The 288,358-nt window shown below is 32.8% G+C and overlaps 17 protein-coding genes and 3 long non-coding RNA genes across 30 annotated transcripts; 12 read left to right on the forward strand and 8 right to left on the reverse strand.

Moving 5' to 3' along the window:
* Positions 1-6,219: 6,219 nt before the first annotated feature.
* On the forward strand, positions 6,220-20,962 carry gogo (golden goal). Of its 3 annotated transcripts, XM_067347798.1 has the most exons (16): positions 6,220-7,151; positions 9,891-10,032; positions 10,371-10,623; positions 13,045-13,249; positions 13,591-13,812; positions 13,916-14,065; positions 14,238-14,586; positions 15,371-15,501; positions 15,576-15,821; positions 15,958-16,213; positions 16,404-16,625; positions 16,748-16,925; positions 17,175-17,345; positions 17,648-17,789; positions 18,114-18,312; positions 18,406-20,962. In XM_067347798.1, exons 2-16 carry the CDS (start codon positions 9,972-9,974, stop codon positions 19,467-19,469), a joined length of 3,849 nt encoding a protein of 1,282 aa, XP_067203899.1. In that variant the 5' UTR covers positions 6,220-7,151; positions 9,891-9,971; the 3' UTR covers positions 19,470-20,962. The 3 variants fall into 3 exon arrangements, with proteins under 3 accessions (XP_067203899.1, XP_012219384.2, XP_067203898.1); XM_012363961.2 differs by having other exon boundaries at positions 18,114-20,962; XM_067347797.1 differs by having other exon boundaries at positions 9,894-10,032; positions 18,114-20,962.
* A 280-nt stretch (positions 20,963-21,242) lies between these two features.
* Positions 21,243-24,619, forward strand: LOC136997261 (neuronal acetylcholine receptor subunit alpha-3-like). Of its 2 annotated transcripts, none has more exons than XM_067347800.1 (8): positions 21,243-21,546; positions 21,776-21,975; positions 22,156-22,194; positions 22,291-22,400; positions 22,473-22,686; positions 22,972-23,149; positions 23,211-23,363; positions 23,624-24,619. In XM_067347800.1, the coding sequence occupies exons 1-8, from the start codon at positions 21,495-21,497 to the stop codon at positions 23,968-23,970; spliced, it is 1,293 nt and encodes a 430-aa protein (XP_067203901.1). In that variant the 5' UTR covers positions 21,243-21,494; the 3' UTR covers positions 23,971-24,619. The 2 variants fall into 2 exon arrangements, with proteins under 2 accessions (XP_067203901.1, XP_067203902.1); XM_067347801.1 differs by having other exon boundaries at positions 21,244-21,546; positions 21,791-21,975; positions 23,624-24,587.
* A 294-nt stretch (positions 24,620-24,913) lies between these two features.
* On the forward strand, positions 24,914-31,884 carry LOC137001315 (uncharacterized). The gene is made up of 15 exons (XM_067360047.1): positions 24,914-25,209; positions 25,289-25,479; positions 25,680-25,724; positions 25,789-25,898; positions 26,110-26,323; positions 26,819-26,996; positions 27,074-27,226; positions 27,474-27,811; positions 28,461-28,835; positions 29,180-29,224; positions 29,442-29,551; positions 29,940-30,150; positions 30,306-30,486; positions 31,112-31,264; positions 31,385-31,884. The coding sequence occupies exons 1-15, from the start codon at positions 25,155-25,157 to the stop codon at positions 31,741-31,743; spliced, it is 2,718 nt and encodes a 905-aa protein (XP_067216148.1). The 5' UTR covers positions 24,914-25,154; the 3' UTR covers positions 31,744-31,884.
* On the reverse strand, positions 31,172-34,197 carry LOC105670448 (neuralized-like protein 2). Its single transcript, XM_012363976.2, has 3 exons — positions 33,311-34,197; positions 32,698-33,030; positions 31,172-32,631 (listed from the first exon to the last, which is right to left on the reverse strand). Exons 1-3 carry the CDS (start codon positions 33,681-33,683, stop codon positions 32,513-32,515), a joined length of 825 nt encoding a protein of 274 aa, XP_012219399.2. The 5' UTR covers positions 33,684-34,197; the 3' UTR covers positions 31,172-32,512.
* On the reverse strand, positions 33,760-108,181 carry LOC105679293 (hydrocephalus-inducing protein homolog). Its single transcript, XM_067347796.1, has 52 exons — positions 107,374-108,181; positions 106,661-107,236; positions 106,262-106,512; positions 105,943-106,082; positions 105,725-105,872; positions 105,409-105,626; positions 105,016-105,212; positions 104,557-104,835; positions 104,248-104,415; positions 104,010-104,181; positions 103,454-103,891; positions 102,987-103,177; positions 102,726-102,916; positions 102,393-102,504; positions 102,171-102,298; positions 102,020-102,085; positions 100,800-100,911; positions 100,620-100,712; positions 100,077-100,507; positions 99,108-99,208; positions 98,885-99,011; positions 98,550-98,660; positions 98,234-98,476; positions 97,847-98,067; positions 97,532-97,658; positions 91,726-91,862; positions 91,258-91,512; positions 90,760-91,063; positions 90,403-90,663; positions 89,304-89,625; positions 88,756-89,037; positions 87,481-87,725; positions 83,575-83,871; positions 61,703-61,967; positions 61,357-61,585; positions 44,637-44,864; positions 44,256-44,560; positions 44,024-44,183; positions 43,744-43,939; positions 43,438-43,671; positions 43,185-43,354; positions 42,911-43,115; positions 41,256-41,827; positions 40,819-40,954; positions 40,012-40,302; positions 39,650-39,862; positions 39,456-39,569; positions 39,060-39,293; positions 38,703-38,930; positions 38,504-38,649; positions 38,198-38,381; positions 33,760-34,691 (listed from the first exon to the last, which is right to left on the reverse strand). Exons 2-52 carry the CDS (start codon positions 106,782-106,784, stop codon positions 34,533-34,535), a joined length of 10,761 nt encoding a protein of 3,586 aa, XP_067203897.1. The 5' UTR covers positions 106,785-107,236; positions 107,374-108,181; the 3' UTR covers positions 33,760-34,532.
* On the reverse strand, positions 50,109-52,973 carry LOC136997265 (uncharacterized). Its single transcript, XR_010888074.1, has 3 exons — positions 52,591-52,973; positions 52,284-52,458; positions 50,109-51,942 (listed from the first exon to the last, which is right to left on the reverse strand). It is a non-coding gene; the product is annotated as an uncharacterized lncRNA (long non-coding RNA).
* Positions 66,485-68,032, reverse strand: LOC136997264 (serum factor response D-like). The gene is made up of 3 exons (XM_067347805.1): positions 67,728-68,032; positions 67,145-67,501; positions 66,485-66,813 (listed from the first exon to the last, which is right to left on the reverse strand). The coding sequence occupies exons 1-3, from the start codon at positions 67,860-67,862 to the stop codon at positions 66,658-66,660; spliced, it is 648 nt and encodes a 215-aa protein (XP_067203906.1). The 5' UTR covers positions 67,863-68,032; the 3' UTR covers positions 66,485-66,657.
* On the forward strand, positions 68,229-70,820 carry LOC136997262 (uncharacterized). The gene is made up of 9 exons (XM_067347802.1): positions 68,229-68,613; positions 69,014-69,156; positions 69,244-69,336; positions 69,429-69,576; positions 69,781-69,871; positions 69,982-70,050; positions 70,354-70,419; positions 70,542-70,604; positions 70,701-70,820. The coding sequence occupies exons 1-8, from the start codon at positions 68,370-68,372 to the stop codon at positions 70,549-70,551; spliced, it is 864 nt and encodes a 287-aa protein (XP_067203903.1). The 5' UTR covers positions 68,229-68,369; the 3' UTR covers positions 70,552-70,604; positions 70,701-70,820.
* Positions 72,977-76,379, forward strand: LOC136997266 (uncharacterized). Its single transcript, XR_010888075.1, has 2 exons — positions 72,977-75,371; positions 75,676-76,379. It is a non-coding gene; the product is annotated as an uncharacterized lncRNA (long non-coding RNA).
* A 3,324-nt stretch (positions 108,182-111,505) lies between the features above and the next one.
* Positions 111,506-113,879, forward strand: LOC105679291 (uncharacterized). Of its 3 annotated transcripts, none has more exons than XR_010888073.1 (7): positions 111,506-112,186; positions 112,314-112,517; positions 112,616-112,735; positions 112,853-112,963; positions 113,045-113,267; positions 113,359-113,527; positions 113,666-113,879. XR_010888073.1 is itself a non-coding variant. In XM_067347807.1 (7 exons), coding segments are annotated over exons 1-5 (507 nt in total). In that variant the 5' UTR covers positions 111,506-112,116; the 3' UTR covers positions 113,047-113,267; positions 113,359-113,527; positions 113,674-113,879. The 3 variants fall into 3 exon arrangements, 2 of the variants coding, with proteins under 2 accessions (XP_067203908.1, XP_067203907.1); XM_067347807.1 differs by having other exon boundaries at positions 113,674-113,879; XM_067347806.1 differs by having other exon boundaries at positions 112,853-113,267; positions 113,674-113,879.
* A 2,288-nt stretch (positions 113,880-116,167) lies between these two features.
* LOC136997263 (hydrocephalus-inducing protein homolog) lies at positions 116,168-119,149 on the reverse strand. Of its 2 annotated transcripts, XR_010888072.1 has the most exons (7): positions 119,002-119,149; positions 118,849-118,932; positions 118,466-118,674; positions 118,001-118,239; positions 117,752-117,934; positions 116,807-117,269; positions 116,168-116,456 (listed from the first exon to the last, which is right to left on the reverse strand). XR_010888072.1 is itself a non-coding variant. In XM_067347804.1 (6 exons), exons 3-6 carry the CDS (start codon positions 118,497-118,499, stop codon positions 117,051-117,053), a joined length of 675 nt encoding a protein of 224 aa, XP_067203905.1. In that variant the 5' UTR covers positions 118,500-118,674; positions 118,849-118,932; positions 119,002-119,149; the 3' UTR covers positions 116,168-117,050. The 2 variants fall into 2 exon arrangements, 1 of the variants encoding a protein (XP_067203905.1); XM_067347804.1 differs by having other exon boundaries at positions 116,168-117,269.
* An 85-nt stretch (positions 119,150-119,234) lies between these two features.
* Positions 119,235-125,655, reverse strand: LOC105679290 (hydrocephalus-inducing protein-like). Its single transcript, XM_067347799.1, has 16 exons — positions 125,181-125,655; positions 124,880-125,098; positions 124,530-124,728; positions 124,305-124,443; positions 123,578-123,705; positions 123,248-123,449; positions 122,969-123,155; positions 122,016-122,140; positions 121,837-121,930; positions 121,405-121,628; positions 121,110-121,177; positions 120,820-121,034; positions 120,381-120,620; positions 120,128-120,255; positions 119,593-119,779; positions 119,235-119,493 (listed from the first exon to the last, which is right to left on the reverse strand). Exons 1-16 carry the CDS (start codon positions 125,289-125,291, stop codon positions 119,251-119,253), a joined length of 2,709 nt encoding a protein of 902 aa, XP_067203900.1. The 5' UTR covers positions 125,292-125,655; the 3' UTR covers positions 119,235-119,250.
* An 809-nt stretch (positions 125,656-126,464) lies between these two features.
* LOC105679289 (uncharacterized) lies at positions 126,465-131,993 on the reverse strand. Its single transcript, XM_012379217.2, has 3 exons — positions 130,651-131,993; positions 130,114-130,576; positions 126,465-129,821 (listed from the first exon to the last, which is right to left on the reverse strand). The coding sequence occupies exons 1-3, from the start codon at positions 130,659-130,661 to the stop codon at positions 127,200-127,202; spliced, it is 3,096 nt and encodes a 1,031-aa protein (XP_012234640.1). The 5' UTR covers positions 130,662-131,993; the 3' UTR covers positions 126,465-127,199.
* Positions 131,994-156,950: 24,957 nt separating this feature from the next.
* Positions 156,951-161,310, forward strand: LOC105674114 (uncharacterized). Of its 3 annotated transcripts, none has more exons than XM_012370260.2 (3): positions 156,951-157,260; positions 157,605-158,463; positions 160,269-161,310. In XM_012370260.2, exons 1-2 carry the CDS (start codon positions 157,086-157,088, stop codon positions 158,459-158,461), a joined length of 1,032 nt encoding a protein of 343 aa, XP_012225683.2. In that variant the 5' UTR covers positions 156,951-157,085; the 3' UTR covers positions 158,462-158,463; positions 160,269-161,310. The 3 variants fall into 3 exon arrangements, with proteins under 3 accessions (XP_012225683.2, XP_012225675.2, XP_067203537.1); XM_012370252.2 differs by having other exon boundaries at positions 160,272-161,310; XM_067347436.1 differs by having other exon boundaries at positions 156,952-157,260; positions 157,605-161,310.
* On the forward strand, positions 159,271-162,712 carry LOC137001389 (uncharacterized). The gene is made up of 3 exons (XM_067360169.1): positions 159,271-160,190; positions 160,316-161,105; positions 162,596-162,712. Exons 1-3 carry the CDS (start codon positions 159,271-159,273, stop codon positions 162,710-162,712), a joined length of 1,827 nt encoding a protein of 608 aa, XP_067216270.1.
* Positions 162,713-165,156: 2,444 nt separating this feature from the next.
* Positions 165,157-170,215, reverse strand: LOC105674105 (beta-hexosaminidase subunit beta). The gene is made up of 7 exons (XM_012370229.2): positions 169,940-170,215; positions 169,194-169,419; positions 167,856-167,974; positions 166,987-167,359; positions 166,469-166,761; positions 166,097-166,359; positions 165,157-165,487 (listed from the first exon to the last, which is right to left on the reverse strand). Exons 1-7 carry the CDS (start codon positions 170,114-170,116, stop codon positions 165,310-165,312), a joined length of 1,629 nt encoding a protein of 542 aa, XP_012225652.1. The 5' UTR covers positions 170,117-170,215; the 3' UTR covers positions 165,157-165,309.
* Positions 170,216-175,292: 5,077 nt separating this feature from the next.
* brp (bruchpilot) lies at positions 175,293-248,295 on the forward strand. Of its 3 annotated transcripts, XM_067347434.1 has the most exons (19): positions 175,293-177,217; positions 200,884-201,033; positions 205,488-205,584; positions 207,061-207,116; positions 219,262-220,134; positions 225,589-225,663; positions 231,552-231,719; positions 233,318-233,485; positions 236,604-236,867; positions 237,192-237,578; positions 239,022-239,324; positions 239,571-239,723; positions 239,799-239,987; positions 240,197-240,336; positions 240,590-242,813; positions 246,593-246,850; positions 247,127-247,314; positions 247,687-247,741; positions 247,985-248,295. In XM_067347434.1, the coding sequence occupies exons 1-19, from the start codon at positions 176,420-176,422 to the stop codon at positions 248,018-248,020; spliced, it is 6,582 nt and encodes a 2,193-aa protein (XP_067203535.1). In that variant the 5' UTR covers positions 175,293-176,419; the 3' UTR covers positions 248,021-248,295. The 3 variants fall into 3 exon arrangements, with proteins under 3 accessions (XP_067203535.1, XP_067203536.1, XP_012225631.1); XM_067347435.1 differs by lacking the exons at positions 219,262-220,134; positions 225,589-225,663 and adding an exon at positions 228,564-228,575; XM_012370208.2 differs by lacking the exons at positions 219,262-220,134; positions 225,589-225,663.
* Positions 183,187-194,486, forward strand: LOC136997118 (uncharacterized). Its single transcript, XR_010887947.1, has 2 exons — positions 183,187-187,382; positions 187,522-194,486. It is a non-coding gene; the product is annotated as an uncharacterized lncRNA (long non-coding RNA).
* A 138-nt stretch (positions 248,296-248,433) lies between the features above and the next one.
* LOC105674096 (golgin subfamily A member 6-like protein 25) lies at positions 248,434-263,577 on the forward strand. Its single transcript, XM_012370219.2, has 6 exons — positions 248,434-249,922; positions 250,520-251,136; positions 252,537-252,694; positions 252,859-252,997; positions 253,081-253,290; positions 253,641-263,577. Exons 1-4 carry the CDS (start codon positions 249,115-249,117, stop codon positions 252,989-252,991), a joined length of 1,716 nt encoding a protein of 571 aa, XP_012225642.1. The 5' UTR covers positions 248,434-249,114; the 3' UTR covers positions 252,992-252,997; positions 253,081-253,290; positions 253,641-263,577.
* Positions 263,578-272,754: 9,177 nt separating this feature from the next.
* Positions 272,755-274,550, forward strand: LOC105678316 (protein FAM98B-like). Its single transcript, XM_012377585.2, has 2 exons — positions 272,755-273,835; positions 273,940-274,550. The coding sequence occupies exons 1-2, from the start codon at positions 273,661-273,663 to the stop codon at positions 274,158-274,160; spliced, it is 396 nt and encodes a 131-aa protein (XP_012233008.2). The 5' UTR covers positions 272,755-273,660; the 3' UTR covers positions 274,161-274,550.
* The last annotated feature ends 13,808 nt before the right edge of the window (positions 274,551-288,358 follow it).

The following is a 288,358-nucleotide window of genomic DNA, read 5'->3' on the forward strand; positions in this document are numbered from 1 at the left end:
CTTATTCAAGGACCTAATAATTGCAATGTTCTGTGCTGTATAGGCAGTAAGAGTGACTTGATGAGGTCCTTTCTTAAAAATCTCTTCTTTAAATACCCCAAGCACTAATTTTCGAACTATTTATATCACTCATAAAATGTATTTATATCTCATGTTATTTTTTTTTTTCATATTATTTAGAAATGCAATAAATAACATATATCTCTTATAAATGTAAAATAGTGTTTTTTTATTTTATTTTGTTTATATTCCTCTCTTGCATGCACGCGCGCGATAAGAAAAAGATATAGAATCTTTTAGAAAAGTAAAATATTTCTAAATCAAGGCATTAAGTGAAATTAAGGAAAAAGTGACACAATTAGCCAGAATGTCTCGTTTATACAAAATCATATACAATTGCGTATGACTATATCTGAAATTTGCTTTTTACTTATATATGTTTATACATGATGCAAGACTTATACATAATCATATATTAGACTAACAGAGATTCATATATAATTATATATAAAATATTGTGGACATTATATATAAGTATGTATAAAAAGTACTTACATGTAATTCTATACTGCAGTCGCTCCATTTATATATATATATATATATATATATAACGTTTTATATTACGTCATGTATAATTATACATATTTTTACACAATTATGTAAAATATTGTATAACTCTATTAAATGCTACATGATTATATATGAGAAATTTTTTACCGGGACATAATAATAGCATTAAATTATACGTAATAATGTCATTAAATACATCTATTTAATGAATGATATTATACAAGGTGTTTCAGATCAAACGCAGGTCCTTGAAGGGGTGGATAGATCTCGATAACGTGAGTAAAAAATGTCGGTACAAGAAAATTGTGAGATCAATAGTTTTTGAATAAAATGCATTTGAAGTTAACCAATCACGGGGTTCGCATTTCGCGCCGTCAGGAGCAGCGCGGCATGAATCATTCTCGTTTGCAATACATTCTGCCACATCAATTACATATTGTATAAAAATTATTATTAACACTATCATATTAGTAAACATTAAAATAAAACTCAATTGTTTTAAACAATTGCTTATGTATAAGAAATAAATTCTTCTGACGGCGCGAAATGCGAACCCCGTGATTGGTTAACTTCAAATGCATTTTATTCAAAAACTATTGACCTCACAATTTTCTTGTACGGACATTTTTTACTCACGTTATCGAGATCTAACCACTCCTTCAAGGACCTGCGTTTGATCTGAAACACCCTGTATACAGGGTGAAAATCTGTATTATCTGTATACAGGGTGTTTTATTTTAATCTAGCCAGGCAAATATTTCAAACGCTATTGAGTTTAGAACAAAATGTTTCAGACAAAAGTTGTAGAGTTTAGAGGGGGGCACAAGATGTTGGGCTTGAGTTTTTGATGAAGGTAAAATTGCAGGTCATATAAAGGTACACTTTGTTTTTTTAAATGAAATGTAGTATTTTTTATTGCATATTCTGAAAGAACATAAAATTCTGCATTAAAATTGTCTGATACGTTTTTCATGAAAATCCATAATTTTTGAGGAAATTTAGCAATTAAAGAAAAAATGTTTGTTTTTCGTAAAGAGAATCATGCATCAATTTGTACTTGTTTATGAACATTTCTCGTTCTTAGAGTTACCCGGAATCAACGGCGTGGACGTGACAAAAATCTGATTCCATCGGGGTGCTTGATTTACGTGAGTCCCCTTGCCTCTTACTTTCGGGGTTGCTAAATTTGCTAAATTTCCTAAAAAATTATGGATTTTCATGAAAAACGTGTCAGACAATTTTAATGCAGAATTTTATGTTCTTTCAGAATATGCAATAAAAAATACTACATTTTATTAAAAAACAAAGTTGACCTTTATATGACCTTCAATTTTACCTTCATCAAAAACTCAAGCCCACCATCTTGTGTCCCTCTCCGAACCCTACAACTTTTGTCTGAAACATTTTTCTCTAAACTCAGCGTTTGAAATATTCGCCTGGCTAGATTAAAATGAAACACGCTGTATATAATATAAGTATAAGTACAGTATTTCATAATATTATTACATATATAATATATATCTATGACTTGGTACAAGAAGTGCCAATATCAAATTTCTGCTAAAATGAGCCAAGACTGGAAATGTGTTTGAAAACTCTTGTATATTGTGTGCGAGAAATGGTAATGTCAAAATCTAATGTAAATAAAAATGAAGGTAACAGCTTCCATTTATACATCAAGTTATTTAATTATAAACTAAAAAATTTTTTAACTAGACATATCTCAAGTTGATGAATATTGACATTGTCACTTCTTGCACCAAGCCACAGATATATAAGATATATATTAAAAATTAAATACTTATCGGGTTTTTAGCATTTTCGTTGTACAAATTTTTTTACATCGTGACGACAGATCATGCTCGATTTTGTTTCTGCTCGTTCGCTGCGTTTTTGCTGCCATACTGCTAGCACATTCATAATATTTAGCTCACTGGGTTTAAGCATACTGCAATAAAATTATAGGTTTCAAAATTATTATTATCATTATAGAGTATAAATTATAATTTCAATTTACCCTTATTTATAATTTTATATATTTTATATTAAATTTTATATATTTTATATTAAAATAGTAATTAATTTAAAAAACAATGATTACCTTGGATTAAGAATGTCATTTTCGACCCGGTTGATTGAAATGATTAATCTAATTTAGCAACGTCAAACAGAGCATAAGAGACATATATTGGTTAAAAAGTTATTATTATAAAATATAAACTATAGTTTCAAATTACCTTTTATCACCTTATTATTATTACTTGACAGTCCATCGTCTCATCAACTTGGATTCCTTGAAACCCTTCGTTTTACAATGTCTTATTCAAGCACTCTGCAATTAATGCCCTGTCTAGACCGGAGGATGATTTTACGTGACTCATTTTGTTATCAATTAAAAAAAAATTTTTTGGGTCAAACTATCCACTCCACAAGTAGGATCATCCTCTGGTCTAAATTAGACATAATGATGACTGAATAAAATTGTGGGTTATGCATCTCTTCTAGAATTGCCATAGCAGACGACTTTATGAGGCTTTTTAGTAAACCTTTCTTACAAAAGATCCGTCAGACGTCTGTACATCGTCTTTAGGTAATGTTTTAAAGACGTAATAAAAAAGACGTCTACAGAACGTCGTTAAGACAAACATATTGTGTGGGAAAGGAGAAACATACATATATTAATTGCAATTATTCCAATCAAAAAAGATTTTATTTAATTAATATTTTTCTTTTATTTTTGCAATTTGTTTCGCGTAATTGAAGATAAATACACTGCAATTAATGCAAATCTAAAACTAAAAAAAAAGGGTTTGCTTTGAAAAGGGATATTTGCCTCGTAATTGTAGGTGTTGCTTGTCATAAAGAACCACTAATTCCTTTGTTCTCGGAACACTGCGCAATTAGGTTTTGCAGACGCCGATAGCCGTGCGTGTGCAGTGGCGAAGAAGTGCTGGAAGTATCGATTATTCAAGCTGTACTATCGTCGCCGCCGAGGCGCAAGAAGAAGTGCCGAAACGAAGAAAAAAATGCCACCCTTTGATGAACAGATAGACAATAAATAGGAAAAATTCAATGTAAAAGAAAGGAAAGACTTTAAATGAGGGTTCTGCTCGTTAATTGGCTGAGTCTTGCCTGCACAATAACCCTCCGTTCTTTTTACGTTTGCATCATGAAGGGCCATGCAGAAGTGGCACCTCGGAAAGTTAAGTTACTCAAACTTTCACTTGTTTGTGGACGTATTACTCGCGATAATTATTGTACAATCTATCTCGTTATCTGATGATTTATTAAGAAATAAAATGTAGAATCCTGAAATATTGTTTTGCGCATTGTATAACTTTTTTTTAAATTTTTGTATCCACCAAAAAAGAGAAAATCAAATCTCTATCCCAGTAAACATTCGATATCCTATGTATATACATAAAATATCTATAATGTGAAAAAAAATATACTGTATATATTATGTACATACATATAATATACGCTGATGTAAATACATTTGTGGATATACATAAGATATCTTACAGATATCTTAAGATATACATAGAATGTATATTCGAACGAGATCGCTGCCTGTATATACATAGAATATACCTCGTGTACATTCCATGTATATACATGTAACGTACATACATACGATATACGCTGATGTAGGTACATTTATGGATATACATAAAATATCGTATGGATATACATAGAATTAGTCATTAGTTTGTTCGCTTGCCGCTATGTGACGCATTATGCGCTATCTATCTCGTATTTAAGTTTTAATCATGAGAATTATATAAAACTTGCAAAAGGCGGGTAATAATATTGAAGATGTAATAACTTTTTCAATTAGTTTAATATCTGAATCCCAACACAGGGAATTAGATAAACTGATTGTTCAAAAATGGGGTAGATAAATATCCAAATAAATGAAAATTGTTTATTACCCAGTAAACATTCAATATCCTATATACATGGAATATCCATAATGTGAAAAAAAACGTACTGTATATACTATGTACATACATAGAATGTACCTCATGTACATGCCACGAATGTGTATTGCACATCCTCGGAATATACCCCATGTATATACCACGAATATACATTGCATATCTTTGGAATATACTTATGTATGTACTGTGGACATTCTATGTACATACATATGGTAATTATTTTACATACATAGGATATGCGCTTTATATACTTTTCACATTCTTTGTATATACGTAGAATATACAATATACATATATGTATATATGTACATAGGACGTACATATGATGTCCTAATGTTTATTGGGTATTGTTGCAATGCAAATGTGTACAAATGCAATTATTTTATATAATCTAAATTATTAAAAATTATAAAATTTTTGTTTGATAATGTATTATAATTAAAAATTTTCATAGAAAAACAAAATTAAGATATATTCATCTATTTATATATATTATATTATATGATTGAATATAATCAATAAAATAGTACTAACAAATACATAATGAATAGAAATAATAAATATTGTGTGATAAAATCAATATTTAAATTATTAATAAAGTTTTTATTTTAAGAATAAAAGTTAAGAATAAAAGAATAAAAGTTTATCAAAGACATAGCCATGACATATATAATTTTTTAATCAAGTTAAAAAAATGTAAAAAAAGCCGTGGCTGGTTCAACGTGCTAATTTATTATGAACAAAATATAATATCAATAGACGTTTCTGTCTCGCATTAGGCTTTTCTCGGTTGTCAATACAACATAAACAAATTATAAAACTTGAACATTAATTGCAAAATGCACGTATCATTAAAGATTACATTCTTAAAGATATAAGATAAAAAATTGAGCAACCGCAAATTTGTTCGAAAATGTACGCATTGTTGAAAGTAACATAATTAACCATTATTAAATGGTGTAAAACGCCAGTAATGGTTCAATAATAATGCACGCATTTTGCAATTAATGTTCAAGTTTTATAATTTGTTTATGTTGTATTGACATGTACAATTGATAATTATCATTGGAGCCTAATACTATATATATAATTTTTTAATTTTACGTTTAACAAATATAGATCATTCTATTGTCTATTAATTCTATCCAATTGCTTAAAAATGTATCAAAAATTATCTATTTAAAAAGTGTATCAATTTGTATTCATATCTGCTCATACTACCATATAGCATATAATGTTAACATTTTGTTTACCAAGCTATGTTAATATTTTAGACTTCGAAAAGTACCTTCAACATCATTAACGAATAAAAGGACGGATACCTCTATAACCAGTGTACAAATAATTTTTTCTTCTGCTCTCACATCACAATATTACATTGGCCATTCTCATCCAACATAACATCAACCCCTCGCTTCTTGTGAAACGCCGATATTGTCTAAAGCCACCCCTATCTTCAGCGCCTTTGTAATCGCCTCTTCGCCTTTTCTTCAGAGGCAAGATCGAATCATTAAGCCGCCAGTGGAATCGGCCTTGTCTTTCCGGCTCCGAAAACACGCAACGGTGTGGCACGCCATGTATAGATCGAGTATTCATTCATAGAAGCCAACCTTCTGTCATAATGCTTACCCCTGAGACGCACCCCGCCAAACGACGAGGGTGCGGGCAACGGCGGCGATTCGACCCCCGCACAGGGTGAGAGGGGTGGCCGGCGACCCCAGCTTTAGTCGCGATGTACGCGTCGTCCCGGCACAGTTGCTCTCCGTTTCGCGCTTCTGCGGGATCCCTCATCGGCGAATAAAATCTCACGTCGATCTCATCGCGAATCTTTTTAATCCTTCCGAATAATTTGAAATGAAAAAGTGCTAATAATATCCGGTTAATTCGATTAAACTCTGCAAAGAAATATAAATTACTTTATTTCTAAACTTTGTTTTTTATTTTAAGTGATATAGTGTCATCATCGCTAATGTTGACAGTATTTCTTCCAAGCAAAATAGATTGAAGAATATGTCGAAGAGCAATAAATACTTTCTGTGTTAACTTTAAACGCAGTTATAAACTTTTCATTTCTGAAAATTTAATCTAAATTGACAAAATTGACAATTAATATTGTTATTAAAAAATAAAACCAGATAATTCCTTATTTATTAAAACAGAGCATTATTAAAAGAAAAAAGCCAATGAAATAAGAATAGTGTCGGTTTCTTAGCGCGCCGAATCTCGTAAACATTGTTCTCCCTCCGTAAGAAGATAATTTCACGTCCGTGGAGGGTTGACCCTCAGAGCGCGGGGATGCGCGCGAGGGTATTTGTACGGCGTGGATAGGCGAGCCGACAATTTTGTGTGGCGGCCTGGCTCTCGATATCGATTCCAAGAGGCCGCCGCCGCCGCCGCCGGAGTAGTCGCGCACCCTCATCGTCCTTCAGTCGGCAAAACGGCCGCTCGTCGACATCGTTGTCGTTTACATCGTTGTTATTCGCCAACGTCATCGTCGATGCGCGTAGGATCGATGAGAAGCGAAATCGATCAATCAAGTCAGAGTCGACGATCGAGCTCATCTACTGTGCAATTAATCACGCTGAAAAAGATGCGGATTGCATCGGGATAAAGACACTGCGTATATTAACAATCAAAGTATGTATATTAACATTTATATAATACAAATTGAAAGAAAAATGTTGCAAAAATATTTAAAAACTATACTACTTAAAAGTAGAAAATATCTTAAAATATCTGAAAGCATCTTTAACATGTCTGTATATTTTTGTTGTTCTCAGGAATTTATGTCAAACATTATAAGAATTTGAAAGTTTAAGATAAATCAAGTTTTGTTTAAGTTTAAAAAGTTTAGAGACTTATAGCGAAAACTTGCAATTTAAACTCAGATAAAAGACGTTTCCAATGTTTAAGTAGAAAATACTAAATAATGTAGACTTAAGATTAATTATACTACGCTTCGAGTTATTACTAAGTTTTATTTTCTCTATGTTATATTTAGAAAATATAATTTAATCTGATTTTAAGAGTCAGAAAAGTTAAATTTAAATTTGTTAATTTTATAATTTACTTAAACAATATATTCTTGATACTTAATGTCAAACCGATTTATTAGTTTATTTAACAACTTTCCACTATTTCACGTGCATACATAAGATTGCTGTTATACAATTAATGCAAATTATTTTGTTACATTGATATATTGTTGGTATATTCTATGCATGTTTCGCGACTGTCGCTTTTAAAGCACTCGACTTTATCCCACCGTCGCGCCTCTGGCAAAGGGGCGATATTTATCTGTGATATATCAATGTTAATCACCTCCACGCGTGTCTACAGCGATAAGCAATGCGTGTCTATCTATATGCGGTTGGCATTCCCTTTTGCATGAGGCATCGAACTCATTATTCCAATTGCATAATCGATCTAAATACTACATTCTAGGCCATTCCGACATATGGGTTGTCTACATTGGGCATTGTTTTTCCATTTTTCATATTCGTCGTTATAAGTATGTACTATTAACATAAAGCAAATATAAAATTAAATGCCTGAAAATAATAAATAAATTTTTTAATAATTAAATAATATAAAAACATAATAATCAATTTCTTATGACAAAATTACAAAAAAATAATTAATATATATTGCAATGTATTACAAGTTCCAATTTGATTAAATTTCCTTTTCTTGCTCTAAGAGTAATACTATTTTATCATAATATTATCTTAATTTTGCGCATGATTCTTCATAAAACAATCTTTATAAAATTATCTTTTAAAAATTAAAAAAATAAAAATTTTATTAATATCTCGTAATGACTTTTTTGTGACTTTTTAACTGTCGTATTTTAACCAGGATAGAATTTATTCATAGATCGCGTTTTCTCGTATCTAAATTATGAGGGAAACGCAAACAGTGAGAAATCTCGATTTTAACGAGCACATTTATGGAAGGGTCCACCTATTTTTGTTTTGCGATGAAAAGAATTCACAGAGGGTTTGAGACACCCCATAGAAACTAGTCAGGTCTTTCACAGATATGCGCAAATATTTTGTACACACAGGATGTAGGAAAACGATTTATATGAATATATCACATATTTAAAAGTATAATTTGAAAAGAAAACAAAATTTCACAAAGAGTTATTCTTCTTATTGATAAAAAAAGAATATATCTGTCTGAATAAATTCTCATTAAATATAACTATAAATTTTTACATATAATATCGATATAAAGTAATATAATAAAAATCATTTAATACATAAAAAATATTTAATATGCAATATAAAATATCATGCAGATATTTATTATGTATTATAAAACATAAAAAAATAATTTTTTTTATATTAATAGTTATTGCTACATTTTGCAATAAAAGTGTGATAAAAATATAATTTCATATAGAGTACAACATCATAAATGTTGCCTATACTATCGATTAACTTCGCCAATAATACGTTAAATACGAAAAATAATATGTTAAATACGAAAAATACTCCTTATTGCGGTCGACATTGTATATATAGACACAGCACGTATGTGCGTTTTCTGAAGCAGTGCACACTATAGGGACGCGGCCGATCGATACGGACGCGAAAGGACGATGCCCGATTTCGATTTCCCTCCGAGAAGCGACGCGGGGTCGCCCTAAGGGTGCAACACGTGCAATTATACAGGGCTGCAGATTTTCAGAAGCAGAGCGATAGTGCAAAACGCGCACACCCTGCACCGTGACTTTGATCGTTGGCTCAGAGCAAAATTATGCTGCTACCGGCATCAGCTTATTTGCATCTGAAAGATTGCTAAGTCGACGACAATCTTGAGCATTAATTGCTTGCAAAAATAAGACGTTTACATATTAATATAATTAATTAAAATGATTAATTGAGAAATAATATATTTTTGTCGATATATTCTTCTACCAAAAATTTACAGTAAACAAAGAAATTATTAAGATAGTTAAAAATAAAGTTAAGCATTATATCATATTATAGTCATTACATTGTATTATAGAATTATTCAATGTTGCATATAAAATTTAAGAATATTTAAAGGCCACATTATGGTACTTTTAGAGCACGTAATATTACAATCGCATGTGTGATGATTATCGTTCTAGCTAAAAATATTTCAGGAGCTTTATAAGAATATTCATTATTCTAACTGATTGTGATGTATAATCTAGGTTACTCTGATTTACTTTACCTTACTCGAACGTAATCTAATAAATGTTCTACTTTGACACATTCTAGTATGACTTATTTTACAATTACTAATTTAGCTATAATAATTTAACTATTTTAATTACCTGTATTAATTATCTGCCAGTTAACTTTGCCAAAATTCTCAACGGATTTTTTTTATTACTCTCAGCAGAATAGAGGCACAGAATTACTATCCAACCCGGGGCACCGAATCGGTTAGGCCCTGGCAATTATCAATGAAGAGCCGGACATGAATTGGACATCCGAATGGTCATTACTGGGATTATTAATCATCCTTCTCCTGAGATGTGGTAATATTTCTCAAACTTGAGTTTTAATTTATACGGGCACATAAGGAAATACAACATTAACATATTAAAATAATGTAACATCACATCAACAACTAAACGCATGATTTAATTAAAAATAATAATGCTATATTAAATATTAAACTAACAATTAAAAAATAGTTGTCAACATTTATTAAGTTAACCAATTTTTATTAATTTATGTTTAATTTTGAACATTGTGCTACATCTATATTTTTTAAATTAATTTAGTTTATAAACAATGGCAATTAATAATTTTTTCATTTATTAAAGTAAAATTTACTTAGCAAGTACTCACGTCTTTAGATTGTGATTCCTAGTTTCAGGTATCACAAGATCGATGACAGATGCGAAGGAGCCGATACTATTAAAAGTCGTCGCTCCCCGGTCTCACACAGCTTTGTCCGGCGATGTGACTGTTTTTATCCTGGACACAGGAGAAATGGAAACTTCCACAGTATCTACAAATATCGCGGCTACCAACGGTACAAACGGCATAAAAAAAGATGAAAATAAGCAAATCGATTCGAAAAAGGACAAAGTTAACGTGGGTCACGAACCGCTTGTGCTTAGGTATGTGAAAAAGTCATATAATTTAACGAATATGCAAAGTGGTGTTATGACGTCCTGCAATATTCCGCTGTTTACCATGCACCCTTAAATAAGCGACAACGAGCATTGGAATTAGATAACGTTATCATATTCGTAATTAAAGTGCTCGCCAAAATTATGAAATAATTTACATTATAAAATATTCTGACAAAGGAATCTCGCGAACCCGAAAATACTGATTTTGATGAAACTTTACACACATATACGGGGGAACAATAGATGAATTTAGAAATTTTCATTTTCTGTCCAAAAACGGTTTTAAGGGGTGAAACCACCCCTTCTATGTAGAATGGCTTTTTGCTTTTCACGATATATCTAAAAAATTATTCGAGATATCAAAAAATATTTTCTACAAAAGTTTTATAGAACATCTCTATTTAACCACCTTAATAACATTTAAAAAAAAAAATTTTTTTAAATAAAATTTTTTGAAAAATTTTTTGAAAAATTTTTAAAGAAAATTATTTAAAAATTTTTTTTTTAATTTTTTTAACATTGTTTCCTCCCAATCAAAGTCAAAATAGTCATTTTTTATCCAATCTGCGATAACTCAGTAATAAAAAGTCGTAGCAACATTTTTAGAAAACGATTTTGTAGATAAAACTTCAAGCTTTTACATTAGGAAGTCGAAAATGTTCACAGATTTTTTTAGACACGTGACAGGCCCACAAAGTGAGAAGAAAATTTTCCATTTTGTCCAGTTTGTAGTTTTCTATATGCAAAAATTACCAAACTCACAAAAACTCAAAAAAACCAATGACCTTTCGAAAGTAGAGATTTCAAGCTTCAAAACCCTTTTTTGAATTAAAATTTTGTTCATTTTTAACGAAGTTACGGCTGTATGAATTTTGCCTATTTTTTAAGAAAAATTAAATGTTCCTTTAATTTTTGTGAATAGTTTATATATGTACAGGGTGATTCACATAAGTGGGTAAGACCATATTGAATACAGGGTGAATCTCGTAAACGTATTGAATATCTCGGGAAGGACACATCATTTTGCTTTGGGGCTAAAATTTATACTATGTATATCGATGTATATCGATAGATATATCGTAGATTATAATAAAACTATTTTCAATCCCCAAAAATTACCCCTTGGAGGTTTTTTGAGGATGCTACCTCTATCTCGGTATCTTCAAATGGAAAGGGTATCTTTTGATTTAGGATTCAAATTCTACATAAAAAAATAAGACTTTTTCACTTTTGTTATTTTTTTCTAATTCTCTCGAATTTTTTAGTTATAGAGAATTTTCCCCAAATTTTGAGCTTCACAAAACGAGGTATAAAAGACATGACAACATGCATGCAGTTTGACATGTAATAAGTAAACTAATGGAGAAACCAATTTAGAATCACATAGGTCTTATAATTTTAAAAGTACTTACTTTTAATAGGAACAAAAACTTACTGTGTGCTTTTCAAATTGCTACTTAGCTAGTGTTTGTTAAAATAATTAGCTCTAAGATGTAAGTATAAAATATTATTTTCTATTTCAGTAAAAACAGGAACATTTTTTATTTATTAAACAATAGTTTACTTCAGCATGTAGTAGGTACATTGTTAATGTTATAAATTTAGCGTTATAAGTAGAGAGATAGATTTATGTTTATGTTACTGAGTTATAGATGGTTACAAAAAATAAAACGTTTAAATTCAAAAGCAGAAACACAAACAAAACAAATAAATAATTATAGCAAAACAAATTATTAATTAAATTTTTTTTATTATAACTTTATTACTTTTTCCAACGAGCTTTGGTAATTATGAAAAATTATCGGTAAAAATGATTATTTTGATGAAATTTATCACAATTACCATGTGTATTGATAATTATGTACATATAATTACCGGCAATTATGCATAATAACCAATTATTCACATTTACAGTAACATATTTACTAACTCGATATGAATAATTACCGTCAATTATGCATAATAACCAATTATTCACATTTACAATAACATATATACTAAATTGGAGTTCAGGGAATTCTAAAAAAACTAGTTTCTGTTGCAATGAATTATCTCAATTCTTGCCTGAGAAAAATGTGTTGACCATGAGTTTTTGTATAGACTAGCTCATCAATTATTCATATTTTTAAAAATATTAATCTTTCAAAAATAGGAAACTATAGAAGATAAAAATTCCAAATTTGAGATTTGTAGTCAACTTGGTGGTCTGTTAAGTATACCGAAAAAAATAAATATTCGGCAATCTTCGGTTCAAAATTATTTAATAATTGGGTCACTTAACATGGAATGACTCATTTTGCTTTTCTATGTTAAATTTCAAAGATAAGAAAAGTTAATTAAGATTGAAATCACAATATATATGATTACATTTATATGTGTTGCGCTTCGTCCGCGCATTGTTCTCAGAGTACTATACGTTGATGGCCTCACGTCAGAATTGATTGGTGATTTTCCTCTGGATACCCTACCACATAAGGGTGAGAATATTTCTGTGATAATACCTTGTGGTATCTTCTCGCGCGGCGGAATTTACACATTACGACTTCAGTACAAGTTCTCAACGGTGGCTGCCAGACACAACACTGCCATTGCTGGGCTGCCTGAAATTGAGGTAAGACACTTTCCAATTTTAAACTTAACATACACATTTTATATTACGCATGTTAAATTAGAATCATTAATTAATTAATTAATTTTACATCCTTCTCAAATCGATAGTTAATAATAACCGTATGATATTAAGAGTCTTTAAAATTATTAATAATATTTCAAGAAGTCAGGAAGAGATTTTTCTCTAGCAAAAATTAAGAAAAAATTTGGTAAATTTATAAAAATAAAATAATGATAAAATTGATTCAAGTTTTGATTTCAGTAAAAATATCTTAATGCATGTTACATTTGTAATGTTAACGTCGCTCGAAGTAATAATCTAGCTGAAATGAACGCATCTAGATAAGCAGTGCCTTAGATGTAAAGTGGCCAATCCCTTCTCTGCTTCTGGAATCCCAACATTTCGGTACATATCCTAGTCAGCCGGTAGTAGCGATCATAAAGTACAATGGAATTTCGTGTGTACCTGCCAACGGCATTCCGGTAGCGGCTTATATTTTGCAACTCATATATTGCGGCACTACCGTGGCCGCCTGCGATCCACAGAATAACAATCGCATGCAAGTAAGTGCTACATATGTAAAAGATAATACGTAGAAACTTTGTGTATATTTACCAAGTGATAATTCTCGAAATCTAATCTTTAACGCTCTACAAATTTTCCTAGATTCTCTATTATGAGGAAATAAATGGATTTACTTCGCTAAAAGTCATTAAACTCAAGTGTGAGTTTTTTGGACTTGCCGGAAATTATGCGCTTAGATTAAGAGCTTCGAACATCAATCCTTCCGCGCCAACAATTAGCGCGTATATCAAGGTGATTAAATTTCTCGTTCTAAAATAATGAAAACAGAATTATCGCGATGAACAGTAATTACAGAAGTAATTTGTGGAAGATTAAAAGGTTGATGTACGTTACACGCTTATTACAACGCAAATAAATTAATTGCAAAAAATATTTACGAACGCATTTCTTTTTTCGCTCGTAGGTGGAATGGTCCGACGAGTTTAGCTTCAACATTCATGCGAGATCAATTTATCCCTGCGAGGGATCGGCAGGCATACCGGTTCTCTTCCAATATCCCGCGTGTCGCCTTCAGGGCGATCGCGTGCGCGTTTACGGTCGTCTACGAGCGGATGTGAGCTCCCTGGCACCACCGTCCGCTTTACATTACGTGGCGGAATTGAAGGCGGCGCCGGGAAAGCACTCGCTAAACTTCGACTGTGATATTTTCACCGAGAAGTTCATCGAGTACTGCTTCGTCTACGTGAGCCAAGCGATCACCGGCGCGATGGCGGAAGTAAAGCTCGCGTGCATACCCACCTTCCCACTATTAGGTGAGTGGCATGCAAATACATCTGTTTAAAAACCAAGCGCCTCCGTTCCCGATAGATTTACTGCCTCATAATTCACTTCGAGATCGTGCGATTGCGAGACACATTAGTTTTATCCTTTTAACGAGCAGCGGGATTGCTCGCTGCTCGATCTGGGTCAGAACAGAAGAATAGCTGTATACATTTCCGATGAAATAAAACTGGAACATGAATAAATTTGATTAATGATTCAATTGCAATCTTAACGATACTATTATGTTTAGTTATATAATCTTTATCTTTGATGTGATTTATTCTTAAAATTTATTAATTTTTACTGTAATATAAAAATATATCGAAAATTCTCATTTTTTGAATCATAAATGAAAATTTAATTAAACGATTTTAAGGAATAAAATTGTTCAACTGCAAATGGTAAGAGGAGAAATACATATATTCATATATTGTATATCGTATATCCAAATTCAGTAAGCAATTATAGATCTATATTCTGTTCAATGAGAGAATACCCACGGATCGGACGAAAACTCGTCTATTTCGCGCAGGTTTCTTTTCATAGAACGCTTAGAGAATCTCTCCCCCCCCCCCCACTCCACATGACTGTACTGCTATACGGTACTGAATAGCGCGCAACTAGAGCGCAACGCTCTCCCCACTTTGTCCACTACGCTTCTCTTATGCGCAGACCGTGGGTCTTCTCTCACTGAACTGAGTATAGATTAAATAATCGACTTCTCTGAGAGACACTCCATACATCCCTTCCTTTATATCTTAATTATTAATGCAGAAAACGACTCAGCTGGTTGGGGTCCTTGGAGCGCATGGAGTCCTTGCAGTAGCTCCTGCGTGGGTGGCACTCGCAATCGATATCGATTTTGCGACACACCACCTCCGAAGTATGGAGCGAAATTTTGTCAGGTAGGTTTAAAAATTGATGATGTAAAATGGACAATCAAACAACTTAATAACATATCTATAATAAAAATGAAAAGGGAAAAGCAGTTGAGACGGAATCGTGCGGCGGCATCGGCAGGATCGATTTTCATGAGACATGGAATTCTGAAGGCTGGGAGTGCCGACACGGAACGACATTAGCAGCCACGAGACCGGAAGTCACGGCGCAAATCGGCGTTCAATGTCGGTGCGGTTGTATCGTCAATTTCCAGGATAAAACTTTGAACAAAATCCTGGCGGCGAACACCCAAGCTTGTCCTGGTCGTTCCTTTTGGTTGTTGCAGGTAAATTTTGCATACTATAATATAGTATTTTTATATTCAAAGCTTAAATAATTCATTTTTTTTCTGCTAAAATATAACAAATTTATTTCTTCGTCAATTTTTGGAACAAATGTTTATCTGATTCCAATTTGTACAGGCAAAGTCCAACTACGTGGTCCGATTACACTTGGATCAAACGCAATTTCCTTGTCCTGGACAATATTTTCGTGCTCGTGACGGTGATTCGCTGAGCGCGGAACTTTTAACGGACATCGCATTCGATAAAAGTGCACCGGCAACAGGAACAATATTTTCCTCGGGTCAGAATTTGTTATTGGAGTTCTTCAGCGATGAATTGACCGCCTCAGGAAATTCTTGCGTGGGCGGTTTTCTCGGACACGCGAGCATGTTTCGTAAGTATTATTAATTCATATATGTATTAATTAATTGGATATTATTAGTTGAATCTTAACATTTCTTTATTAATATGTACATTTCTTTAATAATTTTGATAAATTAAATGCAACGTGTAAATTGTTCATATTTTAATTTATACAATTTGCTATTGCTTTGCTATTTATTTTTAACATGATTTAATTTTAGAGAAACTATACGAAAAGAACAAGACATCACTGTCGCTCTCATCGAAAACAAATTCCACTCTCACTGTTGAGCAATGGATCTTCTGGGGACCCGCGCATTTGGCGACAGCATCTCTTTTGATACTCATATTCTTTATATCTATTTTTCTAGCACTACAATTTGCGCTTAAATATAGAAAGTATCATATCGCCGAAGATTTGGATACTTTAAGCGATCATTCCGGTAAGTATCTTCTATAATAACAAGATAATACAAATTTAATATTATATGTTAAATAAATATGGAATATAAATGCATATGCAAAGAGATATAATTAATTGCTAAACTCGCCCTAAATTATTCAGGATGCAGCGAAACAATGCACATGGTGGGACGAGCAAAATCGATGTCTTCTACCACATTAATCTCAGAAGTTGTATCCTTAGTGGGATTGCCAAGAAAATGTACACCAAGACTGTCAAAACGCAAGCTAGCTCCTTGTGCCATAGAGGATGGTTATGATAGTTCAGAAACTTTAGCGGAGTAAATAACTTGTTGCATTTATTAAAAATTAATATTAACACAGTTCAATGCTTTTGCAATATCAAATCTTTATTAAACTTTACTTCAATATGTAATTTGTTAACATTATTCTGTAAAATATTAACTGTAAAATATTACAGTTCTGCTTTATTTGTCGAATTTATTATTTAGGCTCTATCGATCCACTAAATATTTTATTGTGACCTACAACATTCTAAGATATACTTCTAAATAATATATATGTAATAGATATGAAGATGAAACCAGTTTGAGTTCGACCACCTTGAAGTTCAAAGATAATGAGGAAAGCTCAGAGCGAAGCGTAATACCGAATAAATTACATACTGATGAAACATCATCAACAGTAGCGGCTATTATGGCAGTTGGACAGCCGGAAGTAAAATATGCCCAACCAGTCAAGTAAGCATATAATTAATTTATTTCCAATAAAAATAATATTTAGGTATAACAATCCGATAATACAGACTGCAAAGTATTTAATTAATTGAAATTTTAATCATTTACGTAAAAGATATTGCGTAACAAATATTGTGTCTAACATTGCAATAAATATATAATAATCCTATGAAATTGACTAATCGACTAGAAATTGCTTAAAAATTTATATTAAATCACACTGTAAATAATATCATTCTTAGCCATGCTTTAAAATGTATCTGATAGCTGGTTGGACAATTTACAATTTGTGTGTTACACTGCAGATTACGTACTCTGGGATCTAATAGCCCCGCAGCAGACAAGCTGACATCGGACGATATCAGGTGTCAAAGTATAGCGAGCATTACTGACAGTCCGCATATTGCAAGACTTCATCGCTATACGTCCACTACTTTGCAGTCCAAGGTAGAGAAGGTTTAATCCGATTATATATTCTTTTTGTCTAAAACAAACATAAAGTAGACGAGTATAAAGTAGAGAGAGCACGATAAAAGCAAATTATATATTTTTTCATAATTTTAATAAGTAGTAATATTTTAATAAATAATATATCACAAAAATATAAAAAATAAAAACGTTAAACAAGTTAAAAAAGCTTTAAAAAGATAAGCAAATTAAAGTTAATTCTACACACAATACATAAACAAACTTAATGATAATACTAAAAAAGTTTAATATCGTTATTTATTTCTGCAATTGAATAAAATTGATTCAAAATCTCGGTATCAGGAATCATCAATGAGCAGCCCGTTATCGAGTACCTCTACGTTGCGCAGCGGCAAGGAGACAAAGGATCGTCGAAATCGCGAGCGACTGCTCCAGGGGCCGGGCTCGGAGTTCAGCCTGACAAATCCGGAAACGGATATGGAGATGGACTATTACGATTACAACGTCGCGAACGCCGGCGCCGCGCCGGGCTCATATTTAGGTATGGATCCAGCTTTTCTCCTATGGATTCCTCCATTGTCGATGTCCGAGGATTTTGAAAGTCCATCTACGGATCGCCCGGATTGTTTTCAAGGCACGACGACGACAAGCCCATTATATCGACTACCGGAGAGCACTGAGGGCGCGACCCTGACCCCGGCCGAGTATCGACGAATACGACAACAGCTTGCGTCTAGTGTCGAGGAGACTGGATTGAGCTTCGAGCAGAAACACCAGGACTCGACGTCTTCGTCGTCGTCGAAGAACGACTCGTCGTCAGGTGGCAGTGGTAACACATCCGAGGACAGCATCAGCAGCGAGAGACCCGCCAGGTTGAACGAACGCCTGCTGCCTATCCACCGGATCCTGGAGGACTCCAGGACCCGCGTAAGCGAAGAGTCCTTATGCGGTCAGCTCGCGGACGACAGGACAGCATGCGTCATTCCGAATCGCCTTCACGCCGTTAAATCTGATTTTTTCCAAGAGCAGGATATCTCGAAGAGCAGTCGGCAGGGTGATTATGTAAATCTTTCTGACAGCATTCTGGTAAAGTCAGACGATAAATTGGAGAAATCAAAGCAGAGCTCAAAGAGATATTCCGAAGATGTAACCTTTCATCATGAGTCTTCAAACTCGCTTGTGAATCAAAAGGCAAAGGATATTTCTCCGGAAGACAAGAAAAACCGCTCCCTCAAGAATGATAATACGTCCAAGTTTCCTAGCAAGTCGACGAGCTCGAAGACTCAAGGATACAAAGATATTGCGGATGACAAGGATAAGGATCTTCAGGGTGTCAAGGATAACTCCAAATCCGACATTCTTCTGACAAATCTGAATGTAACGGGCGGCCAATGCAAATATCGAGATTTCACGCAGTTTACACAGCCTCATGAGACTAAACTGTCGGACTGCACCAATATTGCGATGATCGAGTTCTCAGGACCGCGATTAAGCACGCCGGCGACAGCTCGGAGACTGACGACGGACAATCTGAACATTAGTCTGAAGAAGGAGATTCAAAGTCCGGATTATGGGGTCGAGAGCGACATAAAGGCGGAATCGCGAGAGTCCTTCTACGATCTGATCCGCGAAAACGAGAACGGCATCAAGTTTGCAGACGATGATGACGAATATATTGATAACAGAGCAAACTTGTGAAACCCTGTAATTGCTGCATACATGGAAGTGCAATAAAGATTACTGCTTTTTTACGACTAAGAATATTGTAGCGGCTTGGCGATGTTTCGGGAAAATCGAAAGAAGTCTTGACACGTTAAACGCTGTTATTATATTTAACTTTTAAGTGATTATGTGAATATTTTTTAACAATTAATATTAGAAGAAAAAGGCAAAAAGAGCCATTGCTAGTTGTCTGTGCAATATATTATATTATAAAATTATAAAGACAAACGTTTCTGCCTATGTTAGACCTTCATCAGTGTCATTACAAATAAATATCATAATAAACGGTTTCACAAGTGTCGAAGCGCCTTACAAACAAATGAAATGATATACGCATGATGTTCTTGATGACAAATAATTTCAACGAAAACTTTTTTCCATATAGCAAGATTGATAATTGTTTTTTAAACCGAAACTGTATGTCCGATACAGAATCATGGAAGAGTCAGAGACCAAAATTATTCAACAGAATGCTTTCATAATGCATGAAGAGTTTCTTAAAAATCGTGGAGTCCATAATTAAAACTGAAGATATAGTTAAACTAAGTCGGGTGATTGAAATGATATTTATCTTTTCGCCTTTTTCTTCTAATATTAATTGTTAATTTAGTGGAGCCTTATTATTAATATTTGTTAAATATTTTTTAATTCTGCTGTTGTGTATAAAAATGTGATGTAATGTTGCAAATGTTCCATGTTCTCTTCATAGAATAATTATAAATAATTGCATCGCCAAATTAACAATATACCGAATAATCATTAAATAATTGAATTAATAATTCATTAAATAATTATATAATGATTATTTATTCTTACAAATAATAAAAATGCTATTTTATTCATAAAGAGATAAGTAATCTTTTTGTAAAAATGCATATTTTCTTCATTAACTCGCGCTTACTTATAGTTTAAGTATGGCCCAATATCTTAAAGTTTTTAAGGAGGAGGAGGAGGAAAAGGAAATAGCAATTAACGTGTCAAACTATATCTCATGGTTATTATTTTTTTAGCGCAGAAGGACGGAAAAGTAAATTTATAATTGCTGTACATATAATTGCTATTTTTGTAAATGTGTATATTATCTTGCACGAAATATGTAAATATGTTCCGTCCATTGCATTAAACTATATTTATTTCGAAAATTCATAACCGTGCTTCAATTATTTTGCTCTTCTTTGTACTTTTTATGTATTGTGAACTTTGGGGCAGCCCTTTATATTCTTGATCGAAATATTGTACAAATAATTAGAAAAAACGTCAATTAAATTAAAAAATTAGACCTTATATTTTATCACTTTGCTGAAATAAATCTTATTCGAAATATTTCGTAGTATTTCGAAATTTGCACAAAAATCGCACTTATTTAATTAAACGCACCGTGTATTCGTTGTAATTTCTGTAATAGGTTGATGTTTTGTGGAATTACCGCGTGTACACGATACAGAAATAAACATTTCTCGTATGTAATATTCACGTAGTCTTCCATTAAATTATTGTTGATCATAAAGATATTTCAACATTAAAAAAAGTAAAAAACCTTTTCCTATAAAAACTAAAATATTTATTTATTGGAAATAAGTTTAAGACTTTTAATTTTCAACTTGGTCTGAAAATAGTTTCATTTTTTTTTTATTTTGCAATATTTTTGTTCCATATTCTTGAAAATGTATTTTTTATTTCTATTTCTATTTTATTATTTTTTAAGTTTTCAAAATTTTTATATTTCTTATAAAAAAAGATAACACAAATTTATAAAAAAAAATTTTTTTTTGAAGAATTGCAAACTTTAATAAATTCATACCTTGTAATACATGGTTATCCTCATAGGAATACCTTGTTATCCTCATTTCATTAGTTGTCATAAAGTTGATGTGCCATCCATGTCATTCGGGGGCGTCCGATATATCAGCAGTGTCGAATTTCACAAGCCATCTGACAATTATTTTGTTACATTGAAGAGAGGATCAGTCGAATCAAAGCTGTTAGCTCGTACCGATCAAAATGAGGATACTATATGTGTTCGGATTTGTCGTCCTTTGGCAGAATCAATTTGGTACATAAAAAATCGGCTGCCTATAAAAAAACAAAATAAAATAAATTATGTATTTTTTAAATTTAATAATATATATCTTAATCAAATTAAATATTACTTTTATATTTAAAAATAATTTTAACATATTATGATTGTAACATTAGAAAAATCATATTAATCAAGAATAAATGTAAAATTGACTAATCGAGTAAGGATTATATTTAAATTATTAATTGAAACTTGACGTAAGTTTCTCGTTTACTAGCTGCTTTTACTTTCGCCAAAAATTCGGATATGGATCTTGTGAAACGAGGTTGCAAACATACGGAAAATACAATACAGCACCTTAAAACGTGTCTCTTCCGCAATTATGATAACACTATCCATCCAAATTATCTCAAAGGAGTTACAAACGTCACACTAAAATTGATGCCGAAAGTGATGGAATTTGTAAGTGCATTGTTATAAAAAATATCACACTATATAAACTAAATTATAGCAGTACAATTGTAAAAATAAAAAATTAATATTATTCAGAGTAACAGCATTAATTATTATTTCATATTTCGTGATTATTACATAATAATACAACAGCGCATAAAAAAACATAATAAATAACTGTGTTTATAGGAGGATACTATACTATCATTACATAGCTGGATATTACTTGTAAGTATAATTTTTTGCTTATTAGATATTAGGTACATCCTTGTTCCTTGTATTTAATTAAATATTCCTCTTTGTTTTAATGTACTTAATTAATAGACTTGGAAAGATCCACATCTTACTTGGACATCAAGAAATTACGATGGGATCACTTTTATTCATGTAAAGAGCTGGGAAATCTGGATGCCCGATGTGAGCGTTTCCAACTCGTAAGAAGAAAATTGAGCTAATTTCTCTATTTTAAAATACATCGTTTATTGCATTGATCTCAATTTTTTTAGTGGCGATATGTCGGGTGATCAATTTCAGCTACCTCAGATGGACTGCTTACTTTTCAATGAGGGTTCCATTAGTTGCGTGCCGGCTGCGAAATTTATGTCCAAATGTAACACCGATTTTACTTATTGGCCTTATGATAAGCACCACTGTCGGGTTACATTGTCTTCATGGTCGTACAAAGGAGAGGAAGTTGATTTACACATAGATGGAGAAGGAGTACGTTGAATTAAGTAAAAATTATTTCATTATGTAGCTAATTGATTAAAAAATTATTATAAAACTGCTAGTCATTAATTTTTCTTCTCGCATAAATATTATTATACTTTTGAGAAAAATATAAAAAAACTACCCAATAAGGCAATGTTAACAATATTGATAGATGGATAGCAAATTTGATTAAACATTTTGCTAACATTTTGTTTATTGAGATATACATTACAGAATAAAATAAATACATATGTATCTAAAAAAATACTTTTTCTTATTGTAAATCTTCTACAGATTAATATGGGTGGTTTTTGGAAAAATACGGTGTGGAATTTCAAATTTATAAGCTCGGCGAAACAGATTTACTTTGATGAGTGCTGTCCGAACGCAACTTACCCGAAGATCAATTATAACTTTCTATTGACACGATATTATGACAAACAGCATATAGCTTTCTCCATACCAATTATCGGTAGGTTTTGTAACAACAAAATCGCAAAACGTGACTAAATCGTCGTAATCTTTCCTTTCAGTTTTAATACTGATTACTTTAACGGTGTTCGTGCTGGACGTAAAGTCAGTCGAACGTCTGACGTTGGCAAGCGTCAATTTAATTTGCCATCTGCTCTGTATGTTCTATCTGCATTGGCAATTACCGTACAATGGCACTAATACTCCTAACATCAGTAAGTAATAATATCCTAAAAAATCGTAAAAGAATTTGAAGTTTGGAGACAGAGTATTTTAAATTTCCAGATATTTTAAGATTACTTTTTTATTTTTTTTTAATAATAAGTTTAAAATAAATATTAGATATTATTTAATCTTATTTTAAAATGTTAAATATTATTTAAATAATATTTAATTTTGTAACTTTAAAATAAGATTTAAAAACCACAATTCAAACTGTATAATAAATTACCTTTCTCTAATGTTTATCTTGCAGTGCTATTTTATCAAGAATCTCTAGCGTTGGCTATTTTTGCGGTAATCCTAACGACGTTATTACGCAAACTGGAAAACATGAGTACAGAGATGCCAAATTGGATTTCATCTTCAATAACATTAGTTTTAAACAACAAAGCAGGTCGTTTTTTGGTTCTGAAGGACGAAGACTCCAAGATAACAGACGAAGATACAGCGACTGAAGAAAATTCGGATGTTGCAAAGTCTCAAGTAAAAATGAAGAGATTATCCTGGAAATATTTCGCCGTTATCATCGACTGGTTATCCTTTTTCTCTGTGGTCCTCATTTATATTATCATTTTGCTTATTCTTGTACCTGCGACTTAATTTCTATAAAAAATATTAATATTAATATTTACTTTAGTGTATAAAATTTTATTAAAAAATTTGTTATATCTATTTTTATAACACGTTAAAATATTGTTATTTAAAATATTATATTATTTTCTTTTACATAATTTTCACATACAAACAATTTCAATCTCTCATTCATGTTAAAATTTATCGTATTTACATGACTAATAAATTATTTCTGTAAGCAAAATGTTAGCAAACTGACTACAAATTTCAATAAATTTAATGTCAATGTTTCTAATGCCATTACTGAATTTTTTGTATCGCATTTACCGGATATTATAAGTGAAAATAATAATTTAACCACGGAAATAAATTATCTTTTTAAAGAAAAATATGATATACATTTTCTAATAACTTAATTTTCGTTACAATTGATTTGATGTTACCCTATAGTTATATATCTTTTTAACTAATGAAAAGCAAATATAATTTTAGTAATAACTCTATTTCTGTGTATAGTTTGTAATGTAAATGTATTCTATTATTGCATTGAACTATAATTATTTGAAAAATTCTTAATTTTGTTTATTAATTTTGCTCATTTTCTCTTCTTAAATTTATATATATATTTTCTGAATTAGTAGAAGATCTTACTGTATATTCAATTGGAATATTACATAAATAATAAAAAACATTATGTCAATCTGCTAAAAGATTAGATCTTATCATGCTTTCGTTATCCTATTAAGTTTACCTATATATGTTATATATATTATCCAAAATAGTTTGATTCTAAAAAAAATCACTTCTAAATCAGTTTAAAAGTAGCTATAATTTATAATTATTAAAAAAAGTGAAAATTTCACTGTGAGCATTCTAATAAAAGTTTTAAAACACACAATTAAACCAGAACAACGTAATTTTACTAAAAAACATAAAGAAATTGTAAGTTTTGATTTTTATTTATCGATTAATATCTCGTATTATACAATTATTTTTGTCTACAAATTAAATCCATTTATCAAAAAATGAAACTGAAGATTATATTAAACATTAAAAGTTGGTTGTCATAAATTCTCCAATTGATATTAGTGATTTAGGGGCGTCCAGTATTATATCAACAGTATCGAGTTTCACGAAGCGTCTGATAATTTTTCTACCATTATTATAAAGAGAAGTAGTTGAATCAGAACCGTTAGTTTGTACCAATCAAAATGAGGTTACTACTAGCGTTTGGATTTTTCGTTGTTCTCGGGCAGAATCAATTCAGTATAAAAATGTCTTTCATTAAAGTAATAAAATAAAGTATTAAAGTAAGTTGAGTTATCATATATTAATATTTATCTAGATGCTATTACTGTCACCGGAAATTCGCAAGATGATGTTGTAACACGGGGATGCAAAAATTTAGAAGATACGACGCCGCTGTTGCGCCTCAAGAGATATCTCTTTTGCGATTATGACAACACTATCCGTCCAAATCAAGCTAAAACGGTTACTAACATCACTTTGAGGTTGATGCCAAAGTTTATGGAATTCGTAAGTGCATCGTATGAAATAGCATATTATTGTATATATAAATAAATGGCATGTTATGTGATCATGAAAAATAGATAATAGTATTCTTTTCTCTTATTATAAGATTAAAAGAAATTGTGATATTTGAGTATTTTGTTCTTGATATTGTTATACTCTGGTAATTTAGCTCTTTAAAAAAGATTAATTAAATTTGTTTATAGGTCGGGGACAACGGTATACTGACACTCCACAGCTGGATGTCATTTGTGAGTTTAGAATATTTTGCTTATTATGTCTCGTATTTGTTTTAATAAGATATTTAATTAACAGTCTTGGACAGATACACATCTTACTTGGACACCGAGTGATTATGATGGAGTCACTTATATTCACGTAAGATCTTATAATCTCTGGGTGCCCGATTTATGCGTCTATAATTCGTAAGTTAATTTTTACGTTGTAATCACGTCATATTAATATGCAAAAAATGATTTAACTCGTTTTTTTACAAATAAAAAATTAAGCTATTATCTATCAATTTTTTTTATTTTAAAATAAATGATTTGTTGCGTTAAACTTTTCAATTCTTTTTATATATTGATATTTAATTACATAATAAAATGTAACTCAATACCTTTTTGATGTTTTTAGTGGCGATATGTCAAATGATCAATTTGAGATGCCTGACACGGAGTGCTTGCTTTTCAATACCGGTGCAGTTAATTGCGTGCCAGTTATAAAATATATATCCAAATGCCACATCGATTATACTTATTGGCCTCATGATCAACAGAAATGCCGCATAGCTTTTGGCTCGTGGACGTACACCGGAGAAGAAATCGATTTTCACTTGGACGGAAACGGAGTATGTGAATTTAACTTGTTGGAACTTCACAATTAATAATTTTCATCACATATATATTTCTTACTTTTCAAATATTACCAAAAAAATCCTGCAAAATTATACATTGTAAGATTAATTTAATGCATCTAGAATTAATGCAAAAGATCTTTGCACAAATTATTTAGAGATTCTTATACAAACTTTCTTATACATTACTCTTTTCATAATGCTTCTTTTACTTTATGTATAAATATATGTTTTCATATTGTATTATGCTATTTTAAAAATAAAAATCTGTAACTATTGTATATAATGTTAACATTTGGACTAAATATTTTTTTTCTTACATACTGGGTATATTATACACACACATATATATATATATATATATATATATATATATATATGTGTGTGTGTGTATGTATGTATGTATGTATGCATGTATGTGTACACACGCACGCATGCACACACACACATATATATATATATATATAGTATTTTTTTCTCGTTTCACAGGTTCGTATGGATAACTACGAAAATAACTCAGTCTGGGATTTTCAATTTGTAGACGCGGTAAAATTGGTCAAAATATACAAGTGCTGTCCAAATGACACTTTTCCGAGAATCGATTACACGTTTTTGTTGACTCGACATAATGACATAACTCACGCATCTTACATCACACCGGCCATCAGTAAGTAGTTTTTCATAATAGAGAAAATACAAGACAAACCTCAAGTATATCATGATAAGTCATAATGCTCCTTCTAGCTTTAATATTGCTTACCCTAACGGTGCTCTGGTTGGATTCAAGATCGGTTGAACGAATAGCTGTCGCAAGCGTGAATTTTATTTGTCATCTACTCTGCATTTTTGATTTGCACTGGAACTTACCGTACAATGGCATTAATACTCCTCACATACGTAAGTACAAAAACTGTAAAAAATACGACAATCACACGTAGAAAATATTTAAATTTAATATTATTTAAATTACTATTTTATAAATATTATTTAAATCTATAACTGCAAAGCAACATAATATTTTTAGTATAAAAAATTAAAATATGTTATAAAGGCGTTTAAAAAAATTAAACAATTAAAATTATTCTTTAAACATATAGTTCAAATTAAATAGTAAATAATTCCATTTCTTTTATTTATCCCACAGTGGTGTTTTACCGTTATTCTTCGGCGTTGGCTACCTTTGCATTAATTTTAACAACCTTATTACGTAAACTGCAAGATATTAGCAAGGAGATGCCAAATTGGATCTCGTCTACGATGATAGTCGTCTTAAACAACAAGGCTGGTCGCTTCTTAGTACTCAATGACGAGGAGTCTAAGATAGCGGGTGGAGGTTTAGTAAGTGAAGAAAATTCGGATCTTCCAAAATCTCAAGTGAAGAGATTATCCTGGAGACACTTTGCTGTTATCATCGAATGGTTGTCTTTCTTCTGTGTGATCCTCATTTATGTCATCATCTTGATCACTCTTGTACCCACTGGCTAATCTCTATGGATTAATCGACGGCAAAAGATATTATATCTTGATGTGCATAATATTAAATTAAATAATTTGTACTGTTTTCTTTTGTGGCACATTAAAATAAATAATCGTATGCGCTATTTTTAATTTTCTAAAAAATATACCATATTTTTCGTTCCTTCTACATAAAATACTTTTAAATAATAATTTCGAATAAATATTTAATAATTATTTCTGTTGTCTTAAGAGAGAGTTTAGTATTAAGAAATAATATTAAAATATATCATTAGAAGAGTTATATGAAGAGTTATATGTGTAACATAAATAAAAAATGTATTAATCGACATAATAAAAACAATAAATTTTTTAAAAATAATCACAAATATTTTATTCTATTTTTCTGTACTTACTAAAATTGATAATAAATGTAATTACTAAGTAACAATATTATTATAAAAATAACAAAAATTTAATTGTTTCAAACATATATATTATATGTTTTCTATTTTGAAGTTGGAAATAAATAAAATAATTTAAGAAAAAATAATTACGAAAAAAAGCATAATTAAAATAATATTTGTCAATAAAATACCTGTTGATCATAGTTGATAAACATGTTAGTAGTTGATGAACAAATTAGAATTATTTGGAATGTTGAATGCGATAAGAGCTTATTGAGGAGGCGGTTTTCAGAGTCTGCAGTTTTACATTTCACTGGGCGTATGATTATCATCAGTTCAGCTTTCATAAATTTCATCCGTTAAATATTCAGTCATCGTACATCCGTTCGTCGTTCGTCGTACATTCAGAAACTATGAATAACATGTGCAAAAACAGTTTCTTTCCTGTTTTATTATTTATTCTTGACGTCGTATGTGTCGATGTAATAGCGACAAAGGATTGCAATGACGTTGAGAGTAAATCGACGGTGTTGCAACTGAAAAGGCATCTTCTTTGCGAATATGATTCCGAAGTAAGACCGGTCCAGAACAACAATAATATGACGCGTGTGACTTTTCGCTTGACGCCGCACTTCTATGATTATGTAAGTATTTGCAGTTTTTGTTGATTTGGGAAATTAGAACATCTCCAATCTAATATTTGCTTCAACTGTTTTTTTTGTTATTAATAATAAACCTAAAATATTTTATCAATAAAGTATAATTTTCTTCACACATTCATATAAATAAAAAATGGTAAAAAAGTTATTATTCGAATTTAAAAGTCTTCAGACTTAAAAAGTATCTGTAAAGTAAAACTTTTTGCTTTTCTTTAAAATTCGATACATTGCATACGCGACGTGTTTTTAAATGTTCCGACATTTTATTAAATTATTTTTTATGAGTATATCTTATTCGCAATAATTAAATTTCGCAATCTTTTCTCCAGCGTCAGGAAACTGAAATTTTTGTTCTACATGCCTGGATAGGAATGGTAAGTTTACATAATTGTACGTAAATAATACATTCATATGTAACAGAGTTTAAATTATTGAAAAATAGAAATAATTTATCAATTATTTAGCTATTTAATTGTTTTTAAGCATTTCATTATTATTATTATTAATGTAGTTTATCATTATTAGTATAGTATTTTATAAATTTTTAATAAAAAACATAACATTTTATACCTATATATTTTGTTTACTTAGGCATGGAGTGATTCACATTTGACATGGAATCCTGAGCAGTATGATAACATCAAATGGATCCCAGTATTATCTTATGAGATTTGGACGCCGGATATTACACAACACAACGAGTAAACAGTATATTTTTGTAATAGCAATAGAGCACTGTAACTTATCAACTTATCAACACTCAACAGTTACATTAATATTCTTCTTTCATTTCCTTGTACAGTAATTTTCGAGCATCACGATAACATAAAATTAATTTCTATATTTTCTAAATGTTATAAAATTAAGCAAATACATACTTTAATTAACATTTTATTTTTTCTCTCATTGTTAGTAAAAAGTAAACGTATGTGATATTTTAACAAAAATTGATAATATTCGTATATCGTAGAGAATTAAAGATATAAAAAATACTTTTTCCATTTCCCATTTGTTAGATCTAAACTACAAAAAATTATTGCTTGGTCTAGTTCCAAGAAATTTACTTAATTATTTATACTTACAATTTAGATGGATTGACGAAAGTCCGGAGCATTATGGGCACTCAAAGTGCTGGGTCTGGAGAGATGGGACAGTCCAATATTTATCACCAGCAAAATTTTCCACACATTGCCTTCCAGATTACACATGGTGGCCGTACGACACCTTAAACTGCACCATACAATTCGGCTCGTGGTCACATATCGGTGATGAGATTGACCTCTTTTTCTATCAGAATATGGTACAATTTATCTACTTCTCATCAGGATAGATGATTGACTTACGTTCCAAATAATATTTACGTGATGTTGAATCCTGAAAATAATCAAAGCATTTATTAATATCTATGTTTGCGTGTCTCTTCTTTATGAATCTGTGAATTAAATTGTTTTACAGTCATTACAAGCAAGTATAGAATCAAAACATGTTGAGTGGGATTTACTGAAAGTTGATACAACGAAATGGGAAGATAGATACAAATTCAATTCAGGTTCCATTGCTAAAATGCTTTCTTATCACTTTATCCTAAGAAGACATACGGGTATCATACGCATTGCCTATGTATCACCCACTATAGGTACGTAGTGCACAAACTATTTTCTTACTTTTCATTAATATTTTAACCAACATTATTTTAATAATATCAATATCAGTATATAGGGTGAGTCTGATAAAGAGTTCACCTTAAATAACTTGTAAACTATGCATTGTATAAAAAATTGCTGTATACAAAAGTTGCATGATTTCGAGGGGATCGTTACATAGTATATGTATTTTTTTACAAATGGAAGCGTTTCGGAGATTTGAAGGTCATCTTCATTTTTTTAAATGGAAATACCCTGATTTTTTTATATAAATCGATTCCTCGCAATATTCAGCATAAAAAGTTATAAAGGTAGGATGGCCAAAAATTAAATAGTTTACGAGATATTTTATACTTTGACATAATTTTACATAAACTGAAATAAAATATCTCGTTAAATATTCATTTTTCAATTATCTTATTTCGACATTTTTATGCACAAAATAATGAGAGGAATCAATTGGTGTAAAAAAACACATGGTTGTCTTTAAGAAAAAATATGATATCATTTCAGCTACATATTTTTTCTTTTTATCAGACTCACACACACACACACACACATACATGCATACATATATGTATATAGAATAATATATATAGTACTTATTGTATTTCACAGTGCTAATGGTGCTGACTCTGACAGTACTGTGGCTGGAACCGAAATCTTTCGAGCGAATGGTGACTGCAAATCTGAACTTTATTTGTCATATATTATGTATACAAGACGTGCATTGGGAAATGCCGAAAAGCGGATTTAATCCACCCAAATTACGTAAGTATAATACATTGTAGCTATATTTGCTATTTATAATATTTTAATTAGCACAATATTAAATAAAATCTTAGTATTCAAACCTCAAATAAAATTATAAATATATTTCTATTTACACAGTCACCTTTTACGAGAGCTCTCTGGCAATAGCGACTTTCACGCTCATTCTTACTAGTATCCTGCGACACCTACAGGAACTGACTACTGAACCGCCCGTGTGGATTTCGTTCATCACGACGTCTATCTTGCGCAGCAGAATCGGACAGATTCTTCTAGTCAGTATTCTTGATCCGGCCGCAACAGCCAAAATAGAAATTAATGCGGACGATAATACTGATCTCGTGCAATCGGATAGTAAAAAATCGCCATGGAGATATGTTACAGTGCTTATCGGGTGGTTAGCATTTCTAGGCGTGTTTCTCACCTATATCATTCTCTTAAGCACATATTTTCCTACGGATTATGCTGTAAATCTTTAGTATATAAACTAGATTTACTTGGAGTGTCATTGTTTGTTAAATATATGTACAATAACGCAGTTAAACAATATGATCATTGTACAATAAAAAATATAAATTGTAAAAAGATATAAAATTGGATATATTGAAGATACTAATAGATTTAGCATATGACTTTCTTTTTTTCTTCTTATAAATACATTTATTTTGTAAAACAAGTTGCTTTGGATACTTATATTAGTATCATTCGTTCTCTTCAACAACAGCATGATTCGCAACTTAACTTTGCTTTATATCTCATAATAAATAGAGAAACATAAAAAGTAAAACAAAAATAGTTGTGTGTAAAAAATATATCTAACCTTTACATATGGCGTTATCTTTTTTATAAACGATTATTTCAAGTGATGCTTATGATTGAACCTTCAATACAATTTTGCTGGTATTTTTCATTGCAGCAGCAATTATTTCATTACACTATGTACACATGACCATTTAATATTTCTTCTCCAAAAAAAATATTTAAACAAAAACATCTATGTCAAGACATATAAATTTAACAATTTTTGTTGTAAAAAAGACATGTGTACACGTAAGAATAATTTAGTACAAACGTGACGAATTGACATTGACCATCAGATTCTTTAACTCGCATAACAGAATACAAATTATAATATATATGTTAAACACATACGCTGGAAATATGTATCACTGCGAAAAAAATTAATCGGCAAATGTTCCATAAAACGTGTCGTGCAAAAACGTATGTATAAATGGAATGAACTAATTCTCACTGCGATTGATACAATAAATATTCCTTCAGGAGTCTTGGCAGAGGGAGTGAATTCACTGCGTTCCTCTTGGTATACTGCAGTATAGCGTCGCGGCATGCACTTTGCAACGTCGACACTATATTGAAACAAATAAAAACAATATAAAAACTGCTGAAACAAGAAATAAGAAATAAATATTCACCTCCGTACAGTTGAACTATTCGAACTTGTTTGGTGGTACCATAAACGTCCACTACTGCGCGCAAAGGTCCTGCTTTGTAAGGGATATCCTTTCCACATACACCTTGATCTTCGCCATTGATAATAAAGTGCATCTCCGCTTTGTCAGGACAACCGGCTTGCGGCACGTACATGATACCGATGCGACTACCAGCATCCGTAGGCAAGATGCACTGTGAAGAACCATCTATATTCGGCTTCAAAGCATTGAAAGGAATAACACCACGTGATGTCTGCACATTGACTCCATCTGTAACCAGTTTCTTCTCTCTGGCTGGTATTCCTTGTGGTATACCTTTAATAATAAATTAAAAAACAATATTCAGTTAGACAACGTGCTATAAATTTTGGGTATTATTATACTGTTATTTTTGCCATTAGTACATTTACAATTTTACTTTTCTTATAATTTGTGTCAATAAATAAATACAAACATTAAATAAATATAAACATTAAATATAATATAAACATATATTATTTTTTAAATGCTATCTTTACCAATTTTATACATAGTAATAGTATATATTTAGACCTTTCACAAATTTTGATAACAATTTCAGTCAACGAGTATTAACCAGTAAGAGAGGTGTACGTAGATGACAGACCACCATCAAAGTTATCCCAGATAGTTTGATTCCTGGTTATAGCGAGAATCCATGTGTTGCCTAATCTAACCAGATTAGGCATTGCGTATTGGGGTAGGTTGTTGTTGACCGAAGCCGGGTCAATCAGGGTGAGTCCCAGTCGCATGTGTCCACTCCATCCTCTCTCTGTTTTTTCAATCTCCACAAGAAAGATTTCCCCCGGTTGCAGCGGCTTCTCGCTGAAGGCCACTGAGTTGGCAAAACTCGTAGTACGCACCGCTACTGTACCGTCCTCACACAAAAGAATATTTTCACCATGAATAGGATGGAACCTGGTTACTATCTTTTTGACCTCTTCACTCATGGTGCGATGCAGGATGGCAATACGCTCATCCGAAGAAAATTGCCGGCAAGTGATAGCGCAGCATGCACCAAGTGCATGCCTAATCTTATCAAATCCGACGCAAACCGTTTCTTTAACGCACTATCATCGAAAAAAATTCTCGGGATTCACTCTCTCGACGATATTATTTGACTCGGTAAAAATAAGTTGAATTTTTTTCCGAAAAAAAAAAATTATTTTACATGAAGAATGGTGCAACGCGATCTCTGTGTGAGAGATGACATGGAAGCAGTGGCCACCCGTAGGAGTAGGTTTGATGTCAGGAAAAGTTTTCTTAGGTTAGGTTTTCGCTGCGGAGACGAACGATAACGCAGATACGCGTGATTATGCAGATTTTACATATTCACGCTTGTCACATCCGTTTAATGAGACTTTGGACTTCGGAGTTCTCCACTTACAGAGCGAATAACCATCATTATAGAGATAGTGTAAATTATCATAGAAAGCAAGTATATCAAAGAAGTTGACACTTTCTCTTTGGCCACTTTGACGAAGCACCACTGTCCACGAGTATGCGCAGTAGACGAATATCAGCTGATTGTGAGTGCTGGTGCGAAAGCAGCAGTCATGCAAATATTCAGATACAATGCGTTCGATAAACATGCTGAATTTATAGACGTAATGACATACAGAATGCCAATTATACACAATTTTTATAATATTATTTCTAATCACATATATAATTTTGATTAATAATTAATAATAATTGTTTACATATAATTATAAAAGTTTGGCAATCAGTTCCAGTAATTCAATATGATAAAATGCAATAATATTTAAATAATTGCTGATACATTGTTTATTTATACGTTAGTCATGTATACCTCTTAAATAATAAACCCAATTGATATAAGAAATCTTGGGTTCTGTGCAATATATTAAAAGTTTTCCAGTTATTGGGTAGCTGTTAACTTCTAGTTCCCTTTTTCCGCTTGATACATCTTTTAAGTGAACAGCAATATTGACCACCTTGCGATAATAATAATAATAATAATATAATAATAATAATAATAATAATATATTGAAAGTCTGGACAGTATATATTATTAAACCGTAATAATCATTAAGTAATATAACCCAGATGGCACAAAGATGAATAGAAGTTTATAGAGAATTTATTTTAAAGAATACATACAGAATTAGAAAAATGAATATCTGAAGAATTCTAAAAAAATTAACTACAATCAGTTCGTCTTGAAGTATTCCCCAAAAATTCATTATAATGAATACTTTGCTACTCAGTATTTTAAATACTTCGAGAATTCATGAGGAATTAAAAGTATTTTATTTGTTTTAATTCCGATCGGAGCTGCTAGATTCGTTTACTTGCAGCCTCCGCGCACACAAACGAGAACCGTATACATGTGATGCGCAAAACGCTCTGCGCATCTTCCAACCCATCTCGTGTAGTGTCACGCACCTCTATTAAGCTGGCACCCCCACCATGAAAAATCGGGTTCGGATTTAGAGCAAAATTAAGTGCTAATTTATTGCTCTAAGCGCAAATTTATTGCTTTTACCCATTAGCAGGAAAATAATATTAAAGATAAGGGTGCTGACTTGCCATAAAGTTGGCACCCCCACCTCCGAAAAACACTTACAGCGAGTTGCAAATAAAAAAATAAATATACCAGAATTTGTTGCTAATTAATTGCCCAAAGATACTGCAAACAGATTTTCAAAATATTAAATTAAAAAAAAAAGCCAACAAGACATATCGTAAACATAACAGTAAAATCATGAAAAATAAGTAGCTAACAATATCAGATTGTTATAAAATTGTTTCTTGCATTAAAGGATCTCAAAATAAACCATTTCTAAATTTATTGTTCGCAATTTAACTAAAAAAATCGACTCGAACTAGTGGCGGTGCTAGCTTGATGACAAGAGTAAAGTACATGAATGCAATTAGTTGCTGTTAATGTTTTGGTCTTAAAATGTTTCTCTAATTTATTGCTCTCAAAATATATAATATCGAATTTATTGCTCAACGTTTAACTTACAATTAGATACCGTTTGACTTAATTTTGATATTCTACACTCGTTGGGGTTAATTTTTCTAAGTTAATCAATGAACAATAAATTCGATATTATAAATCTTGACAGCAATAAATTAGAGAAACATTTTAAGACCAAAACATTAACAGCAACTAATTGCATTCATGTACTTTACTCTTGCCGTCAAGCTAGCACCGGCACAAGTTTGGGTTGATTTATCTAAGTCAAACGTTGAGCAATAAATTCAATATTATATATTTTGAGAGCAATAAATTAGGGAAACATTTTAAGACCAAAACATTAACAGCAACTAATTGCGTTCATGTACTTTACTCTTGTTGTCAAGCTAGCATCGCCACAAGTTCGGGTTGATTTGTCTAAGTCAAACATTGAGCAATAAATTCGATATTATAAATCTTGAGAGCAATAAATTAGAGAAACATTTTAAGACCAAAACATTAACAGCAACTAATTGCATTCATGTACTTTACTCTTGCCGTCAAGCTAGCACCGCCACAAGTTTGGGTTGATTTATCTAAGTCAAACGTTGAGCAATAAATTCAATATTATATATTTTGAGAGCAATAAATTAGGGAAACATTTTAAGACCAAAACATTAACAGCAACTAATTGCGTTCATGTACTTTACTCTTGTCGTCAAGCTAGCACCGTCACTAGTTTGGGTCGATTTTTTTAGTTAAATTGAAAACAATAAATTTGGAAATGGTTTATTTTGAGATCCTTTAATGCAAGAAACAATTTTATAACAATCTGATATTGTTAGCTACTTATTTTTCATAATTTTACTGTTATGTTCACGATATTTCTTGTTGGTTTCTTTTTTTTTTAATTTAATATTTTGAAAATCTGTTTGCAGTATCTTTGGGTAATTAATTAGCAACAAATTCTGGTATACTTGTTTTTTGATTTGCAACTCGCTGTAAGTGTTTTTCGGAGGTAGGGGTGCCAACTTAATGGCAAGTCAGCACTCCCATCTTTAATATTATTTTCCTGCTAATGGGTAAAAGCAATAAATTCGTGCTTAGAGCAATAAATTAGCAACAAATTAGCACTTAATTTTGCACTATATTCAAACCCGATTTTTCATGGTGGGGGTGCCAGCTTAATAAGGGTTGTCAACCCGTGTGCTACCAGCGTTAAGCAATATTTTTGCAATATTTTTTTGTGCATAAACAAACAGTATATGTATTATAAAAGGCAAAAAGGCGATATATTATAAAAATCCACGGACAATTTATTGAATGGTAAGTACGATTGAATTGGATTCATTTATTATATATTTCCAATAATTGTTACTAATATATCTACTAAATATATCGACTAACAACAGTGGCGCACCCAAGGGGGGGAGGGGGGTTTGGAGGTCAACCCCCCCCCCCACCGAAATTTTTAATATGTTCTATTTTTTTATTAACTCAACAACAAAAAGTAAAAAATCTGTAGTTAAATAAAATGCGTTCAAACATTTGTATTTTTTGTTTGTTTTTAATTAGAGTGACAATTTTAATAATTCAAAATTTACATTAATATCCTTGCACACAAATAATTGATAGCCTCTCCAGCTATACTGCTGTTCGAACGTATATAATTTCTATTTTAGGATATTCATATTGTGAAAGGATTAAGCAAGAATGGCCAAAAGATGCTTTAAGCTCTTTAAAACATTGTGACGATGACATGCTACCGAACATCAAGATATTGCTACATATATTAGCGATACTACCTGTAACTATCGCAGAGAACGAAAGATCTTTCTCCACATTACGTCGGTTAAAACATTATTTAAGAAGTTTAACATCAGAAAACAGGTTAAATGGTTTAACCCTTCTGCACATATACAATTATATGACTCCAATAGTTGATTCTATTCTAAATAAATTGGCCGAAAAACGAAGAAAACTCAATATCAATTTATAATTATGCTACTATAAAAATAAATTGTACTTTTTATTAAACAATGTAACATTTTTATATTTTTTAGTGTGCAATATAAAATTATCCTGACTTTTGGTCATATTGTTTCATTCTGTGTATGCGCGCGCGTGTTTACTAATTGTAAGTATTTTGTAATCCTTTATCTATTCTAAAACTATTCCTCTTGAATTCATAAAGTATACATATCTGTTGGTATAGAATAATACTATATGAATACTCCAAGAAATTTTCAAGAATTTCAATATTATGGTGTTTGTAACTTCCTAAATTATTCTTATAGTATTCTTCTATGAATTCCTAGAGAATTACAATTCAGGAAAGAAGAAAACTTCAAAAATACTTTGCGAATTCACTGTGCTATCTGGGAAATATTATTAAGTAATATAAGTAATGGTTCTTTTTGATGTTGAATAAATTTTAAATATACAAATTTTTCATAAAACGCAAATGTTTATAAGATAAATAAATATTTTGAGTTCTAAAAATACATAAAATAATTTAAAAATCTATAAAAATGTTACCTGTTTCTGGTTAATGTTCTCTAATGATGTCGTTGTTGTAAAGACTTCAGGAACGTCAAAAATAATCTCAAAAGATTTAGTATCTCTAAATATATTCTTGAATGATATAAAAGCTGGTGCGTTGCGAGTAACTGTATATGGTCCTTGAGGTTTTGGTAATGAGTACGTGCCAACGAGAGGAAATCTATGCATAATTTTTAAATAAAACGCGATAATTATGTCTTATACTAATCTAGTTTATTATATATTTTAAATATGTGTGTAATAAACTGCGCGTTAAATAATTTTAACTGCAAATTGTCATACACAAATTCTCCAGCAATCTTGGATGTGGCTGTCAAAGTGGCGAAGACGTTATCAGTATCGAAAGGTTCGTAAATTACATCGAACGAAGCACTTTTCAGCGCCGGTACTTTAATGTTCTTTGGAGTCGAGAAGCATTCGTTGTTCACCTAAGACAAGCACTTTTACATCTACCATTACAGTAACAACATTTTATATTTACCTTGATAGTAAACACTGCACTTTTCCTGGCATGATTGCTTACGGTCAAGGAGAAAGTAGTAAAACCTCCGAGTACAGCGACGACGTGAGTCGTTTTTTCCGCAGGTGCTGGTGTCGCTTGTAATCGCAATTCATAGGGAAACAGTCCGAGTTCTTCGCAATTGACTTCTAACATTGCCACAGATTCTTCACTGGGATGTATAGGATGATACTCAATATCAATGGTTTCCTATTTATACCGATTCTTCCATGTAAATTGTGAATATATAATCTTATTAACAATTTTAATATATCGGAAAAATTAAAATTACTTGGGTCAAAATTATTACACATTATTAAGCAAAATGTAATAACTAACACTGGATAAAGGTGTCACAAGTTTTGATAAATCATGAATGGTGATGCAAGGATGATGACACTTTGCCGTGTATACTATATGTTGTTCTTTAAGTGGATTATCGAGTCTTAAAGCGTGACATACCGAAGACCGTACCGAAATGACCAATTTAATTGATTCAATCAATTCTGGCTTTGTAACATTGTATTGAAGTTCGTAAAATTGATATTCGCACTCTTCATTAATGAACGTTATCTAAATATACAATAACGTATGTAATTTTTTAAATTAATTTGTAATTGAAAATAATCTCACGACTTAAAAATACATTAAAAGAAAATTAGAAAACTGTATCCTATTTGTATAATATTGCAAAAATTTTTTTTTACATTATTTACTTTTTTAACGATGACTTACCTTAAAATTATAATTCCATTCTTTGTAAGAGTAAAACTCTGCGCGATAATCTCGTTGACTATTCGCTGGCACGTCTATTTTACTATTACCGATAAAACTGAACATTTTAAAGTCCTGAAAAAGTAATTCAACAAAAGTAATTAGCTTTTATAATTATTTAAACATTCTATAAATTACTTTAAAAATTTTCAAACCTTGGATGGCTTTTCATTGTTTAAATTTTCAATTTTGCATTTAAATCGTTGCTGCGTACTCATCCAATTATAGACAGATAACAATTCGGTATATTTGGTTTTTGCGGGAAATTGACGTGTAATTCTCTGGAGAACTTGCGGAGCTAGACTTAGTCCTTGAAGACAGTACACTAGAGGAATTTTGTCATTCGGCAGTTCCAAAATCAATGTACTCTAAAACAATTTGCGGAAATATTACGTTTGTCGACATGTTGCTCTTAAATTGTACTTATTATAAATTATTTTAATACTATTTTTACATTAGTTAAAACATACATGAATAAACAAACATATTTCTTTAAAAAAGTTGCCAAATAGTTTACCTTGTGTAGATTATTCTCACTGTTCATAACAAGAGGAGCATATGTAATTATGCAGTTAACAGATTCTTTCGAAGGAACATGTAAAACTTTATCCACGGAGAAGTAATCACCAGTGATTTCTGGTTTTAATTTCCAAGAAGACGCAGTGTTATTTTCAATATTTAGAGATTTTGTTAGTTTTTCACGAACACGACATGAGAAAAGGAGAGTTGCAACTGGATTCGGTAATTTGCAGCAACCTCCAGTAATTTTTACTTCAAGAACTCCATATTTCTCAATTTCAAGCAGTGCCTGCGTACAATTCTCTTTTTACTGAGATTATACAATACATTTACGTACATTTCATTTAAAATATATAAGTATACAAATTTTTTTACATAAATTCTCAATTCTACATAAATTTCGAATTCTTTTTAAATATAATAAAATTTAAAAATATAAAAGTTTTTTAAAGCTAATTATATATATATATATATATATATATATATATATATATATATATATATATATTATTAGCTTTATATATTTATTTAAATCAATATTAAAATATATATCAAAATTTATTAAAATACAGTTCAATAAGGCTTAAAAAAATTGCTGGTATGTACGCGAAAAATGTCCCTCAAATTTTTGAGAAAGTTACTTTAAAAAATTAAATACGATTTAGAAAAAGATGGAGAGAACATTATATTATAAATCACTTTTATCACATTTAATGTATGTATATTACGTAGAAAGTATGAGGTTCTCGCAAAAACGAATATTTGTATATATAAATTCAGAAAAGCAGTAGTTATATGCGCTCACATCACCCTCGATCAAATTGTTATGCCGAGTAGGTCGAAAACTGACGATGAAGTTGACGTCCATGCCAGGAGAGCAATAGCCAGTCGCAGGGGCGATGTTAAAATCTCGTGGCAATTTCGATGTGTTCCACTTAAATCTGGAAATCGATAAATCATATCTCATCATGTGACACTAATGAATCTGTATAATTAATATTTCAATTTTGTACTAATGCACTAATTTATGAAAATTATTTATAAGTATTTGTAATATATATGATTTGAGAATTATTATACATAAAAAATAAAATATAAATAGTTAAATAATATCCTGAAAAAATTACATATTAATTTTTTCAAATATTAAAAATACATTGTCAAACCAAAATAAAATTTTTCCAGTAATATGCACATTTTTAGATAATTCTTATTTAATTATTTTTGATTAAGTATACCAACCTAGCACCAATATCTCCTGTGTTCAGTAGCATTATCTTTGTCTCACTTGCACAATTTTCAACTACGATACCGAAAAAAATATAAGTCCTATTCAAACGAAACTCTGCTCCTATACAGCTTCCGTGCAGAATAAATAACGGTTGAATCATCATATTGGTTTGAAAATACACTTTGGCGACGAAAGGATGCATTCTGCATAGAGGTTTATACTTTACAATGACATTCACAATTTTCCCCGGTTGAAGTATAATCGATTTTGTTGGCTTGATCTCCAAAACTTTGGACAGATCAGGCTGAAACTGTAAAGTCACATCAAAAGTATCCGAACGTTTCGTTTCAGTAATTGATGCTCGAGTATGATCCATGTTAGAATTCTCTTGTTTGATCTTCCTTGGGCACGCTTGAATTTGTTTGCGAAATCGATTGTATTCTGATAGATTCTTCATAAGATCAAATTTTAACTTTACCGCAGCACGACCGTTATTGATCACTGGTATTTTTTTGCTGATTGTTTTATTAATTGGTAGATTTCCAAGATTCACTGATTTGTCATGCGAGTTTACTAAACAAATCTGCCAAAATAATTAGTATTATTAATATAATATATATATATTGCTCCCTCCTGAGTCAAGAGAAAACGAGAGGGGTTCAACTGCCTACATTCCCATTTGCCAACAGCTTCGTTTGCCCACAACATTTTGCCGACATTCCCGATTGCCTACAAGCATTATTGCGCACATTTAAAAATTAAAAATACAAACGTACGTTTGCACACAAGACATTATTGCACACATACACATTGCACACATGACATTATTGCGCACATACCATACACATTACACACATAACATTATTGCGCACATACACATTGCACACATGACATTATTGCGCACATACACATTGCACACATAATATTATTGCGCACATTTAAAAATTAAAAATACAAACGTACGTTTGCACACAAGACATTATTGCACATGTACACATTGCGCACATGACATTATTGCGCTTTGTGTAGAAATTCGTAAACCCATGTTGAACCTCGCTTTGTTTGAAATTTTACGCGTAGGCGGCGGAGGACTTCGTCCCTACGGGACGAAGCCTCTCCCCCGCGTAAAACAAATAACAAATCCTACTCAGGTTATACCTAACAAGGTAAACCTAACAAGGTTAACCAAGGTTCACAAACAAAGTTGTAAACCCATGTTGAACCTCGTTTTGCATGGAAAGAATATGCGCAATAATATTATGTGTGCAATGTGTATGTGCGCAACAATGTCATGTGTGCAATAATGTCTTGTGCAAACGTACATTTGTATTTTTAATTTTTAAATGTGCGCAATAATGCTTGTAGGCAATCGCTCTGTAGGCAATCGGGAATGTCGGCAATTGAAGCTGTCGGCAAAATGTTGTGGGCAAACGAAGCTGTTGGCAAATGGGAATGTAGGCAGTTGAGACCCTCCCGAGAAAACAACCCCAAATTCCCGCCCTCAATCGTAATAATTAGCCTGTAACTGACGCTGAAAAGGCATTGTGTCATATTGTACAGCATAATTTATGAATCCAAGTACTTGTGACATTATTAATCTATAATAAATTATATTATAATTTTACTGAATTAATTTATAACACATATGTAGTGCGTGATAATGTACCTTATATATAATTCCTTCTCCAGTTACGGTAATCTTCTTTTCAATCGTTGAATTGATTATAAAATGTAAATTATCACGATAGTGTATCTGCTCCAGAGGTCTAAATTTTATTGGAATGATGATGCTTGATCGAGTAGTTATTGCCTCTGAAAGGGCGTCAAGATTCACGGAGATGTGTGGTTTCTCCTCAAACTGGCATTCTAATCTAAAAAAATTATTATTTTATTGATAAATCTTAATTTTCTGTTGAAATGGCATAATTGAAACAGCTTACATGTGTGAAACATTGTCCAAATTTTTGATACATAAATCAATATGATACGGAGCAGCAGTAATGTCTTGTATATAGCAAGGCCCAAAATCGTAATAATTAAAACTAAACGACAGGAATGGTTTATTCGCCGTCGCTTTCAATATTAAGCGGTACGTCGGCCCTCTAGAAATCTGTGTAAAAAACATATTTATACATCTCTTGTTAGATCTTCCATAAAAAAAAAACAGTATTGATATTTAAATAAGAATAATACTTTCAAAAATACAAGATGATTCTTTATCATAGTTTTCTGTAATGCCGTGATGATAAGGCTACAGTTAGATTGTGATTCGCTAACCACATGACTCTGCTTTTGAGGCATTGCAATCGTATACATATTTCTACTTATTATTTCTGGTGTCATGCCGAGGTCCCAAGTATAGTAAAGTGTCATTTTGCTCGAATTTGTTATTTGAAATGTGACAGTAAAGGGCGCTTTTAACATCAACTAAAAATTAGAAATGTTTAATAATCTTAAAATATATTAATTTTTTTATATTTACTTAAAACTACTTAATACCTTTCCGCAATCAATGATATTATCGTTATCATGATTTAATTGTATGATTTGACCACTTTGATCGATGTATGTAACCGAAACGATGATGTCATACGTTATCGTCGTAATCAATATAGTCAAAGGTATCTTTATCCATTTTATATTACACTTTATAAAAAATTGATATTCACCAACAAGTGTAGGTTGGTACTCGATCCTATGTAACAAACAATTCTCGACGTAAATACCTTATTGAAAAAATTCTTGTCACTTAAAAAAACTCACTGCATTTTTTATTTACCACAAAATCTGTTTGCCTTTTGCATTTAAGATGCCATTCATAGGCGCTATCTTCAAATTTTGAAGACACCCTTCGGAGTATAAAGAATCTTGTGCAACCTGGAAGGAAATCTCAAATTCCTCGTTGTTGATTATGCTTATTGATTCCCGTACATTGACACCTGCAGAATATATAAATAATTTAAAAACCAATATAATATAAAGTGCTTTTCCATAAATCTCTATTATTTTACCCAATACAGTTGGTTTCATTTTTAAATGCGCAAGCGAACAATAAACTGACGGTTCTCTGACGTTTGCAACAAACAGAAAAAGACACTCTAGATTGTATTTTTCGATAGAAAATAGCCAAAAGGATTCGAAAATGCCGATGTCTTCTGCAAAGAACGTAAACTCGAAATCGATTTGCTTTCCGCGCTCAGCAATTCCTTCCGGAAGTATACACTGAAAATTCAGAATTTCGTCTTCCATGCGACGAGTTTGATCTTTCCAGGTGAAGTAATAGTCATCTGATGTCGGATTTATCATCCGAAATCTTCTAAAATTTATGATGTTACAAATTTCATCTTTTTGTATCAATTTGTTATTTATATTTGTTTATTATTAGTGCTTACTTTACGTGAGTCTCGCCGATTCCGATCACATTGAGCTCGACTACTTTCGTGTCTTTCGGAAGTAAGCCATTGACCAGTGAATAATCGATAGGTCCCGGCAATTTCATGTTGCGTCTATTTTCATACAGATAGTCACTTTCCGGTACATCAAAGTGGCAGTATGGTAGCAAACTTCTTCCCGCAATGGGAATAATCAATTCTGGCAGATTTGGATCAAGATTCTCCATTCTATCCATTATATAAACAGAAATAAATATTTGTAGATACATATGTATAAAGAATGTATATGTATATGTAAAGAATAATATGTATGTATATAATATGTATAATATGTATAATATGTATATGTATTATGTGATATATATACAGCATGAATTCCGTTAACGTATGTATTGAATATCTCGGAAAGGACGCATTATTTTACTTCGGAGCAAAAAATTATACTATGTATATCGATACCGTAGATTACGATGAAAGTATTTTCAACTTCTAAAAATTACCCCTTGGTGGTTTTTTTGGAAAGATGCTATCCCTATCTTGGTATTTTCAAATGGGAAGGGTATGTTTCGACTTAAGATTCAAATTCTACGCACAAAAATAAGACTTTTTTTACTCTTGTTATTTTTTTGAAATTCCTCCAAATTTTTTAGTTATAGAGGGTTTCTCCAAATTTTGAGCTTTACAAAATGCAGTGTAGCTCTGGCACTAACTAAGATAATTAAGTTCTGAAAAAAGATTCGAAAAGTGCATGTCAAGAGCTTTTTAACGGTGGATCACAAAAGTCAGTTAGGCCAAAATGAGAGAAAAGTGTTTATATTTGTAAAGTTTTGATGGAAGCAGGTAGTGCCAGGTTTTCTTTAGTTAAACACATTCAAACTATGGCCTGATAATAGAAAAGGATCTGTTGTGACCAACCAGAAAGCTTAGTGACCTTAGAAAGTTCTTGACATGTACTTTTCGAATCTTTTTTCAGAATGTAATTATCTCAGTTAGTGCCGAAAGTATACCGCATTTTGTGATGCTTAAAATTTGGGGAAGTCAAAGCATACTCTTCTCGTTTGAAAATACCGAGATACGGATAGCACTCTCCCAAAAAATCTCCAAGGAGCAATTTTTGGACGTAGAAAATAATTTTATCATAATCTACGGCAGAGCTCGGAATTATTTAATCTTTTCGGCCGATTTTCGTGGTATACGCTTCCTTTCCTCTCCTTACCGCGTGCGCGGCAACCGGTAGGGCCAGCGCCGCCGAGCGTTAAGAGCGGTTAATGTTATAAAAATTTATTAAAAATATTTTTTTCCTCAATAACAATAGTACCTCATGGGTGAATGTGGAAATTTATTGAAATATTTCCACATAATAAATTTAAAAATAAAAAAAATATTTTTAATAATTGTTGTGGAGTAAGAAGGATCGAAGGCCAAAGTAGAATCTTAATTGCCAAATTTCTTCTTTAATCGATAATGATAATAATAAACGTTTCGATCGATTTTTCGACCATCTTTAGTATACAGAGTCTAATATGTTGTACTAGATTTCATTTAGTGAGAGTTAATTGTCATTTATAACATATTTGTCAAATGTGACATTAGGAAGCTGTGTTAAGAATCGTTTTGCGAGATCAGTCTTAGCACTGGTCAATTCAAAATCGGAAAGACAACTCACAGTTGTTGGCAATTACTCTCTAAGTTTCTTGGAGTGAAAACACACTCGAAAAATTGAGTGACTGGTCGTGTCACTCGAGTTAGAGTGACTTTTCATTCATACGGAGTTAATTCTCTCTCTTTTTGTTTTAGAGTGAATTTTTCACTCTGCAAAGTAGAGTGATTATGTGTACTTTATTTTGTAGAGTGAATATTTTCACTCTATGCAGTGTGGAGTGAATATTTCATTCACATGAAGAGTGAATGATCACTGCGTCTCATTATCTTTTGTTCTCGTCTCATTGTTACACGTATTTAGTGCAAGACATCGTGGATATATATAAGAATATCTATAAAGAATACATGTAGATAGACATATAAAAATGTCAACGTTTCTTCCAGAGGTAAGTACTTATAAGAATTTATGTGTAGTTTATTTACTGATTTAATATATTATGTAAAGAATGGTGTTTAGGTTAAATTGTTTTTCTAGGTTATGTTACAGAAAAAGTAAATCGAGATCTCACAGCATGTGATTCGCCGTGCTACGTAGCTTTGTCATAAATTTGGTTTGCATATTGATAAACAAGTAGTACAATGAGAAGTAACTTATATAATGACTTGTAGTTTATTAAATCGGCATGTGCTGTAAAATCTCGGTTATAGTTAAGTCTGTCGAAATAATATTAAATTTTTTTCTTTTGTTAGGAGACGTTAAACAGTACTGAAAACTTAAATAAATTTTTATTAAGCAGTGAAATTTCGGAAGACGCCGTCAATATTTTGAAAGGTAAGATTTGCAATAAAATTAAAATTATAGTGTTACGTCCTGATAGATGTAGAATTTTTTCGTTGGGCTCGGCGATCGACGTAAACGGACCTGACCGCACGAGCCGAGCGGCACGTTTAGGACTTGCGACGGGTCAGCGACTGGAAGAGTCGTTTTTACTCCGTCAACAAGTCAACCGCTCGTGGTTCCCTTTTTGGGTCAAGGAATTGAATCCCTATTACCCGGGGCGGAACCTTTGTGCGCAATTTGAGAGGGAAGGTGTGAGGGGGTGACGAACGAGGAGGGTGTGGTTAAATGAAAAAGAACAAAAGTTTAATTTACTAAAGACAACATTTTAATTTGATTGAATTTATAATTAGGATACAAAAACTTAATTCTTAATCGCATATGTTAATAATTTTATTTATGTATTCTTTACAAGTGTGTGTGTGTGTGTGTGTGTGTGTGTGTGTGTGTGTGTGTGCGTGCGTGCGTGCGTGCGTGCGTGCGTGCGTGCGTGCGTGCGTGCGTGCGTGCGTGCGTGCGTGCGTGCGTGCGTGCGTGCGTGCGTGCGCGCGTGCGTGCGCGCGCGCGCGTGCGTGTGTGTGTGTGTGTGTGTGTGTGTGTGTGTGTGTGTGTGTGAGTGTTTTATTTTTCCGGAGGGAGGACAGAAGAAATAATAAAATAAAGAAAAATGAACTGACTTACTCGTTGCAGAGTAGTTTCGGATCGCGTTGAATATGTTCGGTGGTTCTGAGCAGGCGCCCCGTTGAGGGAAGGTGTTGTATAGGCGTCGGACCCTTTTGTAAACGAGTGGGCACCCTACTGCGGGATGGTGTCGTCAAGGTAATGGACCCTCTACTTGAGATGCACCACGAGATGGTCGCGACAAAGTATCAACTGATTTTACTCTTTGATTCGCGCCCCCGAACTACTCGAAAAACTGTTTCGAGAAACTGAGCTAAACGGAATAACTGCGCAAACTGCTTGAAAAACTGTGTGTGATTGTGTCCGGAGCCACCAGAACACGGGTTTTTATACTTTTTCTTTGGGGTAGATCCCTTTGGAAAATCTTAGGTTTTTGGAGCGGGGATCGAATAGGAATTAGTCTTGCGAGAAAATTTTTAATGTGGGGGAGGATGGCGTCATTTTTAGCTAATAGGATTGGGTTTAGATGATTAGGTTACTTGAAATGAGATAGGAAGAAAGAGGCCCTAACGAATAAGGAATAGCGTCGTTTCGGGTCCATATATGATGGGGGTAGGTTTTTGAGGTGGCGTAACCCGGTTGGTGTTAATTAGTATAGGTGGGGTGCATCTCAGTGTCTTAAGATCTGGGTGGGCGTAGTCTTTAGACCATACGATGGAATGATGGGTGGTCTATAGAAGTGCTTGCCCCGATTCTCGGCTTTCGGATTGGGTGGTTAAGAATCGGTATATAAGTTTGCAAAGCCTTGGGTCACTGATCTAATAAATTTGACAGTTTACGACTGTCGCGTGCCCTTGGTGTCGCGTGGAGAGTGCGACTAATGCATCTCGGTTTCCCAGACCTACTAAACACGTGCGCCGTATCAGGTGTCGCGCCTTCTCGGCATGCGACTGCGGTCATTCCCCGATCGTTACTCGGTAAAACCCTATCTACTAGCTAGAGTTCCCGTAGGTGGAATCCAAGAGTATGACTAGTTGGTGCCAGTTTTTTCTTTTTATCTCTTACTCTAACCGTCTGGAGTCGGTTAAGGACTCCAGCTACCGCGAAGTTTTGACTTTTACGGTTTTTCTGGCGACGATAGGCACGCTGAGCGGCCAAGGTATTTTGAAATATCCATGCTATTTTTCTCCGTGAGAAGATTCGAGCTCCTGGTGTCTCATGAGAAAAACAGCTCTGGCGTTATAATATTTCTTAAGAGTTTTGTTGGTTCCGCGTTTACTAGGTCTGGTATTTAATGAAAAGAAAAGAATCGTGTAGTCTGATCAGGACGTAACAATAGTTTGGTAATGTTATAGCAGTAATGTAATTGTAAATATTAATAAACATTAATAATAAATTATATTCTGACTTTTTGTGTAGACGAGCTACATATTTATTATAATTAAAATTATTAGTAAAATTATTTAATAAATATGTAGCTTGTCCACACAAAAAGTCGGAATATAATTGAGGGCGCGGATCAAAGAGAAGTTTTTTCAAAACTCGGTCGTACTTTTTATTTTAGTTTATTTGTTAATAGTAACAAAAGTGTATATGTCGTTTAATTAAAGTATCTGTTATTTTTATCACACTTTTTGTGTCACTTCAGGTTTTTTTTTTAATTCCGTGTTTGTAAAATTATTGACTTTAATTTTTAGGTAAAACTTATAAAAAATATGACAAACTTTTGCAAGCTTCTAGATGAGGGAGATATTTTATTTGACAAATAATAAATTAATTATTTTTACAGATTATCTGATGATGATAAAGAAATAATAAATAACATAAAAATAACGTCTTAATAATGTGTTTATAATATATATTACTTTGTCAATTATAGTTAATAAATATTATTTTATCTATTTCTTATTTATATACATTGCTTAGAATTAAGACTTATTAAGAGTGAATCTGTTCACTCGTAACAATTGAGTGAAAAATTCGCTTGACGAAAGAATGAAGATTTCACTCTTTGATCGAGTGAATTATTCACGTCGGAACGAGTAATACGTTACTTTAACGTAGAGTGATACTTTACTCTACGTTAGAGTGAAACAATCACTTTTGTGAAAAGTAAATTTTTACTCTTTACGAGTGGCAGTATTTTTACTATCGCTTGGAGTGAATATCCACTCGTTTGGAGTTAGATTTCACTCCAAGAAATTTAGAGAGTAAGATCCTGCTTTGGTCTTCGATCCTCCTTATTCCACAACGATTAAATTTACGCTGGACCTAGATCGAATCTTTTATTTTTAATAAATTTTTTTAACTTTTAATGATCAAAAGAGAAGAACCCAACATTTATCGCATAGCGCCGCTCCTAATGTTCGGCGGCGCCGACCCTAGTGGTTGCGGCGCGCGCGGTAAGGAGAAGAAAGGAGGTATATACCACGAGAATCGATCGAAAAAATGAAATAATTCTGAGCTTTGATCTACGGTATCGATATACATAATATAATTTTTTTACTGGAAGCAAAATAATGCGTTCTTTCCAAGATATTCAATGAGTACACTTATGCGGGACACTCTGTATTGTATATATTCAAAAAGTTCCGGAACGGTCAAATATCTCAAAAATAGAACATTTGTGAGAAAAATATTTCAAATAAAAGTTGTAGGGTTTTAACCCAAATAGCAATGCCTGATGATCAGATTTTATCACATCATGATCTTCAGATATTTACTGCAAAATTATGTATGTCTTGTAATCATATTATGATGATACATATCATGAGCATAAGTTAACGTACACATGAAGAAAAATGTAAGCTTACATATTGATGTTAAATTGTCAACTCATGATAATCACAAATTGATTGCAATAATTAACTATCATGTGTTATAAATTTTGTACGTTCAATATTTTCATCATTATTATATGTGGCAAAGCTCAATCCAGATAGCACAGAGATAAATAGAAGTTTATAGAAAATTCATTTTAAAGAATACATACAAAATTAGAAAAATAAATATCTGAAAAATTCTAAAAGAAATAACTACAATCAGTTCGGCTGGAAGTATTCCCCAAAAATTTATTATAATAAATACTTCGTGACTCAGTATTTTGAATACTCCGAGAATTCATGAGAAATTAAAAATATTTTATTTGTTTTAATTCCGACCAGAGCTGCTACCCAGATAGACAAATGTACATAAAGTTTGCAGCAACTTTATGTTATATTAAATCATATAATGCATAAAGGTTGTGTCCCTTATGAGTGCTCAGGTTGCAGTTATAATTATAAAATCAAATGCGAAATAGAAATATAAAATATATTAGCAAAATTTAATCAAAAAGATGTATAAATTTACTTATTGAAAAATTAGAACATATTTAGAACATCTCTTTTTTAAAATGTTTAGAATAAATTTATATAAAATTTGCATCATATCGTGTGATAAAGATTTGTCTATCATATTTACATCATATGTTTATTACATTATGAGAAATTTTTATCTCTTATATTACATCATGTGTTTATCATACAATGACAAATTTTGATCTCTCATATTGACATCATATATATATCATATCATGACAAATTTTTGTATGTCATATTACATCATATATTCATCATGCTTTAAATATATTTATAAATATATTGACTGATTACAAATTCTCAAAAATTATATAAAATAAATATTATTATTATATATACAGTAATACATATAATAATTAATATTTATTTTACATAATTTATTTATTTCTTTGTAATCAGTCAGGATATATTTATAAATGTATTTAAAACAAAATAAATATATGACATATATATGAATTTTATAAAAGAGACGGATAAAAATTCATACAATTTATGTATTATTAACTGTGAAACAATATTTATTAAACGATTATAAAAATTGATAATAAACAGAAACTAAAGAACCAACTATCAATTAAGTATTATCAATTCAATTATATATATCAAGTAGATTAAGTATAATACTACATTTGTAATATATTTATAATATTTATATGTATTACGAACAAAAACAAGGTGAATTATTTTTAGCGTTTTTATAATTTTGCTTAATCATTATCCGGGAAATTTATTCTCTCTTCTTCCTCAATTCTTCGACGAATTCCTCGATTTGTTCCCAGACGAGCATTTCTAGAAGTTTGTTTATAAGATCGTAGAACCTCAGTTATATCTCTGACAAATTCTTGTCTTGTAAATTTCTTTACATGAGGAATATTCTTGGCAGCATCTACAATTTTAATAAATATATAAATAAAAAACATTAAGATTACACACACATAAGGCTTGTTCGCGTCGCATGCTCCAACTCGCTCCAATACGCTCCAAATTATAGTATTCGTAACGTAATACTAATAGATTGGAGCATATTAGAGTGAGTAGGAACATGCTGGGACATGCGACACAAATAAACCCATACTGTAATATTACACATATTTTAATATATATAATTACATAATTATATATATTATATATATTAAATAATATATATAATTACATAATATTAAAATACTATACACAAAATATTATCCATAATGATAAAATAAAAATAATTTTTATAAAAATTTTTACTGTAGAAAATAGTCATTAATTTAGTTTTGTATAGAGCTGATTTTGCAATGCCATTTGCACTTTTTTTTCCAGTCCATGAAAAATTTTCAGCTAAAATATTTGTCATTGCTGCTCGGATAAAGTTATTCAACGCCTCTCTTAAATTCTGTCCTCCGATAAATTCCAAATGTTGTTGCTGTTATGTTAAAGAAATTAAGTATTACATTTCTACATGTTAAATTTTATTTATTTACTTATTATATAATACATTTGTATATATATATATATATATATATATATAATATATATAATTTATTATTTTACTTACAAAAATGTTATGATTTGAGTCATCATTTTCGAAAGCTTCGAAATTTTCCATGTTATCAAGAGGAAAACCTATTGGAGATTCAAAAATGCTTTCTTGTCTGAAATTGTTTGCATCCATTTTGTTTTCAAGACTATCGAGTCGTTTTAAAATATCTGTATTTAAATCTCTAAAAAAATTAATATTAACAAATTATTATATTTTATTTATGTAATGCAAAAAATATAATTAAACTCACCGTAACAATTTTAATTCTTCAAGTACTTTTGTTTCAAAGTTTAAACATGTAGCAGAAGTTGTATTATTAATATTCTGAAGTTTAGTGTAAGATGTTATATTTTGATTATTTTGTTGAGAAATATTTGAGTAATTAAATAAATTAGATGTTGATTGTTCTGTTGACGGGGAAACAGAAAATGCAGGACTTGCAGATAAATTTGTGGATAAATTTGGTATTGTAGCATTGTTCATATTTATGTGGCAATTTTCAAGTGGTTCATTGAAAGATAAACAAGTATTTCTGTAAAAAGATTATATATTACCATTATTTTATGGGAATTAAAAGTACAGATTTTTATTCGTTAATTGTATTTATTTTTATAAATTTTATATATAATTATATTTGTTATTATATATTTGTACCTTATCATATTTCTTTCAGTAATATTTAATAATAAAATTCTATAAATAATCCTATAAAATCTTAAATATGTTACGAATAAAAATTCTAGCTCTCAAAATCTGAAATAAAAATATCAATGTTAAAATGTTTGTGTCTGCACAATATATTATATTATACATATACATATATGTGCGTGAAACTTTTTTTAATGTTATTCACCATTTTTTTAAATTTGTAAAACGGAATTCTAATAATTTGATAATAAGGCCGCTGCAATGTATATCCCGTCTTGTAATTCTCCATTATTCCAATATGGCATTTTATAACACTTTGCAAAAATATCTTGCAAATTTACAATCGCCATTTCAGATGATAAATTAGAACACTTATAAATTCCAACAAAAGATGACAAAATTCCGTAAGGTATATTATAGAAATCAGTAACAGTTAAAAATTTGTTTACAATAAGTAAAAAATTATTAGTTGAAATGTTAATGATGTTCAATACTTCACAAATTTCTCCTGTCTTCAATAATAAGCAATTGTCTCGATTTTTACTTATTAATTGAAAATGTTCAAATTGCAATCCTTTATATTGTATCACTAATTTACAATTAAATATTTCCATTAATGGTCCATCAGTATGTCTGTACAGTGGTTTAATTTGTGATTCGTTAAATTCTTTTGTTGAACAATTATGTTGTTCTGATAACCGATGATGTAATTGTTGGAGGAGAAGATGCGGTTTCCGTAAATATTTTCGAAAAAATCTCATGTTATCTTCAAAAGGAAATGCTGAATATGAATGTAAATTGTCGAAAATTTTGACGTCTTGAGTAACATGCAGCAAACCGTGTACATTGTATGTTACAAAAGCTTCTCCATAGATTTCAGCGCTAATTTCTACATATGTTTTTAAAGCAATTTCCGCATAATCGATATTCGTTTGGCTAGGACATGATACTGAAAGAGCTCGACATGCTGAATGAATCAGTAAAAAATGTAAATAAGTATCTTCTTCTAAAATCTCATAAAAAACAATTGGTCCAGTATACAAAAGTAATTGTCGAAATTCAGTCGCTTTAAAATGTACATAATCTTTAAGACACCGTGGACGACGAGCGAATTCAGTTGGACAATATGATTGCATTAATAATAATCTAGTAGATATTGTTTGTATATCTGATTTAGACAAATTTTTAAAAGCGTATTTCTGATCTATAATAGCACTAACAAATTTTTTTATTACACCAAGGCAGATGAGATGCATATACTCAAATGGTACACGAGTCACCATATGAAATCCTAAAGATTTTAAAGCGGATTCATCATTAGGAAGGTGATGGGTTTTATCAATAGCATTTAGATAATCAATATCGGTACGAAGCTCATTGTTATATATTAAAAAAGTCATCCTTCTTTTAAATGATTTTCCTGTAACTTTACATTTAGAACAAGGATTTGTAGAATTATGACCGCGATGATTTAAAATAAAGGCTCGAGCTGGAGCGTCAGCAATAAATCCTCGTATATAAATAGGAATATATTTTCCATTAAACTCTATCCCATTAGATTTAATAAGAATTTGATATTCTTCTACAAAATGCTTGAAAAATTCAATAGCATTAGAAGGCTTCTTTTCTCCCATATATACTCCTATTATTGCTGGTTTATCATTTAATAAATTTACAATACGAAATTGTATTGGCCATAATTGTATTCGATTACTGTTATGAATGGACATTCCATCTGTATGAATATCAATTTCTAAATAATTTGGTATATATGAAAACGGAAGTACTTGAAGCTTTTTAATAATTTGTTTTTGAAAACCAATATGATAATATTCGCCTTGTCCCATTTTAATTATTTGTACAATTTGACGAGGTGTTTGTAACAAAGTTTTTGTTAAACGAGGTAATTGTTGGAAACAGAAATGAGTGCGTAAAACTGCAAGTATTTTATCGCCTTGAGAATGATTAATATTCGCACTTAAAAACATTGAAGCGAGTTCATTACGAAATTGAGTGAGATTATGTTTTTCTACAATTTCATTTTCACTTTCATTATCGTTACTAGATGCACTGTAGCAATGAAGATTAAATTCATCATTGCTATTGTTCTCAGAATCGTCATTTGCAAAACCTGTTTGTTCACAGTTTGTATTAATTTTGATTAAACTTAATTTGTTGTTTATATTGTTTTCTGTAATTGGTAAAGAGACAGATGATGTAGTTTCCAAATTCGTTGCAGGAGACACAAGCTTTTTCATCAAACTTTTTTTCGTCCATTGATTTCTTAAATATTCACGACGTTTTACTATCGGAGATTGTCTACATTGTTTTTTCCCATGGTATCTTATCATGGATATAAATGTAATTATTAAAATTATAATTAATGTAGCAATGAAGAACATTTTGGCTAAAATATACAAATGTTAAGCTTTATATCTATATATGTACACATATTATATGTTAGAGATAAAATGCTAAATACTTTAACTTTATATATTCAACATACCTTTTATTATATATTTCACCCGTGCATTAATTTATCATGCACTTGAATCAAACACAACGCACTAATCAACTTCAACAATTCACTGCTATACTGCTTTCGACAATTTAGTTATTCTCTTGCTTTGCTGTCCACGCGCGTTGTCCACCATGTTACTATAAAAAATGAATGTCGTAGGCCGCGACTCGCAGCCTCACCGAAAAGAAGATCGAGCTAGGACTGTGTGATCAGCGCTACACTGACAATGAGTGATTCCTCTTCCTAGACAGCACAACATATCCAAAAGACGTCCAGAGAATCTTTTTGGGATTACAAGAGATCCTCTAGATATCCTTTGAATGTATTTTGGACATGTGTGCTGTCTGGGTTAGGGCTTATCCAGACAATTTTGTCTGAAGGTCTAAAGGATCACATTTTACATACGTATTTATAAAATAAATGCGATTAAATAATTTTCTTTATGCATATGATTATGCGGCTATGGAAGTTTGTGTAGATATAGGCTCTTACGTGAATTTTCCGAGCAAATCTTTCAGACAAAATTAGTACATTGAAATCAACATTTATTTACCTAAACTTTACAATAAATTTATTCTACTTATTTACCTAAACTTTACAATAAATTTATTTTACTTTATGCGGCATAAAATAAAGAAACAATTCATAAATTTATTCACATTTGCTGACATCACATAATGTTGCTAAAATGCATCATTACATAATATATTGAATTTAATTACATATGATGTAAATGCTTTGCATAGTGATGTCGTAAATGTAATATAATAATCTGAAAATAACTTTATATCATATGGTGCTACAGCAGTATGACATAAAATTAAATAATTGCATGACATAAATTTTATAATTAGTTTAATGTAAAAGTTGCTATTTTTTAAATAATAATAAGTAATAATACAATAATTCTAAATTTTCAATAAATTAATGTTGCATATCGTGATAATCATACAAGTCTATCTGGGTAGATTCGTTTACTGCGGCCTCCGCGCACACAAACGAGAACCGTATACATGTGACGCGCAAAACGCTCTGCGCATCTTCCGACCTATCTCGTGTAGTTGTCACGCTGTGTGTGCTACCAACATTAAGTGCAATATTTTTTTCTGCATAAACAAACGATATATGTATTATAAAAAGCAAAAAGGCGATATATTATGAAAATCCACGGACAATTTATTGAATGATAAGTACGGTTGAATTGGATTCATTTATTATATATTTCCAATAATTGTTACTAATATATTTACTAAACATATCGACTAACAATGATATTACATCAATATTATAATTCGCCACTCAACAATGTAATTGTTATATACAACATGTCATAGTGCACTTATATTGTTGAGTGATGTTGAGTGAAATTATAATATTGGTGTAATGTTACTGTTAGTTGGTGTTTACTAAGTATTTTGTAATCCTTTATTTATTCTAAAACTATTTCTTTTGAATTCATAAAGTATACATATCTGTTGGTATAGAATAATACTATACAGGGTGTCTGGCAATAATTGCCCCACCGGTCATATACAGGTAGAGGAGGTCAAATCAAATAGAAAAATCCTTTACCATTTTTTGATTTTTGTAATATGTACTAAGTAATTAACGAAAAAAAATTGGTGAATCCGTGCAAGTAAAGCGCGCGCAGCGAGAAGGACATCCCACTGCTATGCGATCACTAGGCGCGCGATGAAGCGTTGGGAGGAGCGCTCTACAAATGACAATGGCAACATACGAGCGGCGCGTAACGCTAGATCCTTGTGTCCTAGTGATCGCGTAGCAGTGGGACGTCCTTCTCACCGCGCGCGCTTTACTCGCGCGGATTCGCCGATCTTTTTTCGTTAATTACTCAGTACTTATTATGAAAATTAAAAAATGGTAAAGGACTTTTCTACTCGATTTGACCTCCTCTACCTGTATATGACCGGTGGGGCGATTATTGCCAGACACCCTGTATGAATACTCCAAGAAATTTTCAAGAATTCCAATTATGGTGCATGTAACTTCCTGAATCATTCTTATAGTATTCTTCTATGAATTCCTAAAGAATTACAATGCAAGAAAGAAGAAAACTTGAAGAATACTTTGCGAATTTACTGTACTATCTGGGAAGCGCATGATCTCTGTGACCCATTTTGCATAATGATAAAATGTGTTTTATGTGTTTACATTTTTAAATTTGAAATAATATTTTAATAAATATTATCAAATTTTCAATGATTAATATATATTAATAATAATTAATAATATATTAATATTTTTGTATTTCCTAGACATCCCAGCAAATACAGAATATTACCTTTATAAAATGTCGGAGTGATACATATCCAGTCAACAAAATGTTAGCAGCCTGCCGGCAGTTTGCGAGCAGATTCGCTGAGAACTTGGCAGCAGATACGGTGCCATCTGTGTCCGCATTAAGCTCGTATTCTGCCGGCAAAACCTGTTGACAGCAGATTGGCGGCAGAAAATGAGCAGGATCTGTGCAGTGTCAGATTGTCGGCAGAAACGTCGAGCAGAACCTGCCATCACAATTTAAATAGAACAGCGGCATTTAAATACTTTATTACAATTTTACATTTCTTGTTTCGCTTATTAAAAGTAGTAAATGAGATATGCAAAGTATGTAATATATATTTGCTTTATTGGGACAAAAAAATACTTATGTTTTAATAAATTTATTAGGCCAAATCTCGAAATCACTGCAATATTGGATCAACTCGTGGCGGATTTTCAATTTTAAAAATTAGTTTAATATTCTGAATCTCTTATGAGGATTGTATCAAATTATTGTATTAAACTGATAAACTTAATTAAGCCACTGGCCACACTTTATATGCACTGTAGATGAATCTTGAGTATGAGTTTATATATAAAGAAACACGCTGCATAACGGCAAACAATATCAAATTGCACTGCGCAGATTTTGCTCGATTTCTGCCGCCAATCTGACATCAAACTGCGTTGCGCAAGTCCTGCTCGGTTTCTGTCGCCAATCTGCTGTAATAATTCCGAACAATCCTGCTCGGTTTCTGCAATTGATCTGCTGTCAAATTATGTCAGCAGGTTTTGTAACATTTCTGCTGATATTCTGCTATCATCATCTGATGTAACAGGTTTTGTATATAATCTGCAGTCTTTCTGCTGACAAAAATTTGTAGCAGACGTTTGACAATATCTGTTCGAATAGACTTTGCTGACTGAGTACATACATATTTTAGTTTTTTTTTATAAATTTTGATTTTAACATTTCTGAAGTAATTTAGATTACTATTTCAAATCACGCGAAATAGCCGTTAACATATATCTATCGGATACGGATCATTACGGACGATAGCACTATATGGTCTCTTCCTCTTCTGATAAACGTTCATCAAGGAAGGGCATGCTTCTCGACGACAACGTTTTAAATTAGAAATATTAAAATATATTTATTTTAATACTTATTTTAATTATTTATTTTTTAATTATAAATATTAAAATATATTATTAAATATTTTATAATATATATATATTATACTTTATAAAATAATTATTAATTATTCATGTATCTAACCTAAATATCACAAAAATATAATCGTAAAATAAACTCATAAATTGCAATAAATGCGAATATACATTGTCGTCATGTTCTGAACTACATATGACATACAAAATGCAATATTAGCTTGAACCTCATGCATGTACTCATATGTCATTCTTTTGTGCACTTTTATGGATATCATGAGATGTTTGCGTTCTGAGCAGCATTTGAGCCCGCATCTGTGTCCATTCTTGTCCTCATGTTTGTGAGATATATGAGTACAATATAACCTCAGAATCCATACATTTTCCTATCTGGGAAGTGACGCATTAAGTGACAATGTTAGTGTTACTTTAAATAGCATTGCTAAAGTCATATTACCATTGCTACTTAATGCGCCACTTAAAACCCTACAACTTTTATTTAAAACATTTTTCTTAAAAATGCTTTATTTTCGAGATATTTAACGGTTCCGAGATTTTGGAACACCCTGTATATCAGAGAATCATCAATGTATATCAAGAATTTATGGATAAGATAAATTTAATAAGCAAATGCAAATATATCATGATACAAATAATCCATTAAAAATTCTTAATTTTATTTAAATTTTTAATATCCCTTTATTTTTTTTACAAAATTTACAATTTAATAAATAAAAATATTTAAATTTAATTATCCAGATAGCCAACATTGCAAACATTTTGTTTACTGAGCACAAGGCCATCTTCTCAATTTATATAAATATTTATATAAATGATTTATACATATATCAAATGTATTCCAGGTAGCAAGGTGTCGTCTATTTGACGTTAATAGTTCGTCATTTGAAGTCGCGGACGTCATGTTACCAAATTAAGACGTAATAATGATGTCATTTTTTTGATCTATTAATGACGTTAGTTTTTTTTACCATTTTATAACGTATTTATAATATTCCTAAGAAATATGATTTTCTCAGGTATAGTCGCGCAAGTACTACCTTATAACATATTATAATCGATGTCGACAATAGGTCATTATTTTTGATCGTGTTATCAACGTCATTAATAACTTCTTAATTTCATAATAATAAACGATATTATTATCAGTTAATATTATTATAATGTTATAATAATTATAACGTTATAATAATACCAATAATATATACTTTTATGCGTATAAAAAGTGCTAACTTTAACTTTATATAAATATCTCAGCTTTGGTACGGTCAATCTTTTTCTAACTTTACAGATGTGTAGGTAGTATTTCTATTAATATGCAGGTAAAATTTAAAAATATTCCTAAGAAATATGATTTTCTCAGATATAATCGCGCAAGTACTACCTTAAGATAAGACAAAAACACGTCAGTTTTACGATATTTAGACGTCATCTTAAAAAGTCTGTTTTGTCATAAAAATGACTATAAAATACTGTCGAATAGACGACATCTTGCTTCGTAGAAATGACGTCAATAACTCGAAAATAATGACGTTTTTTCCACGTCAATTTATAACGTCATTAAGATGAGACAAAAGTACGTCAGTTTTACGACATTTGGACGTCATTTTAAGACGTCTAGTTCGTCCAAGAATGACCAAGCAATGCCGTCAAATAGACGACATCTTGCTACCTGGGATAACTCCATATATCGTACACCCGCAAGAAAAGTGACACAAGTCAAAATGTTTGGAATTTAGTTTTATGTGCGGATTATGTTCTACGTCGGTTTTCAATTAGGAAAAGTGTTAGAAGCTGAATTCAAATACTTTTTGTGTGATTCCGTAATGTTTAATACTGCCATAAATAATTAATTTAAAAATGATTGTTTAACCAAGTATAGACATGTGAAATTATTTTCCATAAAATCAAGCTTGTTTCAGACGATTTATAATTTGCAACTTAACTTGAAATAAAAACTAAATCATAATATTGTTAATAAGAAACATTATTATTAACCTAATTTAACCTAATTTTTCTTCTTTCCTCTCTCCTGAACAATTTTGTTTTTTTGACTTGTGTCACTTTTCTTGCGGGTGTGCGATATGTATAAAGTTTTTGTAATGTAGCTCTGCATAAATTAAGAGAAATCAAATTATACATACTTGCATGTAAGATATGCTTTGTAATCGAATACATCCAATGGAGAGAATTGTAAGATGCATTCTACGGATTCATCTGGTAGCAAGATTCCCTTTTCGGGATAAATTTGAAATGGTAAATCATCACTCTCTAACCAGCTATCGCTACTTCGTTCTGTTAAACCTGCGGTGCTACTGAAGAGATCAAATGGACCATCAACGTAAGTGCCTGGTTTTATCTCGTCAACGTTTCCTACGGACATTTTTTTAATGTCTGCATTAATGTACAATGTACAATGTCTGAATTAATGTATTATACATATATTTTCATATTTTTCTAAAAATAAATTAATATTGTTTAAAAATTAACCTCGGAATTGTGGTTGCTGACGATTTAGTTTCATGTTTTCATTATCAAATGCTGTCGTTATGGGGGTAGGATTATGTCGCTCATAATGCTCATGAGGCGCATATACCGAGTTAGTTCCAGACCGAATATTTGTTCGTAATCTTGATGTGGATGGTACATAATTTGCATGCAATCTCACCGGATACTGTTCGTCTATATTTATTTGCCATGTGTACTCGACGTCAACAGTGCCCGTATTAGAAAAAGTAAATACATATTTTTGTGTCTGTAACAGAAAAACTGTTAATTACATGTTATTGTATTTCAGCAAATATTAGATTGCAATTAAAATGCATTAAAATGTAATTAAAATGTATTTATAGCAAAAAGATTAGCAAATATCTTATTTCGATAAATTTCAGGATGCATTAGATGCAAGTTATTGCATTTTGATACATTTTATTTGAGAATACATCAAATCGCGAAGACAGTCCTGCGATTCTGGCGCGTTCCGAAATTTATTTAAAAGAAAATGTGTTGTAGCCTTTTGTCCTTGAGTGTATATGTTACTGGTAAAACCCGAAGGATCGGTAATCCCAAGATTGTCTAGGCAATGTTAAGATTGTCAAGAGTTTTAGGCAATGTCTGAAATAAAACCTTATTTATTATTTATTATTATTTATAATTTATTATTATTTATATATATTATTATTTATTATGTATTTTTTATTTATTTAAATCGCTTCAGGCAATCTTAAAGCAATTCGAACTTCATCTAAATTGTTTTCAGGCAAAGTCCGAAATAAAATTTCGTTTTATTGTCTAAGGCCGGGTTTACAATAAGTGTAGTAAATTTTAAGGCGTAAGAAATTGACCACTCAGAGATAAATCACAGAAGAATAATCGACTATGATTGGTTAATTTCTTCTCGGCTTAAAGCTTACTACACCTATTATAGACCCGGCCTAAAACGCTCTTGACAATCTTAACTTTGCCTAGGCCTTTGCTAACTGAACTCTATACAAACTGGAAAGCGCACGTGCTCAAAACCGCACTCATGCGGTCAGACAAAGAGAGCATTCGGATTGTTTTGTTCTTTCAGTTGTAGATTTTTTTCACTGAACTCTGTACATGTGTATACTCATGTATACTCTATACAGTGCTTTTCAGTTAGTGACATAAGAGTATTATTCTCTCTGTTGCTCATTGGATATCGAATAAAAACAGAATGATACTTGTGTCGACTTGTGTCCTTTGCTGGAAAGCATATGTAAGTATATAAAAAATGAAGGCTTTTAATAAGTCTACGAAAAAAAGAGAAAACAATTCCACTGCCTCTCTTTGTCTAACCACTCGTTTATGTTCCTACGCTTATATGGGAAGGCGCTTTCCAGTTTGTATAAAATCCCTAGGCAATTTTAGGATTTGCCAATTCTTTTGGCTCTGACCACGGACTAAGGAATAGAGGGACTGAGTCTAAAGTCCTAGTTTAGGCGAGAGGGGATGGTAACTCAAGCGTGCGGGGGGGACTGCTTTTCGCCATATTGATGTAGCGATTCTCACACAGAGATTCTGTGTCTGTGACATGGTTACACTCGTGTAGTGGTGCCACTAGACATAACGAGTGACAAGCATAAAGAGATTAGGTGATTTTATTATTGTTGTATTATAAATTTTATAAAATACTTTAACTTTTATTACTCTGAGGCTCTGCATACAGTAGACAAAATATTTGAAATAGCAATAAACATTTAATATTAAAAAGAGAAATTATTTTACATTTAACAAGAGAATAAAATATATTAATTAGTTCCAATTCTTAATTCATGCATTAATTTTTTCTATTCTTTTTATTTTTAAAATAAATAATTCCAACTTCTTATTTCTAATATTTAATAATTATTTCTATTTCTATTTCCTATTTTGTTTATTGTGCGCAGGATCTCCCGTACAAAAAAAAACTACAGAAAACTATTTAAAAAAACTATTAAAAAATTATTGAGAAAACTATTAAAAAGTATTGAAAAACCATAGGAACACTATTGAAAAACTATAGGATCACTATTAAAAATCTGTTGGAAAACTATATGAAAACTACAGTTTTCAACTCAGCAGTATTTTCGTCTCTAATAGTGCTGAATATTATTAGCAAAACTATTAAGGATAATATTGAATAAACTTTTAGAAAATTCTAGTTTTAATACAAACAAATTGATATTGAGAATAACTGAAAAATAAATTATTGAATTATCAATAGTTTTGCAGAAGATCCAATAATTTTTGTACATACTTCTTTTATTTAATTAACAATGAGTTTATTATAGATATTTTTAGATTTACGGATATAAGTGAATTTCATAATAAATAATTATTTCTTTGTGATAATTTATTAATTAAAAAAACAGATGCAATCGTAATTAATATAGATACAACTACATTATTATTTATGTCAAATGTGTGTGTATACATATATGTATACCTATCCATATATATTATTACAAGTATTTTATTCTTAATCCGTTTCCAAAGTATTGACCAGAGGAATAATGCATAATTTATCATCTTTGTAAGGAATATAAACGCATTTTTTACGTATAGCAGAAAGAAAATTACAAACATCATTATTTGTGTGTCGGGCAATAAATGAAAACATTTTCGAAGATATAGTTTTATATTTACAAACTTCTTCATCAATGATTTGTAACTCTTTACCAAGAACTATATACTTCTTAGTTTGCAAGTCTGACGTCTTAAGTAAAATTAAATCTGAAATAATCATCAATGACCGATTTTCTAATAATACTGTACTGTTATTTCTTTTGATGAGGCGAGAATATTTAAAACTGTGATATAAAGTATTATTATATGTAAACCTTTGAAATGACTGGACATTGTTTTCAATTGTTTCTTTTAAAAACTGTTCAATCAATAATTTTTGTCTTAAGGATAGCTGCATTTCTGTCGATTTTCTAAATATTCTTAATTCATCTCCAAATTCAATACATTTCATAATTTTAGTTTTCTTCGTTATATATCGGAATATAGCTTTTCCCTGAACACTACAGTTTGGTCTATTGAAAATTTCACATTGGGTGTTTACGATAATTCAAGTTCGAGTTAGTTTCACTAGGACCGAAAAATGAGATAGACATAACCATCTAGAATTTTTATGATTTATGACAACTCAACGCTGTCTTGTATTGCTTGAGTTAAATTAATTGAATTTGTTGAGTTTATAGAGCAAATTTTATTGTAATAAAAAAATGTTAACTGCAAATCAGTCTATGAAAGAAACAAATAATGTTGGTATGTATGTTGGTATACCTCTTTAATAGATATAATTATATATATATGTATATAATTATATTTATTAAACTCAACAAATTCAATGAATTTAACTCAAGCAATACAAGACAGCGTTGAGTTGTCATGAATCATAAAGGTTCTAGATGGTTATGTATATCTCATTGTCGGTCCTAGTGAAACTAACTCGAACTTGAATTATCGTAAACACCCATTGTTGTTTAATATATCTTAATCTGGAATATAATTTACAGATTTGCAAAGGTATACATTGAGTTCCATGAAATAAACTTGCTATAATGCCATTAAAATGTTCAAAAGGAAACGCTGACCAAGCCCAAATAGCACCGTAATTTCTTACATACTCTGGTATGTGAAGCAATAGGTGTACATTGTATTTCATATACTCCTTTCCGTACAACGACTCCACATTTAAAACGAATTTGCGAAGTGCCGTTTTTGCTTTAAATAACTCGTCTTCTTCAATTTTTGTTTTTGAAAAAATATTTATACTGTATACAAACAACAACCAATGTTTAATATATTTCTGTGGCATTAAATCTTTTAGACAAATCAGCGAATAATACAATAAAAAATATTTCCAATCATTTGCTTTAAATTTATTATCTTTCATTGATTGTGGAGTTCTCGTAATTTCACAAGGAGGTTGAATAGCAAGTAATTTTTCGTTGAATTCAGTGATTTTAGAACCTAAATACCAATCTTTATTGTTATTTTTGGAATCAAACCAAGACGTACTGAACAATTTTGTGACACCCAATAAACACGAATGCATGTATTCTGGTGGAAATGAATGAATCACATCAAAAGTAGGCAGAAGCATTGTAATAGAAGGCCCCTTAACACCTTTTACTGCTTTCCGTTTTTCAACTGCCCTTTCAACATATATGTTATGTTTTGTTATCGTACGCATTACTCCCTTACCACCTGGATATACTCGTGTGTACCCCCTTCCAATAGCAATGTGTTCTCCTTTATTAAGACAATAAGAGCATCCATATTTTCCATTAAATTGTTTAATATTTTGAATCAAAGGTCGAGCAACTGAATCAACTGGTGAGAAAAGCGCATGAACTTTAATCAATATAGGTTCTTGATGGTTGAATGTATTACATTCAATTCCATTAATATGTAACTCAAGAAGTTCGTCTATAAATGGTCTAAGAAAAAGTTCCATAGGTGGTTTCTCAGAATTGAACAATAATCCACAAAGTAAAATATTATCACGTCTAATTCTATAAGGTAATTCGTTAATAGATACTTGGATAGGCCATATAGAATATTTTGACGAATTAAATATTTCTACGCCATCTGTATTCCATTGAATACTAATGTCTTGATCAGAAATAATATTTTTTTTCTCTCAACTGATAATATATGTTTCCATTTATAACATCGCTTTCATATGACATTTTTCTAAAATATGTAAATAACTTTGTGTTTACTAGTTCTATTAATTGTTCCTTTAATGGAAGATGATAAAAATAATTAAATTGTCTTTGCAATCGACGACGATTGTAAATTTTTTCGCAATTTTTGCATTCCACTCTGTTGCAGTTTTCAAACTTCAATATTATTAAACATTTTGGACAAAAGTAATATATATTAGCTTGTACCTTTGGAAACGTTTTAAGAAAATGATACTTTGAATTTTATTGCGTATGTGGCAAATGGCAATATACAATTTTAAGTAAAGTTTCCAATCCTACGTCCGTCATTTTGTTTCGAATAGCTGTTCCCATAATTAATAATTGGCTTTCTTCTTTGGTCAAATTACATCCTTCATATATGGGAACCCGTATTATATCCTGCAAAAAAAATTTTATACATATACATTAAATATACATCCATGTTATGATGAACGTTATTCTTACTGAATGCATATTCTGGAAAAACAAAAAAATAGTTTGTAAAAGCAAAGCATTTATATTATTTTAAATAATTGTAGGTTATTTATTTTCTGAAATAGGAATTACTTCTTACATTGTATGTTGCCTTGAATTTATTAATTGTGATAAATTTTTTTTATTACTATTTAGTTTTATAATTCTCTATTTCTTTAATGTTATATTCTCAATGCCAATATAACATTTATTTCAATAAAATAGTAGTTCTAAATAGTGAATTTCTTAAAATTACCTGTATTTGATTCTCATATTCTTCGTTGTCTTCATTACTTTCACTATCGCTTTTATTTTTGTGAATATCTACATTATCATTATTATAATTATCACTGTTTTCATCTTCAGAATAATTAAGATAATTTTCTTCTAAATTATTTTCATTTTCACTGGAGAAGTCAGAATCAGCTTGACTGCTGTTTGATTCTCCTAAGCTTCTTCTGCTTACAATTGTCTCATTGTCACTGTCAATTCTAATTGCGTTATCTTGGAATTGATTACTATATTCTTCAATATCAATAGTAGAATTATCATTGTCTTGGATATCATGATTCCTCGTATTTTCATTGTTAGAAAGTTTATCGAAAATTGGAACCTGTAATAAATAATTGAAAAAAATAACAATAAAGCTTTATTTTATTATAAAATAATTAAATAATTAAATAGAGATTATTCATATAAATAGTCATTAAATGTATACTGCATTCAATGAAAGTTATCACTAAGTTTATGTCAAAAACATGAGAATACAAGTTTATACAAATAAATTTTCAATACAATGTTTTTTTATTTAAATAGATAATATAAATATATAATCTAACCTCAACTTCTACTATTCTTTGTTTTTCTTTTCCTGCTGAAAAGCGAGCTCGACGAGAACGAATGGTTGTCACAGGTATTTCTTCTACAATGTCGACCAAATACTTTTTATATGGTCCTCTTGATGTATTAGTCATTTTTTATGTTATTTTATATCTCAAAACTTAACTAATATACATAATAAATTGAAAAAATATATCAAACAATATTATTATTTATTCACTGCACGTGGACACGAGATTTCACAATTACAACATTTGTCGCCATTGCCGGTAAACAACATGGACAAAAGAACAGATAGTAATGTGCGGTGTTGTCAGCAGGTTATGAGCGGCCAATTAGAATAAGTGTCCTCATTGAAAATTATAATTCTATTTAGGACATGTGACCATGCACAGCCAATACGCGGACGCTATGTCATCAAAGAGCGCTAGCAACCAATCAGCGCAGCGGCAAGAATCGCGAGCGCTACTGAGTAAGATTATACCTTGCAATTGTTTCTGGTCACTCGTGTGTTGTGTTTTTATTCTCTAAGTCAGATTTATAATATTGCGGTGAATGTGTATAATTGTCAACAGATCTTAGCAGATTATAGTAGTTATTATAATATTATAATAGCAACTGCTTGCAAAACAATAGTAAAAATGAATGATAACGACTGTATTCTGCTTGAATTTGTTAACGAGGATAAAAAGATAGCAATTGGTTATCAAGATTGGCTTCTGCACAAAGTCACAGAAAAAAAAGAATTTGCCAGATTAATCGAAAACAATATTGAAGTTGAAATAAAATGGCCTAATTGCGACATTGCACCGACATCAAATATGAAAAAACGATTGAAAACGTGTCAATGGCAGGTGGTTGTGGTTAAGTTACTTGCTTTTGGAGGTAAGTAATAAGTATAATAATTTAATATTATTTATTGTAGATATCTATACTTTCGATTAATAGACTGGCATATGTACATATAGATATATAAAGAGAGTTTCGATAGATAGTTGTATTTTATTATATATGATCACCATTTTTTTTTAATTAACTTTGGTTAAAGTTATAACCATAATTTTAATTGAATTGTACGCAGGGCTTAATTTCTAAAAAAATAAGAACCGGAACGCATGAAAAAAATATTTCTTCTTCTGATATTTATTAAATAAATATTAAATTTCAGATTAAAAAAAAATTGAAACGCCATTCTGGTCAAAATTAAGCCCTGATTGTATGTGTATCTTTAAGATAATATTTGTTGAATAATTGTATTAAAATTTTTCTGATTCTAATTTTTAAGAATGGGTAAAAATGTGCGAGTATAGAGATAATTTAACAGAATATGGCGTATTACAACCAACCAAAGAAGATCAAAAAATAATACGAAGAAAAGAATGGAGTGATGATGATGAAAATAGTGAAATACGTTCAAAGAAAAAAATGGTTAATTTTATAAATAACATATAACTTTAAATACTAATATAAATACGTTTATATTGTATAATAATTTTGAACTTTTTTTGAATATAGAACAAAGTTGGTGTAACAAAAAATGAAATTAATGAATCAAAATCATTACAATTACTTAAAGAATTAAAAACATTTAAAAGAGCTCCAATTGAAGTAAATATTTATTTTTATGTTTTGAAATAGGAAAAACAATAATCTAAAGTTTTCAAAAGTAATGATACGATTTCTTCCTCTTTTGTAAATAGATTGACTATGGAACATCTTCAGATGAAGAAAATTATTCCAAAATGTCAAAAAATGATTTGAGTATGAAGAATGACTTATTGAAGTTCGAAAATGAATCGTTAAAAAAAGAAAACGCTGCACTACGGGTTACTCTACATTCCTTAGAAAGTTTGTTATTCGTTATATTATAACTCGTACACTGTTATATTAATCCATCAGAAACTGAATTTTTTAATTTTAGAAATTTTAGTACATTTTGTATTTTGTCATTTGTACATTAAGAGAGTATTTTCCTATGTCATTAAGTATTTAAATATCGTAAATTTGTACCATTTTTTCTTTATTTATAACTTTTTTATATTTGATTTTTAGATCTGCCAAAGATGAAAGACATGACGGAAACTGTTCTGAGCAATTTGGAGAAGATTAATGAAAATGTTCATTTGATAACACTTATAAAACTGTATATTAAAATTTTTAATAACTTTCTGTTTAATCAATTAATAATATACGTTAATACTTAAATATATACGTTAAATATATACGTTAATAATAATGTTTATTTAATTATAGTTTTTGGGTAAAAATCTTCTGGAGACTGCACCTTCAACTTCAAAACTCAATCCTACTACTAATTATAAGGTTAGTTTCCCTTCTCACAAAGTAACATATTTTTCATAAATGTTTCAAGAATATATGACATAATTTTAGTAATATTACAGAATAGTAAAAATATTGAAATAATAATTATGTATAAATAGTACTTTTAATATTTATCTGTATCGCTTTAATTTAATGTTATTCTGGATGCAAAGTATAATAATAATATATGCTTCTCTATTAATTGAAATTGTCACATTTAATAAATACCTTAAATATATTTAAACGAAACTTTAGTTTAGGAAAATGAAATACATTTGAAAGCTAATTATGAAATTATTATAGTTTACAGATAAACGAAGTTCTGAATCGCGAGTTGATGAAGAGCCTATTCCCTATTTTACTAATGAGGTTTGTTCTTAATATCAAATTTTGTTCCAAACATCATAATATATATTTCAAGCTATAATTTTTAATGTTTCTTTACGCTACTAATTGGTATAATCTAATGTTTTTTTCTAATATATTTGTAGAATACTATAGATGAATGCAGCGACAGAAGATTCAATATGCCCAGTAAAAAGTCATCTAATGATGTGAGTTATCTAATGATTATTTATTTTAATTAAAAGTATGTTTATAAAAACTATTTGTATTATTTAATTTATATTATTTATTTGCACGAAAAACAGATTGATCTCGGCGGAAAAGGCAAATATTTTCTCAATGCTTCTTTAATAAGAAATTGCAACAAAAGTAGCGTATCACAATATACGTGCGATTTGCTATCAGTTATGTTTACTAAAGAAGAATTAGCATCTTGTAGCTTAACGGGAAAAATCCCAAATACTATGAAAGGTACAGCTACTAAAGCTAAGCCGCGTCTCGATCCAAATCGCATCGAAGCAATTGAAGGTAAAGATACAAATATAACAGTTTATTAAATAATATAAAGACTGGAACATTTTCGTACTGTCTGAATTTGATCTTATATAATCTTTTACTTTAAAAGTTTACTGCTGTCTGGTTAATTTGTGTTTTATTTCGAATACTGCATACTTTTTCTCAGCAGAAAGATTTTTATAAATGCAATTTGACATAAAATTCAATAAAAATATTTCTTGTAAAAACCAGTCTTCACTATTTATTATTATCAAAATAAGATTTGACATGCTTCTAACATGCCTTGATTTTGTTAAAGCACATGTATTTTCAAAATTTGAGTGTACGAAGGATAGTACAAAGCTGTTCAAACTTGCAATATGGCAAAAGTGCAATAATGCTGTACCTCGGGCATCAAAAACTCATCAGAATCATTAATGTAACGTTGAACTACATTTTTATTTTAGTTTTTTGGAATTGCCAGTATAAAAGCTGGAAGTATATCAGTTCCGGATGTGTCACCTTGACATTTTTTTTTTATAATAAAATATATAATATTTTAACTTTTAACTATGTGCCAATTTAATTTCTGCGGATAAATTATTTTATATAAGTTTTGCCAAATATTATAATAAAATATTATTAAAAAATAAAAGTTTATAATATTTTATATTATACAAATTTTATATATAAATGTAAATTATATAAAGTTATAGAGAATAAATAATATTTCATTAATACACATGTCTTATAATAATATTTATTAACTAACAAATATTTATAAATCATATTATGTGTGTATTACATACACATTTGACACAAATAATAATGTAGTTGTATCTATATTAATTATGAGTGATTGCATCTGTTCTTTTAGTAAATAAACTTATTACAAAAAATAATTATTTATTATGAAATTTACTTATATAGTTACCTATTATTAAATATCTATTATAAACTCATAGTTAATTAAAAGAAGTAAAAAAACTATTAAATCTTCTGCAAAACTACTGATAATTCAATAATTTATTTTTCAGTTATTCTCAATATCATTTTGTTTGTATTAAAACTAAAATTTTCTAAAAGTTTATTCAATATTATCCTTAATAGTTTTGCTAATAATATTCAGCACTATTAGAGACGAAAATACTGCTGAGTTGAAAACTGCAGTTTTCATATAGTTTTCCAATAGATTTTTAATAGTGATCCTATAGTTTTTCAATAGTGTTCCTATGGTTTTTCAATACTTCTTAATAGTTTTCTCAATAGTTTTTTAATAGTTTTTTTAAATAGTTTCCTGTAGTTTTTTTTCGTACGGGCTGACTTTCATTTCTCACATATACGCAAATAATGAGTTCTATGTGTGGTGATTACTAAACGAATATGGCGGCCCCCCCCCCCCCCCGCCGCAAACGTGCTCTCCCGGTACAGCTTGTGCACCGTCCCTCTATTCCTTAGTCCGTGGCTCTGACGGTAACATATATGTATAATAATGCGGCGTATAATCGAAGTACAGATTAAGCAATTTCGAACAATAAAACAGAATAATGAAAAATGTTGTTCTACATGTTTTTGCATTTCTTTGCCGTCAAAACCCACTGTGCGTGATATTAAACATCGAAAATATAATACCTACCAATTGTTATAGAGCATGTGTAAGAACATAATGAGATAATTATTCTTTCTCAATATTAAAAATGCGATCATCAATTATTTATTATATGATAAGTGTTATGATATTTCGAGAATTGCGGTTAAATTGGCTGCGCATGTATCGCAGCCAAACGCAGATTGTGATTGTATTAGCAGTGGCATATCAAGTAGATTAACACACTATCATTTATCGTCTTTATTACGATCTACGATAATAAATAATAATATTTTTTAAATATTTTATTTACGATATTAATAGACACATTGCGGAATATAGTATTATATTATGACAATTGCTGTTTCTTGCATTTATTTATTGCGTTTGTTTTGATTTCTATAGTGAACTCAGGTCATTACGATAATCACTTCATCGCCTCGCATCGAACAATTGTCCAAAGTGAATCGTGCGTAAATTAATATCGAATAAAATGTTATGCGGTTCAATTATGGTACGACAATATTCAGCAATCAGTATCAACAATTGATATTACGATATGTGATAATAATTTACTAACAATATTATCAATAAATTTAATAACGATTGCAATTCATGTAACATTTCATGCCGCAATAATTTGGTTATAGAACATTGAAAATTGAATCATGTATTACACCGCATGTAAAAAAACACTGTATGCGAATATACACCATGTTAAGTTCAATATTTATCCAAATAGTGTTACGCACGTACATGAATGCTAGAAATTTCGTGAAATTTACTTAAAGTATGTGATAGTGTCTGTTACGTCTTGATAGGATTTTACGTTTCTTTTCTTTCCCGCAAGTTTATATTTCGTTAGAAACGAAACCGTATTTGGCAAACGCGAGAAGTAATAAATTTTAAATTGTTTGCATGATACTAACCCGGTAAAAAATTTCTCATACATAATTAGACAAAAATAGTACATATCTAATTATACAAAATTATATACCGAATTTGTCCATACATAAATAGATACACCTATATATAAATGAATATGAATATATATATTTATATATGATTATATAAAGGTGTGTATGAGTAAATATACATTTTCTTGTTTTATTTTGTTGTGTTTTTATTGCGCAAACATAAAGTACATAATCATACATACATCACATCATATATATATATATATACTCATACAGTACACAAAGATTGCATACACATTGCATCAATCTTTCATCGCAATGTTGCAATATTGCAAATTCACTGCAAAATGTTGTTGCATCATTGCTGTGGGATTGCAGCAACGTTAAAATGTCCGCTTTTAGGAAGATTGTAACGAAAGATTACAGTAATATTGCAATGTAATGAATTTGCAATAATGCATTGTTATTGCAATCTTAGAATAATGTTGCATATATTTTTATTTATTCGGACATTTATCTGTCCAATTTTTGAACAATCAGTTCAATATCTGAATTCCCTGTGTTGAGGTCGTATCAGAAAAATTAAACTGATAAAAATAATTACTATGTCTTTAATCTTACTAGCCACTCTTTGCAAGTTTCATATAATCATCATGACTAAAACTTAAATACGAGATAGATTTTGCAACGCGCGTCGCATAGCGGTAAACGAACGAACTAGCAATTACCGAATATTGCTATTGCAATGTTACTGGAATGTTGCTGTCACATTTTCATGAAATATTACAATTACAGGTTGCAATAATGTCTCAACTATATTACATTGCAACTTGCAAGATTGTAACATTGCTGCAATGTAATTGCAATGTTCTGTGCTGTATGGGCAGTAAGAGTGACTTGATGAGGTCCTTTCTTAAAAATCTCTTCTTTAAATACCCCAAGCACTAATTTTCGAACTATTTGTATCATTCATAAAATGTATTTATATCTCATGTTATTTATTTTTCTCATATTATTTAGAAATACAATAAATAACATATATTTCTTATAAATGTAAAATAGTGTTTTTTTATTTTATTTTGTTTATATTCCTCTCTTGCATGCACGCGCGCGATGAGAAAAAGGTATAGAAACTTTTAGAAAAGTAAAATATTTTTAAATCAAGGCATTAAGTGAAATTAAGGAAAAAGTGACACAATTAGCCAGAATTTCTCGTTTATACAAAATCATATACAATTGCGTATGACTATATCTGAAATTTGTTTCTTACTTATATATGTTTATACATGATGCAAGACTTATACATAATCATATATTAGACTAACAGAGATTCATATATAATTATATATAAAATATTGTGGACATTATATATAAGTATGTATAAAAAGTATTTACATGTAATTCTATACTGCAGTCGCTCCATTTATATATATATATATATAACGTTTTATATTTCGTCATGTATAATTATACATATTTTTACACAATTATGTAAAATATTGTATAACTCTATTAAATGCTACATGATTATATATGAGAAATTTTTTACCGGGAATACAGCTCATAACGAAGCTTCTCCAAACTAAATTCTTTCACGCTGCCTCTGATACTCTCTAAATTTCTTGGAGTGAAAACGTACTCGAAAAATTGAGTGACTGGTCGTGTCACTCGAGTTAGAGTGACTTTTCATTCATACGGAGTTAATTCTCTCTCTTTTTGTTTTAAAGTGAATTTTTCACTCTGCAAAGTAGAGTGATTATGTGTACTTTATTTTGTAGAGTGAATATTTTCACTCTATGCAGTGTGGAGTGAATATTTCATTCACATGAAGAGTGAATGATCACTGCGTCTTATTATCTCTTGTTCTCGTCTCATTGTTACACGTATTTAGTGCAAGACATCGTGGATATAAATAAGAATATCTATAAAGAATACATGTAGATAGACATATAAAAATGTCAACGTTTCTTCCAGAGGTAAGTACTTATAAGACTTTATGTGTAGTTTATTTACTGATTTAATATATTATGTAAAGAATGGTGTTTAGGTTAAATTGTTTTTCTAGGTTAGGTTACAAAAAAAGTAAATCGAGATCTCACAGCATGTGATTTGCCGTGCTACGTAGCTTCGTCATAAATTCGGTTTGCATATCGATAAACAAGTAGTACAATGAGAAGTAACTTATATAATGACTTGTAGTTTATTAAATCAACATGTGCTGTAAAATCTCGGTTATAGTTAAGTCTGCTGAAATAATATTAAATTTTTTTCTTTTGTTAGGAGACGTTAAACAGTACTGAAACCTTAAATAAATTTTTATTAAGCAGTGGAATTTCGGAAGACGCCGTCAATATTTTGAAAGGTAAGATTTGCAATAAAATTAAAATTATAGTTTGGTAATGTTATAGCAGTAATATAATTGTGTATATTAATAAACATTAATAATAAATTATATTCTGACTTTTTGTGTAAACGAGTTACATATTTATTATAATTAAAATTATTAGTAAAATTATTTAATAAATATGTAGCTCGTCCACACAAAAAGTCGGAATATAATTGAGGGTGCGGATCAAAGAGAAGTTTTTTCAAAAGTCGGTCATACTTTTTATTGTAGTTTATTTGTTAATAGTAATAAAAGTGTATATGTCGTTCAATTAAAGTATTTGTTATTTTTATCACACTTTTTGTGTCACTTCAGGTTTTTTTTTAATTCCATGTTTGTAAAATTATTCACTTTAATTTTTAGGTAAAACTTATAAAAAATATGACAAACTTTTGCAAGCTTCTAGATGAGGGAGATATTTTATCTGAGAAATAATAAATTAATTATTTTTACAGATTATCTGATGATGATGAAGAAATAATAAATAACATAAAAATAACGTCTTAATAATGTGTTTATAATATATATTACTTTGTCAATTATAGTTAATAAATATTATTTTGTCTATTTCTTATTTATATACATTGCTTAGAATTAAGACTTATTAAGAGTGAATTTGTTCACTTGTAACAATTGAGTGAAAAATTTGCTTGAAGAAAGAATGTAAATTTCACTCTTTGATCAAGTGAATTATTAACGCCGGTACGAGTAATACATTATTCTAACGTAGAGTGATACTTTACTCTACGTTAGAGTAAAACAATCACTTTTGTGAAAAGTAAATTTTTATTCTTTACGAGTGGCAGTATTTTCACTATCGCTTGGAGTGAATATCCACTCGTTTGGAGTTAGATTTCACTCTAAGAAATTTAGAGAGTAACAAAAGAATTTTTCTCACACGAGTATAAACAATTTCAGTCAGAAAAGTCGACATCGGTCAAATGTTTACCAGATCGAGTATCTTGCGCTGCGTTATCTATTATATATTGTTCAAACGCGCGTGCAATTATAAATTTGTCAACCAAATTACACTACATAAAAACTATAAGAAACCATCCTACCAGACTCACGAACCACCAATAGGATTCATAGATTTTTCTAAATGTTAGCATTTTATGCCCCACTGAGATCAAAAGAATCAATTAACTTTTCCATTAGATCAACGTCCAAAATTATTAAACAGGAATGTAGAAAAGAGGGGTAACAATTATAAAAACCCGTGTCAGCCCTTTCTGTGATCACTAGTATCGTCAGTACTCTCTCTATATATATTATCTCAGTCGAAAGTATTATTTTAAAACGAACGTGGAACATTCTATGCAATATTTTGTGCAACTTTTGGTGCAACCAATATCAATAACCCCTTGCAACAATTCTTGACTGACTTCCTGCCGATTAAACTGAGGGCTGCCACTGCCAATCTCCCGTGCCGCATTTAAACTTGAACCAGACGAAAATCATCAACCAGTAAGTCTGTTTTGAATTCAAATTCACACTCCGATTCCTTCTCAACACAGGAAATTTAGTTTTCCTTTCGTATTATAGTGAACTGTAGCGCAAACTCAGCCTCCCAACCCGCCCGCTGTGCACGCCTGACTCAATTTCGAAAAATTCAGAACATGACGAATTTCATATTTTTTGCTGGCTTAATATCGCTTGCGTCACCGTACGTGAGATTCAGGATAAACCGTCGACCTAATCGTCATTGCTATATTATTTACACGAACCACATATACACAGACAGATTCAATTCCTATTGATACGCCAAGATCCCGCTCGCAGTCCCGCTAGAACTACAGGTTTCCTCCAATAATCTTTTCTCAGCTTGTTTTTGATGTCCCTGAAATCGACCCCGATTATATCAATCTGCTTTCCCCAATCCCCTCTCTTCCTGGATCTATCCATGATATAATAAACCTTCCTCCTAACGAAATTCCTGATCTCGATTTTTACGACGCTCCTACCCGGCGACATTCTACCGTACCTCGTTCTCCCGTACCTTATTATCACCTACACTATTTTTATACATTCCCTACATAAACAACCGTTTGCCTCCCGAGGAATGAATACGAACATTCATACACCTTTATACAATATCACTAACAAAAATGTATCACATAATTGTTATATACAATATATATGTTTTACCAATTGAATTAATTAGCGTTACACTCATTATTAACGTGGAATTAACTTACACTAGTGAAGAAGTAATTCTTTAATAAACAACATTATAATGTTATAAAATTCTGTATTTTTTTTTTCTATTAATTAAAAGTAATTTAAGTTTACCTCAGAAAACTTGTTAATTTTCTTAATTTTACCTCATTTGTGTTCCTTCCTCTTAAGGGTTTGCACTGGTTCCGTCTCTGGTAATTGAGATCACTATCTCAGACCAAAAAGGGAACCATCCGAACGGCAATACTGAATAACGGAGTAAGAGCGACCTTCAATCGTTGACCTGTTTTTCAGATTCAAATAAACAAACCGTTTGGGTCACTAGGTCAGACCCTTGAAATCTGACCGGTGATACCAAGCTGTTACGACCTTCCCTTGACTTCTCCAAGTTAGAACGTAACACGTCTGGTTCGCGATATACAGTGTACGGTAAATGCGTTACGGAATACGAAAGGCATTACGACAGTACGGGACATCACGTCGACATTGCATGAAATAAGGTGCATTTTCTTTAACCACCACCAAAATAGGAGTGTCGTATAAAGTATCGCGAGATTTTCGTGTGATGTTAATTGATTATCTAGAATGCCAATTAAAATGCGCGCAATCATAATTAGTAATGACTATGTTCAGCAAAATCAGCGCTTGTTAATAAGAAAATTAGATTTGATTGGTGAAAATGTACCAATCAGATTTAATTGCTTACTTTCTTTAAAAATACTTCAGCAGAAAGCGCTGCGTTCTGCTTAAATATAATTTGAATAAAATAATACTATGTAGGTATTAAAGTGATCATGGCCAGTATATTGATAGAAGTTTATTTCTCATAATACATTAATATTTATAAATTAATATTTATATTAATATTTATAATTTAATGGTTAAACTTCTGAAATCATCTACGTTACATTGACATATCAATAAAAATACTTAGTTATTTTAAATACATATTTTTAAATAATTCTGACTCTTAATTTATTTCAATTTGCGGAAATTTGTTGAAGCAAACTAGAATTTATTTTAAAAACTGCATATACAGTGCGTGGCAAAAGTTACGGAACGGTCAATTATCTCAGAAAATATTAATTTATTGGAAAAATATTTCAAACAAAAAGAGTAGGGTTTAAAGAAATCTATTAGCTGATGATATTTATTTGATCTTGGGATGATCTTGAAAAGCTGGTCAAGGTCAACATAAAAATTTTAAACTAAAACCCCTATTTTTTATTACATATTCTTATAGCTGAAGTCGAGACCTTTCCAAAACACTATAATAAAATATTTTTTTATTAAGTACTTTTTGAGTTATAAGGCTTGAATGTTATAGTATTTTGACATAAAATACAACATATCTTGTAAAACATTCAGTTTTCGAGAATCTTAAATAAATTTAAATAAATAAACTTAAATAAATTAAATAAATAAACTTAAATAAATTTTTAAAATAAATTTGCTAATACATATTAACATAAATATTGTTTACGCAATTAAGATTTTGTTGAAAATATTATAAAAAAAAAATATTATGATACACAAAACGCAAGCTGTCAAAAATTACATTTCTTTGACATTTAATAATTTTATTGTACAAATATCTATAAGATAAAAAGAAATGTCAAAGAAATGTAATTTTTGACAGCTTGCGTTTTTTTCTTTATAATATTTTTTTCTTTATAATATTTTCAACAAAATCTTAATTGCGTAAACAATATTTATGTTAATATGTATTAGCAAATTTATTTTCCAAATATTAATACTGACAACAGGGGAACGATAGTCAATTTCGCTTTTATCACTGTACGTTGTACACACCTGCGCAAATTTCAGGCTATCTTATTCGTTAACTTTAAATGCTTCTAATTCAAAAACCATTACACCCTGAGTATTTTGGTATTAAGATTTTTTGCTCAGAATTATCTCAGAAATATACCCCTAAGCGTTGTTACGGTCTTTACGGGACACCCTGTATATATATATACATATACAATATTATATATAATACATAAATATTTTTATAAATAAAAAATTATACAAGTAAATAAAAAAAATAATGCATAATTTTTTAGAAACATGGCCGTGATCGAGGAGTAAATTTATTTCAAATATTCGTAAAAGCTATGATAGCTGACATTTTTGTAAGTGTATGTTTGTGTTTAATAATGAATTAAATATAAAATATTCAAAAAATAATATTACATATAAACACGATAAAAGTGAATTACAATAAATAATAACATTTGTAATATAGTTTGATTTAAATTATTTTAAAATAAAAGAAATAATAAAGAAATATTAGTTATTGACCTGCACATGGTATCAAAATTTGGTATTGTTGCGTTGTTATTATGGGATTATTGTTATTTTGCCCCGATTGCGCATACTGCCTACCGGACACGAGGCATTTTCCCAATCGGATATAGTCCTGATCGGACGCAGTGCCAATCGGACACATGCTCTGTGACAATTTTCTTAACCTTATAAACGTTATTTTTAATGGTAAAAGCGTAATTTCACATCATCCGGTGCTCCAGATGCAAAACGAGATTTATAATGTTATGATTCCACGTGGGTTTGCAACTTTTCGCGCGAAGCGAGGTCCACCTCACGTCACCCGGTGCTTCGGACGCGAAACGAGGTTTATAATGGTGGTTTTCCACCAAGGGAGAACACAGGCGACACAAAGTCACATAGTGTTCGTTCTAATGCTTTTCTACAACGACACAACTCGATACAATATATACACACAGCTAAAAAGGTGAGTCGAGAGATTTGTGTTCAATTCATGGCTGCCAATTATTTGACGAACATGGGGAATTTCAAGTTGTAAAAATTAAAACACTGCATGTATGTAGGTAAAGACAACAAGAAATGAAATTTTTTCTGTAATCGCAGAAAATATTCAGTGTACACTTATTTGAGTCATAAACCACTTGATTCATTCAAACTACTATTTGAAGAAGTAGAACTAATAATTAAATTAGATTTTTCTATTAATTGACAAATAAATATATTATTGTTATTTATTTAAAAAATTAGAATATTTAATTTACATTTTGTACAAAATAAAAATTAATAGAGATAATGTTTTATTTTGCTCATACTGTGTGTATTTCATAAAAATTATCAAGCACAATATTTTTGTAAATTATATTTACTATGCAATTAATACACAATTTTTAATTTCTTTGTTTATAATTTTAAAAAACTTTAAAACGATGGAATAGCAGGAGGATCTCAAGCCAAAGAAGATTGTAATTCTTGATACATTTTATTGAAACCATGTTTTAATGTTTTAATTAAGCAGTATACGTTTCGGCTAATCTTTCAGCCATCATCAGTGCTACCCTTACAAACTGTTTCTTAGAAGACAGTAAATTTAATTCGTCATTATTAATAAAAACTTTTATGAAGTGATCACGTATGTGATTGCGAGAATTACTTATTGAGATGTTGATCGAAAATCACCATGTTCTCAACTGTCAAAAGTTATTAAAAAACTTTGTTATAAAAGAGCTGTATAAAGAGGTGTAAGAATTAAGTTATACGAGAAAAATCACTATTATATAAAGCGCGAATTACTGGCTGTACTGAGAATTAAATGATGTTCCAACAAGCAGTCTTACACAACTCTCCAGTGTCTGACACTGTGTCTATTTGTGTCTCATTAGTGGAAAACTATCAATTTTACGATTCTATATGGGTTTGCATTTGTGTCTGATTGCAATTACCGTGTATCCATTTTCTACTGTGTTCGATTGGCACTGTGTCCGATCGGTCGTGTCCGATTGAAACTGTGTCCGATCAAGAAAATTCCTTGTGTTCGATGGGCAGTATGCGCAATCGTTATTACTCTCGACTCTCGATTTACTCATTATTATTATTGCATTTTGACCAGAGTTGGACATTTACCCGTAAACTATAATAGTCTACGTCTACGCGTCAACAATGTAAACTATGTGTAACTTGTCATTTTTGTCAACAATGAGTAATCTATAAAACATGGTTTGTCGAAGACTTTCTTTATATTTCGTTTTTTATGTTGCATGCTTTAAACATAACTACACAATTTTATTTTACCACGAAAAATGTCACAAAAAATCAACAAAGGATTTAGTAAACTAGATTTTACACCAGTAAAAAAAGAAAATAAATATTATAACGTAATAAAAAATGTAAATTTAATTAAAAAACAAAATGTTACTTTTATTTAAACCTATTATGTAATGTAATAAAAATATAACACGATATAATGTCATTATTGCATGTATACATGCACATACACATAACTTTTCAATTTTTAACATTATAAATATCTTATTAATTGATACTAAAATCACATACAGATATAGATACATTAACTATTTTATATAATATAAATAATTACTCTTTTATTTTTCTTTAATTTTATAAGATAATCACTCTTTTTTGCATTCTAACATTTAATTTATAAAGCTTACATAGTTTACATTGTCTATATGAAAAAAGTTCATGCAAACACCATGTAAATAATATGTAAACAATTCATGTAGGTGTAATTTTGAAATCTGCACAATGATTTTGACTGATTTTGACAGATATTTTTTTCTTTCTTATATAATTTTCAAAACTGAACATATAATAATTGTATGGTAAATAATTTATGCCATAAAATCTCTGTTGGTAATTTTTGAACATCTCTTTAAAAATATATTTTGTTGAGGAAGATGCGAATTGACGTGAAATTTAAAGAAAAATAATCAGAAACGAACAAATAGATTTTAACTCAGATGTCACGTAAGAAATCCATATATTACATTAATTTTAATTGGAAGTTAGTAATAAAATAGTTTGTTGCACCCGTGGACGTTTGATATTTTTTTCTTGTTTGAACGTAAACAACAGTTGAAATTGAATCGAATATAAAACTAACAGCGAAGCGTTTTGCGTTTTATCATCAGAGAATGTCGCGACATTTACATTATCTGTTCACGGATGCACCAATTAAAAAAAATCTTCGTGTTATTGCAAACAAATATTTAAAATCGATATCAACGGACAATCATGAAATTATTTATAATTTCTATTTTACTATTTTTATTTTTCACTTTGATTAAATAGCAGATGCACACTTTAACTGTAGTAAAAAGTAGTTAAATTATATAAAACAATAAATAAAATATAACAAATAATAAAAGAAATAATATGTAAAATAAAACAAATTAAAAAGATTAAAAATGTGGAATTTTTGTATATTACAATAAATATAAACAGTTTTTAAAAAATAATAACTTACAAAGAAAGATTTTTTATATTAAAAATATAAATTTTTTATACTAGAAAACTTAAAATCTATTAAAATTAAAATTATTAGTTATTAAAATCTATTAAAATTAAAATTATTAATTATTAAAATCTATTAAAATTAAAATTTTTAGTTATTGAAATCTATTAAAATTAAATTAATCAATTATTAAAATTAATCAAGATTAAATCTATCAATTATTAAACTATCAAAATAAAATCTATAAGTTATTTTTGATAATATAACGCTACGTATATTATGATTGTATAATAACTATCAATTTCAGTATTTAAATTCAAGGCAAATGACATAATGCATAATTGTAGTTTCCAACCTGCAACATTAGTGTGTCCTTGAAGTTGATCTCCTTAACGAAGCAAGAGTACTTCGAGAACGCTACAATTGCGTTAAGTAACACTTGGATACACTTTGTCGAACCAGGTAGAATTTCGTAGTTTGGTTCGTTAACGGGTTCAAGCGTTTTCATAGCCAATGTTTCCGCGTTTGTTGTTTGCTTCACGACGTCAGAATTCATCGCCACCCATCGCACTTCTGTTTCTCGATCGTCCCAAGACGATTCTTTCGAGGGATTGGCAAGCTCGATTGCGCAGACCGTGCAATCAAGACAAGTCTGCGAATTATATTAGAAAATAATCAATATGCAACAATACTAAATAAAACACGCAACTACTACCGTATTTAATATATAGAATCTAATTTTTGAATAAAAATTTTATCTTTATACAAAAATTTTTATGTTGTTTTTTATTAAAATAATATTTTTCAATATATAACTTAGAGGATTATGTTAATGCAATTTTAATAACTTAAAATTCTTTTAAATTTAAGGGGATCCCAAAGTGCCTGACGAACTTTGACGCGATAGCGCCATCATTTTAAAAGGAACTAAAAATGCGGCGCGCGCGGTAAGGAGAGAAAAGGAGGCGTATACCACGGAAATCGGCTAAAATGTTCAGACTAATTCCGAGCACTGATTTAAGCAATCCAGTTAATCTGATTATTTAAGAAAAACCAAGAAAACTTGTTATCAATTTATAATTATGCTACTATAACAATAAATTGTATTTTTTATTAAACGATATAATATTTTTATATTTTTTAGTGTGCAATATAAAATTATCCTCACTTTTAGTGTGCAATATAAAATTATCCTCATTGTGTGTGTGAATTTAAACCTTCCCCCCCCCCCCCCCGAAAAAAACCTAAATGCGTCATTGACAAGGTGTCAAATAAATATAAACAATGTGACAAAATAATATCAAATATTAGTTTGTCATATATTAATAATATTTAAAAAATACACATATAATATCATATATATATATATATATATATTTCATTGAAGAAAAATATATGCTTTTCTTATTTTTATCCTTGTGTAATAAATACAAAATTAACTAATTAATCAATTAAATAATATATACATATATACATATATTCAATATACAGAGTGTCCCACCAAAACTGGCCATCCCCTTTTATTTTTTAAATTAAAAGAGATAGACCATAACAAATATATATCAAATTAAATGGTTCAAATTGAACTCTATTGTGAGCATAATAGTTGCTTACAAAAGCTATTCGTGTTAACGAACAAAGAGGTATGCATAATTTTTTTTTAATAACGTGGATATTTTAATGTAAAAAAAATTGTAGCGTTGTTTGAAAAAAATACAACAATGTATGATTTAATATAAATATTTTACATATTATACGAGTTTTATATCAACTTGAAATATCGCGGGCGACGTCTACCTTTTCACTTCGGCCCTGCAATATAGCTAACTTCTGACTCGTACGTTAGAAATTGACGTCAATTGAAGTTGTAGCGCTGTTAATTATTAATTAATTATTGAAGTTTGCCACCTTGTATAGTTATCTTTATTTTGTATTTTATACGATAATGACTGAAATAATAAGTTAGAATTAAGATTTTGACCATTATTTAAGATGGACCTAACAATAAGTGTTTCTCTTTTATCTTACTATTGAGGGGATGATCTCTTCACCTACACTATGTTTTTACCACAATCTTAATGTCATTTGATGTTGAACGTTACGTCTGTTCATCTATGGATTATTTCGAAAAACTTTATTATGTTATCACACTTTTTCTGTAATTAATGCGTTGCGATTTTTTGTAATTTTTATTATTTATATTGATAAAGGCTTGATGACAAGCCAAAACGTTTATATTCTACGACAGTGCTTGGAATTAGTTGCACATTTCGGGCCGATTTCCGAGACAACGCCTCCTGTTCCCCCACTACCGCTCGGCCGCTGGCGGCCGAGCCGCCGATAGCTCTGGCGCAGGAGCGTTTTATATTAGAAATAGGCTGGATTGTTTAGGCATCTTTCGGAAAATTGTAACATTTTCTTCACTACATAAATAATATTTATTTTTATTAATACATAATATATATATATTTAATTATTAATGAAAATAAACATTATTTATGTAGCAAAGAAAATATTACTATTTTCTGAGAAGTGCCTAAACAATCCAGCCTATTTCTAATATAAAACGCTCCTGCGCCAGAGCTATCGGCGGCTCGGCCGCCAGCGGCCGAGCGGTAGTGGGGGAATAGGAGGCGTCGTCTCGGGAATCGGCCCGAAATGTGCAACTAATTCCAAGCGCTGTTCTACGATAATGTAAATTAAGTAATACACTATTACCTTTGCACGATCAACTTGCTGTGTGGCTCTTTACGCTCCTGTTTAATAATTTTGATTTTGAAATAATAAGTATTTATATAAGTACTGAAATAATAAGTAATTATTATTTCAGTCATTATATAAAATACAAAATAAAGATAACTATGTATTCAATATATGCGTACATGTATGTATTGATTAATTAATTAATTAATTAACTTATTTATTTTGTATTTATTACATAAGAATAAAAATAAGGAAAGCATATAACATTTTCTCAATTAGATGTGTAGTATTAAATATACATTTCTTAAAAATAAAATATTTTATCATATTTAATTTATATCTATTACGCACCTTGTATAAGCCTATTTCATCTCGTATGTACATCATACAACCATACAATAGAATTTCAATCGAGGAAAAATGTGTGAACTTTACAAATTATCTGATAAAACAGACCACATTGTGGATTACTAATAAAAAGAAATACGTATTTCTTAAAAATTGCCAGCCCATGTTACGTCACTTCTGGCATTATTTATTTAAAATTGTCAGTTCATGATAGATGCTCTCGATAGATCGCCTCTGACAATATTTATTACAAATTGTCAGCTGACGTTAGATCGCCTCTGACTATATGTATTAGAATTTGCCAGTTCACGGTAGATCGTCTCTGGGTTTTCTTATTTGGCAATTGTTTCAAAATCATATTGATAATAAAGACTCTCACTGGCAAATAGAAAGTAATATCAACTGACATTGACCTTTAAATTATGAAAAAGCAATAACTAACCTTTACCCAGCTTTTTTTTGTGTATGTCTTTAGGAAGGGATAAATTTTTTTATCTCATTATTTTTCTATTGCATAGCACACATTAAACATTGAATACTATATATTTTTATATATAATACACACTTAAAAGTAACTTACACTGCATAGTGTATAGGTAAAAGGTTGGAGCACTATGGAAAGTATCAATGTAACAATAGATTATGTAGACAACAGACGCGGTTCATGATGATGCCTCTCTGATATTATCAGAAAACTAATCTACTGCTATTTTTCCGTCTATTATACCGATATTGGACATACAGATTACCCAAAATTATCATTAACGTATATTTATATATATTAAATCTGTTTTGAGAGTTCCACGTCATTTTTTCATATAATCCCACATTTGCTATAGTCTTATTTTATATATATGTACAAGCTGCATAATGTATGGACAAAGAAAATGTGTGTTTTCATGAACTGACATTCTTAAGTAGGTAAAGAAAAATATAATTTATTAATTTTTTTACTTTTCTGACTTTAAATCAACCATTGCGTATGTATTTTAATTATGGATAAAGGATTTTTCATTCTATACAGCCAGAGAAAAATTTTTACTAAAACTAGAAGTCAGTAAAACAGACGACTCTGGGATCCTCTTAAAAAAAATTTCAAAAAAATATAAAACAGAAAAATAGCAATAAATGTATCTCTCATGGAATGCAAATTAAAAAAATTGATTGAAAATTTGTAGTTTGCAGAATATAAAATCGTTCATTATATTACGTCAATATAACTCGCTGACTGCGAGGAAAGAAATGTTGCAACGATTTCCTTGCAAGTCAGAGGATTGAGATGACCAACAGACGGAGTAAATATAACATTGGGATGTACACTCCATTGAAAACGTAAATAACGATTCATCGATTTATTGACAATTTTGAAGCTTTTCCTGTAGATCTTATTGACAAAGCAATATCCATAATCCAGCTTGTAGATCAATGAAACCGTAAGTAAAGTAGGTATCAAAGCTGTGAAACATATGAATTACAAAATAAAATAGGCAAAAAAAAATTAAATTATCTCTGAGGAGAAATTTAATGTACAATAAGTTATAAAGTATAATTTTGGAATATAAAATTTCTCTTAGGAAATAAAATGTAAAATCTTGGCTTCTGAAATATTAAAAATAAACAAAATATACACAATTAATATTAATTAGTAAATATTAATTTGTTAAATTTATTAAAAAATTTTTTAAAATATATATATAACTTATAGTACAAGATTTTATTTTATTTTAATATTATATATTGAGTAGCCTATATGAAAAAGTAGTTAAATCTACTTGAAATTTTTTTGTGGCTATAGCGCAAAAACTTGTATAGTTTATCAATAAGGTAGCTTAAAGATTTTTTTTAATTAAAAAAAATGTATTGCTTTAGTTAACAAAACGTGTATGATATGGCATGAGAAACACAATTTCTATTTATTACAATAGAATTCATTTAGCTGGTTTTGCAGCTGGACAAAAGGATTTAGCTGATTTTGGAACTGATGTCCTCCAATTTTATTTTAATTTAAATGAAATTTACTTTAAATTAAACATAATTTGTATGATTTGAAGCATTTTTATTACCCTAATAATATAAAAAAAATTACATACTATATTACAAAACACCACGTTTAGTTATTTATTGGAAAAATATAATGTCTTTACCTCTTTTTTTATATCAAATTTAAATAAAAGTAAAATATTAAACACAGAGAAAAAATTGTCAATATAAACTAATATAAATTAATATAACTAATATAAACTACATTTGCAACAGTAAACAATGGGGATTTAACTACTTTTGCAACTATACTCACTTTTCTCCCTTGATTTCATAGGATTTGTAACTGTTTTTACACATTTTTAAACGTTCAATTTGTAACCAAGGAGCTAAGGAATCTAAAGGTACCAATATCTCATTTTTTTTATATTTTTGGATTTAACTGCTTTTGCTTATGAGCTACTCATATACTTTATAATATATAATTAAAAAAAATTTAGTTTACCATCTACTGCATTATTTGATCTTGAAAGTCTCCGCGATTTAAAATCTAGTTTTTCATTGATAGAATTGGACTTTATATTTGTAAGCTCTAATCCCTTCAACACGATTAATTCTGCGTACGCTTCACCCTTTACATCGATCAACAGATTCTCGTAAGGATTATCGGCGATAAATAGCCGCACTTGACTTTCGTACTTTCCGATCGCTTGCGGCGTAAATTTTACTTCGATAGAAGTCGTCTCTTCGGGCATTAAACAAACCACGATAGATCGATCGTGTTGTACTGTAATTTCATAATTTTGTCGCATTATCAAAAAATTACTTTACTGAAAACCTTTTAAAATATATTTGTACTATAAATATTATTTTTAGAAACTGTGAATTATGTAGTTTAAAGTATATTTGAAGACTTAACATAAAAATGTTTATATCTATAATTTATAATAAAAGTGAAAAGATATAAAACAAAAATAAAGAATTTTTTTAAATAGACATTTGTTAATATTTTTAAGTTTTTAATTATTATTAAATCGAAAATTATAAACTAACTGTCTTCTCCATAGTTCCAATTTGATAAGTTTCTTGTACTATTGCACATATTGAGAGTGAAAAGAAAATTTGGATCCTCGTAAATTTCAACGATCACTTTTGCTGATATCACACCGACATTCATAAAAGTAATTTTTTTTCTATTATAATCATCTACAAGCGTACGATCAAAGTTTAAAACAGCTCGTTCTCGTTTTTCGCTTGGTGGTTCAACAATTGTAACTTCTGATACACAAGGTTGTCCTATTAATTTAATAGAAAACTTTTCGTCCTTTAAATGCGGTGGTTGTTTGACTGCTATCTCTAAGACTGCATAAAACGTCTGTAAATATAAAGCAAAAAAACTGAATTACAAATGTAACATTTAATTTATTTAAAGCCAAATAAGTGAAATGAGTATGGATTATCACGGATATTTGAGAAGTTTAAGAGATATTTTTGTTTGTTTATAAATGTACTATATTTATAGCTTAAATTTATATTATTTTTAGTATTAAAATATATTATATCTGGACAAAATTAACGTACCATGTTATTGAATAACAAAAGTTTAAACTTTGAATTAATAAATAAATTGTATATCATATATGAAAAAAACTAGGTGGAAAAAACCCGAGAGTTTAGAAAAGATTTATTGAGAGAAAACAATGAAAATGACAATTAGTCAAGTAAAAACATCATTAATGATCAAACCACGAAAAATTAAGAAAATAAAATTAAAAAAGAAACGCTTGCACAGAGTTGGTTTCTATCTGTAGAAGATCCTTGAATGCACTTTTTTATCGGGATAATATTTTGGAGGAACATGTCATGTCATTTGCTCCATTTGTGAGTGACAATTTCATCCTTATGCGGGATAACGCGCGGCCTCCCGCTGCCACATTTGTATTAGAGTACCACAATATTTTCATATTTTTATATGATACACAATTCATTCCAATTCGAAGTTTAAACTTTTGTTATTCAACATGGTGCATTAATTTTGTCTAGGAGTGTATAATCTTTTTTTAATATTATTTATTACATAAATTTTTTATGTACTTGTAATAATGCCATCATATTGTTCTCGACATTTTGGCTTTAAATAAAGAAATGTTACCTTTAGAAACGTCGGATTGAAGGAAATTGCAAATTTTTTATGACTCATTGGCGGAATACATTCTCTCTCGGGTGTTAGAACAAAGACGTCTCGGTTAACGGTTTCCAGTGTAAATAATTCTGCGAGTAAGATCAATTCTACATCGGCGCGTATTACGTTTCGATTGTAAAGCACAAGATATGCCGTATGAGTATGAGATACGCAGATATAACGAAAGTATAAGCATTTCTCTTGACGCGCGAATATGGTGTGTGCTCCAATCTGATACAATAAAAAAAATCTCTTAGCTTTATCTTAGCTTTATCTTAATTCCACTATAAATATAAACTATATATGACAGAATATAAAATTAGGTACCTCTTTCGGGCAAATAAAGTTTTCAATATTATCCACAATGTAATTTTCATGAAACATAGCGTCAAGATCTTGAAAATCGATACTGGGTATGCAGGATTTAACGACTAATTTTATTAATTTGCCATTTCTGTCTTCGGGAATGCTATCTGGTACAAGAATCATTACTTCTTCCTCTTGAGAGCCCACAAATTCCGGATAGCACTTGATTATTACGGTATCGATTTCTCCTGGCTGAACACTCCCCTCAGTTTTCGTTACAGTAAAAGGACCAATTTGTAAGGTAGCTATCAATTCTGGTGTTTTTCTACAAAAACAATTAAAAATTTTCATATCAAAGCAAGCTGTACGTGTTAATATACTGAAATTATTCTTTAAAATATTAAGTTTAATTCAAATTAATGAAATATCACGTTACTTTATCTAAGTCAATTGCTATGTATTAATATATATATGTGTATATTATAAAATTATTAAGTACAAAAACTTTTTAGACTTTACTCGGCACTTGATCTTTCGATTTGTGATTTGTTCCTTTTTGTTAACGCATCTGCCGTTTTATCAAGACTTTTTTTGTTTACATCTTCTAGCTTAACTTGTGCCATGTAGATAACAAATGGATGTTTGACAAAACTTGTTGTAATGAAATATTGCAGTGGAAATTGACCAATATTTTCTACATTAAGATATATTGTCTTTTCAGTGCATATTCCAAGCGAGCCAAAATTAATTTTAGGATATGGATGAACACGAAATCTATATATGAAAAGAAATAATTAATACAATATGAATTTGAAAATCAAGAAGAAAACTTTCTTTGAAGTAGCATAATTTGAACCAATATTAATCAGATTTACCCATATAGCTAAATGTTAGCAACGTTCGTAGTTTAACAACAAATTTGATCAAATTTGCTGTCAACCTGCTAATATTGCTAACATTTTACTTACTGAATGGATAATATTTCACCTTGTATAATATGCAATTAGGGAAACTGTTAAAGGAAATTCTGCAACTATGGCAGTTTGTTTGTTCATATCAAAAAGATGGCATCGGAGTATTGGACACTCTTTTAAATTAATTTCGTTTTTTGGTATGAAAGTTACCTACAAATAAAAGTTCATTTTAGCTAAATTAAAAGTTATTTGTATTCGTATTTGTATCCTATCCATCTTTACTTTTATGTAGTAGTAGTAGTTTAACCTTATTGTTTTTAACCTTATTGTTCCTTTAAGGGTTGTAATTCTATACATCATCCTAACATCTAATCTTATTCTAACTTACTCTAACCTTAACCGATCTTACTATTAATTTGCTGGGGTGAACCCATGTTACTAATATAGTAACCTGTATCCACCTCAACATCCGCTCTACGTATACACACAAACACACGTGACATTTGGCGACTTCCAACAAATGCCAACGAGAATCACACAACTGTGCCGACACGTTGTTAATGAAAGTCACAGACTACCTGTGCAGAAGGTGAATCTCTCTCTCTCTCTCTCTCTCTCTCTCTCTCTCTCTCTCTCTCTCTCTCTCTCTCTCTCTCTCTCTCTCTCTCTCTCTCTCTCTCTCTCTCTCTCTCTCTCTCTCTCTCTCTCTCTCTCTCTCTCTCTCTCTCTCTCTCTCTCTCTCTCTCTCTCTCTCTCTCTCTCTCTCTCTCTCTCTCTCTCTCTCTCTCTCTCTCTCTCTCTCTCTCTCTCTCTCTCTCTCTCTCTCTCTCTCTCTCTCTCTCTCTCTCTCTCTCTCTCTCTCTCTCTCTCTCTCTCTCTCTCTCTCTCTCTCTCTCTCTCTCTCTCTCTCTCTCTCTCTCTCTCTCTCTCTCTCTCTCTCTCTCTCTCTCTCTCTCTCTCTCTCTCTCTCTCTCTCTCTCTCTCTCTCTCTCTCTCTCTCTCTCTCTCTCTCTCTCTCTCTCCCTCCCTCTCTCTCCCTCTCTCTCTCCCCCTCTCCCCCTCCCTCCCCCTCTCTCCCCCCCTCTCTCTCTCTCTCTCTCTCTCTCTCTCTCTCTCTCTCTCTCTCTCTCTCTCTCTCTCTCTCTCTCTCTCTCTCTCTCTCTCTCTCTCTCTCTCTCTCTCTCTCTCTCTCTCTCTCTCTCTCTCTCTCTCTCTCTCTCTCTCCCTCTCTCCCTCCCTCTCTCTCTCTCTCTCTCTCTGTCTGTCTCTCTTTTCCTCTCTCTCTCCCTCTCCCTCTCCCTCTTCCTCTCCCTCTCCCTTTTTCTCTCCCTCTCCCTCTCCCTCTCTCTCTCTCTCTCTCTCCCTCTCTCTCTCTCTCTCTCTCTCTCTCCATCTCTCTCTCTCTCTCTATCTCTCTCTCTCCATCTCTCTCTGTCTCTCTCTTTCTCTCTCTCTTCTCTCCCTCTATCATTCCCCCTCAATTTAATCCTCCCCCAGTTTAATCCTTTCTAAAATGCGTTACTTATCTCCTCATTAATAACTCTTCCTGCAACCATTATTCCTACTTCCTTCTTTACCCTCTCTTTTTCTTTCTTCCCTTTACCGATATCTTCAACGGTTGATGATCCAAATCTACTTTATTTTTCAGGGTGCCGTCACATACAGCCCGTAATCCGTAATCCGCACCGGAAGTCCGCAAAAGTTACTAGATATTTCGTCTGTAACGTTACGTGTGTTTTTATCTCCTTGTGTCCCATGGAGCCGTAAGGCGGCGTCACATAGAACCCGTAATCCGTAATCCGCACCGAAAGTCCGCAAAAGTTACTAGGGATTGCGTTCGTAACGTTACGTGTGTTTTATCTCCTTGTGTCCCATGGAGCCGTAATTCCATGAAATTTCCGTAAAAGTTACTAAAAGTTACTAGTTATTACTAGTAATGCTTTTTTTAATTTTATTTATTTAACTAAATTTGACGATTTAATTAAAATTTTTGTTAAAATTATAATATATTCTGTAGTTTTCTTATGAATAAAATACAAATAAACAATTATAATCTGTTAAATAAAAAATAGTAATACCGTTACGTGTGTATTTACGGCTCCATGGGACACAAGGAGAAAAAACACACGTAACGCTACGGACGCAATCCCTAGTAACTTTTGCGGACTTCCGGTGCGGATTACGGATTACGGGTTCTATGTGACGCCAGCCTAATTCCATGAAATTTCCGTAAAAATTACTGCAAGTTACTAGTTATTACTAGTAATGCTTTTTCTAATTTTATTTATTTAACTAAATTTGACGATTTAATTGCAACTTTTGTTAAAATCATAATATATTCTGTAGTTTTCTTATGAATAAAACACAAATAAACAATTATAATCTGTTAAATAAAAAATAGTACTACCGTTACATCTGTATTTACGGCTCCACGGGACACAAGGAGATAAAAAATACGTAACGTTACGGACGAAATACCTAGTAACTTTTGCGGACTTCCGGTGCGGATTACGGATTACGGGCTGTATGTGACGGCACCCTCACTCTCATATTCAAGGGGAAGTCCCAGTTGCGCACAGAATAAATCAAACACAGCCGGTTGAATGAAACGGACACAGGTCCAATCGGACACAATAAAAAATGGACACACGATGGTTGGAATCGGACACAGTGACAATCAGACACATTGAAAATCGGACACAGTAAAAAATGAACACACGTTTGCAATCGGACACATCTCGTGCCCACGCGTAAAAATTATAAAAATAGTGCTTCGGATGCAAAACTAGGTCTATAATTATACAGTTCCACATGAGTTGGCAAGTTTTCGCGCAAAGCAAGGTCTATTTTCATCGTCCGGTACTTTCGATGCAAAACAAAGTCTATAATTATACAGTTTATTCGGTGAACTTCCTTTTGTTAATAACATTTAAGATATGATTAAAGACGAAAGAATAAACAATTTTTGTATATCAATCGGTCCGATTGAAATAGCTCACGATAAACTTATATAGGCAATTTTATCAAGATAAATGTGATATTTATGAATCAAAAACACGGTTCGATTATATCGACTATTTTTATTTAATTTTTACAGATTCTTAAAACAGAAAAGACGTTGTGCACAAAATTATTATAGAAAAAAAAGTAAAAAAGCAACAAGTCATTAGAACCCAGCAAACACCAAGTTACAGTTATATAATTGTTAGTTGTAATTTCCCACTCAATAATATAATTGTTATATAACACGTGTATTATATAACAGTTATATTGTTGAGTGGGAAATTACAACTAACAATTATATAACTGTAACTTGGTGTTTGCTGGGAAGTAATGTTTTTAAGGTCAGGAAAACTGTCACGGATGTGTCCAATTGCAAACATCCTGTGTATCCGTTTGCTACTGTGTCCGATTGCAATTACGGTGTGTCCATTTCCTACCGTGTCCGATTTTTAATGTGTCTGATTGCCACTGTGTCTGATTGGCATTGTGACTGATTTTTACTGTGTCTAATTCCAACCACCGTGTGTCTGTTTTTTATTATGTCCGATTAGACCTGTGTCTGATTCATTCAATCTGCTATATCCGATTTATTCTGTGCGCAACTGGGACTCACTCATATTCACTATTTTTTCCCTTACCTTTTTATATTCATAACATAATCTATACACTATATCACTATACATCCCTTCTCTTCTGTAAACGTATTTCCTCCTTTTCATTTCCTTTTATGCTCTTGTTCAATAAACTCCATCTGTTTTCTTCAAAGAACTCTACCAATCTTCTGCTCTTTTTATTCATTTTCCCATCTTTTGATTGTCTTTTCCTCCTCCCCCTTTTCCTCTTCTTCTTTTTCCCCTTTTTCCATTCCCTCATTCTCTTTCGCAGTCTTCGCGTTAAAGTCTCCTCCTATTATTGTTTTTCTACCCGGTTCCTTATTTTCAGTTTATTATTCCAAATTTTACATTATTCTTTCTATGTCCCTATCCACATACATCTCCACTATTCTTCACCTTTCCCTTCCCCATTCTACTTTTTGTACCGATATTATTTTTCTTTTTGTCTCTATCTTTGTCCCTCTTTTTATTATCTATTTCAATATTTCTCTTACTATTCTCCTGCCCATTGCTCTTCTTTTTACGTTCTTTTTTCTTGCCTTTTGTATCTCCCATTCATAACCCTTTTACCTGCTTTATTTCACTCCATCCTTTTTTATCCTACCATATCTCCGTCATCACTATTATATCCCATTTCTTCAGTTCTAATAAAAAATCTTTATTTCTTAGTCTCGCTACATTCTAAAATATTAAGCTTCATCTTTTTCCTTCTTTTCCCTTTTCTTCCTCTTCCCTTAATTTTTCTTCTTTTATTTCGTACCCTCCTTTTCCTTCTTCTCGTTTTATTCCGCCTCCGTTCTTATCTTCTCTTTCCCGTCTCTCAGCATCATATATATCTCCATTATATATCATCAATTCTAATCCTCCCGTATGCTAACCATACTTTTCTCCCTTTCCTTTCCTCCTTTTTTACTACTTTCTTTAGCATTCACCTCTTTCTCTCCTTTCACGTTCAATACTCCATGATTTTTTCTTTTTTCTCCCCCTCAGATTTCTTTTCTTTTTTAACACTTCTCTTCTTTGCTCCTTGCTTCCCAATCTTATCCACATTCTCTCTCTTCCCCTTTCTACTCTTTTCTCTATTTTCTTGACCTCCTCTATGTTTACTTTTGTCCCTTAATAGCCTTTCCACCGCTTTCTTCTTTTTTTTATCCTTCACTTTCATTTCTTTTATTATTATGTTCTTTTTTCTATTTTCCCATTCCTTCCACTCTAATTTTCTTTCTATTTCTTTTATTCTTTTTCCCACATTTTTTTTTCTGTCTTCTCCCTTCTCTCCCTCTTCTCCTGTTTTTTCTAACCTATTATAATCATCCTCATCTTTTTCCTCTCCTCCTTCCATCTCCCCTCTTGCACCCTAAATTCCCTTCTTATACTCTCTATTTCCTCCCTCAGAATCCTCCCCTGTTCTCTCATCCTTTCATTTACTTCTTCCCTCATTTGTCTATATTTTCCCTTTCCATTCTCCTCATCTTCTCTTAACCTCTTTTATCTCTTCTTTCCATATTTCCATTATATCCCCTTATATCTTTTTCCTCCCTTACACTGCTCTTAACCGGCGATCTCGGCATTTTCTTGCTATTGCAAAAGGTCGTTTCCCCTTCCTCTCTCTTTCCCGATTCTTCTCTCTCTTTTTTTAGCATTTCCTCCACATTTTAATAGCTCCTACATCTTTCTCTCTGTCTCCTTCCGTCTTTTAATCCACTTGTTCTTCTTTTTTCCATTCTGTGCCTGCGCGTCCCACCGGCTTATGACTATTTTCTCTGTACCTTTCTGCTCCCTGTCTTTCAGCACTCGGCTCCAAACTCTCCTCTACACTATCTACTATCTGTAGTTTCCTTTTAACACCTCCTTCTTTTTAACACCTCATTTCACCTCCTTTTCTCCCTTATTCCTTGCCCTGCCCTAAACCCTTTGCATCAACTCACTCGCACCTCCACTCTCTCTCACACCGCTCTCATCCTTACTACGCTCCTTTACGCACCTCTCACGCCACCAAAAAATCACATTCTGTCACCACGTGTCACGATCTCTCGCACCGGAAATGGAAGTTCTATTTTTATATAATTGTAGATTAATTAATAAAACTATGCTAAGCTTATTTATAATCTTTTATTGACAATAATAGTTATATTAAAAAAAAAAAAAAAAAAAAAAAAAAAAAAGATTTTTTTTTAAATATTTTTTTCTCTTAATTTTATCATATGAAGAGTAGAAAATATTATTAAAAACATTGAAAATAACAAAGATTGAAAAATGTACTTGTATAGTAGCTTCTTCTTGTGGTTTAATGGAACCGAAAGCAGGACTAATCTCAATGTCTTCTTTTAATTTTGTAGATAAATTCGGCGCAATCTTGGCCAGTTTATTTTGCTCTTCTACAAGCATGCTAATGTCATAATTATCAATTTAATTAGCAGTACAGATACATGTTTATCATATATCATATATTTTATTATTAAGAAATTATAAAAAAAACATTTTGTTGATGTATGTGAATAATGACGTAGTAATGAGGTGAATTTCAATGATAGCATTTCGATATGGATATATGAGTTGACTAAAAAATACACTTACACATATTTCACTTTATAATTTCCTTGATTGCTTATCGTAAAATTTGCACTCGTAGAAGAACCAACTTTCACACACTTTAGATCAATTGGATTTGCATGATTAATGTCAACAGCAATGTCGTACGTCTCACCAGATAAAGTAAGGGTTTCCGCAAAAATAAATGTTACGTCATCTTTGTGGAAAAAAGCTTTGAAAATCAATTTTACTTCTATTGTTCCGATCTAATTCAGAAATAAAATTATCAATTATTTTCCCAAAAATAATTTTATATTTGAAAACGTAGAAGTTATTATTTAATAAATAAAAATTAAAAATTTTATAATAAAGATAAAAAATTTTATATGTGTTAATTTATTTGATTAATATAAACTGAATTTAGGTTTTTACTTTATTAGCATAATAATAGAATTCAATTTTCTGGTCATTCCGAGCTTTAACAATGCCATTAGTAGGTGTAAATGATATTTGAGGATCTAATGGTCCGTCAAACTCCAGACGCCAAAAAATATCGATCGGAGAACTATTCCAGATAAAGTAAGGTAGAAAATTTTTTCTATATAGAAGCACTTGTCCAAATGATAACTGTTTGCTTTCAAGTTCTATGTCCAATTTCGCACCATTGCATTGAAGCTAAAGTATTACACGTTTTTAATAACAATTTTTACACATACATATTTAAAACGTATATTTTTGTTATAATTACCTCGATTATATCAATATGTGGATTATTTGTGATACATATGTGCAATTTATCAGAAAATAAACCGAGCTTTGTAACACCTGCTGATATTTCTAGTAATCCACATTGTCCAGCCTACAAATTAAATAAAAAAAAATAATGCGTTTTATGTGCTTAATACGTTTTATATATCAAATGTAGCATAAATAAAATACAGAATAATAGAATAAAATTCCATATTTAATACATATTAATAATTCTGAATAACTCCAAAGATCTTCTTTAAATACCTTATATTAATAATATGATACATATTTAATGTAATTAAATGTAATTTAATGTTTAATATAATAGCATACTTGAAGATAAAGTTTCTCTGGTTTCAAAATAAAAGTATCTGGATTATTTTCTTGCAGATAGAAACAGATTTCCGCGTCAACTTTGGATATATTGCAAAACTTAAATTCCGCTTTACGGCGATGGTCACTATTTAAAAATCATATATCTATAGCCATCTATAGATATCATATTTATAATTTATGTAATTAATTAGTTAATACATTAGATGTCATGACATCAAACCTTTTATCTTGTCGAAACACTAATAAGGACCCAAAATCGAAGGTATTAGTGTCAGAAAAGTATGTGGACTCAATTACGTCATCTACTTTTGTTTTTGTGACCTAAAACGTACATTTTATCTTAATATTTTAATAAAAATTATGAATAATATTGTTTAATTAAACTAAACTAACGATAATCATATTTCCATATACAGGGTGTCCCGTAAAGACCGTAACAACGCTTAGGGGTATATTTCTGAGATAATTCTGAGCAAAAAATCTTAATACCAAAATACTCAGGGTGTAATGGTTTTTGAATTAGAAGCATTTAAAGTTAGCGAATAAGATAGCCTGAAATTTGCGCGCTCAGGTGTGTACAACGTACAGTGATAAAAGCGAAATTGACTATCGCTGCCCTGTTGTCAGTATTAATATTTGGAAAATAAATTTGCTAATACATATTAACATAAATATTGTTTACGCAATTAAGATTTTGTTGAAAATATTATAAAAAAAAAATATTATGATACACAAAACGCAAGCTGTCAAAAATTACATTTCTTTGACATTTAATAATTTTATTGTACAAATATCTATAAGATAAAAAGAAATGTCAAAGAAATGTAATTTTTGACAGCTTGCGTTTTTTTCTTTATAATATTTTTTTCTTTATAATATTTTCAACAAAATCTTAATTGCGTAAACAATATTTATGTTAATATGTATTAGCAAATTTATTTTCCAAATATTAATACTGACAACAGGGGAACGATAGTCAATTTCGCTTTTATCACTGTACGTTGTACACACCTGCGCAAATTTCAGGCTATCTTATTCGCTAACTTTAAATGCTTCTAATTCAAAAATCATTACACCCTGAGTATTTTGGTATTAAGATTTTTTGCTCAGAATTATCTCAGAAATATACCCCTAAGCGTTGTTACGGTCTTTACGGGACACCCTGTATATATCTAGAAAATATTATTACCTTTGAAAAAATAGCATTAGGATTCATATCCAGTGTTGGAAGATCCGCGATACCGTAAACGTTAATATCATAAGTGATATCATTGCCGTCGATGATGGATAACGTGTATGTTTGTTGATGAATTCCTACATCTTTGGGTTGATATCGGATCTTGAATGTTTGACATTCCTTAGGTTGCAAAATCCATCGTGGTTTCAATATCTCCTCGAGAATAACATTTGCATTAAATGCATTAGTATTCTTGCTCTCTATCGTCAATGTGTTTAACGATTTAGCATCTTCAGGTTTATTGAAATCGTGATGTGAACGTTTTTTACGCTTTTCATTTGTCTCGTGATTTTCTTGATTATTAACTATGCTAGCGTTTGAAGAATCGATTGTCCTAATCATGAAGTCGGGTATTATGGATAAGGAGACTATTTGATAACTTCCTGATTAATAACATAAAATTACAATTAACGTTTGCAACAGATATATATATATATACAATATATACAAATAATTATTGTAACTAAAAAATTAAAAAATTAATAATATGTTTACCATTGCTTTTAATATCCCGTTTTCTTATATTCTTAGGTTTAAGAATATAATATTTTTTCGGTTCAAGATCCGATTTCGATAAAATTTTGGCAGCTATTATTAGCAAATATTGAATATTGTTATTTAATAACTTTTATGTGATGTAAGAACGTATTTTAAGATAATGATTATATTGCTTACAAAGAGCTTTCTTAGCTAAGCTGTTTTCGCTCATTTGATTAACTATCATGTCATATATCATCCGATTCCACGGGTCAGTGGCATTTACGTACCAGATATGAAATTCATTTGTCTATTGAAATAATTAAATTATAAATATGGTTAAAGTTTGCGATATTTTAATTATGTATACTTAAATATAATCGTTGTTTTGCGTATATAGGTGAAATACGTAAAATATGGAATACGTTACTATAAGAGAAATAAATAATTATTTCTTCAGATACATTTCGATAAAAATTCATAAATTTTATTCAGCTGTTACTCAGGTAGCACATGTTTGTTTCTTCGAAACGTTTTATAACGGTTTTTAAAAACGTTTCTCATTGGTTAAAATGTCAATCCGAAAAATATTAAGAGAAATGTTATTTTTCCGTCAAAAAAACGTTTAAGAAACGATCAAGAAACTCTTTTATCCACAAAAAAAATGTTTTTTCACGGAATCTCACTTTTCTCAGAAAAATTAAAAAAAATTTTATTTGTTTTAATTTTTTTTATTTATCTTTTCTTTAATATAATGTTGTTTAAATGTTCTTCAAGAATTTAATGTAATAAAAGTTACATAATTATTATAAGAGTTTAATTAATAAAAATAATTTAGTATAGGAATTTTTTTTTAAATACTATATTTTACTATATTTGTGATATTGATATTGTGATATATTGATATTTACTATATTTGTGATATTTTATTGTAACATCTTATTTGTAACATTGCAAAAAATATATTAACTATTGCATTTATATAAATATATATTTTTTTTACGAATAAAAGGAAAAAACGTTTTTTTCTTTATCCGCGAAAAAATTTGCTTTTTCTCACGGAATTAATAAAATAATGCATTCATACACATGTATATGTGTACTAAGACAACTAAAAGAAGCTTAAAAAATTTTATACATTTTTTAGACGTCTTTTAAATGTCTTTGAGACATTTGCGCTGACTGGGCCTTTTTCTTTCATTAAAATAAATATATATGTTTATATAAATGCCATAGCTAATATACTTTCTTAAATTATTTGTTTTTTTGAACGTTTCTTAAATTATGGTTTCAAAAACGTTTCTTATTGGTTCTTGACGGTTAAAAAACATTAGATACATTTAAGAAACGTATATATGAAACGAACATGTGCTACCTAAGTAATTAAAATCGAAATTATATATTATCTCTTTACTGACATTCATACGTTTATCTTCAGATTTATCAGGCTTCAAAACTATGTTTTCCGTCGTAAAAAGCACATCCTAAAATTGACAATAATAATTAATAACAATTCATGCTTCGAATAAAAAAATAATTCAAATAATCTAGAAATTTGTAAAAATTTACCTTTTTATGAAAATCCCAATTTTTAATAACATTTTCTATTGCCAAAAGACTGTCATAGTAATCACTCATGGCATTGGCAATATTCTCCACTTTTTTTGGTATCTGTTGCTCTTCTAAATCATATAAAACTAAAAAAAATTAAATTATAATTTCTTTTACTTCATAAACTAATTTCTATCATATTTTATTCAATTTTAAATATTAATTGAACAATATCGTTACTTTCCAACTTTTTATGATCTTGAATTTGTTTCTTGTTAATGGGTGCTTTAGAAGTTCGAGATTTTTTATCAAAACTATCGGTTTTCTCATTTTTTGGTCGTTGAGATATCTTCTGTGCAACATGCATTATTGATAAGTGCGCATAATTTGAAAAATTACGAATATAATTATATCTGCATTAATATTGATAATAGTGAATTGTAATTGGTAATAAAAAATTGGTAATAAAAAAAGGATAAAAAATTATTGAGCGTTACAGTCATTCTACAAAAATTCTTAAGAAAAGTTAAAACTGCGTAATGCAGATTTTTAAAGTTATATTGAAGTGAATACTTTTCTTTTTCTCATTTCCGTCATCTGTTGTACAAATTGCATTCGTCTTTGCAACGCTTCCTGTTTTTTTATTGGTAAAGTTGATTCCAGATAGAACTTTTTATCATTTTCTGCAAGTAACTCATATTCGGATAACGACATTTCATCAATTTCTTGAATTTTTTTAGCAGTTTCTTCTGATAATTTTTTTGCTATATTTAAATAATTAATATAATAATTAAATAATTTTTATAATTTAATCTATTTCATTGCATGATCTACCTTTTAATTCGTGCAGTTTCTTCATTTTTCGAACATAAGTATCCATCGAGTTTAAAAAAGTTACAAACAATGCGTATTCCACATATCCAACAATATTAAGCAATACGAGTAATGTGATAACGTCGCTCTTGAAGAAAATATTGTTTAAAGTTTGCAGTACAAAACCGCTTTTGAAATCATGCGAGGATAATCTATTTATTAAAAGTAATAAGAAAAGGATTTTTTTTTTAATTTAAAATATATGCAGAGAAAATTATGTTTAAAGAATTAAAAAAATATTTCAAAAATTAGTATTATATAGCAAATAATATATAACAAATTAATAATATTATATATAGCAGATAATTGCTTTTTAGACTATATAATTAAATTTGATATATAAAGTGTGAGATGCATAAATATTATTTTATTTAAAAATATTTATTTGTGTGGTATATCAAATACATGATGTAAAATAATGTCAATACCTTTCTCGAAAAACTTCGATTAACAGGCCGCTTTCAATATCGAGGAAAATATCATTCTGGCTTTTCTCAGCACTTTTCTTGCTGACTTTCGATTCAACTATCGAGTAACAAGAAAAAATTCTTTGCAGTAGCAAAATTGTCTGAATTTTACATTCATAGAGGCTCACAGGATCTAAAAATTGCAAATCCTGTTCCGTTGGAAGTTTCGAGAATTCCATTTCAAACAGAGTAATTAATTCTTGAGCATTGCTTTCAGTATATTCAATTTTTGTTGCTGTTTCTGAATTGGATTTAATTGTTTTCGAAGATTTTTGTTGTTTCGGTAATTTTGTTCGGTTTGGTTCAAGTGATTCTTCTCTTACAGTTGTTTCTTGATTATGTTCCACAACTTTTGCGTCGATTTTCCTTGTCACTGGCAATTTAATTTCCAAAATGTCTCTAACGTGAAAAAAAAATTAAAAGTTTTCTTATATCTATTTTATATAAAAATAATAGAATTGCTCTTAAATGTAGATTATATCTTTAAAAATTGAATGGCTTTTAGTTTTATAATTACTTATGTTTTTTAAATGTTGACAAATACTCTTGATAGGCATCATCGATGATCTGTCGTAGCTTAATAGAGAACCATTTGTCGCCAAGTGCGATGCCTTCGATAATGACATTATCTATATATAGTAGCGGTACTTGCAATATCTTAGCGCTTATACACGCGGTTTCCTGGTATTCTAAACAGGAACGCGATCGAGTAAATATATATTCTCTTCGCATATGTGTATTTTATGCAAGATTACCAGTGAACGGTGCACCGTGGAAAATAATGCAGACTTTCTTGGCTGGTTGCGAAGAGTCGAACCCAGGCTCTTGAATCAACACCGTTTCGGGACTTTCAAACAGATCCTTCACAGGATCTCTCATTTTCTCATATAAGTTGGGATCTTTACGCAAAGTCTCTATGTAGCCTTAATAGCAGAAATAAAAAGCTATTTTCTCGTTAAACAATGCAGATGCAATAAAAATTATAAATCGAGAATGTTTGTTTATAGATTACAGACATTTGTCATTTTTATTAACAACTTATAAAATAATATAAAATAACTTACAGAGGAGAAGACTTTGCAGTTTTTCAGAATTGCTTGTTGACAATATTGGCGGTTCACGAGGAAAATCAAGTTCATTAAAAACTGACATAGATAGGCAATCTCTTTTTACACTTTCTATGGAAGTAGATGAATAACTTGTAGATTTTTTCACTTTCCATCGGTCGGATCCTTTTTGCAGATCGATTTTTGATTCTCGTTGAGATGAAGATTCTGGAGCAGATAATTTTGATGTACTAGATGACTTCCTTGTTGCTCGTATTCTATTTTCATAGCCAGAGTCTAAAAGTTTTTGTCATCACTTGTTTAAATATAATCAGATATATTGCATTATGATATTCATGCATTAATACCAAATTTTCTTCAAAGAAATTAGAATTATTATTTCGTAGAATTTTTTCTCACAGCGTGTCAGTTATAATCTTCGAAAAAGAAAGTTTATTTTTAACTCTTAATGTATACCATTCAGCGTAGTAACACTTTTATCCTCGATTGTTTCTGATGATAAAGCGTATGCCATCTCACTCATGAGGCTATTATAAAATTCTATTAAAAACGATGGCATTCTCTCTCCTAGTTTTCGAGGCGGTAATAGGATTTCTTTAACTCCATAGTAACGAGTCAGTGCCTCGGCAGCTCGGTCCTCCTCTAAAAAAAGACTGCGACACGTCGGTTTATTCAGTAAAGTGCGTTCCACGCCATTTTATTTATCACTTTTCCTCTTATGCTAATCGGAAAGTGAAAAAATAACCGGACATTTTTTGCGATAATTTTTACCGCAACATTTCTCTTGCTATCTTTTATTTCGCTTTTAATTTGTTAATTTCCAATTTATTTTCACTTGATATTAATTACCTGTCAAGATGATGCCAGAAAAATTCCACAGGGTAATTGCAAATATTTTCAATTGTAAATATTTTTTCTGGCGCTTCGGTGAAAAGTGTTATGGGTGGAAAATTAACATTGAGATCGCTTATCCGTAGCTTATATTCGACTCCACGGCCAAGCAATATTACTGTTTGCGTCTCCGGTCTCATTTTAACATTGATTTTTAGATTTGCTTCTACGCGGCCCTGTAAATGACAATGATTTCATTGTCATTCATTTGTACGAACATGTGCGACAATATATATAATATAACCGTATAATATATATATATATAATATATAACCGTTTTACGTGGCTTGAAGTAAATATCAATAATGTCCGACTGGCCAGATAAAAGAAGACCAGATTTGTAATTTAGATTAAATGAACAGTTTTCTGGTTTTTTGCGAATAGTTAATATTTTTGCTTCCCAATAGCAATCAATAAAGCCCCTTAAAAATTAAAATATACATGTATTTTCTGAAAAAAAAAATATTAAGTATGTTTATAAAAATATAGTACTCGTTTTTTACTAAAACGCTCATCATTAAACATTCTCCTACAATGACATTCTGAAAATCTAATAATTTCGTGTTAACAGTTACGAACGGATAAGTAATGATTCCTTTTATAAATATAGGAATAGTAGAACCTCGAGATACCTGTATAAAATAATAAATCATAATTAATTTTTGTTTAAATTATTTTATTATTTATTTTTATGATTAAATTGTTAATGTATTATGTCGTCATAAGCAACAAATATTTTATTTTAACTTATTTCGATTTTAATTTAATTAATTTTTATTTTATTCGAATATTAAAAGAAAATTAACTTTACTTCTAAATAAATCAAATGCTGCTTTTTTGTGCTTCTTTCAATATATTTCGCTGATGTTGGCTGCCATACAACAGTCAGTGATGTAGTTTTTCCCACAGCTAATGTTGTTTTCTCAAATAGTACGAAAATACCAGAATTCTCGAGTTGCTTTTTATTTAATTTCTTTATTGTAACATCCACTTTCCAAGGCCCGTAATTAATAATTGATGTCGAATAACACGTTTTTAGATCAATTGTAATGTAACCCATATCTGAAAATATTTGTTGCATCATTAATTATCTAATTACCAATATTGTCAATTTTGCTTGTAATTATCTACAGTGTAATTATCTAATTAATTTGGAAGTAATTAACCACAATTAATTAATTCGAGAATAATCGAGACTTTGTAAATGTACCTATAATATATTCGGGAGTATACAGAGAAGGAATAACTGTATTTTTGTGTGCAACCGGATGTCTTATTAAGACAGAAATATTTTCTTCAATATATCGAGTTGCAAGGAATCTGTCAATTGCCATCTCAATATCAATAATATTAGGAAATATTTCATCATACAAAATTAAGTCCCATCCATCACCTTAAAAATATTTGATGGGAGTTACTTGATTTATATTCGATTATCTATTTTATTATTTCAGATACTTTATTATGTATAATTTTACTTAATAAGATTTTTTTATCCCATTCGGGCAGTTGATTCTTTGGTTTATCATCGCCTACATCATTACATTGTGTTTTTATTTCTTGCTTTTTCTGTAATGCAAAACGTTAAAACAATTTTCTCATTTTTGTATATAAAGCCAATGTTTCATACCATAGAAATATAGTCCGGAGTTAGTAATTGAATTGCCTGGTAGTTTAATTTTACAGAGTAGTGTTTAACTATGTGGTCGCGCTGGATACAGGGATAAATTTGCGGATAACTTGCAATACCTTTTGCAGTAATTATTAATGGATCTAAATGCACCATCTAATAACAATGATAAAACACGGTACTTTAGTTTCACACTGTACTTGTATTTTGTACGAAGTGATTCTTATTGTAACAGTTAATGCAAAGAATTTAATTTGTAAAATTCGATTAGAGTATGTCATATTGTAACATACTTGTAGTTCAAATTTAATCTCGAAAGCGCCGAGCAACATCGGCCGAAATTCAATCTCAATTTTTATTGAAGATAAAGGATCCATACAACCTTTATTGGGTTTAATTGCTAACGCATTGATTGTAGGACTGCCTTTTCCTGCGTTGGATATTAAGCTCCTCACACATATCTTGTAGTCCAGAAATATCGTGCTGCGGTTTTCCAAAGTAAAACTCGACCGACACAATTCGCCGAATAACTGTAAAGTGCGAAGTAAGACTCAGACAAAAGATTCAACATTTTGTAACTATTTGAAGGATTTGAAATTAAAAAAGTATGGGTCGAGTTTGAACATCTCGGAACAGATGAAATACTTCAAATGTTAACAGTAGTCGATTTATAACATCTGAAAATTCGACCAATTGGTAAAAAAATTGGAGGGTAAGTAAATGCATTAGAAACTATTTGTTTATTTTTAACTTTATGCGGATATTCATATCACTGTGTTAATACTGCCATTTCTTATATACTGCACATTTGATAAAATCAATTTAAATCTTTAAAAGAATATTTTTTGTTATCTAACATTTCTTTTAATAATTTGTGGTCAATTAAAATAAAATATAAGAGACGCGGCGTACGTACGCTTATCTGCGCGCTATCACTTTTTGCTACTATTTGCACGATGGTATTCAAGCAAAATAGACGGCAACGACAAGAATAGCTTACGGTAAAGAGAATGAGAAAAGGTAAAAGACATTGAGAGAATAAAAAAGATTGAGAAAAAACCGTATAATAATTATATTAACGTTAAATAATTTAATAATATTTTAAATATCTAGCAAAAAGCCATATAAATCAATAGATATATATATTAAACGTTATTAAATTTTATAAATATCTATTTATTATATATTTTTTATAATATTAAGTTATCATATTTATTGAGATCCAAACTGTCGAAATTGCTCGACTATCTGAAATCCGAGCACTATAAATAATAAATAGATAATAAACTACTTACGTTGAAGTTTGCCGATGTCTGATATTTTCCGGGTTTTCTTCTCCTCAATAGTTCATCGATAGCTACTTTTTATGGCACTTATAAAAGGCGGTTATGATATGAGAAATAATATAATAAAATAAAGCAATTGCTGTCTATTTTGTTTGAATATTATCGTGCAAATAGTGGCAAAAGGTGATAGCGCGCAGATAATAGCGTACGTACGCCGCGTCTTAAATCATAAACATCTTAAACATTCACCAATATTACAAACTACCCTGGTAGAAATTGCCTTACTGGTGCCATGACATTTGTCAGCGCCATACAAGTTTGCCATGCCACAGCCTTATTCTAAAAAACTAAAAAGATCCATATCAGGGCCATGCTTGTCTGATACATAAATGAGGTAGCATTACTATAAAATTAAATAGGCGTAGGTCTGGATTTGACTGGGCGGCCAACACTTGCGCCACATTAGGCCCACATTTGCGCCATTGAACTTTTCGTTCTTAGAAATAGATTTTTTAATAGTGATCTACGCATGCGTAGATAATTATTTCAGATATTTTTAAACAAACTGCGTCAAACTGCCTCTACCTCCATACGAAAATGGATGCCAAGAAAATAAAATCTAAAATTCTAGCACAAAAATATCGTCAACTTAAAAAATTTAAACGCGATTATTTATATGAACGAGGAAAACGTGATGCATGTGATAAACCAAGTTTTAGCGGTGTAACTTCAAAAGGTATTGATCATGTAATTAATAATATTAAAGCAAATATATATATAACAATAGAAAAAAAATGTTTTATTATAATAGATTATATGTTTTATTACAGTAGATTATATGGATAATATAAATGTAAGAGAAGAATTGAGTGATTCCGATGTAAATCATATGGATGACATAAACGTAGAAGAAGCGTTAAGTGATTCCAGTAATTATACGGACAATATAAACGTAGGAGAAGTGATGAATGATTTTGATGGAAGTGATTCAGAAACTGTGAATGAAGAAATTGATAATAATAATGATCAGAGTGATGTTGATGAGCATATAATTGATGAAGAAGAAATCGAAGAAATATCGAAACTACGATCGTGGGCTATTGAATGTAGAATTCCGCTAGTACATCTTGATAAATTGTTAAAAATTGTTTAACAAAGACTCTTGCTTACATTACCAAAATCATCAACAACGTTTTTAAAAACTAGTACCTCATCATATGAAATAAGCAAAATGGAAGACTGCGATAACATTACAAATGAAGAATATTCGTATTTTGGTGTTGAACAAGGATTGCAATCTTGCGTCAATTCTGAAATACATTCTGGCAACCTTATCGAATTACAAATTAACATTGATGGAATAAAACTATTTAAATCGAGTATAAAATCTATGTGGCCTATTCTAATCAAAATACATTTCAAGCCAGACATTTATAAGCCCTTCGTAGCTGCTGCTTATGTGGGTAATAGTAAACCCAAATCAATCAATTTTTTTATGAAAGATTTTATTGCTGAAATTAATATCTTGCAAAACAGAGGTACAGTTATAAATAACAAACATTATGGTATAAAAATAAAATGTTTCATTTGTGACACACCTGCCAGAGCATACCTTAAATGTATTAAAGGTCACAATGCAAAATATAATTGTGAACAATGTCTGATAGAGCGTCAAACTAAGCATAAGATAGCCACATATTTAGATGTTAATTGTCCTAAAAGAAGCGATGAAAGTTTCCGCAATTTTTCTCATATGGACCATCATGTAGCAGTATCACCTTTACTATGCATAAAGCCGCCAGTCAACATGGTCAATGATTTCCTACTCGATTCGATGCACTTGTGCTACCTAGGAGTTATGAAACGTTTAGTTGATGCTTGGATGTCATCTGATTTTAATGTGCAGCTGAGTAATAATCAAAAGAATTTATTGTCAAGTCGAATAGAAAAAATAAGATTTTAACAGTCCGAGGAATTCCACCGAAAAATTAGAGGTATTGAGCACCATGCTAAATTTAAAGCCACGAATTACCGATTTATTTTGCTATTCTGTGGCCCTGTAATATTAAAAGACATTTTAGACAGCGATAAATACCAACATTCTTTATTACTTCATGTAGCGTGTCGAATGTTATCAATGAAAAATGCATTTGAATATACAGATTATACTGAAAAATTACTTACAAAGTTTATTGTGCTAGCAGAAAAACTTTATGGTCCAAAATTTGTAGTCATAAATGTCCATAATTTAATGCATATTTCAGATGATGTAAGAAATATGCAGTGTGGATTGAATTCAATAAGTGCGTTTCCATTTGAAACATATTTAGGACAATTAAAAACTATTATAAGATCACCTCACAATATTTTGGCGCAATTGGCTCGAAGGCTGCATGAAATTAATATATATCTTAATCATTCATGTTTACTTCCATCTATAAATATTTTAAAAGGAAATAAAACAGATATAAAAAAGCTGAAATATAAAGCAATGATAATAACAATAAAGCCACCAAACAATATGATTTTGTTAGAAAATAACAAAATATGTGAGGTAACTAAAATGTTCATAGAAAATAATGATATTTTAGAAATTAAAATATGGAAAGTAAAAAATTCATTATATATTTACCCTTGTGATTCAACGAATTTAAATATGTATGAATTACACCTCAATCCTTTAAAAGAAAAAAAAATAATTTTTGTACAGAAAATTAAACATAAATTAATAAGATTATCAATGTTCGACGAAACAAACAGGGAAAAAATATTTGTAATTTCCCTTTTACATTAAATGTATTTTAAAATTTTATTGTATACAATTATAATATAAAATCTTTAAAAAAAAGTTTATATGTATAAAATCTTTCAAAAATAATAAAATATAACTTAAAAAAAAATTGTATATATAAATATATAAATAAATATATATATAAAAAAATATATAAATAAAATAAATGCGACTCGATAACACGTTTCAGCGCCGCCTCGATAGTGTTAAACAGTTTAAAACAGTGTCAAGAGTATAGCAATTTTTTATTAAATAAATAAAATTGCGAGTTTTGTGTGATAATTGTGTGAAAATAAAAATAGTTTGAACAAGAACAAATAGTGGAAGTGGCAGTGTGGCACGGTAAGTATTATATTATTGGAATTAACACACATATATATATCATCCATTTCGTCGATATGAGCTTTCTTAACCTGAGAGAGTGATCAACTTAAACGGTTAATATTTCGCGCGGCAGAGCGACAATTTTTTGTGCTAAATTTTTTTTATTTCACGCAAAAACGCGTCGAATAAGCATAATTTGATAAAAATTTGAGGTGAAGGGCCTAAACTAAATAAATATCTTGAAATTAATGTTTAATAATTCTAAATTATTAAAATGACATTTTAAACATGATTCTGAATGAGATTCTAAGCCCAAAATTTAGACTTGTAGACTTTGTATCTGATTTGTTCAATTTTTTTTTTACCACTAACAATGAGTGTGGCTGCCAGCTTCAGCGTCATATAAGGATATATTTATATATATTTATAGATGTCTGACAACATGAGAGTAACGATGATGAAATGATTTATCGATTCAAAATTGTAAGGTTTATTAAACGTAGGAAAAAAGGTCCTACGAAAGAAATTGATATTGTTCCTTCAGCCTGGATTAACTGGGATAAAAAAAAAAAAAATTGAAAGTTTTATTTCTTGATCTTCCATATACAAAAAAAAATATTAATCAACTCCACGATATGGTAAAACAAGAATCTGAAGCACCAGAGTCATGGCCATCCTATAATATTGATATTATTGGTCAAGCAAGTATGTATTATATATAAATTGCTGCGGTTCACACAAATAAAAACTAAATTCTGAATATGATGGATTGCTGTAACTTACATATTTCGATTAAGTAATCACAATAAATTTAATAAAATGGTTATTTCAGGAACATATACAGAAGCGCTTGATTGTTTGATACTTCTTGAAAGAACTGAAACTGCTTTTTCGCAGAATTCGGAAGATGATGAAGAAAAAATGAAGAAAGCGAAGGCAGTTTATCGACAAAAAAGGTTTAAAAAAGATATAGAAGAAATAAAACATTTGCTTAATGAAGTTCCTGCGATTACAAAAAACTCTTGCAACCAGTCAGGTATGATTGCATTTTAAAATGTCCAAGCGCTATCTCTCGTTGTTACACCTTCCAATATCACATACATAGTAAATTTTTTTTAAATTACCATTTTTTAGACCAATCACCTACTATGGAGACCTACTGTATGGAATCACCTACTACACCTACTATGTTGCTTGATACGCGATTACCTGTCATATCTGAAAACGATTTAATGGACTACACAAACGACAAAGGTATACAATATTTTTATAAAAATGTTTAAATTTACTGTACACTTATTATAAAGACTAATAAACAGTAACGACATTAATTTTTGTATGTATTAATATTTTATAAAATTTAATTTTCAGAACTGAACCCGCTTAACATCAATATAAATATAATTTGGTCAAAATTGTTAATGCTGGAAAGTGAATCAAGAAAAATTAATAAAAGGAAGATTTGTTTACATATTATTAGATGTATTATTCAAATATACAAATCTCGCTGTCGAATTGTTTATGTATGTACATGCAATTTAATTTGTTATTTTTGTTTCACAGAATTAGATTTAATATCGATAAAATTTGAAAGTTTACTACATGATACTAAAATCAAATGATCAAAAAATCAAAAAATAAAATGATAAGCCAGACTAGTTCCAAAATGGATGCAGATAATATGTTCTCAAAAAAATATGAGACAATGCTACCTGCAAAAACAAATGAAGAATTTAGGAATATCAATGTTCAATTAGACAACGATATTGAATTCCGATCCAATTTTGTGAGTTTATTTATTTTACAAAATATAATTTATTATTATTTGAAAAAGAGTGTACATCCCGTTAAAAATTTTAAAATTAATTTTATTTTAGTGTGAACATCTTTATCGTTATGTAGACTTTAATTCAACGTTAACAAAAAATATTACAATGTTATTAAAAATCTGTATAACGCGCGATGTAGCAATTACATATACTGCAACTAAAATTATGCATAGCAAGAAAATAATAAAGGATGAACCATTTTACACATGTATAGAAGGTACACATATATATATATATATATATATATATATATATATATAAAATTATATAAATAATACTTAAAATAATTCTTAAAATAGTTTTGTTATTCTACTTATTCAAAAATTGGATGTCACATGTAAATGTATATTCGCAGATTTTTAGATATATTTCTTCAAAAGGAATTTAAAGGAGAAGTTGTATCAAGAAATCATCTTATAAAGGCATTGAGCGCAGCACTTTCTAATGCAAAGGACTGGGAAGGACATAGAAAAGACCGAATCAAGTAAATCGAAGATAAAATGCAAAAAAAATTATAATAAATATTTTATAAATATAAATAATATAATAAATAAATTTTAATAAAAAAATATTTTATAAAATATTTTTTGTAAACCTTTATTTTATTATATACTTTTACTTATTACTTGGTGTGTGTATGTATGTGTGTGTGTAATTATGATTAATAAATTTAGATTTTAATGCATTTTATGCCAGTGTTTCACTTTTACGAAAAAATATTGTTGAACTGTTCGATTATTACCAAAAAACTATTACAAACTATTAAAAACTAATAGCGTTTAATAGTTTTTTCGTTAATAATCGAATAGTTTAAAAGTATTTTTTCGTAAAAGTAAAACACTGACATAAAATGCATTAAAATTTAAATTTATTAATCATAATTACACACACCACACACACACACACACACAACACGCGCGCGCGCGCGTCGCACGCCTCTGCCACGTTGCCAGCACCATGCTTGCATTATGATAGTATCTTATTGGGGCCATGTTAGCGCCATGCTAGCATTACGCAAAATCCATTACAAAATTGTGGCGCCAGCGGGCAAAACGTGACGATTTCATGGATGATGCTTACTAGCATGTCATGTCAGCTCCTGACCCGGTAAAAAATTTCTCATATATAATCATGTAGCATTTAATAGAGTTATACAATATTTTACATAATTGTGTAAAAATATGTATAATTATACATGACAAAATATAAAACGTTATATATATATATATATAAATGGAGCGACTGCAGTATAGAATTACATGTAGGACTTTTTATACATACTTATATATAATGTCCACAATATTTTATATATAATTATATATGAATCTCTGTTAGTCTAATATATGATTATGTATAAGTCTTGCATCATGTATAAACATATATAAGTAAGAAGCAAATTTCAAATATAGTCATACGCAATTGTATATGATTTTGTATAAACGAGAAATTCTGGCTAATTGTGTCACTTTTTCCTTAATTTCACTTAATGTCTTGATTTAAAAATATTTTACTTTTCTAAAAGTTTCTATACCTTTTTCTTATCGCGCGCGTGCATGCAAGAGAGGAATATAAACAAAATAAAATAAAAAAACACTATTTTACATTTATAAGAAATATATGTAATTTATTGTATTTCTAAATAATATGAGAAAAATAAATAACATGAAATATAAATACATTTTATGAGTGATACAAATAGTTCGAAAATTAGTGCTTGGGGTATTTAAAGAAGAGATTTTTAAGAAAGGACCTCATCAAGTCACTCTTACTGCCCATACAGCACAGAACATTGCAATTACATTGCAGCAATGTTACAATCTTGCAAGTTGCAATGTAATATTGTTGAGACATTATTGCAACCTATAATTGTAATATTTCATGAGAATGTGACAGCAACATTCCAATAACATTGCAATAGCAATATTCGGTAGTAATAATCGCTAGTTCGTTTGTTTACCACTATGCAACGCGCGTTGCAAAATCTATCTTGTATTTAAGTTTTAGTCATGATGATTATATGAAACTTGCAAAGAGTGGCTAGTAAGATTAAAGACATAGTAATTATTTTTATTAGTTTAATTTTTCTGATACGATCTCAACACAGGGAATTTAGATATTAAACTGATTGTTCAAAAATCGAACAGATAAATGTCCGAATAAATAAAAATATATGCAACATTATTCTAAGATTGCAATAACAATGCATTATTGCAAATTCATTACATTGCAATATTACTGTAATATTTCGTTACAATCTTCCTAAAAGCGGACATTTTAACGTTGCTGCAATCTCACAGCAATGATGCAACAACATTTTGCAGTGAATTTGCAATATTGCAACATTGCGATGAAAGATTGATACAATGTGTATGCAATCTTTGTGTGCTGTATGGGTATATATATATATATATATATATATATATATGATGTGATGTATGTATGATTATGTACTTTATGTTTGCGCAATAAAAACACAACAAAATAAAACAAGAAAATGTATATTTACTCATACACACCTTTATATAATCATATATAAATATATATGTTTATATTCATTTATATATAGGTGTATCTATTTATGTATGGACAAATTTGGTATATAATTTTGTATAATTAGATATGTACTATTTTTGTCTAATTATGTATGAGAAATTTTTTACCGGGGAAATGGCAGTATGGCACGCTGATCAGTGCCATGCAAGAGCCTAATTAAAATTTCTACCAGGGTAGCATCAAAATACTTTAAAAAATAATCGCAATTGCGTGTTTTATAAATGCCATAAAAAAGCAGCAATTGATGGACGAAGTAGCAATTATTTAGACAGAAACGAAAATTTGGAAAGTATCAGACATTGACCGTGCAACTTTAAGGTAAATAATTTATTTATAAACAAATTTTTTAAGTATCGATAAATTAAAATTGAACAATAACGCACCTGTTGTCCAAAATCAATGACCTGTTTGTCTACCGAGTATTGGACGATGTCTGCATTAGCAAGCACACTAATTAATTCAGTAGGTCCTTGAACAATATCACAGAGCGCAATAGCTTTGACTTGCATGGACTCGGAACCATGAAAGATAAAGCGCACGTATTGCGAAGAGTATGGAACGAGAGTGCCCTCATGTGGGACGATATCAAGTATCTGAAAAATGTATTTGTTTTGTGTTTGGCTTTGATATATTAGCGATTTGATTTAGCTGCTTTTCAAATATGAATATAATTTGTAAATACAATTGCATTCCTAAATACAACTACATATTCCTGCATTCTTCCTTCTAATTTTCTATTTCCTTCTTTTCCATCTTACACTGTTTTCCCTCTATTTTACATTTGCTTAATAATATGATAACGTTAAAATGAGAAAATGAAAAATAAAAATGACATTTAATGAATTTCAATATAAAAAGTTTGATTAAGAATAAGAAATCTATAATATACACGCAGAAATATTCAATAATCAAATCAAATTAAATTTTACTTTAAAAAACGAACATTGTCAAGAGGCTCCGTTGTGGGAAGTTTCAGATTGAGATTCATCGGAGCAAAAAGCTCTGGGTCATCTAAACACGATAAGCAACACACATTTGCCGTCGATGAAAAGATACTTTTCAGTTTTTCGAGTTCTTCATCTAATGTTTCAAAATAAATTTTTGTCAACATACTCTCTGATTCTGATTTTTGTAGCTCTAATGTAGAAAATATAAATATATGACTTTTATAACAAATTTTTCAAGTATTATTTGACTTTTAGATCATTATTAATAATAAAACTATATTTTTTATTAAAATTACAAGATATTGAATAGCATATACCGTATGATAATGAAATTGGCAAAACTGCTGTTTTTCCGTCTTTATTTTCATGAAGCTCTAAATTTCTTTTATTCTCATATGAATGAGGATAAATTTTATAGTTTTCTGCATTAATTTGCAGCTTTGAAGGATCTGTAAATTCCTGTTAAGAATATATGCAAAATTGTGTATAATTATTTAAGATTTTAGAAAATTTTTGAAAATAATTGATTTGTAACAAATAATAAGCTTGCTTTTTATGTAAAATATATGAGCACCTCGGAGGTATACTAGATATTTAATCAGAGATTTTACAAGATTCTATATCTTCAATTTTTACCCAATGGCAAATGTTTTTAACAAAAATAGAAATGTTGACTGTATAAAGTTAAGTCAGAATGTGACGACACATTTACTAGGTCACAGTATTTAGTCATATTAAAATCATATTCCGTAATTACACAACTTTATTTTCTGAAACATATTGAAATTTGTAAATATAATACAAAAAAAATCTGCAAAACATTGTATTTTACTAACTAAGAATGTTCATCTCTGAGATGCTTATATGTTTATATGTATAACTCGACGCAAACTCACTCTAATATCATCAATTTATAATTATACTCTATATTGTATGCGTACTCTACGTTGAATCTCAATACTCTCTCCAGCCCACAGAAACTTGTACTTCACAGGAATTGGTCCATTATTAGTCATTCTCAAAGCTTGTTCGGCGCTTGAACCCGAAACACAATTGATAATTAAATCTTTAGAAAAAAATGTAATATTTGGGAAATTTACAACACCTTTGCATTGAATCTTGTTCTGAAAATAAGCACAATTTTTACATTACACAACTTATTGCTTTGCAATGTAAATTTAGCAAGATACCTTGTTAGGATGCTCGTCATATTCGAACCAAAGTGCACCGCCATAATTTCGCGAATAAGGATCATTGAGATTTATATTTGGCGAAAATTTCACCAAAATCGTCGTACTGATATCGATCAGTAAAATAATTTTCTTTTTATGCACAAGTTTTTTCTTATCGTTTATCAAGTAAAACGGAGCATCGATGTATAATAAAACATTTAAATTTAAGTGTGATTTATTTGTCACGACAATTTCATCTAAAAATTAAAAGCAAAACTGTCATCTTTGTTTTAATGAATATAAAAAGTACGTTGTATAAATTTAAATAATGCAAAATTTATTTATTGCAAAATAAATTCTGGCATCAAAGTATCTGCTTCTCTTTCCCTAAATAGATGTTTCCTTGAATATTAAATTGCGTAACTTTCCTAATAGTTTTCGCTGAAATAGTTTCGAACAACAAGATAGTATGCAATTTTGTACCTGTTTGCTGCAAATTTTCTTCCTCCGAATACATATCGATGCGAAACGTTAACTCTCTCTTGTCAAAGGCGATTTGTGGTTCCGTAAAAGTGGTTCTAAATGTAGAAGTTCCGATCAATTCTCGTTTTCCTTGTCTGTCCTTTGCCTGTCTTTCTTGTTTGTCAAAACTCTGCTTAAATATGTACCAATCTTCCGTCAAAATTTCATTTCTTTAATGTAAATAAAAATTTTTTTTTAATTATTTTGAAAAATAATCTTTTTTCTTTAAAATTACCATTATAGAATACAAATTTGAAAGAAAAACAAGCAAAATTGATATTTGATTCTATCAAAATTATTTTATCTATTTTTCTAAATAACAATAAAATCTAATTGGAACTTACATGTCCCAGTATATTTTACAGTGTACTACGTTAGAACCATTGGCTGGAACTTCTACGATGGCAGGTTCGACACAAAACTTTCTACTGTAATAAATAGTTTTGAACATTCTGGTAAAGTTAAAATACTAGTTTAAACTAAAATTATGTGATTACATTCCCAAAGCATGGTTTCTTTGAATGCGCACTTCTGGATCGTTCGACCATATTATTTGGCAATGACGCGTGCCAAAATTCTTTATAGTTATTGGCAGACTCTGGAGTTGGTGGCTGTCGAAATAATTAAATAGTAGTTAAATAATTTAAAAAAATAATACAAATAAATATTATTAAAATAAATCTTATAGTAATAATAATAAATAGTGACTTATTATTATTATAAGTTCATAATTTACCAATGTCGTTTTACCTAACAAGAAAACCCATGTCGAATACTGGAAATATCTGTGGCTCGAATACAACGTTACAACCGATTCCAATCGCAACTACGTTGATAGGAATCGATCGATTGTTGATAACATGCGCGATTATATTGTCAGCGTATTTACCACTGTCGCGTAAAAATATTTTTGCTTCAATCTCCACAAATCCATTTGATGCAATTTCGCCAGTAGCTGGTTTAACGATCCATGACGAGTCTTTTCTACGCTATATGATATAAGATAATTGTTAAATTTATTTTTTTTTTTCATTTATAGCATTTTATATCTACAAATTTTAAAGCAAGTTTATTTGAAAAATATTAACTGATGTTAATTTGAATTGCGCTGGTATCGGCGAGTCATTAATTATGCGAAAATTCATGACTTTATCTTGAAGCACCTGTATCTCTCCAAAATTGAGGCAAGTAGGTTGCACAGATACTATGGGCCCCTGGCCGTTACATATAATTGTGCAAGATGCAACTGAAGCCTGCTCGCCCATTGTCAACATACTGATTTATCACAAAGAAAATAATGGTATCTTTATAAAAAATAAATTATACAGTAAAAAGAAATATATTATAAGAACATTAAACATTTTCAAAATTTTTAGAAATCAATAAAAATTCTAATAAAAATCAATTATTACTATTATTATTATGTGTATTGTTATCTCTACGAATCATTGTGATTTAGATTTTTATTGGTCTTATCATTGTCGATTTGATACCAAAAAAGAGTTCTAAAATCTTGAAAAATTTTAAATCTAAAGATTTTTAAGTGTTTTTTCTCTTATTGACTTATAAAATTAAATAATCCCAAGGCTTATATTTTAAAAATAATTATACTAATTGTTATACTTAAATGTAGTTGTCTTTCTGTCCAAAATTTTTGTAATAATTGTGACATCAATTGTCTTTGATTGTCGTGCTTTCAAATAACCTTCATGAGATGATAATGAATATACGACAGGCATATTTTCGGATATCTAAAAAATAGAATTATTACAGCCAATTTATAATAACTCTTCTTTAATAGTGTATTTTTTATATACATATTACGCAAAGTAATATTGTTCACAAATTCAGTTTACGAAATTAATTGAACAATTACCTTTTGTGGTATTATATAAAAGTATCCATCCAAATCGGTATTATTTTTTATATTAATAGAGCGAGCATACGGGAAATTGATGAATGAGAATCGTATAGAGATTTCCGTAGGCTTGATTGATAAAGAGGGAATAACACCGCAAAATGAAACTGGTAGTATTACTGGATCCGAATCCGAATCCCACATATCAATTCGAATGGTCGACTGTCCGCTTCGAACCACGTTTGCGATATATGTTACCTATATTTTAATACAAAAATAAACTCTCTGCTAATGCTAATAATTATTTAATTTAAAAGTAATATTAAAATAATTATGCTGAAAGAGAAACTGATACATAAATACATAATTTAAAAAATGTAGAACAATCTTCTTTTTACAAATGTTTCTTTACGAGATACACATTAAGATATCGTTAAAGGCATCGTATTCAATTTACCTTCAATTTAAGCGAACTATGCGCTTGAACTACTCCTTTATACGGAGTTATCATAAATTCGCGAGGATTAGTCGGGAAACTTGGCTTCACTTCAGATCTGGCAAACTCTTCGTGGGTCAGAGGCGCCTGATCACCGTCCTCCATCATAGTCGCGCTGAACGAGACCGGCACCAAGGATAAGTTACAAAGACATACTTCCTGCCTTTTGCTGAACCCTGTAAATGTGTGCACGAAACTGCGGTTTTCTTAAAGAAGAAGTAGAACTGCATTGATTACTGCAGACGGTATACCTAAAGCGGTTGCGCCAAAATCAATGCTGCTCTTGTCAAAATGCAATGTTGGACATATGATGCATCCTCTACGAACAAAAAATTTTATAGTATATTATCACAAACTTATGATACAATATTAATTATAACAAATTATTATAAAATATTATATAGTATTTTTAATGAAATTTTTTATAAAAGAAATGAAATAAACGCAATTATGTTAATATTTACAATTATTATAAAAATTTACAATTATTCTAAAAGTGAAAAAAGTACGAATTTTTTGTTTAATACGATAACCAAGTTTGAATACTTGATATGCAAGGATAATATTTCCAAACTCTCTTTAACGACGAAGTCGATCCGTTCTATAAAATCTCCTTTCCGATTTGAAAAGAATGATAAATTGAATGAGTTATGTTCGTTTGGTTGCAGCGTTAGAGCAGGCGGAGTGATATTAATAGTGCCATCAAACTCCGTCGGTCTTGCCTTATAAACTAATGTACCACTAATATGCCCTTTATTTGTCGCAACAATCTAGAATACAATTAATTCAGACTTCAATCATTTATATCATGCAATATAATTTTATACATATGTACATATATTTATGAAATCGAGTAAAATAAATGCTGAAGAAAAACTAATATAAATCTTTTGCAATCATATCTGAGAAAAATGTAACATTCAATCTTCGATTAGTATTTATAAATTTCTTTATATTTGAATACATTTATTGGAATACCTCGTAATTGTGCACAGAGCACAGGAAAATATCCTTGAGGTCAATCGTGATCACGTTGAGATGGAAAACCGGTCCCTTGCCGCTTCCGTGAAGGCTACCATTGGGACTCAAAATTAGCAAGAAATGTCTGAGATAGAAGGAAGTTTCTAAAGATAACATTACACTAGTTTTCTTATAACCTCAGAGGTATCCTGTCCTCACGACCCGTGACTTCAAGATAAGCGACGCTTGATATCTTGTTCACTTCCATAGCTCGAAAAAGTACTGTAATATCTATAGAAGATTGAGGCCAAATCTCGCCTTCCTGAGAATTAAAGATATTAAAGTAATCAGACGTGATGATACGTATATGACTAACATACGTTTATCTAAGCTGTTAAATATTTCATAAAAACTGCTCGTCAAAAATATTTTTAAAAAAATATCTGTATTATTTCATCAGAATCTATTTATACAGGGTGACCATTGAAAAGGTGTGTCTAAAGTAAATTACTATTACTTTGCAACGAATGAACAGAATGAAATGAATTAAACGTTATTTTGTAAAGAAAATCCGTCAATTTTATTCCGTATGAAAAAAGTATAGAATAATTAAGTAATTAAAATAAACATAATAAGAAATGCTACAAATCTGTTTGAGCGCTCAATAATAAATATTGCCGAAGTATTGTCTATCGGAATTGACACAGAAACTCAAAAGTTTTTGAAAACTGTTAAATACACTTTTTAACATGACTGGAAAAATATCTTATATGCATTTTTGAATACTTTGTTTTAGCTTATCAGTATTTTTCAGATAAAGCACTTTTTATCATACTTATTTTAATTACTTAATTATTATACACTTCTTTCATATTGTATGGAATATATGACGGGTTTTCTCTACAAAATAACGTTTAATTCATTTCATTCTGTTCATTCGTTGCAAAGTAATAGCAATTTTCTTTAGACATCTTTCCAATGGTCACCCTGTATTTAAGTTGTAGCCTAGAATCTTTTAGACAAATCTAAAATTGTTTGTTAGACAAGCAGAAATAAATATATTTTTACATAATTAAGATATATAACGTTATCAAGATGCAAGAACTGTTATTTTATAAATGTTATTATATAAATTAATCATGAAACTCACCTTAGGCATAAGAAGAAAGGACATGTGATTGTAGGGAAAATTCTCGTTCGTTAATGAAGCAATCTCGTCCGCGTAAATCCTCTGGCAGACAAGCTCGTGAATATCTGGCAGACAAATATTGTAATGAACAAGATTGACGTGACGCATCACCTCCATATTGTGTACCAGTTGAAATAGTTTTTTATATCTGTCATAAAAAATTAAAAAGTTACTATAATTTTAGTATCAAAATCGACCAAAATAAAAAGTTTTGTGAGAAAAATATTTGTTTTCTCTTACTTTTCCTTTCGTTGCACATCGGCATCTTTATCCTTGAAACGCATCCATTGAAACCTCACGATATAATTACTTCTATTATGAATCGTCAGGGTTTTGCTTCTAGACAAGCCTAGATAAGTGTCTTCCATTCTGATACTACCTCTGTCGAATCGAATCATGCAGTTTATTGCTGAACTCCGCAATACCAAGCGAAGCTTTTCTCCTATTAATAATTTGGATATATTAGGTTTATTACATTTATATCAATGCTTATATATACATATATGTATATACATTTATGCAAAATTATTATTAATACATAAAGTTATTATTATTTAATATGTATAATACCTGCTTCATAATTAAGGAAAAGATTTGCCTCAAAATCGCCAGATTTCTCGGATAAAAAGCTGACGGTTAGTTGCATCGTCTCTTCTTTCCCTAATATGCCTCTTGATGGTTCGACGAAGAAATACGGACTGGTGTAGTCGCATAAAAATGATTATACATATATCAGATTTAGACACTTTTCTTACAGTTATGAATACTTTTTAGAAAAACATAAGGCATTTAAAAAGCATGCACTTTTGATATAATCTTTTTCTTAAATTACATAAAGTATGATTTATTACAAAAAAAATACGAAAATAATAATTGTCTATTTAATATGTTATAAGGTGTATGCAAAAGTTTTCATTGCTCTCTCTTATATATATTTAAATATATTGTTCCAAAAACAGATATTTTTATCTTTGCGATATTCATCCTTTGCCTGAAAGATGGCTGAAAAACATTTTGACTAAAAATATTGTATTATTCATAAGATATTACTAAAGAAAATTTCCTGCCAAACAATGGAAACTTTTGTACATGCCCTTAATATTTAATTTTAAAAATTTTTAGCAGAATTTAATCAACTAGTAATTATAAATTTTAACAAAAAAGTTACAAATATATATATATATATATATATATATATATATATATATATATATATATATATATGTTAAAATTTATAATCACTAATTGATTAAATTCTGCTAAAAATTTTTCAAATTAAATATTGTATAATACATACTTATCTGTGGAAAAATTGAAAATTGCCGGCGCTTCTCCCAAGTTGCGCACTAAAATAGTCTTTGAAGAGAGAATTTTCACTGCGGTGGCTGGTATTTCGATTCGGTCGGGGATGTCTAGAATAGGTCTCGGACCGATAGCTAGAACAATATTAACTTGACCCGTAGATTCCGTTGTTACGTGACCATACGTAATTATATATATAATATAATTTCCTTCCTCTCACCAATTATCGGCACTACGAAGACTTTGGTATCATTGACAAACTCGACACAATATTCATAGTCTCGTTTCTCCGCTGGTTTGAACTTAACATCATAAACGTGAACGAGTCCTGGCGCTATCATAGCGCTGTAATTTGACCCGTGATATTCAACGGAAAAGAAGGGATCGGGGTCGCACAAAATTTTCAAGTGTTGCGACATCTTTAGTGTTATATTTAAAACATGAAATCGGAGTTAAATTTGTGTGAGTTATATAGCGAAGGCAAAGCCAAGTATGACAAAACGTATAAGCTTAATTATGTATTATCAAAATATATGCTAACGAAATATATGTAAAATGGAAGAGATTTACTTTTGTTACATTACGAACTGTGAGCGTCATATTGTACACATTGCCAGGAATGAATTGTTGAAAGAGGACAATGTCAGGTGAAACTTTGAAGTAGTGGCTTTTGCAGTTGTCACAGAAAAGTTGCACGTTTATACTGCGACCTGGTTTTAGCAAATAATCGATTCTATCTTGAGTACTCATCAGCATTTGTTTAATATATTCCGCAGGGGTTATGTCATACTGCAAGAAAACATTAATAAAATTGAGGAACCTCTTGCAAAGGCTCTAAACTATTTTAATCTAAATATTATTTCAAACTAACTTCTTGTTCCATCAAATCGCATGACTTGCTAGTTACGGCCGCAAATATTTTCACAGAATTGTGTATTATTGGATAACACATAACAAGATTTCTCTCTTTCTTCTCATCCATTTTTTAAAATTAAAGACTTTATAAAAATTCTTAAAAATGTTATTAATTGCTAATAAGTGATTAACTTTAATTAAAGTAATATTTTGAATAATCAATATTCCATATCGTTGATATATGCTCTGAAATAATTGAATATATTCAATAGCACAATTATGTTATTGAACAATCTGATATCTGAAATCGATTTGTATATCTAGCCTCGTTCAAGGCTAATACATAATATTCCAAATTCAAGTAGTACATAATGCAACATAATGCCTATAAATATATGGCCTTATAAAGCATATACATAAGCTTTTTGTATAATTTATATAAAATTATTATTATTATTATTATTATTATTAATATGATAATATAATAAAATAAACAGTACAATTATGCCAAAGTTATAAACTTGTACAAATGATATAATACTTTATTTCAAAATTTCTTTAATGGGAAATAAAAATATTCTTTTGTAATACAAGTAATGGATTCTTTGGATAATGATTTTACTATGTATTCCAACATATCACTGGTCCAATAGCGCAACAAGACGATGGAATTGGTATGAGATTACATGGAGCAGGGGATGGGACTTGTTGGAAGTATAATTGATCGCGATTCTGAGAAGCTAGATTAGACGAACCACCATTCCGTGCAATTAGATTTGCTCGATTTATATCTATCAATGAAAAGCCGCAAGGCAACGAGCAAGGCGCACTGCATGAATAATCCTTCGGATAATGTGGCATGTAGCAACGAGGTAAACGGAGTGGGGGCGGGTCGCGTGGCATCTTCGATACGCAACAAGGATCGCAGATTCTTCTTGAACAGCACATCCCCGGACAGGGTCCCCGAGGACATCCTAGGGGAGGGCAGCTTGCATTGCATACCTCGGGTTCAAGCTTTCTGACAAAAAAAAATATTTCTTTGTGGCATTATCGTGTCGAACTTTATTTTATTATCGTGTCAAACTTTATTTTTTCGTCAAATAACCAATCAATCAAAAATTTTAACGGTTAATAGATAATATGTAGTTGTAAATTTAAAAATATATGCTTTACTCACAAACTTTCTATTTCGCATATAATATTATGCATCTCATTCATAAAATTCCGCTTTTGCTCGCATCGATTCATATCGGAAGCACTTGCTTTTGTACAAAAATTTTAATGGTAACTGGTAAATTTAGCTTGTGCATCAAAATTTGAAAAAAAAAGTATTTTAACAGATTTTCTTCTTATCTAATAATCAATTTTATCGATTATTTCGTATTGTGTCACTCACTTCGCACTGTTGATGTCATTTTTAAATATTAATAATATTTACTATATTAACACTTTCGCGACCGTTATAAATTCGGCTCTACTCAACGCTTGGAGCCGCTCTATTATATTGAACTGATGTAAAATCGGATATTTCATATTACACGATCTAATATATTGATGCAAAAAACAGTAAACGTAAAATTACATGATCGGCTACATTTTGTGTGTGTGTGTGTGTGTGTGTGTGTGTGTGTGTGTGATATATACTTTAGATACTTATTTATTATATCTTCAAGAACCGCGTAGACATTTTTTGATAATATTTTATGCTTAAAATGTACACAACGCGAAATCAAAAAACAAAATTTCAAAACACGTGTACAATATAAATAAAATCGAAAAATAGAATCAAAATTGTAAAATACATTCACAACACTGATATAAAAACATACATCCACCTAAATATTTTAATATTTTATATCGCAATAAATTTGCCATCTGTAAGATTCACATTTTTTTCACATGCAATAAGTTTATTTTAATTAAATATAAAAACAAAATTATATAAAAAAAATTACATAATATTTTAATCACTTAATTTTTCAGTTAATTGCCGGGATATGTTTAATTAGGGTTTTCGAACAAGTAAAAATATTCGTTAAAATATTCTAGGAGGTTGCAAGTGTCTGTTTGCGATTAATTTATTAGGCGATACGACAAAATTGTTGATGCCGTATTCAGACTTGCTAGCGAGATACGTAATGCCTCCGATGGTTCTTGCCTCGCGGATTTCCGATTGACCGATTGAAGCGTTCGTCCCTTGCATCGCCTGCACATCATTTGTGTGCTTCGTTGTCTCTTTAGCGCCCGATTTCTCGCCGGTATCACCGCCGGCGCGATTGATTCTGTTCGCATTCGATATATCTGGCCGTCGCATACTCGCAACGTCACCTTGGCCACCATTGTGGCCCGTCAAGTTCTGTCTATTTAGATAGTATTGCTGCATCTGATGATAATCTTGAGATGGAGCACTTGCATATTGGAAAATCATAGCATTGTTGCCGTTGCCGTTGCCGCATCTGTGTGCAGTAGACGCGCTCTGTGGATCGTAAGGAATTGACCCTGCGTCTTGTGCATGGGCAACTGCATGACTGGTTTGCTGTTGATTGTCGTTCTCCTTTTCGGCTTGCATGCTATAACAGGTTCTTGTGTTTTGTCCTTGTCGCGGATATTCCATCATCATGGGCTCGTCGGCTCTTTTAGGTCGCAGGATACGCGGTGAAGGATTGTCCGAATTCCTTGTGTTCTCTAAGCCATTCGCTGAAACTCCTTTCCGAAATTGCGAGGTGATTTCTATGGAAGATCGCGGTTGCATGTCTTCCGGAATCTCGTCAGGATCCTGAGTACCGTTTAACTTGATCACGGGTTTTTTCTTAGTTAAATTGGCCAGATACTGGAGACTTCTTCTATTCGCTGGATCCTTGAGCGCTTCTAGCGTTTTCTGGATAGTATGCGGATCTTGCAAGCCGTTATTGCGTTTCTGAGGACAGATTACTTCTTTGTATACTCGCATCTTCAGTAAGCTAGAAGGTTCAGTGAGCCTCTTATTTTGCTGGTAGAAATGTGCAGTATCAATTGAATTTGACGAGTTAAGATTATGCTTCTTCGTCCGAATTTCTTGCTCAGCGCGTGAATGACATTGATGATTATAAGGCATGTTGTATGAATATTGAATATAGTCGTTAAAAGAAGGATTTGGTCGATAATACGCATTGATTGGTGCATTCTGCTGATGACCATAGAGATAACGGCCTGCGTAACCATATGGTACCTGATCGTTTCTATACATCCAACTAACCATTTGTTGATGAGGATTCATCCGCAAATACATTTGCTGCGGTGAAACAATTTGATTGGATATTTCTGCCTTTTTCTGTTGATTATAATTTTCTTCTTGAGCAGCAATTATCCTGTTCATCTCTTCCGGCGATTGGCCATCCGTCAGACATTGTTCCTTTGCACCTACTTGTGTCTCTATTCTTCCAATTTCATTATACGATATCCGTGGTGGCGTGATATGCACCATCCATTCCGGCTTTTCGTTCTTTTCCGTCCTTCTTCGAGCAAGTTGAGTTTCTTTGACCTCTACGGTGTCTTTTTGCTGTTGAAACTGCGCGACGTAAGCCAGGTGTCGGCGTTGCTCGTTCAGCAATGCGTCGAATTGACGCTGCATCACCTGATCGGGTGTACCTTGTTGCCTCATGCTGGAAACTAGCAATTCTTGGTCACGTATCATTTCAGGTGTGAATTGCAACGTTTTATTTCCGCCGTCCTGTCGGTTGTAAGCTGCCATAGCTGGTTGCTGATTAGTAGATTTATAATTTGTCTGATTCTGCGACGGATTAGGTTGACTTTGGTTCCTTGAATTTTGTTGATTAAAGTTCATATTTTTTGCAGTCGGCGTTTGATAATAATAATATTGCCATTGTGGCTGCTGGTGCAAGTGTTGTTGGTTCCGACTCGTCGCTTGCATCCATCCATTATTTTGCGGCCACACGGATGACGAATTAACAGGATATCCATGATTCCGTTGATGAATTGGTAAATTATGTTGCATCAATCTCATCTGATTCACTGTTACATCCTGCGGTGAAGTCATTCCTTGTCCTAGAGCTTGCGCTGTGGATAACTGACGATTGTAATAATTGCAGCATGTTCCTAAATTATTATAAATTTGCTGGGTCATATGTGGCGGCATTTGTTGATGGTATGCATCGCGCGGCGATTGTTGATAGATTCGTTGAGGATTTTGATGAAATTGGTAATATAATTGAGGGTGATAGACGTTTTGACAATCATTTGCAGAGCGATTATTTAACAACGCTTTCGCATTTCGTAAAATTTCTTCTTGTTTTTGTTGCTGCATTTGTACGAACATTTGTCTGTGATTAATCGCGTTTCGACCGCTGATCGGTTGCTTTTCACATTTACTGTCAAGAGCCGTAGTCTCATTGTGATTTTGATCGATCACCGCATGCGAATTGCTCGAAGTTTGTTGCGGCATTTGCGTTGAAGAAGGTTGAATAATTACTGGCTGGTTAATTATTGTCGACGGATTGACTGCTCCTTGGAAGACGTTTGGTACAAATGGATGATGCACCTGCCTTTCGGAAGACGCGATTTGTCGAGTTAACAAATTCTCAGAATGTGGATTTGTTTGACGGGGCTGTTGATGATTAGCTACAATTTGTTGTTGACTCGTGCTGGATGTATTTTGCGACTGAAAATACATAAATAATAATATAACTTCTTTAATTAATTAATTTTGTTTAATTTTATTAATTTAATATAATTTTAGTATATTTCCGATATACAAAAGCAAAGTTATTTAATATTTCAATAATTTAATACTGAAAATACATACCTTTAACATATGTATCGTATGTAATGTGCATTACAACATTATTATAAAGTTATTTTTAATATTATTGAAATATAAATATATTTTGTATAATTTTTTATTTAAATTAAAAATAAAAAATAATTTATTAAAAGATTTATTTAAAATTTACCTTTGTTTGTTGATGTACTGGCGACAATTGAGCAAACATCACATCGCCATGACCGTTGTTACTTCTGACAGAGGAACTCGCAAAGAAAGTTCTAGTTTCCCGAGGATCTTGTTGCATTATTAAAGCATTGATTGGCTCGGGTGTGAACATCGGCGAATTGTTTAATTTCTTGATCTTTTCAGCGGGAAAACTTTTAAGTCGCGGCGATGAGATTGAACGCGTCTCCTTTGATCTGTCACGAGAAGTGAATCTAGTTTTTGGCGGTTGCATTTCGTCTGGTAGCATTGTCCGATTGTTTTCAGGCTTTGCGATTTTTTCCGACAAGTCCAAATTGTGCAAATTCTGTACGAATGGTGACTTTGCAGATCGCGACCGTCTCAGATGATTTGTAGCTTTCAAATTCGCCACGCTCGAATGTGCGGATGTTTCCCTATATTCAGAATTCTTCTCGACTGAGATTTTCCTGAAAAAGAATTTTCCGAAAAAATTGTGTTTGTTGCTTTGACATATCATTGACATGTCTTTCAAGATGTTTACCTTTTTTTCATTATCGTTATTTTTATTTATTGTATGAATTATTATACTAATTTGGATAGTGCGATATTTGCTGTCAAAAGGTCATTATTTAAACTTGTGATGAGAGAATTCTCAGACCGGATTTTGCTCTTACCAAAAAGGAAATCGCGAGTTTTGATATATTAAGAGAAAAGGGACAAATGCGCGACCAGTTGTCATGGATACATACATATATGTTGTTTATGAAATTTTAATTCTTTAAAAATAAAAACTTTTATTAAAAATAGAAACTTTTTATTTGGTTATAGTAAAAGAATTTATAATTAATAAATATACAAATTTAATTACAAATCAAATATTTATCAAATATTTAATCAAATATTTATGTAGCAATGATAAAATAATACACAAATTTGTAGGAAAAGATAGTAATTTATTTTATAGAAACTTTAATGAGCATGAATAAAATACAAAATTCATTAGTGTAGAGAAATAACTTTATACATTAATAACGATTATAAAAATTTCTTTAACGTTATAAAAGTTAAAGAAACTTTTATAATCATAATTCGGCCGAATCGAAATTTTTCTCCTATTTTCGACTTTAATGTTCAATCTAACACCTAATTTAATATTTTAAGCAATTATATCACCCTATCTTGAAACTATTTAACCTCTAGCTCCGCACAGAACGTATTTAGAACGTCACAATTCTGCTTGAATTAGATAATTATGTTCCTACCCAGGGACGGATTTCGGTTTCTGCCGCTCCTAGGCTGAATCAAATTTGCCGCCCCTTAATGACAGTGCAATTTTTAATATTAAAAAAACTCAAAGAAAAAATTTCAACAAAATCGGTTGAGAATTGGAGGGAAAAAACGGGAAATAAGTTTTGCCGAAAATGCCGGAAAAAATAGCACTTTATACGCTTTTTAACAGTAATGATCACGAACATATTTATATTATACTCTTTTGATGAAAATCAGAATGTATTTCAAATATAAATCGAGTGTTAATAAATTTTTTTTTAATTCAAAAATTGAAAATTTGCCGCCCCCTAAATCTGCCGCCCTAAGCTATAGCCTATCCAGCCTAATGGGATCCTAATCCGCCCCTGTTCCTACCTTAATATTCCTAACGTTTCAATCTGTTTTGATATTATTCAACTTAGAATTGTTTTATTTAGTTCTATTTTTACCAATAAATATATATAAAAACGGTTCTCTCTATATTAATTAATTTAATCAAAAATAGTAAATATAAAATTTTAAATACTAGGGGGGGGGGAGAGAGAGAGAGAGAGAGAGAGAGAGAGAGAGAGAGAGAGAGAGAGAGTTTTATTATGTTAATAGTTGTACTAATAATAACTGACAAAAATAATTTTATACATTATGTATAAATGATTATTTCCCACACAGCACAAAACATCCTGACATCTTAAGGATATCTCAATGTCTTTAGGATTACCTCAGGACATTGAGATATCCCTAAGATGTCATAGGATGTTTTGTGCTGTGTGGGTTATGTATAATTATATATGCTACTATTTTTCTCATCTTTCTCTCTCTCTTTCTTTATACATATATTAAAATATATAATTTAAAATAAAATTAGAAGAATGTGTGTGTATATATTATATATATGAGCACGCGCGTGTATATGTGCAACAAAAGATAGGAAATTTTAAATATATACAAAACTGTTACAAAATATCTTTATTTTTTATATTACTTCTTATAATTATTTATTTTTATATATTTAAAAATAAATAAATTTACGATAATTGAATATGCATCAGTATTTATTCAAGCTCTTGTTGGTTGATAGGAATCTACATATATTTGATTATTAATATCCATAAAAACACAAATTGTAGTAATATTGTTTACAGGAATTAATACAATATTATTCGTTACATGGCATTTGTGTAGAAAAGTATTGTTATCATATATAAAATTGTTTCCTTGGACAAATAATACATTGTCTGTTACAATTTTTTGAATTACCACATAATGATTTCTTACATGGCTTTCTTATACAATTACAATTAGTGATTTTAATAAAATAAAAAATTGATTCTAATTACAACCGATTATCATTTACATATTGAACAATATAAGAATGACTTTTCAAATCTCTTTAATACATTTTCGATATATATAATCTTCCATTTTTCAATAAATAAAAATACTTATAAATTACTACATTTTGGAAGAGGACTTCCGTTTCTTCATTAAGATTTTGACCATCATTTAAGATGGACCTAAGTGTTTCTCTCTTATCTTACTAGTGAGGGGATGATCTCTTCGCCTACATTATGTTTTTACCACAATCTTAATGTCATTTGATTTTGAACGTTACGTCTGTTCATCTATGGATTATTCCGAAAAACTTTATTATGTTATCACACTTTTTCTGTAATTAATGCGTTGCGGCTTTTTTGTAATTTTTATTATTTATGTTGATAAGGGCTTGATGACAAGCCGTTTATATTCTACGATAATGTAAATTAAGTAATACACTATTACCTTTGCACGATCAACTTGCTGTGTGGCTCTTTACGCTCCTGTTTAATAATTTTGATTATGTATTTATGTTATATCTCAAGTAAAATAAAGAATATTTCAAGCGTAATTGCAATTTAATATTAACAGCCTGTGTTACATTTTTTTACATAACAGATATGTTACATTTCAGGCTTCCCCCCCCCCCCCCCCCCCAATTGCACTTTTTCAAATCTAATGACCTTTTTTTATCATTTTTTTCTGGAATCGCACATTTTTTTCTGCGACGATTTTGCCGTCCCTAAATTTTGCCGCTCCGGGCTATAGTCCATTCAGCTCATGCCTAAATTCGCCCCTGATACGTACACTGAGAAAAATATCCAGCGACTCTAATCGGAAAAAACCGTTTGAACATCTTATCCGATTGATTTTGATTGGATTTGGGGCTATCCGATGAAATGATGGATGCCTTTATCCGATGAAATAAAATTTCCAATGAAATATGAACGGATAATGAGCTGCGATTTACTTATCCGTTTAAATTGATATATAATATGATCGGACATTGCACTTGATCGGATAAAAATAAGGTATTTTTTCCGATCAAGCTGAATGTCCGATCTAATGTACTATATCCGATTAAAATATTATCCGATAAAGTGTAATATCCGATGAAATACAATTTATCCGTTCAGAAGTCCGATGAAATACATGTGTACACATTTCGAAGTCGCACTGGTAACTCGATTGTGATTGGTCGTGCTAACAGTCGTACCGATGGGCCCAGCGTGCATGAGCCTGTACTCTATTGTCTCGTGTTCGTCATCGAAGCAGCGTGAAGGCAGTGTGACGCAATATTGTGTGCAATATTTTGTATATAATAATGTATTACGTGTCAATTATTAAGAAGTGAAAGAAATGAATTGTAATACAGTTAGAACTGTTCTTGAAGAACTCAAAGTAGAAGAAGAAGTGATACAAATTAATATTAATATTAATTGGTATATTTAAGGGGAAAATTCCGATCAGATTCCGATCAGATTCCGATTAGATTTATTGATCGGACATAATATAATCGGACTATTCGTTCAAAAAGTAACAAACGGATATTTTCTAATTGGATATTTTTGATCGGTTATTTCAGTTTTCATCGGTTATTTTTTCCGATTGAAGGGATCGATAATATCCGTTTGTTACTTTTTGAATGGATTTTCCGATCAATTTTAACCGGATTTTTCTCTCAGTGTAGTATAAGAGAATTAATATTACAAAAAGAGCGAGAGGGACGAGAAGAGGAAAGTGAAGAAGAAGAAGGAGAGCAACATAGAACATCGATAAATCTACGTTTCAGAGCAATTCGGCGTACGGTTTTTCACGAGTTATTAATAACTCGCGACGAAGCGAAAGCTTGTACTCCTGTGCTATTGAAGCGTAGATTTCTCAATAGTCGTTGTTCCGTTCCTTACGGTTACACGATTCGCTAATTTTTACGGAATTGTTCTTTCGCTCTTTCGCTGTCAGCGGTTAGTCGCTTGCGTGTGTTTTCCGATTTCCGACTTATTGTTAGTGTAAATAGCGTTAAGTAGATTTATAAATTTTTTGTAAAAAATGTAAATAAAAAATTTTTATTTAATTTAAGAAAATATTGTTAGATTATAATTATTATTAATTATTGTTAAAATGTAAATAAATGTTTACATTTTAAATGTACAAATAAATGTATAATTGTATAGAAACTATGCAAAAACTATGGAAAATTTAAGAAATAAAACGAATATTTTTATTTTTCTCAAATCATGTATTTTTATTTGTAAAAATAAATTTTTTCTCGCATAATTTTTCTTAAAAATTTTTCCCATTCTTCCTCCTAATACTTTCCCGTATTTCATATAAAACCCTCATTTTTGTTTTTTCCGAGAAAAAAAGCGTTTCATCGCGGGAAGCAGCGTTTCCTTGCTCTTGGACGCTAGCGCGAGCAATTTCGGTGGTTGCGTTTGTCCAGCGTCGCCGTTCCGCGGATCGAATCAGCTTGTTCGAGTTCACGAGTTGTACGCTAGCGCGAGCAAGCGGTTGCCGCCGCCGCCGCCGCCGTCAGCGGGTAAGCTTATCGCGTCATAGTGTTTCGCTGATTTTTTCGTTTCGCTGATTTTTTTTGTTTATGACGCGAGCGAACGGCGAAGGGTTCATTTCGCAAGATGGACGTACGCTGGAAACATCCTTGGACGTCTATCGTCAGCGGTCCCACCGGATGCGGTAAAACGGTCTTTGTAAAAACTTTTCTCAAATATCTACACGAAATGGCCGATGTTTCTTTCCAAAGAGTTTTATTTTATTACGCCGAATAACAGGATGCTTATCGGCAACTTCAATACACGTTTGCGAAAAAAGAAGAAAAGAGGAACGCTGTGGAAAAAATAAAGAAAAATGCAATCGAGTTTTGCGAGGGGTTACCACAAGCGCGTGATTATTCCCACGATTCTCTCACACCAAAGTTGGTGATAATCGACGATCTTATAAGAGAATCATCCCCGTGCGACGTCATCGTGGATCTTTTTACAAAGAATAGCCACCATAAGAATCTCAGCGTTATACTTATCACGCAAAATTTATTTCACCAGGGACGCTGTCAGCGCGACATATCGCTTAATACCAATTACATCATCGTCTTCAAGAACCCGCGCGATCGCGCTCAAATTCGCCATCTCGCGCGACAGGTGTACCCCGATGACCCAAAGTTTCTAGAAGAAGCATACTTTGATGCAACCTCACGCCCTCACGGATATTTATTACTCGATCTGAAACAATCGACTCCGGACAAATATCGATTTCGGACAAGCATCTTTCCCGACGATGCGTTGCATTACGTCTACCACGCAGATCGTTCTTCAGCGTATAAAAAGTATGTACCAGCGCTCGCGAGACGGCAGTTGCGAGAGACTTTCTCACAATGAAAGAAGCGGTAGCAGCGTCGGACAGTGCAACGAAAACCGCTAGACATTCGATCGGAAAGAGAAACGTTTGTCTTCTAGAGGCGCTGTGTCATCTGAACAAAAATCAACGCAGCTCCTTCCTGCGAACCGCGGACGAAAAATTTATTCGCTGTATTTGCGAATGCGTTTTCAACACACTTAACGGTAACGTTGCGCTCGAACGACGCGAAAAAAATCGTCTGAGCAAATACAAAACGACGCTGCGTCGTATCGCGTCAAAGCGAGGAAATTGGAAGAATAAAAGAAAGCTATTGGTACAACGAGGTGGATTCTTATCCTATATTATCGTTCCTCTATTAGAGGCCTTATTTTCGCGAATTATAGGCAGGATGACGGATTAAAGCACAAGAGAGAAAATAATATCGAGTGTTATGGAAAGGGCGAAAAAAATGGTTTTAATTTCTACGGAAAATCTCGAGAGAATGCAGCGTCAATTACAACAATCGCAGCCGACTACCGACTACGGCGCGCTGCTAGTGGAAAACACACCGGAGAACAACGAAAGCGCTAATAATAATAATAATAATAATAATAATAATAATAATAATAATTCCGTGCGAACACCCGGAACCACTCTATCCAGACTCGATGCGGAGATGAGTCGAATTCTTAATTCGCCCTATCCGAACGACGAAGCCGAGAGATGGAAGATGTACAAAGAGGTTCTTCGGCGATATCTTTACTTTGTACGAGTAGCACGCGGACGACGAAATCAAGAGGACAACGCGCGTAACACCGAGGAAGAAGAAGAAGAAGAAGAAGAAGAAAAGGACGAAAATACGATGGACACTCGCGAAGGAGTACCGCCGCGTAATCTCACGGGCTCATTCGCTCTGGGCTCTAGTCGTACGAGAAGCCTCCCGAAAGAACACGACGCGAGTCTCGAGGTGCTGAAAAGCGTCAAAAGAATAGTGGAAAGCGTACCGAAATCTTACCGTGCCGAAGCTCGCTTACTGAAACGCTTGCTCGATAAAGCATCGTCGACTAGAATTAGCTGGGATGAGTACGGAGTCGTGACTATAGACCGTAACGTCGTAAAAGATTCAAATATCGCTGACCTGATAAACGAGGCGATGCGCGATAGAAAAACAGTGAAAGCCGCGGGAAGAGTTCAGTTCGCGCGATTACTTCACGACTTGAACATTCCCTTCGCATTAGTGAGAAATAAAAAATTATTAGCAGCCGGTTCTTCGCGAAATATCGCGAAACTTACCGGTCCTGCAGCGAGTTCCACTCCGCAGAGAAACGCGAATTCTCCACCGGCGAGACACCTGTTCGAATGGAGTAAATTGGAATGACGGCTCTTGAAAAATTGTATTACGATCCCGCGCATTATGCGGGATATTCGGTTGTCGATAATCTGTTTCGCGCGGCAAATTTATCCCGTAACAACGTCGTGCGATGGCTCGAAGCGCAAGACGCGTACACGCTGCATCGTCCATTGCGACGGAAATTTCCACGAATGCATTATAACGTAACGAATATCGACGATCTGTGGGAGGCTGATTTGATCGAACTCCGAAATCTCAAAAGTTACAACGCGGGATATTCGTATTTACTCGTGATTATCGATGTACTTAGTAAATACGTCTGGGTAGAACCATTGCGCGACAAAACGAGTAATTCCGTAATGAGAGCTTTTCAGAACGTGCTCTCGAGAAGCAACGGTCGCACGCCCGTATACCTACAAACGGACAAGGGTAAAGAATTTGTCGGACGACCGCTGCAAAAGCTTTTGGAAGAAAATGACATTCGTTTTCGCGTAGCCCGCAATCCGGATGTCAAAGCCGCCATCGTCGAGCGCTTCAACAGAACGTTGAAAGAACGAATGTGGCGTTATTTTACGCATAAAAATACACGACGCTACATCGATGTTTTGCAGAATATCGTAAACGCCTATAATCACACTCGTCATTCGAGCACCAGAATGCAACCGTATGTCGTTACGAGAGAAAATGCGCGTATCGCTCGTGAAAATATAACGCGTCGATGGAGGAGCAACGGCGAAGCGAACGAAAAACGCCAAAAGGCTAAATACCACGTCGGTGATCACGTTCGTATCAGTAGAACAAAAGTCGTCTTCGAGAAAGGATACGAGGCACGGTGGAGCGAGGAGATATTTTGAATTCATCCGCACTTACTCGATTGGCGAAAACCACGTGTGTACGAGCTGAGCGATTTAGCGGGAGAAGTCATAGACGGCATTTTTTACGAACAAGAATTGACTAGGGTTGAGAAAAACTTGCAGGAGGAGGAGTTTATCGTCGATCGTGTGATAAGAAGTCGGGGTCGCGGTAATAATAAACAGGTGCTGGTTAGCTGGCGTGGTTATCCCGGCAAGTTTGATTCTTGGATCCCTGTTTCGAGTTTAACCCCGCTTGTTCAAAATGAGGGCGGATCAATTTCTCTTGATTCTTCTCAGCAATAGCAGTATGCGTTATTTTCCGGACAATGCAACCACTTCCTTCATCACAGAATTACCTCAACCTACACACTTACACGGCGAATGGGAAGTCGCGCTTAACGAGATCCAATTTCCCGCTACTTTTTTACACATAAACCACATTAAAAATGTCATTAGATTCGTCGATATTGAAAATAGACACAAGACGAGGAAAAACGGGGTGCCGTTAACGTCGACGGAAGGCGTAATACCGAATGGTATTTACAAAAATATCGAGGAACTTATTTCCGCTATTAATTCGGCGTGCAAAGATGCGAATTTGCATATTAATTTGAAACTAGAAGACGCTAGCAGCGGTAAAATCTTGTTTGACATTACATGCGATGAAAATAAATGCAACCTCATTATATGAACGTTTCCGATAATCTTCTACGAATACTCGGTTGCGGTGGAGCCGTAACGCCTAGCGAAATCGCATACTATACCATGCTCACAGCTAATCCTAATTCCAAAGATATTTTTACAGCGCCTTTTATTAAACTCGGGTTTAAAACGGAACAAGGAGTGCGCGCTGAAAATTTCTATACTGTTGAACCGCACGGATTGCTGCGCGGTATTCCCGATAAACTCTTTGTTTATTGCGATATTTGCGAACTTTATATAACCGGCGATGTGCAAACTCCACTTCTTCGAATAGTACCGGTCGAGCTGCAATATTACGGTCATTATTACGCGTACGGCGCGAATCAAGTGAAACATTTCTTCGTCCCGCATTATATTCCATTACGACAAACGTATTTCCGCAGGATCAAAATAGATATAAAAGATCAATTCGGAAAAAGAATACCATTCCAATCGGGAACGCTAACGGTGACGTTGCACTTTAGACGTTTCCAGTAAGAAAAAATCAGTCGGAAAAGCCGCCCGCTATGGCTAGACCGGAGGACCACGAATATTACGATATACAAAACGGAGGTCGGAGCGGAGGAATCACACGGGTTTTCGTCGGAGCACCCTATCAACGAGGGCACGGAATCGGTAGTTTTCTCGGAGGATTATTCAGAAGGGTGCTTCCTTATCTGAGTAAAGGTGTACGAGCGGTTGGTAAAGAAGCTTTACGCGCTGGCATTAACGTGATGGAGGATGTTGAAAATAATACGCCGTTCAAGGAGGCGGTCAAATCTCGTCTCAAGGAATCGAGTGGAAATCTTAAAAGAAAAGCCGAAGAAAAAATAACTAGCTTGATGAAGGGAACAGGTTATAAAGTATCCGCGAAAACAGCTGCGCTTCAGTTTCCTTTCTTCAGTCGCGTAAGACGCAACGCGGTTTCTAAGCGTCGTCGTCCTCATCGTCAGACGAACAAAAAGAAATCGTCGAAAAATAGCAACGCGCGAAGAAAAATCACGAACAAAAAAAGGACAACGAAGAAAAAGAAAATACGCACAGCAGGTAGAAAAACCAACAACAACAACGACAAAAAGCCATCAGGCACCACGGGGCGTCGTCGTCGTCGAGTCAAGAAACGCAGTGTAGCCGACATATTCTCTTAAGCAGTGCGCGAATTAGGAATTTACGGAGCATGTCCTTTCTTCATATTCTCTAAATTTCTTAGAGTGAAATCTAACTCCAAACGAGTGAATATTCACTCCAAACGATAGTGAAAATACTGCCACTCGTAAAGAGTAAAAATTCACTTTTCACAAAAGTGATTGTTTCACTCTAACGTAGAGTAAAGTATCATTCTACGTTAGAGTAATGTATTACTCGTTCCGGCGTGAATAATTCACTCGATCAAAGAGTGAAATCTTCATTCTTTCGTCAAGCGAATTTTATCACTCAATTGTTACGAGTGAACAGATTCACTCTTAATAAGTCTTAATTTTAAGCAATGTATATAAATAAGAAATAGACAAAATAATATTTATTAACTATAATTGACAAAGTAATATATATTATAAACATATTATTAAGACGTTATTTGTATGTTATTTATTATTTCTTTATCATCATCAGATAATCTGTAAAAATAATTAATTTATTATTTCTCAAATAAAATATCTTCCTCATCTAGAAGCTTGCAAAAGTTTGTCATATTTTTTATAAGTTTTACCTAAAAATTAAAGTGAATAATTTTACAAACACGGAATTAAAAGAAAACCTTAAGTGACAGAAAGTGTGATAAAAATAACAGATACTTTAATTGAACGACATATACACTTTTGTTACTATTAATAAATAAACTAAAATAAAAAGTACAACCAACTTTTGAAAAAACTTCTCTTTGATCCGCGCCCTCAATTATATTCTGACTTTTTGTGTGGACGAACTACATATTTATTAAATAATTTTACTAATAATTTTAATTATAATAAATATCATTAATATATAAGGAAATGGCTCTTATGATATAAATCAATTACTACAAATTGAAAGGCATCAAGAGCAATCGCTGGATGTTAGTGCGAGGATTGTTAATATTTTCCAGAAAACCGATTTCTATCTACTAGAGACATTATTAAAGTGTTCACGATCTCGGATTCGAGATACTAAAGTGTACGAACATTAGGGGAAGGTGGGGTAAGACGGACCCCCTAAGCAAAAATGGCTATATTTTTTATATTAATGACAAAAAATAACTGAAATTTAGCATGAAGAAACTGTAGAATGTTTATTATAAGATTATAATGTTAAATTTTCAAAATTTGCAAAAGTTTGAATTATTATTAAGATTTTTAAAAATTTAATTTTGGTCCGTTTTACCCCATAGGTGGGGTAAAATGGACCATCCCATGGGGTAAAATGGACCAAGCCGAGATAATATGGATCAAGAAATAATTTAACTGATCAACTCAAAATCAAAACTATATAGTATTTATTAAATATTTTTGAATAAGAATAGAAATTAATTTAACATTAATTATTTTATTATACACACAAATCTTTAAAATAATTATAATCTTTATAATTTTTAACGTTTATATTAAATATAACATTAAATATAACATTTTAAAATAAAGCATGTAAATAAAATAAATAATTATTATAAAATCTGTTTTTATTTGGAGACATTATTTTCAATAAATTTCAAGTTTTTTCTACTTTTAACAGTGCGTTTTTTATTTTTTATAGCTTTTTTCAGTAAAAAAAAATGAGATGTAAAATATTTCTCAAATCAGAGCAAATATATAAGCAGAAAACTATAAGTAGAAAGTATAAGTAGAAAATATAAGTAGAACAAATATATAAATTGGTCCGTTTTACCCCATTTAAATTGGTCCATTTTACCCCACATGACAACATTAATATTATCTTATTTTTATTTACCTGTATCAAAATTATTTTTTAAATGTAACTGATGAAATATTACTTCTCAATAACCAGAAATATGGAACTTGTAGAAAAATTTAAAAATATTAAGTTTTGCAATCTTAGTCACTTAAAATGTAATACTAAGAAATTAGATCACGAGATCTATTTGCAAGAATTTGACGTTTCTTTATAAATAACTTACGATAGTCTTATGATATAATGACGTAATTTTTAAACAGTTAAAAAGCATCAAAAAGGAAATTAATTTTGTGTTTATCCAGCAGATAGAGGTACTTACTAATAAGATCTAGCAAATGGACCATTTTACCCCGCGGTCCGTCTTACCCCACCTTCCCCTACATACATTGATCTCATTTTCAAGAATCTAAATGTGTTTTCTTTATACCAATTTATTTGTCTCATTATTTTGTGCATAAAAGTATTAAGGTAACATTCTCAAAAACTGAATGTTTTACAAGATATATTATATTTTATGTCAAAATACTGTAATTTTCAAGCCTCATAACTCGAAAAGTACTTAATGAAAAATAACTTTATTATAGTGTTTTGAAAAGCTCTTGACACCAGCTATTAGATTTTGAAATCAAAAATAGGGTGTTCCATTTAAAAAAACAATGTTGACCTTTATATGATCTTGGCATGTATACCCTAGGTTAAACCAATGTTATCATCGGATGTCCCCCTCTAAACCCAACAACTTTTGTCTGAAACATTTTTTGCTAAAACAAATTTCTACAAAGTTATTCACGTAGGGTTTTTAAAATGGGACACACTGTATATATCGTCACGCGACCAAACTTTTTGTTGCCGTGCGACACTCATCGCTGGCACGCCTAGAACTACATCCTACGATCTAGCTGCGCGAAACGCGCGCTTATTCGCCCATCTTTTTAAATTAATACTTAAATAATTATTGCGAGAATTGCAAAATAGTAAAAAACTTTTCTGTTCTGTTTAATGTTCTCTATTAAATGTGCTATTTGTGTTAACGAATGAAGAGGTATGCTTAATTTTTTTATAATAATGTGGATATTTTGATGTAAGAAAAATTGTAGCATTGTTTGAAAAGAATATAACGATATATGCTTTAATATAAATATTTTACATATTATACGAGTTTTATTGGCTTGAAATATCGCGGGCAACGTCTACCTTTTCACTTTCGATCCTGCGATATGGCCAACTTCTGACTCGTGCGTTAGAGATTGACGTATGTCAATTGAAGTTGTAGCGCTGTTAGTTATTACTTAATTAATTACAAACATTTTGAAATTCGTGAAAATAAAAACAAGAGATAAGGGTAAATTAAAAAATATAACATTTTTTTTAAATCCAGCTGCGTGGTTATAAAGCCCATAAAATACGTATAACTTTTATTTGAAACATTTTTTTATATTTCTTACAGTTTTAATGATATTCGATCAAAACCAAATAGACTGCTTTAGCTTGTAAGGATTGTTTTAATTCCTAAACGTGCGAGAACGCAGAAAAAAAACACGGGTCTATTATTTTGAGCTACTTTACAACATATTCAAAGCTCATCAAAATCGAAGGGGGACACTTGCGTCAATTTCCTTGTTAGATATGTATCTTAGATATCTTAGATTAGTGCACTTCGACAGTGCACTGTAATTGTAAGTCGCCGGCGACTTGATAGTCGTTAGCATCGTTTCAAAATTATGATTGTTTAAACAATTGGCCAAGAGTGAACTTTGTTAATTGTCAAGATTTTTTGAATCCGCTTTCTCGACATGATTTAGAATCATTTGTAGTTATTTGTAATGATTCTGCTTTCATTTGTAATTGCATTATTTAAATGTTTACAACATACGTCATAATAATTCAACTTGTTTCAAATTTTTTTAATTTTTTAAAACAGTGCTCCAAATAAAAGCAAAATTACTACAAACAACTACAAACAATTCTCAATTAAGATACATAATCGAATTTTTTTTTGTCTTATAGTTGAGTGACAACTATTTTTTTCAAATAACTATATTTTTTATTGGTTAAACTAGAGAAACGAAATTATTGTTACTACAAATATCTACAAATTAAAATACTAAATTGATTTAGTTAATACTAAATTGATTACTAACATTTTTTGTATAAAAAAAAAAATTTTTTTAAAGTCGGATGCCAAATTCACAAAAGTGTCTCCGGCGACTTATTGTTATAGCGTGAGGAGCCTTATTCTTCGGTAGACACGATACGATTGGTAAAAGTATTAAATAAACTGATGATTTATTACAATAGCCATACATTAGGTCACCGGTGACCCCCAGCAAGAAAAAGTTATAAAATATTATAATATAATCCATTGAATCATTTTATACAATATTTTACTACTACATACTAAATATAACAAAAATTTCATTAAAAAGTCTGATTGGTTAAATATATAAAATTCGCGAGGCATTTAACGTGTTAAAAAAATTTTTGATTTTAATAATTTTAATATTATATTTCAATATAGTATTATAAATGTCACTATTAAAATAATAATAACAAGAAACTATTTCTTTTAATTTAAATCCAAACTTAGATTCTAATAAAAGTCATATTTGTTAAAAAAAGTTAATAGAAGCCAAAATCTCTTATCATTTGTTAAAAAGAAGATTAAAGTCAAAGATTTATTATAAATGATAAAAGTTATCGGCTTTTATTAGTCTTTTATAATAAATTTCTTTTAATTTAGTTAATTGTGGATTTATCATTATTCATCTTACGTACGTACGTACGTAGCTATTTGAGAAACTTAAAGACGAGCGACCAAAGTTCTGGGATCAAATCATTGCTATACGGGAGATTGTAGCAAGCCAAATCTCGGAATATCTTCGCAAGATTGGGCTACTCTCATTTGAGAAGTTTCGATCGTCTTTTATATCGCAGCTACAGCAAGATTCAATGAGAAGTTGAAATTAGCAGTAGCAATTAATGTTAGAGGTACGAGAGACGTTCTAAATCTTTGCAAGGAAATCCCTAATCTAAAAATATTTAAATGTTTAAAAAACAAAATTCGATAAGAATTATATAAGAAGCATCTTACAATTATTTCATGATTTATTATTTATTCAATCGGATGACTTTTCTCGGAAATTTAAAAAATTGAAATTGAAATTTTATAGTAAAACAACCCGATTGGTATTTTATTTGTTCAATTTCTTCAGTCATTTGTGTATGTATCAATCGTGTACAAACTGTCCGCAAAACGTGATTAAAGAAAGTTTTACGCGCCAATGGATTTCGACAAACTACTCGCTTTGATGGAATGCATGGGGGATACATTAGTCGAGTATATAACATTGCAGTACGTGAATTTTTCTTTGTATAAATTCTCGAAAAGAAAAGGTGAAAAAAATCTTATTTTTTACAGTCCTTTTACAGATACTTATCTTTTACAAATTATTAGACAAATGGCCAAATACCTATTAAGAAGCAGGCTGGTGACTTGTCGATTAGCATTTTTGTCCTGCCATTAGTTAGCATAAGTTTTTATTATAACATAAGCTAAAACTAATAAAAGCTTTTAAAAAATATTAGCAAATAAGATACACAGTTTTAAAAATATTGAATTATGATATGAATAAAAATGATTAATTATGTTATTAATAATTAATGATTATAAATATAGTAATTAATTATCATTACAAAGTAGTAATTAATCATAATAATAATACATATGGAAATTTGATGATTTATCAAAAATTATGAATTATTATCTTCTTACTTTTAGTAATTATAATTAGTAATTTCAACATATCGGGAACCTATACGAGGCTGGATCGACAATTTATACGGTTCAACAGGAATTGCTGTTGGTGTTGATACTGGATTGCTGCGATCGGTTTATTGCGATAATTCAGTATCCACAAATTTGGTACCTGCCGATTTAGTAATCAACGCTCGTGTGTGTACGGAATACAGCGAATATAAAATACATTTATCATCATCGTTGTCTTTATTGATTGATGTAATTGAATATTATCAAACATAAATTAATTTCAATGCTTGAAAACGTAACTCGACATTCGACATTTGTCATCGTACTTAAATTAATTTTGAGTGTTTAAAAATGATTTTTTTAAAAGAGATTATATTTGTTTAATTTATTTTTGCGTTTCTATTTGTATTCATCTATTCTAACTAGCGGCAATTAATTCAGTTTAAAAAATTTAACGACAATTGTAAGCATGATGATGTCATCTCGTTACGTTATTATTTCAGATTAAATAATTTGTCTAGCGACGAATTCCAATTTAATTACGTGTCTAAAGACAACCCGATAACGTATTCTTAGAAGTTCTCTCAAAAAAGGGGTTTTCCGAATTTCTCCTTAACAAAGCGATTTGGTACTACAGCTTTAGATACACGAAGTACAGACTAGTTTATCTTTTTTTCATATATTTTTTATTTTTGCCACTTGTTTCTTTCCCAGACTGTCAGTCTGGGAAAGAAACCGAGGTAATAATCAAAGACTTGGTAATAATAAAAAAATCTATGAGCTTTTTGCATATACAATATATGCTGAAAACAATTTTTCGTTAAGAACAGTTGCGTATATTTATTGTATGTACTATAAGAGAAAATAAATTCTATCAATGCTAATATTTATGGCAAGTAAAATAAAATAAGTATTTTTTTATATATTAAAATTTGTTTAAATTTTTAAAATTAATCAAACAGTATTAAAACATTTAGAATAATTTGGAGCAATTTAAAATAATTACACGGAAAAATAAATTATTTTTAACTTATACATATATTAATAATTGCTTATTTAACATTTGTTTATCGTAGATTGTTTGTTAAAGTTTGTTAAAAATTTTTTAATATATTTAAAAAATAAAAATATTTAATTAAAAAATAAAAAAATATAAAAAATTTAATCAAAATAAAAAGATATTTATTAAAAAACGCAAAAAAACTTGGTGCTGCTACAGTAAACTACATAAAAAAAAGGCGTTAAGTACACGCTCTTGTCATAACTAAAACAAAACAGTATTGTTTTACTTTTCAAAAAAATTGTCGTATATATTAAATCTTTTAAAAAAACCTGTCGTATATATTAAAATTTTCAAAAAAAAGCTATCCTATATATTTCTTACAAAAAAATATGATATCAGGAAATGGCACCAAGTGGGACTAAAGAACTATGAAAAAACTTGTACACTATTTCTATAAAACTCTTCTATAAAACTCTTGTACATAAAGCTGTCGTATATATAATTAATTATATTATATACTGTATTTTATCATAAAATATAGTATATAAATAAAAATATTTAATAAAAAATTTAAATATTTAATAAAAAATAAAAATATTTAATTAAAAAATTAAAAAATATAAAAAATTTAATCAAAATAAAAAAATATTTATTAAAAAACGCAAAAAAACTTTGCGCTGCTACAGTAAATTACATGTTAATTTCATTACTTTATTGCTTTATAATACTTTGTGGTGTAGCAGCGCCAAGTTTTTTTGCGTTTTTTAATAAATATTTTTTTATTTTGATTAAATTTTTTATATTTTTTAATTTTTTAATTAAATATTTTTATTTTTTATTAAATATTTAAATTTTTTATTAAATATTTTTATTTATATACTATATTTTATGATAAAATACAGTATATAATATAATTAATTATATATACGACAGCTTTATGTACAAAAGTTTTATAGAAAAGTTTTATAGAAATAGTGTACAAGTTTTTTCATAGTTCTTTAGTCCCACTTGGTGCCATTTCCTGATATCATATTTTTTTGTAAGAAATATATAGGATAGCTTTTTTTGAAAATTTTAATATATACGACAGGTTTTTTTGAAAAATTTAATATATACGACAATTTTTTTGAAAAGTAAAACAATACTGTTTTGTTTTAGTTATGACAAGAGCGTGTACTTGGCGCCTTTTTTTTACCTTTTTTTAAAAAAGGTAATTTTTTGATAGATATTATTTTTTTTTTTTTTAATAATATTGTTACGTCCTAACCTGGAGGGAAAGGAGCGGGTCAGGTATACGGACGGACGCAACAATAAAAGTATAAATTTGTGGTGTTTGCTCGCTGGTCGGTATGAGGAGAGGCGACCGCGCGAGCCGAACGATTTTCCTTGGCTGAGAACAGGTCAACGATCGTAAAGATCGATATTACCCTGTTAGAGGCCTCAACCAATCGTTCGTGGTTCCCTTTTCTGGTCAAGAGAATTAACTCCTTTTACCAAGGGCGGAACCTCGTGCAATTTTTCAAAAGGAGAGGTGTTTGAGAGAGAGAGAGGTGAGAGAGAGAGAGATGATTGTGAAAATTAGACTTACTACTTGGATGTCTTCGAAATGTGTTTAGATCTCCAATCCTAAAGTCCAGGTGTAGTCAGCCTTGAGGTGTACTTGATCCTCCTGGGGTCAGTTAGTGGTATCCGCACTGGGTCGATCGGAGATTGATTGCAGCTGAGGGGGATGAGAGTGAAGGGCCACGGCCGATGAGCGTTATATCCTTCGCGCCGGGAAAACTGATCGGAGGCGTTGCACAGATCCTCGTATTCGTAGTCAAAATAATTTCTTTGAACACCGATGTATTCTGAATTGTCTTCCGTAACCGGTCTCGTGTACTGGAGAAGTAATTGGCGCGCACGATATTTTACTCCCCCACGTCGCGTCTTAGATTTGGGCATGAAGGATAATGTCGTCAATCTGAAAATTCCAGGCTAAAAGCGTGCGGTGGTCCGCACCACGATTAGCGGGGATACAGAAACCAAGTACAACGTGCGGTGGTCCGCACCGGAGCAAATAGTTCTGAGTGCTGATTCAGAGAGATAACTGGGTGGTTGGGTGTTAGGTAGGGTGTAGGTTGTACACGAGAAAAGAGATCGAATAGTTTTAACAGACACTTTACTGAATCTATTTTATTACAAACTCTTACAGTCAATTAAAAATGTTGCGAATTGTTTCTAAGTCCCAATATTCAAACTGTTCGGGTAATACTAAAAGCCTCTCTCTACTAACTGGCTGACTCTCTAACTAAAAACTGCTTAACTGCCGCTTTCACGGGTGGGTGTCTTCCTTTTATACTCGAAATTTTGGGTTCTGGAAGGGAGACATTCCTTCCGAGGGGTTGTTAATAAAAATAAGATAAAAAAGGTTGTTTGAAGATTAATAAATGGATTGCTCGAATGACATGTATATCGTTCCGTCGGCTTTTCTGTCGGCGAAAATTCAAAGTCTACTATCGCGGTCGCGTGTCTTATCTCGACAAATTTTCGATTGAAGGCCTAAAAGATTATTATGGTACATTCGGGATCTTAAATCATTAAAATAATATTTTCGGAACGTTTCTTTGAATTTTCCCGACTGGTCGTGAGAAACTTGTGCAAGGGAAAGGTCCGTACAGGACGTAACAATATATATACAACAGTTTTTTTAAATTTAATATATACAATTTTTTTGAAAGGTAAAACACTGTTTTGTTTTGATTGTAATAAAATTGACTGGAAATTATAAATATTGTTGGAACTAATATAGTATACATAGAACAGAAATATTAAACTTTGAGCTATTTAATTTTATTTATTTTAGACAAATCATACACTAAAGTCTCTAAACAATTGTCACATAAGGCATAGTGATAATTGGTATGATTGTATAAATTTTAATTTTACCATACATTCTGTCAAAAAAGCACATGATTCGAGACTTTAGTGTATGATTTGTCTAAAATAAATAAAATTAAATATCAAGGTTTAATATTTCTGTTCTATGTATACTAAATTAGTTTCTAACAATATTTATCATTTCCAGTCAATTTCATTTTGTGTTTTACAAGATTTTTTGTTTAGTTTGTGTTTATAATCTTTTTTCTATGGATAAATAAAATTTAATAATATACCTAAAATATGATATAAACATTTTCTTACACTTAATTCTCTGCCCACATTGTGATGTGGATAATTTTGTTGTCAACCGTAACGTTAATTACAGAAGGCGACTTATGCTATATTTTTTTAAATATAAAATTGACTGAGAATTATAAATATTGTTGAAACTAATCTAAAATACTCAGAACAGAAATATTACGTGGATAAAATATTACGTGGATAAAATATTAAACTTTGGGCTATTCAATTTTATTTATTTTAGACAAATCATCCACTAAAGTCTCGAATCATGTATAAATAATAACTTGCAAAATAAAAAATTTTTAAAGGTGTAATAGATACTTACTAAGACATTCACATTCACCAACATATCACTTATTTCATTTAATACGAATTTCTAACAAATTTGGTCACTCGTACTACACTGCTCTGGATTAATAAGCAGTCTTGAGTGTGCACCAAAGTAACAAAGCAATGTAGTGCGAGTGACCAAATTTGTTAGACCAAATTCATTATTATTACTTTTTTTATATAACACTTTCTGATCTGAAAGGTTATTATATGTAAAAAATGTCAAATCGTAAGCGCGCGACGCGCGGCTTCTAAGCGCCATCAGCGCACCTAACGTCAGAAATCGGAAACTGGACATTTTAGCTGGACATCCTAGAAAACCTAGAAAATATATGACAAATATGTCAACATTTCGACTTTGGATTATTATAACTTTTTTTCTACAGCACCTACAGTAAAAACAAGCATACTTTTCTTATATAATTTGGGTATGCGCTATCGATTGAGCCTATTATCAACTCAATCGGCCCAGCCGTTATTGAGATCCGATAATCTCGGCTCGTCTCAACTTTCGGACTCGCGTAAAGAGACACGGTCGGTCTTGCGCTCGCGTTGCGCGCTGCGCGTGAACTTGGCGCGAGACACTACCGTGTCTCTTGATGTTAATTTCATTGCTTTATAATACTTTGTGGTGTAGCAACGCCAAGTTTTGTTGCGTTTTTTAAAAAATATCTTTTTATTTTGATTAAATTTTATATATTTTTTTATTTTTTAATTAAATATTTTTATTTTTTAAATATATTAAAAAATTTTTTAATTTTATAGAATTTTATAGAAGAGTTTTATAGAAATAGTGTACAACTTTTTTCATAGTTCTTTAGTCTCACTTGGTGCCATTTCCTGATATCATATTTTTTTGTACAAAGTATATATAATAGCTTTTTTGAAAATTTTAATATATACAAGTTTTTTTTTAAAGGTTTTAATATATCTCTTGATAATATATATGACAGGTTTTTTTGAAAGATTTAATATATACGATAATTTTTTTTTTAAATAAAACAATACGGTTTTGTTTTAGTTGTGTATACCTTTACATCAAAGATGCTGCTAAATTTTATCATAATCGTTATCCGCCGATAGCTACCCAGGGAGAAACACAAGATCGGATATACGTCTATTAGATGTCGGAGCCATCTAGTCTAAAATAATGTCTAGAAATATCTAAATTAGATGCCATGTAATTTTGTGTCATTTATTTCCTTATACAAAATTAAAACTTAATATTTACACAATAGCGATGTATTGTTTATCAAACACTGTTTAGATTACAAATTATCTTTCGGCATCTAATAGATGTCTAATAGACTTCTAACAATAAGTAAATATATTAATGCAATATAGCCTCATCAGGATAAAAACACAAAAATTTTGTGGTTAAAAAAATAATCTTATAAAATGTATTTTCTAATATTAATATTTACTTTGTATTTGCGCGAATCAATTTCTGTCTGTCATGATTTTGGAGATTATAAAATTAATAATGATGTCTACATATATGGTCGATAGCTATACCTGCAAAAAGAAAGAGATAGCATTATGTCTGTCCTCTTTTACCGAGACTGTCAGCAGCATATACAATTAAATAACCCCCTCTGTCCTGGTCAACTTTTATCTAAACCATTTTTTTGTAGATACCGTAATTTGGAAGATATTCGGATCCATAGATTAAAATGACTCACCCTGTATAATTATAATCGATTATAAATTGTTTTTTAATATTATATTATATTAATATTATATATATATATAATATTTTTACGGAAAAATTGTTTTAGTAATTTTGATTTTTGCGGGTGCTATATTGACCAATCAATATCGATCATTTATATGATTGGTTACGTTGCCTTTCATACCGCTCAGGCTCAACAAGTATTGCCGCGCGAATGCCGTAACCTATTCACGTGTTCACGTGCTGTGCTGTCTTGTGTCTCGTGTGTGTTGCTATAAAACAGTGAAAAATGGATAATGAAAAGAAACCGGTAAGTGCACGATTTTTTTCTCAAGGAAAAATTGATTGTGCTTTATCTTGTGATTTAATATCTTTGTGTACTTTAAAGTAAAATATTACGCTTTTAGGTTAGTTCGCATTTGCAAAAGTTCGCGTTGCATCGCATTGTACACTCTTTAGTTCTTTTTTCTCTTCAACGCCTGAATATAACGTTCTTCTCATTTTAAGTGCGAATTGTATACAAGTGTACAAAATAGCAACGCAACAATAACAAACCTTTTGTTTCTTTTACTTCTAATAATGTATAAACTCAATTTTTAGATTATACTTCTTTAAAGATTTTGTCAACTTTGTCTTATTAAAATTTTAGATCTAGAAAATATTAGATTATTTTTTATCTTAGAGCAGCGCTCGGAATTAGTTGCACATTTCGGGCCGATTTCCGAGACGACGCCTACTGTTTCCCCACTACCGCCCGGCCGCTGGCGGCCGAGCCGCCGATAGCTCTGGCTCAGGAGCTTTTTATATTAAAAATAGGCTGGATTGTTTAGGCATCTTTCATGAAATCGTAACATTTTCTTCACTACATAAATAATGTTTATTTTTATTAATACATAATATATATATATATATTTAATTATTAATGAAAATAAACATTATTTATGTAACAAAGAAAATATTACTATTTTCTGAGAGGTACCTCAACAACCCGCCTATTTCTTATATAAAACGCTCCTGCGCCAGAGCTATCGGCGGCTCGGCCGCCAACGGTCGGACGGTAGTGGGGGAACAGAAGGCGTCGTCTCGGAAATCGGCCCGAAATGTGCAACTAATTCCGAGCGCTGTCTTAGAGTATTAGTAAAATTGAACTTAACAAATTTTATAATAAATATAATTAAATATTGTGTATGTATTCGCAAAGAAATTTGAATAATGTAGAAATGTATCGTATAATATATTCTACTGTAGTAATATAAGTACCTACTTTAGAAATCTTATAAATATTATTATATTATATATATTACAATTATGTACTGTGTTAAATGTATATTATGCAGTATTGTTTTAAGGCTCAGTGCAACATATACTAAGAAAAAATACAGCATTGTAGTGTATGCGTCAAATGATATTAAAGATATAAATGCGCAAGCATCCTACAATGCTGTATTTTTTCTCAGTATATGTTTCAGTAATCCTTAAAACAATATTGCATATTATAATAAAACAATGTACTTATGTACTACATATAAATAAATCTGACATTACATTACACGAGGCTATAATTTTGACAGTTCATTAATATACACTCACCCGAAAAAAAAGCGGTACACTGAAAATGTGGGAAAAATTCATCAAATTTCAACTGACGATAACTTCGTAAATAATAAAGATAGAAAGTTCTATAAAATATGGAAATGAAGCTAAAAATCTCTACTTTAAGAATCAATTTATTTCAATGTTGCAAAATAAATTTATTGAAAATGGCGGATGACAAAGCGCGAGCATGCAAAATTGAAAAATAATGGTTCGAGTTTGCGACGGTGCACGGTATAAACAAAAAATTGTAGCTTATTGGGATCAAAAGCGTACGAAAGTACAGAGTCTCCTCTTTAAAATGCTTTTTTATGCATCTCGATACGATGATTTTTCGCCGAGAGATTCGCATTTGAAGAAAAAGGCAGATTCTTACTTCAAATGCGAATCTCTCAGCGAAAAATCATCGTATCGAGATGCATAAAAAAGCATTTTAAAGAGGAAACTCTGTACTTTCGTACGCTTTTGATCCCAATAAGCTACAATTTTTTGTTTATACCGTGCACTGTCGCAAACTCGAACCATTATTTTTCAATCAATTGTTTTGCATCCGAAGGAGATGTCTGCAGATCTTTTGTGATTTCTCCGCCCTGACTTTTTGTTTATGCTCGACCGCACATTGCGAGAAAAGTGCTTGATTTCTGCGATGAAGTTGGCATAAATCGACTCGAATGGCCAGCAATGAGTCCAGATTTAAATACCATTGAACACCTATGGGACAATATTAACAGAAAAGTACGAAATCATATACCTGCTCCTCAGTCATTGCCAGAACTTCGAAGAGTTCTTGAAATAGAGTGGAATGACATTACGCAGTCTGAAATTAGAACATTAATAAGGAGTATACCTCGTCGCATGAATGAGGTAATACGCGCACGAGGAGGTCATACCCATTATTAATATACGCGCGCGCACACGCAATTGTACACGCACCACCGGGAGGGTTTGGAGTCGTTAAATATCGTGGACCTGACGAGCCATGAGGTCCTTATCCCAGTGGTGCACGCACACACACACACACACGGGATCAGATTTCTGCCACGTCCACGCCGTTGATCCTGGGTAACGCTAAAAGCAGAATTGACACTTACAACCGTAAGAAGAGTTTGGAGTTTTAAAATACCGCGGAGCTGATGACCACGGAATTCTTATTCTTGCAATTCGGTCTGGTTCAAAATTGAATATCTCGGCACGTAATACAGCTAGCAGGATTTTTTAAAAACCATTTTAAAAGTTTGGATGTCTAGTGTTCGAAAATTCATAACGCAATAATGTGCAACAATTTTCTCCAAAATGGCGGATGACAAAGCAAAAGCATGCGAAATTGAAAAATAATGGTTCGAGTTTGCGACGGTGCACGGTATAAACAAAAAATTGTAGCTTATTGGGATCAAAAGCGTACGAAAGTACAGAGTCTCCTCTTTAAAATGCTTTTTTATGCATCTTGATACGATGATTTTTCGCTGAGAGATTCGCATTTGAAGTAAGAATCTGCCTTTTTCTTCAAATGCGAATCTCTCGGCGAAAAATCATCGTATCAAGATGCATAAAAAAGCATTTTAAAGAGGAGACTCTGTACTTTCGTACGCTTTTGATCCCAATAAGCTACAATTTTTTGTTTATACCGTGCACCGTCGCAAACTCGAACCATTATTTTTCAATTTTGCATGCTCGCGCTTTGTCATCCGCCATTTTCAATAAATTTATTTTGCAACATTGAAATAAATTGATTCTTAAAGTAGAGATTTTTAGCTTCATTTCCATATTTTATAGAACTTTCTATCTTTATTATTTACGAAGTTATCGTTAGTTGAAATTTGATGAATTTTTCCCACATTTTCAGTGTACCGCTTTTTTTTCGGGTGAGTGTATATTAACAATCCGTTGGGTTAAGCCCATATCAGACTACGTATTAAAGATGGAAGATTGGAATTTAATTAATCAGGACAGAAGACTAAAATTTCTTTGTTCTGTTTAGTCAAATTTCAATTTTAATTGTTAATGCATGGTTTGATAGGAGCTTTATATAAGCTTTATATAAGGCGTCTAATCAACATTTATAAGACATCTACAAGACGTCTAATAGATGTGTCTAATAGAAACCATTTCGACGTCTACCGAGATGCAAAAATCAACTTATTTTAGATCTATCGAATAGACGTCAACTAGACATCTATTCGACTTTACGTTTCTCCCTGGGTAACATAATATTCTTTATAATATGAGATAACTCGCTCGACAATTGCATTTCCTTTCGAGGAATAGTAATCGCAGGTCTAAGGTTTCACTAGGTCAGTAGGCACTAGGCCAGCGTATGATATTTCACCGCATGATCAAAGCCGCTGCCGCCGCATAATAAAAGCGCTAATTCTAAGAAACAAATTTTAAATCAAGTATAATACTACAATGTTGAATTTTTTCTCCATGCAAGAATGGATATTTATTAATCGACTATGCGCGATGATTGCGAAGGGCACGTCCAACGATCGTAAAAACTTTGATCACGGTATAAAGAATCTCAACAGTCACAGGAACTTGCACGAGTGTGAATTTCACAAGCCAATTCAAATGTGCCACTCGTTGACAAATTCATGTGTTAAGGTATTCCTGTGATTGTGTGTACGTTTGCGAAATAATGCCTGGACACTCTGCCGCAGGCATGCATTAAATGACAAAGGTACAGGATTTTCAAAATTTTTCAAAAAAACTACGCGAAAGCTTTTCTTTACTCATATTCTCTTTACTCATAACAAACTAAAAAATAACCTAATAAGGCATACAAAAAATAGTTTTTGTATGCCTTTATGGAAATTTATACACGTTTATTTCCGAATTATGCAATTATGATAAAAATTTATTCTGTAGAAATGTTGCATAATTTTTAGCGTCTAATTTGAACAAAATTTAAACCATATTTTTAAAACTTTATCTTATTGCGTTTTTTCATGAATAGGGAGTAATATTAAATTTAATACTCTAAATTTTATTATTTAATTAAAATGATATATATCTAAGCTTGTGGATTATTCGTCTTACTCTTATATTACTGCCATCAAGCGCTAAAACTCATATTGCCTTTCATCGTTATGAGATTTCATGAGGTTCTGCTGGTTGACCATATATCTATGGTCTTTAAGTGTTTGAACGAAAACGTGTGACGCTGAAACGATACATACAAGTAGTAAATAAAACCCGAAGTTCAGGATATGCGTCCTAGAAATACGGGAATAAACAGTACAAAATACTGTTTTATTTTTAAGAAAAAAGCGTGACTAGATTCTCTTTCAAAGAAGCGTAAAGTTTAAAAAAAAATAAGATTGCAAAATAATTGAATTAAAAAAAAAATGATCATAATTATGTGTAAAAAAGAAAAAGTAACGTAATGGATTTTTGATATACACATGTTAAAGAATATACGAGAAAAATATAAATATACAATTAGTCAGAATTTATTGGTAGAGTAATACAAAAGATACTGAATTATACTTCAAGCCTCGTTCTCGAGATTACACATGTAGTTTCCTTTCTTTATACTAATCAACCACACATTTAGAGTGAGAAAAGTGCGCCGGTGGCGGCGCCCCTGCTGCGCCGTCCCGCGCGCCACGTGATATCACTGCTTCATTCCTTTTCTTTGTGCGCTAGAAGCTGCACGTGCGAGTGAGAATACATCAAACAATTAATAAGTAATAATTACAAGTTGCCTGGGCCTTGTCCCAGGGTGCCTAGAGGAACGTCATCATGTCACGCAAGCGTCAAGCTAACGATATTCAAGATCTGTATAAGAAATTAGAAAAAATACAGAGAAAGTTAGACATCATACGTGCCGTTCCGGAAAGTTCCAGCACGGACGAGGAGGAAGAGCAAAGACAGGTGATAGATGAGGAAAAAGAATCGGACCTCTCTGATGCAATAGGTAAGCTGTTAGAAACATCATTGAAATTATTTCGAATAATAGCATAAAATAGCTAACGAGCTTGCACGAGGGGCAAGACAGGTTAGATTGTGTCGAATGAGTTTGCACGAGAGGCAAAACATTACGATATTTAGATTCGTAGAATTCATTATTGAATTGATCTAGAATAATAGCATAAAATAGCTAACGAGCTTGCACGAGGGGCAAGACAGGTTAGACGTTGTCAATCGAGTCTGCACGAGAGGCAAAATTGGCTAGTCCACCAATGAGTTTGCACGAGAGGCAAAACATCATAAATATATATATATATATATATATCTATGTTTATGTGTATGTGTATGTAGGTTCAGATAAAGAAGAAAATGAACAACTTACTGAGCAGTTAGACAAAGAAAACGTAGCGCCAAGCAATTCGGACCAGAACACAGTGGCGACGGTCGACAATGAGATCCTCGAGATGCTTGGAGAAGATCCGCAAAAATCAAAAGCGCTAGATATCGTTTTACATGATTCTTTGAAACTGCGTTGGAATTACTGGATTACACACGGAATAGAACAGAAGTCCAAGGAAGAGCTGACGGTCAAATACGCTCGTTCGTCGGAATTTGACGCACCTAAACTAAACCCAGAAATTTCCGCCATACTCTCTGAGTCGGCAGTTAAAAGGGACAATTTTATGGTCGAAAATCAAAAGCTAGCAGGATCAGCTCTCACAGCAATCGGCTCGGCGTTGACATTGATTATGATTGAGGAAGAAGATATAGATAAGCTATTATTCGTACAGAGACTTAACGAAGCGGCTAAATTAATAATGGCAATCCATTTTAACGAAACCGAGTCGCGTAAAGCTTTCATTTACCCCGGAATTAATAAACAATTTAAGACGACCCTTAAAGAACGAAGATCGGATACTTTTCTCTTTGGAGAAAACTTAGCAGACAAGATTAAAGAATCTAAAAGTATCGCAAGTCTAACACAGAACGTCAAAAATCAACAGTTTTCAAGAAGTCTGTCACAATATTCTAAGAAAAATTTAAACGCAAAGAGCCTGCAGGTGAAGAGGCCGTTCACCAATCGTGCAGGCTATCCCAACACTCAAGGCCACAACCGCTCTCGTCTGACCTTCAGGACGAAAGAACCATACAACTCGAGAGCACGAACACACCGGAGTTCCAGCAGGTCAACGAGGAAAACCAGATAAATGTATGTATCGCGGGTCGATTAAAAGTTCTCTTATCCGAATGGCAGAAAATTACGAATGATAGATTCGTATTAAACTGTGTGCAAGGTTACAAAATCAAATTCTCTTCCAAGATTTACCAAAATAAAGAACCAGTGGTAACGTTTAACTCTAAAACAGAGAGAGAGAACTGCAAAAAAGCCATTCTATCTTTATTGTCTAAGGGAGCGATTGCAATTTGTAAACCAGAGAGAAATCAATTTCTATCGTCGTATTTCTTAGTTAAAAAATCAGACGGATCACACCGCTTTATTCTCAATTTAAAGAAAGTAAACGAATTTATCGAAACTACCCATTTCAAGTTAGAAGATTTACGTACGGCAATAAAATTAATATTTCCGGGAGATTTTATGGCTTCAATCGACCTTGAGGATGCATATTATGTAGTACCGATACATAAAGACAGTCGAAAGTACTTGCGTTTTCAATTTCTAGACACAATGTTCGAATTTGTTTGCTTACCATTTGGACTTTGTACAGCCCCCTTTGTTTTTACAAAGCTATTGAAACCAGTTGCAAAAATTCTACGGAGTAGAGGCTTATCCTCAGTCATCTATTTAGATGACTTTCTATGCATAGGAAGCACCTTAGAAGAATGTAGAATTAACGTCTTTGAAACACGAGAATTGTTATCTCGATTAGGTTTCATAATAAATGATAGAAAGAGTCAACTTGTTCCATCAACGAGATGTAAATTCTTAGGTTTTGTCATCGATTCTGTTAAATATCATATAGAGCTGACAGAACAAAAAAGAACAAATTTACGTAACATGTTAACCAAATTTATGTCAAAAAAGACTTGTTTAATTAGTGATCTAGCACAATTAATTGGTAAACTAGTCGCAGCTTGTCCAGCCATAGAATACGGCTTATTATATACAAGACTTTTAGAAAGAGAAAAACTACTGGCTCTTATTATCAACGATTATGATTACGATAAGACTATAATAATCTCCCAGCACCTTCTTTCGGAACTAGATTGGTGGAGAGCCAGTCTAAAAAATTCAATTAACTCGATTAAATCGGGTAATTTTCAAATGATAATTTACACTGATGCATCTACAACCGGCTGGGGAGCTGTGAATGGTAATGAGAGGATACATGGGTTTTGGAATGAATCTGAAAAAAGGAAGCATATAAACTATTTAGAACTTCTGACGGTATATCTGGCCTTATGTAAATTAGCGATAGATGTTAGGAATTGTCAGATTCTTTTACGAATAGACAATACCACAGCAATATCTTACATTAACAAAATGGGAGGCGTTAGATATATGAAATATAATTCTCTAGCTCGAAAAATTTGGAAATGGGCCGAGGACAAGAATATTTTTTTATTTGCGTCCTATATAGCTTCCAAAGACAATGTAGAGGCAGACACTCTATCACGATTAAAAAATAACGATGGAGAATGGGAACTAGCATCGTTTGCGTTTAAGGAAATAGTTACCAAGTTCGGCAGACCAGAAATAGATTTATTTGCTACGAATTTAAATAAAAAATGTAATAGATTCGCTTCCTGGTATCCGGAGCCCAATAGTGAACAAATTGATGCTTTTACTTTCTCGTGGTCCGACTTAAACTTTTACGCTTTTCCCCCATTCATCCTGATATTAAGGACTCTAGTCAAAATAAAGCAAGATAAAGCCTGTGGTATCGTAGTGGTGCCTGATTGGCCAAATCAGCCATGGTATCCTCTCTTTACTAGTCTATTAATATCTGACCCGATTTTGTTTAATGCACATCCTAATCTGCTTTTATCATCAAGCAGGTTGTCACAGCACCCCAGGGCACAACATCTCCGTTTAATTGCAGGGAGATTATCGGCAAAGCCTTTCTGAAAAAAGGTGTACCTCAAGAGTCATTAGAAATAATGATAGCATCGTTGGCAAATTCAACGATTAAACAATACGAATCATCTTTACGGCAGTGGAAAACATACTGTGAACGAAAAGACCTAAACCTTTTTGAACCAACGTGCGACAATGTGATACAGTTTTTAACGGAATGTTTTAGAACCGGTGCGTCATATGGCACATTAAATTCTCATAGGTCTGCGATCTCCTTAATCTCAGAAAATAAGATAGGGGAAGCTAGCTTAATCACTCGGTTCTTGAAGGGAGTTTTTAGATTAAAACCTGCACGTCCGAGGTATGCATTCACGTGGGATGTATCCATAGTACTTAGGCATTTAGAAACGCTTTCTCCTTTAAAAGATCTAAGTCTTAGAGTATTAACACAGAAGACTGCAATGTTATTAGCTTTATGTACAGCCCAGAGGGCACAAACGCTAACCAGTATTACTATTAATAATATTATTAAGTTACCAGGACGATTGGAAATTAGAGTTCCGGATATAATAAAAACGTCAGGACCTGGGAAGTTCCAGCCATTACTTATAATACCAGCCTTTATCGAAAAACCAGAACTATGTTTAATGCATTCAGTTATTAGATACCTAGAAGTTACAGCGAAGCTTAGAGGAAATATACAACAGCTCTTCATTACGACAAGAAAACCTTACAGAGCTATAAATACGCAGACCTTCAGTCAGTGGATCAAATCCGTTCTCCGAGAGAGCAAAATAGATACGTCTATTTTTTCGGCACACTCAACGCGACACGCTTCCACTTCAAAAGCCTTTTGTAAAGGTATAAATTTGTCGATAATTAGAAAAACGGCGGGATGGTCAGAGAATTCCCAGGTCTTCGCTAATTTTTACAACCGTCCAATTACAGCCAATAATGATGTTTTTTCAAATACGGTCTTAACTGAATAAAAAAAAAAAAAAAAAAAAACTAAACTAAAAATGCTATATTAATAGAGATATAATTACAGATATATATATATTGGTTGAATTGTCTTCAGTATATAGTTTGCGTTATAAGTATATATATCCATATATTTTGTGTTGCCTTATGTTATACGCTTATAATTACTTCTATAATTAGAAAAAATTTTATTAATGATATAAATACGTATATATGTGTATGCAGGAATATATATGTATATATATATATATATATGTATGTGTTGTGTGTACATGTAGAGCTATGCCAATACTGTTCCTTAAAATTGCCATCTCTAAACAACTACATGTGTAATCTCGAGAACGAGGCTTGAAGTATAATTGTACGATCAAACGAACTTACCTGTAAGTGAAGTTCGATCGTGATTATACGAAAAGCCTCGTTCGAAGAGATTACACCCCCCTCCCTAACAAGTTCCTTGTTTTTTCTACCCATATCCCTCTTTATAAAAGCAATTTTAAGATTACAAACTCTAAAAAATGAAGCAGTGATATCACGTGGCGCGCGGGACGGCGCAGCAGGGGCGCCGCCACCAGCGCACTTTTCTCACTCTAAATGTGTGGTTGATTAGTATAAAGAAAGGAAACTACATGTGTAATCTCTTCGAACGAGGCTTTTCGTATAATCACGATCGAACTTCACTTACAGGTAAGTTCGTTTGATCGTACAATTTTTTATCTCAAATAATATTACAAACCTTGAATTGACAATGCAATCAATTTAAAATCAAGTTTCTTTGTTACAGCGTACTGTTTCAGAAATACAAATATAGATTTATATCATTTGTTTATTGCGTAAATATTATGTAGTTTAGTCTTCTTTGAGATAACAGTTTTCTGTTCAAAACAATTGCGATAATGTCTTCTTCGAGATAAAATCGATATCGATACATCAATTGTATCATCAAAACAGGTTGTGGATAATAGATTACATTTTTATTTATACGTCTTTATTTTACCTGAAAATAGAATTTACATCATAAATATTTATTTAGAAACATCAAAATGCTATAATTTTAACAAATAAATATTTAAGGGCATTAAAATAATCATGTAGATTGTTCGAAATTGTTTCTTGTTTGATTATCAAATTTGAGTAAGTCTTTTATGAATTTTGTTTACCGAGTCTTAATTATTTTTACTTCTATAAATATATCAGTTTTTTATTATATTATTAGAACCTCGTAATTTTAATTTTACAATTTTATGCGCGTTATTTAATAAGCACTATATCTTTTTTTTTTTTGCTCACATAAATTTGTGACACATCGTTCTCAAAATTACAGTCCAGTCACTCGTCATTTAGAACAACGTCTCCTAGCGTGGAGGACAAGATACTGGCGAACAAGAAACTCACATTAATCTCAGTAACAAATCCTCATAAAGAGAAATATGATAACTAACGGCAAAGTGGTTTGCGAGGCGAATTACGTAGGACTGTCGGTGAACAAGGCATATAGGGAATGCAATTCGTAGTGCAAATGTAAAAGCAGATTGGCGATGAGGGAGGTGAAAGAAATGGCGAAGGTAAATACGTCACTTCCATTTTTGGTGGATATAATGTGGAGTAATTTGGATAGAGTAGTGGATAAACCTTTCACAAAATTCTTTTTTAACAAAATTATATTATATCAAATATATTATTTTTCATTTTTAATTGTATATTGATTTCAAGTAAACAATTTTTACAGTTGTTTTATATATTGTACTTTATATATTCTGTGTCTCAATATAATAAAATTATTATAAAACTTATTTACACAAATTTTTATCTTTAAATACGATAAAAATATTTCTTGAGGATGATATTGGTAATCTGTCATAATATTTTTTTAAGAATAAATTTTATTTTACAATTCATTCAAACTATATGTTGATTAATTTTTTTATTACCAAAATGTATCATCACGATATGACATTTTTTATCGAAGACAATTTTTTAGAAGAAAAAATTGATATTTTGCATAACAAACATACCATCGCCTTAGGAGACGGTTTTGGTGGAGATTGAGGCCTATAAACTGTCTTACACTGGGCACGAGGCATGTAAGGAAAGCTTACAGGTGGAGTACAACAAATCATCGAACATTGAACTGGACATGTTGATTTAAAACGAGATAGAGGAGAAAGACTCAAAGTATTGCAATTTCTAGAATTTGATAAATAGTCAAATTATTAATTAATATATCATATATTTATAATAATCCAAGAGAAAGTTTAAAACCTGATTTGTGTGAAATGTTTCTTGAGTGTAAATTCTTAAATTTATCAAATTTAGTTATTATTAGTTATTATTTATTTTGATCTTCTTCAATCTATCAATTATTTGTACAAAGCAAAAACTTGGACGCAATAATGTAACGTCCGCATGAAAATTTGAATTCACATTAACACAATTTTTTATTAATACAAATCTCATCGTATAAATTCTTATTAAAATTTACCTCAACATAACGTACTAATAGTGTTCTTCAACAACGTTGATTGATGATATATTTGTTGAAAATTTGGGAAAATATATAGTATTTGTTATATAAAAATCATTGATAACAACTGATCTCTTGATCCAATGGGAGACGATTATATCTGTTGTCGCAATAATCATTCAAGATCATTGAGAATTTTGTCGGTTATTGACAAGAGACACTTTGAAATATATATAAAGTTAGCTTCTCATTATCGTCAAACTAATCAGCCAAAGATTATTTAGCAGTAACCTTGGTGACCTATAAAAAAATTTATCGTTGATGTTTGCGGAATAAATTACGCGCTGGAATCACATATAGTGATTCCCACTTCTTTTTTATTTAAAATGAATCATAGACGACGTCATTGTTATTTTAATGAAGCATTGAGTAATATTCTTCTTCATTTGATAGAAACCTTACACTAGTCTATATACAATTTAAAAATAATAAATTGATATGGATTCATAAATCATAAATATTTATTCGCTGCTGTACTACATGTTTCAAATAAATAGGAAAACATCTTATTTTATGTTATTTTGAATGGCATTATCAATAAATCATCAATAAATATGTAATATCAAATATTCAACAATTATAAACTAATATGAAAATTTTACATACAAAATTCTAATTAAAAGTTTCTTAATATTATTGCAAATTCAAAATCCAGATTAAGATAGAGGACTTTGGAATGTATCCAGTATGAATGAATACTCAAGTAGCGGAGTCCAAATAAACTGTCCAAATAAACTGATTACTTGTCTAACTTACATAATTCACATGCAATGTGTAAGCATGTTATGTTAATTCGTCAATCGTGTTTGATATATATTTATATATAACATTATTGATAACAGGTATACAGTTTAAATTGATTTTAACCGCCAACGGAAATCAATTTCGTCACAATTGTTTAACTTCGGACAAAAGGATTCCTTCTGCAGGGAATGCAGCTGTCACTGCATGTCCATGTTCGTTAATACTCTCGATGCACATCAGTTGGTGCATTCCAGTAATGGTTCGCGAGCTCGACTGAAAGCTTTGTAACAAAAGCAACGTCGTATCTTTGTCGTAATATCTACATTCAACAATAGATCATGATTTTGACATTGTCAGGGAGGGATAATAAATAGATGTAACACAATCAAGACCATTCATATGCAGAATAGGTCTAGATACTCTGATATACTTACTAGGTTTACACATTTGTTACATTCAAGATAAATGAATTAAAGCAAATTTTATTTAATTTTTTATTATTATTATAATTATAGTTATATATATATATATTTTTTTTTTTTTATTAATATGTGTGTGATATAAAGATTGCTACTGTAAAATTTGCATAATTATACACGGTGCAAAAAAAATAAAAGTTTATATTATTCAATCTAACTTTATTGTGATATATGTTTATACAATAACAATGAATGAGTGTACGGAATGACGTTCGTACTTTTCGCGTGCTTGCTATACGAGCATAATACATTGTTTAAACAGAGCATTAGTGTCGATTGGCAAACAGCCGGCTATGTCACGCAGAATCCTGCCCCATTCGGCGGCTGAGCGGGTATACCACGTCTATTCATGCGACAGGCATGCTCTTCCAGACGTTGGGCGGCAACATTGTTATCCTGTTTGTTGAAGCTCCACAGACGCTCAGCCGCCGCGCTCGCACGTGGCCAAATCCTCGGATGCACGTTATTTCTGAAAATAAACAGTAGCTCGACGAGAAAGCTCGATATACATCACGCAAATAACCATCCTCTTGTCAAGCAAAATAAATAACTGTCTGTGTAGTATTTTACTTGCTACGTTTTACCGCTCTTTCAATATATTAAAAATACGATTATAAATCTAAACTTTATAAAAAATACGCGTGTATTAAATCAGACGCTTTATTGGTCAGAATTATCACTAAATTAAATTATTTATTCACTAATTTATCAAGAAATGTTGCTTAAATTCTTATAATTCATTTTTAATTTAAAAAAATTTTTGATAATTTAATTCGTCTTATTGTGATTAAAATATTAACCCTTTGCACTCCATGAATTTTTTAACACGACCGACCAGTAACTCCAGCATTCCTGTTTACAGAAATGTTTTGTCGCCGCAGCGGCGCCTTTGGAGTTATGGTACTTACTATGTATGTCGCCGTAGCGGCGGCTTTGAAATGCAAAGGGTTAATTAACATGAATTAATATGTATGTATTGTATTTATAATACGCGTTGTATTTGTTTAATTTTATCTCCCGTCCATAAATCGTGGGCTTTCAAATAAAAAAAGAGATACAAAAAAAAGAAAACACTCACTTGTCGATGAACTCTGCCCACATGCAAGCCTCGCCGCCGAGCATCAAATGTGTAACATTGGCTGCGTTGTTAAAGTTGAAGGGGTCGCAGTTGTAATACTTTGCCCAGTCGCCACCGGTAAGGAGATGGTCCAAATACCAGCAAGACGACAGCAAAACCGGATGTCCTGCCATCGTCGCTCTCTCCAAGTCCTTTTGCCAACGCTGCGGTTTCCAAACGTGTACTACAGTGTTCGCGGGTATCACGACGCCATTATCAAAAACCTGTAAATTACATAATTCATGTACATAATAAAAGAATATTAATTAACGAACACAGAGGTATTTGAGGCAATCGGCTGTAAAGAAAAATAATAAAATAGATTGCACTCACCTCTTGCCATACGATAGTATTGGCGTCGAGTGAGTTACTGATCGCGAGTATCTTGGCGATGTACTCGTTCTCGAGCAGCTCGTATTTCTTAGACATATTGTGCAGCTTCATGTACTCGACAATTTCCGAATTGCTGGCCCAGCAATCGAAGGGTACTTCGTCGCCACCCAAGTGGAGATATTGATCCGGGAATACTTGCACGATCTCGGAGAATAAATTCCGTACGAAATCGTACAGCAACGGATTTGTCGGATTCATCGGGCCTAATATACCGTTCGGCTTTCCGGAAGAATCTAACGAATACACAAACAGTTTAATTTACTTAAAAAAATATCAAAGCTAAACTTTTAAATCACTTAATTCTGTAGCTTAGCAATCATATATGACAAAGTTTTATAGAAAACATACAAAACAAAAATTAGTATAAATAGATTTTCAAAATATTATTTGCGTCTCAAGATTAAGATTTCTATACAGATAGTCTAATTAATTGAGAAATTATATTCTTTCTTATCTACCGTAACATGTAGTTAGTAATTCAGGATAAGCCAGGCCCCATGATCTAGTGTGTCCAGGTGTGTCAAACTCGGGCATTACTCGGATTCCTCGTAATCTCGCGTAATCGACAACTTTCTGCACGTCGTTAGGGGTGTAAATCATCGAAGGATGATAAGCGCCTTTGGCAGACAAGTCGGGATACCTAGTGCTTTGATACGGAAAGCTGTTGTCGTCAACGATGTGCCAGTGAAGGACATTCAGTTTGTTGTATGACATGGCGTCCAGTGTCAATAGGATGTCGGATAAGGGCAAGTAGTGGCGAGAGGTATCCAACAGAAGACCGCGATGCGGCAGTTTCGGCGCGTCCACAATAGTCTGGCATCTTACTTTTAACTGTAATGCACGGTTAAATTTACGTTTCGTTCAATAGTTTGAATGAGAATTGTAATACGCATATCGGAGATCCTCGAGACGATATAATATGTTTGTTATGCAAAATATCTGCAACTTCTATTATTTAAAAATTTTTATGTAGTTTCTTACTAAATTGCGCGCCCGTAAGATGAAATTTATTCTTAGAAACAGATTATAGAGTTTTACTATAAGACGGTGCCTTTGCCTTTAATTTTGAATAAACAATTTTAATTGTTACTTTATGCGTTAAGATATAAAAAACTTTAAAAAGATCAAAAAATACATGCCGCATATATTCTGAAAATTATTCTCCTCTTAACAAGATCAATAGCGCCGTTAAAAATAATGTTATTTGTGAAAACATATACGATGTAAAAAGTTAAAAAATCATTATTTAAAGGCCTCGAATCTCAAATTCTTTAAATTTTACATAAAAAAAAGAGTTCATTACTTAAATATATAAATATGTACTTACGCTCGGACCGTCGCCGGATGCCAATACCTGCGAAAAGGTCTCGAGTCCTCGGAGGATTCCCCAGACGGATTCGGCGCGTAGAACAGCGACCGACGATGTCTCGTTTATCTCGAGTTTATCTGCAAAAGGCATGTACCGTGATGTCACTTGTTGGGCTAAATCGATTTAGTTGAGGAAAAAGAGTACAGATAAAATAGAAAATCCGCTAATCGCTGATTACGACCTTACGGCATTTGGAGATAAGAAACTAGGAAGCAGATCAAAGTTGTTTTATTATTCGTCCTCGTTTCAGTCGTTTCGCTGATTGCACTATACATATATTCGCTCGAAAATGTTGCGCGTTCATCATTTTGCGCTGCGGAATCGCCTTGGTTTAATCAAACTAAATTAATTGTAATTCTCTCCGCGATCAGTTAAACGATCGACTGCTGTAGTTTTCTATAAGATTCCAGGCGTAGTTATATCACAAGGAATAAATCGAGAAAACCACAAATTATACGTGCAATTGCTACTTAATATTAACATATGCACAAGTTTATGCACATATAAACGTGAAAAATTATAATGTGCATTACAATTAAAAAAAAATAGTTGTATATTATAATAAATATTATAATCTATTATACAGAGAAACGTTTTTTGTATTGCAACGTTAAAAACGAAAGTAGATAAAAATTACAAGAAAATACGCGGATTAATCAGAAATAGATAAACTTATTATTTCTGCCTTTGTATATTAAACATCGAACTATAGTTGTGTTTTGTAACTTAGTAGTATCTTTTTTATCATTTATTCATCGCTTATTTGTCACTCGGTGTACCATTTAATGCAGACGCTCAGAAATTATAAAATCGATATTAAACCAGTTTAGCACTGATCGAGACAAGACGTTGATCAGACGAGACGTTATTAAGGTCTGCAAAAATTTAGTTTGCGCGCACGCAAGTCTGTCAACGCAAATCGGAAAGCATTAGGTCGAGGTTACCAGTGAGTCGCCCACTGGCATTATTCAATTACTTTGTTAGCGCACAATCTATTACTTTGTAATGCATGCTGTATATGCAAAGCGAGCATAGCCATACTAGCTGTTGAATGCATATGCTATTGAATGGAATATGCATTTAAATCATGAAAAATTTATAATAAAAGATGCAAATCTTTTGCTATATTTGTTAATTAATTAAATAATTAAATTTGTAAATGACCGATTAAATTGCTTTCAAGCGTTTCCTATTATTTAATAAATATAATTAATTAACAGGAGTCATGTAAATTATCAAAATTAAGAAATTAGGCCTAATTTGGACATAACTTTATACTATAGTATACAAACTTACAGGATTCATTCATATATAAGTGTGGCCAATGATCCCCATTTTGCTCGCAAGGCTGCAAAAGACGAATGCTTAGGGCCTCAAGAGTGCCTTTGAAGTGAGGATCGTCTCGGACGAATGTTCTTGGTTGCCCTTCCGTGACCAACCTCGCTATCCTAGCTTCCGTCAAGATAATCCCAGTGTATCGTTCTATCGCTTCGGTCATTATATCGCACGTCTCGCCATTCACCTTTGTTTAAAAAATCACTTAAGTTACAATAAATTAATTTTTATATAACATTTGTGATAAAAAATTAAAGTCATATATTTTATAAAATTCTAAAAAATAGTCCAATACACATCTTCGCTTGTAATTATTAATTATTAATAAGAATATGCGGCAAAGATACAAAATAAGAAAAAAGTAAAAAGCAAATTGTAGAAACTAAAATGTGATTACTGATAAAAATATGTAACGCTATCATTATAAATCGTAAATAATTGCTCATCATTATAAATCGTAAAATATTACATTTAATTTTTCCGTCTCTAAATTCGATGAAAAAACAATTTTATCAAGTCATTATTGCCACTTTGCGTTACACGTAAGTCTTATTATTTTACTGCTGTCGAGAAAATGACAGACATGTGACAGCTTAGCAATTTATTTAAAAAATTCATAAATATTGCACAAAAAGTTATAAAAATGAATAATTATGCAAATCTTTTTTGCTAAACAAGATATCGAATTTGCATTTTAGAGAACTTACTCGAATATCGAAGTTGGATGGTCGTAATACATAGAAGTCTTCTTTGACTACACGCGAATTTGGCATGGGCCAGATCTCGCCCTTCGTAGTCTGGACCCAAGGGCCCGACTCCGAGTGCAGCGAGGAAGCTTGCCAGGGCACGGTGGCCAGAAACAAGACAAGTACATGGTTCCACATGTCTATTTCAAGTAAGCGTAAGCGATTCAAATGGACAATCGAGAAACGATGCGACGCCACCAAGTGGTCATCGTCTACTGACGATCGCAGGATGCTCGAGCACGATACGCACGTACGATAGTGGTAACGACCTTAGGCTGCGCCACTTAAGTTTTATCACTTTGGTCCCCGAGAGCCTCACGGTCAAGTGGGAATAACCAGTCCTGCTGTCCGACGCGACCTCCGTTTATCCTTAAATCTTGGCCATATGTCGAAAAATTCTGTCGAAAAGTGCAAATATCAAATATTTGCCGAAAATATTTAATCGCTAATGTTTCTGCAATTCCAGTTTTCCAACTTTGAAAATAAAACTGATGAAATAGGAGTTTGAAAAATTTTGAATTTATTATCTTTTAACATGTAGAAAGATAAAGGTGATTGATTAGATGAAAGTAAATTCAATTTATCTTTCCTTTATTTCTCTTCATGGTTTTTCTTATTATTTTTTGCTAACAGATGGGTAAATAAATTATTTTTGCAGGATTAAAAGTTTTTATTATAGAATAGAACAGCAATAAAAAAATGTTATACGTGAATTAATCGTGAAGTTTGCATTTTACTTTTTTGTTTGCGATATTTTAATATACTTATTCATATAAAATAGAAATTACAAACTTACAGAAAAGTTTTAAACAAATTTGATATAATACTTTCTTTATTGTTAATTAGAAAGAAATCTTTTACAATCAAATTAATTTAATTTTCATGAAAATATCAACAATTATCTGCCACTTGTACGGTGTTGATTGATTAATGTTGATTCAATGCATAAATCGCGTAGAAATTTCAAAAAATCTTTAATCTTAAATTATATCTATATTTGTTCAATATAAAGTTGTTATTAAAATCTTGTGTATGATATCAATTGATTATCTAGATATTGATATTTATAATATTCTGAAGATATGATACAATAATATACGTATTTTTAATTAGATCAAATCTTTTGTTTTGTCTCAAATCTGTGTTTTTTTATCTATTTCTGTATTTTAACTTACGATAAAACGAATTAAAAAACTAAAATAGTGTATTATTTACTAGTTATCGTTCAAGTACATTAATATTTGCTTTACTTGATAAGTGTCATATCTATAAGAAATTCCGATTTATCTACCATAATAATTATAAATAATGTCACACACGTATCTCATGGACAGCGAGATCATATTATCACAATTGTATGAATATCGAAAACATTAGCAGAAAGTTGTAAACACTCAAGTGCAAAAGTCAATGGTTGTTCGATGGTTACTAATTTATATCGCTGTTGACGAATTTATTATTACAGCGTAGCGATTAACGTTCGATAATATTTACCATGATTTCTCTCTGATTTTTATGATTTTCTACTTAATTAAACTCATGTCGAGACGGATAAAATCGTTTGGAATCGTTACATGCATCGCATCGCGATACGCTTTTAACTGAACATTATCACAAAAACACGCCCTTTCATGCTTAGTTAATCGTTCTGCGCAATCCTCCGTATTTACAAAATATAGATCAATCCGATGAGTTAATCGCAATCAAATTGAGCAACAAGAGAGTAGAATAAAAGTAATGGTAAAAAAAAATGAAAAATTATAGCTAATCCTCAATTTTTTGTCTTATATACATTTAATTTGTTAAATTTGTTTTATTATTAATTGTTTTATTTGCTTTTACCAGATGAATCAATTAATTTTCTTTACTGACAATCAATAAAAAGAAGATTCTGTAGGCTAATCGCTATAATGACGTATAATCACGAACGCAATCATGTCCAAGGCAAACTGTAATATGAGACTGCATCCATTAAACGTCCAGGGATGTACCGAACACTTAGATAGACATGATAATTATAGCATTGCATTATTAACATCATAAATTTGGATTATGCGTATGATCGGCTTTCATCTGAAATTTTTTTTCCGCTTAATTATTCACAAGTTAACTCTACAAAATATTAACTCGTTTTCCTGAATATCCAAAGATATATAAGTAATTCTGATTTTGCATTCAAAGCAAAAATGCAAAAAAACTAAAAGCATACAAATTAAATTAATAAATTAACAGATTACTATATAAAAATGTAATTTAAAAAAATTTGGTTTAATTTTAGAATTTTAGAATAATTCTAATTTACAAAATTTTTATGTATCTTAATGTTACATATTTTATTATAAATAATAAAATTTTTTTGATAAATTTCCGGTTTTGCGCAATTAAATCAATGCAATTAGAAACGCATGCTAATCGACCGACTATTACATTGCAAATTTCTTTTCCAAGTTTCCTTTTGCAAGTAGGAACAACTCGTGCCACCGTTCTGTACTAAATACTAGATTTATTACGTCAAAAGAAACCGTTTTAATCCAATTCGGCAATGATACGCTACTGCTCGGTGAATCGTAGCTTCATTGATTGCGACGCTCGTACGCCTGGTTGTCAGGGGGTGAAGGGAAAAGAGTTTCCAAGTGGAACGTGCATTCAGTATCGGAGTGCGAGGTCAAAGTGCCCGAGTGACACTCACGTTTTTGTTCCCTTTTCTACGTATAGCCATTTTCACTATATAGACTATTGCAGCACCAAGCGATAATACGAATCAAAATTGCTTTTTAAGATTAAGTATAAAAGATTACTTTTTAGTATGAAAGTCAGATTTACAAATTGTTATGCATTTTTACGACATATGTCTGACAAATATTGAATATTTAGAAATAAATATATTATTAAATATATATAAAACTTTAATTATATATATTAGTAAAATAATAATAACATTAAAACGTGCGTAAGAAACCATGTTGAAAGGCATCCAAAGCATAAGCATCAGTACGACAAACAATAGCTAAACTTTTATACCTCACAACTAAGTTTTTTATCACTTACATTTAAAAAATAATAATCTTTAAAGAAAAAAAGAACATTGTTGATTATGTGTGTGTGATCATTTCTATTTGTTATTAAATCGTTGAAATGGCAGATTTTCCACTGTGGTTATAATAGTAACATAGAGTATTTTATTTTAATATATCTCGTAATTAATTTTCCTAAATATATTTTGGTAAATCTTTTTAAAGGAAATATTCTACAATCAATTAACTTAGCGGTTTTAGATATTGAACTTTTATTAAGCATTCTTACTTAACTATCTATTTATCAATCCATATTAAAGTAAATTGAATTTATCAAATTTTTTCTTAAAAATATTTATTTTACAATATATAAAACTAATTTAGCTGTTTTCCATATTTCACAGATTTATTGCTAATATATTAATTGCAAATTGTTATTGACAAAATCAGCTTTTTTAAAATAAAGTATACTTTTCAAAATATTTTAAGAAATTCTATTAAAATATTGGCTCAATATTAAACTATTAAACTATCAAACTATCTCAATTTTTTAAATTTAATTATTTTATTGTCAAATCATATTTATATTTTATATTATTTTATTAATTTGATATGCGCTCGAAAATTCTCAAAATTCGAAACTTTCTTCTAGAAGTCGCATAGTGACATCGCGTAACTACATGGTACTCTGCACTCTTTCGTCCATACATGGATCCGCGTGTGCATCTGCGCGTTGAAGAACCACCCTAAAGGTGGAATATCGTCGGAGCTCGATCAGCGGTGAAGGGGTGCGATCGGGAGGGTTTACGGGAAAATCGAGCGGGTGATACGCCTCGGCGTGGTGGCGTCGCGATGACGTCGATGACGTCGATCGGCGGCGCTACCAACGCTTTTACCTTCGTCCTCTAATGTGTGTATGTGTGCACGAGTACGACGGTCATAGTGACGTTGAATGTGGAGGATGCTCGTGGGGTAGGGACGTGATTCGCGGTGACGCTTCCAGGAAGATGGCGCCAATGATGGCGAAGCCGGCAGTGGTGGTGGTTGCTGATAGTGGTGGTGTTGATGATGGTGGTGGTTGTGATGGTGGTAGTAGTAAAGGGTGGCCTCTCTCCCGCGATCGTAACCGGCATTAGAGTACTCTCTCAGTGCGCGCGGACTCGTCACGCGTCGTGTCGAAGCTCCTCCTTGTCTCTTCCGTGACTTTCAATGGTGGCCAGTGACACACATATACATATACACAGAACGCTGCCAAACGGGGGAGTAATTTCGCGCAATCGCAGGTGTATACGTGTGTGTATGCGTGTGAGGTGGCTGGCCTGTGTTTGACTGCGCGAACGATAGAGAGGAAGACACACACACACACACAGAGATAGAGATAGAGAGAGAGAGAGAGAGGGGGGGAGAGGAAGAGAGAAAAGTGCGGGGAGAAAAGGAAAAGAGTGAGCGGGGAAAAGACGAGAGGGTGGGTAGGCGCAAGGGTGGCGGCGAACGCCGGTGGCGGCGGCAGCGGTGGCGGTGTCGGTGTCGGTTGCGGCGTCAGTGCATGGAAGTGGCTATGCTCCGGTAGTGAACGTTGGATAGTGTAGTGCGGTTGGTCGGTTGAATCGGTTGGTCGGTCGGTCGGTGGGTCGGTGGGTCGGTCGGTGGTTGATTCTCCGTCTGTCTCGCGTCGCCGGGTCGTATTTCTCCAGGTCGAGCAAAGAGCGACGTCGAGTATCGTCCACGAGGCGCGGACGGCGATACGGCGACGACGGGACCGGAAGAAGAAAGAAAGAGAGAAAGAGAGATGGAGAGAAGGGAAAGAGAGGCGAGAGAATAGGAGTGATCGATAAGGAGAGACCTTAGGCGCTGGTTTCGCAAAACCGGTACGGCGGTGCGCGACGTGTAGCGAGAGGAGCGACACGGAGGAAGATATAGACCCATTCCCTGAGAGTGCGATTGTGTGTGCGGTGCGCCGGCGACGAGAGCGGAAACGCGCGCGTATATAGTACGCGCATACACGCGAGCATACCCACTCAACACGCAGGCGCGTGCGAGCGACCCGCCACACACGAGGGTGGAACGGGGACCGGCGAGGAAGGGAAACGTAGTCGGCTCGGTTCGTCGACTTGGCTCGCTCGTGAAAGGACGGTTCTTGAATCCGGAGCGACCGGAGGCCGAGGGAGAGAGCGAGAGAGACCGGAAGAGGGTACGAAAGAGGGTACGCGAGAGAGGGCACATTCGTTCGTTCGTTCGTTCGTTCGCCGCGTCGGCGTCGGCTCAGGAAAACAGGAAGGCGGAAAAAGAGGGAGCCGACCGCCTCTCATTCTCTCTCTCTCCCCCTCGATCTCTATTCGCCCTCGTTCGATAGGCTACGCCGGCCGAAAGAAGGTCAAAGATCGATCCTCGGGCCGACGAGGGTCGTGACCTCGCCGTACGCCGCCGCCGAGTACGAAGTGACCCACGCGCGTAGTAGTAGTATCCGCTAGTAGTAGTACGTCGACCAGAAGCACGGAAGTTGTACTCGGGTGAAAAGGCGAGGATAGGCGGCGGGTGGCGGTGCGGCGGATGGGCGGAGAGAAGATCGATCGGACGGAGGATCATTGTCGCGACGCGAGCATGAGATCGATCGATCGACGGAGGAGAGACCGAATCGACGGCCCCCGTTGAGATCGACGACGACACGAGGAGATAGAACTGTCTTGCGACGCGTGGACGAGAGCCAAGACTGAGATCGAGACAAACACGTTCTCGTCAATGCTGGTCGTTCGCGAACGCGCCATCACACGTAGAATAGGAACGTCCTCGTTCATCCCGCAGCACGTCGCGTCTGCCGTGTCTTGGCATCGAAGATCACGGAAACGCAAAGAAATCGGGAGTGCATCATCGACCATAGCCGAATGCTGGAGCACGAAGCTGGGAACGAAGCGAGGTTCGAGTCGGCCGAGGAAAAGCGATCGTCGAGATTCCGGCGCGCGAGGCAGCAGCACGCCTCCATCATCCGATCGTTACCCTAACTGAACCCTCGGACAGGACGGACGTCCCGCTGCGATTGGACGGAAACGCGCTCGTTGGACGAATCATCCGTGCGAGCAATCGGGCTGATATGAGCGTGAAAATGCGCGAGGGTGACGAGGCACAGGGGAACAGCTGCGAGGCGTGACAATGCAATTGTAGGATTTTCGAGATCCTCGATTTCAGATTCTCTCGAAGAAATTGGAGAACGAGCACTGCCGAAGATACGGACAGACCTGATCACTGGGTCGCGAGAAGACGCGTGGCATTGTTAAAAAAAAATCGCACAAAGCGACGACGAAGAGGGGAGAACCGGAACGGAGGAGAGAAGGAACATTGACGTGTGACACCGACGAGACACTAACACGCCAAGGAACAGAAAGAAAAGAAGGAACGTGAGGTTTGACTTCACGCGGAGGTTCTCCGTAGAATGTCACGGGACCCTTACTCAAGCAGCGGCGTGATCGGTCCCGGTGGTGGCACACGTTCGCCACGCAGCGGTCGTCGCGTGGGCGAACTGCCGACCGTCGATCGTAGTCCGTCGCGAAGTTATGCGAGCGGTCGTGGCAGTCCTCTGGGCGGTCGCAAGCAACGGGGCACACGCAGCGGCAATAACTCGCCGGAGCACCTCGGCTACGGCGGCGGCAGCTACCATCACCATCAGCTGGGCAGCCCGTACTACTCTCGCGACGAGGACCTCGGCAGTCCCGTGATGCTCGAGGAGAGGGGCAGGAGCATGTCGACCGGGGGCGGTGGGGGCGGACATCACCGATCCAGAAGCGCCTCGAGACCCGCCATGTCCAGCTCGGCGGGCATGGTAGCGCGTTACACTAGCCTCGACCGTGCCACCGCCGGCGTTCTCGATCATGATCGGGAATTCATGCCGATCCGTGAACCGAGCCGCGATCGTAGCCGCGATCGCGGTCTCTACCTGGAGGACGAGCTCTATGGCTCCAGGTCGGCGCGCCAGAGTCCGAATCCGCACATACTACGCGATGGCGGTGGGTACATCGGCGAGCTCCAGCACCAGAACAACGATCTGCAACGTGAGCTCGGTAACCTGAAGAAGGAACTCGAGCTAACGAACCAGAAGCTGGGCAGCTCGATGCACAGTATCAAGACCTTTTGGAGTCCGGAGCTGAAGAAGGAGCGAGCGCTGCGCAAGGAAGAGAGTACCAAGTACAGCCTCATCACTGAGCAACTCAAAATGCTCAGTTCGGAAAATCAGGTCAGTGAGACTGCGACTCCACTCCGCAGATCGGTCGATTTCGCGATGCTCGGTTTAGCCTTGCGTGCGTGCGTGCGTGCATGCGGCGCGCGCGCGCGTGCATGTGTGTGTGCGCGCGCGTGCGGTTGTAGAATTCGATTATCGAATTCCGTTGGTCTTACACGAATACTGACTGTATATATTAACTCTCGGGGTATCGTTGGCGATTGAAACGCGAAAAGTGATCCGCTTGGGAAAGCCGCGGAAATGCGCGGAACGTCGTCCTGGCCGAGATCGTCGCAGCTATACGTCACGCGCGTCCTTGCGCCGAGGCCGTTCTCTCGAAATCAGGTCGCGAGATGCAACCTGGTGTGCTCAACGTTCAGCCCCCAGCCGCGAGATTGCATATTTTAGCACATGTGTTTCACCTAATGTAGCTAGCGGCTTACAATTTGAAAAATATTACGTATGTAATGAGATGTTTGCATATGTAATAATATTCAGAAATGAATTAATCCTTTGAGGAGAAATCATTACCCGACCGAAACTGTATTGCGCACTGCATACTTGTTACGCGATATGCAAATAAGCCGAAATATTTCGTGCATATTTTCGAATGCTTCGTATATATAATATTAATCGAAAATAAGTTAAATTTTTGGAGAAAGAAGCACGAATTTCTATAGAGAAGAATGAATATATTATTTCCTTGAAATCACATTGACATTCCTATTGAATAATGGACAGAAGCGAAAGAGCTTACGTATAAAACGAGTATAACGTCATTCGGAAATGGGTTAATCGTAGAATGAGAAACTCTTTGACGAAAAAGCAGCGCGACATTTTTGCAAGAACGATGAATCATATTTCCGCGGGAATGTGTTGGACGTTTATTCTAAAAACGAAGAAATAACAATTTATCATTTATGTTTTGCAAAAAATTTTTATTTAAAAAATTAAGAGAATCGAGTTTTCATGACGTCTTATGATATTAAAATAGTTAAATTTCTCAAAGCAAATTAGTCAAACTAAAATAATGGTCGTTTATTCTGCAGTAAGGCACTGTTGCAGAGTCTTATTATCGATTTGCTAAAAATGCAACGCGAAGGGGGAGCCACCTTTATGTCGATTTCGCAAACATCACATAATCAGCAGCAAAACCACCGATGCTTTTGTAGTAATTGATCTATTATCATAATGCACGTATTTGCGAGATTCCGCATCAATTAACGTTGCCACAGTGCGGGATGCATCATGTTATCGTCGCGCAAACGTCGAGTAAATCATTCATAATCAACAAGTTTCACTCACGCCGTAATTTGTTTTCACGTTCATCACTTTACGATATTTTACAATGAATCTTTCGATACGTCAACTAATTAATAAAGCAGACTCGTGCGAGCGCTCTACCAAGCTTTCTGGCATTGCTGATTCGCTAATAGCTTTATTTTTTAAATTCTTTAAATATTATATATTATTCTCGATGATTTAACTCGATGATTTGGCTACAAAATACAATATTCACAATTTATAATTATCAATGCAAATTAAAGTTTTGCAAATTCAAATTTTAATTGTGGAGATATTTGAGTTTATTGGAATCTGAATAAATATCAATAATATGTTATGAAATTAATTATTTATTAAAACACACATATGTGCCGGTGATTATAAAAAAGTGGATTATAAAAAGTGGATTAAGTGAAAAATTTTGACAATTTTTTATTTTGAGACATGTCGATTTTATAGATCTATATAACACAAAATAAATAATAAAATCAATTTTAAAGAATTTTTTACTTAGCTCACTTTCATTATCCCGGCGCGCACGCACGCGCACGCACACACACACACACACACACACACACACACACACACACACACACACACACACACACACACACACACACAAACAAATTACATCAATTTTACTATATATAATATATGTAGACACAAGACACAATTGTACATAATAAAAAATACATGTTAATTTAAAAAATCAAGGTGTCTTTGAAATGACCTTAACAACTTCGCTTAAAAAAGAATTAATTTTATCACACAATGCCCGCTTCGATACCAAACAGTCGCTGGAAAATAAGAATTTCATATTTCGTTCAGTTTCAGAAATATTAACCTGTACATCTTTAGTGAACCATCCTGTATATATAATTACTATATATATAGGGTGTCCCGTTTTATTTTTGACAGTCAAATATCTCAAAAAATATGGGAGATACGGAAAAATGTTTTAGACAAAAATTGTACAGTCTCAAGGGGGATAAATAATGGTAAAATTAATTTTCGAAAAAAAAAATTTTTTTTAAGTTATATGAAGGTCCTCTTCATTTTTTAAAATGGAACTATGCTGATTTTTTTATATAAATCGATTTCTCGTAATATTCGGCGCTAAAAGTTACAAGGATAGGATGGCCAAAAATTGAATAGTTTATGAGATATTTTATACTTTAATTTGACATAATTTTACATAAACTATGAAATACCTCGTTAAATATTCATTTTTCAATTATTTTACCTCAACACTTTTATGCACAAAATAATCGGACTCAGTAATCATTTAAATTTTCACAAATATATGCGTATTATAAATTATAAAATGTCGTATGTTACATAATTTACTATACACATATGTATATAATAAACTATATATATCGTAAATTATGTAACACACGACATTTTATAATAAGAGAAATAAATTGGTGTAAAACAACACATAGTTGTCTTTAAGAAAAAATATGATATGATATCATTTCAGCTACATTTTTTTTTTAAAGATAACTATGTGTTTTTTTTTTACACCAGTGCTCGGAATTAGTCTGAACATTTCAGCCGATTTCCGTGGTATACGCCTCCTTTCCTCTTCTTACCGCGCGCGCCGCAGCCGCTAGGGCCAGCGCCGCCGAGCGTTAGGAGCGACACTATCTGATTATGAGTGGGTTCTTCTCCCTATTTATTAAAATTTAAAAAATGTATTAAAATTTATTAAAAATAAATTTTTTATTTTTAAATTTATTAAGTGGAAATATTTTAATAGATTTCTATGTCACCCATGAGGTACTAATACTGACACGTTTTTCAAAAAGTGGTTTTTATCTACATTATTGCATCAATTGTTCATTCTCATAAAAGGCCAAGAAAATCTAATTAAGAAAATCTCTTTTATATATATTTTTTTTTAAATTAAGAATTTATTTTTATCTTTAGTGGAATAGGTCTACGGGGGAAACCACTTAAAAAAAAAACGCGTCAGCATTAGTATCTCATGGGTGACGTCAAAATCTATTGAAATATTTCCACTTAATAAATTTAAAATTAAAAAATTTATTTTTAATAAATTTTAATACATTTTTTTTAATTTTAATAAATAGGGAGAAGAACCCACTCACAATCAGATAGTGTCGCTCCTAACGCTCGGCGGCGCTGGCCCTAGCGGCTGCGGCGCGCGCGGTAAGGAGAGGAAAAGAGGCGTATACCACGGAAATCGGCTGAAATGTTCAGACTAATTCCGAGCACTGTTTTACACCAATCGAGGAAACTCAATAGCAACTCCATTAAATTTTAGTTAAGTTATTCTGTCGCCTTGTTGCCATTTATTTTGCGGTTTAGTAATACATTGTTAAATACATTCATAAATTCGGAGAAACCATGGAAAATTGTAAAAAATATATTGGACAAAAACAGTGATACGGATTGAAATCATGAGAAAACGATATCATTTTATTTCTTTTTTTTTATGCGATTAATCAAATCCGTAGTTATAGTTACGCAATTTTCTCGTGTTTATATGCGTACGCTTTTATATACACATATGTATGTAGACGCATCGCAACGAGTGAGTCATTGCCCCCGCGACTGGAAGAATCTCAAAGAGCTAGATATATTTCTCTGGCCGACTGCCCACGTTCGTGTCTCTATCCCTGTGGCTGAGTAAACGCGCGCCGTTAGGCATTTCCTTGCGAGACGTGTGTACGCTGGACTTACATCAATCCATTATTCTCGTCGTCTTGTTCGAAATTCGTAATCATGGACGTGCTGGGAATACTGTAAATTATACCGATGACCGTTTATTTTTACATGATTTCCATTTCCATTCCACCAGCGACAATCGGATCGAATCTTCCGATAAATTAAAGATACAAATTTAGATTTACCATGTAAAATGTAAAAAATTGTGATAAAACTTTTTTTCCGTTACACTGTGTTCATAAAATGAAAAATAAATAAAACGCATTAAATTGTAAAAGTAATAAAAAAAGTAAATATAATTCACAATAACATGCGTAATATCTGTTTTATTCAAATAATATTTACGTTTTTTTTTTGTCTTAAGATTCAAATGGGCGCATCTATTAGATTTTACGAAATTTAAATCAATTTTATTTATAATTTTACATAATTAAAAGTACTTTTAATTAAACGCGGAATCTCATTTTTTAAAAAATCCGGGCAAAGTCATGTTAATAATTTTGCATGACAGCATCTTCCAACTCTCCGTCGGGAAATTTTATAAAAGTTTAATCGTGACTTTCGCTCTGTAAAAATTAACAACAATAATTGTAAATCGATTTGTTCTCACTTTAAGACTCTTTTGGGATCTCTCTCTCTCTCTCTCTCTCTCTCTCTCTCTCTCTCTCTCTCTCTCTGGCCTGTTATAACGCAAGATTCTATGAGAAATCGGAAATCGGAAGAATCTGCTGAACAAGCTAATATCGCCGTACCTTACGTTGCGAGAAGTAGAAGAGCGCGAGCGAGAAAGAAACGTCGAAAGAAATAATCCTCGTTTGTCTCTCTCGATGGTGCTGAGAGAGTAAGCGGAGTCTTCGATCGATCCGCACAGCCTCCGGCGGGTTCTTCCTGCACCCTTCCTTTCTTCCATTAACATCGAGAACGGAAGAATGGAATGCGTAAAAGAAGGCATTAAACTGTCAGCGAAGATAAAAAAAAGTAATCTAGACGGGAGCGCGGAATTAATTTTGCTTCACGAGTCAGTAAGCGATATTCAAAATTGGTGCAACATGACTCGCGAGTAATACGGTTTGACTTCTAGAATTTCGTGAGACTCCTGGCTAATATTCTTTTACATCTTGCGACGACATACAACGCGGAAATTATATTAATTTTTGCGCAAATTATTGCAGTATCAGAGGTAACGTCTATGAACTGAACATTATATGTGTACGCTTTGTGAAAACATATTGAGAATGTTCGTAGCATCCAAACTTTCTCAATAATTGGGTGGCATGATATAGCAGGTTCAATATTCGAAGCATCAAAGTTAAGTAATTAAGATTATGTTATAAGTGCGTTTCATAAACTTGTGAATATTATTAGAAAAAGTAAAAAGTTGTTTTTTTAATTTATGAATAATATGAATTTTATGTCATATTAACACAACTAGAATTGGTCGGTAAAAATATATAAAATATTATCCGGTAATGATATTTAAATGTAAAATAATTTCAACTTTTATATTCTTTGTTCAATGAAATAAATCATTATAAATATTTAAAAAATCTACTGATACGCTCATTTAGCGTTCTATATTTAAAAATTTTATTAAAATTATCAGAATAATCAAAAATTATCAAAACATAATAAAATGGCTGAGTATGCACCTGTTTAACAATTATTCGCCGTTTCTGGATCTTTTTGAAGATCTCGCGAAATCGTCCGACTGTAGAAACAGCGTTCAAATTAATGCTAAATTAAAAATTATGAGATCGCATTTGACTGTGCAGAGTTATCTATTTATCCTGTGTCGCGAAATGGAGACCTAGTTAACTTGCTATTGAATAGAAATGAGATATTATCTTATTTGCAAGTAAAACTGATAACCCAATTATTTTTCAAAAAATTTTGATCTCTCAACTAGTTTAGCTAACATTATAATTTGGCTCAAAACTTTATTCTAATAAAGATTTTCTTCGAGATTGCGCGTCGAAGTACGTAATAGCAAAATTCAAAATTTTTATATTTTAATAATTTGCTTAATTAACAATTTTTGATGAACTTGAAATTAATTTTTATCAAAAATGTGTTTTAATCACATTTTAAAACTTTATTTTTATCACAGTTTGATTTTAATTAAAATATCTTTTAACGTCACATCTTATATAGTTAACTTTAATTGGGTTTCTAAAGACTCGAACACTCAAAAAAATATTTCGCTGATGTAGTTAGATTTCTAGATATCGCAACAAGAATGTATCGCTATTTTTCGTATCTGTGAAAACATTGTTTGTCACATATAGAATTTATAGCAGTAATGTTCTAGCAATAGCTTCTGAAAAATTTAGGTACCATTGCTAAATGTTATTCATTGCATGATCTAACACGTGATTGATCTTATACAGATAGGCGCTTTAGAGAAACTTTCTTTTTAAAGTTCACAAACAATACAGATATATATTCTGTTTCTGTCATCTAAACTGATTAAGTAATTACATATGCAATATCACAACAGTTGCTAATCATTTATCTGTTTTAGTTAATTTTTTACACCTAGAAAATTTTAGCTATTATTGCAAGATCATTTTTTTGAGTGAAAGGTATACGAATAAATCTACATAATGCACAATATATTTTATTCGCCAATAATTGCATATTAGCCTTGTTTAAGCGAAAGTGACAAAAATGAATACGAACAGGCGAGATGAATAACTAATAATGAACAAACTGTGTAATCTTGAAGTTGCCTGTCTGGATGTGGGTCGATTTTGCGCCGTATAAATATATATATAGGCACCATTGTCGCGGGATGTGAATCTGTTCGTGCCTGAGTGTGCCGACAATACCGTCTCTCATCTCATGAATGTTCACACGCCACTGTAATTCATCTGGAGTTGCAGCTGCCATCCAGGGCCGCGGCAACACGAAGACAGATGACTGACTTAGGAAGCGACATTACTGTGCTGCCGTCGATAAAGAACGCGTAATGCAGCACTTGTATCTGACATTCTTAATTATTCATCTATTATATATATTCTGTTCTATCTAATGATGCACCATGCCACACAGTGTTCGCTATATCAGAAGCAACAAAGATATTTAGTCTATATTTATTAAATATTCAAACGCCACAATATTTATTTAAGTAGTTTATGCAAATAGTTATCTTTTGATTAATATTTCACGAGACTGTTACTAATTAATAATTTTTGAAGTCCTTTTTATAAGAATATATAATCGATAATCGATTAGTTATAAAAAATAATTTTTGTATGCGAATAATCAAGATTGCCACTGATCTTAGAAAATACGAAACTTGATGTGATGCTTATTTTTCAAGCAGAAAAATAAGATTCTTCTTTCGTTTAATTACCTTGCGGGTCACTCTAGTAATCTGTCTTATTTTTGCGTTCAATATTTTTTTTGTCGAATCCGTAGCCTTGTCGTTTCCATCTTTTCTCACATCTGTTCTCTCAGGTCGATGGATTCTCGTCCGTTTTCTTTTTTCCTCTTTCGATATTCCGCTTTCTTGCCAAGCTCGTCTAGCGACAAACCTTGCATTACAAGGACGAGAGCGACATGCATATTAAAAGCTTAAATTCTTTCAAAGTCTACCGAGAAAATAGTTCTCAAACTTTCACGGCTTTATTTTAACCGCGCTAGCGCAGTTCTGTTAACTCTAAGCTATCAACATAAATTTTCCAATATACGATTATTACGAATGTTCACAAAACATGACAAAACTAATCTTTGCCTATACAATTTTATATGTTTAAGAAAAAAAAACGGAATTTTTTGCAAAAACAAAAATTGTGTAAATATAGCAGAATAACTCCTTTAAAGCAAGTGATATAAATAATGCGTTTCACACGTGTTACAGTCACTAATCGCCCTGTTATAAATACGGGATTAATCGCGCGATATCTGATGCTTTCTCCTCATTATTCTCCCTTTTGCCCGCTAAGTTATGTTCTCGTATTTACACCCGTCGCTTATATTGATCGGGCCACTGTTTATTCTGACACCGCCAATGAATGATTAATAAATGGCAGAATGTCGAAGGACATGCGCCGATCGGCGATGGAAAATATCCTTGAGACATTGGAAAGCTTTTCTCCCAGCGGCGACAATTTAGTCGCTGAACTCGGAGCAATGCGATCGCGCTATACTTATACAACGTGGCATAGAACCTTGTTATCCATTTCGTTATATTTAGGCCAATCGATATGAAATGGATATATTATATTTCTATGCGATCGCAATCACATGTGAGCTGATCAATGCAAAAATGTCAACTTTTAGTTGATGGCGCTTGAAATAATCGCTCGAGTAAATCCGAGCCGTTTATTTCGAAACTTGTCCAATTTTACAATGCTGTAAATTTCAGCAAGATGCAAATATAAAATGACACGGTACCGGAAAATCTTCGAAATTCTATTTACATTACTTCCGAACAAAATAATTTATTTAATTGCATTTTGCATTTAGACTTATGTCATCGTCTTGTTACAAATTATATTAATATTTAATACAAAATAACTATATTTTACAATTTTACAATTGCAATCAATATCCTACTTAATAACTGTTTTCCTATCAATTTTATTTTTTCGACTATACATAATAGGCTTAAGTTTTTAATTCATAAAAAATCTAGTGACTTTAATTTAATTAGTAATTGTTCAAACAATATTTATGACAATAATGACTTCAAGACTTTTTTTACCATTCCTTACATTCCTTCGGTTTATAAAGATTTTAACTCCATAGCCAGAAGCTTCAATTTAAAATTATCATGTTCAATTCCTAACAATCTAACACAATTCATACGGACGGGGAAAGACAGTTTAAATAAATTTTCACATTGTCAGGTTGTTTACATGATATCATGTCGAGATTGTGAGAAAACTTACGTGGGTCAGACAAAAAGACAGCTTAATACTAGAATTAAAGAACACAAGAATGACATAAAAAAGAGCTGTTCCCCCTCTGTTATATCCAAACATAAATTGGATTTTTCTCACGATTTTGACTGGGACAATGTGAGAATTCTGGACGGAGAACCTTCTTATGGAAAGAGATTGATATCCGAAATAGTGTTTATAAAAAGACAACGTGCAGGCTTGAACAATCAAAATGACACAGAACGGTTACCTGACTCTTATCTCCCCATTATTAATTTGTTTCCCCCGTTATAATTGTATCGTTTTTCTTTTCATATATTAATTCCTGTATTCCCCTCCTAGGTACTTATACCCTCCCCTCCATACTCCTTGTTCTTTCCGTCCCCCCCATCTCCACCGCCCTCTCACTAATCTTTCATCGCTTGAATTTATCGTTATTCTATCACGTACATTGAGGTTTCAACCATCACATTATATGGTTCTAAGTTTTTTCTCCTACCTCGTTCCATCTTGTGTGGACGAGCTTTCTACTATGTTTAACACAAGTATGTAAAAATTGTTTCTTTTTTCTGTTTTTTCTGTTTGCGCTCAATTTGTAACGGGAATTTTCTCATTTGGCTCTTTTTTATTACAGTTTAACGTGGTTTTAACTACTCTTCAGTTTATTATGTCAATTTTACTTCGTTTTTTGTATTTAATTTTTGCGTTGCGTATTTATTGGATTTTGTAATAACATTGATAAAGGCCTGATGACAGGCTGAAACGTTTGTTCTTTAATGTATTGTTCAATGGTTATAAATTAATACACGATAACCTTCGCACGAATATCTGGCTGTTGGCTCTTTACGCTCCTATCAAATTTATTGATTTTAACAATCATCAGAGCCTGATACATTTATAATTTTTAAAATAACTATAGTTAACTATAGTTAACTATAGAAAATTTGAGTGAAATTTTATCACACAACATATATGTTATACGTTGCAACGTATAGCATTATTATATTCATAGCATAATATATTCATTATGTTTTAACATTGACGTGCAGACAATATGAAAATATTATAATGAAAAGAGCAAAGGAGATTTCTTGGTATTAAATTCTTTTAATATTTTAGACTAGAAGCCATTTGCGTATAGCATTGTGCCTTGTAAATGCATATTACACGATAATACCGCGTTGGCGGACTTATATGCATACACTTCTCCTTAATAAGAAGATGACTTTCAATAGGTATATCAAAACGGCATTTGCACAGTGTCCATATATTAATACTTATCATCATTTATCATCGTCAAAAAAGTTTAGTAACAAGTGAGTTTTGGCTTTTCGAAATTTATATTTTTTTTATAAAAAATTACTTTTACTTTTTCACATCTATTCTTAGCGCAAAATCTTTATCAACTTATTATGAAAGAAAATGCGTGTCACAACTCACGAAAAGATTTTCCAGACGCAAACTACAGTCAATTATGCAACAACCTTGAGGCATGGAATACACGATAACTAAGCCCAGCCTCGGACACGATCGATATCGAACGAATTTATGAGGACGTAGAAAACTTGACTGACTTTGCCGACACAATAGGTTGAGCTCTAAATAAACGGGAATATCAGAGCACTAAGTTACGTAAATTTTATGAAAAACTCTAATAACTTTTCGAGCTAATAAACTTTATCCTGTTTATGTGTGTGTGTTAAGTAATACATGCATATGCACAACAATTTTGTATTGATTTCTGAAATACATTAATATTTTTTTAATAAAGTGTGTAATATTGTTTCGCAATAATATTTTCTTTTACTGTTGAACTAATTTATTATATTAATAACAACTTTAAATTTGTTTCTAAAATTTTAATTTGTGTATGTCTGTCTAACTGATACTTCTAACAAGAATTCTTTTTTATTACTTGAACAGTGTAGTAATAAGTAGTGCTATAAGTATTATTACTATGTAAATTTTACAGAATATCCCCTTTGTTAGTTTTTTAGCCCTTGATGCACACACACGCACGCACGCAGAAAGGAACGGTGAGGGAAAAAGAGGGGGGGGGGGGAAATATAGAATATTATAATTCTCATCCATCGCTGTTGTGTAACAAAACTGTTCCCGTAGAATATCGAGTTTGTAAGATTAGAATTTATTACGTTTTGATTTCAAAAACATATCGAAGTGTATTATTATATTAAATTTAAGTAAGTTAAAAAAACTTGCGTTTAAAATATTGTAACAATTTTTATGCATAATATCGTCTTTTACAAAAATTCTTTAGTATTGTTATTACTGCATAGAATCAATTTACAATACAATTTACAATATCTATTTTAACATAGTACTTGTATCCGAAAATATTTTCTCGTACTAAAAAAAGAAAAAAAGGTCGGTTTTGATAACTCGAGCTTTTATCTCGAAACTTTCTGTTTGATACGAGCTCTCTGATGTCAGATATAACAGAATTCCATTCTCTCGTTATTGTATGCCGCTGTTAATAATATGAAAATTTATATCTACATGATTCACAGCCACTTATATATATTTTTTCGATCGCGGACAACTGCTTGGATACTTATTATGGCTTAACATTCGTGAAACTCGCATTGAGTAATAATAAATTATACTTTTGTATCGATGAAACAAAACAAAGTCATAGAAATGATTTTGTACTCGGCCGCTCGTTAAACTCAATGTTCCGCGCTCGTTTAATTCATAAAACTTGTGCACGTTATTTCTCAATCAGATCAGTTATATTATAAATCAAAAATATATCGGAGCGTGAAAAACATCGTTTCAGTGGGAAACTCACCTTTCTATCTGGGTCGCGTGCTGGAACATCTGGGTTATATCGGGGATATCCGATAAACTCCACTTTTATTCGACGTTTACGATCGATGGTTCCACCCGCACATTATCGAGAAAAACGCGTAATTCTTCCGTATATATGCAACCCGTATTCGCCGATCGAAACAAAAACGATCAGTATGCGTGTCAGTCGCGCGCTATTCGATTTAATCGAGCGTAAAAATATCCGTGCAAGTGGCGTTCTACAGGTTTATTTAGCACTTCCACAGCTTTCATGGATATTGACCAAAATAATTTTATATGCATTTGGAATCCGCTAATATATATTCTCGCTAATATATTTTGAATGCGTTCGTTTTGTTGCAAATTTTTTCGTCTTAATGTAAAACTGCAAGAAAAATATATAAAGAAATAAGCAAATTTGAAAGAAAAGAATTTATGCCATATTTTTAATATTTATTAAAGATTGTTTATTGTTACAACTTGATTGTCAGGTTAACATTAAAAGTTAAGCAATTATAGAAAGAATGGAAAACATTATGAAATAAAAACCCAGCAACATTGTGGTAATGTTGCAATATTGCTATAATGTTGCAACATTGCCGCAATGTTACTGCAATGTTTTGTGTTTGCTGAGTATAAAACTGGTGCTTAAGTTGCGTCTTTCATTTTTAAGATAATGTAGCTGTTATACTTTTGCATATTAAAAAATATTTTTCTTTTTATACATATATAAAGATATAAAATAGAATAGGTATCGCTTTTATTTTCTCATTACATTGCAGTCGTCTTCATTGGCCTGCCGGTAATAAAGGACAAATTTAAAAATCATGGATATAGATGTACTAGCAATTCTCGGTTACGCCCATATTTATGATAACATCTCATACATACGTTACTACAGGCTATTGACCATAAAGACTAGCGATAAAAGTACCGAAGAATTGTAACGACCGGCGAAATTGTCGGAACAATTGACGGTGACGTCGCACAGCGCTTATGCACGGTCACTGCACGAACTGCAGTAATTGCTCACGGAGGGGAGAGAAATCAATTGTCTCTTGACATTCGCCGGCGAGTGGTCGCGCGCGCGAATCGATGCGAGCGATCCGTTTCAGTTTGCAACGCAGATTGAAATAGATTTGCGGAGACACGCAGGGGGAGAAAGAGACAGCGCCGAGCTGCCAATAGGCGTCGCGAGGCGCGATGAATAAAAATAGGGTTAACTGTGATTTAATCAATACAGTATTTTACAGGGTGAGGCAATTTATTATATTAAAATGGTAAAAGTTATCTCCGGTCGTTAAAACTGTCAACAGCTCAATCTATAAACAAAATACTTTGTTACAATTTGATATTTAGTCAAATCAATTATATTTAATTTCTAGTCAAATTTTAATACGTGGTATGTTTAAAATAGTTATAAATATTTTGTCGCAATAGAAACAATTTCGTAATATGATATCTCGCACGGGCGATACATTATCGATCCGCGCGCAAACATGGCAATCTTTTTTTACTTCTGCGTTTGATTCGTCGAACCGATATCACTCCTGGCTTACATGTTTCCATGTACTGACGTAATTGGTATGCAGGCCACATGTGTGTGTATCGTAATTTCACCGCCGTGTAACGCAAAATTTTACAGCCGGTTGAAAAATCGAGATTGTACACACATTAAACACGCAGAAGTTACGAGAGATAAGAACTTGTTCTGTTTGATGGAGATTTCACTAATATTACTGTTTTATGATTTAATCACTGAAATTCCACGCATTTCCTTATTTAAATATACAAAAGACAATTTATACTTCTACGTGGATGGTGCGAGGAATGCGCGCAGAAACCGATCAAAGAGATGATTTGAATAGCTGTTAGAAACGTCTAAAAGCTGAAATATTGTATCTAACTCGAAACAACTTTCCCTCACGCTATTCTTTGCAAGCTTTCTAATTAGTCACTTTGAAGAGAACAAAACTTAGTTACGAAAGCCAGAATCTACGGGTAATTGTAGCAAACTGGTGCAGTAAAATTATATTTTCGACAAACTGGGTATAAAAGTTGCTGAAATTTAATGTAGTACATAATACAAAAATGTTATTGTTAAATTAAAACATTATAATATTTTTTGATATTTCCGCAAATTTAATAATCCGGAAAAAAAATTTGCAACTTTTAATCAATGCTATATTATATTAATTTAGCAGCGTTATAAAGTTACAAAACAAATTTTGCAAGTTCTTATTTTTTTATAAATTTGAGAGAAAGATTATAAACAATTTCAAATGGCGTTCCGGGATCAGCAATCTTGATTGCATAGAATCGTGTTCGTTTTCCTTTATTTTAAAGGAAAAACGAGGGCAAGTCGCGAGGGATAAATGAATCAAAGGACGACAGAGTGACCTCGGCGCAACATCTGAAAGTTTCATCAGCCGCCTCACTTATGAGCTAAAAGCAAATTTCGACATAATTCACTTCTCAAATTAGTATCGATCGATAGCGTCACTTTCCCCGACACAATGCGACGTAATTTAACAGCCCCGGCTCGTCCAGCGATAATTATTCTCGCGCGTCTATGCCGCGTTAAAACTTTTTTAATATTTGCTATGATCAATGAGCCGCAACAATGAATCCATTTAACTTTCAGAATCAGTCTTTATTAATCAAATTTAACAAAGTTGATACAAAAATAGGATTTATCAATATTTTCCGTTATTTATAAACACTTCTATATTCGCATTTCTCATTCTAAAACGAACTCGTCCTAAAAACTTTCAAGCATTTTCATAACTGCATTCATTTTCCAAAATTTGCAATGCTAACAATTTGATTACATATAAATTTAATAATTTCTTAAGTTATAGTAAGATAGTTAAATATAATTCAAGCTAAGAATGCAGGGAGCAAATGAGTTTATGCTAGTTGTTATTGCAAATGTATTTGACTTACAAGATAATATCAAGAAACGTTTCAGCATACAGGCTTTCCTCAAGTGTTGAGCGATATAAAATCTAAAATTCAGACACATTCTCAATTTTACAATCAAATATTAATACATAATGTACTTGATTAGGAAAAAAAACCCTCGAATACTACCTTCTACCTAATATCTACCTAATATCTACCTTCCCCTCCTTTATCTTTCCATATTGCTCGTTATTTATGTTCCTCTACTCTATTACTCTACTCTACTACTCGATCATTTTAACCATTGACCTAATTTATTGTATATATCTATCAATTTAGCCATAGATTGTAAATTTTGAACATGGTTTACTTAAGATCTTTGACTCTTCCATTGATTGGTTTTCTTCTTGGCACACTGAACACACATGTAGCAGAATGTATGTATGTATATAACTTCATTTTTTGCCGGTTTTTTTCAAATTCTATCTTTCATTATATTCGGTATAACTTTATTTCAGTACAAACGACTGTATTGCTGACTTAATTTCATGATTGTAAAGAATCTAACTACTATTATAACAACGCTTATCGCTAAACATGTAACGCTCAATGATTTTGCGCTGCATCTCTTTGTCACAAAAATTGCGTGCAATTTTTTTTCCTAATTAAATATATTATGTATTTGATTGTAAAATTAAGAACATGTCTGAATTTTAGATTTTATATTGCTCAACACTGAGGGGAAAACCTAAGGCTGAAACATTTGTTGAGATTATCTTGTAAGTCAAATACATTTGCAATAACAATCAGCATAGGCTCATTTGTTCCCCATTCTTAGTTTGATATATATTATTGAAGCCTTAATATTATTAATAACTTTAATAATTTATTTAATAATTTTATTTAAATATAATTGGTTTTTTTATTTTAATGTAAAAAAATCGTCTTAAGAAAGACAACGATGCTGATAGCTTTTATGTTTATAAAATATCCGGAACTTGGAAAGCATTTTTTTTTGTACTTTTTCAATATGAGCAAAAAAAGTTGTTGCAAAGCTACTCATGTTTAGGGAGTTATGTTCCATTGAGCTGTTGATGATACACGAGCGGTGATCAGGGTGGCCACGGGACAATCGGAAAAATCGGGTGGAAGAATCGGCCGGTTCCCGGTTCCAGTGTACTCCGGTTTCTTTTTCACTGGTGTAGCATATGAGGCTATAAGAATAGATGGAAAATATGGGCGAGACAAAGAGAGGATGATAAAGGGCACCACGCCTGGCGACAAGAGAGTGGGAGAAGGAGGGACAACAAAAGCTCGAGAGAGAGAGATAGGGAGAGGGCGAGTCGGTATCGCTCGATAACGCTTCTGCTCCGCCATCATCCCTCTTGCCTGTCTCCTTGTTCTTATTCTCTCGTGTCTCTCCATTTACGATGCATCTTTTTGGTTTCGAAAATTGGTACGTGTTTAAAATTGAAGACTCGGATATAAAAAGTGCAGGCAAACTCACTTTCTTTTGATGAATTTATTTTTTAGCAATAGCCGTATGCTATAAGATTAAGTGAATTAAATGAGATCGCTCACGTTAATGGAGCAATGCGATAATTTTCCAATAATGAATTTTTATATTAAACAAAACTTTTATATTTAATAAAAACTTTAATTTATTAAAAATAGAAATTTTTATTGAATATTATTTAGTTTAATGAAGAGAAACCACGCATCTTTTATGATGACAATTTAATATTATTAAATTGAATTTAAATTGGATAAATTGTGGAAGTTACTACTTATTTAAATATTAATGCTTTCTAATAATCCGTGATAAAATCGTCGCCACAGTGCACTGATCACTTCATTTTATCATCAGTTCAATTTGGAAACTAATGCCGATCCATCAGCAATAATTCGGAACAATCCGATAAACCGTGACGAGAACGTATTTACTGCGCTGCGTTATTAATCGCGATGCGCGATTACACACTCGGCTTTGTCGCATTTACTCGGCGAAAGGTTGGTTACATCGAGGCAGATTTCACTGGATGCGAACGACAAAAGACCGCACGGTCGATCGATAACAACCTCGTTGAGAAGCTCACCCGGAAAGGCAACCGAGCGAGAAGAAGATCGAGACGAGGTTGTGAGCTCTTATCGATGAAAGACTTTTCTGCCAGAGCGAGTTACGATCGTCTAGCGTTCGCTTGGGCGTATCATTAAAAGTGCCCGACGGGAGATGCGTGGAGAATCTCACGGAGAATTGAAGATCTTTCAAACTCATGAATAAATATGAACACTTATCGCTCTTTGCGTATTTTTGATTGCGATGGATAACTTAATCTTTGTCTTTGACTTTTTTAAAATTTTCGGAAACTTTTTATACGAATTTTGTATTTTGTACTCACTCAAAAAAATATTTCGCTGATGTAGTTAGATTTCTAGATATCGCAACAAGAATGTATCGCTATTTTTCGTATCTGTGAAAACATTGTTTGTCACATATAGAATTTATAGCAGTAATGTTCTAGCAATAGCTTCTGAAAAATTTAGGTACCATTGCTAAATGTTATTCATTGCATGATCTAACACGTGATTGATCTTATATAGATAGGCGCTTTAGAGAAACTTTCTTTTTAAAGTTCACAAACAATACAGATATATATTCTGTTTCTGTCATCTAAACTGATTAAGTAATTACATATGCAATATCACAACAGTTGCTAATCATTTATCTGTTTTAGTTAATTTTTTACACCTAGAAAATTTTAGCTATTATTGCAAGATTATTTTTTTGAGTGCTGATAATTAAAGTTATTTAATTATATAACCGACTATTTCACGTATTTAAAACATTCTATATGCGATACGTGTAAAAGCATATTTAGAATTACGTATCTTAATATTTTTTCACATTTTATATACCTAAATTAAACAAAACTTGTATGCAGTATTTATAATACGGATTTTATTACAATGTGCAGGATATACAAGAATTTTATATTATTTTTCCAAAAGTAGCATTTCAATTTGTATTTGTTCGACAATTGATAAGATACCATTTTTCTTGAGCGAAGAAAATATCGAGCTCACTCGTCAAATGCAAACATCTTAAATGTCAGGCTACTCCACCGTTCGTAGTTGCTGTCAGAAATTGAGCGATTATCTCCATCCTTGTAAACTATAGCTATCTCCGGATTTAACACGTTGCCTCCCAGGATAGCAACCCTTCGGGTTTCCACCCCATCGAGCGAAATCGATCCGAATCGTCCTTGATTTCTCACGTTTCTTTTTCTACATACACGCGCAAATCAGTAGTGTATATTCTTATGCATACATGTGTGTATACTCTATTCGCTAAAGATCAAGCACGAAAAATATCCCAAATATCAGATATCCTAAAGGATAAATAGCACCACGGATGGGTATCCGTTATTCAATACAAGAAAATTAACCGCATGCCGCCTTTACCTCGTTTTCGAAGATGAGATTGATCTGCGAGTACAACGACCCTAAGAAAAACAAAAACCGTAATAGTGATAATACAGTTTGTGCCGTTTAAGGAATTTCCCGTCGCTAGTTAGTCGCGTATTTTTACTCGTTCCAATTTCCAAGTTCCGTGAACGGTCAATCGCAAAATCAAATGATTATAAGTGATTATAAGTGACGGGTCATATAGTGTCAGATACCTCAGCTCTAATAAGATCAACTTCCACATTTTAATGCACTAGGAGTGCATAAAATATATGCAAACATTTAAAAACATTGTTGAAGCATAATATTGAGTTGAATAAAAAAAAATATCCACGCTTTAAAACTCACAGTTACTGGATTTATTTATACATTATGATAAATCTATTTGTTTATCTTACTTCAAAACTTTATCAATTTTAATATTTTTAAGATATGTACAGAGAGAGGACAAAATAATGTGTGTGGAAACACTGCTTATTCCGTCACGGGCATCCATGTCGTAGTTTTCTGCAAGTCCTATTATCACCCTAAATGGTAGACTGCCAAGGACTATGAAGACATTTTGAACAATCAGGTCTATTCAATGATTCAAACATTGTTTTCTGAAGGAGATGGTATTTTCCAGAATGATAATGCTCCTATCCATATAGTTAGAAATGTCCAGTCGTGGTTTGAAAAACATGAACAGAAAGTTAAACATCTTCCCTGGCTATCAAAGTCACCAGACCTAAATACGTATCAAATAAAGCGCAACCCAAGTATAAAATTTTGGAAATAACGATACGGGAAATGCAGGAAATAAAATTTTATTATAAATTATGTTTTTTTTTTTAAATTTTTTCGCGAATTTCCGAGATTTTTTCAGACGTCAAAAGTCGGTTTGTGTTATCAGATAAATTCATCACTGTACCTTCACGTCAAAACTTGTTGGGTGCTTGCAAACCAGCAAACTCGGTTTTATATCGTTCACGAACAATTCTGTAGGAACGAGAAGAAAAATAATGCTCAATAATAAAAATACGCTGCTTTGGAAGAAACGTCATATCGGACTTTTTTTTTCAATAATAGCGAATGATTGAATAACAAATGCCAACGAGAATCACACAACTATGCCGACACGTTGTTAATGAAAGTCACAGACTACCTGTGCAGAAGGTGAATTCTCTTTCTCTCTCCCTCTCTCCCCCCCCCCCCCTTTCTGCTCGCAAGAGACGAAATCATGTGTTTCTGCGACTCTGGTGTGGTCCACTCCAAAGTGTAGCGTGCAAAAATATATTCTTTCTCGTTTGAAGAAATAAGAGTCTAATTTTTACCTTCCGCCTATCTTGCAGAATATATCAGTATACATATGTATAGTATATTGCTCTCTTGAATGGATATATCTGTACTGACAATGAGTTTATTCACAGATCTATTTCTACAGACTGCTTTATGCCACAGTCTCGACCATTTTTTTTGTACTGCTCAAGTAGTTCGGCCGTCGTCTGAAAGTTACTATCAGATTGCGAAAATCGCGTTTTACTGACCAACAAAACACCGTTCGCCGAAATACCGCCCACTAACACTAGTTCTAGTTCTTAATAAAACTACTAATGCTATTTTCTGATTGCTTGATTGCTTGAGTTAGCTATTGTTTACACAGCTAGTTGAACTTGTAGAAGAGAGAGAGAAAGAGAGAGAGAGAGAGAGAAAGAGAAAGAGAGAGAGAAAGAGAGAGAGAGAGAGAAAGAGAGAGAGAAGCAATAAAAAAATAGAAACTTCGGAAATTCTTATATATCTTTTTTAATATTTCAGTAATTTGCTATAATAAAAGCGGGAAAATTTTGGGATTTTAACGTATAAATTTATAAAATAATACGTTGTGTACTGCAGAAAATAGAAAAATCGTGAAAATTCTATAATTTTATAATAAATATTAAAAAATATTTTTATATTTCTATTAATATTTGATAGATCTGCAATTTTAGAATTTTTTGTGATATTGATTCATTTAATATATCAATTTAATTAGTAATAAAATAGCCTAAAAAAAATACGCGATATATATGCATATGTATATACAATACATGCACATAAACATGAAGAAAATTCTAAGTGGTCATCATGAGACGTTATCGTTTCTCTTAATTAATGTTTGCGGATTTTCTGATAAACATTGCGATATGTTTAGCGACATGCCAGTATCTATCAGTTGCAAGATAGGCCAGCGGTTTTCATGTCGTTGGTACGTTCACTGCGTTGCGAGGGATAGGGTCGTCCCAATCGTTAATAGGATCTCGTCTTAAGAGGGGCTTCGGTTAAACTTCAAATCCTCATCTTTTTTCCTCCCTCGGTAAATATGCATTTTAGGTTACACCTCACCGATTTTGTTGCCATTTAGATATGTTGTAGAGGAGATTGTTCTGAGTGATTCCGCGCAAAAATCAAGTGGGGGACGGTATTGGTTTAGGAGATATAACAAATTAAAGTTTCACAATTTTAATGTTCTTATTTTGGTCTTATAAACTGATATTACGAACAGTAAAGTGTATATACGCTGTGTTTGTACATAAACACGGTATGTAAAGTTTTTGTTTACATTTTTTAAAGAATAGCTACATGTTCATAGATATTTTATCAACAGTCGACTTTACCTATTTCTCGCAGTTAACAGCTTTCAACATGCCGGTTATATTGCAGAGTATCTTTTTAAATATTTCTAATTTACAGAACAATTTATAGAAGCATTTTTTGATATAATGGCAAAACATTATCCGTCTTCACTATAATAAAAAGACAAATAAAATGTTTTTATACATGTAGCTCATTATTTTTCCTTATTTCTTCTCATTCTGATGAAAAATATTTATGGAATACGTTGGCGGGGGAGAGGCTCCTCTGCACCCTCACACCGCAAAAATCTAACCTAACCCAAACCAATGTCGTCTCCCATTTGATTTTTTGCGGAAAATTACTCAGAACAACCTCCAAACAACATATCTAAATGACAAATGACAAAATCGGTGAGATGTAACCTAAAATGTATATTTATCTTTCTCTGTTCGACCTTCTGCTCGTGTCATATCTTGATAAAATGTTTACGCAATATTTATAGCACTCTCCGATTGCGGATTGTTCGACAATCATTATTACGTATCTAGCAATACTTAATGTGTCTGTTAAACTTCTCGTGGTATTGAATATCTTCAAATGTTTTCTTGTTGTTTGTCTATCAGTAAAATTGATAAAAGCACTCGTTATAAATTATATTTGCATTTTTACAACTAACGCTGGATGACGCGCTAAGCGTTAAATTTGTTTTTGACAAAGTTATGAATATTAACTCATTTTGATTTTACATTTGTTCGATTTTTACGCTCTATAAAATATGTATCAAGCATTATATGTATGCATTTGACATTGTTCATTCTTTTATCATGTGTTTTATTCGCTATTTTTCGCTTAAATTTCAAATAATTGTCTTGTAAATTGTAATAAAAAATGGATTAACGTGTTTAAAGCATTTTCAAATTTATATTAATAAAATTTATATTAATAAAAAAAGAATTTTAATAAATTTAACTTTAACCATGTAAATAGATAGGTAACGATTTTTTTTAACATTTGGTAATTAATCAAGCGCAATTTATTTTAATTTGTTTATTTTAAGCAGTATTAAATTTAAAACATTGTTACTAATTTTTAACATCAAAAGTTAAGTAGATGCAACAAGTAAAATTTAATTTTACTAAGAAAAAATCGAACCAACAAATAAATAAGACAAATAATAAAATTACAAATTACAAATATTGAGATAACAAAAAACAATAAAAGTATAACAGCTGCATTTGTAGAAACTTTTGTACATGAAAAATAATATTCGGCAGTAGTACGAATGGATTACACAGAAATTGCGGATAGTTAAAGGGGGAATGACGTCACGCATGCTAAAATGCAATTGCCCTGCCGCTGCATCTCACCCTTCATGACGTATCGCATAGCATTGATTCCACGCACACCAAATCAGGTCAACCGGTAATATTGAACGCATTGGCTTGTGCAGAAATATTCGTTTACTAGTGTTCCTCGTTACACGTGTTCACAGATTCTCGTTATAACATGATCCTCGCGTGCTATCGGAAACATTTCGATGAGACTTTTGCACGCGTATCGATACTTTTTGCCATAAACTAATTTTTTAAATAATATTTTCTATCTCGTTTAATTATATTTTTTTTGTAAATCTTATTATCTCATTATGTTACACTAGGATAAACTTATTAATATGCATTTAATGTTGCAATTTTTATTTAGAATTATAGTAGAAAGTTAGACGCGAAATTTTTTCGTTTATTTAACGGACTTAATTATACAGAAAAGAAAGAACGAGAACGGGCCAATAGACGTGCGTTAGGAAAAATCGGGGAGAGAAGCGCGAAAAAAGAGACTCGCGTTGTTGATAGCAACGAAAAGGGCTTGCGTCGCATCTGAAGGTGAAAAATAAAGTTTTTTAGTTTTTTATATTGTCTGTATAGCCGTTATTGCCTATAGAATAAAATTTTTATCAACATCACACTTTCGGCAAATATAGGCGTTACTACTAGAAATTAAATAAAATTATTGGCGATCTTTATGAATTTTAAAAACCAAAGTAATCATTTTTTCCTTATTTTGTTACAAGTCACTCATTGATTGGACTTTTTGTGCAACTTTTCCTTAGTTTAGAAAAGATTCATATAATGAAAAAACATTGTATAATACATATAGTAAACTTTTGCAATACTCTTTTACTTTTTTTTTTTTTTTTTTTTTTTTTAAGCATGGAAAATATGTTACCTGCGGAAATAAAGTTTTTGAATTGCAATAAAATTAAAACACTCATCGTTTCATCAACGTGACGAGGAAACGTGCGTCGTACGCACAAAAGGTTTAATCAACGAGACAACACATTAGTATGTAGCGCACGCCTTTGTTAATTGCACCGGAAGTACAGTCGGGAATTTTTTTTCGCGGCGCGACTTTTGTCCATCCGCACGCTTATGTCGTGTCGCCGGCGTCATTAACGATGTCTAACAAGCCCAGACCAGAAAACTCCGGTGGAACAATACTACTTGAAAGTGCGTCTACGTGAGACAAAAAAGTTCATACTACAAAGACAAACGTTTCTTCATATTTCCGCCGTGTAACACAACTGTCGACGTAACGATGCATATAGAAATCAACTTTTGCGGCAAGCGCGTGCTTTTTACTAATATTCCAACATTGTTGAACAATAGTAAAGTTAAATTTGCTTATTTCAAAAAACTTTATCTCTTGCTTTAAATTTTATTAGAAGATTTAACAGATTTAACATTTATTGTCTTTAATATAGAAATAGAATAATTTTAAAACTAAAATAATAAATTTTGACATATAAAACATATTTATCAATCAGCTTTTTAAGCATTATTGTTACATTTATAATTTAAATTAATCTCAGAGTTAATCTATTAATCAGGATATAATTATTTGATCTTCTATTTCTATTCTATTAATATCAATTAAATTTGAAACAAACTAAAAACTTGAAAAAGATTTTTGACAACAGCATGATAAAGTTTTGACATTTGCCTACTTGTTTAATATATTAATAACAAAGATTATCAATATTTTGCATTACAGAAACAAAACATATTAGTCCGTCAATTGGAAGAGGAGCTCAGAATGAGGATACGCGGGCCGAGCGTCGAGATGCAGCAACAAATGGAAGTTTTGTACAATGAGAACGAGCATCTGACTCGCGAGATCGCCATACTTCGTGATACGATAAAGGTAAGTTGTAATGTCAACGTCCATGAATTATGGATTACTTTTCTGAGTGACAACCGATTTCAACAACATTCATGGTGTGAAATTATCTCTGTAAAATGACGATACTTTAAATCCGGTATTTTCTGCCGAGTTGAATTTTTCCGACGGAGAATTAAATTTCCGGCCGCGCGTTTATGACATTAATTTTAACGGGCGCGACTGTAAGTCGCTTTTCCGCGTTTTACGTTGAAAATAATGCGGTCGTGAGCTCAAAATAGATTGGCGCACGCCGTCGTGAAGATTGAAATGCTTCTGGGAGAATCATGCCTTTAGCAGAAGGGGAGATCCCATTATAATTCGGGAATAATGAAAATAAGGACCAGTGAATAAACTAAATAGAAAGGCGTCACGCCCACCATCTTTCTTTTCCTTTCCTTGTTTTATTTTTTTCTCGCCAATCGACAGTTCTGAGAGTTTTCCGATGTTTGAGAAAATGTTCGCGCGTGGCTGCCAGATAGGTATATTGGACCTCATACTATCTTCCGATCTTCCGACATCGGATGCCTGTCACATGCCCCAACATTTCGAACGTATTCAGGGAAAATACGTCGGACTTGTCCAATATTTTGCTCGCAAATATTCCAAAAACTCTAATATACTTTAGTACCTATACTTTGGATACGTTTACCTATTTTATGAATTTTCATGTATTTTTACGTTAATAAATTGTTATAGTAATTAATGGTTCTAGTTTTGTTTATTTTTCTTATTTATTTGATATTAATAAAATTATAATTTTATATGATAATGTAGAAATTTCACCAAATTGCTTATGATATTATTATCAATTTATTTAAAATTTATTTGCGTACACTCAAAAAAATGATCTTGCAATAATAGCTAAAATTTTCTAGGTGTAAAAAATTAACTAAAATAGATAAATGATTAGCAACTGTTGTGATATTGCATATGTAATTACTTAATCAGTTTAGATGACAGAAACAGAATATATATCTGTATTGTTTGTGAACTTTAAAAAGAAAGTTTCTCTAAAGCGCCTATCTATATAAGATCAATCACGTGTTAGATCATGCAATGAATAACATTTAGCAATGGTACTTAAATTTTTCAGAAGTTATTGCTAGAACATTACTGCTATAAATTCTATATGTGACAAACAATGTTTTCACAGATACGAAAAATAGCGATACATTCTTGTTGCGATATCTAGAAATCTAACTACATCAGCGAAATATTTTTTTGAGTGTAGCTACTTATAAACGTGCGCAATCGCAAACCAAGCCGTTCGCGAAATCTGCTCGGTGGCATGCCACGCGGCCGTGCTTGGAAAACCGAAATAGACGAGGCTTAGGTTGTGTTCGAGGTAAACGACCGATTGTCTACGTGAACGATCCAAAATGCTTCCGGAAATCTTGGCAACGACGCAAATATCAGCATTTTCGCGATAAATTCATTAAGTCCACCGCCCGCGACGTCGGAAATAAGCATCGTCGATGCACTTAATGCATATCGAATCGATGTGCTTAGACATGTAATGGAAATGTCACGTTCTGCACTTACTAAACAATGCACTGGACGTGAAAAATTTATATATATTTTTTATACAATCTAATTAAATTTTTTTGGCACAATATACATTTTTAAATAGAATTATGAAATAGTTTAAGTACTATTGTAACAAATAATATTTATTAATTTTACACATCTGATCCTATTCATATTTGATTATTCATTTATCATATTGTTTGCACAAATTTTATTTTTATTGCAAGATAAAAATAATTCGCATAACAGATGCCATTCGTGTGCACATAGTTATTTGAAGAAAGAGTGGATTCGAAAATATTTCTACAGAAAATAATCTGATCTTGTAAGGAAGAGAGTAATATTTGTCCGTCGCGACCGAAAACGTCGCAGACAGGTCAAATGTACAACGTACGGAAAGCAACTGGTCGCCTTTGGCCGTTCGCCAGATTATGCACTCGGTCTCTCGTCCGTCCGTAAGTTCTCATTATCAAATTTGACCATCGAGTCCATTGAACGCATTCTGAAATTTTTGACCGAGCGTAACTGAATATCCAGAACATTTTACAATAATACAATATACGCACTCTTATATTTCATACTCATAATTTTGGTTTTTTACAAATCATTTTTTTACGAATTTTGCTAATTAATCGTATTGATTAATTCTTTATTATTATACTTCCTATTATATTTCCTATGATGTTAATATTATAATAATAATAATAATTTTCGAAAATATTTATATATATAGTTTTGTTGAAATATTTAATTAGTTTACTTTAAATTAAATTGCCACGATTGGCTCTACAGAATTTTATTCTGCGAGACTGGCTACAATTAACTGTTAGCAATAATGCTAATGATATTCTGAATTCAAACAGACTGAAATTTGCAAAGGTTTTCGTTAAAGAAGTTTAATTGCATTAATTACCGAGTGTCGGCCGGTTCTTCGCCCGTAATGGAGAATTCTCGCATTTTCAAAAAATACCGTGCTACCTACAAGGTCCAGGTAATGTCGCACGCAAATGTTCCTCTCGCATAGTGGGAAAAGCTAGTGGAAGACTAGTGCTAGGAAGGGGACGTCTAATTCCAGACTAATTACTTTCCCGCCGTCAAAGAGGCGTGCTAAATTCGTTATGCGGGTGCCAAGCGGTAGCACTATCCGCCGTTAACGTTCGCGCAAATCAAATGTATTAGATAATTACCCGGACTACGTCAGTTGAAGCAAAATAACTCTGTATAATGTGCGCGCACAAAACTTTGCAAAAATTTTTAAACAAATTTCCATTGCCAGGTTAAAAATTACAATTTGCTTAAAATGCTGATGATCTAAAAATAAAAAATAATTTTTTAATTGTCTAAACAATTTTTTTAATTCATTTTTTTCATAAAATTTTATAAAATAATATCGATATATTTTTCTGACGAATGTGTTGGAATATATGTTATATAATCGAATTTGCATCATTTTTGTGATACCGCCGACATATACTAATTGTGAGATAATTTCGTGAGCTTAATATACTTTGTTAACATTTTGAGCGCAACAAAGTTGTCCATTATTCTTAATAAAGCCCTAATTACGGTGCTCTACAATTGGTTAAATTTTATTTGCTGATGGACTTAATGCTTGACTCTCATTTTTCACATGCATGTTGTAGATTTAAATTGATAGGTACATAAAACCGCGTTTTAAAAGTACGAGTATTGTTTTGAAAGTTAATACATCATTTTATTATTGAATATATGGTGATATAAAAAAAATTGATATACATATTATCATAACTCGCGATAGGTGGAATTTTTTATTTTATGTGGTAAAAATTGAAATTATTGATATAAATATTAAAGGGTGGACTTCCGAAAAGCTATCTCCGATTTGGCTGATATTCAGCCTAAATACTTATTTTATCTAGTAAATAATATTTTCAAATGGATTTTTGGCGCAAATGCCCCCTCCGCCCCCCCCCCTTTTGAGCTTCTCTCAAAAGTAAAACTGTTTTTGTTAATTATTTCAAAAAATATTTATTATACGGAAAAAATTATCAAACAAAAAATGAAGCTCATAAAAAGCTCTACAAATAAGGTGGTATACATATTTTATCTAACTCTAATATTTTAGTCGTTATTATCAAAAAACTTGTAAAAGCCCCCGTTGGAGGGGCGGCACCCCCTGCATTCACGCATACACTTTACAACGCAAAGCGAGATTCTACATGAGTTTACAAATTTCTACGCAAAGCGAGATTCAATCCAAACCCTATATGTATAGTTTTTTGATGGTGGAGCCCCCCACAGGGTGGCGGAATACACTGCTTTCAGATTTTTGATAATAACGACTAAAATATTGGAATTAGATAAAATATGTATAGGACCTTATTTGTAGAGCTTTTTATGAGCTTAATTTTTTGTTTGACAACTTTTTTTGTACAATAAATACTTTGTGAAATAATTAACAAAAACAGTTTTACCTTTGAGGGGGGCTGGGAGCGGAGAAGGCATTTGCGCCAAAAATCCATTTGGGAATATTATTTATTAGATAAAATAAGTATTTAGGCTGAAAATCAGCCAAATCAAAGGTGATAGCTTTTCGGAAGTTTATCGATATTAAAATAATGATTTGCTAAAAAAATTAATATTGGGTTGTTTAATAAATGATTTTGGGTTTTTTAAATAAACATGTCTACTTTTTTTTATCGAGCAAAGCGCAGTTTGATTAACACGTAAATAAAATATTCATTTGTTGAAGTTATAATTAAGCTCCACCGGTATCACGATTTTACACTCTATAAAAGCATGCTGCGTAAAATACGGAATTACTTATTACATGATCTAATAAAATAGCGACAAATAATGAAAAATAAAAGATTTTAATTATTGCCATTTCTTCATCATTAATTAATTCTGCTCATTTTTTTCTGTTGCAGGAACTTGAATTAAGAATAGAAACGCAAAAGCAGACGCTGCAGGCTCGTGATGAGAGTATCAAGAAGCTCCTCGAAATGCTTCAGAACAAGGGGATGGGTGAGGCATTGCTTGCTAATTTTTTTCTTTAAAATTTTTTAATTAATTATTTTAACACTGTATCTTATTGGAAAATTCCATGCGTAACTTTTATTATTGTTATTGACTGAGATAATCATAGAAGATCTGCAGTAATTAGATGAAAAAAGATTTAGATTTAGATTTTGTTGATACCAGAGTGATACATTATAATATATACAGTTTTTAATGAAACTTATAAATGGAAAAAATAGCATAAATTGATAAAGATCAATCCTTTTAGCATTTTTTAATCTTCTCAAAAAATATAACCTTGGACTGGAAAATCTTAATATGCTGTAAAATGTTTTATATATTGGTAAAAAGTATTTATTTTAATAAAAAATCTGAAAATAAAAATATAAAATATATGCATATAAATTTCAAAAACAGATTGCTTTGAACGCGAAAAACGACAACAATGGCAAGAAAAATCTTAATCTTCCGATTTTTATATTTAAGATTTAGTTTTGCTTGATATTCCAATTCATATTTTTTGAGAAAAAGACAAATATCTGCCAGCGGCACGAACGAGCTTTTATTTGAGTTTTCGCAACATTGACAAGTAATTTACCTAAATGTATACCGCACTCGTAAATGACTTTGTGCGGCAAACACGCATAGTAACTAGTTAGAATTAACTTTGCGAGGTCAATACGCAAATGAACAACGCCCGGTGTTGCCTCATCTAACGAAGAAAAGACTTAATTTCCTCTGTGTAACAAATTTTTCGCGTATATGCCGTCGGTCGCCCTCGGCGACCACAAAAGTGAATCAAATTATCTCGTTAAATCCGCACAGACCGCGACTTGTCTAACAATAAGCGAGTATACTTATGCTTTGAGAATATTATTGTGATGCACATAACGCATACCTCACCTTGTGAAAATAACAGAGCACAAACGAAAAGACACAAGAGAGTATTAGTTTCATAAAATAATTCTACGAAAAATATATAAATACATAAATGCTTTCGAAAGAAAGAAAATGGAACAATGTCACAAATATATTATTTACGATGCGAATTAGAGTAAAACGTTACATTTGACACACACAATGCTCCAACCGAGCGATGTGTCAACACTTTCTCTCTTCAATTTATTTTATTGAAAACAATTGGTAACAATTAATATATGAAAGAAATTGATTTCTATCAATAATATAACACATTACATTTTTATTAATAACATTAGCGTCTATTTATTAATTGAAATGGAAATAGGCAATCACTATTGTTTCATTAATTATAATATAAATAATTTATGTTGATAATACAAAGCTGTAGAGAGAAACTAACGAATGCACTCCATATTGCACTCGAGTAAGCTGATGTAATAATTATTAGACTCACTATTTATGCATACAAATAACACGCACATTCACAATAACATCGACGATCCGAGAAGCTGGAACCAAACAGTTCCTCCAAGAGTTCCTCGTTATTTTCTACTGTTCTAGGAAAAGAGGAGGAAAGGATCATGTTCCAGCAGATGCAGTCGATGGCCCAAAAGCAGGTCCTTAAGCTATTTCTACCCGTGTCGCCATACATATTCATAATTATAAATTTATATATATGTATACATACATTATGCATCGCGTACATATATGTATATACATATATATGTATGTGTGTCTCACTCTCATTACGATCGACGCTCATTTTCGACGCATATGTGTATATATATCTGCATTAATTAATCGTCCGTCTCTAATTGCTTACATTACATATGTATATACGTATATACACATATGTGCTAACATTAATCGCTGCTCATTGTTTTGTGCGAGTAGTTGCTTGCAAGTAGTTTGCAGTTATTGCACCGCCAGTGGCTTTATTTTTCGCCCCGTGTGTCATGCTCACGCTTGAACTTTTATGTCACCTGAGAACTGAGAAAAAAAGAGAGAGAGGAACAAAACAGACAAAAGAGAAAACGAAACAGGCGAGCGCCAGGGAGCGAGTGTGGAGTAGCCCTCACACTTACAGGCGGTACCGCTCTCGATTCAGGGACCACACTGGGCTTTGCGAGCTCTCCGCCCGCTTCGTGCGACCCGAGTCGATCGTTGCCCCCAAAAATCGATCGGGTTCTCACGAGCGACGGAAGGGTTCTTCCGTTCTGTGTTCCGCACTAGCGGCGAGATTAAGGTACGGTATACACATGCGAGATCGGGGGACGGCGATAGGTGAAAGGTGGTCGAAGCTGCTAACGGGACATTTTGATTAAGAGGCGCGGGAAATCCGCAGATTGAAATATCCGAGAGGATGCGACAATGCGAAAGTCTGGTCTTCCGGCGATTCGAGAATGCAAGGCTTCGAGGATCCAAAGATTCGCGAACATCCGAGGATCTTGAGATTTACGGATGTAAATATTGAAAATATAAAATTGAATGACAGATATCGAAGTGACAAATATTGAAAAATTTTAGGATAGAATAACGCAAAATTCTATAAAAATTTGAGTTAAAAATATTTTAGAATAAACTTTACAAAAAGGTTGAAAATTTTAATTTCAAAACTCGAGAAGCACATGAGAAAATTCAACTTCGATAGGTAGTTTAAGAATTCGCCTCCGTCGAAAGACTCCGGAATCCAAGGATTTTCGTTCGCGGCAACATACTTGCGTGCATATATCTGGTGTAGGTCGTAATAATTGTTCCAAATCTTCAAAAAAATATTCTTACTAACAAAAAGAAGCCAGTACTAGAACACAACTTTTATCAAAATTCAATCAATCAACTGTACTTTACTTCTTTACGCAGAGCTTCTCTTGCTACAATTACTTGCCAAACAAAAACTTATAAGAAAAAACGTACGATACACTCGCGATGGTTAATAAATTAAATACGTTTGATCTCAAAGCGCATTACGAAATAAGATCTTCTCTCGTAACGTAATTTGTGCGATCGACATTGTTCACAGTCAAAATATTTCGATGCATTTCGAACCGATTCGCGACGTTCTATTTATTCCAGCTAGACAGCATTTTCCCTTCTAAGGAAGGAAAATCGAACCAAAGGTGAAAAATCAACGGGGTTCACGCCGTTACTCAGGAACTTTACACAGTTATACACACACATATATACATACATATGTATACATACATCCATCACGTACGTTTTCCAATATACAGGGTGTCCCATTTTATTTTAAACAGTCAAATATCTGGAAATCACGGGATTTTAGAAAAAAATTGTTTCGTACATAAGTTTGATGACTTCGAGAGGGACATAAGATGGTGCCATTGGTTTGTCCTTGGATAGTCGTTTGAAGATCACATAAAGGTCACCTTCAATTTCTTAAATGGAAATCCCCAATTTTTATTGCATATTCTTGTAGCTTATCTCGAAAGCTTTTCAAAACACTATGATTGAAGTATGTTTTTATTAAGCACTTTTCGAATTATGAGGCTTAAAGTTTACTCTACCGCCGACATTGTAAGGGATCACTTGGATGCAACGTTCCAGAATCGGTGAATTGATCGCAGAAGTCTGGTCTCCTTGTCTCTTATGTCCCCTCAAAGTCACAAAACTTTTGTACGAAACATTTTTTTCTAAAATCCCGTGATTTCCAGAAATTTGGCTGTTTAAAATAAAATGAGACACCCTGTATACACGCACACATTCGCATTCAAGTTCGCGCTCATCACGTAATCGCAGATTTATTCTCTTACAATAATATTTTAAACGCCCACTGTCCTTCGTGTTACTGCAAATTGTGTTCTCAAAAATTCACGCTTATTAATGCAAATGTACTGTTCCTATTTTCATTGCGAGGAAAGATTGCGGAAATTTGTGCCGCAAAAAATGCGTCAGGGAAATATCGTTTTCTGAAGCGCTTATCGAGTCCTCACTTTATTACCAATGCTGATAATAATATTTATCGTTTCGTTTATTTTTATGGAAGTTTCAATATATCTCTCGGCCTACATGCACCTATACTCTTTTGACATTCCGTAAACTTATATGACAGAAATAAAGTACATGGCGAACAGAACCGAGAAATCTCTGTCACCGAGTCGCAGATGACGCAGATGACAAGTAATATTTATAATAGTATTTGGAACTCTCTTTAGTATTACGAAAATTTTTATTTTATATAAGAATCATGCAAAAGTTAAAGTAAAATCTTGACTATCGATTTGCTAAAAGATTATTACAGCTTTGCAAATATCGTCATGTATCGTATTCAAATATTTATTTCATACTACTTGTTTTATTCGAAAATTTGCATACGTCTTGACAATATTTATCAATTTCCTGTCGACAAAATCGTAGGAAGAATCCTTGCGTTAAATCCGATGCGGATCAGGAACGGTACAGGAATTCGTCGACGTGAATTTTTGAAACGTCGATATCATCCCCCCTTCCCTCAATCGCTTACTCTCATTCAGCAACTGTTACCGCTCCGCTATACTGTCACATAGTGAAACAAGCACATTTATACCGTTAGCGTCGTAAAAAAAAGTTCTTGAGCACCTGAGCACTGCCACCATCGTCACCAGCATCGTCATGTCTGCTCTGTCCCTACACAATTCGTGTTAGATGGTCTTTAGAGCAGACGTAGTAGCCGTATTATTCCCGAGATACGTTCTCACGTTTATAGCACCTCCCTTCGTTTATAATCTGCTCTCGGTACACGGATGTGAAGTCGCTCGGAAAAGCCATTATAATCTCGCACGTTCTAGCCGTCGCGCTCACTCTTTCCATGCTTTTTGACCTACTTTCGCGACGTGCTACATTTAGTGTGGTTTTCTTTTGTGTATGTGGCTTTTCCAGAGTTTCCACGTATTTTCTTACGAAACTTTATATTTTCTATGTGCAATTTTTCTAAAATTCTATACTCTATACTCTAAGAAAATATTTAAAACATTGGCAAATAAAATTTGGAATTAAAAAAAAAATTTTGTATTTATAAATTGTAAAATTGCCTCGAGTGCAAATTACTGAAAAATAAATTAATATCTTATTATATTTAAATAAAATTATTATAAAACAGAGGAAAGATAAAAAATTAATTGGTACAAATTAATCCGCCCTCGAGCGGAAATAAATTATTACAATTAATGTTTTTCTTTTTTTTTTACAAACAACATTGCATTTGCTTTTTCGCTCGGTCTCCTTGCACTCGTATTCATGCCTGTTAGATTTAGGACTTAGACGAAGCCTATGTAGCTTGAGTAACACTCGAAGCCAGGTGCAATTTGACAGAAGGAAAAATTGGCAGATCCGTTGTACTTATCCGAGTTCAACTTTGAGCACGAATTTGACGGACCAAGCACACGTTAACATTATGTACCAATAGCACGAGAAATCTTCACTACCTCCTCGTTCTTTCTTTCTCTCATTCTACTATCGAAATATTGTCGCACAATGTTAAACCTTACTCTTGCCCTGCCCATCCACATCTCCTCTTAAAATAAAAATATTTTGCGATCTTGAAAACAAACTCTTGAACGATCAGCTGCACCAGCACCAAGGCCTCTTTCGTTGTTTGTTGTGTCGACAATTTAGCAGCACGAGCATTGTATTGTATTACCACCAGTGTACCTTAGTCCAAATCTCCAATTGATCTTTCAAAATCCTTCGACAAACTCGTCGTGTTTTATACAGGAATTAATGTCGACGTAATTTCGGCGAGTTCAGAATTTGATGCTGGAGATACGTCATTTTTTTACGATGATGGAAACGCGACAATAGGTGTACTTTTTTGTGTCTGCAGCATCAAAAATCGCACTATCTGAAATTACAGCGGTTTCTCTTGCTTCAACCTCGTAATTATCTGCTTCTGATGTGTGAAATTCGCATTGAACGTTATTGTCTTGAATAAGAATATTCTAAATTCCCGTGTGATGAATTAGGGCGCGTGCAGAAGACGTACCGATTAGCTCCAGGAAACGGGACACATTCGAGAGGAAACTACTCCGTCTAATTTCCTCTCTTTTCATTGCAAATTTCTCTGGGCATAACCCGATTCTGACGCGACAGGCGTGCGCGCGCTGCAATTAATAGCTGCAATCTCGTCGCACGTAATTAATTCCTGTAATTCGAGTGGAAAAATCTCGGAAGTGATGCGTATAAAATATAATTCAAGCACTAAAAGAATTAATTTCTCGAGCTAGGGAAAAGAAAGAAATTATTCAAGTAATTAAAGTATTACATGTGTAAATTAATTATGTGTCTTTCTTTGCGAAATTAAAAATTTGAAAAGGAAATGATTTCACGGATCATTTCTAGCTACTCATTCAAGTTCTTTTTGAGTTTTTGCGAAGTCTTGATCGAGTAGCAACTGCAATTTTTTATCTTCAAATTTTTTTTTATTTATCGGAACATTCATCATTTAAATTTTAATTTTCATCACAAAATCTTTGATACCACTTCTCGCATATTTTTATGGAACACAGCACCTTCTCCAAAAACCGTACAAATTATATCGGCGACTTTAGCAACACTTTTTTTTTTTTAATAGAAAGGTAAAAAAATACAGTGTCTAATATGCGCTTTATGCGTGACCATTGTATTTACTGTTAATTTTTCAGATTGTGTAGCTTATTTTGCTGTACAACTGGCGTTTAGTGAACATAATTGACAGTCTTTTCAAACCACATTACACAAGATAGGAAAATATATAACTTCAAGATGATTACTAGCAATGAGTAAATCTAAAGGCACCGAATTAATTTACACACCTAATATATAAGTTTGGAACACATGTTTGAAGTTACTAATTATATTAAGAGATTAATTTTTGCAATTGTTATGTTACATGTTAATTTGCTTTACATAATTGATATAATTATGAAAAAATAATGACAAGATTTCTTATATCCCCAAATATACATTTGGCTATTTTCCAAATTATTTCTTTTTAATGCGAAAAGAAGCAGGTAATTAATTGCCAATATTGAAATAAGACATCATGAAAAGCATGCAATGAGCAACTATTTTAACAAAAATAAGAACACGTATAATCCCCATATTTCCTTCAAAGCGTTAGCCCGATATGTTCTCCTCTGCCTTTTTTTTTGCACCTTACATGTCAAATAATTCGAGAACGATTCGTCCACGATCACTTTATTCGATGACCTCAACAAAATAGAATAATTTTTCTCATAATTAGCTTGTATATCAGAAACCGACGTATACACTTTCTGTAAAGAACGTACTGAAAGAGAACTTGGATTCGTGGAGTGCAACAAAGCTAAATTACGTGATTTGTCCCATTAGCCTAATTCAATAGATCGGAGATGTGAGATGTATCATTCAATTACACGATAAGTCACTGAATCAGCGAGTCATCGGACGAATCGTCCCGCTATCATCTAGCATAATCGGATAAGACAAGAAAACAGAAATGATCAATCGCAGGGAACGAACGAACGAACGAACGAACGAACGAACGAACGTCGCGATGAAATTCGGAAAAGGGAAATCAAAAGTAACAGTTGCGATTGGAATGCGTGGAATGAGCTGCTTTGGATGTGTAGGCGATAAGATACGTTAGCCATCCTCCCCCTATTCTCGCGGGGAAAATGTCACGCCCGTATATCCGCCCATCACATCACTTTCACACTCGTCTAACCACAAATACAATTACTATCACCGTCACATGATCAGCCATCACCATCGTCACCATCATCGACTACACAACAACAAGTACTACAAGAACAACACCACTACACAGTTCGAAATTAGGAATCGGCGACACCTACGTGACTTTCTCCTCTACCAGGCCCCATCACGGAGGATCCAACAGGTACACTAATTATACACGTTAATGCTAATTGGATCCGGTCTAACATAAGTGTAGGAGAACAGCCAACTTTTTGAAACTTACGCGTTAACGAGCGGATCGTTTTTCGACGTTTTTCTTTTCTTAGGCAAAATACATTTATTTGTTTTTTAATCATTATGAATAGTAATATAAAATATTTTGTAGATAATCTCAGAATATATTCGTATAATCAGGCATGTATCTGATAGAATTGTGTAAGAAGTTTGCCTTCGGGAGAGTCACTGTATGCATAAAACCCTTTCGCGAAATCTGACTTGTGAAGATTAAAACTAATTGTATCACTCGATGTAAAAATTTTGTGGACAGATGAAAGAAACAGATACATGGTGTTGTTAAATTTCAATTTGTAATTGTAGAATTCTATACAATTAATAACCAAAAAATTTATATATTTTCTCGAGAATGCATTAAATATTTTGCAAAGTTAGGAAATCTTTCAACAATTAAAAAACCTCCAAATTTAAAAATCTCTTAGGTATTGAATGTTCTTTCTTTAGAAATGTATTAATTTGATATAGAAGTGTTTTTACTTATTATTTATATTTCTATATCTATTTGCAAGATTGAAACACAAAAATGCATTGCGTGCTCAAGAGTGTTGCTGAAATTATTTCACCAAAATAAAGTCACATCATCGTGCCGCTAGTATTCGTCTGCCGTGAATTATGCGCTTTTACGCATTGAATTAGAAGTCAAGTTAAATGTTAAAACCAGAGACTTGGACTGGATTGGAATCGGAACTAATAATCATTCTGTTTGTTTTGGTCAAAATGAAACTGGAACCGAACCGAAATTTCATAAAGTTTATAATATTAAAACCGGAACTGGATCAGTAAAATTATTTTCAATTTTTATGGTTTTTTCGGTACTTTTTTTTAATTCCTACTACTTACTTTATTACTTCTACATGTTAAATTTTTTATTTGTTTATATCGTCCTTCTTTCTTTTTTACGGTTTATAGTGGCTTTTGCAATACATTCATGCGATAAGGGCCATAGCACATAAAAAACGTAAATAATAAAACTTCGGCAGTAAATAAATTGACTAATTACAGTCATGCATTCTTGAGAAAATTCGACGATGATTAATTTACTTACTGCTTAAGTCTTGCTTAAACTATTGCACATGCAGTGGATATAAAACACAAATAAAAAATGAGTATTAATGAAGCTTTTACTCCCATTTTTCTCGCAAAATATTATTTTGGTAAAATAAAACTGTAAATTTTGTTTTTTTTATAAAATTATAGAAAAATTATTATAAAACAGATTTTACTTAAATTTACTTAAATATTTATTTAAATAACAGATTTAAATACTACAAACAATTTTTTAATTAAGTTTTACGTTCAATATTTCTAAAAAAATCTTTCATTAAAAAAAAAATTACATTTATGTTAAAACATGTAAACATAACTTATGTTAAAATATCTTCAAATGTATAAATATACAATTATAATGTTAAAATGTAATAAGTTATTTTTTATATGTGTATCAAATGTTTGCGATACAATATAATGTCTTATAACGTGAAATAAAAAATTATTCTTAAAAAATTATGTTTTCTTAAATTTTTGTTTTTGATTTATAATGTGTGTGTATAAAATGTTTAACTCAAATATCTTTCTTAAATATTAATTTTAATTTAAATTGATTGTGTTGAAAAAAATTTTAGGAAAATCATAATCGGAACTGAAAAAATCGTTATTTAAAGAGTTCCGGTTTTTTTTAATCAACTATAAAACCGTAACTGGAACCGGAACAGTTATTAAATATTTTATTGGACCATAAACCGAACCGAAATACCATATCGGTCTGAGTGCCTGGTTAAAACAAAAATATAATGCAACTATTCCTTTTCCTTCTTGCGCATTAAAATTAATGCACATTTACCATCTTCATCTGAAATTCTGTTTTCGCCTAAAATTCTCGTCTCGTCCATTTTATTCATTTCGTGTACTACATCTCTGTGCTGTGTGGATATCAATGTACGCGTCGTACAGTGGCTCTCGACCAGTGGCACACGCTAATTCATCGTTAATACATTAAACATGCACGCGAACGCTGCGCGATACAAACATGTTAGGTTAGGATAAATGTAGAGAAGATGCGATCTGATTGGTACACGCTTAAATTGACACACTACTAATCATTTTTATTACATATTTATATCTAGAAGAATTTCTGAATTATTTATTAATTGCAATTAGATAAAATAAGACACATAAACTTAAAATAAATTGATGGTCATAAATTAAATTATAAAATCAAATTAAATAATATTAATATTCCAATTCATAATTTTTCTACATCAAGACCACTTAATCGATTTGCAAATGATAAACTCTTTTGAAATCAATACTTAATTATTTGATGATTCATAATATCAAGATGGTCAAAAAATTTGTTTAAATATCATTGCAATTAACTTATGTCCAACTTTTATGATGAATATGCATCTATTACATAAGCGCTTATCATATTATGAACCTCCAACCCTGTGCGATAAAATTAGTGTATGCGTTGTTGTTGACCGTTGCATTATTAATTTCTATAATCATTGAATACATGATCTAATCTGATAATAACCGGCATTTTAATTCAATAAGTCATTTAATAATAATAATTATACGGATAGTTTGATGACAATTATCTTGTCAATAATTGTTGGATTTTTAATAAAAAATAATCTGATAACTTTATTAATTAATTTTATTCAAATCAAATTGCTAATATTTATTCTAAAAATAGCTTTCTTTGATTTACGTAAGTAGTGTGCCAATAAATTTTCTAATGTAATCAATTAAACTCGATCTTCTCTACACTTGAGAGATTTACTGTCGAGAGATGTCGTTGGAGAATAAAATTCTCAAGAGGACACTCACTGAAAGTGAGTGAAAATCCAGCAAAGAGTCTTATTTACGACAGTCGCTCTCAGACAATGAAATTCGAATGTGCGTCACGGTGTTAGAGCTTACTTTTCACAACATCGCGCGATCAATCTGAAAACGCAAAGTATCCCGAATAGTGGAGAAAAGACATAAAAAAATGCTCTCGTATACATTTGCGAGAGAAAAAAAAGAAAAAAGTGATCAACGACAACATTCGTATTCCAAACGACATTCGGCCGAGTTTTGGATCAGGAGGATGGACAGGACATACCACGAAAGAATCGACGTCAGGCTGTGCGAGACTTTTGGTTCGCCCCGTAAGAGAACAACTTTCATATCTATATATTATACTCACTCTTCTCTTTCCTCGATATTATACATATAGATATCTGTATATATATATATTTTTTTTATCTTTATATATATATATATACGATATATCACATAATACCCCTATATATACTGTACACATCCTCATCCCTCACGTGTATATCTTATACATATGGAATGTCCCGAATCTTTTATATGTATATATATATGCACCATTTTCTCGTTATACATACGTACGCAACGAGCGCGATTTTCCGCTGTATGTATGTATGTATAAATCGCCCACTACTACACACGTACATCCATACACATTTCTTATATTTGTTTCTGCCATCATCTTGGCTGTGATATTCACTGAATGTAACGCCCAATTATATATATATATATATATATATATATACTCTCTCTTCTCGTTCTTGTACGCCTCAGACACGTTCTTGCCCATCACGACTTACCGCTATCATCGCCAATCGTCGTTATCGATGCACAAGCAGCGGGGCGGTCCGAAAGTCGTCAAGTCGCGTCAAGCCGAGCCGATCCCAGGCCCAAGGGAGGACTTTGCGACTGTTTGGCACCGACCTGATGCGAGACGCGATAATACGACGTCGTTCTCCTCGCGTAATCTTACTGTCTTATCCTCTCTACCATAACACCATTCGGATCTCGCCGATGGGAATACCGGCAAACCGATGTGATTCTACTTAACACCGAAAAAAGATTTTATAAAGATATCTTGAGAAAATTTTTAGCTATGTAATCTTTTTATATTTATAATTTTTATTCTACATTTTAAATTTCTAAAAAATTTTTTAAATATGAAAATAATACAACTTTTTGTGTTATTTACCTGCGGCTACAAATTGTCTGTTACGTTCTATTGTATTAATGTTTATTCATGGAAACGTATTAATGTGACAATGTGTCGGTTTGTTTGCATTCCCACGACTCGTCATACATGAACTCATCAAGATGCGTATCCGCGTGTGATCGCTTAGCTCGCAAGCGATGAACAGTGAACGCTATCTCACCGGCTCATTGGTCGATGCTATTTTTTCATCGAGCCGATAAGGCTCAAGTCCCCTTTACTCATCACTGATCGCGGAACGTCGATACGCATCCACACGCTCATCCAAAAGAGATCTTGTCCATGCGACGTGGCCGCGTTTCGATCTAGCAATCATTATAAAATCTCGAATCCATATTTTGATCGAATGATGGATTCTCGCGCATTTCTGAATTCGTCCTCCGACGAGTATTAGATGATCGAGACGGGAAAAGAAACCGGAAAAAAGAAACCGTAAAAGATGAAAGAGCGTTAATATAGTGCGATGAGAAATCATCGAAACGCCGCGCGCAGAAAAATGGACAACGATGTCGGCCGTACGTCGCGGTGGGCGAAAGAACTGCGGCGGCGCCCGGCGTCCGGAAGAGGATCATTGTGGAAAAAAAAACGTATAAACGAAAGAATGTCAAGCAAATATATTGGAATGTTAGAGCGTGACCTTGCGACTGTGAGATCGTCAAAAAGATTGAACGTTGTCGATTGACGATTGTCAATCGCCGTCAGTGATTGATACGACGCCAATTGAATCACAGAATAGAAAAATCAGAGAGAAAAAACAAATCAGGAGTCGGATAAAGATCTGATCCTGAGAAGAACAAATGTTGAGACACGTGGATGGGGAGATTCTCGCTATTTCATCGACGAGAATCGATTGATTTTTCGATTACAATTTTTTTTGAAGTGATAAGAAACGCTTTTGTGTCGCTTAAAGAAGAAAACGAGGAAGAGCGTTTTGGAAGAAGGAAGCTCGGCGATACGTCGCTTTTCTTTCGTCAACCGGGACGCTGCCGGTGCCACTTCCGCTTCCTCGAGACTGTCCCGTGAACGGAGAGATCCAAGAATAAATATTGCGCAGTCGTGTGTGCCATTCACTGTGATGTGTGATAAAGAGAAATATATTATATTTTCAAATTTCAATATTTATTTGTAGAAAAATGGAAAACATACCATTAATTTATATATAAAAGTAGAAAATTACCGCAAAAATTTCAACAAGCATTTTCTCGCTATTTTTTCAACATTTTACGAATGTACATATGAAACGAGATGAACTAGATATTTTTATTTATTATTTTTATGTTACGATATTTTTTAGTCCAAATTTGACTCGACTATAGTATTTTTTTAACGTTTTTGCTAAATTTTGATAAAAAAGTGAAACTTTATATTGTTGTCTCTATAAATTTTTTTTTATATTTTATATAACAAACCTCTTTTTTCGAACAACTTGGCATATTTGAATAAATAAATCTTCAAATGCACGGCAGTTGATGGCATCGCAGCCAGCAAACAAAACTATCTCGACAAAGAGACGACAAACACGAGGGCAGTCTCATGTGTTAGCGAAGCCGCACCCAACCATCCACCGTAGTCACATCTCCGAATCGCACCACCGCATACTTCACACCCAAGAATATAAAAAAAAAATCAAAGAAATCAAATAACATCTCAACTACATCATCAAACAAACAAGTAAAAAATAGATCGCGCGCTAGAAAGACACGACAGAGAAAAACAGCGTGCGCGAGAAAGAGTCAACGACGACCTGTAACCGTCTTCCCCGTTTGTTGCTTCTGTTGTATCAGGAGCTCAAAGCGACGAACGAGAGTTTGAAGAGTCTGCAGACACAGCTGGAGCTCGCGTACGCCTCGACCGCGTCCTCGGGACAGCCGGTGGCTGGCGGCGGCAGCGGCATGGGATTGACGGGCGTAGCGGCCAACATCATGGGGCTAGGTAGCGTATCGGGGGGTGCAGGTGCAGGCGGCGGTACCGTCCTCGGAGGTAGCGTGGCGGTTCCAGGCGGCGTGCCCGGTAGCACCACCCTGACCGCCATCATGGAGACGAAAGACGCGCGCATAACCACCTTGGAAAAGGAGGTGGCACTGCTGGAGGCCGAGTTGCAGCGTATTAAGGTGTGCGGCGGCAGGCTGCGGGAGCAGCTGCTGAAAGCCATCGCTGTGCCAGCTGCCGACGGTAGCGCGCAGCAACAACAGCATCAGCAACAACTGGGTATCGGCACGCAGTTGACCGGCCTGGGTGGTCAGCAACAGCCCGGCACGTTGCCCCTGACCAGGGGACCGTCCATGATGACCTCGCTGGTACCGTACGGTGGCCACGCGTCGTCCGCGGCACTAACCAGTTCGTTACTTACCGGTTCGACAGGTGCAACCGGGAGCGGCGGCGGTCTGGGCATCGGTGGTGGTTCCTCATGCCTGGCCGGCATCTCGTCGGGCGCGACCACGGGCGTGGTCAACCCCTACGCTGATCGCTACGCTACCGATCATCATCCGCATCAGCTGCACCATCACCAGCATCACCATCATCACCACCTCCAACATCAGCTGCAGCAGCAGCAACAAATGCAGCAACACTTGAAACAAATAGAACCGGCGGCGGCGGGCGCCCTCGCGCTTCACGCACACACCTTCAACAAGCACGACTTGAACTTCAAACGGCAAGTAAGTTTCTTCATCAACAATGTGCGCATCGAAAAGAACGACGCCGTCTAGGCCGACATCTGGGACGACGCGGGAGGTCGAGAGTTCCTTCTTTGATCTCAGGTACACGGGGATCACGATCATGTCGTCGTCTTCGTCGTTTTCGTCGTCTTTGTCATCATTGTCTTCATTGTCGTCGTCGTCGTCGTCGTCGTCATCGTCCTCGTCGTCCTCGTCGTCTTCGTCGTCGTCGTCGTCGTCGTCGTCGTCGTCGTCGTCGTCGTCGTCGTCGTCGTCGTCGTCGTCGTCGTCGTCGTCGTCGTCGTCGTCGTCGTCGTCGTCGTCGTCATCGTCGTCGTCATCGTCATCGTCGTCGTCATCGTCGTCTTCGTCATCATAGTCCTCGTCGGCTAGTTTCGAGAGCCATCGAAATCAAAGATGAGGAACCGGGTTGATGAGGTCGATTCAGAAAAAGAAAAAAATGAGTAACAGAGAGAGATCTGCTGTTTTTCGTCGAGGGCGACCATCCAAATGAAAGGAAAATAAGTATCTTCGGGGAAGAGAGACTAGATCACTGCGAAGAGGCGATCGAGGTGACAGAAGGTCGAAGAGAAGGGCGTACATAGGCGTACGTAGGATGACTTCTCTGTTGAGGGGAAAGAAAGTCGAAGAGAGATAGCGCCGACGATGATCACAAGAGCAGGTCGTCGAGATGGCGACTTTCGCGCGCGAGGATCCTTCGATTCTCTTCATCTTCTTCTTTAAAAACGTCGCATATTGCGCACGTATGAAGCGAAAGTCCGTGAGAACTAAAACAACAACGCGGTCGATAAAAATGATTAATCTCGGACTTCGCGTCACAACATCCTACATTAGAAGCTGCATTTTGTAAAATTAAATTTTTAATGTTTGTACTATTATGAATTTTTTTACGTATTCTTTGTTCTTTTGGTATCCAAATATTGGTTGACATTTTTACAACAATTATTTGAACAAAACTTTGAGGTAATCGAATCTTTGGCAAATGGCTTATTCGATATTCTATACATTTGCATATTTCAGGAATGAAATGGGCCGCTTAAATTTATGTATCAAAATATTTAAAAGCACTGTGACTATTTATGGCAACTTGAAACCCAGATGTGTCTTTCATTAAATGTACTAAATATTACAGTTTTACGAAAAAGTTCTATTATTAAAACTAATTATCTCAATTTCAAGCAAAATCTTCAAAAATAAATATTTGGTACTAACACTTTTTTCTTGGCTTTTCCTTATAAATTTTTATAAATTTACAAATTATATTTGTGCGAATTATCGTATGGGACGAAAAATAAGAAGAAAAATTAAATTTTGTTCAAAAAAAAAGTAAAAGAAAATATTGAGGATCAGGATTATGCACAGCGATGTAATAAGCGATGGAAACGTCTTTTGTGAAATTGATAATAACAGAACAAGTTATGTTATTTTCAAAATCTAATTAATAGCATTAAGCCGAATACAGTACTAAGCCGAATACTTACATATAGTAGCTGAATTGTAGAAGGTGAAACGGTGACGCGCAAACTTTTAGTCGTAAATAGAATCTTTAGCCGTAAATAGACATCATTTAGGTAGATTCTATCGCACGAATGTGTTCCATAAATAAAGTAGTGCCGCTCGCTAGTACACGTCGCTCTCGAGTGCGCAAACTCAAAAGACGTCTAGTGTATGTTAATTTAAACGAATAAACTTGCGAACTTCGGATTCGAACTTTGCAAATTGCGTTCCGCTCGACACGAGCGAGTTGACACGTGCAAGTTGTTATCTGGAGGTGAGCGAAAATGTTTCGTCGCGAGCGATCGGCCTAGCGTTGATACCGAGCGTAAATTATTCCTCCCCGATTATGCGTTATCTCGCTAACTTTCCCGTCTTCCTTCCTAGACGAGCTTTAGCGCGGATTAGAATTAACGTAAATAATGTCACCAGTAAGTATATTCAGTGTAGGTGTCGACCCTCGGAACGGACGTTGTTTTACTTCTCACCGACTCTCGTCAAGACGTGTGATAACATTTTAACGCGTACCTGTTTTCTTTACCTCTCGATATCTTTTTCTCGTCACGCGACATTCCAAAACGCAGAGTTCTCTATTTTTTGACTCAATTGTTCTTATTGTTAGACGTCATAGGTTTACAAGATGATGAGATAGATGATAGCTATGTGTGAATGCAGGACATTGAGCGGAACATCTCGCGATGAAAATGCGCGCGCATTTATCGGGGAAACAGTATCTCGATAGGAATGAAACAATTGTAATTTTAACAGTAGTAATAGAAACTGTCGTATTTATTTCCAGATTTATTTCTAGAGAAAAAGATAGAGCTAAAATGTGAAATATAATATAGAAATCCTGAAATCAAATTCACATAAATACGTTACTTAATATTATATAAAATTTCGTATTTTACAAGTTTTTAAATCACAGTTTCCAAACTTTCACAAACCAATAGAGCTCAATTCAACATATCTATCAATAAACGCACAATATTTATGTAGATTTTTTACAACAAATTTACAATTTCGTTTAATGTAAATTGCAGAACGTTGAAACTAAACACCAGTAATTCGCTGAAAACGGTCAAATAGCTTTGCTGATGAAACAGCAATCCGATAAACGTGCGTGTAATGTCTGAGGTTTCCATTGCCGCGAGCTTTGTTTCGTCCGCGTACACGCGATCATTTCCAACGCGAGGAATTCCTAGACTGCACCCTGACGTACACAGACATTCATACATCGCTCGAAGAATCCTTTTGTGTGTGTTTACGCGTGATAAGCCTTCGAACGATCTTTGATCTTCCGTTAACTTCCAGTAATGGCTTTTCAGAGGGCAAAAGAGGAAGCAGTGGGCAAGCTGCACACTTCCGCGTTACAATTTGTGGATTAAGTGGAGTAGGACCAATGTAGTCAGACATCCAATGAATGCTCTCGAATACTAAGATGTCAGGCAATATCCAGATATTTTTTTGTTGGCATTTTTAATGTTTTTTACTAAAGTAACATTGAAACAACATTAGTCTTTGCTCACGTTATTCTTTGAAAAGTTTTAATCTCGAAAAATAACACACACTCAAAGATATTACAAATGTATTTAATTTATTTTGCATAATATTAATTTTTACTAAATGCTCCGAATTTTTTTTTACGTAAGCAGCGTATGTTTGATGGTATATAAAGTATTTTAAATAATGTTGGTATAAAATTTTTTGTTCAATAGCAGATAACAATCGCATTATAATAAATGTTTGAAAATCTGGATATTACAAAATATTTAGATATTCATAAATGTTCAAGAATATCCATTGGATAAAACGGATCGCGAAGTTTTTTCGATGAATCCAACGAATATCTTGGACATTTCTTGTATATCCAAATATTCGGAGAACTAATTATTTTAGATATCCAAGAATATATCCGCTGGATGCCAGTATTGTACTGGAAGCGTCGTCGAAAAGGCGGGGAAACAAGAGGAAGATTTGGTGCGAGGATTTCAGATGTGATCCCGCAAAGAGAAAGTCAACAAGACAGTCATATATATTTCGATAGCTTCTATTGTACGAGGACACTGTTGAATCCTGAAATGTATATTATATGAATGTTAATGTTGTTTGCGGTTGCGCGACGAGAAATCGAAGATGATGAAAAGAGAGATTGCCGGAGAGAAAAATTACTCAAATGACGCAGAAAGATATATAAATCTACATATATATATATATATATATATATATATATATATATATATATACACATATATATACACATACGTCTATGGAAAAAAAAATATATATATGCATATACGAATATAATGTGAAGATGCGTGTGCGTGTACGATGCGTGTGTAGGTAAGGAAAGAAAAAAAAGTATATTTGAAGCTTTCACCGGTATATTTTCGTAGCTCACAGCGATTTAACCCTGCACCCCTTTTCCTCACCAACCTTTCTCCACTCGCCACATGTGGGTAGCTCAATGTGTACAAGCTATACCCAGCTATAACGCAAACGCATCAATCGAGATGAATTTCTAGTGCAGATAGTTCTCGATGTTCTCATTTTGTTCCAAACATATCACACTCAAAATGCTCCTAGTGATCTTTTCGCTTGCCCGAGGCGGGCAGCCAAGGCTGCGCACGCGTGTGTTCCAAGGTTGTGACAATCCTTATTTTTCTACTGTATACTCTAGAGCGTAAGACATTACGTCGTTGGATTGTAACGCAAAGATCCGACGATCGACATCCGCACTTGTGCGGGAACGAGAACACCTGTGCTCGACTAATTAACGCGATTAATCGAATTCGAACTGCAACGATCAACTGCAGTGATCAATCCGGGTATACTTTAACTGATCCGCTCTTTATCATCAACCCCTTTTCGCCCATTGGCACCTCCCCCCTCTCTCTAAAATACACCCTTTCCCTCTATTATTCCGTCTCAAGGATGAAACTACGACACAACCGGGATTCGGGATGATGGTCTCGAAGGAGACCGAGTCCTCCATCCCGACAATCCGGACATTCCCTTGGCGACGTTCCCAACGATCTCATTTGTGCGAAAGACAAACGCTGTCTCGTGGACGACGACGATTTCACACGCTCGCAAGGTCAGCTTCATATTTAGAGCTTAAACAAAAACGATCCTCATCTGACTATGCATCTCCCGAGCGGGAGACAAGCGAGAGATACTCTCGCGATAATGAGACCGACACTATATTAATGATAAAACTGTTACATAACTATGCTGATGATGCTGATAATAATAATTGTGATGAAGAAAAAAAACGAAAGGAGGCGAGTTTGTGTTTTCGCGCGTTGCCAACCTTACGTTTTCCGCTAATTTCCCGCGATACCGCGGAGCTGATCCTCCTTAAGATCCTAGCAGACTCAAGACCCTGGTGGATACTACAAGGACTCTGGATCTCGCATAAAGGAGAAACAAGATTGATTTTTTTGTTTTTTTTTGTTTTTTAGCCACACATCGCAACGACCCATCCATCGCAGCTCGTTTCATTCCAGACTGATTTCATTTAAACTTCACAAAAAATAATACGATTGGTATTATATTTAACTCTCTTGCAACAACAGCAGTTTAGTCAAAATTTACAAAAAAACAATTCGATTACATTTAACCCTCTTGCAGCAACCGTATTTTTTTTCTAAGAAAAATTTGCATTATATATTTAAATATGTTTGTTTCTAGATTATCAAATATATTTTAAATTTACTTTAAAATATATAATAAATTTAAACGAAATTACGTGATTTGTATCCTAAATAAGAACCAATCTATTGTTAGCAGTGTGACATCCCAAAATTACAGTTTAGAAATTGATTGCTTTGGCAAAGGCTTTGCGAACATTTTCTTGCCTTATATTCGCCTCGGGCAAAGAAATTGAAAATAAATTCGTAAAAAAGTTAAATGGTGGATGTGAATTTGTTTGCGCAGGTCGACTACTCGCAGATGAGGCGACTGTATTTTGCATTCCAAACGCAAAAATCCCAGCATACGAGTCGAATATTGGTAAACCACTTTCGTCGAGAATTATATTTTTTGTGATAATTTTAACGATATCATCCAAGCAATCAAATCATCGTTAATGAAGTTGTTGGATATTCGAAAACAAAATATCAGACATTTACATTATTTTCAATTTTTTCAACCAATCTGGAGTACAACAATAATTACACACAAGAACATAATTATTATTTTTTATATTAAGATATCATATCATAACAATCATAAAATCGCAAAATAAGAGAAAGAAAGAAAAAAAAGAAATTACATTTCTCATGCTTTTTCACAGCTCACATCATTCGTAGGTATTCTTTACGTCCTTTCTTTCCTGTAACTTTCCTCTTTCAACGGAATTTTCTGTATATGAATTTTCCATTTATGATAAAAGGACGCACCGGTCCACATGCATCGATACTTGCCATGCGACATAAAAATGATCAATTAAGTGCCAAAATCATTGCGCCACGCATTCCATATATTCTGTGCCTCATCTCGTCATCTTCGTATCATAAAAGAAACTGAGAATCAGCTATAATCTTCGTTTATAGTAATCGATTTGTTTTACGCCAACATTACATGATTCATCGATAATTTCATTAGCTTTGTATCACTAGATTGCTAGATCTATCATTAGATTGAGATTGTTGATCTTCGAGTCGTCACGGAATCATTCTCTCTAATGATCGGGTTGGTGCTCATCTTTTCGCAATTGTAGGACGCGTGGAAAACATACGCGAATCATCGCACGAAATAGATCGATCAATAGTTTTCATGATGATCATTATCATTATCTCTTCGAGTCGTGCAATTCGCATGGAAATTTAGGTTTAGCATGTTGCATGCGTCGTTAGGAGTTTACGTGGTTGTAGTGTACGTCATCGCAACAGCCACTCATTATTGTTCATATCGTCATCGTCATCATCTCTATCATCAATACTTGGCGAGCTGCTCGTCGAGACTCCTTTCGTCAATCAAATCACAAATTAATTTTCTCGATTCATCTTGATTGTAAATTATTATTAAAATTTCTATAGTTATGTATTACTGAAATGTTTTAACAGTATATTATTAAAGTCTTATTAACTAAAAACCAATCACAATCAATTTATTTTGCTTTATTGTACGATTGTACGAAAGGACTGATCGCGAGAAATGATCGCAAGCTCGCTCATCCAGCATCGCTTTTATCGAACGTCTAAGCTCTCCCGGCGAGATCGCGTCGTCGAGATTCCCTCTTCATCTATTTGCTTGCGGTGTTGTGATCATTTCGATCGTTAAGGATCATCGTCGATTGCGCGAGTATCGAAGGTGGTCGCGCGAGATCTGCGCAAAGCTCTGTGACGCGAATATTCACGGAACGATCGCGCGTTTCGCTACGCGAATCGCTCGCAAGTATCGCTCATCGGCAAGTATATAAAAGCCCACCTTCATCGTTTCGTAACCCTCTTTTACGCTGTCTCATTTATCTTCCTTTCTTCCCCGTCCGTAGAAGACCTTGATGTCGTAATTAGAGACGCATGGCCTCGTTATCAACCTCCTTCGACCCATCGCCGTCCTCACTCTTGAGGTGCTGTTATGCATGCTGCACGCGCGCGCAGAAAGTGCATCTATCATGTAGCTCCGCCGTCCCGTTTGGCGAATAAGACGCACGCGTAAGAAGCGCGCGTAAGACATGCGTGGACGTCGAGATGACGATCATCGTCTACGAAGGTCCACGGACGTCGGATTACCTGTCGGGAGAGCCCATTAATTCGGCCCGTCCATCAGAGACGCAGAGGTCAATTTAGTTTGTCTGCGAGTCTTGTCGTTTCGTCAGAAAAGTTTCTTCGACCAGAAAAAAGTTAAACATGTTTCTCAGATATCTGCAGCTTTTCCCTTCTGATTTATGAATTGTGCAATGTTTTCAAGGCCTATCGTCAAGTATTTACGCGCTAGGCAAATTATATCACGTTGATCTGTTGTTGAAAACATGAAAAAATTTTACACCATAATCTGGAATTAAGTAAAAAAGTGTCGTTTCGATTGATCAATGAATATCAATTTTGTCTAATCTAGTTATTTACGTGTCTGGTGTGCATAAACATAGATAGGCCTTGTTGTTGATGACTATTTTCTCATTACTCTGCATTTAATAATGGAGAGAAATATCCTTGTTATCATGAAATAAGAAGGAGCATGATGACGAATTCAGCAGCTCGACTCGTAGATAAACCAAATGCTACCTTTTGCCTGATAGACCTTAAGGTATAATTAGTACTTAAGATAGAGCTAAGCTAGCGATAAGTCAGCAATGGATGGCAACTCCCAATTCCGCAGAACTCTTCCAACAATCGGATAAATTGTAACTCTAAATAATAGTTTCTTACAGCCATCAATGTTTCTAAAATAACAAAATTGGCATTCCAATTAAATCAGAATAAAATCGGTAAAATACAAATTACAACTATTTTGCGCGGATCTTAAAACTTTTAATTTTAACGACAGTTTTGTTGACTAATTCGAAGCTGATTTTTTCCTTTTGTTAATCAAAATAAGGCATCAATATTAATTAAATTTTTTCGTAAAACAAAATCTAGCGTTACGTAAGAAAATCTAACTTTTTACTTAAATACAAATAACCTTAACTTTTTTCAATATTTTAATTATTGATTGAATTATCGAGATATTCGATGAATGTTAAAATGGTGCGACAAAAAATATACGGATTTTCCTAAAAATTCTCTTGAATAAAAAATCGACTCCGTATTCGTCGAAGAATACGTCGTTAAAATTAAATCGGACATTCCGGTACACTTAAAATGCAAAGACATAACGGACGGACATCATCATTCGGAAGAGAGACGGTGGAATTGGGCGGCCTTTGTGGTGAGCGAAGCATTATTAAACGTGGTGCCCCAATATTCTAGCTTTCTGAGGAGGTAAGGAAATTCTTCACCCGCCCCCCAAGAAGCTCTTCCGAGCCACCATCAACCGTCCTCCCCCCCACCCCCCTCCGTTTCCATCTACGTGATTACTGTATTACGTAACGGAGTGTTTCGATGTATACCGTAGTCACTGTACTTGTTACTCTGTACATCTCTCTTTCTATCTCTGTCTCTGTCTCTGTCTTTGTCTCAAACCTTCTCTGTCTTACTATCGGCGTGAATTGTTGACCGACTGTCTCGCAATCATCATTTTCACGCATCTCACGTAAGCAACTACACACCGGTCTTTTAGACAAAATGTCTCGATGTGGCTCCTTAGAGAAAGACCGTCACTCTCCCAGATTCATCATCGTCAATCAAGCATCATCTATCCCGTGTCGGTCGGAAGAGCGAAAGGAATGAAGGACTTTCGTTCACCTCTACCCTCATCATTCGATCGTGTGCGTGAAATGCGTGTATGTGCGCGTGTGTGTGCGGCCTAGTGACACCGTAGATGATCACTTTAGAGATGTTATCATTGTCGAAGTGACGGAGTGCGCACCCTTCATCGCTTCGTCGATGATCTCGAAGACCGACGCGGGGCGATATTGCCGCCGTTGTAGATGCTGTAATAGCTGTTGTCGATCAAATCGAAAACCGACAAAAACGAGCTAACTTGTTAAATTTCTTTTCTGCATTTTGACGCAGATTTCTTGAATATTCTTGTGTTTGAGAAATGTGATAATATAATCTTCTCGTTTTTTGTCTGGCGTTTTGACTGCGTGTAGTATGAGACGCGTGCCCGAGATCCTCTGTCATTGTTACGTCGAGATTAAATATAATTAATTAGGACACGTTTTTGCACCTAGAGTGTTTTACTAACTTCGCGTTTTACTAACTTGCCCGAACTAAAAAAAATTATCTTATTAGACATTTCGCGAAGTGACGTTGAACTCCAAATGGTATTTAACTAAAATTGTAAAATATCTTGAAAGTTTGAAGATATATTATTTCCTGGATAAAAAACTTCTAAAAAATAAAATTTACATAGTTATATCGAATTTGAAGTACAGTATTAAATTTTTGAATGAAAAGGTTATAAAGATGTTTATAATGTTTAATATTAATTTCTTTAAGATAAAACTTCAATTTTTTGTCACCAAACGTTTATTGATGATTGTTAAGCCGAAATTACAAAATGTTGCAATTAAATTATCAAGGAGAACCTCGTGGAATCACGATCTCGTTCGCATCGCATTTATTTACGTAGTGACTAGTCAGTAGTGACTGTTAGATATATATTACAATTGTGCTTCGAGGTCGTCGCAATATCTCGCACCGATATATCGCGACGAGCTCCTTCACGCGGTCTGCAGACAACACCAGAGTAGATGAGACGAGTGTGTAGGTACGTACACGATAATAAAAGAGACACATTTACATGACAAGTCCTGAATCTCTATCTTCGAAATTAGTTTCTATGTCATATGTCTCCATCACATCTCGCTGTACACACACACAATACACACACACCAAACACATATACACACACACACACATATATATTTATATACAATATATATATATATAATCCAATATGTATATAAATATATAATTATATATGTGTGTATTACAAAAGCATTGTTTGTAACTTTGTACGTTGGCCTCGATTACGCTGCATGCTTCGTACGAATCCCATCCGAGTACGACGACGATATTTTTTTTCTTTATTTTTTCGTCTCTCAACAATTATAAATAAAAATAATAATTGGGGCTTTTGCTCGGCCACAACTAATGACAAAATTTCATTCCTCTTTATATTGTAGTTTCACCTTGTAGATAGAAAAATAGAAGTTTTAGCTAACTATTAGCACAAATGCGAGAATGAACAATGTTTTAACGTTTAAGCATCCATTAATCGATATCCGAATTTGAGTTCAGAGTTTAAAGAATCGGCTTTTATATTTAAATTTGACCGAAACTGGCTAACACACGTAACTTTTTGTTTGACTTTGTAATTAGAACGCGATCGTAATAGCTCGAACGTTAGTTTCTTTTGTTAAATCGACTAAAGATCGAGAAAGGTACATAAATGACCTAAAAATAGCGGTGGAATCGGAGCGGGGCGACAATGCGATTTGATTTTTAATCTCTGACATGGAAACTTTTTGCAGGATCAAACTTTCCGCGTTACGTCAACGTAATTTTAATTAAAATAATCTCGGTTTTTCTCAACAGTGGCTCGTGTCAAAGTCCAACGGCAATTAAGTAATTCCGGTTACATCCCGCAAAGCTGTTCGCTTGGAAACCAATTTCGCGCATAATTTGGATCAGGAATAATTTGAGATATGTGCTACAACGCAGAAAAATCGATTCTAAAAATTAATTATATACATAATATAAGGATGTAAAAGGAAATATTCTTTATTGAGATTATTCTGAAGTGATCTCAAAAAACAGAAAAACATTTTTTATATACATATATTTTTTATATATTATTTGTACATATCAAAATATTATTTTATTAAACTAAAAATTGAAAAATTTCGAGATTCTTAGAATGTGAGTTTAACAAAATTAAAAAATTGAAAATAAATTTAATTAACAGCAAATGTCGGAATTAATATAATAATTTGAAGCTTAACATCTTTGATTTGACATCTTTAAGTTTTTGTTTTCCATTTCTTATTTTTAAAAGTTTCTAGTTTTTCATCATTAACGATTGAAAATTTTACATTCAAACGAGCTCACCGTGCCATGATAACAGGCGTTACGCGTAAAGAAGTATTTTCGCACATCTTATTTTATGTTTTATAAAATTGTTGTTATCGTCGTCGTACTCGGTTATGGCGGAGAGCCGGCAGGCAGTCCCAACGCCTCCGTTGCTCGTCGCCGTCGTCGTAATGCCGTCTGTTGTCGTCGTCGTCGTCGTCGCCGAGACGGACGGAGCACAGGGACTGATCCTCTCCTGGACGACGAATCTTTTCGCAGCTGGACGAGCTCCGGACGGAGGTACAGCGACGGGACCAGGAGCTGCTGGCAATGTCGGCGAAAATGAAGACGCTTGAAGAGCAACACCAAGACTACCAGAGGCACATCGCCGTACTCAAAGAATCTCTCTGCGCCAAGGAAGAGCATTATAACATGCTACAGGCCGATGTGAGTACCTTTGTGATTATTTTGTTCTATTATAAAACGAGAATTATATGTATATTTTTATAAATCTTGCAATTTGTTCGCAAATTGCAAAGTTATAAAATAGACTTTAAAATATTTTAATAATAATAAAAGAAAATCATTTCTTTAAATATGAAGAAAAATATATTGTATCAAAATTATTTCTTTAATTGATTTAATTAAAATTTTATTTTTGTGAATTTTAATTTGAAAATAAACTTTTTACTGTCTCGTTAGTCATTTTTCAACACATATTTGTCAGCTGCCATCAAAAGCTAAAGAATAGAAACTTCTGCAATAAATAGATTATTTTTCAAAACCTCAAAAGCTTTTAAATACATAAAAATTTACAAGAACAGGAGGTTGCCAAGTATGTTTTCGGTAAACAAGTTTACACTAGTTTTGTTATTTTCTGTTATGTTGATCCGAAACTGGAACGCGACCGAGTCTTAAAATCGATACCAAATTTCTAACCGCATCTCCCAAATTTGGATGTTCAACAAAAGCACGATCTGTTATGTGGGAACGACAACGGTAACTAATATTATTATTCGAAAAACAAAGAATCATTGTTTAAAAAAAAAAAGTTGTATTTATTGATTTAATTTTTTCAGTTTTTACTACTAGCCTTTTTATCTTTAAAGGTTTGTAAAAACCGAAACGAAAGAAAGAGAGAGAGAGAGAGCGCGTGCAAAGAGACCTGAAAAATTTTCTCTTTGAAAAAGTCCCATTAAACAAAACTAGGACGAAGCTTCGAAATCAAATTTGAACAAGGAAATGCTCACTCAACTCACGTAGACTTCATAAATTTTAAAATAGCCATCGATGTGAGAAAAATACTTACTGCAAACTTTGTTCTAACCCAAACTTATCTCTATTTTCAAGTTACAAAAGGAATTCTTGATCTTTAATGTTTTACAAGATGTAACCTTGCGATTGCAAAGTACTTTAAACCGCGAAAAAAAATAAAAACTAATTTTTTTAAGCATAAAGACTTTAGTCTCATATTTTGTGATTTTTGAATATTAATTCAAATTTTATAAAAATTAAACTTAATGAGGAAAACTTACGAATAGTCGTATATGTTTCTGTCTCAATTTTTACGTTTTATTTTTTACGTTTCGAGCACTAAGAAAAATCCTCTTTAGATTAACCTCGCAAGACAAACTCTAAAGAGGAGGAAGAGAATATATTGTTGTTGTTTCCTAAGCCGGAGAGAGACTTTCGAAGGGATTAAGTAATCGGCGACACGTGATTTCGATCAGCTGTTTGACAAATCGGTCCGACAAGTCGGGAGTCGAGTTAAAGCTGCGACAAATCGCGCGTCCGGGTGAGGTCAACGGAGAAAGGCCAATCGGAAAACTGGGTCGAGCTTCTCTCTCTTCTCACCTGTCCTCTCCTCTCCTCTCCTCTCCTCTTTCATCTTCGACGTCGCGTGAATATGCGTCGTACGTATTGCGCGTTGAATATTCCGCATTGGACTCGCCTGAAGATTCCTTCCTTCATAGTCGACTCACCTTTTCAACAATCGAATTCTTTCTCACGATTATTCCGATTAAAAATGTATGCGTGTCCCGCAGGTCGAGGAGATGCGGCAGCGACTCGAAGAGAAGAATCGGATGATCGAGAAGAAGACACAGGCGGCGATGCAGGCGCAACAGGAGCGCAATCGCATAAACACCGAGTTGACCGAGCTGAAAGATCACATGGACATCAAAGATCGCAAGATCAACGTTCTACAGCGCAAGGTAAGTCCTCCCTTTTTTATTTCTCCTGAGTTTTCTCGCTGGAATCGAAGGACGCTTCGTTTACTTACATCGACTTTTATCTATTTTTATCTATTTTCTACATTTTTCACCATTCTTGCCCAGCCTCGTCTCCATACTTTTGTATTCATTGAGAGTCTTTCCGCACGCGAATGACTACCATGCGAGACGCGAAGAATCGCCTCATTACGATTCATAACTCGGAACGGGCGAGTATTATGGTAAAAGATTTGCCGGTACGAAGTAGACAACTTGCGTGAAATGAATTTCCTTATCGCGCGCATGACAGCGTTTAGTCTTCTATCTGAAAAAAGACGTAAGTGCAAAGGCAGACGAGTCCGGCGAGATAAATTTTCTTATCACGTGGAGTCAGTTAACGCTTAGGAAAATATTAACTGCGAGTATACAGGGGCAAATTGCTCCGATAAAATTAATTGTTCGTCGTTTTACGTAAATTATTGCAGAATGAAAAAATGAAATGTAAAGAAGATTTTTATTGTCTCCTCGTTAATTTCTCCTTTATCCGTTATCCTTCCTCAAGTTAGAAGGCTTATCACGCTTGCATTTTTTTATATAATAAGTAATATTTTTATTATCTTACTTTGTTTATTATCTTATTTTTACATGTAAATTAAAGTTAGCGCGCTAAAAACAATAAAAAATGAAATAATAGACTAGTTCATATTATTTTTATCAGCATTAAAAATATTTATCCATTAGAGAGCAACTGCTAAACAGCAAATTTATACATGATATGTGTAGCATAAATGTGACGCGTATCACGGCACATTAATAACCCCATTTGTCTCAATGATCACGGATGTTAAAAATAAAAAGTAAAATAACAAGCAAATTAAAAAATTAATGCATCTCTATTTAAAGCTCATGCATTTTAAAAATAAAAGTTGAGTAGTAGACAATTGGATGAGTAAATAATACATAAATAACTAATAAATGACTAATAACAATTAACTAGTTTTTTACGAATAGAACGAGGTCTATTTTAACGAGTATAAAAATAACTTGGAATGAAAGAGGGTTGAATTAACGAAAGCACATCCCACGCAATTGCCCACATAGTAGAAGAACGGAATGCGCATGAGTACGAGCACGAATTCAATCAATCGTCTCATGAATTGCAGTCGGCTCTTTGAGGAAATTCCGGGAGCTGATCCCACGAGGGATGACGTATGTGACGACACTATGAAACGTAACTTGGTATCGGTATGGATTACGCGCGATGACCGAACTCCTAAGGCGAGGAAATCGTATTCTGTTCGTCGCGAAAAGAATGTTTTACGACACTTCTTATGTTGCGCAGGTGCCGATTTAATTAGAATTTACAACTCTATCTAATAATGCTGAAAATAATTTCTATAAGATAAAAAGAAATATTTTGCGTGAAAAAGAAGGATGAAGGAAAATGGTGTATATCAGAGTCATGTCATTTTAAGAACAAAAAATCGATACTTTTCTATAATTTTCTGTAATAAAATTGTCTGAGAGCTTCCTGCCTACGGCAGTAATTTTGAATTTGCTTTGACAGAGTTTTTGCCTTTGATTACCGCTTCATCAGCTTCGTGAAGGTGACAAAGGTCCTCCTTTCTTCCTCACGTTTGACGAGACAGACGCGAGATCCTTGAATTAGGAGCGCGCACCATGTATTCACACAAAGTACCGAGCATTAATTGTCGGGAGCGGCTGGAAAAAGAGCGAGAGCGCACCATACACTCGACATGCTGATGTATCCTAAACGCGGTGTCGCAACGTCGGAGAAAAAGAGAGAATGCGCATGAGTGTCGAAGGTTCGGCCGTCGATTGGGACGGCAAATGCGGTGTGTGCGCGCGCGCGCACTTGTATGACGTTTTCTTGCAATGTTTTTGCGTTTGCTAGTCGATGTAGAATAGTCGCGGGTGCAAATGCAAACACACTTGTAAAGACGTTGCGTTGCGTCACGACTGCCTTTGCGCCCGCACGACCGTATCCTTACCTTGTTCTTGTCAATTTTTGCACCTTCCTTTATGTTGCGTTTTGTGGACAATAAATTGTATTGTTTGCAAAATTATATTTTCACTTTTTGTTACCGCACTATGATTATTACTCGATATCTGTGTGTAGAGCCTTTCCTCTCATGAACGATAACGAGAGGTAAGATCAGTAGAAGAATAATAAAATAAACTCGTCCTGTTTCTGATTGGTGAGTGCGCTTGTATTCCTATGCGAATACGAAAATTATTATTGTTGTTATTTGCAATTATTTTATTTTACCTTTATTACGTTTATATTAATTTATAAGAAAAAATATGTATTAATTTTTTTATTATTGTATAAAATATTCCAAGTCGTCTTGTTTTAATTCTTTTTACTATTTATCAAATAAGTTATAATACATTATGCTACACTTAATTATGTTATTATATTTTAATGTATATAATTTATGCTGTAATTTATATATATATATATATATATATATATATATTTTAATTGGTTTGATCGTTACCTGTGTTATTATCTACGTATGCTATTTATAGAATTTATTATTTGCTTTGACACGAGAACCGTATTTATTTTTACATTAGCGTGCCTGTCGTGACAATGATGTCCAAGTATGATTATGTGAGTAAAAGAAGAATGAAGGTGCATTGGCAGGTAGGTAATCACGTGACTTTATGTTAATTAACTTTTTATTTAATGGATAATATGAGACCTCATCAGCGATATAATAACTCATTACTAAACACAGCTAATTCACAATTCGCGTGACACAAATTTAATTCCCTAAATGTAAAGCAGTTTTGATGCAATAATTTACCTTTCCACTCCTTTTTTCTCTTTCTTTATATGGAATGTGTTATAATTAAATAAACTGTATCAATATAAACCTGACATTTAACGTGAAGTAAAATTTTCCATAATATTAAAATTTGACCTTACCATAGTTATAAGCTTTAGATTAAATTAAATCCTCTAAATTACCGAATAACAAAAGGTCATTCTTACGAAGGCGAAATTAGCATTTCCATTTGTATTAACAAAACGACTGACAAATAAAACAGCACTCATCATCTTTTGATCTTACGAGTCTGCTGTTGGCTTCAGATCGAGAATTTGGAGGACCTGTTAAAGGAGAAGGATAATCAGGTCGACATGGCCAGGGCCCGGCTGACAGCGATGCAGGCGCATCATTGCAGCAGCGAGGGTGCACTTAGTAGTCTCGAGGAAGCGATCGGAGATAAAGAGAAGCAAATGGCACAATTACGTGAGCAGAGGGACCGAGCCGAGCAAGAGAAGCAGGAGGAAAGGGAGTTACACGAGAGGGAAATCGCCGAGTACAAAATGAAGTTACATACTTTGGAGTCCGAGGTGAGCCCCCCAAGCCTAAACGATTTTCTCCTTTAATTTTGTACATGTGTCATTAATGTAAAGTGAATTGTTGATTCTTTTTATTAGCCAAGTTTCTCCTAAAAATAGACAAAATTGAGATAATGAGACACGTAATAAATAAATAATAAGAAGCCTATCTAATCAACACAAATGGCAATGATAGAATCAATTTTATATCTATTACACATATATTGTGTATTTAATTTATATTACAATAATTATGCAATCTTGAAAAAATAATATTATATAAAAGATTAATTAAAAAAGTGATATTTAAATGATTATCCCATAATTTGCCGTCAGGTGGAGAAGTTGGGCGCGCGTTTGGAGCGAGCGCAGGCGGAGAAGGATCGGTTGGAGGCAAAGCTGGAAAGCTCGCAATCTGAGCTTGGTAAAAGCAAAGCCGAGTTGGACAAGGCCGCGTCCGAGGTTGGACGCAGCGGCGCGGATTGGGAGGCGGCAAAGCAGCGACTAGCTAGATTGGAACTGGAGAATGAGAGGCTGCGACACGACATGGAACGATCGCAGGGATATGGCAGGAGCACACTGAACTCGTCCCAAGAAATGGAACGCGTTCAGGAACGAGCCGACAAAACGGCCGCCGACCTTAGAAGAGCTCAAGCAGAGCTGAGAGTTACACAAGCGGATAACGAGAGGGCGCGTGCCGAAGCCGCGTCTCTCCAAGAAAAAGTAATTATTTTTTATTCTAATAATAATTGCTTTATTGTGTGAGTGTCTTATTGAGATAAAAAAATATTTATGACACAATATTCAAGTTTTGATACTAATTTTTAAAAAATACTGAAAATTTGCATTATTTCTGTGATAAATTCATTAAAAGATTGAAATAAGTATCGGAATTTTTTTTTTTTTTTTTTTTGACGCATAAAATCTGACTTGCCACAATTTGTTAAAAATGTTTCATATTTTTAAAGACCGTGGCTACAATTTATTATATTTTAGCATTATTGATTCACATCAAAAGAGATTAATACGCTGCATTTTAATACGAATTTTTATTTAAAAAGCTATTAAAATATCTTTTGTCCTAAATCGCGAAGGAAACGTTCTCTTTCGGAGCATCGCAATCTCACAGCTGCTTAAAATATCGTTTTCTTTGACATCTTTCTCGCAGGATTGCTATTTATATACCAATTACAGTAGTATCGATTGATCAGCGCAGAAGTAATCTGAACTACTTTACTGGAGCACACGACCTATACATCGTTACTCAGTGGTCTATTAATGGACGACTGAAGGTCCATTTCGGACCACGACTGCAGCAGTTTCATTTTGACGAGCACTTTCCATCAGATCGGATCCGTATCGGTCGCGTATCCTCGCGAACAATCGATTTTAATCGATTCTCATCGTCTAGCTAAAAGTTCCTTCCCTCGTCCTTCTTCTTTATATCGCCCTTGGTTTTCTTCGTCGCTGTGCCACCACCATCCATGCCGGTGCAATAGGATCCAATTTCCAATCACGCCTTCGTCCTGCACCGCGTCTGCACCGGCAGCGGAGTAACGATCCCGTCGCCTAAGTGACTGGAAAATTGCTCACGCGCATTACCATATCGCTTATGGAGAAACACGGTTAAATAGTGTGCTCAAGTTCGCATTTGCTCAGCTTGTCGCTGAGTTTGCCGCATAATTTTTGCGCGTGAAGAAACGAGTTAACAACGAGGGAATAAAGGACTGCAAATGAATAATGCAAATCTTTCTAACACGAAAAATTACGTTAATGTTCGATCTTGTATTACAAATAATTTCTCCATAATTATAGAGTTTACCCTCTAAAAAACGTATACACCGTAAAAAAAGTACTTTGAAGAAATGTTAAAAGTATGCGCAAAACCTTTCTTTTTGTACAAAAATGTAATTTCTATTCTTGCAATTTTAATCGCTCTCAACATGTAAATTTTTTTTAATTTTTGAATTCAAATATGTTAAATATGTTAAAATATTAACGATACCAAAGCTTGAAAATTCAATAACTGGAACAACGAATGCTATATACTTGATTAAATCTGAAAAGCGCTCAGATTTGCATAAAAGCTACTTGCTGGAGCTACTTGAGCCGGTCAGATTCCTAAAGCGGGAAGTATCAACAAAATTTTGCTCCTCTTTGTTTAAGGTGGAAAAGAGTCAGGGCGAAGTGTACAGGCTTAAAGCCAGGCTGGAGAATGCTCAAGGCGAGCAGGAAAGCCTGCGGGAAGAGTACGATCGAGCCCAAGCCTCCGTGGCTCGGCTTCACTCAGAAAGAGACAAGGCGATCGGTGAACTTGAAAAGTCGCAGGAGGAACTCGAACGCACGCAGGCTACTCTCGGCAAGGCGCAACTTCAGCAAGATAAATTACAGAATATGTTGGATAAAACGCAGAGCGAAGTTGACAAGCTGCAAGAGAAGCTCGATAAGACGCAGACGGAAGTTCGTAGAGTAAGTAGTTAAAAAAAAAAAAAGATAGTATATTATATTCACATAATTAAATGATTATTATAAAATTTTGTCATCTTGAAGTGCATATGTTTTATAATCTAAATTATTTAATATATAGATATATAAATGTATCATAAAATAGATAATTAATTTTAATCCCTTATTAGCATCCAAGTTGTATTAATTTATAAGCATATTATTTTTATTTATTTAAATAATGCCAACACATTATAATAATTATTGTAGATGCAAATGGAGAGAGAGAAACAGAACTACGATTTCGAGAACCTGCAAAGCCAGCTCGACAAGGCGCTAGGACAGTCAACGAGGATGCAAAAGGAGCGTGAAACGATTCAACTCGAGGTCGATCGATTACAAGACAAATATGAAAAGGCTCAAGTGAGTATAATTAACCTGCCGAGATTTAAATCAGTTATTAATAATAATTTGACTCGCGTTATGATTGTTCGCCAGGTCATAATGCAACGACTACAGAAAGAACGAGACAGCTTCCAGGAAGAAATGGAGAAAATGCACGAAAGGATAGAACTGCAGCAGAATCAGCTAGGCAAGATGCAACGCGAAAAGGAGAACATGCTGTCAGAACTCGATCTGGTGAAGGATAGATGGGAGAAGGCGCACAACACTCATCAGAAATTGACGGTGAGAAAATTTGATTTCTTGCAGAATAATAATTTTACTATCTTTTCAAATCTTTTAACTTTTATATTTATAGACAATTATATCTAATAATCTTAACATAATAAAATATGCTTTACTTTATTGAACGATGCAGATATTATTTTGCAAAAAAGAATAGGAAAATAATTGTGTTTTTTTTTCTATGTGGTTTCTGGAATTGGGATGGGCAGCTCGAGCGAGACGACGCCTTGACTGAAATCCAAATCCTCAAAGAGAAATTGGATAAGGTTCAGTATTCCATGAACAAAGCTCACGAAGATCGGGAGAATACTACCAAGGAATTCGAGAAGATGCTAGAGAAATACGATAGGTAATAGACTAAACATTTTACATTAAAACGACTCAATTAGTTCGAGTATGTCTATATATATTATATATATATATATCACTTTTAACACACAGATGTAGCAATTGATTTGATATTATTATACGAAGACTAAGATATTTCAAATAATTTTTATGCATTCTTGATTAAATTTCTGTAATTATGGAATATCGAGTAGATTGTAGCAGAAAAGGCAGAGGATATTTCTAGACTAAATATTTTACGACGACTGTCACAGGGCACAAAGCGAGGTATACCGTCTGCAGAACCGCATCGACGTAATGGAGGCCGACAAGGATCGGCTCGAACTCGAGACGGAGAAACAGCAAATGCTGGCGGCGAAATCGCGCGAGGAATCGCGCAAGGCTCAAGAGGAACTGGCACGGGTGCAAGAGATGTACGATCGCGCAGCGCTGCAGCTCGGTCGTACGAAGGAACACGAGGAGAAATCGAAGGAAAACATCGACCGGCTGAGCGTCGATCTGGAGATGGTGCGTGAGCGTTACGAGAAATCGCAGATCGAGCTGCGGCGCCTGCAGAACGAGCGCGAAAAGCTGGTCGCCGACAACGAGCGCATCAGCTTCGAATTGGAGCGTGCGCACTCGCAGCTTAATAAGGCGCAGGCGGCGACGGAGAAGACACAGGAAGAGCTCGCGCGTATGCAGCTGGAGATCGAGAAGATGTACGAAAAGCACGACCGTCAGCAGGTGGAGGTGAGGAAGGCGCAGGCGGAAGCGGAACGGCTGCGCACCGAGGCGGAGAGCTCGCGCGAGGAGGTCGAGAGGTACGCGACCCGCTTCGGCAAGTACCAGGAGAGCCAGGAGCGACAGAAGGAGGAACACGAGTGGGCGAAACTGGAGGTGGAGCGGCTACGCGACCGTCTGGAAAAGACCCTGGCGGAGCTCGAGCGTGCGCGGAAGGCCGAGCAGGACGCCTCGAGGCTGCGCGCCGATTTGGAGCGTGCGGAGGGCGTGCGAGGTAAATACCAGTACGAGCAGGAGAAGTGGCAAAGCGAGGGTAGTAGGCTACAACAGGAGGTGGACATACTGCGCGAACGGCTGGAAGGCCGCGAGGCCGAGCTCAAGAGAACGCAGTCCAACCACGCCGAGCTCGAGGCGAAGCTGCACGAGGCGCAGCTTCAACTCGAGCGGGCGCGCGAGGAGACCGGCAAGGCCACGGCGCAGCAGGAACGCAACCGTTCGGAGATCGAACGCGCGAAGATCGAGGCCGAGAAGATTCGCGATCGGCATGACAAGGTGAAGGCGCGGGGAGATGCTCTCGAGGCGGACAACGAGAAGCTACGCGTTGAGATCGTGCGATTGGAGCGACTGATGCAGACTGAGGGTAAGACGAGATCGGAGAGCGCAAGCATAGAGGTCGAGCGTCTACGCGCCAGTCTAGACAAGGCGATTGTGGCGCGCGATCAGGTCGAGTTGGAAGCCGGTAGGCTCGCGAAGGAACTCGAGAAGGCGCACCTGCAGACCGCCAAATATCAGGAAGCTGCCGAGGCTAGCAAGAAGGAGTTCGAGCGTCTCGCAGCGGAAGTGCAGCTGTTGAGAGATGAACGCGAAGCGCTGCGCCAAGAATTGCGCCGTATACAACAGCAACAGCAGCAGCAACAGCAGCAGCAGCAGATCGCCGGCAACGAGGAACATGCCCGGCTACAGTACGAGCTGCAGCTGGCACAGCGCGAGCGCGACAAGATGGCAGCGATCCTGGAAAACAGGGAAAAGCACTCGGAGAAGATGAAGGAAAAATTGGAAGCGGATGCGAAGCAGTTGCAAGTAGAGCGCGACCAGCTGGTGATACAGCTGGAGAAGTCGCAAGAAATGCTGGTCAACTTCCAGCAAGAGCTGAGCGCGAACGAGGCCGAGCTAGAGCGTCAGCGCGAAGAGGCCCGCCGTCTTCAACAGCGAGCCCACGCGCAGACGCCCGATCGCGTCGCCAAAGAGGCGCTCGACGCACAGATGCGCGAAGTGCAGCGGCTCCAGCAGCAGGTCCAAAATCTGCAGCAGGCGCAACAGAAGGAACGCCAACGCGCCGAGCAATCGGAGAAACGGGTACAGGAGCTGCAGAAACAACTCGCGTCGCGCGGAGTCGAAACGACGCAGCCCGACGTGGCCCAGCTCGAACAGTGGCGGAAGCTCTGCGAAACGGAGCGCCAGCGGGCAGACACGGCCGAGCGCGAGGCTGGCGACCTGCAAAAACGCATACAGACGACGGAGCGACAACTACACGTACACCAACAACAGATTCAACAGATGCAGGTTACCATACAACAACAGCAACAACAGCTGCAACAGCAGCAGCAGCAGCCGCCCTCGCAACAGAACGGTCAGGAGGTCGGCAGGTTGAGAAAGGAGCTGGAACGCGCGCACGAGGAAATTAAGCAGGCGACCGTGGAACGTGAGCGGTTCCAGGCGCAGCTCGAGATGCTGTGCCAGGAACTGGAGAAGAATCAGGTTAGCGGCCGCAAGGTCGGCGATGAAATCGACGTCACGCCGCGCTCGCTCGCGCTACTCACAACAATCCACATTCACACCACCACCATCACCATAAGCACCATTACTATCTCCATCATTACCTGAACCATCACCACTATTATCATCACTACCCTGCGCACTATGCCCGCACTCCGTAAAAAAAACTCTTTTGAAAAAAGTTATTCCGCAATCAAATGAATCGTTGTGTCAAAAAGAGAAGAAACAGTATCTTCTTCTTCTTCTTCCTTATCTTCTTCACAGTACAGAGAAGACTGACTCTCAATCAGTAGACTTTCATACATGCCGTCGGAAAAAGATATATATATATATATAGATAAATAAATAAATAAATATATATATATTATATATATGGGGCATTCTTTCTCAACTTTACACCCATGCTGCCCATTTTCTATTTGATCTAAAAATTTTTGAAAAAATCTTAAAATTTACAGAAAAATGTAAGCTTTCCAATGGCGCGTGGCAAAATTATCAAATTCAATTAGATCATACTTAAAATTTCAGAAAACCGAAAAAAAATAATAAAAACGGTAATTATTTAAGTGTAGCGATTATTCATTCGACGTTTTTCTCTTCCAATTAACACTTTCGAGTACTCTGTTTATTTGTGCACTGTCACATGAGTCTAAACTAAAATGGCGGATCCAATATAGCCGCCAAAAATTTAAAAAATTTAAGAAATTAACTGATTTTTATAAAACTTGGTATCAAGGGGTTTTTCGGGTTGCTGTATACGAGTCTAAAGTTATCTTTTAAAAATACAAAATGGCGGATCCAATATGGCCACCAAAACATTTTAAAAATTTTTAGAAATTAACGAATTTTTATAATACTTGGTATCAGGGACTTTTTCGGGTTGCTAATAACAAATCTGAAGTCGCATTTTGAAAATTTAAAATAGCGGATCTAATATGGCAACTAAGAATTTGAAAAATTTTTAAAAGTAAGGGAGTTTTATAAAATTTAAACAGAGAGTTTTACGGCCAGCTAAATACAAATCTTAAGTCGGATTTCGAAAACTAAAAATGTCAGATCTAATATAAAGACCAAAAATATTGAAAATTTAGGAAATTGACAGATTTTTATAAAACTTGATACTAGAGATACCTCTGATTCTGATGTCGCCTGAGTTCTTACCCCCTACTTTTTGAAATCTTGATATGAAAAAGTCGAACTGTTACCAGCATTGGAATATCTCTTAATCACCATTTCTTTGTTGATTGGGACGAAACAGTGATTTCTCAGAATCTCTGGAACTGGTGGAGCTACATCAAATCGTTTTTTCAAAAATTTTTTTGTCTTTTGGTGCTCTTTGTCATTATATGACAGTATACTAATGGGGCATTCTTTCTCAACTTTACACCCATGCTGTTTCGTCCCAATCAACAAAGAAATGGTGATTAAGAGATATTTCAATGCTGATAATAGTTCGACTTTTTCATATCAAGATTTCAAAAAGTAGGGGGTAAGAACTCAGGCGACATCAGAATCAGAGGTATTTCTAGTATCAAGTTTTATAAAAATCTGTCAATTTCCTAAATTTTCAATATTTTTGATCTTCATATTAGATCTGACATTTTCAGTTTTTGAAATCCGACTTAAGGTTTGTATTTAGCTGGCCGTAAAACTCTCTGTTCAAATTTTATAAAACTTCCTTACTTTTAAAAATTTTTCAAATTTTTGGTTGCCATATTAGATCCGCTATTTTGAATTTTCAAAATGCGACTTCAGATTCGTTATTAGCAACCCGAAAAAGTCCCTGATACCAAGTATTATAAAAATTCGTTAATTTCTAAAAATTTTTAAAATGTTTTGGTGGCTATATTAAATCCGCCATTTTGTATTTTCGAAAGATAACTTTAGACTCGTATACAGTAACCCAAAAAACCCCTTGATACCATCAGTTAATTTCTTAAATTTTTTAAATTTTTGGCGGCCATATTGGATCCGCCATTTTAGTTTAGACTCATGTGACAGTGCACAGATAAACAGAGTACTTGAAAGTATTAATTGGAAGAGAAAAACGTCGAATAAATAATCGCTACACTTAAATAATTACCGTTTTTATTATTTTTTTTCGGTTTTCTGAAATTTTAAGTATGATCCAATTGAATTTGATAATTTTGCCACGCGCCATTGGAAAGCTTACATTTTTCTGTAAATTTTAAGATTTTTTCAAAAATTTTTAGATTAAATAGAAAATGGGCAGCATGGGTGTAAAGTTGAGAAAGAATGCCCCATATACATAAATGTGTGTAAAAATGCGTGTGTACGAAAAGTATCCGGACACTGCTGCACTATTCACACGCCAATATCTCTTTCACCTTACATTTATGTGCGCAACGATACCGCAGCACAGCACAACGTCTCTTTACAAAAAGACCATTAACCCTTACTCTCCAACGACAATTTCTCTTTCTTCAGATCCTTTCTTCACGGTGATACTTTCAATCGCACATTTTTGTCGCTCGATGCTATCGAATATGTTCAAAGTTTTTATTGTTATAATTATTGTTACTTATCGTCTTTATTATTACTTATCGTCATCATCATTATTATTATTATTATTATTATTATTATTATTATTATTATTATTATTATTATTGTCAGCGTTAATATTATTATTATTGTTGTTGTTGTTGTTGTATTTTTGGTTGCCTATTGGCACTATGATTATTGTTATACAGTAAAGAAAGCGAGCGCGAGAAAATAAAAAATAAATTACAGAGATATGTAGAAAAAAAGGTAAATGAATAATAATTAAAAGTTTTAATTATATGCGTGCTCGCTTTTTTAACTATTATCACTATATTTAGTTATATTATTGTTACAGCTGCGCTTATGCTGCGCGTCAAATATGACAGCAAGAAGTAATCGTGAAAAAGTTTATGTTTGAAAGCATGCATTGCATCGATGAGATGAGGAAATACCGTTTTATTATCAAGATTTATTCATAATTTTTTATACATATTTCCAATAATCACATGTGTAATGTGTTAACTTTTACCGAGTTATGTCAAAGAATTCAGAAACGGTATCCTCCTCTTTCTGATGCATACATTGAGTGCTCGTTCATGTATATATATATATATATATATATATTTCATCGTAGATATATATTGTTTTATATTCACCACGTTTTTTCTCACGATATATATCTCTCTATTATATACACTTATTGTAATTATTAGATGTGGAGGAGTGTTTGTGTGATGTCGCGTTTAATTTGTTTTATCATTGTTATTATTATTATTATTATTATTATTATTATTATTATTATTATTATTATTATTATTATTATTGTTACAATTCACTTATTATGCATTCATGAGTTTGTCATGTCGACTAGTTGACCGGCAGAACGCAACTTTCGAGTTTCCCGAAAATTCTATTTTCTTGGCACGTTTATAATAATCTAGATACAGATTAGAAGAAATAAAGCATCGCGAGAGAGATTATTTTTATTTTGGAAAGACCGAGAGTTAGCGTAGCCTTGTGATCTAATTGCACTTTGGGAATGTGGGACGCGCTGGACCAAAGTGCAAGTAGATAGATCATCGATTTTGCATTTTGGAATGGTCATTATCAAAGCTCTTATTATCGGCATACATTAGCTTCTTTTTCTCTCTTTGTCTCGCAGTTGATTTTTCGCTAATTCAAAAAGAAAGAAAAATTGCGACATTGCATGCGATAAGAGTGAGGAGTACGCTACAGTCGATTTTTTTTCCTAAACGCAGGTGGACTTGCACGAGGCGAACAAGAAACTTCAAGCTGGAGCCGCGAAAGTTGGCGCCGATACCAGTCAAGAGAGGAAACAATTGGAGGATCAAAGACGACAATTGGACGAGCAGAGAAGGCAGATAGAAGAGCGAGCGAAGTCCGTAGATCAGAAAGCTAGAACGACAGAAGAAAAGGAGAGGACGCTCCAAAATCTCGACCAGGATCTGAAGAAGAGAAAGGCAAGGATGGACCAACTGGAGCAGCAGCTACAAAAGGTAGACATTATTCTTGCTGTTCTTCAGCTGAAAGCATTCTAGCTTCAACTTTAATTGTTTTTTTGGTCAACAAAAAAATGTTTAAAATTTTAAATGTCAAGAAGTATTTTTTGGTATCTAACTTGTTTCCTTTTTAATTACATTTTAAATTACATGTAATAAGAATTTATTAATAATAATTATTAATATACAGTAGACGTATGTCTCTTGAAGGCAAATAGATGTTCAAAATCGTACAGTTTCTCTTTATGCTTATTAAAATTGTATTGCAAACAGAGTGGCGGAGCGCCAGACAAGAGATTAGCGGAAATGCAAAAGGCGCTCGAAGTTGCCGAGAAAGAGCTGGAAAAAGCAAAGGAAGAATCGAGCAGGAGCTCCGCCGAAACCGAGAGGCTATTACAGCTCGTGCAGATGACCCAGGAAGAGCAAAACTCCAAAGAGAAGCAGATCAGAGATCTTCAAGAGTGAGTATTATCTTACGTTATAAATCTAAAACGATAGTTTTTTTAATACAATAATGTTTAATTCTATAATTTTTGTTATTAAAAGACATAATGTGTATTATGTAAAACATATTACGTAAAAATATTAAAAACTATATTTTAAAGCAAAACAATAATGTAAAATACAACAAATTTGCCTTAATAAATTTATAAATTTTTTATTTATATATTATAATCTAGGTTTTTTTATATTTTATTATTTCTTTTTTTAATATAATTTTTTTCCTTTTAATTATATACTTTATATAAAATAAATTTGTGTATGATATTATTTATTTAATTTAACTTGAGGATGATATTATTTATTTAATGCCCTTAATTTTTCTATCGCAGTGCACTCAAAACCGCACAAGCTAAGTTGAAACAAGCTACAACTGCACAGCAAGAGGTCAGTATACATTATACTCTTATCCAACATTAATAAGAAAGACATAAATTAATTAATATTCTTTTTTTATCTATTAACCCACTAACTACTTGTCTTCTGTCATTTTTCACGCTGCCTCCGGATGCATACACAATATTTACATACGCTTGATACATGCTCGCTTTTACATGTACTTTTATACTTTTCTTCGACCTTTCCTTTCAACAAAACGAAAACGTTACGTCTTCGAAATGCTGCAAACAGGCGGGACCCGCTGGATTCCTAAAAAGCTTGTTCTAAGGTCGATTTTCGTTGGGAACGCTTTCTCCGTTCTTTTTAGTACAATTTGCATATTATAAGTGAGATTTTACGAATGTAGACGTACATACGGGAGACTTGAACGAAAGATCGACGTCGATCCGCCAATGGACAAAACCCACGTCGAAACATATAATTATTTTACGTAAAAATGCTGCGACCATTGTTAACATATTTAATAATTATAGCGAGAGGATAATAATGATAATAACACAACAATAACTTGGTATACATATAAATATATTGAGAAATATAAATATTGAAGATAAATATAAATATATATATATATAAATATAAATATATATATATATATATATATATATATATATATATATATATGTATACAGAAGATATAAATTATAAATATATATAAATATTAAATAATGACGCGAGAAAAGACGATAACGGCAACAATAACGTTAATTAATTATTATTACCAAGAAGAGATCGAAGTATATAAATATATATATAAATACAACCTGCATACATGCGTAACACACAAAAAAATACGGACACCTGAATATACATACTATTACTTACACGGCCGCGGGAGATATACGTATGTAGATGTATATATGTATGCACACACGTAAATATAAATATATAAATACGAGTTTAAATCAAGAGAGAAAGAGACAGAAAGAGGAAGAGAATCAGACGGCGAACGGCAGACGCGAAGAAAAAGAAGTTGCCAACGAAACACACGAAGAAAGATGATAAATATATAACTAACGATCATTTAAATGTCGATAAACGAATTAACAGAGGATCGAGGATTATCGTGATTCGTCCCGCAACCACTCGAAGATGCACATTCTTGCGGACTTCATAGCAATCGATGCATATACATACACGTATACACGTTAAATCAAAAAATATACATATTTTCATCTTCCTTTGTTCTCTTCTGTGTGCTTCCGCCTTTGCTTTTGCAATCCTATACATTTTGCCACTTTATCAATGAATGTCGCTTCGGTATGCATACCGCACACTAGTCCCAGGATAACAAGGACGAATCTCCTTGGCGAGAAGCACTGGAGGCGAAGAATCATATCATATTCGAGTTAGAAAAGAAGATGAAAAGCCTTCAAACGGAGCACGACAAGTGCAAAGATTTGTTGAGTGATGCGAACAACAATGAATCCTGGAAGGAGGAAGTAGAGGCGAAGAATCAACGCATTGTCCAGCTGGAACGGCAATTGATATATTATGAGGCCCTAAAGGATGACACGAAGCATAATAGAATGAACAAGGATATTAAGACGAGAGCATACAAGAATCGGCAAACCCTTGAACAAATAACGGATTCAAAAGAATTTTCTAAGAATCATGCGGAAAAGATGATAGAATCTCGCGAAAAGGATAACGATGAGAAAATGAGCGGAGAAGCGGAGGAGTCCTGGACGCAGGAGATCGAGGCGAAGAATCAGCGCATTGCCGAGCTGAAGCAGGAAATGGCATTGCTGGAAAATTTTCTGCGGGAAAACGTGGACACGCAAAGGCTGCACGATCTCGAGAAGAAGATCGAGAGAAAATCCAAACGAACAAAAGAATTGGAGGATGCTGTAGAGGAGCTCGAAGGCTTTCTCAAGGATAGCGTGAAGGAGATACGCGATCTGCATCACCAAATGTCGTTTGACAAAGAACGTATTGTGATGCTGGAGAAGTGGATTCAGAAGAATAATCTCCTAAATGTGGGGATTGATAAAGCAAGAATCATAGAACTGGAAGAAATGGTGACGAATCTGGAGAACTACGTCAAAGAGCACAACGTGGACAGTCTTAAGCGGACGCTGCAGGATCGAGAGTGCAGAATTAATCAACTGGAAAATCAGATCGTTGACTTGGGCAAGAAATTATTAAAATTCGAAAAAAATCAAACAGGTAAGTAAAAGATTTACTGAAATTGCTATATTTTTTCTACATCCTATTGATTGCAAAAATTGAAATAAAATAAGAAAACAGTAAAAAGAAAAACAAAAAATTAAGTAATAATTTTTATCTAAAATATTACGATTAATAAATTTGCTGAAATATCTGCGTTAATTTTAAAAATTGAATATTGTTTTTCTAGGTTTTTTCTTAAGGATTTTTAATTACACAATATATTTACCGAGACATATACAATATTTATTTATAATAAGAAACATATCTTAAAAATTATTTGTAATAAAATAGAATAGAATTGTATATTATTGAATCTGTGATAATTGAAACAACGTATATAAACATTAAACAGTTAACATTGGTAGGTCACATATATATATTTGTGTTATTATGAAAACTGTTACCAAAATAATTTACCGCATACCGCGAACACATTCAGTCTATGTGCAGTCAATACTAGAATCAGTTTAATACACGTCGTATAAAATTTATTATAAAATTCATACATTATTTTTTTTATTGAATTTTTTTTTAAATCTGTGACCATAAAACATTTTCTAATTTGTAATTGCGTTATTGTTTTATTACATTTAGTCAGTGATACGTTAAAGAAAAATAGCCTGTCCGACGACAGAGTAACTTGGGAAATACAAAAAAAAGAAGAAAAAATAGAATTAATGGACAATACTTCAAAAGAGGACTTTGGAATCCAACAGTGCGAGCAACAAAACAAGATCCTAGAAATAGAACTGCGTGAGAAGGAGCGAAAGATAAAGGAGATGGGACACGACATTTCGGAAAAGAACAATATGATCCAGGAATACGAGCAACAGGTCGTCGAGCAGCAGAACAAGATTCTGAAAATGGAGAAAGAGATAACCGAGTTGATGCAAAAATTAGACGCATCGGAGAACGTTAATGCATTGAAGGAGAAGATCAGAATAAGAAACAAGAGAGTGGAGGAACTGGAGATAAAGGTCGACTCTCTGGAAATTTTATTCGTCGAGAGAATCAACGTTGCGATGAAGGAACTAACCGCCACCTTAAAGGAAAAGGAGAAAATAGAATTTCAATTGAAGGAAGATCTCGCGGACAAGAAGCGCAAGATAAAAGAGTTGGACATGGCGCTTTATCAAAACATCGCAGTCACGAATGAGATCGAAAAAAAATTCACATATGAGAAAAAGCTCAGGAAAGAGGCCAATCAAAAAGTAAGTAAAAAACTTTTACAATTTGACTGTGTAATTATAAATAATTATCACTTTGATAAATATGCATTTTAGGTCACCTCGCCGATTTTGTCGCCATTTAGATATGTTATAAGAGAGTTTGTTCTGAGTAATTCCCTACAAAAATCAAGTAGAGGACGGCATTGGTTTAGGAGATATAACAAATTAAAGTTTCACAATTTTAATGCTTCTTTAGATATTATATAAACTGATATTACGAACAATGAAATAAATAATCTGTTATTATTTGATTAAAAGAATCTGTTTACAACTTTTACGCGTGGGCAAAGTACCTCCATCCCAACAAACTCTAACCTAACTCAAACCTAATTCTTTTTTTTTTTTATTACTTTTGGAGTGCTTTCAACTTAGCTCCTTTAGTAAGGTTTTTTAGCATCTAGAATTCTTAACTATCTTGTAACTAGTGATCAGCTCTTGCTGTTGCTTTAACATATTTCATTCCTTTAGATAATTCTCGTCACAACAAAAAACCTAATTCTGATTAGTTAATTGAAATTAGGTTTGGATTAGGTTAGGTTAGATTTTTGTAGGGAAGGGAGGGGTGCAGGGGGAGGGGCTCCGCCACATTTTTCGTCATCTTTTGTGTCCGCGTTGTTCATACTTCACAACGTGACACATAAAAAACATACGCTCACGATTTTAATCAACAGTTGTTTCACACCGTGAATCGTTTAACATGGACCGTGAATAACTTTTCGATCAACGAGAAAATCTAATAACTTATTGTTATCTTCAACAAGACTTAGAAATTCGTGTAGTTGCATGTTGAAAGCTCTTAATGAACTGCGAGAAATAAGTAAAGCCGACTGTTGACAAAATATCTATGTATCAACTAATATTCCTTTTATTGTAACCAACTAATTATCCTTTAAAAAATGTAAACAAAAACTTTACATATCGTGTTTGTATACAAACACGGCGTATAGAAACTTCACTGTTCATAATATCAGTTTATAACACTAGAAGAGCATTAAAATTGCAAAACTTTAATTTGTTATGTCTCTTAAATCCCTAATGCTGTTCCCCACTTGATTTTTACGGGAAATTACTCAGAACAACCTCCCCTACAACATATCTAAATGGCGACAAAATTGGTGAGGTGTGATCTAAAATGTATATTTACCACTACTTTTGCAATGTTAAATTTGTTTCAAACATGCATTTAATTTGTATTGAAAAATTATTTTCTATTAAAAGATATTAAATTATTTTATATAATATCTATTTTTATATCAGAATATACTTTTTTATATCAGAATATCAAAATTATAATTTTCGATTTTTATTTATTTAATTACTTGAAGAACGATACAATGATGTAAAATAATATTTTTCAAAGAAATTCTCTGTTCTTTTATCAGATCGCTGAGTTTGAAGATAAGATTACACTTATGCATACTTTGACTACAAAATGCATCACATGTCAGCCGCTCATTGATAAAATATTGAAAACTGAAGAAGAGCTTTTCCATTCGAATCAGGAAGAGATCGTTGAATTGGAAAAACAACAACAGACAAAGTACGTTCTTTAAATTGATTTATTCATTTATTATTGATAATTTATTATCATTGTAAGTCTATAACAAGATATTAAATAAACAGCTTGATCAGGATAATGTATTTTATATTAAATAATTATAATATTATTTTAATAATTTATTCTAATAATGTGCGTGTGTGTAGGAACGAATCTTTAAAAACTCATATTGAAAAGGATACTCCTCTAGTTCTGTTGAATCATACGTATAGCAAAACTTCAATGGAAGCAGAACAAACGGAGAGATTAAAAAGTAATGAGAAGATATTGTTTGTATAAGAGGAGGTAATTAGAAACTTTAACGAATTTCTCATGATATTGTATAATAATTGAATCGCTGATACTGATATTTTTTATATTTTTCACAGAATGCAAAAAGCATCAAATTGGATTTTGGAGGAACAATAATGCAATTAGTTATAAAATTGATTATGAATAGAAGACTTAAAATATTCAATGATAATGACGACAGCAGTGACAACAATAATTTCTTTGACGATCATCTTATCAAAATCAAGACGACATATTGTGGATGACGACAGTTTACCAATATCAGCTGCTACGAATTAAGAGCATTTGTAAGTTGCAAATCATTTTTCTTTTAATCAGAACGTTGTAAAAACATTTAAATAGATAAATAAAAAATAGGACTTTTTGTCTTTTGTTGAAATTTATTTAAAGTATTAAAAAGTTAAAAAAAATCATGTGCAAAACCAATAACTTTTAATTTAAAAAAATATAACGTACATTTTATAATATTAATTGTTATTTTCATAAAATTATTATATTTTTTCTGACAATTTAAACTGTAAAAATAAAAACTTACACATTGAAAGTGGCGACAGCGTTAGTCGTTGCTAAAACAAAACCGGTATTTATTAAGTATTTATTAAGTAGATCTAAAATAGAAAATCACAACATTTTGCAGAATAAAGTCGTCGATGGTGTCTGATTTGAGAAGCAAAGCAGATCAATTACAGAATATCAGCAGGATATCGGATAAGTACTCGAGACCTCTCACGGTATTTCAAAGTATCGGTCCCTTCGTTATCTCAATGGTGTACGCATATACATCCGCGAATGTAGAGGCAGTTTGTAGAGCATCTTTAGAAATGTAGCGAAAAAGAAAACAACAAAACGAACCAACCACAGCAAAATTACAACACAACAACAATTACGCATCATATATCTATATTCATCGTCATCATCATCTTCGTCATTATTCTCTATTAACAATATATCTCATTATCCACCTGATACGTCCAGCATGAAAGAGCTAACAAGATTTTCAACCAAAAGCTAATTCTTCAAGGTGCTGGTAACTGATAGCTTATCAAGTAAATAGGATCCGATAGTTTGTGGTGGCTGAAACAAAACATGATGGATTCATAAGATGGTTTTGGATGAATAATCCAGAATATTTGTTGTGACCATTTATCTTCTTCTCCCTTCGACAACTTCAGCGATATTTAGATCGTTGTGGTATCATAATTTGTTATCGTTGCAATAATACATTGATATGCGTATTTGTGCGCTGACTTGTTGTTTATTATATAATTCTTTGCAGCGCAATATACATATACAATATTATTTTAAAATTGACGATTTATTAGAAGTGCGTTTCTTACGTTTATTTCTTCGACATATTTAATCCTAAGTATATGTGTAGTTCAATTAGCGCTGCAAAGAAAGAAAAGTTAGACTAACAGATGATTGAAATAATAAAAAATTCTCAGAACTAACAATTTTTTATTTTTTGAATTTTAATGTTTTATAAAAATTTATTAAAAAATATTTAAATACTTATAAATAAAAGTTTGGTTTGCATCATCAATGATCATTCTGATTTGCTTGAATAGTAATGAGTTTACGTACATCAATATTTCTTAAGAAATAAAATTAAATTTGAATTAAATTATACATTTCCTGCCATCCTTTTCCTAGAAACAAAAAAAAATAAGATAATTAAAATAAAAATTAATAAAGAAATTTACATTTTATGCTGAATTTATAATTATTAAAATTAGAGAATAGCTTTATTATTATTATGAAATTATTTTCTGCTTTTTTTTATTTTCATCCATTTGTTTAAAAAGTTATAGTTTAATTTTTCTTATTTCCTTGCGCAAAATGAAAAAATTAATGAAATAAGAGGGAAACAAGTAAAATATAGCGCTTCTTCCCTTTATGAATTGCTTATTACACGGGTCCAAAAAACATCGTTGTGTAGCGAAGAGATTATTAGTTCTAGTTAAAAATATAAAATAAATGAACGACAAAAGAAAGATTTTTAAGATACATAAAACATTATAAAATAATTTGTCGCAAACAATATGCTGCGACTCTGTCGTATATTCTGAGAGATGTGCTCTTTATGAAGAAGTGAAACACAAAGGCATATTAGATATATTGAAACGCCGACAACAATAATGAATACTAATGTGTGTTAAAGCTGATATTTTAAAGATTAATCAGAAAAAATTTACGCAGAAAAAATGATAGATTACAACAGTAACAATTTATTTTACAATTGTTGATTATTATAGTGCTTTTCTTAACTCTATATATTATATATATATATATATATATATATATATATATATATATATTATTATTATTATTATTTATTTGAATTTTAAAAATTTAATTGCCAGATAAAATATTAATAAATTAAATTTCGATTTAATAATTAAATATGGAAATATATACACACGCTAACGCGTAAAAGAATTCTATACGAACAAGTACGTCAAATCTATTTCACATGAAAGCGCTTAGAGATTTATTTGATACCGCGAGTTTACTGGTGTTATCTAAAATTTAAATCTAAAATTTGCAAGACATATGATATAATAATTATTTCTATATTGCGTAATCAAACTTATTATTGCAAAAGTTTTCTTCGGGTATCGTTATATATCAGCACAGAATACTCGAAAATCGATATAATTGACGAAATAGATAAAAGAATCAAAGTGTAGTGTGTCTCAAATTTAAAGAAATAGACGCAGCAGGACGGCGTACACATATGCATTCTGAAGAAATATTTTTGGATATATGTAGAATATTGCATGCTATATAGTCGCTAAAGAAAGAAATAACGCAAAATGACATGCCATTGTACGTGCCATAGCGTGAAATTGCACGCTGTCAAAAGGGCATTCTTCTTCAGGGTGCATTCCGCAAGAGATCATGAGAAACTAAGAGAATGTAGCCAAGGCACTAAAAAAATCTCTTGTATAAATAATACACTGTTTCTTCCACCTGTGCAACTGTCCCGGTCGTCGTCGAACGAATTCCTTGGACATTCACTTAAATATCTATATCCGCTTCCAGGATACGACACTGTAGCATAGGAGTCTCGTGTTATATGTACATACGTAGATATCTCGCTATATCTGTTGTGAAATTACTTGATACTTCTATTTGGACACGCGAGAGTGCATTATCACTATAAGTGTGTACATCGTGCGAGGAAACAACAGATCGTAATAAAGTATCGCAGGTGACAATTTTTCGGATTTAAAAAAGTCATTGGTACGACTTCAAAAATTTACGGTGAATAAGACTGTCGTTGCATTAAGTCACAATACATCGTAGATTTACAATAAGAGTTTTAATAAAAATATAATTCATTATATGCAAACTTAAACGTGTACGATGCGATATTTTATTAAGTTCTCTTTTTTTCAACTCATGCGAATAACTGTTGGTTACCATCAAAAATTGACACGAGATATTTAATTTTAAAGAACTAGAAATATCATCAGAGAAAAAATTGGCGAGCAATCTCTAAAGTGCTGCAACGCGTTATGCAGTATAGACACGAGTACGATAGTGAACGCGTTGCGGCATTTTTGAAAAGTTTCTTGCGCGAAATATAACGAGATATTACAAAAAAAAGAAAACAACAAACGGAGAGAGATAGGATATTCACGAATGACACGTTTTTCAATCATTCGATCTCGTTCGTCGATATTGTCGCGTCTGCCATTGCGGTGAATTAATTGCGAAATGTTGAAAATGTGTAAAATTTTATCGTTAATATTTGAGGATATCCCCTTTGTAAATTACACGGGTATGACAGCACTTCTCTTGTTGCTGGTTACCCCATTCCCGTTCATTCGTTTAACTCCGGCGCCTCTTTGCATCTCGACGAAAACGTCTGCGAATCACTTTAGATCCAAAAGACTTATTAATTCAACTCTAATATATATTTAAACGTTAAGGCAATTATAAGCTGGAATCAAAGTGCGTATTACGCATGGATAGGTGTTTGTTGGACAGAGTATCGTAAAATGCACTTAAAAAACCGGACAAAAGCATTATCCTCTTATTTAAACAATATCTTTTGAATCAATAATCATGAAAACATTTATCATTTTTCTATTTTTATCTTCGTTTATTATTCGTAATATTTAATTTGTTTAAAAAAATTTAATCTTTATGTTTGTTTTAATTTAATAATAGTTAATTTTATTTAATAATACTTTTATTTTAAAAATAATTATACGCGTTAAGAGGGCAATGTAACATCAATATATACGCGCTACTTAACTGCAATCATTCTTGTCCGAGTAGTAAATACAAGTAAACATGTCGCCGTAATTGGAGCAGCTTCCTCTTTTACTTCTGACCTCCAATCTCCAATGTAGATACTCGTGCAGATAAACAAATCTGGATTTAATATTATCAGAGCGATGAGTGAAACAAAGTAAAAGCAAGAATTATATTTATGTTAAATTTTAATATTCCACAATACAATCAAATATGGACAATCTAATGATTGTCTGGACCATCTATTATTTATTTGAAATGTGTGAGAATACAATTGTGTCCTTTTATTTTTATATTTTTATAAAGATTTTAAAAAGTGAGATATTTAATTAGCGACATAACAAGTTGTAACAAGTAAAAAATATTTTAATTTTAATAAGAATAATAGCTATAGCTACTTCATTTTTGCAACTTCCAATATTTTACATATTGTAATTTTTTATTTAATTTGCAAGGATAATTGCTCACTTTAAACGGAAGGTTTAGCGTGATCATTAAATATTTCTTTCACGTTAATGTCAAGTCAAGAGATCGAAGGTGAGATAAAGAGGAAGAAAAGATAAGAGGGAAATAAAAGGAAACAATTAGTTAACGTGCCACTGTCATATCAAGCCTATATCATCGTGTTACATCATATATAGCTAAGCAGAAAAAATAATATTATCGTTAAATGACACAATATTGTTAACATAGAACAAATGTTGATGCATGAATGTTTTATGTATCCGATACATCAATTTCTAGCTTGCAAAAATTAATAAGATTATTTTTTTAATGCGGAATTTTCAATTATTGACAAAATGCAATAACTTTAGATACAAGTATTGTTGATATATTTTTTCATATTTTATTTAATATTAATTAATAATAATATTAATATTTACATCTGTTGATTCCAATTAAGTACTAAAATTAAGTTGTTTGACATTAATCCTTTAATATATATTATTCTGCTTGATAACATTCACAGTGACTTTTATTTTGCGAAGTACGTGAGAAATGTATGACTGTATGTGTGAACGCAACAAACACAAAGTATCAATTCGAATTTCTTGTTGACATATTAGATTCTACTAACGTAATATAATATAATAGCAACGTATATATATATCATCATAACTCCACGAGATTCTTTCGATACAATCGATGTCGTAGAATTTTTGTCATCCGCGTCAAAAGAGTGTAGAGAGCTCTCGGGTGAGAGAACGAACGAGGTGGAGGATGCGATTAAATTTCGCAACAGATCGCGCCTAAGAATTGTTACAATGTAATAAACAATAGAGTAATAATCACTTGTTAAACTTTAGGCCCAATTTCACTTAGCAACAATTATCGTTACTTAACTCTTGTCTACAGTTTGTAAACATCACATTATTTAAAGTCGATCATTTTCGTCAACAAATTGTATCTGTAAATAAATCGTGATCTGTTCAGAATTATTATGTTATGAAGTATAATTAAATGATTGATACTTAATTTTTAGATGCCTCCTTATGCCTAAGGTCATTTTTCAGAAAATATCACTTGAGATGATGCAAAGTTTATTCGTGCTAATCACAACAGATTTTTCGTCTTGTGATCATTCACTGACGGATCGTCGATTATTATCGAAATCCTCCCCTCGGACCTCACCGTTTATATACTCAAAGTGATCCTAAGGCGAGACTGCTGAGTGAGACGAGAGCGAGAGGTCGAATGAAGTGAATGAAAGAGAAGCGGTCTTGATATTATTTTTTGACTCGTAATTGTTAAGCATCCACGATAAAAAAAAACATAAAAAAAGTACAGTTTTTATGTGAATATTATAAGAGAAAAGTCATACCACTGTTAACACAATCTTTATCGGATGCTGCTTTGAGATAAAAAAAAAAGATTAAGACTTTTTTAACAATTTTCGACTTTTTTGCAATTTAAAAAAAATTAAGATTCTCCAAAAAAATCAAGATAAAAGATGATCGTCGAAATAGGTTAATTCTATTAAAAATTATATATAAAACAGACACTAACGCTTCTTATCTTCATTATCTGCAATTTTTTATTGCGCTAACTACAGTCTGAATTGCAAATAAAATATCACTGAAAGGAATACATCAGTCAACCTATGCATCCGATGATGACCGACATGATGGTATGACGTGATTCCAATCTGCTCTTTTTCTATTCCCCAATTTCTACGTGTTTAATCGCTAAGTAAACAATTAATAACAAATTTAACAAAAAAAGCGCACGCAAGACAGAAAGAGAGAAAGAAAGGAAAAAACGCTTCAATTACTTTATTGTGTAAAGCGTTTAAATCGTTAATAATCTCGAAAAATCGACGCAATACAACTTTAATCGCGTGTATATACCTAAGCGAACGGTAATAAAATGTGACAGCAAAAGTATGAATCGAAAGAATGAATGAGAGTGAATCTACCGGAGAGAGATAATGTATGTATATGAAAAGGAGAAAAAGAGCAGGAATACAAGAAAAGTCCTATTTCGCCTAGTCCTTGCGACACTTAATTAAGCGTTACGTATACCTCGAGCGAGTGTTGCGTTTATCCCGTCTGAAATCGCCAAAACTACTGTCACATTCATTTTTTATGATTTTTTTCCTCGTGTTTTGGCGATTTCCAACTCCGGGCAGAAGCTGAACGATTATAAATGCGAGAGAGAACGAAAGAGGGAAGAAATGCGGCGGATTGTAATAAAGAGTGCGACGAAGCTAGAATAAGATTTACTGAAGTAAGTTAAGAGATAAGCTAATTTTAAAGTAACAGTTTATTGAAGTACATTGTTGCAACTGCCATGCTCTGTGCCATTATATAATGAGTCACGTTTGTCGTAAAAAGTAAAAAAAAAAAACAAAAAAAAGAAGAAAACATATACAGACAAATGAAATGAAATATTTGTGCGCGTTCTCCGTCTGTCTGAAACTGCTTGATACACCGCTTCGAAATCATGGAATTACACCGTCGTCCTCGCATATATTGCATATTAAATCTCTCTTGATAATGCAATATGTCATTTATCACGTATTTTCTGGAAATGTGTGTAAGTGTGATAATTTTATTAAATATCATAATTTTATTCAATACAGGGTGTCTCATAACTACCGCCCTTTAATAATATAATCTGGAGATAAAATAGAATAAAAAATCTTTATACAAAAATATCAAGGCTACAATAGTTTTTAAGTTATAAACGATCAAAGATTACCAATAATATCGCGTAGAACTGACGCGCTCATACCTGTAATTATACGTACATGCGTACCGATCTGTCAACTGTTATTGATTTTTACAAGTCAGGTGATATTGATTTTTACTGTACAGCTGATTTTCCACGGACATGAAATGCACGTGGATTTTCATTACTCCAAATATGGGAGTTATGGCTGTTAAATACTCCTTCACGAGTAAAACATGACTCGTCCGTAAATAAAATTTTATGGGCAATAATGGGCAGTTATGGACAATGTCCAAAATTCAATTCTTCTAGATGAATTTTTTTTTTCAATAAAGATGCGTTACATTGTATTCATTGTAAACGTTTTAATCTGATACAGAAAATAAGTATATGTAATGTTTATATATAATCTCCCATCATGTTCAACATGGATATTAGAAAATAAAAATAGAGATCCTGGTTTTATCCATAAACATTTATTTACGGATGACGAGTCATGTTTTACGTGAAGAAGTATTTAACAGTCACAACTTGCATATTTGGAGTAATAAAAATCCACATGCATTTCACGTCCGCGGAAAATCAGCTGTGCAGTAAAAATCAATATCACCTGACTTGTAAAAATCAAGAACAGTTGACAGATCGGTACGTGTGTACGTGTAGTTACGGGCCAGTTCTACGCGATATCATTGACAATCTGATCGTTTATAATTTAAAAACTATTGTAGCCTCAATACTTTTGTATCAAGATTTTTTACTTTATTTTATCTTCAGAATGTACTATTAAAGTATTGGACGATAGTTATAGTATAAACAATTTTTAAATAACGTTAACAAAAAAATTTAGTAAATATACATTTTAGGTTACACCTCACCGCTTTTGTCGCCATTTAGATGTATTGTAGGGAAGATTGTTCTGAATAATTCCTCGCAAAAAGTCAAGTGGAGGACGGCATTAGTTTAGGAAATATAACAAATTAAAGTTTCGCAATTTTAATGCTCTTCTTCTATGTTATAAACTGATATTACGAACAGTGAAGTTTATAAACGCCATGTTTGTATACACGGTATGTAAAGTTTTTGTTTACATTTTTTAAAAGATAACTATATGGTCATAGATATTTTGTTAACAGTTAACTTTACCTTTTTCTCGTAGTTCGTTAACAGCTTTCAACATGCGACTACACGAGTTTTTAAGCTTTGTTGAGGATAGCAATAAGTTATTCGATTTTCTTGTTGATCGAAAAGTTATTCACGGACACTTTAAATATCCATGGTGTAAAGCAGCTGTCGATTTAAATCGTGAGCATTATTTTTCCTTATTTCTTCTCTTATTTATTCTGGTAAAAAATATTTATGGAATATGTAGGCGGGGGAGGGGCTTCGCCCATCTAAGGTCCCTCCCCCTGTACTCCCCAAATCTAACCTATTCTAATTTCACTTAACTAATCAGAATTAGATTTAAGTTAGGTTAAAGTTTTTTGGGGTGTAGGTGCCCCGACCACACATGAAAGTTGTAAACAGACTCTTTTAATCAAATAATATCAGATTATTCACTTCACTGTTCGTAATATCAGTTTATAACACCTAAAGAAAATTTAAAACTGTGAAACTTTAATTTGTTATATCTCCTAAATCAATGACATCTCCCACCTAATTTTTACGGGAAATTACTCAGAACAACCTGCCTTACAACATATCTAAATGGCAACAAATTCGGTGAGATATAACCTAAAATGCATATTTACCAAAAATTTATATTTTTTTCAATGCGTATCAATTTAGCTTTAAAGGTATAATTTTATAAATAATACACAATTTTATAAGATATTATGCTAAATGAAAGGAAAAATGCATTGATAGAATATGGAAGAACAAAAGACGGGGACGACGGAGTAAATTCCTGACAGTAGATATCGCGAACGATTTCGTTTGTGCTCATTTGTGTGCATCTGCTTGTGCAAACCGGCGTGTACATTATATAGCGTGTGACAGCCGAGACACTATGACATAAATATTGTAATAAATGTAGGCAATACAATACGTATGTATAGTACGCGCAGGCATGTGCACACTTTGCACTTTTGCGTTGTTAATAATTTGCAAGGGACAAAATCCGAAAACGATATTCAGGACGATATTCGGTGCGACGATCCGTTTCTGCGATGGCGAAATGCGATTATCAGAAAGAAAACTTTATTTCGAAAACATTCTATGGATAAACCTTTAAATACACTTCGACGGATGCGGCGATTATAATGATAATTAAATCGAACACTTTCTGCATAGAAGTAGGGAGAAGAGAGAGAAGTGGAAAGGAAAAGAGAGGAGAGAAAGGAGGGGGGGAGAGAGAGAGAGAGAGAGAGAGAGAGAGAGAGAGAGAGAGAGAGAGAGAGAGAGAGAGAGAATAATGATTTGTGGCGCGTTAATTGTTCAGTTATTATATTGTGTTATGTAGAAGATTTATTGATGTTGCTAATAACAGTTCTTTTTTTGTTCTGCATAATCGTCGCGTCTGTCTGCTAGTAGAAAATTCTCAGGAAATTTTTTAATAATTCTATTATACTTTAATATTCAAATTATTTTACATTTATTTTGCATTTACTGAAAATTGAGAATATTTTAAATGTATAATACATTTAAATTACTTTAACATAAGTTTCAAATTTATATTAAAATATTTATATATATAAAACATTTCAATTTTTAAATAAATAAACTCACGTTTAAATTTAAAAAATTGAACATGCGATAGGAATACTATTTTTAATTTTATGAAAAATGCAAAGAGTTATAAATGTAATATATTTGATGAATTTGTTGACGACCACGTAGTAACGGATTATCATAAACACACGAGTCGATTTCGTGTAACGCGATGTCTTACAATAGTTAAATAATAATTCTCGTTAGTTGACAACCGATGATGTGAAGAAGAAATGCAAATGATTAAGTATCTATGTAAACCAAACGAGGTGATGTCGACCCATCATAGATTCAAGCACAATAACGATTAGTAGGGCCAGGCACAATAAAATTCGGCCGTCACGATGTAGGCAGCGATCTGTTAGTGCGACAAGTCGTATAAGTATATCTATATAGCGAAACTATTAAATAAACACATATTGTCTATTGTCTGACGAGTGTATTTATTGTTGACGCTGATCGTTTCCTTCTGCAAGCCTCTAAGCAATCCGATATTGAATTAAATAAATATCTTACGAAAAGAAAGAATGATTTTGCTTCTTTAAATCCTCAATTTTTATTTCTGAAATAATCTTATTTAAACCATAGAATTAATTTTCCACTAAAATAAAAACTAACTGTAAATGAGTAAATGAACTGTAAATGTCATATGTATTATATTTTATTTGATTTCTTATTTTTTGAAAATTGGCACAAATTTAATCCAATTTTGTATCATTTCTTTTGCATTAAAAATAAATTACAAAATATTGTACGAAATTTCATTTAAATCAATTGTTTGTAAATTCAAATTTTATATACGATATTATGAAATAACAGCCAATTACCACTATCCTATATATGATAAACAATGTTATATAAATTAATTACTTCCTGGCAAAAATTGATTCAATAAACTGCTGCAGAAATATTGAGTTCTTTTCACAGAAACGTTTATTGAGAACTATTCATCGTCATCGTCATAGCAGATTAATCGACAAACTATAGCAATATTTAGAACTTTTTGTGAATATGTAAAATCTCGCTCACAGTTCTTATTTTAAGGTTTTAAACTAATAGTTTGCGTTTACATTTCGATATTTGTTTATGTAGATAAAATAGAATTGACACATATATTAGAACATAGTGTAATAATTCAGAAGAAGGAAGAAAAAAGATTTAAAAGCGATACCTCCATGGCAAAAAAAATCCCAGTTGACATCACAACAGACTCACAATAGACTATTGTGATGTTACTGAGACTTTGTTTTGCTATGGAGATAATATAGGTGTGCGAGCACAGAGCATTGCACCATCAATCTTAGATGTGAAACTTGATCTTCTCAATATCGCGTAACTAATCAGCTGATAAACAATTCACACGTAGATCTCGCTCGCTCGTCTTTTGTTAGGAAGTTTGCAATTTAACTTATTCCTTGTTTTCTTTATTACCAGAGAGCAGTTCTTCAATGCTTATTTTTGTTTTTTTTTCTCTCTCTCTCTAAGATCTATACCTAACTTATCACTTCTTTTAAACCTGCATCAGACTATATAATTTGTTGCAGCAATTCACAAGCGATCTAGTAAATTACTAGAAATGCTGTGTATTGTATGGTGCATTTTTAGTAATTTACTAGATCGCTTGCGAGTTGCTGCAACAAATTGCATAATCTAATACAGGCTTTAAGGAACGTGCTGCCCATAATTTGTAATTTTAAGCATTAAAATATATTAAATGGTTAAAACTATTCTTTCGTGTGCTGTTGCTTTGGCCACTACTCGCTACATTCTCTCTTTATCAGGATTGGGCATTTATCCGTAAACTATAATAGTCTACGTCTACGCGTAAACAATGTATAATGGAGGATTTACACTGCGTCCGATGTTCGACGTATGACGTCTGATATCCAATAACAGAGCTTCTAGGAATTTTAGCTAGAATTTTAACTAGAAAACAAGCTCTATTATTGAATATTGGACGTCGTACATCGGACACAGTGTGAATTCTCCAATAGGCATGTTCTTGAAGAATCAAGCGTTGCTCTTCTTCCATAGCTCCTTCTTCCCGACGCAGAGCCGGCAGAAAAACTACTTCTGCACGTTGCAGAGTCTGGCGCTGCATTCGGTGTACGGACACGTTTTCTATGTGTTAACAAAGACAGTTAAAAAGTTTAATTATCCCTGTGATTTAAGTGCCTTGGGGATTTTGTCTATTTCGGCAGGAAATTACTGTTGATTAATACTTGAGGCCAGGCTCGTGATTCTTGGCTGGGCGACTTTGTCGTCGCCGCAAAGTGCGGTGTCCTTACTGGTTCCTACCCACGTGGGCAACATGCCTCGTTCCCGCTCACGTACACGTTCCCGTCTCAAAGGCAACCCTGACAAAAGCAGTGCGGTAAATAAACTTTCGAATATTGACCTTAATCCTCAAATTAACATAGATATGAGTGATTCAGATTCTGATATAAACAATACAAATTTTCCTATTCCCCCTCCGAAGGGATCGAATAATGCAATAACCACAGTTAAGGATCCTAAAACAATTTCCGAAATTATTGGCATTAATTCTTTAAATCTCAACTCAAAAACTGAGTTTACTTCCACTCGTTCGTCTTCGGGATCATCCACTGCAGGGCACAAGAGACCAGCGGGTGATGACCTAGTAGACGTAGATAATGCAAAAAATAAACAAAAAAGCTGAGAATAAGAAATTTACCCAAGAAACAAATCAGCCTAACAAACCTAAAAATATTTTAGATGAACTAATTAAAAATAATAATCGTGTTAATATAAAGCAAATAGAGCAAGAGCTGGGTCGAGTTGCTCAAAAATTCATTTTTATTACAAAATAATACATACCCACACAACATTATGTCGTCTTATGTTTGTCTGAAAGACACCTTAAAATCACTCAGCCGTCTTACGAAACTGTCAGAGAGACGTATTTCAAACGTCTGTGAGACGTCTTATGCAACAATTTTCGACGATTTAAAAACGTCTTCGAGATGTCTCTTGATTTGTCTTATAAGACGACTGTGAGACTTATTTTAAGATGCCTTTAAGACAAACGTTTTATTAAAATGATGATTTTATACTCAAGTAGCAAATGATCGTCATCTGATGTTTTATCATTATAATTGGTTATCAGGAGACGCGGTAGTGTCTCCGGCCAAGTTCAAAAAACGACACTACTAAGTCAGGAAAAGAGTCTCTGGCAAAGTTCAGAAAATGACACTACTAAGTCTCTTATCCTGCGCGCACAAAGTCGACTTTTCGGGGGTTTTTTGTAGCAACTAAAATATAAAAAATTTTATAAAAACACATAATATATCCTGAAAAGTGGCATCGCCACGAGTAATTTGAGCCGAAAAAAATTAAAATCGGTCCAGCCGTTCCAGAGATACAAGCGGTCAAAAAGTGATGTTTTTCATATTTAATTAAGAAACGTCGTCTCCTTCTTCTCCTCTGTCCGCAGAGGCGAATGAAGAATTTACGGGTATTATTTATAATTTACGGAAATTTCCTGCACCAGGTGCCAAGAGTTGACGATTTCGACTTCCTCGAGTTGCGCTACGGGAATTCCTCGCACCAGGTGCCAAGAGTCAACGAATTTGACTTTCGCGAGTTGCGCTACGGGAATTTTTCGCATCAGGTGCCAAGGGTCGACGAATTCGACTTTCCCGAGTTGCGCTACGGGAATTTTTCGCACCAGATGCCAAGGGTCGACGAATTCGATTTTTGGGAGTTGCACTATGGGAACTCCTCGCACCAGGTCCCAAGGGTCGACGAATTCGACTACCCCGAATTGCGCTACGGGAATTCCTCGCACCAGGTGCCAAGGGTCGACGAATTCGACTTTCGCGAGTTGCGCTACGAGAATTTTTTGCACCAGGTGCCAAGAGTCGTCAAATTCGATTTTCCCGAGTTGCGCTAAAGGAATTCCTCGCACCAGATGTCAAGGGTCGACGAATTCGACTTTTGCGAGTTGCGCTACAGGAATTTTTCGCACTAGGTGCAAAGGGTCGACGATTTCGACTTCCCCGAGTTGCGCTACGGGAATTCCTCGCACCAGGTGTCAAGGGTCGATGAATTCAATTTTCGCGAGTTGCGCTACGGGAATTTTTCGCACCTGGTGCCAAGGGTCGACAAATTCAATTTTTGGGAGTTGTGCTACAGGAATTCCTCGCACCAAGTCCCAAGAGTGGACGAATTCGAGTACCCCGAGTTGCGCTACGTGCATTTCTTGCATCAGGTGCCAAGGGTCAATGAATTCAACTTCCCCAAGTTGCACTATGAAAATTTCGCAAACGAAAGAGAGAGAGAGATATGACATATTTTGATAAAAAATCTAAAATCTCTTAAAATATTTAGTTATCGATAATCTTACCGTAATATTTTTATGCGCAGAATAATAAAACGAATCAATACGTGTAAAAAAAACCCATTGTTATTTTGAAGAAAAAGTATGTAATTTACAATGTACTTTTTTTAACAATTATACGTTTTCTTTATACCACTTGATTCTTATTATTCTAATCATAAAAGTATTACGGTAAGATTATCCATAACTTAATATTTTCAGAGATATTTTAATTTAAATTTTATATCGAAATATGTCAGATTAAGATATAAAATAACTCAAAAAGTATTAAAAAGAACTTCTGAAAAGTATGAAAAAGAAAATTATATATATCCTTTAATCTTGTTAATATTTTATTAATAAATACACTGCCATATAATAGAATTTTATTAGTATTAATGAACGAAGAACATCTCATCGACGTCGACATCAATCCAGTCGCAAAACTTATAATGTAAAATAATTTAGTTAATATGTTATTAAGTTAATATAAATGTCACATTCGAAATGTAGAAAAATAATTGAAAAATAATTTAAATTTTGTCACATAATTAATTTTGTACATTTCTGTACATTTTTATATTAACATAATTACATATTAACTAAAATATTTCACATTATAACACAAGTATTGTGTTTCATATCACACTTATGTCCTGTAAAACAGATGCTTTATTGGTAATATTAAAAAATAATTAATAACATAAATATTGCGTTTGATATCACAATTACGCTAGGTGAAACATAATAAGTGTCATTTCGAATGTTCTAACTAAATTATTTTATGTTTAACATGTCTTTGATATCATATCATAGTTTTTTTCGCATATTTTGTAAAAATTTTAACATAACCGTGATATGAAGCCAAAGATATTTCATATCAGCTATCCATAACTTCATATCAATGGGGCAGTTAAATCGAAGACATGTTACAACAAAAAATAGTTTAGTTTGAATATTTGAAATAAAACATTTGTTTCACAGAATGTAAGTGTGATACAAAATACTTGTGTTAGAATGTAAGATAATTTAGTTAATATACAACTGACTTAATATAAATGTTACATCCGAAATGTGCAAAAATAATTGAAAAATAATCTCAATTCTGTCACATAATTAATTTTGTACATTTATAAAAAAGTAGGTGATATAGCACAAAAATTCATAAATGATAAGGTCTGGCCAAGTTCCAAAAAAGACACTCCAATATGTTTATATTTTAATAATTATCTAAATTTTTAATATATCACCAACATAAAAAGTAACTGATATATTATTCAAGATGCAAATTCAAAATAAACATACATATAATATACATAAAATGTATAAATAAAACTGATCAAAATTTAATTGAAAAAAATTTAATTAAAATAACAAAACATTTATTAAAAAATACAAAAAAACTTGGCGCTGCTAACGGGCTTCGTCCCTCCCCAGCGCAGCTCTTCGCGCCATCCCCCCTTCTCCCCCATCGAGGGGCCCCTCCGCCGCTCCTCCCTTCTTTACACCTCAAAGTATTATGAAACAATGAAAATGAGTAATAATGTAATAATTAGAATGATTAACTGACATTATGTAATTAATTGACATTATGTTAGTTAACATGTTGTTTGGTGTGGTAGCGCCAAGTTTTTTTGTATTTTTTAATAAATGTTTTGTTATTTTAATTAAATTTTTTTAAATTAAATTTTGATCAGTTTTATTTATACATTTTATGTATATTATATGTATGTTTATTTTGAATTTGCATCTTAAATAATATATCTGTTACTTTTCATGTTGGTGATATATTAAAAATTTAGATAATTATTAAAATATAAACATATTGGAGTGTTTTCTTTTATTATATAATAACCAATTATGACAATAAAAAAACATCAGATGACGATCATTTGTTACTTGAGTAATTATTTTACAATAGAATATGGATAAAGTTCCGAATAGGTAAAACGCCCGATTTTTTTGAAACTGCACTATTTTATGTATTTTGGCGCGCTGATTACGAATATGATAATGAAAATCGCCGACAAGGTTATTTTCAAGGTCAAAACTACAAAAAAAGTGAAAAAATATCACTTTTTTGAGATTATTTCGAGAAATATTGATGTAACAAAAAAATGTCTCAAATAAAAGTTGTAGTTCTTGTAAAAATACATTATTTATGTTCTATGCATTTTTTGTGTAAAACTGATAATTTTCGAGAAAATTGACGTTAAAGATTAAAAACTTTGGTAAACAGGTAGGCCTTAGCTTGCATGCGCATGCCGTTCAAGAATGTAGCGGCATGTGTGCGTATACAATTTATGTATATTTATTAAATCTTTGCCTTGCTAAAAATCTAATGAGTCTTCAATATACTAAAAATACTAGATACTAAAAAGATTAGCAAGACCCCAACGCAAGGTGTGTGCGCGCAGAAAGTTTATATGAATTAAATCTTTGCCTTACTAAAAGTATGATGAGTCTACTATATACTAAAAATTTTAAATACAGGAAAGATTAGCAAGATCCCAACGCAAGGTGTGTGCGCGCAGAAAGTTTATATGAATTAAATCTTCGCCTTACTAAAGGTATGATGAGTCTACAATATACTAAAAATATTTGATACTGAAAAGATTAGCAAGACCCCTACGCAAGGTAGAGAGCATATTGTGTTCGAAAGTTATTTTCAACTTCTATAATAGACACTAGCTATGTAATAGGCGGGGGGAGAGGCTCCGCCCCTCCCCCCTGCACCCCCCTCCCCGCCTACACCTATTTCCCCCTCGGGGGGCTCCGCCCCCCGAACCCCCCGTGTTTCATTCTACTTACCAAAGTTTTTAATCTTTAACGTCAATTTTCTCGAAAACTATCAGTTTTACACAAAAAATGCATAGGACATAAATAATGTATTTTTACAAGAACTACAACTTTTATTTGAAACTTTTTTTTGTTACATCAATATTTCTCGAAATAATCATAAAAAAGTAATATTTTTTCACTTTTTCTGACCTTGTTTTGACCTTGAAAATGACCTAGTCGGCGATTTTCATTATCATATTCGTAATCAGAGCGCCAAACTACATAAAATAGTGGAGTTTCAAAACAATCGGGCGTTTCACCTATTCGGAACTGCACCCAATATTTATTCAATAGAGCATTTGGATTAATAATATAATTATAAAAGAAAATAGTAACAACGAGTACATGAGTATTTCTGTAACGGTCTAATATCTTAACGGTATAATCGGATACGACTATCGGAAATAAATATTTTAATACTGAGTAGACTGCGTAGTTTATTTAACGTGTCGCGCGTTTGGCCGCAATTTAAATAATTATGAACATGATTAATCCTATTTAATTCTAAATCGGTCGGTTCGTACGGTACGGAGCAAAGTTAAAAAAAAAAAAGTGATACCGCGTATATCCGAGCCCTGCTGAGTCGTCGACGGTTGCCGGTGCGCTGTGTCCGAAGACAGTGAGAGACTTCTCTCGTGCAAGGGATATCGGAAGTCGAACGCCGGGAACACCCGACCGAGGCAGAGAACGCCCTGCCCCTAGAACGACTATCGGGATGGGAGCGAGTACGACCGGAGCTTCAGAGCAATGCTGCCAGAAACGAGCGGCGGCATCACACTAATACAACCGAGAACCGATGACGTCACCCTATCCGTGTGAGCTCGACCCGGTCGACCAATGGAAGAGAACGCCGTCTCCCTTCCACCGAGCCGACGCAACAGACGATAAATGCTAAGTAAGTGTTTCTAAGGCATGTGGCTGGAATATGAAAAATCCCGTGTTCGAGATTTGCTTCTCGCAACTTTCTTTTCTTTTTTCCGCATTTGTTTCTAACAGTGTAAATTATCAAATAATCTTTTTTTTGCTTAAAAAATAATAGTTTATATTTATTAATAATATTCGCATATGTTAAAACTAACAATTTTTGAAATAATTCAGATTTGCTATTGTCAATAGAAAAATGAAGTTATTTTGCAATATTGCAACAAAGTGTAAATTTAACATATACTATGTTCTTGCCATTCGCCTTATTCGTTTAGCCATGCTTGCTTTGGCATTTATGTCTATCGACTCGAAAGATTTTACATACCTGTAAAACTTTTAATTATTTCCCAACTTACAATTAGTCACTCGCGTCCTGATATTTTTTCTCCCGTTCAATAATTTTCTATTCGTACATTCGGAGAATCCGAATAGTGAGATCAATAATGTACTTAATTTTCGTACACTCTAGTATCTCAATCTGAGATCGGTGTACATTTTAACGTGTCAAATGTAGACGAATTATTTCTATATAAAAGATAATTAAAATTTTCACACCAACAATCTATGATATATGCTCCATATGCCATATTATATATATTTTATTCCATTTTTAATTATTTATTTTAAACTACTGCATATTAGCAAAAGTTACTGTACTATGGAGATGAGTGGAGGAGACGGTAACATATATTATAAATGCAGTCAAATTTATTGTACTCTTGTTAAAATATTGTAAAAATAATGTATTATTAGTAATTATAATAGTATTTATTAGTAATTATAATAGTATTATTAATAGTGGTCTTCCGCACCACCTTCGAGGTTCCACTAACGGCGCGTTAGGTTTTTTTAGTGGACCTTCGCCAGGAGCCCTATTATACCACATTTCATTAATCTTTCTATATATTTCTTTTATACATATGTGATGTCATTTGCAGACATGTTAGTAATATTTTATTTATCTATAAATATGTGACTGAAAGCCGAACTTCGAGTATGCTGCCTGATGGTGCTCAGCGCTCACGGACCTATCATCGACGGCGTCGCATGTTTTCTTATAAAATGCATATTTCCGCAAATTTGCAATGAATCGATCTGAAAATTTTCAGAAATCTTCCTTCAATAGTGAGGAACAAATGTCTCACTGGAAGTTGTTTCAAATTTCAAGTTCCCTCGATACTTTTTGTCGGCGAAACTAAAGAAACGTGGTTACCAATTGGCCTCAATTTGCAATTAATTATTATTAAACAATAGGCGATTTTCAGCTCTTTATTGTTTTGTAGGCATCACTAGACTATACTGCATGCGTATACCAAATTTTAAACAATTTCAACAAAATTTGGCAAAATTACGACGATTTATATCTTAAAATCTTATTGAATTTGGGAATAAAATTTTTTCAGTTTTTTATTTTTATTATTAAAAATAAGCATCGAACAAAAAAACTGCAAATAGAAAAAAGTTTCGTCTCGTCATTCTCTACAAGCCTATGTTTAAGAAAAATTAATTTTGCGACTTTCTAATTTTGAGACGTTTAGACGATATTTTTACACGATTTCGAGCGCAGAGCGATTTCGTTGATCCGCGTCCTCAATTGTGTTTATAAGTCGCGTACAAACAGAGATCAGACTAGTTCCTTCGGTTCCTTATCAGTTAATACACTTGACGGAAAAGTCAATTTGAAGAATATTGCGAAATATGGATCGTAAGTAGAAAATTAAATTATTATTAAAATCATCATAAGAGATATAAATTATTATTATTTATTAATTAAAAATAAAATTTTTAATTAAATAATATGAAAAACGGCATAAGAGTGATGACTAGATTGATTATGACTAGAATTATGTGTTAAGAATTAGGAATAATTAATACATTTCGTTATCTTATTTCAAATAAAATAATTCCAATTTGATTTTCCTAATATTTAATATTTATTCCTATTCCTAATATTTTCTCTATTTTACATAGAGAATCTTTATTATAATATAACGTTACTCCAATAATCGCTAATCTCAATCTATTGTTTCTATGTTGCAAGTTTCTCAAGTAGCATAGCTTTTTAAAAAAATTTACATTAAATCTTGCTTAAAGATTAAAATTTTTAATTTTATGTATTTTGAATATTAAAATTGCTGATTCTTTTAATTTTATGTATATTGAGAATGGTCGAATAGTCAACTGTTTATATTCTTAAAGACAATTTTGTAAATATAAGAAAGGTTAACACATATTATTTAGCTGTAGCTCATAATTCTTCTACCGTTTTTCATGTTATTTATTTTGTTAGCAAAATGTTTAATCTTTAGTTTCTTTCTCCTCTCTTATACATATATAACAGTTTTTATTTTTTTTAAACTCATAAATGTATTACTAATTTAATAAATATATATTAATTTTTGCAGAGGACATGACACAAAGAGTGGAAAGTATGACGCTGGAGGAGAAAGATGCTGCTGTACAACAGTTGATGCAACAAATGTTGCATCAACAAGAAAAATTGGTACAAATGCAGCAGCAGCTGCAGCAAAATACAAACACAGAAAATATCCAAGAGCAGCAGCAGCCGGAGGAACAAACAAGAGGTACATTATTTTTTTTTTTTATTTTTTGTAACTAAATGATTAATTTATATGCATGATTGTTTTATTTAATATAGTACTTATCTGTAAATGTGCTTATTTTTTAGAAAAAAGGAGAGGAGGCGGAAAGTCTCGCGCTCGCTGGTATCACCAGCGAGGTGGAAGAAGTGAATGGGGAGGCAGAGGTGGATGGGGAGGCAGAGGTGGATGGGGAGGCAGAGGTAGATGGAGCGGCAGAGGTGGATGGGGTGGCAGAGGTGGGTGGGGACCGAGTGGTGGCCAGGGCGGAAGAGGCCATATCATAATAAAAAAATATTATATAAATTAAAAAAATATTAGATAAATATAAAAATAATTTTATATATTAATTTCATATTAATATTAATTTTATTTTTTTAACAAACTTTTATTTTTTAAAATTTTTTTTGTATTTTTTATTTATATTTTTATTATTTTTGACGATATTTTTATTATTTTTTATATTTTTATTTATATTTTCATTTTATATTTTTTTTATTGATTTATTATTATTATTAATAATATGTTTTTTAATCTAATTTATGTGATAACATTATAATAAATATATATTGACTAGTCATATTGTGATAATTTTATATTAAGATTTATTTTACATATATATAAAATAAAATTTCAAATAAAATCAATTATCTTGTGCTAACTCTCTATCCCGTCACATATTTATAGATAAATAAAATATTACTAACATGTCTGCAAATGACATCACATATGTATAAAAGAAATATATAGAAAGATTAATGAAATGTGGTATAATAGGACTCCTGGCGAAGGTCCACTAAAAAAACCTAACGCGCCGTTAGTGGAACCTCGAAGGTGGTGCGGAAGACCACTATTAATAATACTATTATCCCATCCACCTCTGCCTCCCCATCCACCTCTGCCACCCCATTCACTTCTTCCACCTCGCTGGTGATACCAGCGAGCGCGAGACTTTCCGCCTCCTCTCCTTTTTTCTAAAAAATAAGCACATTTACAGATAAGTACTATATTAAATAAAACAATCATGCATATAAATTAATCATTTAGTTACAAAAAATAAAAAAAAAAATAATGTACCTCTTGTTTGTTCCTCTGGCTGCTGCTGCTCTTGGATATTTTCTGTGTTTGTATTTTGCTGCTGCTGCTGCTGCGTTGTTGCACCACTACTTATTAACAAATGCAGCTGCTGCTGCATTTGTACCAATTTTTCTTGTTGATGCAACATTTGTTGCATCAACTGTTGTACAGCAGCATCTTTCTCCTCCAGCGTCATACTTTCCACTCTTTGTGTCATGTCCTCTGCAAAAATTAATATATATTTATTAAATTAGTAATACATTTATGAGTTTAAAAAAAATAAAAACTGTTATATATGTATAAGAGAGGAGAAAGAAACTAAAGATTAAACATTTTGCTAACAAAATAAATAACATGAAAAACGGTAGAAGAATTATGAGCTACAGCTAAATAATATGTGTTAACCTTTCTTATATTTACAAAATTGTCTTTAAGAATATAAACAGTTGACTATTCGACCATTCTCAATATACATAAAATTAAAAGAATCAGCAATTTTAATATTCAAAATACATAAAATTAAAAATTTTAATCTTTAAGCAAGATTTAATGTAAATTTTTTTAAAAAGCTATGCTACTTGAGAAACTTGCAACATAGAAACAATAGATTGAGATTAGCGATTATTGGAGTAACGTTATATTATAATAAAGATTCTCTATGTAAAATAGAGAAAATATTAGGAATAGGAATAAATATTAAATATTAGGAAAATCAAATTGGAATTATTTTATTTGAAATAAGATAACGAAATGTATTAATTATTCCTAATTCTTAACACATAATTCTAGTCATAATCAATCTAGTCATCACTCTTATGCCGTTTTTCATATTATTTAATTAAAAATTTTATTTTTAATTAATAAATAATAATAATTTATATCTCTTATGATGATTTTAATAATAATTTAATTTTCTACTTACGATCCATATTTCGCAATATTCTTCAAATTGACTTTTCCGTCAAGTGTATTAACTGATAAGGAACCGAAGGAACTAGTCTGATCTCTGTTTGTACGCGACTTATAAACACAATTGAGGACGCGGATCAACGAAATCGCTCTGCGCTCGAAATCGTGTAAAAATATCGTCTAAACGTCTCAAAATTAGAAAGTCGCAAAATTAATTTTTCTTAAACATAGGCTTGTAGAGAATGACGAGACGAAACTTTTTTCTATTTGCAGTTTTTTTGTTCGATGCTTATTTTTAATAATAAAAATAAAAAACTGAAAAATTTTTATTCCCAAATTCAATAAGATTTTAAGATATAAATCGTCGTAATTTTGCCAAATTTTGTTGAAATTGTTTAAAATTTGGTATACGCATGCAGTATAGTCTAGTGATGCCTACAAAACAATAAAGAGCTAAAAATCGCCTATTGTTTAATAATAATTAATTGCAAATTGAGGCCAATTGGTAACCACGTTTCTTTAGTTTCGCCGACAAAAAGTATCGAGGGAACTTGAAATTTGAAACAACTTCCAGTGAGACATTTGTTCCTCACTATTGAAGGAAGATTTCTGAAAATTTTCAGATCGATTCATTGCAAATTTGCGGAAATATGCATTTTATAAGAAAACATGCGACACCGTCGATGATAGGTCCGTGAGCGCTGAGCACCATCAGGCAGCATACTCGAAGTTCGGCTTTCAGTCACATATTTATAGATAAATAAAATATTACTAACATGTCTGCAAATGACATCACATATGTATAAAAGAAATATATAGAAAGATTAATGAAATGTGGTATAATAGGGCTCCTGGCGAAGGTCCACTAAAAAAACCTAACGCGCCGTTAGTGGAACCTCGAAGGTGGTGCGGAAGACCACTATTAATAATACTATTATAATTACTAATAAATACTATTATAATTACTAATAATACATTATTTTTACAATATTTTAACAAGAGTACAATAAATCTGACTGCATTTATAATATATGTTACCGTCTCCTCCACTCATCTCCATAGTACAGTAACTTTTGCTAATATGCAGTAGTTTAAAATAAATAATTAAAAATGGAATAAAATATATATATATATAATATGGCATATGGAGCATATATCATAGATTGTTGGTGTGAAAATTTTAATTATCTTTTATATAGAAATAATTCGTCTACATTTGACACGTTAAAATGTACACCGATCTCAGATTGAGATACTAGAGTGTACGAAAATTAAGTACATTATTGATCTCACTATTCGGATTCTCCGAATGTACGAATAGAAAATTATTGAACGGGAGAAAAAATATCAGGACGCGAGTGACTAATTGTAAGTTGGGAAATAATTAAAAATTTTACAGGTATGTAAAATCTTTCGAGTCGATAGACATAAATGCCAAAGCAAGCATGGCTAAACGAATAAGGCGAGTGGCAAGAACATAGTATATGTTAAATTTACACTTTGTTGCAATATTGCAAAATAACTTCATTTTTCTATTGACAATAGCAAATCTGAATTATTTCAAAAATTGTTAGTTTTAACATATGCGAATATTATTAATAAATATAAACTATTATTTTTTAAGCAAAAAAAAGATTATTTGATAATTTACACTGTTAGAAACAAATGCGGAAAAAAGAAAAGAAAGTTGCGAGAAGCAAATCTCGAACACGGGATTTTTCATATTCCAGCCACATGCCTTAGAAACACTTACTTAGCATTTATCGTCTGTTGCGTCGGCTCGGTGGAAGGGAGACGGCGTTCTCTTCCATTGGTCGACCGGGTCGAGCTCACACGGATAGGGTGACGTCATCGGTTCTCGGTTGTATTAGTGTGATGCCGCCGCTCGTTTCTGGCAGCATTGCTCCCCAGCATGCGGGCACTACACAAGCGAGAACCGCACGTCACACGTCCGTGTGCGTATGCGTCTGTGTGCGTAGCATATTTTGTGTCATTTCTACCAGCATGCGACAAATGCTACGTACGACAAATGCTAAGAAGCAGAAGTTTTTATAGAGTAAGGCGAGTCGTTAAAATATTAGAAATTCCGTGTTCGAGATCTGCTTCTTGAAACTTTTTTTTTTTTTTTCCGCAAAAAACAGTGCATTATCAAGTAAAGAATTAGATTATATTCTTCCTAAAAAAATTTTATTTGTTAAAAATATTCGCATATAACTATAAAAAATACTAATTTATTACGATTTGTTAATAGAAAAATAAAAAAGTTTTACAATTTTGCAACAAAATATAAGTTTAAGACGTGCCAAAAATATTAATAAATATAAAATAATACTTTTTTGTCGAAAACATTTAATAATTTGATTAATTACTGTTAAAAATTAATATGCAAAAAAAGTTGCAAGAAGCAATTTTCAAACACGATGTCTTCAATATTCCAGCTACTTACCTTACCCGTTTTGTCACGCTTGCATTTATTTCTTTTAACTGGAAAAAAAGATTTAATTAATTAGTAATTAGTAATTATTAATAAATCTTTTTTTTAGTTAAAAGAAATTAATGCAAGCGTGACAAAACGGGTAAGGTGAGTAGCTGGAATATTGAAGACATTGTGTTTGAAAATTGTTTCTTGCAACTTTTTTTGCATATTAATTTTTAACAGTAATTAATCAAATTATTAAATGTTTTCGACAAAAAAGTATTATTTTATATTTATTAATATTTTTGGCACGTCTTAAACTTATATTTTGTTGCAAAATTGTAAAACTTTTTTATTTTTCTATTAACAAATCAGAATTCGCTCAAGAATATGGCATTGCAAGGACATCAGGTTATTTTGAATCACCTTGTATATATAATATTATACATATAAAATTTATATAATAAATAAATGTTATGAAAACTAAGAATAATGTCTCTCAATTTTACTGTAATTAATAATAATCATAATTAATAATAATAATGAGTCAGTAATCAGTATATATCACAGAAATATGTATATATATATAGATTATATGTTCCCGCCCGTCCCGTTAATTCCTTATTTCCGATGGTACAACTTAGAACATATATACTGGAAGGGGCACAGCCTATCTAAATATACATAACAAAAGTGTCCCTTACATCTATCTCTCCTTGTCTGTACAAAATCGGTCAATGCGCTTGCGCGAATAAATAACCGCTTAAGTTGAAAGTAGAAAGATTTAAAATAGGTGAAAGGCATTTGAAAATTTGATTATAACAATTTATTCTTTAAGTTATATTATAATATAATTGCAATATATTATAAATTATATATAATAATATATAGTAATGTTGTGGGTCCAAAGAACCACAACCAATTATTAATAATAAAATATATATATATTAATAAAATATAAGAAGATATCTATTACATATCAGATTAAGATATCTAATATTCAGTTTCCGGCTCATGCGAGACACCGGATGAATCGCGCAGCGAAAACTAAAACCTAATTCACTTTTACGCGAAAATGCTGACGAACGATCGAATTTCGTCAGCAAGTTAGATCGTTAAAACTGCAATTAAGTGCAGTTTTGCGCATATAAAATTACCGTCGCGAGATCACGACGGCGGGTCGAAAACTATCAGTCAAATGAAACGGACGTATGTCCGTCGGGACCACAAATTTAGAAGATCGCGAATTATAACAAATCGCTAAAAGCGGATAAGAGTAACTTGAGGCTCCGTGATACTAAACTAAGGCAAGGATTCCTGACGGAACCTAGTTTATCTAGTAGTAAGGGAACTTGTAATAAAACAAGAAACCAATAAATATACGAAAGATTGTTTTTATTGAGAAAAACAAAAAAGGATTATTCCCGGATTCCCGGCCTAACTCCTCGGCAGATCCCGAACCCGTGCCCTATCACCAAGGGCACAACAATAATCTGGTGGCAGCGGTAGGATCTGCCTCTCCTTCGGGACCAGGAACCCGGAACGTCTAGAGCCTGAAACAAAAAGAAAAAATTTAAGTGAGTGAAAATTAGTCGGCGGACCAGTTTCAATACGGAGATTATTGAAACAAGAAGACCCCGACCAACGCAGCAGTAAGCAGCCGAAAATTGAGTGCAAAATAGTTGGCGGACAAGTTTCAATACGGAGATTATTGAAACGAGAAGACCCCGACCAACGCAACGGTAAGCAGAGTAGCAGCGCAGCAGCAGACTATCCAGAGCCAAGCAGTGCCGAGCGGAGTCAGCGAAATAGGAGCCAGCCGCAGAAAGCAGCCGAGCGACCTACACCTACAGCCTACGATCTACAGCCGGACAGCGAACCACAGCTAAGGACGAGGCAACATGCGAGCGATTATACTACTACTACTGTAAATCCGAACCATTATATAAAATATAAAAACGCGTAAATGTACAAAAGTGAAAGCAACCCGGTCCCATACAAAATAGGTCGTGGCTATTAAGCAACCAAGCGCGACACGCAATCCGCACAGCGTTAAACCTGATATGCATTATCGAAGACGCGACTTGCGACATAAGCAATAACGTACGCCGTACATTACAATACACAAACTCGGACGGTGATACCGACGACGAATTAGATGCAAACGTAGAAACTAAACGAGATTACACTTTCGAAGATATCGATTCGAGTTTAATTCCCGCTCTTAACAATACCGTGATAGAAGTAAAAACTAAAAAGACTAGACCTTACATTAGTAAAACACCAAGCCGCGTGTCAGATTACAGCGAGTTTGAGCTAACATCATACGATAGTAGCATATTTGATCCGGGCGAAATTCGTGAAAGAAGAAACAAAAAAATGTCTCAGAGAAGAAAGAGTGAGGCAGACATCGAAATAGAAAACGAAATATCCGCGTTAATGGAGCAAAATACAAGAGAAAACGAAGCCAGCGGACTTCGAACGGGAACACGCCCAAAAAATAAAAATCAGATTTCAGCACTAAAAGAAACAGTGCACGAAATACGCGAACAGATCGCGACATTATTTGAGTATCTTCATGCGCATTATCACGAACGAAATCCGCGACAAGAACGCGAAACCGACATTTCGTACGGTCGAACTACTGAAGACATACGAAACAGACAATCCACTGACGCTCAACGCTACATGACATCAAAAAACGCGATAAATTTAATACCTATTTTTGACGGTACGTCACGAACAAACTTAAAATCATTTCTAAGCGCTTGTACATGTGCAATGAAGTATGTAAAGCCCGAGTTCGCAGACGAGCTACTCGACGTCATAATGTCGACTAAATTGCAAGGCAGAGCATTATTAAATTTTGAGATCAAAGATATCAGATTGTTTGAACAGTTAAAAAACGAACTGGAAAGCTTTTACTACCCTAAGAAAAATCCTACATCGATTCAAATTGAATTTAATCATTTCAAACAACGACTCGGAGAAAGTGCAGTAGAATATGGGGCACGAGCAGACCATTTAGCGATGCAGCTATACGAATCTCTAATAGACAGTTCAGGAAAGACACCGCAAGATAAACGCGCTATATTAGATACCGTTAAACAGCTAGCGCTACAAAATTTTGTGTACGGACTGCGCGAGGATATACGAATGGTAATACGCGCGCAACGATATGCAACCCTGCAGGAAGCCATTGAAAGAGCCAAAGCAGAGGAAAAATTAAAGAGATCACGTGATTCCGCGTACAACGCAAATAAAAGTTTTAATAATCCTAAGGCAATTCAATGCCATAAATGCGGCAAGCAAGGACATTACGGTCGCGATTACTGAACGAGCCGCTACGGTAATCAATTCACTTTGCCTAAACCGAGCAGATCAAGATTTAATACGCTGGATAAACATTGTAATTATTGCAAGAAATCCGGACATAACCGAATGTTAGATATTAAACGGAAAACCGTAATATACTAAAAATAAGAAAATAAATGAAGAATCGAACACGCGAAATACCATACACAAAACTAATAAGCATTGCGAAACTGAGGACGACGATGCAGAAAGGAAAACAATTAAAGCAACAACTAAGACAGTATGAGAGCATAAGGTACTAACAGCTGATGAGATAAACCATGCACACACTGAGCTCGATCTAATTTCACTACCCATGAATGAAGTGATTGACGATAAAATAAATATGTTGATCGACACAGGACTACCATGAGTCTAATAAAATTGAATAAATTGAAAGATAAAACCATAATATACGATAAAAAGATAACAATTATTGTTGCAACAGGGCACAAAGCGGATACTATAGGCGTAATGCAAGCAACTATTCCGTTAAAAACAAGAGATGTTAAACATGAATTAAACGTGATAAAAGACGACTTTCCTATCGAATATGACGGAATCCTCGGAGCCGACTTCCTACAAAAATATCAAGCATCTTGGGACTATACTACCAAAAAACTACGCATCGATAAAAATTTATTTACGCTTTTCCCATGCAAAAGTGAGAATGGTCTGCTCGTGCCCCATATTCTACTGCACTTTCTCCGATTCGTTGTTTTAAATGATTAAATTCAATTTGAATCGATGTAGGATTTTTCTTAGGGTAGTAAAAGCTTTCCAGTTCGTTTTTTAACTGTTCAAACGATCTGATATTTTTGATCTCAAAATTTATTAATGCTCTGCCTTGCAATTTAGTCGACATTATGACGTCGAGTAGCTCGTCTGCGAACTCGGGCTTTACATACTTCATTGCACATGTACAAGCGCTTAGAAATGATGTTAAGTTTGTTCGTGACGTACCGTCAAAAATAGGTATTAAATTTATCGCGTTTTTTGATGTCATGTAGCGTTGAGCGTCAGTGGATTGTCTGTTTCGTATGTCTTCAGTAGTTCAACCGTACGAAATGTCGGTTTCGCGTTCTTGTCGCGGATTTCGTTACTTTAGAAGCTAGAAGCGAAACTATTATAACAGCCATAACTAAAGAAAACACAGCAGGAATAATCCAAGCAGTGGAAACTAGACCAGGGGGTCGATTCTGTATCTAAAATATAGTGAAAATGCGAAAAGTGAGTACCCGAGTCGAAATTTAGCACCTATATTGAACCTTAATCTTTTATTTTGAGGTAGGCATAAGAGAGTCAAAGTAGATGTTATGCATTGTATCGTATGTATATAATAGCACCTACTTTGGCGCTACAATATGTCCGAAATTTCCTTTTTTCCTGCTAAAGCTTCAAAGTAGGGTTTAGTTAAAACCCTCCGTTGACCCGCTTTAGACCCTGAAAATATATAGATTCCTTTTTGCCAGCACTACTTTTATGATATTATCAAGAAATTCTAATGATTGCAAATGTTCACAATAAAGAAAAATACTAACTATAATTTTGATTAACGATAATTTTTAATAGCATACAATTTAAAAATATCCTCAATCAATACCATTTATTTGAATTTTATTATCTTTTGAAAATTTGTAATTATTAGAAATTTCTTGATAATATCAAAATATAATATCAAAATTCAACTATTGAGTATTGATTTCTGATATTTTTAAAAATTCTATGCTATTAAAAATTATTATCAATTAAAATTATATAGTTAGTAATTTTCTTTATTATTGTGAATATTTTTGCAATCATTAGAATTTCTTGATAATATCATAAAACTAGTGCTGAAAATCCATATACCTTTGTGATTATATTAAAAATATTAAATTAAGATATTAAATATAAAATAAGATATTAAAAACATTACATAATATTTATTGAATTAAATATTATTTATTAAGTATATGTAATACATATAGTTAAGAGTATATTATTAAGTATAGTTAACATGCGTTAAAACAAGTTCAGACAGAAATACTTATACAGAAAAAGGTCCAAATTAAGACTGAAACGTTTGATAATATTGTATCACTTAATAAAGCAATAATCAAAATACAACCATATTATGCATATTGCTCGTATAGTTTTCATTTTTATTTGAATTTTAACGAGTACATCTAAAATAGTTAACATTTAATAAAAAAATTAATTAAAAAAAATTTTTTTGCGTTGAATTTTTTTCAGATATCATATCACTATTTTGAAGAAGGAAACGGAAAGGTATCAATATTAATAAAAGTTGGAAATGCAACGAATCAAATATTTTCCTTTATGATTAAACATTATAATAATTTTTATAGGTCGAATTTATCTAGTATATATATATTGTTACGTCCTGATCAGACTACACGATTCTTTTCTTTTCATTAAATACCAGACCTAGTAAACGCGGAACCAACAAAACTCTTAAGAAATATTATAACGCCAGAGCTGTTTTTCTCATGAGACACCAGGAGCTCGAATCTTCTCACGGAGAAAAATAGCATGGATATTTCAAAATACCTTGGCCGCTCAGCGTGCCTATCGTCGCCAGAAAAACCGTAAAAGTCAAAACTTCGCGGTAGCTGGAGTCCTTAACCGACTCCAGACGGTTAGAGTAAGAGATAAAAAGAAAAAACTGGCACCAACTAGTCTTATACTCTTGGATTCCACCTACGGGAACTCTAGCTAGTAGATAGGGTTTTACCGAGTAACGATCGGGGAATGACCGCAGTCGCATGCCGAGAAGGCGCGACACCTGATACGGCGCACGTGTTTAGTAGGTCTGGGAAACCGAGATGCATTAGTCGCACTCTCCACGCGACACCAAGGGCACGCGACAGTCGTAAACTGTCAAATTTATTAGATCAGCGACCCAAGGCTTTGCGAACTTATATACCGATTCTTAACCACCCAATCCGAAAGCCGAGAATCGGGGCAAGCACTTCTATAGACCACCCATCATTCCATCGTATGGTCTAAAGACTACGCCCACCCAGATCTTAAGACACTGAGATGCACCCCACCTATACTAATTAACACCAACCGGGTTACGCCACCTCAAAAACCTACCCCCATCATATATAGACCCGAAACGACGCTATTCCTTATTCGTTAGGGCCTCTTTCTTCCTATCTCATTTCAAGTAACCTAATCATCTAAACCCAATCCTATTAGCTAAAAATGACGCCATCCTCCCCCACATTAAAAATTTTCTCGCAAGACTAATTCCTATTCGATCCCCGCTCCAAAAACCTAAGATTTTCCAAAGGGATCTACCCCAAAGAAAAAGTATAAAAACCCGTGTTCTGGTGGCTCCGGACACAATCACACACAGTTTTTCAAGCAGTTTGCGCAGTTATTCCGTTTAGCTCAGTTTCTCGAAACAGTTTTTCGAGTAGTTCGGGGGCGCGAATCAAAGAGTAAAATCAGTTGATACTTTGTCGCGACCATCTCGTGGTGCATCTCAAGTAGAGGGTCCATTACCTTGACGACACCATCCCGCAGTAGGGTGCCCACTCGTTTACAAAAGGGTCCGACGCCTATACAACACCTTCCCTCAACGGGGCGCCTGCTCAGAACCACCGAACATATTCAACGCGATCCGAAACTACTCTGCAACGAGTAAGTCAGTTCATTTCTCTTTATTTTATTATTTCTTCTGTCCTCCCTCCGGAAAAATAAAACACTCACACACACACACACACACACACACACACACACACACACACACACACACACACACACACACACACACACACACACACTTGTAAAGAATACATAAATAAAATTATTAACATATGCGATTAAGAATTAAGTTTTTGTATCCTAATTATAAATTCAATCAAATTAAAATGTTGTCTTTAGTAAATTAAACTTTTGTTCTTTTTCATTTAACCACACCCTCCTCGTTCGTCACCCCCTCACACCTTCCCTCTCAAATTGCGCACAAAGGTTCCGCCCCGGGTAATAGGGATTCAATTCCTTGACCCAAAAAGGGAACCACGAGCGGTTGACTTGTCGACGGAGTAAAAACGACTCTTCCAGTCGCTGACCCGTCGCAAGTCCTAAACGTGCCGCTCGGCTTGTGCGGTCAGGTCCGTTTACGTCGATCGCCGAGCCCAACGAAAAAATTCTACATCTATCAGGACGTAACAGACTTGATAGAAAGAATAAAAATTGGGGGCTCGTCCGGGATGAAAAGTGCAATTTTTGAGAGGTAGGAATGACAACGAAGTCTAACTCCGATAAAGATAAAATAGAAGAACAATTTAATGCCGCAATAAAAAACAAAAAGAAAACTAAATCAGATACATTAGATACACTTCACACATCCACTCCAGCAGCCTCCTCCGCTCGCGTCCCTAAACGAATTAAATTCAACGCTAACGAACCTGAAATTGAAGCGTTTTTAGTGGAACCTAGTGCTCCCGAGTACGGTTCCGACGATTCTGGTGACGAGACTATTAGACCGTGTGGTGAGAACGAACACTTAAATTTTAAACTAAGTCCAAGTGACAGTAAAAGGGTGAAAAATATGGCGCAAGGTAATCCGTTTGCTACCCTAAAATACGCGGTCGAAGCCGTTCCATTTTTCGACGGAAAAAATATCCCATTAAATTATTTTATCGAAGGATGCGAAGAGGCAAAGTCTATGTTGCCCCATGAAGCAGAGCCTCAATTTACTAAAATTTTACGAACGCGAATAGTAGGCGAGGCGCGACGAACAATTAGAGATCAAGATTTCGAAACAGTAGCTCAGTTAACTAAATATCTAAAACAAATTTACGGCGGATCTAAAAATGTGTATCAGTTACAGGGAGAATTAGGAAACGTATATCAAAAGAATGACGAGGATGTCGTCACTTATGCTAATCGTGTAAAACTCTTAGGAAAACAGATACGAGAAGCCTATCGTAATTCAGAACACGCGTTAACAGATCACGACGTGCGAGCATCTTTAGAAAAAGACATGTGTAAATGTTTCATCCGAGGCCTAAAACCCGAAATCGAGCAGAGGATCGCTCGAAACTTAGACGTACAGGCGACTGTAACAGATGCCCTACGCATAGAAAGAGAGCTTCGTGCTATTACAGATTTACGACATGGACCTGCTAACTCCGACCGAAATAATGTACAGGAAAATCGTTCCAGAATTTGTCAAATTTGCTTTAAAATTGGCCACTCAGCAGCTAATTGTAGGAAACTTATGCAAATGGCAGACTCTTTTAAACAAAATAATTTAGGCACTGAAATCCTAATTTGCCAGATTTGTAAAAAACGCGGACATAGTGCAGAAAAGTGTCGATTACGTGATCCTCAAGCTCAACGATCAATAAATATGGTGCAGGAAAATACCATAAAATGTCAATTATGTTTTAAACCGGGTCATAATGCAAAAAATTGCCGCCTAAATAATTCTAATAACCAAATAAGTAATTTTAACAATAAGATCTCCATAATTTGCCAGTGGTGCGACCGACCGGGCCATTCTGCCAATAATTGTTGGAAAAAACAAAACGAGCAAACAAATCTTAATAATCAAAACAGAATTATCTGTCAAATTTGTAATAACTTGGGCCATACAGCTAAAAACTGCCGTTCAAATCCTAATCAACCAGCAAATTCTGCTGACGGAACGTTTTGCCGTTATTGTAAAGAAAACGGGCACCTAATTGAAAATTGTCAATTGCGCATTGCAAGTAATAATCGTAAAAGAGAAGGAAACACGGGAAATGGGAACGGCCCCTCGAAATCGGGCGTACCGCAGGGGTCCGACCAGACCTTACGCCCGTCGACCTCACAGAAAAATGCGTAAAAAGTGACCCTTCGGAAATTCGGCCCGTAACTGTAAATCTTAACAAACAGAGTCGCGTACCTACTGTCCAAATAAAAATTAACGAAATGATTTTGCCCATAACTTTTATGCTAGACACAGGTTCCGGTCCTAACATAATTAAGGAAAATTTTGTGCCTCAAAATTTAAATATTAATTATAATAACGTTTTACAGTTAAATGGTATAAATAATTACCCCGTTTATACACTCGGAGAAATCGCTCTTACTCTTTTCGGCGAGTCAGTAAAATTCCACATAGTAGCCGATGACTTTCCGATTACGCAATCAGGAATATTAGGAAACGATTTCTTTAAACAAACAGCTTCAACTATCGATTACGCACACGAACGACTAAACGTTTTTGGAAACTGCGTGACATTTTCTTCTCCAGAAACTATCGTAGCATCACCCAGATCAGAATCCTTGTTTTACGTGAGAATAAAAAATCCAGAAATAAAAGTAGGTTATTTACCAAAAATCAAATTAGCGCACGGAATATATTTGGGAAATACTATCGTGGAAAACGTGTCGGGAAAAGCTTATTTGAATGTCATAAGCACTTTGGACGAAGAAGTTGAAATTCGAGTGCCTACCCTTCGACTCAGGCCCCTGAGTGAACTGCTCGACGACCATAAAATTGATCTTAACCAGGATAGTTTAAGGAAAACGCAAGAGACGACGATACAACCTGAAAGCGACGAAACTCTTAAGATGCAAAATGAATTTAACAACGATGAACTCGACGATAGAGACATTAATAACGTTAACATTATTAATAATAATGAAAAATTCGAAGATGGTAGTAAAAATAAAACTAAGATCAAAGTAAACAAAAATGATGACGTGTCAAATAATAAAATTAAAAGGGAAATTAAAAATAAAGA

This window comes from Linepithema humile, chromosome 1 (genome assembly GCF_040581485.1).
Source record: "Linepithema humile isolate Giens D197 chromosome 1, Lhum_UNIL_v1.0, whole genome shotgun sequence".
Classification (NCBI taxonomy): Eukaryota; Metazoa; Arthropoda; class Insecta; order Hymenoptera; family Formicidae; genus Linepithema; species Linepithema humile.

Coding starts and splice junctions, on each gene's coding strand:
- LOC105670448 (XM_012363976.2), bottom strand. CDS start 33,683: ATGAGTGAAGAGGTCAAAAAGATAGTAACCAGGTTCCATCCTATTCAT. Junction 33,031..33,310: donor TACGTACACCTCTCTTACTG/GTTAATACTCGT, acceptor TTATTATTAAAG/GTATACCACAAGGAATACCA. Junction 32,632..32,697: donor AATAGTTCAACTGTACGGAG/GTGAATATTTAT, acceptor GTTTCAATATAG/TGTCGACGTTGCAAAGTGCA.
- LOC105679290 (XM_067347799.1), bottom strand. CDS start 125,291: ATGGATGAGAAGAAAGAGAGAAATCTTGTTATGTGTTATCCAATAATA. Junction 123,156..123,247: donor GATGTGCAACGAAAGGAAAA/GTAAGAGAAAAC, acceptor TTTTTATGACAG/ATATAAAAAACTATTTCAAC. Junction 121,035..121,109: donor TTTTGGCGCAACCGCTTTAG/GTATACCGTCTG, acceptor ACACATTTACAG/GGTTCAGCAAAAGGCAGGAA.
- LOC105674114 (XM_012370260.2), top strand. CDS start 157,086: ATGTCACGCAAGCGTCAAGCTAACGATATTCAAGATCTGTATAAGAAA. Junction 157,261..157,604: donor GGACCTCTCTGATGCAATAG/GTAAGCTGTTAG, acceptor ATGTGTATGTAG/GTTCAGATAAAGAAGAAAAT.
- LOC105674105 (XM_012370229.2), bottom strand. CDS start 170,116: ATGTGGAACCATGTACTTGTCTTGTTTCTGGCCACCGTGCCCTGGCAA. Junction 169,420..169,939: donor CATCCAACTTCGATATTCGA/GTAAGTTCTCTA, acceptor TTTTAAACAAAG/GTGAATGGCGAGACGTGCGA. Junction 165,488..166,096: donor TGGGCAGAGTTCATCGACAA/GTGAGTGTTTTC, acceptor GTTTATTTTCAG/AAATAACGTGCATCCGAGGA.
- LOC137001389 (XM_067360169.1), top strand. CDS start 159,271: ATGTTAACCAAATTTATGTCAAAAAAGACTTGTTTAATTAGTGATCTA. Junction 160,191..160,315: donor GATTGGCCAAATCAGCCATG/GTATCCTCTCTT, acceptor GTTTAATTGCAG/GGAGATTATCGGCAAAGCCT. Junction 161,106..162,595: donor TAGATACGTCTATTTTTTCG/GCACACTCAACG, acceptor TCAAAATTACAG/TCCAGTCACTCGTCATTTAG.
- LOC105679289 (XM_012379217.2), bottom strand. Junction 129,822..130,113: donor CAGTACATCAACAAACAAAG/GTAAATTTTAAA, acceptor ATGTATTTTCAG/TCGCAAAATACATCCAGCAC.
- LOC136997262 (XM_067347802.1), top strand. CDS start 68,370: ATGAATGATAACGACTGTATTCTGCTTGAATTTGTTAACGAGGATAAA. Junction 69,577..69,780: donor TACTCTACATTCCTTAGAAA/GTTTGTTATTCG, acceptor TTTGATTTTTAG/ATCTGCCAAAGATGAAAGAC. Junction 69,872..69,981: donor TTGATAACACTTATAAAACT/GTATATTAAAAT, acceptor ATTTAATTATAG/TTTTTGGGTAAAAATCTTCT.
- LOC105679291 (XM_067347806.1), top strand. CDS start 112,117: ATGGTAAAACAAGAATCTGAAGCACCAGAGTCATGGCCATCCTATAAT. Junction 112,187..112,313: donor TGATATTATTGGTCAAGCAA/GTATGTATTATA, acceptor TGGTTATTTCAG/GAACATATACAGAAGCGCTT. Junction 112,736..112,852: donor GGACTACACAAACGACAAAG/GTATACAATATT, acceptor TTTAATTTTCAG/AACTGAACCCGCTTAACATC.
- brp (XM_067347434.1), top strand. CDS start 176,420: ATGTCACGGGACCCTTACTCAAGCAGCGGCGTGATCGGTCCCGGTGGT. Junction 177,218..200,883: donor TGCTCAGTTCGGAAAATCAG/GTCAGTGAGACT, acceptor TTTGCATTACAG/AAACAAAACATATTAGTCCG. Junction 231,720..233,317: donor ATAACATGCTACAGGCCGAT/GTGAGTACCTTT, acceptor CGTGTCCCGCAG/GTCGAGGAGATGCGGCAGCG.
- LOC105679293 (XM_067347796.1), bottom strand. CDS start 106,784: ATGGCAATTGACAGATTCCTTGCAACTCGATATATTGAAGAAAATATT. Junction 104,416..104,556: donor ACTGCAAAGTCTTCTCCTCT/GTAAGTTATTTT, acceptor TCTGCTATTAAG/GCTACATAGAGACTTTGCGT. Junction 102,917..102,986: donor GAAACTGCACGAATTAAAAG/GTAGATCATGCA, acceptor ATTTAAATATAG/CAAAAAAATTATCAGAAGAA.
- LOC136997264 (XM_067347805.1), bottom strand. CDS start 67,862: ATGACTAATACATCAAGAGGACCATATAAAAAGTATTTGGTCGACATT. Junction 67,502..67,727: donor AAAGAATAGTAGAAGTTGAG/GTTAGATTATAT, acceptor TATTTATTACAG/GTTCCAATTTTCGATAAACT. Junction 66,814..67,144: donor AATATGAGAATCAAATACAG/GTAATTTTAAGA, acceptor TTTTTTTTGCAG/GATATAATACGGGTTCCCAT.
- gogo (XM_012363961.2), top strand. CDS start 9,972: ATGAATTGGACATCCGAATGGTCATTACTGGGATTATTAATCATCCTT. Junction 14,066..14,237: donor CAATTAGCGCGTATATCAAG/GTGATTAAATTT, acceptor TTTCGCTCGTAG/GTGGAATGGTCCGACGAGTT. Junction 17,346..17,647: donor AAATATGCCCAACCAGTCAA/GTAAGCATATAA, acceptor GTTACACTGCAG/ATTACGTACTCTGGGATCTA.
- LOC136997263 (XM_067347804.1), bottom strand. CDS start 118,499: ATGTATTCGGAGGAAGAAAATTTGCAGCAAACAG. Junction 117,935..118,000: donor ATGACGAGCATCCTAACAAG/GTATCTTGCTAA, acceptor GCTTATTTTCAG/AACAAGATTCAATGCAAAGG. Junction 117,270..117,751: donor GTATTGAGATTCAACGTAGA/GTACGCATACAA, acceptor TATTCTTAACAG/GAATTTACAGATCCTTCAAA.
- LOC136997261 (XM_067347800.1), top strand. CDS start 21,495: ATGAGGATACTATATGTGTTCGGATTTGTCGTCCTTTGGCAGAATCAA. Junction 22,687..22,971: donor TACACATAGATGGAGAAGGA/GTACGTTGAATT, acceptor AATCTTCTACAG/ATTAATATGGGTGGTTTTTG. Junction 23,364..23,623: donor CACTAATACTCCTAACATCA/GTAAGTAATAAT, acceptor TTTATCTTGCAG/TGCTATTTTATCAAGAATCT.
- LOC105674096 (XM_012370219.2), top strand. CDS start 249,115: ATGAAAAGCCTTCAAACGGAGCACGACAAGTGCAAAGATTTGTTGAGT. Junction 249,923..250,519: donor ATTCGAAAAAAATCAAACAG/GTAAGTAAAAGA, acceptor TATTACATTTAG/TCAGTGATACGTTAAAGAAA. Junction 251,137..252,536: donor GGAAAGAGGCCAATCAAAAA/GTAAGTAAAAAA, acceptor TTCTTTTATCAG/ATCGCTGAGTTTGAAGATAA.
- LOC137001315 (XM_067360047.1), top strand. CDS start 25,155: ATGAGGTTACTACTAGCGTTTGGATTTTTCGTTGTTCTCGGGCAGAAT. Junction 25,725..25,788: donor TCCACAGCTGGATGTCATTT/GTGAGTTTAGAA, acceptor TTTAATTAACAG/TCTTGGACAGATACACATCT. Junction 25,899..26,109: donor GATTTATGCGTCTATAATTC/GTAAGTTAATTT, acceptor TGATGTTTTTAG/TGGCGATATGTCAAATGATC.
- LOC105678316 (XM_012377585.2), top strand. CDS start 273,661: ATGACACAAAGAGTGGAAAGTATGACGCTGGAGGAGAAAGATGCTGCT. Junction 273,836..273,939: donor GCCGGAGGAACAAACAAGAG/GTACATTATTTT, acceptor CTTATTTTTTAG/AAAAAAGGAGAGGAGGCGGA.